General features: G+C 34.6%; 1 protein-coding gene across 2 annotated transcripts; it reads right to left on the bottom strand.

Annotated features, from left to right (window-relative positions):
- Window positions 1-19,461: 19,461 nt before the first annotated feature.
- Window positions 19,462-238,435, bottom strand: LOC118196519 (neprilysin-2-like). 2 transcript variants are annotated; one of them, XM_085816761.1, is made up of 21 exons: window positions 238,269-238,435; window positions 218,394-218,489; window positions 213,343-213,450; window positions 204,196-204,342; window positions 158,052-158,135; window positions 152,488-152,699; window positions 149,059-149,280; window positions 138,007-138,093; window positions 127,615-127,739; window positions 121,334-121,574; window positions 102,459-102,557; window positions 99,189-99,266; window positions 98,979-99,082; window positions 90,254-90,318; window positions 89,563-89,614; window positions 89,367-89,434; window positions 83,972-84,117; window positions 56,902-56,967; window positions 46,467-46,565; window positions 28,607-28,674; window positions 19,462-19,775 (listed from the first exon to the last, which is right to left on the bottom strand). In XM_085816761.1, the coding sequence occupies exons 1-21, from the start codon at window positions 238,324-238,326 to the stop codon at window positions 19,676-19,678; spliced, it is 2,325 nt and encodes a 774-aa protein (XP_085672887.1). In that variant the 5' UTR covers window positions 238,327-238,435; the 3' UTR covers window positions 19,462-19,675. The 2 variants fall into 2 exon arrangements, with proteins under 2 accessions (XP_085672887.1, XP_085672897.1); XM_085816771.1 differs by lacking the exon at window positions 56,902-56,967.
- Window positions 238,436-243,793: the final 5,358 nt, after the last annotated feature.

Below are 243,793 nucleotides of genomic sequence, written 5' to 3'. Positions count from 1 at the left end.
GTTGTGAGTACAAAAGTTAGATGCATGTTAATATTTAGTAACAGAAGTCAATAAGCCCTATGATTTAAATAAATAATTTGATACATAAATACGAATTAAAAAACCAGTAATATCATTTCAATTACGTGTATAATTTAAGTAATTTGTAAAATCTGGAATGCTCATCATAATGATTACAGCTTTATTTACATTTAAAGAAAATTATATATTTGAGATAATTGTTTACAACAAACACTGGTTACCAAATACAAATAATTACCTTGAATACATCATACCAAACTTTCATATATCATTACAAAAATTTTAAAATGAAACCTATTATGATTACTTAGTAGTTCCTTGTCATATAAATTATGATAAATTTGGAATAACTACAGAATCTGCCTGCACAGTATACTAGAAAGCATTTACAAATTATTGGCATTTATGTAACTACTAAATTTAGAATTATTCCTGTTATATGGAACTTTATTTCATTCATAAAACTTTGAAGGAAAATATTTTTTTGAAATGATTAAAACAGGCAAGATTAAAATCTTTCAAACATAAAACTTCTTACCCATAGATCAAAATCTAATATCGTAAGCATAAACATCACATACCTATCAATAAAAGTAATAAAAAAATGTAAAGATACAAAACATAAAAAATGCAGTAAAATTGAACTTACTCTGGTATGTTTAGTAGGTTGAAAGCCATCTTTTCTTCGTAGACTCCTTATCCATTTCATCCGGAGTTCAGTCTCATTTGGAAACTTGAATACAGCCACTTTTGGTCCGTTTTTATAATTACCACGACATGTGGCTACAGCACATTTATGAGGCATCGTATGAAATTATAAAAGCACGAGACAATATATAAAAAAAGCACGAGACAATATAAAAACTCTGTCACTAACGCAAATAACCGCTCCACGTTCGTCGCTCTTGGCTCAACTACGGGGCTTTGATTTTGTTTGAAGGAGCGAGGTGAGTCAGAGACGACTACCTGTGACGTCAGAGCTTCCCCTCGCTTCAGTGTCCCGGCTTCCTTCTATAAGGAGGTGTTGGTATAACCAAGGTATAACTCCGTAAATTCCCTCCCTTCCGCTGCGCTTCAGGAGGCACGCCCTCTGGGATCCCTCGGATCCCTGATCCCTGTGGCGTAGAATCCCCATATTCTATCTACTCCTGTTAATTCACGACATAACAAATGACTGTTTGGAAAAGGGTTAAATTTGATTGACATTGTTCCAGTTATAATAAATAAATTTCGACTGGAAAAAATTGGCATTAGCTCTGATATTAAGAAGGCTTTTGTGCAGGTAGGATTTAGCCCTAAAAACAGAGATTATTTAAGATTTTTATGGTGGGAACAGGCGAAGTCTAAACGTTTGAAAATATACAGGCATAGAAGAGTGGTCTTGGAATAACCAGTAGTCCATTTCTCTTTAATGCAACGCCAACGGTATTAATGAATGAAGTACATTGCTAATAAATTAGTAGAATCCTGGTACTTTAATAATTTAGTTACAAGTGTGAATGATGAATCAGAATTAAAGAAATTAAAAAGCGATGGCGCTGAAATTTTAGCAAGTGCTAAATTTGAATTACAAGAGTGGGCATGTAACTATCCACGAAATGAAAGGGATGCCTTTGTTGTAGAACCCATTTTAGAACTGTCAGTGCTTGATACATTAAATGAGAATGAGTTTTTAGATGACCCTTACGAAGCTAAAACGTTCAACATTTTGGGACTTCTTTGAGTTTGCATGATGGCATATTAAGTTGTGATATTAAGGGAATCTAAAAATAAACCAGTTAGTAAAAGAACAATTTTGTCTGAAACTCATAAAATTTATGACCCTATTGGATTCACTTGATCTATAATTTTAATTATTAAAACTCTGTTACAAAATTGCTGGGAATTAAAAGTAACTTGGGATGAAGCTTTTTCTGAAGAAATAAATAGGAAATACATGAAATGGAAAAATGATGCAACTCGTTTAACAGAAATAAAAATCCCCCGGCAGATGATGCTTAATATTGTTTCTGGATTGAAATTATTCTTTCATATACTTTGTGATGCATCTCGAATGGCATATGCCAACTGCGTTTATTTAAGAAATGAAAATGAAACTGAAGTTTCTTGTCATTTAGTTCAAGCACGATATAGAGTTGCTCCTCTAAAACCCACATTAGTTTGTGGACCAGAATTATTAGCTTGTGTTATTGGTGTGAGATTAATGAAATCTATAAAACAAGACTTAAAGGAAGGAAATATACCGACGTTTTATTGGACAGACTCAAGGAACACATTGTACTGGATTAAGAATGAAGAAAATTGGGGTGTATTTTTTATGAATGGAGTAAAAGAAATACGAGTTCTTACTAATCCTGATACATGGAATTAGGTTCCTGGAAACTTGAATCCTGCGGATATTTCGTCAATAGTATGTTCTGTTGAAACTATTAAAGCTAAAAGATGGCATGAAGGTCCAGCATGATTGAAGTTGAATCCAGACTTTTGGCCTACTTGTGATATTTCTCCTGACAAAGATATGATTGATCGAGAAAGAAGAAAAAAAGTTGTATGCTCGTTAACAAATGTAGATGAAGAATTTTCGCATTTCTCACGAATTTTTTTCTTTTGAGAACATAATTAGAGTTACAAGCTGGATAAAAAGGTGTACTGACAACTGCAGACGTATATAGAACAATGACGTTAAGTAGGTTAGAAGTGTTTTCTGTTGTTGTAATGACTGTGATATTGTTACTTTTTGTGAAGTGGGAAAAATAAAGTGATTCGTGCAAAATAGTGTCAATTTTAGATCAGTTTGAAATATAGTCTTCCTAAGCGGCGGACCGGAATCGAAGAACGAGGATCATAAAGGTAAGCAACTTCGCTTAATTTGCTTATCCAGAATGTTGAATGATCTGTTTTCCTGAAATAAAAATCAGAGGAAAAACAAGATCATTGGTTCGCAAGCCTTCCTAAAATCGAGAGGCTTTGACGATAGACATAGTGAAGAACGCTACAATCTATTGACACTGGTGGTTATTTCTCTTGTCCAGTCAAATGGATTTATTGCGTCTACGATGTCAGACCATGTCGTCTCACACATCGTAACAGGTTGAAAACAGTGCCTTGTGGGGGAACACACACACACGCTTTTCTCATCTCTGTGTGGTCCGCCGCAAATATATAGATTTAGATATACTAATAAGTTAACTTTTATGTCATGCGTAACGATATATTTACATGAAATTACAGACAAAAGCATTTAATACATTATTCAAAAGATTTTAATACGAGGAATTTCTTGAGATGAAAATGCTAACAAATCATGTGGTTCCTTAAATTTCGAAAGTTTAGAAAGATGTTTTACCGTAAAGTCAACACCTCATATCGTGAGTCGCAGAGCAAATTTTTTGCATGCTCTTTGTTTTAAAATACTTGCAAAAAATCGAGTTATAAAATAAAAAGGAATTCGATTTTTTTAATTATAAATGACAATAACTCTTAAAAAACGGTCGACTTATTTTGAAATTTCAAAATAATATTTTTTATTAAGAATGTTGCATTACGTAATATTTAATTTTAATATTATGTTTTATTTTATTATTATATATTATTTTTCTGATAATGTTGTATTTCATCTTAATTATAATACTTTTTGATTTGTTGATTTGAATTTAACCGAATAATGAATATCATTAATGAATTTAACATTTTAGTAAAACTAGAAGATGTGTTTAATTATAAAAGTGTTTTTATTTTAAAATTTAACGCAGCCAGAGGTATATAATAGGTAAACTGAATAGAAAATACGTCTTTGAAGGCGCACTGGTCCAAAGGTGAAATGGCACGACGGCGAAGCGGCGGCGGTAAAATGGCGTCGGGCTTAGTCTTATTATATGTGACAATAACAATATTATATCATGATTATTTATTTTCAGATGACAGAATATAAAATTTGAAACGAAATGTTCCAATGAATAATAACATTTAATCAAATAAAATTATTGAAACGCATATATTTTTGAAAAATGTTATGAAAGAAGATAATATAGCTTCCATTTCAAAAGCAAAGGGTAATCGTGCTTTTTTCGAAGATATACAGGACTTGTATTAATCTTTGTAGACGCTTGCATTTTCATTATTCCTGCCAGAAGAATAGATACGTAGTTTCACTTTGGTTTAAATATGGCAAAAGTTGTTGATAATGTTCAAATAAAAGACTAAAATAAGAAAACACAATTTTGATTAAAATATTAGAAATTATTTATATGTGTTACATCGCAAGTATACGAATTTTGTGCCCTCTGATATTTAGAGACTGATCTTAAGATCTTTATTTATTTTGTGGGCATCAAACTTAATTGCACCTACAGATGTTTCCTTTATGAAGCCGATAAGAGCGGATATCTTTTGAAAAACGTAAACAACGATTTACGAAGATAATAAATAAGATAAATACACGTAGAAAATCATAAACGGATGTAAAAGTAATTTGAGGTAATTAATTTTAGAGGGCGAAATAATAAGTCAAGGATTTTGTTTCATTCTTTTGAATTAAAGTTGCTGATGATTTTTGAAATAACTGACATGTTTTCCTCGTCTAGCACTGCAATACATAACTCATCATAAGCAGTTAGCCCTTCCATATATCATAAGAATGGCTTATCAGTTAGTTATCACTCTCTCTTCCTGTTCACAGGGTCCACCAGCGGCCGAGCGGTAAAGTCGCTGAACACTGGTAGTTTGGTCCGAGGTTTGAATCCCGCGAACGGGCTGACTGCATGGGCGTTTTCGTGGTTTTCCCATGTGTAACGTGTTTAATTAATAATAAAATTCTGTAACATAATTATGGACATATTGCATTTCATTATCGTATTTGTAATTATTACCTTACAAACATACTAAATGCGTAATTCAATATTTTTGTTTTTGAATAAAATATTAACAGAATTTTGAAATTCATCTTTCTTTGGTTTCATAATACAACTATAAAGATAAATATATAAAATCCATATTTCTGTTGTATATAATTATATAATAAAATATTGAATTAAATACATAAAAGTTGTAAATACATCATTTATTTTAGACATAAAATTAAACTACAAATAATTTTTTTTTTTTTTTTTTTTTTTTTTTTTTTAAGGTTAACATTTTTCTGGCCTTTCATTTTGGTTCGGCAATTAAAATATTCCCGAATTCCATTTTCCGTGGCTATAAACTGGCAAATCAATAATTTTGTCAATTGCTATTTCTTTGGTATAATGAATGTACGTTAATGCCAAAGAATTTATGTGCTCTTCCGTTATAATAGCTCTATTTTCATTTTCTAACCTTTTCAAAGAACTTGCGGAACGTTCACATTCGCAAGATGTTATCGGCAATGTAGCTGCTAAAAAAAAAAGCACATCAATATTTGGTAAAATGATTTCATTTGAAGCTTTTAAAGCCAAAACTGGTGTGTCTGGGAGCTTTGCTTTGGGAGCAGACATAAAATGCCATCGCCAACGTTTCGTCCCTTCAGTTAGAAATTCCGGAGAGGATAAATAAATCATCTTTACATATCACCTTTAACTTATTTCCAGCAATTTCATTTACACTATCAACGCAAACTGATGGTTGTATGCAAAACAGGGATGATGCAGTCTTTTCTAAATTTTAAAATTGAAATTTTAAAAGGAAAATGAGATGGTCAAGTAAAGGGATTGCTAAAATAGTTTTATAATAATTAACACAAAATTCACAATAAGCATTAATTCGACAGACTTGCTTTCGAATGATGCGTAGCAGTTTAAACTCTACATCTAATTTTTTACACATTTGCTCATCATGATTAAATATACTCTCAAAACTCCGGGTCGTCTCTGATGTTTAACTGTAATCCTTCTAAATGAGATAAATAATGATATGCTGTTATAATTGTTATAATAAAAGTAAATAAAAGGATTGAATTCAGTAGAACCATAGTATCTGGCTTACATTGCGCACTCCATTGATTATGCACATAAGCATCCAGTTAGGTTGAGCACGCAATGTACCCTAGGGCTTCAATTATATCGACAAGCTTTAATAAAAATGCTAGTACGCCTTGTACTACATGGTTCACCTTGTCCGGCAAAGGCCTAATATTATTTTCGTCGACCTAAATCATATGAGGAGACTCGATTATATGGGTTTAATGTAACCAAAAATGCCAGTTTATTAGTCACCGAAACGTAAGACACTACGAGGTACAAATAGACTTATATTTAAACTTAGCCATTTAATAATATTACACAGAACAAATATATTCATAATCGAATAAGAATAATACTGTAAACACTGTTTAAAACTTATCGTACGATAGATTCTTTTCACAATTTTTATCTCAATATAAGTAGTAATGTTTTTAATTTAAAACAATAATTTCAATTCAAATAAAGATGGGTTTCAGGCAGTGCTTTATCTGCGAGATAAGAGCTAAAGACTGCTAAGCTACAGAAAGCGATTTTGCGCTTTTTATGTTAAGTCAATATCTTGAGGGATTTACAATTTTTTTATTAGCATTTTTCATTTAAACGGTTTATCGGAATTTATTATTTGATTACAAAATTTAATTATTTTATCTGTATTATTCAACTATTTTATCTGTGTGAAATTTTAATGCGTTAAATACTGTGGGTCTTTTTTTTAAAATGACAATCCTTTATTGCAGACAATTTTGATCTGCTAAGTAAATAGTTGCCGTTCTCAGAAATACTGATCATTTTTATAGATGGTCTTCTAAGGAAGATTGTCACCATAAGAGGATTCCTTGTATTTAATTTGTTTCTAAAACAGAAAAGGTAACATATATTTTTCCCTTGATAAATAGTATTCGAATATGCAGATATATAGCTGGAAATAATAATGATATCTCACAAAAAATGATTGCCTTTTGTTACTTTTTATTAATTTACTTTTATGTCATTGGGATTATCATTTAAGTATAAAATTATTTTTAAACTTTTATTTTAATTATGAGTTTATTTATGAGAATTTTATGAAAGCTTCTCTAGCACTTTAGATATGATCGATCACATTAAAACATTTTCATAAGCAATAAGTCAATACAGTTGATTCTCCAATGTAAAAGAGTTAGAAAGAAGCCTTTGTTCTTTTTCTCCCATCACTAATTCAATTATTCTCACATTACTTAACATAATTGGTTTATAGAACATAAGAAATTAAACAATTTAATTCTTAGACATAGGAGCAAAGTATATGTCATAGCATACGGATAAGTATAAGACATTTTCCTTTTACAGCTATATAAAATCGGTGAAGTTGAGACATTATTAGCATATTTTAATCTAGTCATTCCTTTGTGATTAGTGTTGCTCTTCAAAGAAAAACTTCAAATAAGAATTAAAATAACTGTCCTCTCATTAATAGTGATATCTCTGAACAGTATAATTAAATAAAATTAAGATTATTCTAAATGAAACTAATGTTTCGGGTACAATTCATAAAAGCAGGTAATTAAAAATTGAAAAATTTTACCACTTACCAAAATTTTCAGTTTAGATAAATACATTTAAATACACAATAGCACATACCGCATGAATTTTAAATGCATTAAAAATTATTTTATTTATTATAATTATACTTATTATTATAATAGTTGTAAACGAGGGGGAAAGATTGGTTGCCTTTTTTCACAACAGAAATGCTTCCGGTAGAGTTCATTTCGTTAGAAAATGTACATGTTTTTGGAGAAAAGAATCTCAATTTTTTTACACTTTTTTTTCTAATTTACGGTTTTTTTTTTTTTTTTTTTTTTTTTTTTTCAGGGCGTCCTATATTAAGTGATTTATATTAACCCAATACAAGTTAAAAGATTATTTCTAGTAACACAGCAAAATTTTTAGGAAAAACAAACAGTAACATCCCAAGACTTTAGATCGGATCTGTTACTTTTCACTTTCTCATGATCAAATTGGCCGGATCCGTCATAGTTTATCCCTAAGGGCTGATTGGACCTTCTAAAAATAGTGATTCCTACAATTAAGTAAAATGCATTCGTGGATACGTCTTTGTTCTTAAACAGAGTGTAATACTTATTTGGCGAAATGAAGCAACCCCAATGATGGAACACAGCAATAACTTTTATTTAACACTCAAAAAAATGGCGACATACAAACAAGGAGATAAAACATATTCTAACATTTAAAAATAATTTACATTCTTCGTGCGAGGGTCGCACGTGGCACTCGAGTCTGGTTTCAAATATTGCCATTCACAAATACCTTAATGTTCATCTAATTAAATTATTTAAACTACAAGATTTTAATAATATGTAAAGCTGTTACAACCTCTCTCCCAACGGAGAGACTTTTACCGAAGGGAAAAGTTCTGTAAAATTCGAAAGTTTATAAGCTCAGCTTGCTCAAATGCTTAAAGAGAAAAGGTAATTTCTCTCATAAGTTTCCAAACTTCAGGCCAAAATTTTTAAGTTTTAAACAAATATTTTTATACCACATTTAAATAGGAAGAAAAAAAATGGAGAACGTTCAAATACATCAGTTGAGTATACATTAAATAAATAAATAAATCCTGAACGTGGTTACATACACTAAGAGTTATTACATTACTTACTTCTACTCAGAACATCTACGTTCTTGTGCAAAGATCCTTTGCGATGAATGACCTTAAAATTATAAGGTTGTAATGAAAGTGCCCAGCGCATCAATCTAGAGTTACATTTGGCGTTGGATTGTAGCCAGACCAAAGGATTATGATCAGTTTGAATCAAGAATTCTTGTTGACCATCCAGATAAAAATGCAGTTTCTTGATAGCGTAGATGATAGCAGCGCACTCCTTTTCAGTAGTACAATAATTCTTTTCAAACTTAGTAAATTTTTTGCTTATATACAAGATAGGATGTTCACGTTGTTCATCATCTAATTGGCATAGTACTATACCCATGCCATTGTCTGAGGCATCGGTTTGTATAATAAACCTTTTATCAAAGTCGGGAGCATACAGAATTGGTTTCTTGCATAGCAACTCTTTTAAATTTTTAAAAGCTTTGTCACATATTTCAGACCATTGTATATTTCCTTTTTTTGTTACCCCCTTCAAAACGTCCGTGAGGGGTGAAGCAATTTCCGAAAATCTCGGTATGTACTGGCGATAATACCCTACCAGTCCTAAGAAAGCACGTACTTCTGTTTTAGTTTTAGGTGTAGGATACTCCTTTACAGCCAGGATCTTTACTTCATCCGGGGTTCGTTGTCCTTGTCCCACAACATGGCCTAGGTATCTCACTTGATCTTGTGCAAATTTACATTTTGATGGTTTTAGTCGTAAATTTGCTTTCTGTATTCTCTCTAGAACAGAAGTTAAGTTTTTAAGGTGCTCTTCCCAGTTTTCTGAGTAAATGGCAATGTCATCCAGGTATGGTACAGCGAAACCTTCGCATCCAGCCAGGACTTTAGTCATAACTTTGCTAAAAAAATATGGGGCATTTTTTAATCCAAAGGGTAAACGTAGAGGCCTGAAACTTCCAAAACTAGTTACAAATGTTGCATATCTTTGGGCTCTTTCTGTTAACGGAATTTGCCAGTAGCCTCTAGATAAATCTAATAGGGTAATATATTTTGCTTTTGCTACAGTTTCGATACGTTCTTCAATATTAGGCAAAGGATAGTATTCAGTTTTAGTAACAGCATTGAGTTTACGATAATCAATACAAGGCCGAGGATCCTTTGATGAAGATTCTATCAAAATCATGGGAGATGTATAGTCCGATTCTCCCGGCTCTATAATTTTAAGATCGAGCATTTTCTGTATTTCCCTTATGAGAATTTCAGTCTGTCGGGGTGACAGTCTGTATGGCTTTATTTGTATTGGTTCGTTATTTAATAGCTCAATATCGTGACAAACTAAGTTTGTTAGTCCAGGATTATTTGAAAAACAACCAGAATATTTCCATAAAATCTTTCGTAAATCTTCTATTTGCTCGGATTTCAACCTTTTCTCGAGTTCATTCTCCTCTATGATGTCCGAAAAATTTAATATACTTGGATTGGAAGGTAAACGAGGAATGTCCATTTCTAAGTCTCCTTCCACTTCAGTTATCATATTAATCATTTCTGGTCTTTTGTAATATGGTTTAAGCATGTTAATGTGATATACTTGATTTGGCTCATTTTGTTCCTCGAAACTTACAATATAATTGGTTTCTGAAATTTTCTGCTCTATTTTTCCAGGTCCTTTCCACTGTACTTCTAGTCTATTTTGACGATTCGTTGATAAAGCAAGAACTAAATCTCCTCTAGCAAATTCTCTTTTCACTGCGTTTCGATCGTACCATATTTTCCTCCGTTGTTGAGCTTCTTTCATGTTTTCCACGGCAAGTTCTTGGCATTTCTTCATTCGATTAATAAGTTCGAAAACGTAACTGACAACATTATTACTTTCTTCAATCGGTTCTAGCCACTGCTCATAAAGTAAAGTGACTGGCGTGCGTAGGTTTTTGCCATGAACTAATTCTGGTGGTGTAAAACCAGTGCTTTCATGTGTGACTGTTCTGAGAGCAAAAAGAACTGATGGTAGATAATTCTCCCAATCCGAAGTCGCTCCTATACATACGACTCTTAACACCCTTTTTAGCGTTCTATGGAATCGCTCAACGGGATTACTCTGCGGATGATACACAGAGCTTCTTACATGTTTAATGCCGAAACGCTCCAAAAATTCCTCTGTCAAAGCACTGACGAAAGAGGTCCCCTGATCTGTTTGGATCACTTTTGGGAAACCCATACGACTGAAAATCTGTAAGAAAGCATCAATCACAGATGGCGAAGAAATGTCTGTCACCGCAACAGCATCTGGATATTTGGACGACATACACAGAGCTGTAATAATATATTTATTCCCAGTCTTTGAAATAGGTAGCGGACCAACGGTATCGACATTTATTTTAGTGAATATTTCGGAAATTACTGGTACTAGTGTCATTGGAGCCTTCCTTTTGTCATTTCCTTTTCCAGCGCGCTGACAAGCATCACAGGTTCTTACAAAATCTTCAGTTTCTTTGTAACACCTCGTCCAGTAAAAATATCTAGCAAGTCTGTCTTTGGTCTTTTTGACACCCAAATGACCAGAAGTTCATTCGTGGCACATCTTTATAATTGACGGCTTAAGTTTTTCAGGTATAACGACAAGCTGTCTTTCAAAGCCCATTTTATCCGTCGTTTTTTTAACTAAAACTTCTTTTCCTGTCAGACTATAGTTCTCATTTTTGCATGTACCTTCTTTAACTTCTTGGATGATTTTAGACAGTTCCTTATCAGCAAGCTGAAGTTGTGCAATTTCTTCTGAGTCAATGTTTACCAGTTTCATGAGAGTTTCATCTTCCGAATTTAGCTCCGGTAAATTATCTTCTTCTTCAAAAACATCTCTGGATGCTTTATTTTCTTCCTTCATCGGTTCCAAGATCTTCTCTTCGGCTATTTCTCTTTTCTTTTGAGCTCTAGTAGAGACAGCATTAACCTGGTGAGGACAACTATCAGGTTCCTTTCCTTGTTTATTCAACAGTGCAAAAGTTCGATTGCCTAATAAATACCTTCCTTTGTCGAGTTCATTTCTAATAATGGCAGCCTTAGTTATTACTCGCCCAAGATCGCAATTTAGTTCGATCTCAGCCAATGGTAAACAGGTTGGATTCAAATCTAATGGCTGTTGCACCCACACATTTTCACCTGTCAGCATTTCCGGCGTGATGTATTTGCGATAAACTATATCAATACTAGCACCTCAATCCCTTAATATAGGAATTTTATGACCATTTACGTAACCCATACTAGTATAAGGTAATAGAAATTTTTCCTCTGGTTTTGCACTAATTCTGTTAAGATTAGCAGGAGATTCAGTACTATTCTTAAGTTTTGGACATTGGGGTCTTAAATGTTGATAGGACCCACACTGATAGCATTGTGGCGTTTTTCGTTTTTCATATTTATCATCTGGACGTGGACTTCTAGGTCTATGAAACCAGCTTTGCGAATTAAATCCTGATGACGATTTTTTTTCAGTTTTATTTTTATTATCTGAACTCAATTTACCTTGAGTTAGTGCATTGTATCTTTCTTTCTGCCGATCCACTACAGGCCTTTTTTGAAAGTTTCCGCAAACGTTTTCATAGGCATCAAGTTTTTCAGCTAATTTTTTAGATGAAATCATCTCTACCCATTCATCAAGAAAATGATCTCGAATTTCAGGAGGAACTCGACGTTTAAGTTGGTCAAGCACCATCAAATCTAGCAACTGATCAAAAGTCTTAACTCCTAGACCAGTCACCCATTCTTTGCAATAATTTTCTATTTCATAATTGAAATCCACCCATGTGGATTCGGTACTCTTTTGATGTTTCATAAATTTCTGCCTAAACTTTTCCGGGTTTAATTTAAACCGTCTTAACAATAAATTTTTCACGTGTTCATAGTCTTTAGCTTTATCGGAGGGTTCTCTAGCTATTAACTGGGTTACTTCGTAAGGAAGTAGTCCTAGTAAATGAGATACAAATTCTTCTTTATCAATTTTAGCCCATTCTGCTTGCCTTTCAAACAATAGCAAATATAGACTGATATCTCCTTTCTTGTCATCGAATTTCTGCATAAGGTGACGCAGCTCCGTTTTCGGCCGGATGTGTCCGGTATTTTGAGACTTTGTCTCTGCTTCAAGTCTTAATCTCTCTAATTCATATTGTTCATTCCTTCTCCGCTCTTCTGCTTCTTCCTGTCTCCTACGTTCTTCTCTTTCCCTTTCCTCCCTCTCTTTCCGTTCTTCTATTATTGTGTCTAAGACTCCTTTGACGAAGACTTCATCATAATCTCTACTTTCAACAATTTTCTGTTTTAAATCAACTATTTTCAAATCTGCAGTCACATGAACTCCCAGTTCAGCCGCGAGATTTTGCAAATCTTCCTTACGAGCTCTTCCTAAGTAAGACATTGTTTCTGTGTTTAAAATTAACGAACACTGTGTTCCTTATAGTTCCTCAAAATAGCTCAAATTAATTACTTTAATTAATTAATGCAGTCAAAAGTCACGAAATTAAATGCACTCTGTTAAATACGTATACCTCAAAAATGAAATATTTAAATTATATGAAGTTCATTCTCTCTACCACATTAATGGTGACTAAAATAAGAATAGCAACATAGAGCAATATATATATCTACTGTCTGGACAACTAAAATGAATATTAAAAATAATATCCAAAACGGTAATAAAATAAGACAATTCAATATTAACAGGAAGTAATAATCTGGTATCGCTAATATTGTGTTCAGTGATGAACTAATAACATGAACATAATCAATTCAATATTAACAGAAAGTAATAATCTGGTATCGCTAATATTGCGTTGAGTGATGAACTAATAAAATAAAGCAATTCAATATTAACAGAAAGTAATAATCTGGTATCACTAATATTATGTTCAGTGATGAACTAATAAAATAAAAATACGCACGATTATTCGATCTCTGTCGGTGCCTCCAAAATAATTAAGACTGTAATACTTCTTTGGTGAAATGAAGCAACTCCAATGATGGAACACAGCAATAACTTTTATTTAACACTCAAAAAAATGGCGACATACAAACAAGAAGATAAACATATTCTAACATTTAAAAATAATTTACATTCTTCGTGCGAGAGTCGCACGTGGCACTCGAGTCTGGTTTCAAATATTGCCATTCACAAATACCTTAATGTTCATCTAATTAAATTATTTAAACTACAAGATTTTAATAATATGTAAAGCTGTTACAAGAGGAAGAGAGCAAAGAGTATGTGCCTACATTTTGTGTTATTTTTAGATGTTTACTTTTTTGCTTAAAAAAGAACAGAAGCTTTAAAACTGCTAAAAAGGTTTTAAGAATTTTTCAAAAATCGATGTTCTACACTATAGAATTAAAAAATGAATAAATATTATTTTAAAATTTTAGCCATGAATCTAAACTATTATAATGAACCAGGAAAAAAATGAACAATATTTTCGCATTCCCTGCTGAAGACAAGAGTGATATTCTTTAATACTGAAATTTTTTATGTTATTTTTCTGTTTTGCATTATGATCAAAAGTAAAATGCATTTGTTTTTGATAAACATGTTAAAACTATAGTGTACAACATCGATTTGTGCAAAACATAGCCCATGCCAATAAAGGTATTTCCCTCGAATAGGGATGCGTAAGCTGATCAATGTTAAACGAATTTCGCTTACTACTCATGCGCAGAATAGAATTTGGCGCAATTACAACTTTGGCGCAATTTTAAAAGAAGATAAATACGGTAGATATTGTATTTATCTGAGCATAAACAGTTCGGGGTTTTAAAACTTGTTAGGTTGTAAGTTGCTTCATTACTTAGAGCGTAAATATCGATTGTAAACTACGCAAATTTTCGTTTAAGAAGGATTACAAAACAGGAAATGTTACAAGATATATTAGATGAATACTTCTTGATTATACTTCTGAGGAATGAAAGCAATTAAGTATTTACCATACGTTCCATTCGTATATACTTTCACAAATTAAGGAATAAATCCAATTTAAATTACTGAATTAAAGTCAAATAACTGATATTATATGTAATGTTTATGAACAAAATAAACCAAAATGAAATGAAACGCAAGCACATGCAATAAGCACACAACAAATTTCCGTAGTATTGCGAAAATTGCCGCCAGTATTTCCTCCCACGCCAACGATACACCATTGAGCATGCGCAGTAAACGAAATTCGTTAACGTTGATCAACTCAATGTGCGGTTTGCCATTACGTGAAAGAAAGGAATGTTGTTGATTCGTGGTTTCAGCATGATGTCGACGATGTTATGATCTTACAATTATATCAAATTTTTATCATTATAATTAATATTTCATATACGCTTAGTACTGCTTGTTTTAATCGGTACGAAAAGCATACAAAGGTTATCTGTCTATGGGAAGGGATGCCATGCCATTCGTGGAAGACTTTCAAAAAGAAACCTGTTTATTTACCTTATACGCAAGGAAATCCATAAACTCTCGTTCAGCTCATTCTCGAATATTCTAACCTATGTCGAATTAGCACTGTTCATCACTCTTATACATTCTGTTCACTAATGGGTTATATGCTTTTTTCATTCCATTTAAATTCTCTTAATTTATACTTCCTTTTAATCGGTAGTTATCTGATTATTTGTCCCAAACACAGACGCACAAAAATAAATAAATAAATCTTAAAGCTTTCAGATTTTATATTACACCCAAAGGGGCGTCTTTTAACGTTTTGAGTGTTACTTTTATTTATTAAATATCATGTTCTCTGCACTTAAACTCAATTCTACAGCAATACACCACAAAATAAATTAAAAAGAGTATATCTTTAGAATTTCCGATACACGCGCTGGAGATATTTTTTTTTCTTTTTCCCTGCAGTGTTGCCATTGCTCGCTTTGAAATCGATGAGTTTGTTAATCAAAAATTCGAAGTTTTACAAAATATGAAATAGATAATAAAGCAAATTCTAAACTCCAAATTTGGGCTTCCAGATGCTTATATTCGAGTGAAGGACTACGTTATTCAAAGTTTGATGTCTCCAGTTACCGTTTTTTTTTTATTACACAACGAGAAACATACATACATTCATGCAAATTCTTCATTATTTACTTCTTTGAAAAAACGAAAAACTCGCAATACCCGGCTATTAAAGAGCTCACAAACTATGATCCCAAAGAGGAACATGTAGTAAAGAGACCGCGAACTATCCATCATAATGCATTATGGTGGTAGTGTACATTCTGTATATTTTATTCTACTTATTTCACGTATTTTAGTACTCTTCATTTTATCAAGTTTTGCTTATGTTTTGGACTATGCTCTGACAAAGCTTATGGACTTTGATTGCAACTTATATTACTTACTTATTATTTCTATTTAACCAAGAATTTATTTAGTACTGTGCAGTGTTTATAGCAAAGACTTAGCTTACAGTGAAAAATTTTAGTTCGCGGTCTTATGACTCCTTCACTCGCTACTGGCCATCTCGCATCACGTGGTGTTTACTCTGCAACTTTAAGAAAATAAATTTTCTTGCATAATTAATTAATTGTACTGTACCCGAATTATGTTTCTGAAGAATAATGACATTATTATCTCTTCAAATTCGCCTTTTTGAACTTCTACAGTCTTACTTTACGTTTTATTCAGCAATTTTATGAAACTTAGGACTTATTTTGCACCGACCACTGCTAATGGCATGCCATTTAATTGCATTTAAAAATTACTAATTACTGAGTTTATCTCATGACTTCGATCTCGCCTTCGGGTGTGGTGCATTTTTCAATACACCTCTTATTTTATTATGATTACTAAGGTAAAATGTTTAACTACTGGTTAGAACTCTTAGAAGTTGATGCCAGAAGAGAAGATACGATCCTAGATCCTAGATACTCTTCATTATTTAATTTCTTTAAATGTAATGCAAGACTCTACTATTTGGTGGCAACAATTCGAAAAGTGAAACGGTGTTTATAGTGAGCCAAAATGCCAAAACGAAATTAATAGCCCTTCTGGGCAATTTTATCCTTTGGGCTAATAATAAAATAAAATAAATTACTCTGCAGTGAATGAATTTTTTAGCTGCGTATTTAAAAACTACTCTTTCAGATGATTTTAAATAACAATAATTTAAATTGCTAGGTGACTAAGAAAATAAAATTCATTGCATTGAAAGTATCGAAGTTGGCATGCTCTTTACATTATTAAAAAAAAAAAAAAAAAAAAACTTAATATTTTTGCGGTATTTATTGACTTAACTGAAATTCGAAATTAATGTAAAACACAATTACTCAAAATTAGTTTACAGTGTTTCCTTCCCTCTTTTGTGCATTATTTAGATGATAAGTAACAAATCTCAAAATTAAATTCTCCAACTTATTTTTTTAAAAAATATTTATATTCTTTTAAACATTATGCTTTTAGATGCTTGGTCCGAAACGAAAGGGCTTTTTCTTCTTTAGTGACATTAGGCTTGATAGCTAGAGGGAAAGTGGGACCAGATACGGAGGGCTATTCAAAGCTGTAATAGAACAAGAAGTTTAAGCTTTACGACTTGAAAGTGTCTCCTAACCTTCGAAGTATTTTCCCGCCACTTGTTAGCTGAGGAAGGATGATTTTCCTGATCTTACTTTCAAATGGAAAATCGTAAACTTTCTGTCCATTTTTTGTTAATCACATGAATATTTTTGGAAGCTGGAATGCAATATTTAAAAAAAACTTTGAAAATTAATTAGTGCTTTTTTTAAGTATAGGTGGTGGTCAAGTGGGAGAGTGCCCGGTCTCCCAGGGCACCCTCGCTGGCTACGCGGCTAATTTTAAAACTGTAGTATCACTTCTTATTTTCTACTTCCGGCCAGAATTAGATGTGTTTACTTGTTTATGCAAATTCTACTTGCTAACGCCTAAGTATTTAATTTGTGGCTTTTTGCCAAGAGTTAGAGGAATCGAGCTTCTTGCCACTGCATTCTTACGAGTTTTCAATTAGTTGCTGCTTGCCTTTAAAACCAGAGGTTTGGTCCTCTTGATATTTGAAAACGTATTGTAGTTTCAGCAGTTTGGCGTACTACATACGTACCTTTTTTTAAAAAAATGCCAGTCTTAGTGCTAGGCATTTGTGTAAACTAATCAAAGTCAGCTCTTATTTAAAATTTTAGTTAGTAGATTTATATTTTTACGCTCAGACCACAAGTGGTTCGTCTCTGTATCCCGAAGTACGGGAGAACCTGTAAATTAATAGAGAATAAAGGGTTCAGTACACCCTTCCTGCTTGTGTCGTCTATTCTACACATACTTGAACATAGCTTTAGTAAGCTCCCGGTTCCTATTCAGGATACGTTATATTTCCAAAGCAAGTCAAAAGACATACAAGTCCTGACACACTGCGAAAAAAGAAAGATAAAGTTAAGATATGTATTATACGTATAGGATAAAATTAGGTATGCATTATATTAAAAAAATTAGGATATGTATTAGATTTATATATAGCATTGTTCTAATATAGTATTTTGACACAAAATCGGACTTTTTCTAAAATGGCATACCCTTTTTTCCCATATTTCGATACTATGAGTCAAATTGCGCCAAAGTGCCAAGTTTTATAAAAATCGCACGACCAGTTTTTAAAAAATTAGCTCTCAAAATTTTAGCTCCTTAATGTTTAGTTTGGTATATATTTATTAATCTCTCCTTTTTTTCATTAAACTTATTTGATTCTTCCTTTCACATTTCTAAATTTAGGTTTATTTCAAATAACATTCGCCCATTTTTTATGATTTATTTTTTAAATTTGTATTTTTAAATAAATTTTTCGAAAAACATTCTAAATTATAATCTATAAAATTTTTTACCATCATCTTAAAGTAGATGTATTTCTAACCATACCTGCAAAAAATTACAGTTTTTTATTCAAAATTTACGAAGATATATAAGTGAATTTATATATTTTTACGTTTTGAAATTTGGCATATTGGTTGAAAGCGATAATAACATCAAATGTGGTTTAGGCATTTTATTAAAATTATTTGAAAGTAGGAATGGTGTGACTTTTTTCCGCTTCTGCATAATGGAAGGGAAAGAAAAATTGGTTGCCATATATTAAGAAGTTAGCCAAGTGGCGCAAAATCACAAAAATACGTCAAGATAAAGTTTTGAATTTCTACGTACATTTCGCACCAAATTTTACAAAATTTAATATTTAGGCATAATTTGAGTCGTAGAATCGAAATATGGAAAACAATTTGTATGTTATTTCAGAAAAGTCCGATTTTGTGTCAAAATACCTATGTTAGAACAATGCTATACATAAATGTAATATATGTCCTAAATTGAGCTTTCGAGACATGAAAAACATAATTTGAATTTCGTCAATCGGTCCAGTAGAACGGAAGATATAGAACTGTCCCCCCTTTTTTGTGCAGTGTTGCATGTTTAATTAATATTGAGTAGGTAAAATTTTAGGATCTAATTTTTTAAAAACTACTCGTGCGATTTTTATAAAAAGTGGCACTTTGGCATATTTTGAATCGTAGATTCAAAGCATGAAAAAAATTGGTATGCCATTTTAGAAAAAGGTCTGATTTTGTGTCAAAATACATATGTTAGAACAAAGATATATACAAATCTTATTCAAATCCTAAGTTGCTCTTTCGAGGCCTGAAAAACGCAAGTTGAATTTCGTCAATTATGGTGCAGTTGCATCCAATTCTTAACTCTTTTTTTTTTTTTTTTTTTTTTTTTTTTATCTAAGTTAATTATTACGTTAAATATATTATAACTGAGGAGACAATAATTCTGACCCGTAGGTTTACAGTAAAAAGTTCTAAAAATTACGAAAAGAGTGCTTTCAACATTTTTTTCAAACAAAAGAAATTTTTAACAACTGTAAATCTTGTGTAAATATTTATTAAGCCAAAGGTGCTTCATAAAATCGAGTAAATATGAATGAATTAGTACAGCAGCTAATTCCTGAAATTTCTGTAAACCTTTTTTAAATATTTATTAAGATAAAGGTGCTTCATAAAATGGAGTAAATTGTGTAATAGCAATGATTTAGTAAAGCAGTTAATTCCTGAATTTTATATCTTCAGTTGCTGTTTTCAGCTACCAGAATTCACATTTCTTGCTTGGATTCATTAGAGAGCCTTCTGGACATTGAAAATCTTTGGCGAAATCTGCCTGATTAAGAATTGGTGCTACCACTCTGAAACAGAAGACATATTTTAAATATACTTAAATTTAAACACAAAACATGAATTTTACCTTTTTAATGCCATCTCCCACAAAAATTCTCTTTCCATTTTGGAACAATTACTGAGAAACAAAATTAAGCATTTTTTATTGTATAAAGAATATCAATTAAATAAGTAAATTTCTTAACACTGAATTCAAATATATCAACAATGCTTTTGCCCCACCCATAGTTTTTTGCGACTCAATGTTGAGCTTATTGAATGTTTAAATTATTTAAGCCAACGGTTCCCAAACTGCTTCTCGGAGCCCTAAAAAGGCGTTCCCACTGGGTTTTACCTGAGCTAACGGAGTCAGTTTTTAGTCGACTAGCTCTGCTGTACCTGCAGTTCAGATTTTTCAACTTGCTGCCCTTATGGGGAAAAATGGTTTTGGAGATAGGTCAGGTACGTCAGCTGTGTCCGTTAGCTCAGATAAAGCTCAGTGGGAATGGTCTTTAAAGACGTACACTTCCCAAGGGCTCCTAGAACGTCCCAGGGGAAAAACTCAAATCTTTCAGATTTTATATTACGCCCAAAGGGGCTTCTTTTCATTTACATACACATACACGTTTCGAGAGCATTTGGGCTAAAAATATTTAAAAACAGTCTACCTTAAAAATTTCCGATATAGACAGTCTCGCGCGCTGGAGATTTTTTTTTTTTTTTTTTTTGTATAATGTTGCCATTGCTCGCTTTGAAATCGTTAAGTTTTTTAATCAAAAATTTCGTTCAAGTTTTACAGAATTTGAAATACAAAATAAAATATTTAACAACAGCATATCTTTAAAATTTTCGATAGACAGTCTCGCGCGCTAGAGATAAAAATGTTGTTTTCTCTACAGTAATGCCATTGCTCACTTTGAAGTCATTGAGTTTGTTAATCAAAAATTCGTTGAAGTTTTACAAAATATGAAATACACAATAAAACAAATTCAAAATTCAGGCTTCTAGGTGTCCATATTCGAGTGGAGGACTACGTTATTCAAAATTTGATGACTCTAGGTACTGTTGTTTTTTACAATGCGAAGAACATGCATACATTAATGCAAATTCTTCATTATTTAATTTCTTTAAACATAATACAGGTAATTTTGGTAATAAAGTTTGGTGGCAACGATTTGAAAAGTAATTCAGACTTTTAATAGTGATTCAACGCAAAATCCCGTTTTGAGAATAATAGCCCTTCTGGGCTAACGCTCCTTTGAGCTAAATGCGACATGAATTTATGAGATTTTGAAATTACATATAAACTGAATGAAGCGGTATTCTGAAATCACTGTACACGGGAACTTAGGTTCTTAGCGCAGCAGCCTTAAAGAATAGTCAAATTTTCAGAATGCGTTAAAATCTGGCAACAAAATCATTACAGTTCTTCTTGCAACTATTATGTATTGTCGACAGCATTTTCAAGATTTCTAATTAAATCTTCGCTTAATTTTTGTGTTTTAGAGTGTTCACCTCAGTTAACATCCATTTATTAGTCCTTATGATTTATGAATATATTTACATGCATTTAATTGTGTTTGTTTTACATATTTTCAACAGGAAAATATTTAGTAGTTACAAAATCTTGTTCTCGCGCATAAAATCCTTCTGTAATTGATTTAGCTTTCAGTAAATTTAATAACTGTTTATCAAAAATAAAACATTGTTTATATCCTTCTTTTCTCTCCAAGCTATTTAAACTTTTCTCGCGGCCGAGCGGTAAAGTCGCTGAACACTGGTAGTTCGGTCCGAGGTTCGAATCCCGCGAACGGGCTGGCTGCATGGGTGTTTTCGTGGTTTTCCCCATGTGTAACGTGTGTACGAGCCAGTTTCCCTTAGAAAGTCCTCCACGAAGGCATCCTAAAATCAAGCATGAAGAAACTATCAGGAAATACATATTTTTAAAATTTTTCTTTTCAAATATAACTTCAACTTTAGCAAGCAATATTCCCATTTTCAAGTTCCAACAGTTTTAACTAACTAATCGTTATCTCACTTTTAAAATATGCGCTTGTGAAATTTGCTTGTAATAAAAATTAAAAAAAAACTTGCTGTAAAATTTTTGCAACAATACATCAGTTTGCAGCAACATTTTAAAGAAAGCAATTCCAATGAATCTATTTCTAAAGCTGTTGAACAAAAAACTACTTGCAAGTACGTTTACTGATTGATTTTTGGAATAAAAATTCCTTTGAGATGTAAAACATGACTGAAAAATGATGTATAAGTATGTAGTAGATAACATTTCAAACTGCGTCGAGGGTTGTATACAGTCTTTGGCATACTTTTGTCACGAGATGCAGCTTTGGAACCTTTGATTTAGACAAACTAAAATTAATTATATTGCTAATATAAATTTACAGCGAAATATGTGTAACTGTTAATATTAATAGTTGACACATCTGCGAATACAAGAACAAATAATCCTGAATGCTAAAGAAATGAATAAATATACAGAAACAGAAATTGGTACAACGTGAGTAAACTTGCAATACTATAGTTTTGAAAGTTAAACAAAGCCTTCAGGTGCGATCAAGAGTCCTTTTTCACTTTCGTAACTGAAGAAGGTTCTTTTTTGATTCCGCACTATGGCAAGGTTACTCAAGTTACTTCAGCCCACCAGCGACTGGTCGGTAAAATTGCTAAACACTGGTAGTTCGACTTGGGTTTGATTCCAGGCAAACAAGCTGGCTGCATGGACGGTTTTGTGGTTTTTTCATCTGGATAAGAACCTGTTGCCCTTAGAAATTCCTCCACGAAGACATTTGCCCCCTTACGTCTTTGGAACGCTTTGCCACAATTAAATAAACTAAACCAAATCATGCCAAACCTAGACAAGTTACGCCAATTACTGTTCAGAATTATTTGCTTCTTCAGCATTTAGTTCTTTGGCATGCTCGTGTTTGTAACCGCAGATAGCCCTCCTAACAAAATAAGTTAAGCATTTGTCAAATTTACGACAGTAAAATATGTAAAAAGAAATACTCATAATACTTTAAATGTTTTAGAAATCTCAGTTCTAATGCAAATGGAAAATGCTGATGCGATATTAAACTTGGTTCGAATGCTAAGCGTTGGATTTTTCCTTGCAGCTTCAAAAATCAGCAAAAAGATTTATAGAACTTCATTATTTGGAAGATACAATTTTGTGAAACAATCTTGGAACTTTTTATTTAATAGAGACGGGTTAGCAATGTTTGCATGTTCTGTTATTCAAAATACGTTGGAAACGGACACTTACAGGACATAAAACATTTTACATCTGATGAAATCTTATCGAAACTTTCGGCAGAAAACTACACTGACGGACAAAGTTAACAGACGGAAAACATTTTCCCACATTTCGCCTAAAACACCATACAAAACCTAGACAGTTAGTTGTCATATAATGCTACTGTGGCGCGCATATTCACAAAGCCTACAGACCATTTCTCTATGGGCTGCTCTCATAGGAGGAAACATCTGCTTGGTGTTCATATTTGGAATGGTGAGTTATCGCCTGGTAGGCGTGGTAATTAACGCCAAACAAACGGAAACAGCGTTTATTTCATTCGATATTTTTTTAGTTTATGAACGAAAGCTGAGGGGAATTGTGTGGAATATATTTTAAATAACCTACTGATCTTATTAATAATTTATTTGTATTTGAATTTAAGCTTTTAAAAGTACGTAATTGTTTTACAAGAAAAAGGTGTTTACATGGAGATAGCATATGCCCTTTTTCGTCATTTCTGTTAGAAAGAGTCTATTGTGTAAATTTCCATAGCGCATTAATTTATACAAATAAAGGAATATTAAAAAATTAACCAAATGAAAACATTCAGTAAACATTTAAGGGCGTCGGATACTTATATTCTTTTTACCTAAATTATGAGTAAGTATAACTAAAATTATATTTTATTCCATTATGCGCTATTTTTATTGAAACACTTTTTGGGATCTTGGATCGCAATCTCGCTACTGGTACCTACTACAAAGAGTACAAACCAGTAAATAAAAATAAGAAAAATTAACGTTAACAAAAGGTGTATTGAGGATACGGCAAAGCACACTAGGGCTATCTGCCTTAACATTAACAAAAATAGAGAAAATAAGGCGTTTAATTTTTAACACCGCACCTGAAGACGAAAAGACAAATAATGACAAAGTCATTCAATAAAGTTAAAATAAAAGTAAATCCGTGCAGAGCAGAGTTTATGATAGCTACGAGCGGTGATGGAACCGGCGACCTAGAAGTCTGAGAAATTTTCCCGCGCTCGTTACTGCTGATCTGTCGTTTCGCCAGTGGGTTGTGCACACATTTCGGTATACGACAAAACAAAATTTCGGTATACGATACAAATTGTAAAGACGATGAACCAAAAGTCACCAAGCACTAGATTCTGTAACCCTACGTTGCCTGTTTTAACCAATCGGAGCAAACAGCAGAAGAAACGGTCTGTAGGCTTTGTGAATAAGCCTGTGGCGCTGGTGGCACTGAAATGAGTTAACGTATACTTGTGGGCGTTGCTACTCCAGCAGGAGGTATAAACGTCCCCGTACAGCTGTTCAGTTGATTCCGCTCTACAACACGGTAGTGATTTTTAATGTCTTTCTTGAATAATCCTATTGTTTTTTTAGGTGAGATGAGTACGCATCATCTCTTAGACGAGAATCGTGGGTAGGCTTGAGGCAGGGCAGTTCCAAGCTCAGGTTGCAAGAGAACTGAATGAAACCTCAAGAGCCACAGCGACCAATGACGACCGGCATTTAGTACTTTCAGCGAAACGTCAGAGGACGTCTATAGCCACACAACTCTCTACTACCATAGGAAAATCAATTTCAAGGAAGACAGTTGCTCCATGAGACATGACTGTATGCCAGAAAGCATCCCACTCACTCCCTCCAACAAAAGAGAACGCTTACAACGGCTCATATAACACCAACACTGGACACAGCTTCAATGGGCTAATGTTCTTTTTACGGATGACTCCAGATTCAGCCTACAATCTGATTCTCAGCGACTATTGATATCGATGGAACCTGGGACCCGATCCATCCCCGCAACATCATGGAAAAGGACCAATATTGTGGTGGAGAAGAGATGGTCTGGACAAGATACCTGCACACCGCTCCCTGTGTTTGACACTCGTTCTGTAAATCCCCAGAGGTACAGACAGGAGGCATCCTACAGGCATCCTATGTGCGACTTTCTTTTCAGGGGGGCTATTAGCCCTGAGTTTATTTTTATCGATGAAAATGCAGGACCTCATAGGGCTTACCTGGTTGATAACCATCTGTAAAGCAAAGATATTCACCGAATGGATTGGCCAGCCAAATCTCCTGACCTTAATCCTATTGAACATGCTTGGGATGCTCTTGGGAGGGCTATTAAAATACACCAACCCACACCCAGAACCATTCAGGAGTTAAAAACTTTTGTAGTGGAGAAGTGTGTGCAATTTCCACAGGGGACTCCTGAACGTTCTACGAGGGCTATCCAGAAAGTAGATTACGTTTTGGAATAAAAAAATAAACAAAGTATAGGAAACAAATTTTATTATATACAGATGAAAGCCACACTCAAATACTACTTTTCTACATAGTCACCATACAAATTAAGGCATTTATCGTAGCGATGTACGAGCTTGGAAATTCCTTCGTCGAAAAATTCGGCCGCTTGCGCCTTCAACTACTTCGTTACCTCTTCTTGCAGCTGTGCGTCGTCATCAAAACGCTGCATAGCCAGCCACTTCTTCATTGCTGGGAATAGGTGGAAGTCGCTCGGTGCCAGGTCGGGACTGTACGGCGGATGAGGAAACAACTCCCACTTAAAAGATTCAAGAACTTTACGAGTGACATTTGCCGTGTGGGGCCGGGCGTTGTCGTGAATCAACAAGATCTTAGAGCTCAACATTCCTCTGCGCTTGTTTTGAATTGCTCTTCTGAGTTTTTGGAGAGTTTGGCAATACCTTTGAGAGTTTATTGTAGTGCCTCTTTCCAGGAAGTCCACCAAAATTACACCTTTTCTGTCCCAAAAAACAGTCGCCATCATCTTCCTTGCCGACATTGTTTGCATGCATTTCTTGGGTTTTTGGGGAGAACTTGTGTGCCCCCACTGCATTGATTGCAATTTCGTTTCACAGTTCACATGTTTCACCCATGTTTCGTCACCAGTAACGATGCGATCGAGTAAAGAGTCACCATCCTTATGGTAAGCGTCCAAAAAGTTCAACGCTGCAGCCATTCGCTGATTTTTGTGGTCCTCTGTCAAGATTTTTGGAATCCATCTTGCACAAAACTTGTGGTAACCAAGCTTTTCGCTGATGATTTCGTGCAACAAACTTCGCGAAATTTGTGGAAAACTCAAAGAAAGTTCCGTTATTGTGAAATTTCGATTTTCACGGACTTTAGCATCGACTTTTTCGAGAAGTTCGGCGGTCACTATGCTGGGTCTCCCACTTCGATCTTCGTCGTGAACATTGGTTCGGCCATTTTGAAATCTTATGACCCACTGACGCACTCCACCTTCAGTGATAATGTTGTCCCCATACACTTCACGAAGCTGCCGATAGATTTCTATCGGTTTACAGTTTTTTGCAGTCAGAAACCTTATTACTGAGCGCACCTCGCAGCTCGCGGGATTTTCAATTAACGCAGACATTTCAAACCGTCACAGTATCTGAACGGAGCACAGCACGAACCTCTCACTAGCACGGCTAGATGCAGACTGAGCTGCGCAACGCTCTGACCCCAAGATGGCCGCGCTAGCCCCGCCCCTAGCGGACACAGACGGAAACGTAATCTACTTCCTGGATGGCCCTCGTAATTAACAGAATGGCTACTCGTTGTGCATGGTGTCAGTCAGAAGCGATCACACACCATAATAGGCACATTTACACTACCATCTTTCAAACTGAAATTTGTACCGTACTGGACTCTTGGCCATAACTCATGCTAATGAATGGCATTATCGTTGTTGTTTTATACACATTATTGCTATACTATAAACTATACTCATACGTAATTTCGTTTATTTCTGTCCGGTATTTCTCGAGATATTTGGGAAAAAGTGTTCCATTTCTTAATTTTGTCCTCCAGTATAGATTATATTAAATCTACGCGGGCATTTCCAGTGGCACTTTTTTTGGCATATAGGTTTTTAATTCGGGCATGTTTCCATTGTTGTTATATTTATTAATTAATTTAAAACCTGCTAATTAAGATATCTATATTTCGGCAAAGGTTTTGAAACTAAGCCATTATTCAGATAATTTTGAGCATGAATAATTTTAAATTTTGAAATTTAGTAGAAAATTATTCTGATATTTTCAGGTTAAACATAACACAGGTTCACAAAATTGAAAGTAGCCTCTATTTTCAAGGTCTAGAAGATTACACTTGGCTAAGGGATTATTTCTAAAAACAATTTCACTTTTTCAATTTTCTTCATTTAGCAAGTATTCTCAACAAGGGGAATTAGCACCTGAGAGGGAAATTTCATAGTTTAAAATGGAAGGACTGTGGCCAGTTTTTTATTTAGCTATTAAGAATTTAATATTAGTTTATGAATATAAAAACTGCTTTTATTAGGGTTTTAATGTTTATCATCATTTTCTATACTGTTTGTTGTTATTTTTCAGCCCGAGGAGGGGGGGGGAACGTGGCCAGGTTTTTATTTAGATATCAAGAATTAATCAGTTTAGAAGTTTAGAATTAATCAGTCAGAATATAAAAAGCCGCTTTTATTCAAGTTTTGATGTTTATCAACATTTTCTATACAAAGGGGCAATTTGTCCTGAAGGACTAATAATTTCGTTTCGGAATTTTGCGTCGAAAACTTGAAAAGGCTGTACCATTTTTCAAATCGTTTCCACCATATATTATCGCCCTGTCTTAAAGAAATTAAGGGATGAAGAATCTGCATAAATGTATGTATGTTTCTCGTATTGTGATAAAACAACGGTACCCAGAGCCATCAAAATTTGAATAACGTAATTTTTCATAGAATATGGGCATGTGGAAGCCCTAATTTAAATTTGAAATTTGTTTTATGATCGATTTCAAATTTTGGAACACTTCAACGAATTTTTGATTAGAAAACTAAACGATTTCAAAGCGAGCAATGGCAACACTGTACTACAATATATATATATATATATCCAGCGCGCGAGATTGTATCGGGAATTCTAAAGATATGCTCAGTTTAAAATTAATTTGCGATATTGCTGTTGAACTGAATTTTACACTTTGAGTACGCAGAACATGATATTTAATAAATAAAGGTAACACACAAAATGTTAAAAAACGCCCCTTTGGACGTAATTTAAAATCTGAAGCCTCTCAGATTTTCTTTTTGTTGTTTTATTTATAAAAACGTTAAAAGGTAATCTAAATAAATTCCTATGTATTTTTCGAATTTTGGAAAAAGGGAGAGAGAATATCTCCTAGCAATACTGAAAGGGGTGCATCGTGCAAAAAGGGTTGAGAATCACCGATTTAGTGTCAAAAACTAATGGCGATTTTGGGCAGTTGGAGATTATAGAGAGCTAAATCGAATTACAGTGCTGGACAGATATCTTCTCCTCACCTTCATATTTTTGACGTACGAATTTCATTTCAAAGAATATTATCAAAAGTCGATTTTGTGAGGGTATTAGATTCATGTTAGTCCAACTGATGTAATTGGAACTGATGTAATTGTCTTTTGGACTAATTGAAATTAATTTGAATTAATTTAATACTAATTTTAATATTTTCTAATAAAAATAGCACCACATATTTCTCATTTTAGCAAAGTTCTTATTGTTTAAAATAAAAGAATTCGTGTTTTACTTACTTAACTATTGATGAGAGGTACGAAGTGGTGGCAAAAGGACTTTTTTGAATGACTTTCTCACACCATAGCTGAAACATTATTAATGTATATTTTGAAATAATTATATTTGCATTAATAGAGATAACACTACAATAAATACACCGTAGAAAAATTTTGTTACGAATTTTGTATTTACTTAGATATTTTTAGTCGAATTATATTTAAAATTGTTTTATTTCTCTGTGCAATGCAGCGTGTGATAAATTTTAAGAGAAAGCTACGCCGAAAAAGTAAAAATGTAAAAGCACGTACCGTGCTCCTGCCGTGAGTAATTAAATATCTCTTTAATTTATATTTAAATTGAATAAATGCAATTGATTGCTATGTTACTTGTAACCGTAAATCTACTCTTTTACTTTCCAGGAATCTCGAGAAGCAGAAATTACTAGATTCGCACGCGACCGATTGAAAGCTATAAAACGCCGGAGAGAAACAACTCAGTTCAGTTGTTTAGTTAGCTGCTGTTAATTACTGTTAATCGGATTAGCTTTCTCTGCGCTGTGGATTGCGTTCTGTTTAACGTTTTAGTAGTTTAAAGTATAGCTATTGATTATATTGCGTGATATTGTGATATTATGCGAGTACCTCTAAGGAAATATCCAGCATTCTGTTTTATTTTTTGATAAGAATAAATTTTATTAACTTTTTATTGGACTTATGCATTCAATCTAATACGGAATCGTACGCACTCAAGACGTTTTTATGTCAGAAGTGGGGCTGAATTCCAATAACAAGAGCGATGGAGGAACAGTTAAGGCAGTTGGTGGCAGCCTTTGCTGCACTTAAAGCAGAAATGAAAGCGGGGCAAGAAGATATGCAAGCCCGTCAAGATTCCGTTAAACAGGATCTGAAAGCTGTTCAAGAGAAGATGGAAGCTGGTCAAGTATTTGTTAAAGAATATCATGAAGAGTTCATAACATTTCAACTTAATGAAAGCTATTCAGGAATCTGTTAAAGAAGAAAGCAAGGTTGTTCAAGTAAGGATTGAAGCAGGTCAAGAGGAAATGAAAAGAGAAATTACATGCGTAATAGAAAATAAGTCTGAAGCTATGGAAGGCAGAATTGAGGCTGTTGATAATAAAGTTGGACACATTGAAGAAAGAGTTTCTTCGGTGAAAGAAGAAATAGAAGAAAGAGCTTCTTCTGTAAAAGAGTAAATAGAAGAGTTTCTGCCGTGGAACAAAAGGTTGATGACAGGGTTTCTGCTGCCGTCGCTAAAGAAGCTGACAACTTAAAGAAGTGCATAGCGATAGCAGGAAACAATCTGAAGTTTTAAAATTTCTACCCATGCCTGCTCGTCCCACTCTGAAACTATTCACATATGATGAAAAGACGTCCTGGAAAGTATATAAGACACAATTTTCTATAGTGGCGGAAGCGAATGAATGGGATTCCCAAGCTAGGGCCTGTCATCTCGCCGCTTCTTTGAGAACAGATGCAGCGGATATCTTTCAGACGCTTCCAAAAAACATAAGGCTAGATTTCGAAGTTCTATCCGGCGCGTTGGAGCTGCGCTTTTGGGAGACGTGTTTAAAAGACTACAACAAGCTTCAATTAAAATTCCTTCAACAGAAGCCCACGGAAACTGTCCAGGAACGTGCCACGGATGTTGAAAGGCTGTCTCATCTCGCCTTTTCGGAATGCCGAACATAAACAAGGGAAATCGTGTCCCTGCAGTACTTCATCGACGGCATCCGAGATCCTGAAATACAGAAAGTTCTGCGAATAGCGGATGTCAAGGACTTAAAAAGCACTCTAGTGTACGCCATGAAATTCGAGGCAATCCAGCAAGCAACTCGTAGAGAGCGCCACCCAGTCAGAACTGCTGAAGTCCACGAGTCAGTGGATCAAGTAATGGCTCGTTAATATGATTTATCGATGCCTATCAAAGTCAATGCTTTGATACGGAATAGGAGTGAAAACAAACTGGTTCTAAAGTATTGGAAATGTGGAGTTGAAGGCCACGTACGATAGAATTGCAGAACACCCTTAAGCACGAAAAATAAGACAAACGATTTAACCAGATATCTCAATGCCTTCAGACGGAATGTTAGCGACAAGAAACCAGCCCTAAAGTGCTGGAACTGCGACGCTGAAATCCACGTACGAAGGAATTGCAGAGCATCCTAGGACACGGAAAATAAGACCATTTCTCAGCAATGACGGTAGAAACAAGTTAATGGCCATATCGCAGAGAGGAATTGGAAGGATGATGAGAAGCCCCGATTTAGAGCACTCAAGTTTTTTGTAATGAGTGGCAACAGTAATGGAATATTCATCAATGGGCATATCGATGGAGTTCCTTGCAATATGATCATCGACACGGGAGCTAATGTCACCATCATTCGGAAAGATTTAGCTCAGCAATTTAAAGATAAACTGATTTGGACGGCATCCTGTGTGTGTCCGTCCATCATGGTGATGTTATTTGGACTATGTAATGCGCCGGCTACATTCGAACACTTCATGGAAACTGCTTTGAAAGGTCTTTCCTATGAAGCCTGTCTACTATACCTGGATTACATCATCATCGTGAGAAAGAGGTTACAAGAACATCTAGAAAATCTTAGCGAGATGCTTCAGAAACTGAAAGAAGCAAATCTAAAGTTGAGTTCCGCTAAATGTAAATTATTCGGACAGGTAGTAACTTACTTCGGACATGTCATCTATGTCTACGGATCCAGAAAAAATGACAGCAGTTAAAGACTGGAGACGCCCCGAAAATGTTCATCAGCTAACAAGTTTCCTGGGGCTTTGTACCTACTATAGGAGATTTGTGAAGGATTTTTCTTCCGTCGCAAGACCCCTTCACAACCTGACAGAATGCAAAAAAAGTTCTTGCGGGCAAACGGGTGTGAGGATGCATATAACAACTTGAAGAATGTTTTAACATCTGCGCCAATCTGGACGTATCCTCAGCTCGACAGACCACTTATTCTCGACACAGACGCGAGAAATGAAATTGTCGGTTTTTTTGTCCCAAGAAATAAACGGTAAAGAACGCGTAGTGGCTGCTGGAGCAAGTGCTTGTCTAAGCCGGAGAGAAATTACTGTATCACGAGGAAAGTGTTGCTCGTCATAGTCAAAGCCGGAGAGAAATTACTGTATCACGAGGAAAGTGTTGCTCGTCATAGTCAAAGCCGTAGAACATTTCCATTATTCTCGATACGGCAGAAAATTTATGCATCATTGGCCTGACTTTAGAATTTCAAGAAGCCTGAGGGTCAAATAGCCAGGTGGATACAGAGATTCCAGGAATATGACATCACTGTCCGTCATCGGAAGGGATCATTTCACGGAAACGCCGATGCCCTGTCTAGAAGACTTGTCCAGAAAGCTGCCGATATTGTTCCAGAGTCGAAGCGAAATACGAGCTGCTGAGTCCGGTCGCACGACAAATTACAACATCAAAATCGGTTGACCGAGACCCGTGGAGTGATGTGAATTCAAGAAAGACCAGCTGGAAGACGGTGACATTAAACCCATAATTGATTTAATGGAGTCTTCAAACCGAAAACGTACCAGGCAGGATAATTTGATCTATAGTCCTCCAACAAAACAATAGTGGGCAGTCTGGGACTCACTCCATATTCGAAACAGCGTCTTGTACCTGAAATTCGAATCAGATGATAGAAATGTTTTCCGATGACAGCTGATATCGGTCTCCGGATGTCCTTATAGAACTACATAGCAGCCCTACAGGAAGCCACTTCGGAATAATGAAGACATTGCAAAGATTTCGAGAGCGATTCTACTGGAGTAATGAAAGGAAGACGTGCAAAAGTGGTGCTGATTTTGTGATGCCTGTGCAGTCGGAAAGGACCGAAGTAACGCAGCCGAGGCAAGTTGCAACGTTATAATATTGGAGCACCTTTTGAACGTATCGTCTTTGACATCTTGGGACCTCTGCCACGAACAGCTGATGGCACCAAATAAGTCCTGGTTGCCATTTATTGTTTCACCAAGTGGCCTGAAGCATATCCTATTTCTGATCAAGAGGCTGTCACTGTAGCAGAGTTAATGATACAGCACTGGATATCCAGGTTCGGAGTGCCTCTTCAATTACATTCCAAACAAGGAAGGGACTTTACCTCGGCTATGATCAAATAACTCTGCATGATACTGGGCATTGACAAAACCCAAACATCGCCTTTACATCCCCAGTCGGACGGCACGGTACAGAGCTTCAATCGGACCATCCTTTAATGACCTCTCCTGAGTTGTTTCCAGAAACCAACAGGACTGGGAAAAGAAGTTACTACTGTTTTTACTGGCTTACCGCAGTGCTGTTCACGAGCCTACCGGCTATTCACCATCCCAGATGCTCTTTGGTCGTGACCTTTGCCTGCCTTGTGATGTTTTGTTTGGTCGCCCTTCGGATGTACTTTCATAGCCAGTTTTCCAATTTTTTATTAATGTTAAGCAATATGTACCAAGGAATGAACTATTCCTATAAGCATTCTGCAGTACCAAGATTGCTTTAGATAAGGGTGGACATGGCGCTACACCAATTAACCAATATGGTAGAGGGGTGGTGCCCATGTCCTCCGTACTCACTCACTCACCTTCATTGCCAAAGGAATACATTAAAGATCTCCAGAGCCGGTTTGAGGTGATGCACAACTCTGCACGAGAGCGAGTCAACTTGGCGACGGAGAAGATGAAGACCCGATACGACACTAGAGCTACTGGGCATCGACTCAACGAAGGCGACAAGGTGTGGTTGTGGAATCCGACTCGTCGGAAAGTACTCTGTCCGAAACTGCAGTCACCTTGGGATAAAATACTATTGTTGGAACTTGTATAATATGAAAGTGTCTCTAATGTTTTGTAAACTGTACTGCTCTTCACAGAATCCAGCAAAGCATGTGTTTCGTTTAGTATTGCAAGTGGTAAAGGCTGTTGTAAATAGTATAGTCTAATGCTATGCCCTGTGTCATGTACTGAATTAAGTTCAATATTTGTCATGTAATACTGCACAAAGTACTTTTTCTAGTGATAAGTATTAATATACAGAAAGATGATTAACGGTGTATATATTTTACCTTACCGCAGGATGCATTCTATATAACACAGCATGTTCTAAAGTGTGTTACACACAATTAATCATCTTTATTTTTAATATTGAAACCTTGTTGCATTTTAAATGTACGTTCGCGTGTTGTGATGAATTTAGTACATAGTGTACTCAGTGAATAATTGTTAAATGTATAACAATAATGTCATAAATTGTATGGTGCCGCATAATACAAACTTTAAAACCATATTCAGCTTTAATTATATTACTGCAGGTATACGCGATGTATGATATCCTTAGTTAAGTTTTGTGTATATTTTTCTACTAATGTTTTATTTTTAGCTTATGTTAATAGTTTAATCCAGTGATAATATTTTAACTACAAATTTAATTGATCTTATAATTTTATCTACCCATTTCAATATGAATGTATACTCTGCACTTTGTGCAAAGTTCGTCTAAACTCAATCTTGCAATGTATCTGTAAACTTTTTGTTTCTTTGATTATGATTATAAAAAAATCCGTTGGTCTGCTGGGCTGTGGCGGCAGCTAGAGTTGTATATCCTTTTCCGCTGTGGGAGCTACAATCCCGTTAGGTTAACCTTAGCTCGGGAGCTCTCACAGTGGCGTTTAAGTCACCTTGGGATGGTTCATACACAGTCCTAAGCTGAACGACATCGTGGTTCGAATCCGTAAGTCGTTGAAATTTAAGCCTAAAGTCGTTCATTACGGCAGGTTAGCTCCTTACGATGGCCATAGTAAGTAGTGTATATAATTGTAAATAGCATAAGACCATGGTCCTTTTTGTTTCTAAATTTGTATTTTATTTCACTTGTATTTATCATTTGATTTGTATTTAGTGTTTTATACTATTTGATTTGTTTTAAGTTACATATTTCAAGTATTGTTTATGTTGTTTGTTATTGTAATGTTATGTTTATTGTTGCATTGATGCCTTATTTTTACGTTTTGCTTCCTGTCCAGGGACGGCACTGCCCGGGATGTGCAGTCCTTTGGAAGAGGGCGGTGTAACGATTTTTGTAATTAGTTTGCTATTTTTAGTAAAAGTGTAATTAAATTTTTTTCATTTCCTTGTGCAATGCTGCGCGCGACGAGTTTTAAGAGAAAACTACGCCGAAAAAGTAAAAATACCGGAGCACGCGCATTGAACATTCAATCTCAGTACTCTTATTCAGAGTACTCTTAATTGTACTCTTTTGTTATCCAGAAAAATCGAGAAAGTGGAAATTACGAGAATTTTTTAGGAGTTTAAAATTTAACCACTGTGAAATATTGCGATAAATGTGCGAATACCTCTGAGGAAATTTCAGCATTTTGTTTTATTTCTTGGGATAAGAGTAAATTTTATTAAATTTTTATCGACTTGTGCGTTCATTCCATTATGAACCCGTACGCAAGCAACTATATATATTGTGTAAAATATTTTAAAATATAATTACAGCTTTTGCTATTTCTTAGTTTTTGCTTAGTCGTTTAGCAACTTCTAGCTTCATAAATACTACGCAAATTCGAATTGCTATAATCTATTAAAGTCATAAGAAATATTTCTCAAAAAGAATTATTTCACAATTTACTATTTACAAGTATAGTCAAGGTTTCCAGTTGGAAAAATAGTGTTACACACAGTGAATTCTCTCTTCTCCCAACCATTCGAATGGTCATTCGAATCTAAGTGCTTAACAGGATGCAGTTAACCACTCCGATTAAGTGGAGTTTTACCTTAATTTTTACTGTAATTTCTGACCGTGTGGTCAGTAACTACATATATATAAAGCCTGATTAAAATTCAAATTATATATGAATATTATATACAACAATAATAAAACTTAATCCTTAATTTTAACTTAATCTATGTGATTAAAGTTTTGTTAGAAAGCTTTGAAACACCAGACGATCATTCTATCAAACTAACAGTTGGTTGACTTTCAAAAAATTGAACTATCCAGGTAAAAAAAAAAAAAAGTTCGGATAGCAATATTATTAATGCTATTGAAATTGACTTTAATTATAAACTAATCGATAAATCGTCGTAGTCTTAATCTAAAACTTGTAGATATATTAGGATATTTTTAAAAGCAGGAGAGATGAAAAATGAGCAATGTCCTCGCCAGGACTCGAACTACAGATCTCTCGAATACGCGCCGAGCGTGCGACCACTACACCACGATGGCAGGCTTAGAAGGCGGGAGAAATACCTTATAAACTGGAAACAGCCTCGTATGAAATTTACTGAGATCCAAATACTTTTATTTTTTTAAAAGTTGAGCGGTTATGAGCAAAATGCTTGCACTGATGGGATTGAAAGGTTTATAACAGAAGCGTCATATCACTATATCTTCCAAGATAAATTTTAAATTCGACATTCTGCAGTTATATATAGCATTTTATTTTTTCTAATTTGTACTTAAGAATATTATTGTTTTCATCAAGAATAATTTAGATAAGAGAAGGTCATTTTCCAAGACTAAGATTTATTAAGCCTTTCTTAATTACGAGTATGTAACAAAAACGATTTTTTTTAACTTAAATTGAAAATTATGCAGTTGGCGAATTAGAATTAAAAATTATAATTTTTACTTTCATTCATTGAAACATGAAAAATTAAAAATTCAGATGTAAAAAAAAAAAAAAAAAAAAAAAAAAAAAAAAAAAAAAAATAATAATAATAATAATAATAATAATAATCACTTACTGCTAACGTTTTATACATAAATGTTTAATTAGTTTTTAAATTTTACAATTATGATTAACGCACAATTTAATTGTTTAGAATATGATCCTATTGTTTTACTTCTTCTTAAAAATTTTCTTCTATATATAATTGAAAGCGAATGAGGATAAAAAGAACTGATCTTGTCTGGCAGTTTTGTCGGGCGTCCTACTACAAAACAATATTGCCCCCCCCCTGGGATTCACTCCATATTCGAAACGGCGTCTTAAATTCGAATCAGATGATAGAAAGGCATTCCGATGGCAACTGATACTTCCGAGATCCCAGATTCCGGATATTCTTAAAGAACTACATAGCAGTCCTACAGGAGGCCACTTCGGAATAATGAAGACATTGAGACAAGCGTTCGTGAGGGCTTTTAGTGGAGTAATGCAAAGTATGACGTGCAAATGTGGTGCCGACCTTAAAATGCCCGTGCAAGTCGGAAAGGACCGAAGAAACGCAGCCGAGGCAAGCTGCATCGTTACAATGTAGGACCACCTATTGAGCGTATCGCGTTTGATATCTTGGGACCTTTGCCACGAACTGCTAAGGGCAACAAATACATACTCGTTGTCATTGATTACTTCTCCAAGTGACTTGAAGCGTATCCTATTCCTGATCAAGACGCTGTAACGATATCAGAGTAATGATACAGCACTGGAGTTCCAGGTTCGGAGTGCGTTTTCAATTGCACGTCGGTTAAGGAAGAATTTTTGCATTCGGCTTGTAAATAAAGGTTTCTGCAAGCTATTCGTCTTCGGCAAAACCCAAATGACACCTTTACATCCCCAGTCAGACATCATGGTAGAGAGGGTTAATCGAACCGTCCTTAATTACCTATCATTGGTGGATTCCAGAAACCAACAGTACTGGAACAAGAAGTTACAACTGTTTTTACGGGCTTATCGCAGTGCTGTCCACGAGACTACTGGCTATTACCCATCTCAGACGCTCATTGATCGTGACATTCGTCTGTTTTTTGATCTTCTGTTTGGCCGCCTTCCGGATGCGCCTTCATCGCCTCAGGAATTCATCCAAGATCTCCATGCCCGGTTTGAAGGTAATGCACAGTTTTGCACTATAGCGTGTCAAGTTGGCGACGGCAAAGATGAAGACCCGATACGACACAAGAGCTACTGGACATCGATTCAACGACGGAGACTGGGTGTGGTTGTGGAATCCGACAATCCGATTCGACGAAAAGGACTCTGTCCGAAACTACAGTCATCTTGGGATGGTGCTTACACCGTCCTAAACAGGCTGAACGACGTCGTAGTTCGGATCCGTACGTCATCGAACTCTAAGCCTATGTCGTTCATGACGACAGATTAGCTCCTTACTATGACCATAGTACGTAGTGTATGTAATGTAAATAGCGTAAGACCATGGTCTTATTTTTTTTTAAATTTTTAAATTATTGCGCACATTGTTCTTGTATTGGATTTGTTTAGTTATTTATTGCTATTATTGTGTATCTTGTTTGTTATTGTACTGTAATGTTTATTATTGCATTGTTGCTTTAGTTGTAAAAGTATGCCTTGTTGTCCAGGAATAGTACTGTCCATGACGCGCAGACATTGGGAAGGGGGCAGTGTTACGAAATTGGTATTTAGATCGATATTTTTAGTAGAATTATAATTAAAGTTATTGTATTTCCCCGTGTAATGCAGCGTGTGATAAATTTTAAGAGAATGCTACGCCGAAAAAGTTAAAATATGAGAGCACGTGCATGTAACATTGAATAAATAAATATCTGTTTAATTTATAGTTAAATTGGGTAAATATAATTAATTGCTATGTTAGCTGTAACCGTAATTCTACTCTTTGTTTGCTTTCCGGAAATCTCGAGAAGCAGAAATTACTAGAATCTCTCGGGACCGATTGAAAGCTTTAAAAAGCCGGAGAAAAATATCTCAGCTCAGTTGTGTTGTGTTCATGATATCTGAATTTTTCTGTTGTGATTTTCTGAAATTTTCTGTTGTGTTATCTGAATTTTTCTGTTCTAAGTTATACTTATTTAGGAAAAATCAAAATTAATTTAATTCTCTGATTAATAATGTAACAGACAGTACATATTCATACCTTCTCCAGGATCCGAATCCGACCTCTTCAGTACGGTAGTCAGAGACACTAATTGCTTTCCTGTTTGGGCGGCCATTTAACATTATCTTCATACCAAGAAATCCATACCTAATGTACCGGTCAAGGTATCTTCTCCGTCCATCTGTGCGAAAACATTAAACCTGCCCGTCTGTCGTCATTATCCTTTTAGCTTTCCAGAAACTACTATACAAATTGCCTTAGATCACCTTACCCTAGTTTATACTACTAGGGAGTAACCTCGGTTTATATTACTGGGAATAGTCGCATCATAGGTTAAATTATGAATGCTATTGTCTCTACGCTAGAAATATGAGGCAAACAATAATGAAAGATAGAAGTTTGAAACTCGATAGTAAGAAAAACGTTCATCCTAATAAAATCGAGATCTTCGTATCGAAATTAATTCTTAATGCATTTTCTTAACGCATTTAAACACTTTAAAATTAATTCCTAACGTATTTTTTATAACTTTTCAGCTCTAATACAAGGTGGGCCAAATAAGACCTACTAATGTTAAACATGGAAAACTCTTGTAATAATCATTTATTTTGATTAATTTTTTTATACATTAAATATATTTAATGGGAATTGTGTGTAGGGTTTATATTTATTTTAACTAACATTTATTTTAAGTTTAAACTATCTTTCCTGTCAATCCTTACTTTCCCCTGGAACTGCCAATGCCAGAATATGTAAATTTGAGTAGAACGCGCAAGCATTCAAATTATCAGCGGAAGTAGTATGATTTAAATAGAAGGAAACAAGTTCGGTGAGAGAGAGTTATTCTTACTTAGCGAGCGCGGAGGTAGTTATAGAGATTTGAAAAACCCCGCGTTGCGGCCTATGTGCTTGGCGGGAAGTAGTTGCAATTGTTCCAGTGAGCTTCAAGTCTGCTGAATTAGCAGCCGTATTGTAAAACGCGGTGAGTTAGTTATTTGAGAGAGCCTCGTAGTTAGAATATTGTCTTTAATTTCTTTTCAGGTTTTTATTTTTATTTTGACTGCCGAGTTGGCACCGTTTGTAAGCGTCAAGAGAACGCAATTGTAAATTAGTACGTTGAATAAAAAGGGACTTAAACCCTTTATAAGACTCTGTGGTTTATACAAGCTTTCACAGTCACCTCTTGGTTGCGTGCTAGTTAGAGGCGCGCAACGTTATATTGGCGCCCGAACACTTATCGAACTGAAATGGCCGAAAACTGGATGGAAGCCGCTGGACAACACCAAGAAATGACAACGCAGTTAGAAGGATTTGGATACCTGGTCCAGACTTTGAGAGCATCAATCAAGCCAAACGTCTATTTCGACGGAAAAAATTCGGTGTCCGTATTTTTAGAAGGTATAGAAAACCACTTTCAGCTCTATCCTGTGCCCGAAAGACAAAAAGTTGCTATCGCCACATCAGCACTAAGAGGACAGGCCGCGCTATGGTGGAAAAATATAGGCAAATTTCTTCTAGGTGAATTTGGAAGCCCGACGTATACTTTTGAAAATTTCAAAAAATCGTTAGTAAAGGCCTTCCCCATAGTGAAAGATCGCGCACGGCTGGAAGCCGAGCTATATAGTTTCTATCAACGGGATACAGCACAATTGACGGACTTTATTTTACGAAAAATCAAGCTAACGGATATGTTGTATGGGAAAAAACCCGATGCGGAGATTATTGAAATAATATTACCAAGATTGTTACCCGCTGTCCAAGACTACTTTGAAATTAGAAACCCAACCACATTGCAGGAACTTTTCGAATTGGCGGTGAAGTTTCAAAATCGCAGAATCGCGGAAAGAGCGAGAGGGGAAACATATTCTCAAAGTACCAGAAGGAAGGAGGAAACAAGAAATGGAAATCGCTCATATGGGGGAAAGAACTATCAAGCTAACGCATCGAAACTTGAAGGGCAAGGCCCAAAAAGAAAATTTGAAAATAAGCATCCGCGTACCCAGAAGACACAGATTGAAAGGAAAGCTTTAAACGACTAGAGGGGCCTGTGAAAGGGAGGGTCCAGACCCCGGAAGTTTTAGAAAAACCCTCAAATAGACATCTAAATACAGTCATCGTAAAAAACTCACAGCTACCAATTATACAAGTCCTGGTTGGCGATGTACCAGTAGAAGCCCTCATCGATACAAGGGCAGAAGGCAATTTCATGAGTGAAAAGTTCTTCAAAAAGAATTTTTATAGGATACGACTCTTTAAAACCAGAAATACGGAAATTATAGCGGCGCAAGGAAAAACATGTCACTGCATCGGGAAAGTAGCATTAAACGTACAGGTAAAAGAGGAAAATCTCAAAGTATTAATTTTTGTGGTGAAACACCTCCAACACTCTCTTATTTTAGGTATGGACTTTTTAAGGACCGCGAGGGCCAAATTAAATTTTCAAGATAGTTCCGTGGTGCTGGAGATGGACCAGAGGGTGGTGGAACCGGTGGAGACACCTGAATTGGACCTTAGTCATTTGAATGACCAGGAAAGTAAAGCAATACAGCAAGTGGTGAGTAATTTTTCTCATTTGTTTTCAGAAAAGCCGGGAAACTGTCAGATTGTAACTCACAAGATTCAATTAAATGCCGAAAAACCTTGTAGGACTAAACCTTACCGCTATGACAAACAAAAAGACGTAATCATCGAAGAACATATTGAGGAGATGTTAAAGAATAAAATAATAACGCCCATAAATAGTGAATACGCGAGTCCAGTCGTACTATGTAGGAAAAAGAACGAGTTTCCTCCTTCGGATAAAAGGGCTTGGAGGTTTGCTATCGATTATAGAAAACTAAATAGCATAACTAAATTCCCAGTTTACCCTTTGCCGGTTATAGACGAGATCATTAGACAGATCAAATCGACGAGATATATGTCTACTTTGGACTTAATGTCTGGCTACTATCAAATAGCTATGAGACCCGAAGATATACATAAAACCGCGTTTATAACAAAATCGGGCACTTATGCATTTTTACGCATGCCTTTTGGGTTGTGTGGGGCCCCGTCAACATTCCAGAGAGCTATGGACATTGTTCTAAAGCCTGTCCTAGGAAAATCAACTTTAATTTATCTAGATGATATAATTATAACGAGCAGTACGTTGGAACAACACATTAGTGATCTCGAACAAGTTTTTAAATTATTAAAAGAGGCCGGTCTTACAATTAACGCCTCAAAATGCAAGTTCGCAACTAAAGAACTTAAATATCTCGGTTATAAAATTTCGCAAAAGGGTATAGAAACGCAAGATTCAAAAATAAAAGCTATTAAGAATTTCCCACCGCCCAACACCGCCAAGAAACTTTCGTCTTTCCTTGGACTATGTTCTTACTATCGATCTTTCATAAAAGATTTCGCTAATATTGTTGAACCACTCTTAGTAATCAAAAGAAAAAAGAGTAAATTTACGTGGACAGCGGAAGCTAACACGGCTTTTGAAAGATTAAAAGAAGCGCTTATTAATGCCTCTGTTTTAAAATTCCCTGAGGGGGACGAAAACCTGGAAATTGCGGCAGATGCATCAGACTATGCGGTGGGTGCGGTTCTTATGCAAAATAACCATCCGCTGGCATTTTTTAGTAAAACATTGAATCAAACACAAAGGAATTATACAGCTACAGAAAGAGAAACATTAGCCGTATTAATGGCTGTACACAAATTTCGAGTTTATTTCGGCAAATCGCCAGTAACTGTCTTTTCGGATCATGCGGCTGTTGGTAGACTTTACTCGGGAAAAAACCTAACGCCCAGGTTAATAAGATGGGCTTTAAAACTCCAAGAATATAATATCACAATAAAATATAAACCGGGTAAGGAAAACAATGTAGCTGACGCACTTTCTCGTATAAAACTGGACGAGGAAGGTAATGAACTTAAATGCGCTGTGTTGACTTCAAAAATTTTAGATTCTAGAGATACGGTTATTACTGAACTGAAAGCTGATCCTGAATTTGGAAATATCTATGCTTATTTGAAAGACCCCGAAGGCTTTGAGCATACAGATATCGATGCGATAAGAAATAGAGCAAAAAACTATGAAATAATAGATAATTTATTATTCTATACGAAAACAACGAACGAAAATCTTGAGTATAAGCCAGTCATCCCAGCCTCGCTTCGATTAAGCATTTTGAGGGAGTTGCACGAAAAAAAAACAGCGGGCCACCTCGGGATCAGAAAGACTTTAAAAAGGGTACGCGAGGCGGTATATTTCCCGCAATTATACAAAATAGTAACGGCGTATGTCAGGTCCTGCAATCAATGTCAGTTAATAAATGATATTAATTACAGCCCGGCCGGGTACTTAAATAGCATTCGCGCTACATTTCCGAATGAAATTTTAGGCATAGATCTTCTTGGTCCCTTCCCCCAGAGCGAGTTAAATAAAAATCGTTTTCTTTTAGTAATAGTAGATCATTTTTCAAAATGGATAGAAACTGTTCCACTTAAACGCGCGTCAGCCAAAACAGTCGCAGATGCATTCTTACACAGATACATTTTAAAATACGGTGCACCGATAAAAGTCATTAGCGATAACGGAAAACAATTCATTAGTCAAATATTTGAAAACATATGCAATGGACTTGATATACGCCATATCAAAATGGTTCCGTATAGACCACAGGCTAACATAGCAGAAAGAGTTAATAAAAACATTGTAAAAATAATTCGCAGTTACGTTAGCACACATCACAAGCGCTGGGATGGCTACATAAATGAATTAGCTTATGCTTTAAGAACGGCACATCATGATACTACGGGAAAAACTCCAGCAGAATTATTTTTAGGCAGAAAGTTAATTACGCCTTTAGATAAATTATTCTTTGTGCAACAAAGAGAGCAGGAATTCAAACAAAAGGACGTGCAAAAACTAATTGATCAGGCGCTTAAAACCTCGGATACGGCAAGAAATAGGCAGAAAATTTATTACGATAAAAAACGCCGTGAAGCAGATTTTAAAGTTGGTGATAAAGTATTGAAACGGAAATTTTCTTTATCAAGTGCCCCAGACAATTTTATGGCAAAGCTAGCTCCAAAGTTTGAAGGCCCCTATGTAATTCAGGAAATCAAAGGAGTAGTTTTATATCTTAAAAACGAGAGAGGGGAAATCTGTAAAGCAAGTCCCGACCAGGTGAAAAAATACTATAATCCCAATGATTTTGAAATCCTTAAAAGTTTCTTGCAGGACTCAAGTCTAAACGAAATAGAAGGGCCAGAGACTGCAACAACTATTCCACCACCCAAGAAACGGAGAACTGAAGAGAGACCTAGCACTTCTACAACCCGGACGTCGGTATCAAAAAGAAAAAATGATTATCAAACTCCGGCGTTTAAGAAAAACAAAAGTACAGATGAACCGGGTAAAGAAACCGTGGTAAAAAGAAAAACACCACCTACAAAGGATGGCAGGAGGAATTACACATCAAGAAGAACGCGCACACGGCCACAGAGTCAGGTGCCAGCAAGGCCGCCGTTCCGGAAACTGAAACGCCAACAGGAAGCACAGAAGTACGAGGAACAGAAGAAATTCAAGGACTCCAGACCGGAGGACGTCAAGACCAGCCGTCCCAGGCAGAAACGCAAAAGCCAACAACCAGACGATTACTCCGTCAAGAGGCCAGCATGTAGAGGACGCAAAAGAAAGATCAACGGGGACGACAATTGGAGATCAACAAGGAGAAGATTGACATCCATGACACCTCTAACTTGGGATCAATTTTGTCAAAAACGGATGACGGAGTTTCAAGCATCCAAAACTCAAAGATAAGTTAAAACCTTCTATAAATATTTTTCTCTTTTGTTCCGAAATGTTATGCATAAGTACGAAGTTCTATGTTTTGACGAAAGTCAATATGTCTCGGTTGAGACTTAGTTTTGTTTTACTTTATTTAGCTAAGGCAAAAGTATTATTTTCTTTAAGTGTAAAAGCTAAAAACAAGCATTTTCTGTTGGTCGAAAGACTAATTCTGTTATGTTAAAGCCAAAATTTGGCCGGAGATAAAAATAACTTCGTATTCTTGTATGTACTAATAAGAATTTTAGTTTCAGTGCCGCCAGCTTGGCGAAGGATGAGTAAAGTAAAAATTTATTTTCTCTTATTCATTTTATGGTAAATTGTAAAAAGCATATGTATTAAACTTTTGTAAATGTATGTAAATACTTGCATGTTATGTAAAAGTAGAATTTAGTCTAGAAGCATAAAATTGTAGATGCTAAAAGTGAATGCTTAAAAGCAATGAAGTCAAAATTTAAGTATTAAACTGTAAAGTCATGCTTTAGAGCGAGAGCCTGCATGTTTAAAAGATGAATGAGGGGGAAGTTAGAATGAATGTGTTTTGTAGGGTTCTCCACCTACATTTGAATTTTTAAGAATATTAAAGTAGCTCATTGAGTTGTAGAATGTCGAGTAAGGTGTGTCTATTTGGTTGTTGAATTCTAACAAATCATGGTGGTTAGGGGAAGTGTTGTAAGACTAAAACACGAATATTCCCGTTTGACACCACACACGGTGGAGAGCCAGGGTAAAGTTAAATTAATGCTTGAAAAATTGAATGAATGTGAAGTAAGCAATAACTAAGAAAAACGAAACGTTAAAAACAAAAATTTATTGTGTCAAGAAAGTGTAAATTATAATGTATGTAGAAAGATACTGATACTTATTCCTTCCAGATGCTGGAAGGAAAGACCAAGATTGATTGATGAAGTCCAGGAAAAGTTGCTGTAAGAAGAAACCTTTGTAAAGAGTAACAGAATTTTAATTGTTACATAAGATTATTTTTGTGTAAACGAGGCTTTCGCCAGTTAGTTCAGAATTAGATAAACTTACAACAGGTCGTTTGTAGGACCTGTTTCCAAGTTTTCCAAATTCTGGCAGCGGCAAATGTAGGGTTTATATTTATTTTAACTAACATTTATTTTAAGTTTAAACTATCTTTCCTGTCAATCCTTACTTTCCCCTGGAACTGCCAATGCCAGAATATGTAAATTTGAGTAGAACGCGCAAGCATTCAAATTATCAGCGGAAGTAGTATGATTTAAATAGAAGGAAACAAGTTCGGTGAGAGAGAGTTAATCTTACTTAGGGAGCGCGGAGGTAGTTATAGAGATTTGAAAAACCCCGCGTTGCGGCCTATGTGCTTGGCGGGAAGTAGTTGCAATTGTTCCAGTGAGCTTCAAGTCTGCTGAATTAGCAGCCGTATTGTAAAACGCGGTGAGTTAGTTATTTGAGAGAGCCTCGTAGTTAGAATATTGTCTTTAATTTCTTTTCAGGTTTTTATTTTTATTTTGACTGCCGAGTTGGCACCGTTTGTAAGCGTCAAGAGAACGCAATTGTAAATTAGTACGTTGAATAAAAAGGGACTTAAACCCTTTATAAGACTCTGTGGTTTATACAAGCTTTCACAGTCACCTCTTGGTTGCGTGCTAGTTAGAGGCGCGCAACGTTATATGTGTATGAAATATGACATCAGACAAATATCCACCATTTTTCTCGATACAGAGATTGGGTCTTTTTAACGCGTTTTCCATTACACCACGTAATGCTTCTGGTGTTGAAGGCTCAGTATTTTGTCTCCAATAGTCTGCTTCAGCTGTCTAATAGTCTCTGGTTTATTAATATATACTTTCTCTTCTAAATATCCCCTTAAAAAAAAGATTCTGCTGTTATTTTTGAATATTGAAGTTCATTTCATGCGCTATTGGCCGCGCGTTGTTTTATACTGTATGGTTCCATAATAAATTTCTAAGAATTCAATTATAACCTACAAAAAGAAAAAAAAATAATTATATCAAAAAATAAAAAAGTTATTTCTTTTTTAACATTGGTAGGTCTTATTTGGCCCACCCTGTATTATTATCAATGTTATCGATGTTCATATCAAATTTGCTTCGAAATTAATAAACGTTTCGGAATACTTTCAATAAACGTTTCCCTAGAATGGTATCTGCTAATTATCGATAAGAAATGCAAAAGACTCACGCTTGCTGCACTTATCCAGAACAGTTGTTTCGGTGAATACTTCATTCCCGGCAGCTTTAGGTCATCTACATGCTTCCTTATTAAGAATGATTCATAGGCCTATAGAAAAATGAATGTTAAAGAGATATATTGAATAAATCAAAAAATGATAATGAATTCAGATAGAGTAGCTGACTATCATTCAAATTCGACATTTTCAGTAAAATTCGCAAGGAGATTTCGAAAACGGTTTTTACAATTTAAATGAAATGTGGGATTTTATGAAGATTAATCAGTCAAATTTATAAAATTTTCATTGCTTGCGACTGCTATAAATCAATTAGAAAATGAAGGTGCAGACAAATTTAAATATTAAAAGCAGGGCGAATCATAATTTTTTTGAATCCGACTTCCAAAATTTAAAAGTTTCTTTAATTCTTGAAATGTTTCAGATATCGAATCCCTTAATACTATGACTAATGATATTAATAGTAACAATAATATTAAATCAAACTCTGAAATCTGCGTTTGATTCCCTAGAGCACAGAATGTCTTCAAGATGTTTCGTTTAAGTCGCAATATCTAGGGACAAACAACTGAGCTGAGAAATACTTAGGACACACTGAGCCTGAGGATGTAACAACTTGAGGATGCTTTGTTTAAGTCGTTATGTTTTAGGATATAAGGAAAATGTCCTGAAGATGGTGCATTCTTAAATGTGTTTAAGACTTCGTCATTCCACATGCAGAAGATATTCGTACTGCATTTTCTGGACGACTTCTGTTGTCAAATATTCTGAGGGTGTTTATCCTCAGCTTTAGCAATTTTGGTTTTACATATCCACAAATTTGAAAGCCTACGCATTCTTTAATTTTCACATATATTTTGTTTCTTTAAGAGTCATTGATAAATACTATATGAAATATAAATTTAAGAACAGAATGTTTAAAAATACACATTAATCTCTTAGAAGATATTTGTAATTAAAATTTTTGAACATTGAAGTTCATTTTTAAACATAATTCGGGAAAAATATTGAGTGGCAGTTCAAATTTCAATAGAAATTTCAAAATTCAATAGCCATGACTACTAATTATAGACAACTGAAGACATGTGAGCAACGCTGCGTTTATATACCATGGCATGAGTTGCTAAAAACATCTGAGACCAACTTAATTCAATTTAATTTATTTGTATCTTGGGTATAAGTTATTTATTCCTAATTAAGTTGAATTCAACTTCAACTTAATTAGGAATAAATAACTTATACCCAAGACACAAATAAAGATTTAATTTCGTGAATGTTCGAGAGAGCACTGCGCATCAATTACATGAACGATAAATTTCACGAGGTGGCATATTGAAACAATGTCACGCTAAGGCTGTCAGAAAATTATATTAATGATCCAGGTACTAGTGAAATTGCAACACAGAGGGGAAAAAAATTCGACTTTTCGAATCTCAAATCTTTTTCCCAAACCTTCCAAGATTTAAAAATTCTGATGTCACATGCCTAAGTACAATACTCGCATAACAGATGTACAAAAGCTACGTGTTGTGTATCTTTTACAGTTATTTTTTATTTTAATTAATTACATTCGGATTTTTAACTGATATAATTAATATTTGAGTTTGAAATTATGAACTATTACCTGAAAACTGAAAAGACTTACTTTGATTAATTGCAAGGAATTTATGTAATTTAATATCCGTAATATCTTTATTGCGTTACTTGAGTGAAAACTTGATGGAATAATTGATTAATTAATTTATATGTTAATTGTTTAAGTGCGATTGTCAAAACTTAAACGTTAAAAACTACACTGGTTATCATAAATTAAGGAAAAATCACAAAAATCACGATTACTGAAAAAGTAGAATTTAATGAAACTTACCCACAATATACAACACATAGTAAGGTATCAAATAACATAAAAAGAAATTACCAGACAAATATGGTAGTATAGAAATTAGTACATGTATAAAATGAACAAATCGAAGGTGTCAGTTTGCTATAGGAAAAGTACCTTCAATATGGAATATGATCGCCTCTAGAAGCAATACAGCACATACAGCGATGTGTGATGCTTTCAATTTTGCGGTCTATCAGTTCCATAGGAAGCGAGAGCCATTGCTCTTGCAAAGCGCGGCAAGGGGGCGGATTGAGAGCAGCTAGACGTCTCCCTAAAGCGTCCCAAACGTGCTCGATAGGATTCAAGTCCAGGGATCGAGCTAGCCACTCCATGCGCATAAGTGTTTCCTGTTGAAGATAATCATATACAATGCGAGCCCTCTGTGGTCTTGCATTGTCGTCCTGTAGCAGGAAAGAGCATCACCTATTGCCCCGGCATATGGGCGCACATGAGGATCAAGGATGTCATCTCTATAAACATGAGCATTCACGATTCCCCTTGGAAAAACATGCAGGTCTGTGAGTCCACCCAAAGAGATGCCACCCCAAACACAGACACTGCCTCTTCCGTATGCATCTCTTTTACGGATGTTTGACGAATGATTACGGGTTCCAGGTTCTCTCCATATCAAATAATGCCTATTATCGCGTTCTAGACTAAACCTGGACTCACCCATAAAGAGACTAGCCTTCCATTGCTCAGGCGTCCAGTGGACATGTTGTCGTGCCCACTGCAAACGGTCCCTCCTATGGCGTGATTTGAGCAGCACCCAAATGGTTGTTCGCCTTGCATACAGACCACCTTCGTGAAGCCTTCTACGTACAGTTGAAGTTGACACCAACCTTCCCGTGGCTGCAGCAAGGGAGGATCTAAGAAGAGTCGGAGTAGCGGTTCTATTCCTGAGTGCACATAATGTCAAATATCGGTGATCGGCGCTCGTCGTAGCAGTTGGTCGTCCTTGGCTGAATCTCCTAGGTGCCGAATCTGTGATTTGAAATTGCCTCCAAAGTCTATGAACCACAGAAGGACTCGCATTTAGCCATCTGGTCACTTCTGTTTGACTTTGTCCTGCCTCTAGTCTCCCAATGGCTTTCTGTCGTAGTTCTGCAGGCAAATGATGCCTGGAGATCATTGTTACGAATTGGCTACCTCATATTTCTGATGTCACTATCACAGTGAAATATGTGGGCTTGCTGTCAAACATGGACGTTTATGCTCCTCGCAGATGACGTATTCCGAGTGCAGCGCAACTAATTTGCATATTGGAGTTTTACTCAGCTACTCTTACTTGGCAACATATTCCAATTTTACACGGTTTGGCTTATTTTTGAGGGAGTTATCGCTATTTTTGTGATTTCTCCTTAATTTATGATAACCAGTGTAATTGCTTTTGAGAAATAAACTGTGTTACTGCAAAATATTTAATCAATTCATTGCAACAACAATTAGACTGATGTTCTCTGCTAATTTGTGACAGTTTCGTCATTTCTCAAGGCATTAAGTGCATTAAATTGTAAGAAATTATGTTACTGAAAAATATATCAGATATAGGTTCGTATGAGAGACTTACATTATTGTAGTGGAACATAATTTAATGTTTCTATATAATTATTAAGATTTTCTAAGTGGCAACATGATGTAATGTTTTGAATAGTTATTAAGATTCGCCGTGTGGCAACAACGAGTCGAGCTAAAAACGTAGTTACTTCTAGCGTTTGTTGATAAGCGTTGCGTAAGCTTTATTTCTTAAAAGTTTGTTATATTTTTATGTAAAAATAAGTAACATGTTGCAAACAAGAATGGAAACTGAAAAAATAAATATGCTGTTTCTTTTAAGAGCAAAATAAGCATTTATTTCACTTATGAAATGCTCTGGCTGATAAGTTTCGATTTCGCTTATTTATCAAATCCACATTAAAAGATTGGTGACCGTAACATTGGATTATGGAAGGAACATCAAAGCTGAAAACTTGCAAGGTAAGTGTCAAAATTCCACCTTTTTGGCCAGAAGCCTGAAATTTGGTTTTTTTCAAATAGAAGCTCAATTCGAAATTAATGTAATAACTGTTGATAGTACCATATTTAATTACGTAGTTTCTCAACTAGAGCCCAAATATGTTGAAATTATTTGGGGGATATAATTACGGATAAAACATCTGGTAATAAATATGCTTTAGTTAAAGAAAGACTGTTAAACACATTCAAAGAAAGCGAAAATAAGCGAATTAAACGCCTAGTCACTGGCCTTGACCTTGGGGATATGAAACCCAGTCAGTTACGTCAAAAAATGAGATCGCTCGCTACTGATGACGTTTCAGATAAACGTTATGACGTTCAGTTTCGCTACTGATGACGTTTCAAAACATTATGGTTAGAAAAAATGCCTGACTCGATAAAAAATATTGTACTGGTTTCTGATGAAGGGTTAGACAAAATAGCTTTAATGGCTGACAAAATAATGGAAATGAATTCAAAGCCTGAAATTTATTCCTCTGGCAAAAATTTAAATTCGGTTGATGAGTTCCTGCTAAAATTTTCGTCTCTGGAAAAAAAATAGAAACTTTAAGTGTTTCTCGCCAATCTCGGTCTCGGAATCGTAATAGCGATAGATACAGAGAGCGAAGTAGAAGTAATAAACGTAAGCGATTTAATCCAAATGGAAAGTATTGTTATTACCATTACATGTTTGGCTCAAAATGCATTCCTGAAAAGTGTCAACCTAATTGCTCTTGGGGTCAAAAGAAGTCGGAAAACTTAAACCAGCACCGGAATTAGCGGCTGATTTTGCTGCAGGTTATGTTCAGGATGGCCGCAAACGCCGAATATTTGTGACTGAAAAACACACGGGTTTGCATTTTCTAATTGATTCCGGCGCAGATGATTCTTTATTACCTGCTACAAAAAAAAAAAAAAAAAAAAAAAAAAAAAAAGAAAGATAAATTTCAAAGTGATTTCAAATTATATGCTGCCAACGGCACAGAAATTCCCACTTATGGGGTAAAATTTTTAACGCTTGATCTTGGCCTTCGTCGAGCTTTTCGATGGCCATTCATTATTGCCAAAATTAATAAAGGCATAATCGGAGCAAACGTTTTGGACCATTTCAAGTTATTAATTGATTTAAACAACAAAAGATGAATCTATGGTGTAACTAACCTTACTACTCAACGTGACATTACATCCATCTCCAAAATGAATGATGTAAGTTTAGTACATGATAAGTTAAAATATCATGATCTGTTATCCGAGTATCCGAATATTACAAAACCTAATCTTTTGATAACAAATATTAAGCACAATGTTAAGCATCACATTTTAACTGAAGGTCAACCGGTGTATTCCAAGCCAAGACAGCTCGACAGTAAAAAGTTACAGATTGCCAAACAAGAATTTCAGTATATGTTGGAAAACAATATAATAAGACAGTCTACATCTCCATGGGCTAGTCTTATCCACTTAGTCTCTAAAAGAGATGGAAATTTTCGTCCCTGTGGAGACTATCGAAGACTTAATGCTATAACTATTCCTGACAGATACCCTCTCCCTAGGATTACTGATTTTAACCACATTTTAAAAGACAAAAAAGTATTTTCCAAAACTGATCTTTTGAAAGCCTATTTCCAAATTCCTATAGCCGAAGAGGACAAGCAGAAAACCGCTATAATTACGCCATTTGGCCTCTATGAATTTAATGTAATGACCTTTGGTTTGCGAAATGCACCAGCTACTTTTCAAAGATTCATACATGAAGTATTTCAAGGTTTGGACTTTACTTTTCCATATCTCGATGACATATTAATTGCTTCATCCTCAGAAAGAACACAGACATCACTTGAAACTTGTTTTCGATAGATTAGATAAATACGGTTTGAGAATCAACATTTCCAAGTTGATCATGGGTGTTGATAACTTAGAATTTTTAGGATATCTTATAACACCGGAAGGATCTCGTCCTCTACCTGAAAAAGTCGAAGCAATATTGAAATATAAATTACCAGAGACTATCCATGATTTGCGAACTTCCTTAGGGATGCTTAATTTTTATCGACCGTTTCTGAAAGATGCTGCTAAGACACAAGCAATACTTCATGAATACCTAAAGGGTGCTAAGAAAAAAGATAGAAGAAGAATTAAATGGTCAGATGAAGCTATATTTAACTTTGAAAAATGTAAACAGGATTTGGCAAACGTAGCTCTTTTAAGTTATCCCAATTCAGATTTGCCCTTGTCACTATGCACGGATGCATCTGATTGGGCTATTGGTGCAGTTCTCCAACAGTTTGAAAATGGAGCATGGAAACCTTTAGCGTTTTATTCAAAAAAATTAAATAGCACTCAGACAAATTACAGTACTTATGACCGCGAGTTACTGGGAATATATCTTGCAATTAAACATTTTAAACATATGTTAGAAGGTCGCGATTTCAAAATTTTTACTGATCATAAACCACTAGTTTATGCTTTCAGACAAAAGAGCGAAAAGGCATCACCAAGACAAATGCGCCAGTTTCAATACATATCTCAATTTACTACTAACATATGCCATATTAGTGGAAGTGAAAACATTGTCGCAGATCAGTTATCAGGAATAGCCGATGTCTCTATTTCACTCATTGATTATGATAAAATTGCTGACAAACAAGTTAATGATAAAGAATTACAAGATTTACAAGCTCAAAATAAAACGTTAAATTTCGAAAGTTATTTACTTCCATCTGGTAAAAATCTGTGGTGTAATACGTCTTCTAACAGTAGACCATTTATACCCAAGCAGTTTAGAATGGATATATTTCAACAAATCCATGGCCTCGCTCATCCAGGAATCAAGTCGACCGTTAAAGAAATGACGTCCAAATTTATTTGGCCAAATATAAAAAAGGATATACAAACATGGAATCGTGCCTGTATTGGTTGTCAAAAAAATAAGGTTTCACGTCATACAAAGTCTGAATTAGGAACTTATCAGCAGCCTGATGAACGTTTTACTATAGTTCACATAGACTTAATAGGTCCTTATTCCCCATCTGATAATTTTGTGTATTGCTTGACTTGCATTGATCGCTATACTGGTTGGATGGAAACCATTCCTTTGCGCGACATAACAGCAGAAACCGTTGCCAGAGCGTTTTATGAAAACTGGATCTCTCGTTTTGGAGTGCCTTACCAAGTTATTACGGATCGTGGAGCACAGTTTACTTCTGAACTGTTTCGAACCTTGGCAATTATATGTGGAGTGAAAATTCAACACACAACTTCCTATTATCCACAGTGTAACGGAAAAATTGAGAGATTTCATCGAACTTTGAAAGCTGCTATTAAATGTCTTAATTCCATTAAGTGGTCCGAATCCATTCCAACAATTCTTCTAGGTCTTAGGGCAGCTTTAAAAGAAGACTCTGGATATTCCATTGCACAAATGGTTTACGGGAAAACAATAAAACTTCCTGGAGAATTTTTTGATAAACCGACAGTTTCTACAACACCTCAAACATTTTTGCATAAATTGCAAAAACAAATGGAATTGTTCAAGCCCTTATCGGTTAAGCGAAAAATTATTCCTAAAGTTTTTGTCCATAAAGATTTGAATGTGTGTACTCATGTTTTCCTAAGAACCGATAGAGTCAAGAAACCATTAGAACTTAGTTATGAAGGACCTTTCAAAGTACTTAAAAGAATGGAAAAATACTTCTTGTTACAAATCAAAGGTAAGGAAGTAAACATTTCGATTGACAGGCCTATTGTTTCTACAACCTATTGTTTAACATCAGGTGCCTATTGTTTAACATCAATTAGGTTGATCAATTAGATTGTTTAACATCAATAACATCAATTAGTTTAATAACAACATTGATGTAAACATCAATGATGTTTAACATCAATTAACATCAACCAGCCTATTGTTTAACACCAGGTGAGCAAAGGTTGGAACCAGAAACTTCTGATACCCAGCCCAAGACTCTGTTAAAATCTGAGAACAATGATGAACGACCTCGAGTCTCACGAACTGGGCGACTAATAAAACGTCCTTTACGTTTTAGTAACACTGTTGAATATTTTTCCTAACATCTGATATTGAATATGTTTAATTGTAATTGTATTTATTTATTGTATTTGGTATTTTTAATTCTAATGTTAGCTTACGCTACATTACTCCACTACCAGAATCTCTTAAATCGTAACACAGTTACTGGAGGGGGAGTAATGTAGTGGAACATAATTTAATATTTCTATATAATTATTAAGATTTCCTAAGTGGCAACATGATGTAATGTTTTGAATAGTTATTAAGATTCGCCGTGTGGCAACAACGAATCGAGCTAAAAACGTAGTTACTTCTAGCGTTCGTTGATAAGCGTTGCGTAAGCTTTATTTCTTAAAAGTTTGTTATATTTTTATGTAAAAATAAGTAACATGTTGCAAACAAGAATGGAAACTGAAAAAATAAATATGCTGTTTTTTTTAAGAGCAAAATAAGCATTTATTTCACTTATGAAATGCTCTGGCTGATAAGTTTCGATTTCGCTTATTCATCAAATCCACATTATCATTAAAATATTTAATTTTGGGTAATAGAAAGCAAAGTAATTATATTTTCGTGCCCAAAATACCTTAGCTGGTTAAAATGTTTAGTATTATTTTCGAAAAAATAAATTAATGCTTTTTAAGTCACAGTTAAATTTTAATGTGGAGAAATTACAACAATACCACGCATAGTCCAACTTCCATCAATCTGAATGCACTAGAATCTGGTCTGAGGGAGAAATTAAATTTTAACTCAGAAAAAATTCCAAGACATTATTCCACCAAATTATTTTTTCATGCATAAATGACCTGTTTCCTCCTTCTATCCTTTATGTAGTCTATTACACAATTATATTTCTTCGTCCAAATATGAATTAGTTGATCCAATTAATGCATCAAAGTGCCATTGGGACATTTTAGGCCTATTATTTGCGCTACACGTTTCCCCAAATTATAAAGGTTGTAACAAGAGAAAATGCGCCTACTTTAGGGAATTCAGAAATGTTGTTAATAATATAAGAGAAGCAAGGCATGAGTTAATTACAAGCAATACGATGGCAGTATGGAAAAATATCATACAACATTGGCAAATGATTTCATCCTTTTGAAACTCATTTTGTTGAAGTCAGTACAAAGACACCAACTTGACTTTTCAATAAGTCAGGCTCCGTCAACATATTGAGTGCGTCATTCAAACATTAAACGAACTGAAAAATGAAGCACTTATTAGTATCGCCACATAACAATGGGCTTCTGAAGAGCGGGAGGACAACGTAAGACAACGACGATTGTGTTGAAGTTGCTATCACGAGAAGTAGCAATTTTTGTACATTCGAATATAGCAATGATGTGCTGTTGTTGTGAGTTATCTCACTTGTCTGACAGCAGCACCAGAACAATTCTACGAAATTAATTGTGGCAAAGAGCGCAAGATTGCGCCTGTCGTTGGCAAGAGCCTTTAGCATCATACAGGTGACATTACGACTTCTCTCTTCCGACCCCAATTTTAATGGAAAGAATCCCGGGGGGGAGTAGGATGGTCTCCTACCCCTTTTCATCTACCATCAACCTCCGGAGAGGACTTTCGACTGTCCGCCTATTTACAGCGTCCCCATGCCTCACAGACTCTATGCATAGTTTCGGCTATAGTAGCAGACATTCTTAAATGAAACCGAAATTATATCATTATAGATGGAAAACGCGCAGTTTAACATCATTTAGGAGCAAATATATATTTTTTTTAATCACAAGTTAAGTTCTTACTCTTATAAGGTATTTCTCCCGCCTTCTTAGCATGCCTTCGTAGTGTAGTAATCAGCACGATCGACGCGTATTCGAGAGGTCCGTGGTTCGAGTCCCGGCGAGGGCATTACTCATTTTTCACCTCTTCTGCTTCGAAATAATTTAATGTCTCTACACTCTTTTTTTGACATGGAAAATATTTCAGCCCACACATTCATTGTTAAATTATTTAAAATTTTGTTAAGCAAACACGTTTATGAGAGATTTTTTTATAGGTATCTGATTTCTATAACCGTTCTATAAATCAGGTATAATAAGGTATAATAAGCTGATTTCTGAAGTTTAATAAAAGTTTTTAAGAACTATCTTCTGGGGCTTGTCAACAGAATACAGACTTATCAGTAACTGGAATATCTATAAGCTCTGAATTTGCAGACAAAATAGACAACGTGTGAATGTGTGATTCTAATTTTGATTAGAACGCTGAAGCATGCACCTTTCTTTTTGTACTTAATATTCAAATTGCTTTGTGAGAATATTCTTATCGCCTTGCGAAAAGTATCCTCGTGATAAATGCAACTCTTCGCAAAGCAACGGGAATATTCTTCTTACAGATTTTGGTTTAATGTTATTTAGTATCCCGTTACATTTCCATAACTAACTGCCTTCTTTAGATTTAAATTTAAACTGGCTTCAAACTAGATTACATTTTGTGATAATTCATACTTGAAACACATAGTATTGCTTCATGTATTATTAAATTTAGATATCTTGCATACCTTATAAGCTAATTTTAGAGCTGCGTTGTGAGCTATAAGGTCTTCGAGTAGCCCCAAATCATTTTTCTGGAAAAAAGATATTTATTTAAATACATAATCTATGTATACGTATATATATATACATAAGAGTTTTATAGCAATAAGCAAAGGAGTAATCTAACACTATTCTTATATACGCCCTCGCTTGGCGACAAATTTCTTGCCAAATATTTGTGGCGAGAAACTCAACGGTGCCATATTAATATCTAAATATTTTGTCTACATTTCAAACTTTAAGCCTAAAATGTCTCCAAAAACGCAGTTTTCGCACATGCAAAAACCACGTTTTGAACACACAATTTAATCTGAAACAAAAATAAAAAAATTTAGATAGCAAAAACGTAAAATTTCTAACCAAAAATATATGACAAAAATCCATGTATACAACGATATGTTTCAACTTAAGAAAATATCTACGAATTGCACAATCTAGGCAGCGAAGGAATCTATGAACTACGCATACCTCACTTTAATAAATTAACATAACAGCAATAAATTTCAAAGAATACCATGTACACAACATTCTGTTTAAACTTAAAAAAATCTACGAATTGCACAATCTAGGCATTGTGCACAAATCAACAAAATAAACTAAAATAAATTTCAAACAATTCAAATAACAAAAATTCATAGTAAAAAACAATGAACATAACATTCTACAAAATAAAAACAATAAAATAAAATGCACTTACCATAGTACATACGCGAATAAAATTTCGCCAGTCACACAACGCCTGTGAACAAAAGTGCCACGATTTTGCTATATCATATGTCTTTCTGTGATTCAAAATTTCGAAAGCAACAATAAAAACTTCCTCCAATGTTAACTTACTACACGAAAACCACGATCCAAATCTTAAACACAGTTGACAGCCACATACTTTACCAATAACCATTTGACTGCAAACCTTCACAAGACTATCAGAAACACCATTCTTCGTCCGAGTTCTCATATCAGCTCTACATTTTGGACACGCCCAACTCCGTTTTAAAAGTCCTGACTCCCCCAGAAATTCTAAATATGCACTTCTATCCACATAAACACACCCTGAACAAAAGACTCGTTAACAACTCCAACATCGTACCTTTTAATATAAATTTACTTTTCACACAATCTAAAATACCTGACTGAAATCTTGCCACCACGTCTCTCATTGCAACATTCAAAACACGCCCGACACGGACCAACGAGCAATTAAATCACTGCAGCAAAAGAGTTAAGTTTCAACGTCAAAAGGTTTGCCATGCAAACAGCATCCTCAACTAAACTATCCCACAGCACGGAATCGCGACAAAAACCAGCGCAGAACACATATCGCCACATTTGGTGATCTTAGGGCGTATATAAGAGTAGAGTTCAAATTTCATCCGGAAAATTTCCTTCAAGCAATGCAAAATACTAAAAGAAAAAAAAAAAATGAAAATACTTTCAATATAAAATAGTTTCCTTGGTTTCAAATTTCGTTAATTTTATTACCAATAACTCCTTTTTTATATTGGGCTTCAATGAAAATCTCAACTTCATAAATATTCGTTTCATTTCTAGGTTATTATTTTAAATTAATTTTCATGTCAAGCTCTATTTTTTACAAATCTTAATGTCCACACAAAGTAAATAAAGAATACTATATGAAGCTAATATTATGGAAAGCTATTATCTAGGTTGATTTCTTGCCGCCCAGACGGTATAGTGGTTAGGAAGCCTGACTGCGATACCGAAGGAGCACGGGTTTGAATCCCGGAGAAAGCATGGTTGTAACTGTCCGTCCCTTCATAGGAGGTGATGGTGGTCCAGTCATTAGGTGCCTCCATAATAAAGAGACCACCACATCTGGCCTTGTATATCTTCTTTTAATGTATTTGCACCAATGCGTGGAAAGCGAATGATTTTATGTTTCGTTCATTGGTAATTGTAATGGAAACCATGATCCTTTCTAGCTACAATCTCTTCTTTTTTCGCCTCTAAAAATATAAATATTTTTGCAGCTCACACATGACTGATTTTAAAAGTTATTGTATTTCAATTTTGTTGCTGTCTACTTACATCTAGAAGAGTTAAAAGTGAAGCAAAATTAGAAATTTCATATTCTGTGCTAGAAATGGGTTATATCCGACTTTTAACTGTAGTTACATTGTTTCCGATTTTCGGTCGTTTTTAATAACGCAAGTAGGTATTTATAAAATATATATTGTTGATTCATATATTTATATATAATACTAATTCTTTGCATTATATTATGCAATATATACGTTATACTACATACATTTGGCCCTTCAAACTAATATTTTGATTAACGATTGAAAATGAATAAGGAAGATACAACGCTTTGCTGCTCCATGCTAGGGTAGGAATTATATTTGACTGGCTCGTTTGCTTATGGTATTTTCATTATTTTCCCCTTTAGAAACAACAATTTTTAAAGACTTATGTCTGCAGTGTGAAATGTAAGGGTGAATGTTTATTATGCAGAACCTTTTAACCTTGAGTTAGGCAGTAGCATTGGAACTTTCACACCAGCTGAATGTTCCCACCATTCACCAAAACATTTATTTATTCTACAAAGAGCTAAGGCATTTTTTAGCTCTCACTTTTATGATGTCGTTAGACCATCCAGGGAAATCCATAGCTAATCCTGACAAGAGCACAAATGGCTTTTTCCGTTTGCCATTAAAAAAGTGAAATAACCACCAAATTGTAATTTTTAGTATTTCAATACTTTATAATCAATATAGCGATACGTTTCTTTAAATAACTAGTTAACATTAATTTGAATTAAAGCGTAAAGTGTTTTTTTTAAACTACTCTCATGTTTTTAAGAGGTGGCAAATATGGAAAGATGTTATTTATCTTTAGATTAATCATGCTAAAATTATTTTTAGAAGTTATGCTTAAGGAAATAAATATTAATATGCAGAGTCTAGAAGATATTTCTGTCCACTAGTGACTAAGTGGTTATCTCGATGAACACTGGTAGTTCAATACGGGTTCAGCTCCCAGTGCCGAGTTGGCTTCATGGGAGTTTCCGTAATTTTCCCATGTGTAACGTATATTCGAGCTAAACTTCCTTTAAAAAGTTATTCTACGAAGTCATTCTTCCCTTTAGGAGGATAACTATCGCTTGCTTTGCCATATTCCAAATAATCCGGTAATTCTGTCCATTTTTGTTTCAATTAATGGACACTGAAAATGGGTTTTAAAAATGAGATATTTATTATAAAAATAGCAATGAAAAAGGGGAAGAAAAGAGAGAAAATGAAAAAAAAAAAAAAAAAAAAAAAAAAAAAAAAAAAAAAAAAGAGGCATCGAAATAAACGCAATGCATTTTTTAAATACAGTAGAACCACGGAACTTGAAAGTCTGTCATCAACAACAAACTGGTTCACGAACAAAAACCGCCTTGGATGATGAATGATGTTTCGAGTTATAAACATTCAGGTCAACCACAAATGATTTTCAAAGATTATCCCTCATGCTGAATTAACACTCAGAGACTTCTAAAAACACCATTTTAATGTTTTCTGTTGCTTACCTCTTATTAGAAAAGTCTGTTAGGAAGTGACTTTAAGGACCGTAAATTCGGCGTAGAAGAAATTAAGATTAGATTATGTTGCGGGCACGGACATTTTTGTAATCTATAATATTCTGCTTCTAAGCAAAATCATGAGTTCAGAAGTTAACAGTAAAAACGTGGAAGAGTTAACTAGGGAAGCATAAGATTGAGCTCAGCGAAAAAGACCAAAACAGCTTCAGAAGCAGCAACAAAGTGTGTTTGTTAAAGAAGTATTTTCAGAGGATAAAGAAGAAATAAAATATGAACCTTATTCTTTGATTTGCTACATTTGTGAGAAAGGGAGTATAAGGTCACCCTCCCATTTTCTCTCTCCTTTCCGCATGCCTTCATAGTGTAACGGTAGCACACTCGAAGCGTATTCGAAAGATCCAGGTTCGAGTCCCGGCGAGAGCATTGCTCATTTTTTATGTACTCCTGCTTCAAAAATAACCTAATGACTCTACAGTGGCGCTCGAACTAAACGGGGGATGATGAGGATTCTTCACCACCAGGATTTGGCGACTGGGTCCCCTAATCCGCAGTCGACTTTTAAAAGGGGAGACTACATAAGATTGTAAGGATTATGTTAATTTTTCTAACAGTTAAATTTTGAGTTAAAGTTCCTTTCCTATCGCTTCTTAATTTCAACTTACAACTTCCGGCCTGAACGTATTTTTAGAATCGCTTTTGAATGCAAATTTGAGGAGTAGTATTTAAGCTTGAAGTTCTACTGTCTTAGTGAGAGAGTGAGTGAGTGAGTGAGTGAGTGAGTGAGAGATTATGGCGCAAAAACCAAAGATGATTATAGCGCGCCAAATACGAGATGGGATGATTACAATTCATGAAATTAAAATACAATAAATAAAAACAAGTAGACAAATGTACCAAATCCAGAGGATGAAGTCATATAAAAACAAATTAAAAGCACACATTAAAATTTAATACACAGTCTTCAAAACAAATTACATTAGGTAATAAAAGCCAGTTTTTTCTAAATAATAAAATAAATTACAATTGACCTCTCTTCCGATTAAACGGTCGAGAGGCAAGTCACAGCTATTAAAATATTTCTCTCGAAGCCTATTAAAACTTGGACACTCAATTAAAATATGACGAACAGATAAACAAACATTACAATTAAAACAAACAGGCTCATTTGCAGCTTTAAGAAGATAGTTATGTGTCACTCTAGTATGACCAATTCTGAGGCGAGTCAAAAGAACTTCCTCCTTACGATTTCCAGCAAAATCCCAATACTCAATTCTAGACTTGACATTTCTCAACTTGTTGTGATGCTGAACGTCCCAAATTTGCTGCCATTTTTTTCGGACCTTTCCCTTGATGACACAGCAGATATCTCTAAAAGGTATAAGGAGGCTGGACAGTTCAACAGCAGATTTTGCTGCGATATCTGCAAGCTCATTTCCCTTTATTCCAGCATGTCCAGGAATCCAGCAGTACAGGACTTCATAATCCTCGAATCGTTAAGTTTATATGAATTTTGAGAACATCCACTACCACAGGATTCTGAGTGTTGGGAAAAGCTTCCAAAGATTTCAGAGCACTATACGAGTCTGTATAAACTATGAACTTTTTGTGGCAGAGCTTCGAGATGTACAAAAGACCATAATATATTGCAGTTAGTTCAGATGTTAGGACTGAGAAAGCATGGTGCAGCCATCTGCCCTCTATGTAATTTTCAAATACAAAAGCCATCCCGACATGATCTTTTGACTTTGATCCATCTGTACATATCGGATAATAACTGCTATATTTGTGCCTGTGGTCAGCGAAGAGTTGACTGTAAACGATCTCGTTAGTGCTTGCCTTCACGTGATGTTTGAAAACATCAAGAAGCTGAATCCGTGAATTTTCTCAAGGTGGAATTTCAAAATTCTGTACTGCTTGGGGGCGCATATCAGAGAGGGAATGTTCCTCAATGACAGGACGAACTCTTAAGGGAAAAACAGGAACGCAGGATGGACGTGTTTCAAATAAAGTGTTACACACATTATAGAGTAAGTACAGCTTATTGGGATGTTCAGGTTGGGATAGAATATTAAAATATTGCAAGAGGGACAATTGCTCACGCCTCAGATGAAGTGATGGTTCGTTACAGTCAACGTACAGGCTCTGGGCGGGAGAGGTCCTGAAAGCTCCTGAACAAATCCGCAGAGCTTGATGGTGAACAGGATCTAGTTTTAACAATACTGATGACCGAGCGGATCCATAAACAACTGAGCCATAGTCCAGTTTAGAGCGGACAAGCGCTCTGTAAATGCGAAGCATGGAGCAACGCTCTGCACCCCAGGAGGTGTTCGCTAACACTTTTAAAATATTTAGTGTTTTTAGACACTTCTTCCTCAGGTTTAAAACATGAGAAAGGAAGGTCAATTTCAATTTTCGGTCGAACGTCACTCCTAAAAATTATACTTCGGGCGTAACTGGAATAATTGTACCATTCAGATATAACTCAGGCTCAGGATGGAGACCTCGCTTCCTACAAAAGTGAACACACACAGTTTTCTGTTTGGAAAAAGTAAATCGCTGTTTGTTTGACCATTCTTATTCAGAGCCATCTGCAATTTCCTCTCTACGTATCTCATGTCTGCCCCTCGACAGCTAATCTGTAAATCATCGACATATAGAGATTCCAAGATGGTGGGAGGAAGTTCTTTTAGTACAGAGTTTATTTTTAAACTAAACAGGGTTACACTAAGCACACAGCCTTGAGGCACACCCTCTTCCTGTTCAAAAACATCTGACAAAACAGAGCCAAATGTTCTAGTGTTCAAGAAATTCGGAATGAAAATTGGTAGGTTGCCGCGCAAGCCACTCTCATGAAGATCGCGAAGTATACCGTATCTCAATGCCTTATCATAAGCTTTCTCAATGTCGAAGAACACCGAGACAAGGTGGCTTCTTCTTACAAATGCTTTTCGAATGGATGTCTCTAAGAGGAGCATGTTATCTACAGTTGTTCTCCCCTTTCGAAAACCGCTTTGATAAGGCGATATAATATTATTCTTTTCCAAGAAGTAGACTAGGCGGCTGTTTACCATTTTTTCAAACAGCTTGCAGGGCAATTGGCCGATAGTTGGAAGGATTCCTTGGATCTTTCCCTGGCTTAGCAATAGGAATTACAACAGCTCTCCTCCATGCACTGGGAAACGTATGCTCCTTCCACACTCTATTGTAAAGAGTGAGAAGGGCATTCAGTGACTTATAGGACAGATGCTTTAGCATTTCATAATTTATGCCATTAAAACCCGGAGAAGACCTATGTGTCTGCAACAAAGCTCTCTTTAATTCCGGCATAGTAAATGCTCTGTTGTAAGGCTCAGATTTGGAAGAGTTGAATGCGACGGGATTTATTTCAGAGTGCTGCTTGATAGAGAGAAATGTAGATGAATAGTTTCTGTTGGAAGAAACGGCAGCAAAAGTCTCACCAATAGTATTCGCAATTTCTTCTATGGAGCTAATCACTCGGCCATCTTTTTCCAAAAAGGAAAGTGAGTGGTCTTTATATATTCCGCATGCTTTTCGAACTCTTTCCCAAACCCGCTTACCAGGCGTAGAGGATGTAATTGACGACACATGGGAAATCCAAGAATCCCTTTGGCTCTGCCTCCTTACTTTTCGTGCATTTGCTTTGGCTCTTTTAAATGCAATGAGGTTTCGCAGAGTAGGATATCTACGAAAAATACCCCATGCTTTTTTCTGTTTTTTCAGTGCTTCATGACAATCGCGATTCCACCACGATTTCGAATATTTCAGTATTTTTCCTGATGTTCTAGGAATGGAAAGCATAGCTGCCTCAATAATAGTATTATTAACAGCTATAACAGCAGCATCGATATGCGCATCTTCTACCATTTCATCTGTGAGCTCTGCGATGGAAGAGAAGAGTTCCCAGTCTGCCCTATCGAGTATGAATCGAGGGTATCTCGACATGGGGTTTGCTCCTCTTCGTGCAAGAGATATAAAAATGGGATAGTGATCGCTGTTGTAAAGATCATTTCCCACACTAAAAGTGCCAAATGGCAGCAGATATGGTGAACAGATGGCAAGGTCGAGAGCGTGGAATGTTCTTGAAGGCTCATGGAAGTAAGTATCCTGCCCATTATTCAGGAGAGAAAGGCTATGATCTTCGATCATCTGCTCTATTTGTCTTCCTCGGAAATTTGTATCTTTACTACCCCAGAGCGGACTATGGCCGTTAAAATCTTCTATTATGATGAAAGGCTCAGGCAGCTGCTCTAAAAGATCATTTAAATCTTGTTGATCAGTGTGCTCATTAGGAGGCAAATAAAGAGAAACGACTGAAACTACAATATGAAAGTTTACTTGTACAGCGACAACTTGGAGAGAAGTCATCAAAGGAAACGAACTTGAGGGATAGTCCAGTGAGGTGAGGAGACATACACCTCCACTGGCACGCTCACCTGCAAGGTTATCCTTCCTGACGAGAGAAAACCTCCGAAGTTTTGCATGTTCATCTGGTTTCAGATTTGTCTCTTGTATTGCGAAGCACACAGGATGATAAGCATTGATCATAGCTTTGATGTCAAGGAAATTTCGGTGGAAACCGCGACAGTTCCAGGAGACGAGGGTGGCCATTATGATTGATGTTTGTTCTTTCTGTGTTCCTTTTTAGTTTTTCGAGGAAGCAGATGTTCGGGAACTTCCAGACCGTCTTCCACTTCCATACTGTCTGAATCTGTAGATTCAGAAATAGTTTCATTTACAGAACTATTGCTGGGACTTCTATTTTTGCTAATTGGCTTTGGAGGGACATGTTTTGGTTTGCTTTGAATAGCTATTTCTTTATTTTGTACGATGTGTGTTGTATTTTCCTTTTTGTTGTTTGCAGGTTGTTGGGTTTTATTTGGTGGAGTCTGTGTACTTATGGATGTTTGGGTGGCTATAGTGCGTGTTGATTTAACGGCGCTGGCATATGACTTGTTTGATTGAGGCTGTGTGCTTTGAACTTGTCTCCTGGCTTCGGCATATGAAATGTTCCTAGAAACTTTTATGGTCTGAACTCCTTTTTCTAATTTCCATTTTGGACAGGAACGGGAAAATGCTGGATGGTTGCCCTTGCAATTAATACACAGTGCTGCAGCGGTGCAATTATCGCTATCGTGGCCAACCGACGAACACCTAGCGCACGTCAGGGTCCCACGACAGGACACCTTGGAATGGCCAAAACGCTGGCACTGGAAGGATCGCATGGGGTTTGGAATATAAGGTCTTACGGGGCAATTTAAATATCCAGCCTTAATATTCTTCGGCAGATCAGGCGAATTGAAGGTCAGGATCACGTGTTTGGTGTCAATCAACTGACCTTCCTTACGCATCTTGATCCGTTTGGCAGCACAATCCTTTTGATCAGCTAACTCGGAGACGAACTCTTCTTCTAAAACACACAGAAGGTCGATTTCCGAGATCACGCCTCTACAGAAATTAAGTGTTTTGTGCGCTGACGCAGTTATAGATACCTGTCCAAGTTTGGTTTGTCGTAAAAGTGAAGCAGACTGGGTGGCCGAAAAGGTATCAATAAGCAGGTCTCCCGAATGGAGACGCTTTATGTTCCTTTGCTCACCTATGCATGAATGAATGTATTTGTTTATCAGGAAAGGAGACATCTTTTTAAATTCTTCAGAGGCACTGATAACAACAACAAAACTAGGGCATTCAGTAGTTTCTTTGGCATTTGCATCGGTACGAATTTTCTTGCTCACAGATTTGTCAATGATTTCAATATCTTGATTCGTGTCATTTGATTCAGGTTTTTTTTAAATAAGTAGGGAAGCCATGATTGAAAATATAAGATTCGGGTCCGACGGCCCCTCCCACCACGGAGCCCAACAAGGGAACACAGATTCCTGTGTTAGGGTTAGCCGGACCTATACGCAAACTGAAGCCCCACAGTCGGCTTTCCCGAAAGCAGGTACTCCCGAGAGCTTGACCCCAAGCCACTGACACAAGAACTAGTGACCAGCCGATTGACACCCGTGAGGACGACTAAGGTGCCTCCCGTTTAGCTGAAGCAGAGGCCAAAGCAGTGTGTTGGGGACAGTACCTCGCCCCTCAACTACCAGGACCCTCCTCTCCAGCGACACGGGTCTCCACGTACGGCAAACACATGGGCAGTTTTCTCGCCACTTGAACACTAGAGACAAGGGCTGTTCTAGTTTCTCGTGACGAGCCCCAAACTCCGAAGAGAGAAACCACTAGGGAGAAGGAAAGGGAAAAGTTCCAGCCAAGAGGAGAGGAGACGGAAAAGAGGATAGGTCACTGGGGCTCTAGGATCGTGACACCCGTCTCACCAAGAAGATGATCCCCTGAAGGACTAGAGTACCTCGGGATTGCCACACCCGTACTCACAAAAGTGAGCCCCTGAGGGCCTTAGTGAGAGAGAACCAGTGATTTTGGCTAGCACGTATCCGCATTGTTAGGCCACTCTCTCTTAAGCTATGTTTACGCTCGGCCGTAGCTTAGGCCCTTGATAGCTCCTCAGTTAATCAGCATTAAGGGGCCAATTCTGCTAGAAGTTTGATAACTTTGGCTGTATCTTTTTAGTTAAGATTAGTTAAGTAAATTTCTTAGTTTTTGAGTTTAAGCCCGAATGGCGGCTTTATTGTAAAAGTCCAAGACGGAGTTCTGTTAAACTTTAATTTGGAATAATAAAGGATCTTTAACCCTTTTCAAGTCTTATTCACTGTCTCAACTCAAGCGATTGTTCGCTTACCAGTTCTTAAGATTCTTCAAATTCAACTGTAACTTAAAAGTACACACTACAGAATCTTACAAGGTATTCTCTCCCTCCTTTCAGCGTGCCTTCGTGGTATAACGGCAACACAGCGCACACTCGAGAGGTCCAGGTTCGAGTACCGGCGAGGGCAATGCACATTTTTCACGTCTCCTGTACCAAAGAAGACTATATGGGGATGAGGTGAAAAGTTTCATATCATCCTGATAATGCAATAGCACGTAACATTATAAGTTATTTTCAATGGTGTCACTTCAGAAACATTTTAAAACGTAGACAAGAATAAATCTTGGTAGACAAATTTTGAGTGAAAGCGGGCCCCCAACAGCCTCAAGCAAAATCGAGTAGGTTAAAGAAGGGAAAAAAGTAAATAAAAAATAAGCAAAAAGATAAAAATAACCTGATGTTTCTATGGACGGGGATTTCTATTCCAAACAGTAACATGTTTTCCCTTTCTCTACTAATCATATTTCACATATGCCGTCCACTCCGCTTCGTACGATCAAGGTAAAATTACATTAAATTTCGTCTATTTTATTTGTTTTAACATTGTTTAATTGTAATTTTAATTAATTACTTTTTTCTTTTAGATTGAATCATTTCTATTCGTTTTGCATCATAAACTTGTTCTCAAGGAAATAGAGTAAATTTTAGATCAGCCATCATCCACGGTTCAGGAACGAATTTATCAGTTTTCATATTACTGGGGGTGTTATTATTAAATTTAACTTTGTAGATGACGCTGCTATTGTGAACGCAGATTGATTAATCTTGACTACTCGTTCTTTGGAGTCGAGAGTAAATGTTCTGTTTATGTTAGCTGAATTCGCAACATAACTCTTTTTTGGCTTGAAAAATTAAATCGGATTTTAATGCAGTCCATTACTGTTTGTTATGATTCCGCATCGCTACATTCATGTTTTTTTGTCCTGTTTCACCGGAGTATTTATGAGTTTTTCGGAAACAATAATCCCCTTTTCCTCAATTTTGATTTCGGACGCTTTTACGAACGCCCATACGCCTATTTTTAGTACTTTCGATTCGTAGATTTGTTGGGAAAAGTGCAGAATCACCCACTGCTTGGGGCGTTTTTAAGAATTGCACATACTCGGTATCCATGTACACACCTATTTTCACTTAAAAAAACATCCCAGAATTGCCCAAAATGGCATTGCGCACTCCCTTGACTTTATTCATGTACACATCGACCTATTTTTACTTCACTTAAAATGCTCAAGAAAATTGGTAAAAATCCAATTCTTGTTACTCTTGTAAAAAGCGCCAAACAAACGCCAAACAAATAAGTGGGCGATTCTGAATTTTACCCGATTTGTTCACAAAGCTTCGCATCTTGTGTTTTCATTTGTGTTTTAATCTTTTGTTTTTTAACCGCTGCAACGAACATTTATTTGTCATCGCCCGATGGATAATATGTATTTTTCGTATTAATCAAATAATTTTGATGCTACGGATGTTGCTGACTCATTTGAAAGAACACATCTGCTGTATCAATTTAGAGTAAGTCAATTTTATATTTTTCATAATGGATATGAAATCACTACTAGTAAAGAAACGAGTCTCTAAAGGCAATTTAACGAAATTGAAAGATAAAATTAATTCTGAGATTGCTAAAGCCGATGAGGCAAAAATCTAACTTTTTAAAAAGAAGCTGAATATTTTAAGTGCAGATGTTTTACGCATTTTTGATAATATTTATGTAACATGTGAGGAAAAAGAAGTTGATACCTATGTTGAAGAATATCAAATAGTTCAAAATACATTTGATGATCTCTATTTGGAATTAACACGAAAAGGTTCTCGCCTTGATAATGTTAGTTCAGTTAGTATTAATTCAGATACTACAGAAGTAAAACTTCCGAAATTAACTTTACCTACCTTTAATGGAAATTTTGATCAATGACTTACATTTAGCGATCTTTTTGAGGCCAGTGTACACAACAATGTTAAATTATAAGACGCTCAAAAGCTTCAATATCTTAAGAGCTCTTGTAAAGCTGAAGCTCTGAAAGTAATTCAAGCTATACCTATTTCAGATTCAAATTATGAAATTGCTTGGGATTTACTCGAAGATAGATTTTTCGAATAAATGTGAACTGGTGAATTCATTAATAAGAAGCTTATTACGCATCCAAATGTTTCTGATTCAGCGGACGCCATTTTGAATCTTGTTGACGTCATTAATGAATACATTTGTTCCCTAAATGTTCTAGAACAAAAGGTCGAAGGCTTTGGTGACATATTAGTAACGCATTTACTTGTAGAAAAACTGGATAAAAATACAGGCATTTGGTATGAGAGACACCTAAAAGGAGATCAACTAGGAATATTAAACGAATTACGCTTCTAAAGGAATATGCTAGAACACTTCACAATAGTAAAACCGATTGCCTGTTAGCAAGAGATTCAATTTATGAAGTTTAATAAACTTTGTTTTAATTGTTTATCTAATGTGCATAATGTTAAGGCTTATAAAAGTTTGAGTACATGGTAAACGTGTCATCATAATCATTATTCATTATTGTATTCCACGAAATCTCGAGATATTGTTTTTATCTGTCCGTTCCTGCAAGGGCATTTACACCTCAAAATATGATCGAAAATATGACCCAGATAACATTTCTAATAATTTTAATCAGATAAACTCTAATTTTGTGAATAGTAGAACTATAAACAAGGAAGTTTTGTTGTGCACTGTTGCAATTAAAGTTTGTGACGTACTAGGTAATTTCGTACAATGTCGAGCCTTGTTGGATTCTGGCTTACAGGCAAACTTCATTTCTGAGAGTTGTCTTTCAAAACTTCGTCTGGATAGAAAAGGCAAGGATCCAGATATCGTGTCTAGGATCAACCGCATCTCAAACAAATGGAGAACTGGAGATTGTTTCAGAACATTCCTTTACAACGTATGTTTTTGTTATAGACAATATCTGTGGAACCTTACCAGACGTATCATTACCCTCAAATATTGTGAATTCTTTCAATGATCTGATTTTGGCAGATCCTACATTTAACGAAATTGAAAGATAAAATTAATTCTGAGATTGCTAAAGCCGATGAGGCAAAAATCTAACTTTTTAAAAAGAAGCTGAATATTTTAAGTGCAGATGTTTTACGCATTTTTGATAATATTTATGTAACATGTGAGGAAAAAGAAGTTGATACCTATGTTGAAGAATATCAAATAGTTCAAAATACATTTGATGATCTCTATTTGGAATTAACACGAAAAGGTTCTCGCCTTGATAATGTTAGTTCAGTTAGTATTAATTCAGATACTACAGAAGTAAAACTTCCGAAATTAACTTTACCTACCTTTAATGGAAATTTTGATCAATGGCTTACATTTAGCGATCTTTTTGAGGCCAGTGTACACAACAATGTTAAATTATAAGACGCTCAAAAGCTTCAATATCTTAAGAGCTCTTGTAAAGCTGAAGCTCTAAAAGTAATTCAAGCTATACCTATTTCAGATTCAAATTATGAAATTGCTTGGGATTTACTCGAAGATAGATTTTTCGAATAAATGTGAACTGTTGAATTCATTAATAAGAAGCTTATTACGCATCCAAATGTTTCTGATTCAGCGGACGCCATTTTGAATCTTGTTGACGTCATTAATGAATACATTTGTTCCCTAAATGTTCTAGAACAAAAGGTCGAAGGCTTTGGTGACATATTAGTAACTCATTTACTTGTAGAAAAACTGGATAAAAATACAGGCATACTTGTAGAAAATTTTATGAATCTGCTCCAATAGATATTCTTTTAGGAGTCAATGTTTACATGTCACTTGCTTTGGGTGAACCAATTAAACGAAACCAAGAACTTCCAATGGCTGTTCGTTCAAAATTAGTTTGATCATTTCAGGAACAGCGTTAGTTAATTCTTATGTGAACAATTGCATATCATTAAATAATTTAGAGTCAACTACTGATGAATTAGTTAAAAGATTTTGGAATCTCGAAATAATTTTGTAAGAAACCGTTCTGTCGAAATCCGAAGTAAGGTGTGAGAAACATTTTAAAACTTCTCATGACAGAGACACCTCAGGTAGCTATGTAGTAAGCTTTGTAGGAAGTATATAGTTAGCTTTGAGAATGTTTTTACTTTTGGAAAACAGATTAGTGAGAAAACCCGAACTATATAACTTATATAAGGGGTTAACTTATATAAGGGCTGTCTTTCCAATAGTCTATTATCTACCTCACCATCCAGTATTTAAACCATTAAGCACTAGCACTAAATTAAGGGTTGTATTTGTATTTGACTCATCAGCAAAAACATCCAGTGGATATTCACTTAATGATCTGCTACACGTAGGTCCCGGAATTCAACCAGAGTTGTTTGACATTCTCATCCGATTTAGAACATATGCTGTTGCTATCAGTGCGGATATAGAAAAATGTATAGACAAATTTGTGTGCATCAAGAAGATAAGATTTTTCAGCGCATTCTTTGGAGAAATCATGCGATTGAACCAAAGAATATCGACAACTAACGGTGACATATGGAAACCCCCTGCACCCTTTTTATCAAACCGTTCTCTTCTCCAGTTAGCTTTAGTTGAACAAAGGGATTTTCCAAGGGCTTCAAAAGTTATCAAATCTGATTTTTATGTGGATGATCTTTTAACAGCTGCTGCATCAAGAACTACTGCCAAAAATTTAATACATGACATAGATAATCTTATGCGTAGAGGAGACTTTATGCTTCGGAAATGGTCATCTAAACATGCTTGATGTCTTAGAACTTAGAGAAAATGCATTTCAGTTAGTTCAAGGAACAATCAAAAAAAGGGTTAGGAATAAACTGGCATCCCTAAAGTGACACATATAATTTTAATATTCTACTTGCAGTAATTTCAGTTGTCACTAAAAGGAGTGTGCTGTCAGAAGTTGCCAGACTCTTTGACCCCTTAGGCTGGTTAGCTCCAGTTATTATTTTTACAAAAATATTTCTTCAAGACTTGTGGACTGACAAGTTAGATTGGGATAAAACTCTTAATCTACAACGATCGACCATTTGGACTCGTTTTCAGGGAGAGTTAAATTCGCTTCGCAAATTAAAAATTCCTAGAAGGCTTTTAATTGATAATCATTGCAAGAGAGAGTTACATGCCTTTTGTGATTCATCTGAGAAGGCGAATTGCGCAGTTATTTATGCTAAATCGTTTTCTGAAGAAGAAAGTAAGGTATCATTGATCTGTGCAAAAACAAGAGTTGCACCACTTAAAGCGCAATCTTTATCACGACTAGAACTATGTTCTGCACTATTGCTAGCAAATCTACTCAAGATAATGATGAAATGCTTGAATGTTCCTGTTAGTAATTGTTTTGCATGGTCAGATTCTATTATCACTTTATTTTGGATTGCATCTGAATCACGGATATGGCTTCCTTTCGTAGCCAATCGAGTGTCGAAAATTCAAATTACCATTCCTGAGATGAAATGGAATCACGTTCAAGGGAAAAATAATACTACTGATTATGGTACTAGAATATTACAACAACAACTGAATTGATTGAATGTGATCAATGGTTCAATGGACCTTCCTGGTTACAGAATTTTAATCCGGAATCTGTATTGGATGAACAAAGGGAATTGGACAGTCAGGAAGTAGCCAAGGAAGAAAGGAAATGCATTATTTCTAATTTAGTTAAAATTGATGATGACGCTTTTCTTTGCAAATTTTCATCTTGGATATGTACTGTATCGTTGCGTATTGTTTGCGATTTGTCAACAATTGTTTGAAGCAGAATTGTAAGAAAACAGGATTTCTTGTCAGTGAAGAACTTAATAATGCGAGTTGTACGATAATAAGAATTTTACAACATTCTGAATTTACTGACGAAGAATCAAGTTTAAAGAGTGGAAAATCTGTGAAGTATCATCTTCGAAGATCAATGGGAGCAGCGATCTTGACTTATCCCGAATTCACAACCTTGGTAACACAGGTTGAGGTCTGTATGAATGCGAGGCCTTTATCTCCACAATTTGATGATCCAAATGACATTAGTATTATCACACCTGAACATTTCCTCATTGGTACATGGCTCTCATCATTGCCCGAAGAAAATTTAGAAGAATCGAAAAATATTGTTGATCGATGGAAATTGAGACTACTAATTTTCCAAAACTTTTGGAAAAAATTGAGTCCAGAATATCTGTCTGATTTACAACATCGAAATAAGTGAAGAAATCTCACGAAAATGTGTCTGTCAACGACATAGTCCTGATTAAAGATGAAAACATACCACCTCTTCAGTGGAAATTGGGTAGAATGCTTCGTGTATATCCAGGATCAGATAACAAAGTTCGAGTTGTGGATATTCGAACTGCCAATGGAGAAATTAAAAGACCTATTGTTAAGTTCTGTCCTTTGCCTGTCAAACTATGAACTTTGAACTCTTTAGGGTATTAGCCTTTTTTACACTGCTAAGTTTGATTATTTACAACTTTTCTTTATACTTTGTCACTAATATTTTCTCACAATTTTTCAGGTTATCTTGTATTTTTCTTTGAAGCTCTTGGAGTGCTTTAAGGGGCGCAATATGTTATTATTAAATTTAACTTTGTAGATGACACTGCTATTGCGAACGCAGATTGATCAAGTCAATCCCGTGACTACTCGGGCTTTGGAGTCCAGAGTAGATGTTCTGTTTATGTTAGCTGAATTCGCAACATAACTCTTTTTTTGAGTTGAAAAATAAAATCGCATTTTAATACAGTTTATTGCTGTTTTGTTATTTTTCGCATCATATCGCTTACATTGAGGGGGGGGATATTTTCGGTTTACGAATATTTCAGATAAGATAATTTGTTGGAAAATTCACGAAGAGTCTCCAACAATGAATTAAAGGAAAATACCACAGATACCAAGGTGTTTATGTGAGTATCGTTTGCTTCATTTTATTGTTGCAAACAGCGTAAATTTCTTTTGTTTTTCTTCCTTTAGTTTTGAACTTTATGTGTGGCAACAAGATAATTGATTGATAGAACTGTGTTTGTGACAGCCATGTAGAATGGCTCGCTTATTTTGTATCAATTATTTCGCATCGCTGACATTTTATTTATAATTAGTGTAATGAAATAAAACTGAATGAATACAGTCCATTTGTTGATTGATTATTGTTTGTGAAACATATTAAGTTAAAGAACATTTATTGTTGGTCAAAAGTCTAGCCGGAGAGATAGTGAAGATAGTGACTGTTCTAAGTGTATTCTAACAACGCAAATATGCATATGGTTGGTGAAAAATTACCCCACTTTGTGAGGTAAGTGGATTTTGAAAAAAAAATTCGTTTAATTTGTTGTTAAATTTTAAGAACAATGTTGTAATACAGCATAGAATTCGATTTCATTTTAATAATAGTGTTAAGTGATTTAAGAACAATTTCTGTTTCTGAATTGATCAATTAGGAGTGAACTTATAACTTTTAAAACATAAAGAAAGGTTTTACGCAGGAGCGTTACTAATTATGTAAAGAAAATTGAAACTATTTTAACATTAGATGAAATTAATTTAATAGAACTAGAGGAATGTGTCGAATTATTGAAAAAAAAAAAAAAGAAATTGAGTTAAGGAAGCTTGATTCTGAAATCGAAGGTTTAATTACAGATACTAAAGAATTAGAAAACGAAATAGATAATGTTCAGGAGTACACAGATAAAATGTATTTGTGGAAATTTAAAGGTGAAAAAATATTAAAAAATCAAAATAGTAAAAATAATTCTAATAGTGTAATTTCAGAACAGGTTCTTGACAATATTAAATTACCCAAGTTAACATTACCGACTTTTGGTGGTAATATTACAGAATGGATAGCTTTTAAAGATCTTTTCAGTGCTTGTGTAAGAAATAATACAAATTTATCTAATGCTCAAAAATTGCAGTATTTGAAGGCTTCGTTGAAAGGTGAAGCATGTCGCATTATTCAAACCATTCAAATTTAGGATTGTAATTTTGAAATAGAATGGAATCTATTAGACGAAAGATATTCAAATAAGAGAGAACAAATTTTTGCATATATTAAACGTTTTCTAAGCTTACCGACTATTCAAAATGAATCAGCATTTGCTATTTTAAATTTAGTTGACAATATTAATGAAGTTATTCGTTCTTTAGAAGTATTGAATCAAACCATTGATAATTTTGGTGACACTTTAATGAATTATTTAATTTTGCAAAAATTAGACCCTTCTACAAAATTATGGTGGGAACGTCAGTTAAAATGTAATGAGATTCCAAAACTTACGACTTTAATTGAATTCCTAAAAAACTATGCAAGAACACTTCAAAATAGCAAATCAACAAGTAATAAGGTACCTAAATCTGTGTTTCAAAACAAGAATAATGTTCTGGTTGCTACTTTGGATTGTGGTTATTGTAAAAGAAGATCATAGTTTAGCCAAATGTTCGAAATTTCTAAATTTATCGGTTCAGCCAAGGATAGAATTTGTAAAATCTAATCGTTACTGTTTTAATTGTTTATCTAATATGCACTTCCTAAAAAAATGCAAGAGTTTAAATACATATCAACATTGCTTTAAAAGGCATCACAGTATTTTGCACATTGTAAATAATTCAAAGAATAAAACTCAGTTAAACAGTATATCTCCGCCTACGCAATCTATCCCTAAAAGAGATGAATTAACGAGTCCTAAGGATGTTTCAGCCACAGTTTGTGCCTCTCATTATGATTCGAATGCAAAACGTAATCAAACCAGTCATATTCTATTGTGTACTGCTTTAATAAAAGTTCAAAATTCTGAACAAGAATTTGTGAAGTGTAGATGTTTATGTGACACTGGATCTCAGAGATAATTTATTTCAAGGGATTGTGTGAAGAAATTAGGATTACGAGTGAAAGATAATTCCATTTCTGTATCATGTCTAGGAGAATTTAATACTAAAAGTAATGGGGAAGTCGATTTAGTATTCACTTCTCATTTTAAAAGTGATATTCGTGTATCAACATCAGCGTTTGTACTGGACAAGGTGACAGATAACATTCCCTATGTATCTTTGCCATCAATCATCTTCGATAACTTCAGTGATTTACAACTAGCTGATCCATTATTTTACAAGTCACAACCAGTTGACATTTTATTTGGAGTAAATGTATTTCTGCATTTAATGACGGGAGAAATTGTCAAACGTGGTCCTGATCTACCATTTGCATAAAATTCGAGGTTGGGATGGATAATTTCGGGTACTACAAATTTTGAATCTACAAATTTTGAGCCAGTATATGTAAATCATTTGAATACAGACACAGATGAGTTAGTAAATTCTTTCTGGGAGTTAGAAAAGTTTCCAAATGTACAACCTTTAACAAACAAAGAAAAACTGTGTGAACATTTTAAAAACTCTCATTTTAGAGACACATCAGGTCGTTATTCAGTTGCATTACCATTTAAACATAATAGAGATATTCTAGGTGACTCCCGTGAAATGGCGCACAGAAGATTTTAATACTTATAGAAGAGGCTGTTATCTATGAAAGAAATTTACAACCAGTATATTCAGTTTATGAAAGAGTACTTTTCACTAGAACACGTAGAATTAGTGCCAGACACAGATTATGAATTAGAAAATAAACACTATTATACCCCACATCACTTCGTGTTGAAGGACTCTAGCTTAACAACAAAATTGAGAGTTGTTTTCGATGCGAGCGCTAAAACAACCACAGATGTTTATTTAAATGATACGTTAATGATAGGCCCAAAAATACAAGATAACTTAATTTGTATTTTACTAAGATTTAGACTTCATAACATTGCAATAACCGCTGATATTAAAATGATGTACCGACAGATAAAGGTTCATGAAAAAAATAGAGATTTTCATAGAATATTATAGAGAGACAGCCCGTATAAACAAATACAAGTTTGTCGTTTGAAAACAGTTACATATGGAACTGCAGCTGCTCCATATCTTGCAACCAAAGTTTTGAGTCAGTTAGCGATTGATGAAGGATTGAACTTTCCAAAGGCAAAGAATATAGTTTTAAGAGATTTTTATGTTGATGATATGTTAACTGGTGTAAAAGATAGTTCGGAAGGTATTGCATTGATAGACGAATTGCAACAACTGCTAAAAAGGGGTGGCTTTGAGCTTCACAAATGGTCGACAAGTGAACCGTCATTGTTAAAAACCTCTGGCTTAACAAACACAGATAGTGACAGTATTCATCGTGTAATAGAAGACAAAACATTGAGAGTTCTGGGATTGGAATGGCATCCGGACAATGATGAATTCAAATGTAATGTCGGTGTAATAGAGTATCAAAGTGTTCCGACTAAAAGAATTATTTTGTCATTCGGTAGCAAAGCTATTCGATCCAATGGGGTGGATAGCTCCGTTTGTAATTCTCGCTAAAATGATCCTTCAGCAATTGTGGAAATTACAATTATCATGGGATGATCCTGTAACAGAAGAGATTGATCGAAATTGGAGAAATCTATGTAGAGAAGTTAAACTTTTGAATTCTATAAATATACCTAGGAAAATTCTGCTACCTGATTATTTTCGATATGAACTTCACGGATTTTTGATGCGTCTGAAAGGGGTTATGCAGCAGTTATTTATATCAAAACTTGCATTAACTCTGACATTAATGTTAAACTTGCAACAGCTAAAACTCGTGTAGCACCATTAAAATCTATTACGATTCCAAGACTGGAATTATGTGCAGCAGTGTTATTGGCACGCTTGATTCAGTCTGTAAAAGCTGCATTAGTTATAAATTTTGATTTAGTGCACGCTTGGAGTGATTCACAAATCGTGTTGTCATGGCTAAGGTCAGATCCTAAAAAATGGCAAGTATTCATATCCGATAGAGTTTCTGAAATACAATCGATCTTACCACCTGAGAACTGGAGTCATGTTGATGGAAAGGAAAATCCAGCTGATTGTGCTTCACGTGGGTTATTTCCTGCAGAACTATTATCTCATCATTCGTGGTGGAATGGTCCTTCTTGGTTAAAGTGCAGTGAGATTACCTTGTCTAAAAATATTCTTATAGATGAAGAGGCATTACCAGATGCACGTAAAACAGTCTCATTTGTAGTTTCTGAACCTGTACAGGAACTTGCTATTATATCAAATATATCTTCATTTCCAAAGTTACAACGCATATATGCTTGGATATTAAGATTCATATCGAATTCTAAAGTAGCATATCTAGAAAGAAATACGTTTTTTTTTATCTAGTAATGAAATTCGAGCTGCAACTTTCTGTGATAGACGAATTGCAACAACTGCTAAAAAGGGGTGGCTTTGAGCTTCACAAATGGTCGACAAGTGAACCGTCATTGTTAAAAACCTCTGGCTTAACAAACACAGATAGTGACAGTATTCATCGTGTAATAGAAGACAAAACATTGAGAGTTCTGGGATTGGAATGGCATCCGGACAATGATGAATTCAAATGTAATGTCGGTGTAATAGAGTATCAAAGTGTTCCGACTAAAAGAATTATTTTGTCATTCGGTAGCAAAGCTATTCGATCCAATGGGGTGGATAGCTCCGTTTGTAATTCTCGCTAAAATGATCCTTCAGCAATTGTGGAAATTACAATTATCATGGGATGATCCTGTAACAGAAGAGATTGATCGAAATTGGAGAAATCTATGTAGAGAAGTTAAACTTTTGAATTCTATAAATATACCTAGGAAAATTCTGCTACCTGATTATTTTCGATATGAACTTCACGGATTTTTGATGCGTCTGAAAGGGGTTATGCAGCAGTTATTTATATCAAAACTTGCATTAACTCTGACATTAATGTTAAACTTGCAACAGCTAAAACTCGTGTAGCACCATTAAAATCTATTACGATTCCAAGACTGGAATTATGTGCAGCAGTGTTATTGGCACGCTTGATTCAGTCTGTAAAAGCTGCATTAGTTATAAATTTTGATTTAGTGCACGCTTGGAGTGATTCACAAATCGTGTTGTCATGGCTAAGGTCAGATCCTAAAAAATGGCAAGTATTCATATCCGATAGAGTTTCTGAAATACAATCGATCTTACCACCTGAGAACTGGAGTCATGTTGATGGAAAGGAAAATCCAGCTGATTGTGCTTCACGTGGGTTATTTCCTGCAGAACTATTATCTCATCATTCGTGGTGGAATGGTCCTTCTTGGTTAAAGTGCAGTGAGATTACCTTGTCTAAAAATATTCTTATAGATGAAGAGGCATTACCAGATGCACGTAAAACAGTCTCATTTGTAGTTTCTGAACCTGTACAGGAACTTGCTATTATATCAAATATATCTTCATTTCCAAAGTTACAACGCATATATGCTTGGATATTAAGATTCATATCGAATTCTAAAGTAGCATATCTAGAAAGAAATACGTTTTTTTTTATCTAGTAATGAAATTCGAGCTGCAACTTTCTGTGATAGACGAATTGCAACAACTGCTAAAAAGGGGTGGCTTTGAGCTTCACAAATGGTCGACAAGTGAACCGTCATTGTTAAAAACCTCTGGCTTAACAAACACAGATAGTGACAGTATTCATCGTGTAATAGAAGACAAAACATTGAGAGTTCTGGGATTGGAATGGCATCCGGACAATGATGAATTCAAATATAATGTCGGTGTAATAGAGTATCAAAGTGTTCCGACTAAAAGGATTATTTTGTCATTCGGTAGCAAAGCTATTCGATCCAATGGGGTGGATAGCTACGTTTGTAATTCTCGCTGTTAATTTCTGCATTGTCCTGTATTGTTAATTTCTGTATTGTCCGAATAATACAGCGATTTCACTTTTTTAAAGAAATTCAATGTTTGTAGTTGGGAAAGGACTTACCTACAAACAGCAACCTCCTTAGCTTGTGTCCAATTTTAGATAAAAAAACCTGAACCAGACCTAAGACTTTTTCTGGACCGTTCATGATTAAACATCGTGCAGGACGTGGACAAAAATCATTTAAATATTACGTATGCTTATTTGTGTGTTTTGTAATCAAGGCAGTACATCTTGAAGTGGTAGAAGATTTGTCAACAAAAGCATTTTTAAGTGCATTGAAACGATTTATTGCAAGAAGAAGGAAACCATTTGAGATTTATAGTGACTGCGGTACTAACTTTAAAGGTGCAGACAAAGAAATCAGAAAATGTTTTTTGCAATGTAAGCAAAATCAAGAAATTCACAAATTTTTGTCTTTAGAGGAAATAAAATGGATATTCAAACCGCCATCATCTCCCCATTTTGGTGGAATATGGAAATCGGCAGTAAAGTCTATGAAATTACATCTAAAAAGAACTGTTGGTGATACTGTGCTGACCTATCCGGAATTTCAGACCTTGATAGCGCAGGTTGAGGCTTGTCTCAACTCTAGGCCATTGTGTCCAACATCGGCTGATCCAAATGATTTAACTGCATTAACACCTGGTCATTTCCCAATAGGAACGTCTTTAACTGCCATACCTGAACCAGACCTAAATTATAATTCCTTCAATCACATTGACAAATGGCATGTGAGGCAGTTTATTTTTCACTCCTACACGTAACAAAGTGTTACGTGTAGGAGGAAGACTGAAAAATGCGCAACTGTCAGAAAATGAAAAACATCCAATCTTATTACCTTCAAAACACAATCTGACAGAAATCATAATTAGACACTTTCATGTCAAATATCTGCATGCAGCACCGGAACTTCTATCTTTAATTAGACAACAATTTTGGATCATAGCTGCTAGATCTGCTATCCGAAAAGTAGTAAGATCTTGTATCACGTGTTGCAAACTTAGAGCTAAAACAGCAAGTCAAATAATGGCTGATCTACCGGAATCTAGAGTAACACAATCGCGACCATTTCATCGAACTGGAATAGATTTTTCTGGACCGTTCATGATTAAACATCGTGCAGGACGTGGACAAAAATCATTTAAATATTACGTATGCTTATTTGTGTGTTTTGTAATCAAGGCAGTACATCTTGAAGTGGTAGAAGATTTGTCAACAAAAGCATTTTTAAGTGCATTGAAACGATTTATTGCAAGAAGAAGGAAACCATTTGAGATTTATAGTGACTGCGGTACTAACTTTAAAGGTGCAGACAAAGAAATCAGAAAATGTTTTTTGCAATGTAAGCAAAATCAAGAAATTCACAAATTTTTGTCTTTAGAGGAAATAAAATGGATATTCAAACCGCCATCATCTCCCCATTTTGGTGGAATATGGAAATCGGCAGTAAAGTCTATGAAATTACATCTAAAAAGAACTGTTGGTGATACTGTGCTGACCTATCCGGAATTTCAGACCTTGATAGCGCAGGTTGAGGCTTGTCTCAACTCTAGGCCATTGTGTCCAACATCGGCTGATCCAAATGATTTAACTGCATTAACACCTGGTCATTTCCCAATAGGAACGTCTTTAACTGCCATACCTGAACCAGACCTAAATTATAATTCCTTCAATCACATTGACAAATGGCATGTGAGGCAGTTTATTTTTCACTCCTACACGTAACAAAGTGTTACGTGTAGGAGGAAGACTGAAAAATGCGCAACTGTCAGAAAATGAAAAACATCCAATCTTATTACCTTCAAAACACAATCTGACAGAAATCATAATTAGACACTTTCATGTCAAATATCTGCATGCAGCACCGGAACTTCTATCTTTAATTAGACAACAATTTTGGATCATAGCTGCTAGATCTGCTATCCGAAAAGTAGTAAGATCTTGTATCACGTGTTGCAAACTTAGAGCTAAAACAGCAAGTCAAATAATGGCTGATCTACCGGAATCTAGAGTAACACAATCGCGACCATTTCATCGAACTGGAATAGATTTTTCTGGACCGTTCATGATTAAACATCGTGCAGGACGTGGACAAAAATCATTTAAATATTACGTATGCTTATTTGTGTGTTTTGTAATCAAGGCAGTACATCTTGAAGTGGTAGAAGATTTGTCAACAAAAGCATTTTTAAGTGCATTGAAACGATTTATTGCAAGAAGAAGGAAACCATTTGAGATTTATAGTGACTGCGGTACTAACTTTAAAGGTGCAGACAAAGAAATCAGAAAATGTTTTTTGCAATGTAAGCAAAATCAAGAAATTCACAAATTTTTGTCTTTAGAGGAAATAAAATGGATATTCAAACCGCCATCATCTCCCCATTTTGGTGGAATATGGAAATCGGCAGTAAAGTCTATGAAATTACATCTAAAAAGAACTGTTGGTGATACTGTGCTGACCTATCCGGAATTTCAGACCTTGATAGCGCAGGTTGAGGCTTGTCTCAACTCTAGGCCATTGTGTCCAACATCGGCTGATCCAAATGATTTAACTGCATTAACACCTGGTCATTTCCCAATAGGAACGTCTTTAACTGCCATACCTGAACCAGACCTAAATTATAATTCCTTCAATCACATTGACAAATGGCATGTGAGGCAGTTTATTTTTTAGCATTTCTGGAAAAGATGGAGTCGAGAATAGGCTTCAGCAAAGACCTAAATGGCAAAAAAGTCAAAACAATTTAGAAGTCAATGACTTAGTCCTCATCAAAGAAGACAATCTTCCGCCTCTTAAATGGAAGTTAGGGAGAATAATTGCTGTTCATCCGGGCTCAGATTAAAGATTCAGAGTTGCTAGTATTAAAACTGGTCATGGGGTCATAAAACGACCAGTCGTGAAATTGTGTCCTCTTCCTATTCAGACTAAAACCTATGAACTGCTTCGCATATAATATTTTGTATTATTTTTCTTATGTTTATCTTTTATTACAGACTAAGAAGTTTCAAAATGCTCCAACTGTTGAAATCCCCTGGGATTTCAACGAGGGCCAGGATGTTTATGTGAGTATCGTTTGCTTCATTTTATTGTTGCAAACAGCGTAAATTTCTTTTGTTTTTCTTCCTTTAGTTTTGAACTTTATGTGTGGCAACAAGATAATTGATTGATAGAATTGTGTTTGTGACAGCCATGTAGAATGGCTCGCTTATTTTGTATCAATCATTTCGCATCGCTGACATTTTATTTATAATTAGTGTAATGAAATAAAAGTGAATGAATACAGTCCATTTGTTGATTGATTATTGTTTGTGAAATATATTAAGTTAAAGAACACAAGGCTTAGGTTAAAATGTTAGAGAAAAAATCCGCAGATTATACGAAAATTATTATACAAAACATACACTTACAAAAGCTACAAATGACTAAATATTAAAAAAAAATAAAAATGAACAATATGTGTTAGTATAAATATAAATAAACGAGCAGTACAATAATTTTAAAAGTTGAAGTGAGGATTATTTATTTACAAACAAAAAGTATTTTTACGAACGCAAAGAAAAGCACGAGGTTTTCCTGGCAAAGAGAGAAAAACGAAGCTAATAAAGCCATTTAATAATGGAGAAATTAACAAAAACAACTATGAAGCATATTATTTAAATTTTAGCCAGTAAATAGGGAATAAAATTTTGGTCATTAACTAGAATGAAAAGAATTTTTAAGGCTGTGCTAAATTTCTATGAAATCCCTTTCAACAACTGAAGGCGCGATTGGAAGTTGTATATATGATATATATATATATATATATATTATTAGAATTTTCTATTAACCAAATTTTGTTCTTGCCCCGTCAGTGTCGTCTTATCAAAGAAGTGTAAGAAGGAAGCCTACGTATATATATATATTAAATATATCTTACCTTTGCTTCAAATCTATCTACATTTACAGAGCAGTAATTCTTGTACTGCTGTAAAAGGCATTTAGATTTTTTTTTAAGTATTCTGTCTGTTTCTTCGCCGGTAGGCCACCAATTGGCAATATTACCATCTCCATCAAGCTGCCGACCTACAACAATATTAACGTAAAAATTATGTGTTAAAAGAGCTACATGTACATTTAACAGCTTATTTGTAAGCTTAAGCATGGCATTAGGTTCAAAACTATTATAATAATTTTGCAATATAGTTTGTAGAGACAAGAGTGGCAGTGTTTTACCTATTTAAATACTGTCTATAAGCTATATAAAAAATGAGTAGTTCATAAAAAGTTTATCAGGAAAATGTATTCGAATTTTAAGTGCAAAATGAAGATAACTTGCTGAGTTCATTAGCATGGGATGTTTTTGCAAAGCTACCATCTATGAAGCTTTGGGCAGCAGGAGAGATCCAAAGTTTCTATGAAATGTCCATACATAAATTATCGTGAGAAAATGGTGCAAAGACTCCCAAAATGTCTTTTCCTAAAAATGACTAAACCTAATATCAATTTCTGAGCTTTCTTCACGATGCTGTCAAACACATCATAACGCCATTACACATCATATTTTTACGAATTTGATATTTAAAAAGCTAACGTTAGTTCAATTATAAATTAAATGGTTTTATTTCTCGCGCAGTGCAGCGCGTGACGAATATTAAAAGAAAGCTAAGCCGGAAAATTGAAAATACAAAAGCGCGTGCATTAAATAAATAAATATCTCTTTTTGATTTCGAGAAAGTACTAGAAAATTCTAGCGCGTGATTTTAAAATCTTATAAAAGGAGGAAAACATCTCAGTTCGTAGTACGTTCTTACGATGTAAGAATTGTTAAAAATTTTTGTGTCTATAAATAAGTCATTGATTTGCGAAACCGAAAAACAAAAATGTCCTTTTATAGGACACTACTCGATAGTTCTGATGAAGAGGACTACCGAAGCGAGCGTTCGTCCAAAACCAACAAGACCTATCCGTTGAAGAAAGATGATTTCATCCTTATGGCCAAAGAAAAGAAAAGTAAAGCAAAAAAGGCGAAAAATATGTCAGATACGGAAAGCGAACAACCAAGTAAGAAGAAAGATGTTAAACCTGGTAAGGAAAAAAGAGACATTCAAACACCGAATGGAAAAGCTACTGATGAACAGACACTAGAAGATTTATCAATGCGAAATGATGAGGACATCCCAAAATTCAAGTCATGTTCTGAAGAAGAAATCTGGGACCAGATTACGAAATTTGGATTTGACGTAATTTGCAATTACTTTCATAAAAGAACTAAGGGTGAGATGGATGTAGAGACATTCACGAAAAAATTTTATCCAGGGCAGATAACTGAAAGAGGAACAGACAGCAGGGAACAAGAATGGATTTCTCCTAAGAAAACCGCGAAAGTATCAGAAAACGAGGCTCCAATGGAAGTTACGACGGAAAATCGATTTGAGCAGCTAAGTGAAGTAGAAGGTATGGAAGAAAAAGGAAGAGCCGAAAAAGAGGAAACTCCACCCCAATAGTTTTCCAGCAAAGCGAAGTGGATTGGCCTAAAATTCATGAAATCCTTATCAATACCTGCAGGGAAGAATTCGAAGCCGATATGAAAATGAAACTACTATATGTTAATTTAAAGTCAGTAGACGATTACAGAAAAGCAACTCTGGTTTTGCAGAAAAGAAATATACCATTTCATACTTTCCAGTTACTCAGCGAAAAACCTATTAAGGTTGTTCTTAAGGGCCTCCCATCGACGATGAAGGAAGAAATAATCCAGGCAGATAAAGGAAATTCCCGATAAGTAAAGTCAAGAAGTTTTCCAGACGAAGAGGAGACGCTATCGAGAAACTTCCGATTTTCCTGTTGGAGCTGAAGAAAACGAAAGAAGGACGTGCAATTCATGGACTCAACAATATGTTAAGTGTTAATGTCAAGATCGAGAAGTTTGCCCCGAAAAAAACGCGTAATTCAATGCTATAGATGTCAAGAATATGGACATTCGCAACATCTTTGCTGCAAGTCTACTTCTATGGTGCTGTCCACACTTGCATCGATGCTGCAAGTGTGGACAGCACCATAGAAGTAAAGAATGCCCTCTAAAGCCAGAAGAAAAACCTAAGTGCATCTTCTGCTCACTACCGCATGTAAGTTCATACAGGGGTTGCCCCGTGTACAAGAAGCGATATGAAGCAAAGAAGCAGCAGGCGAAGCCAGCAGCTAAGATCCCTACGCCGGCAGATTTTCCGAAATTCATCGATACAGAGGAAGACAGCAGTAAAACCCAGATGAAACCTCTCTACAGTGATAGAGTAAAGAAAAAAATGGAAAACCCACCCACAGAGTACAAGGATATCATAAACTGGATCCAATATCCTAAAATCAAAAAATTTCTGAACAGTATGGTTGAGCACGTTGAGAAGATCCGCGCTGCAAAAACCACGGCTGAGAAGTTTACTGCCGGGTTCAAAGCAGCCATGACACTGATGAGATTTGCTGAAAGTGAGGAGTAATCACCAGCTTAGAAGCATTTGAGGGAATTTCACTATGTTTACGATTTCTTTTCACTTTTTCAACGCACAGGTTCCCTTGTTTACAGCAACAGAGCTCGGGGTCAGTACTTGGGTGGATGACCATCCACGTGACTGGCCTCGACGTATCCTCTTTCCTCAACTAGTGAAGATACATCACAGCTTGTACGGCGGCTAGATGCTTGAACCCTCCTTCTCCAAAGTCTACTTGACCAACTCACGTGCATTAGCACATGTTCCTGCTTCACCTTTGTCGGTGCGGTGTAAATCACCTTAATTTTTAATTCTTCCCAACGCCTTAGGGCATATCTCCAACAGAGACGGTTAAAGTAGCTGAGGCTACTAAATGCCGCCTAACCATTCACTCGATTTCGATTTCGATTTTAGTTCGTAGTAGTTACTTAGTTTGTTGTTGTTTAGAAAACTGCTCTTGTTGATTGTGGCGAATTCGCGGCTTAGCTTTCTTTAGCTGTTTTGAATTACGTTCTATTGGACAGTTGAGTAGTTAAAAGATAACTACTGTGATATATTGTGATACTGCACGATTATTTGAGGACATTTAATCATATTTGTTGTTATAATAATAAATTTTTGTTCATTTTTCATCGGACTTGTGCATTCATTTCGTAACGAACCCGTACGCACGCAACAATTTTTGGTGTCAGGACTAGGGTCGAACCCACGCTCTCTTTCGAGAACCAGAGACTAGACTTTGAAGCTCTATCCGGCGCACTGAAGCTGCGCTTTGGAGAGAAGTGTTTAAAAGACTACAGCAGGCTTCAACTAAAATCCCGTCAACAGAAGCTCACCGAAACACTTCAGGAGCTCGCCACGGATGTTGAAAGGCTGTCACATCACGCCTTTTCTGAGTGCGCGACAGAAACAAGGGAAATCCTGTCCCTGCAATATTTCATCGATGGCATCCGGGACCCTGAAATACAGAAAGCACTGCAAATGGCGGATGTTAAAGATTTGAAAAGCGCTTTAGTGTACGCCATGAAATTCGAAGCAGCCCAGCAAGCCATTCGTCGAGACCGCTACCCAGTCAGAGCTGTGCGAGTCCCTGAGCCAGTAGATCAATTGATGGCTCGTTTAGATGATTTATCCAGACAAGTCGACGCTTTGATACGGAGTAGCAGTGAGAACAAAGTGGCTCTAAGGGGTTGGAGATGTGGTTCTGAAGGTCACCTGCGACGGAATTGCAGAACACTCCAGAGCACGGATAATAAAGCGAATGATTTGATAAGACAAGTGAATGCCTTGAGAGGGAATACTGGTGGGAAGAAACCAACCCTAAAGTGCTGGAACTGCGGTGTTGAAGGCCACATGCAAAGGAACTACAGAACACCCCAGAGCACGGAAAATAAGAGAGGCGGGTTAAACAGACAATTAAATGCCATGGGACGGAAAAGGATTGACAACAAACTAAAGTGCTGGAACTGTGGAGCTGAAGGCCACGTACGAAAGAATTATAGAACACCCCAGGGTACGAAAATTGAGACCACTTCTGAGCAACGACGCAGGAAACAAATTAATGACCATATCAAGGAACGGAGGTTGCCAGAATGAAAAACCCTGTTTTAAAGCGCTTAAGATCTCTATAGTGAGTGGCAACAATAACGGACTGTCTATCAATGGGAATATCGATGGAGTTCCTTGCAATATGATCATTGACACAGGAGCTAATGTTACCATCATTAGAAAAGATTTAGCTGAACAGTTTAAAGATAAACTTATTTGGACGCCATCCTGTGTTACTCTTCAGACTGCGTCTGGTTACAAGATCGAGATAGCTGGGAAGTTAAACGTGAACATCACGTTTGGAAGTGACGCCTACCATCACACGGCATATGTGGCGGATATTACAGATCCATGCATACTCGGATTGGACTTTTTAAAGAAATACAATTTTTCCTTAGACTTCAAAAACAATAAGTTTGTTACTAATAATCTGTTGCGATGCAAATGCTTTAATTTATTGACCTATGAAATGACTTTAATGTATGGCAACATTTTGATAACGCAATGAGTATTGGTGGCAGTTAGGAATAAATTGATATATTATGATAAATTTCGAAGTTTTTGAAATAAATTCATTGCATAGATACTAGGTAATTATGTAGACGCATCTGTACTTTGCATTCTTTTATCTTTTATTCTTTAACTATTTTTATTTATTTCTTCTTCTCTCCTTCTGATTCTGTTCCTAAGCACTATTAACTAGTAAGACATAGAAGAGGCTTAACGGGGGAGCTCCTGATCAATAATTGATTCTAAAAAAGGTTTCGTGATAGGAGAAGTTTGGGAACCGCTGCTATAGATGATTTAAAATTATTTTAAATTCCGTTTTGAGTAAATCTTTACACTTTATGCTATGTCAATACAGTACTTTTCTGTCTAGTAATCAGTTTATTTAACTGAATATTATGCTATTTACTAATATTATACTGAATGCTTCTATTAAAAGCTACACTCAAGTATTATTATAATTTATGGAGCATGTGTCTACTATTCAAACGTAAAAATATTATTTGCTCACTGCGCTCGCAATTCGAATGTAAAAGGGCTGTTGGAAATACGGAACGAATTTCTGATGCATTTAGTGTTCAAATGCTGGAATGCTTGATGTTAGAAACTTTTAATAGAAGATATCATTGTGTACAAAAATGTTTTAAAAATTCAGATTTTAAGAATGATTTATTTTTTACATTATCTTTGTAACTACAGCAACTAGTATATTGGGTTTTCACTATTTAGCTTATTTAATGATTTGAATCATACTTATTCTATTTTATGATGTCTTGATATAAATTATTGATTTACCTGTGTAATCAAATCCACGCATTATTTCACTGCCTGCAAGGTAACCAATGGTTCCAAACTTCAGATAACTGAAATAAGTATTTGAATCAATAACAAGATTTCCTAATAATTTAAGACCATTATGTTAATAAGCACATATCAACTGAGTTTAAATTACAAAAAAGCATTTGAGGATAATTCACCAAAATTATCTTACTATGGTCGATCCTTATTAAAGAACCTGTGCTGTAACGTTGCAGTGAGAATATCTGTAAAAAGAATATTGCTGCTGAAGAACATGTTGAAATAATAAATTAAAATTACAGTTTAATTCAAATTAACTTCCTTATTTCGAAATACTTAACGTGATTTAGGCAACTGTATTAGTGAGTCCAAGAACAGTCATTCTTGCTTTTTCAAAATTAACTTCTGATATTAGGATTTCTTTCAGATTTTTAGTTCATTAATCTATACCAATATTGGATTTGTCACCCACTGCGACATGGAAAATCTTCTTGTACAAATCATAAGACATTTATCTTAAACCGTGTATTCTTTAGTAAATAGGCAGTGTAAGTCGTAAATTACACTAGTAGGAGATTTATCATACTGCCATTTATATCCTGGTAAATGTTGCTGTTGGGTTAAATATTAGAATTTTCATTTATTTTCCGCGTGGCCTGCATAATAGCTCATTTCCTGAATACTGTCATTCAACATGATCAAAGAAAAGAATGAATTTTAGATTGCCTGATTCATTTATTATTTATTCCTTCAATCTTTCTATTGATATGAAAATTTCTGAAATTAAAAAAAAGGCTAATGCTTCGTATGTTCTATGTGCAAAATTGCTAATGCTCTAATAAGCGATTAGTAATTTCAAGTGCAACAGAAAAATGATAACTTACCAATGCTGTTCTCCAGATAGTTATAATAAGGCTTTACGGCAGATGGGTTTATATGTTTCTTCCAACTGAAAATAAGTACATATTAATATTTAGAAAAATTTTTAGGTATCAGATGACTGTCTTTAAATGTAATAAAATAGCATAAAGTAGCATATAACATATTAATTGCAGGACAGAAAAGCTAAATTTCCAGTTTAAATTTCACAGTGACTTAATTTTATGGTCCTTTCGATGCCCAGTATTTCGAATTTTGAAAAGCTAATACATATGTATATATACATACAGAAATTTAAAACTGAAAGTTGAAGTATGAAGAAATTAGGAAAATAATATATGCGCCATACGACATGGTACAGAAAAAATCTCCAAATAAGAATTACCAAGCTTGCAGATATTTTTAATGGCTGCTTCACAAATCTGTATTTTCTAAATCATAGAAATTAGGTATTAGTTTTCTTCTTCCAAAATCTAGTAAATATCATAAAAGACCGGAAGGGTAAAGATCCATTAGTCCCTAATCAGGATTAGGTAAACGGTGTACACCGAAAAAATAACGGACTAAAACGTCGCCGAAAAAACAGAGCAAGGAGAAAACATTGTTGTACAATACATCGTGGGAGAAACGAAAGCAAAGGAAAAAAAAATCGCATTTTCAAATATCATGGTATAAAAATTTGTTGGTGAAAATAAAAGGACTCAAAAACATTTCAGTTTTTAAAACATGGTCGCAGGAAATATTGTGGTAGAAAAAAAGGAGTTTGCAAATTATCGTAGACATGTTTTTCCAGGCTTCAGAAGTTCCCATAATGATTTGTGAGCGCTAGAAGGAACCTGTACACTTTATATTTTTATACAAAATTTTATATTACCTGTACATTTTATATTTTTAAAGAAATTAAGAAGGAGACTTAAGCATTCAAAAACGGAAAATGATTAGAAAATTAATACTACATAGAACAGTTAATAAAATTTTAAGCTTATGTTTAACAGCTAAAGGCCCTTATTCAATTAATCTCTTTTACGAAACTATAAATATTTACAGTTTCATAAAAGAAATTAATTATTTTTATTTTAAACTGTTGTAGAGGCATTAGGGCTTTTTTTGAAACAGAAGAACATGAAAAATGAGCAATGCCCTCGCCGGGACTCGAACCACAGACCTCTCGAATACGCGTTGAGCGTACTGACCACTACACCACGAAGGCATGCTAAATACCTTATACCGTATTGATAGTTTTTCATAAAAATATAGTCTAAAAAAGATTAGAAAAGGCAGGATGAGTAACTACATGAGGTTTTCTATATTGAAACTGTTTAATTAATTATCAAATTGTAAAACAATTTTTTTCACTTTATCTGATATTCTTTTTTAGACTATATTTTCACGAAAAACTTAATTACATTCTTACAAAAAGAGATTGATTAAATAATCACCTTTAATAGTTAACCGTATAAGTTTAAAATTCTAACTGTTGTGTTGTTGTTGCCGTGTCCATATTACACGGCAGAATGGTTGCCAGAACCTACACCAAACAGAGGTTGAATTCCTCAGTTTTGAGGAACACCAATTTTCCTTTCCAATTTTGAGGAAGAGCACCGAGGGTCTTTCACCCTCTCCTTCCACCAAACCATGCGAGAAGATTTGCAGCTAGCCGCATATTTAAAGTGCCCCATGACGCACAAACACTATACATTTACAAACATTCATATCTTCTCCGGGATTCGAACCCGGGTCCTTCGGTACTGCAGTAGGCTCCCCTAACCACTATACTATCTGGGCGACTCTATTAACTGTTATCCATATATTAATCTTCTATTTTCAGGTTTTGAGTGCTTAATTTTCATTCTTACATTTTTCATTTAAAAGTTCTTAGTTCATTCAAAAATATGAAATATGAAGGCAAAGTATTCCTCATTCCTTTTAGGGCTCACAAATCATTATGCGAATATATATATTTTTAATTTTTAAAGCCTGAAAAATACATGTGTGCGATGTTATCGTCATACGATGATTTGTAGGTGCTTTAATGTTTACTCCCAAGTAGCACACGACGTTGCAAACTGGTCCGAGAGGTTGCAAAGTGGTCGTGGTAACTTTTACGACCTCTTTATAACGTTGCGAAGACGCAAAATATTTGCCATTGCATCTTGGCAATTTGTCGACGTCTCTGAAACGCCATGGTATGACCGCTTTTACACGTGGTCGTTTAAGCATTTTTTTTTTAGTTCATCAGCATTACTTTTAGAAAGAAAAGAGACTAAATCTGCCCTTTCTGAAGACAGCATAAGATTTACTTTGCAATATTTCATTACTTTATTTCATCTAAATATATTAATCTAAAGTAGATTCATCTAATGAAATGTAAATTTAATATAAATACTTTTGATTTATTAAATTTAATTAGTACTAAAATACGTGCTAAATAATTACTTAAAATTTTGTTAAAATAATTAATACTTAAAATATTTTTTATAAATATTATAGCAAAATATTTAAAAATGAAGCTAATCTATAAAGTAAGTTATTAAGTTGTGCATTTTATATATTTTAAAAAATCATATTTCGAAATCAATGCAAATCACATTTTAGCAATTATTTTACTACTGAAATATGACTTTATTTCTTATTTTTGAAGTAAGGACGAATTCACGGCTGTCCAATATATATGACGGAAAACTCATCGGCAGTCAGGAGAAGCAGACCTGTACATTATTTACTGGATGCTTATATAAAAGAATATCTCGAGATTTGCGCGCTTTGGCTAGCTGCCAAATTCGAACAAGGAACTGCGCAATTAATTCAGATTCTAGCAGTTCTTTCAAGTAATTTAGTAAAGATGCCATCTGTAAGGCGTTTGAAAAGACTGACTGCATTTTTGAAATTGAATCAAGCAATGGCTGATATAAATAATATTTATAATGACGTTTAATAGTTTAAGTTAATTGAGAAGAAATCATCGTGAGAATGCTGAATTTGTGCTTATTTTGTGTGTGAATATCTGCTCTACAAGAAATGCTACAATGCTAATCGTGAATCTAGTGTTCGTGAAATAGTGTCTCTGTGGTCTGTAGTGGTATGTGGAATATAGTATTCGTGAAATAGTATTTATGTGGTTCGTGAAATAGTGTCTCTGCGGAAATAGTGTCTGTCTCCAATCGCTGTGGTTCCAGCGGTGCAGGATACACGGATTAGCGATTCGGTTATAACGCAAGTGCTATATTGTATATCATTCATATTAATCGATTATTGTGTTCGTGCTCAGAATTAATTCGTGTAAAACAAAAAATAACATACAATGGTAAGGCTTTTCTGGTTTTGCGGAAAATGCAATCAATGCAGAAGCAACAACAATTCAAGCTGTTATGGTATATTCATTAGTTTCAAAATACAAAGAAATTATTGGACTGGTAAGAATAAGGGAGAGAAGACCACCCGCCTGGCATTGCTGCCTTATGGTTAATTATTGGACTGGTACCAGTATTTAATGTGAGTGCTGAAGATGAATTAGATATATGTATTAACAAGAACGAATACATTACAATTAATAATAATGCACATTCTATAATTCTCTTTTTTTTAAACTATAAATATGTGATATTTAATTGTGTAACATTAAAAACACTAAATATTTTTTATTGATTGTTAATTGCAGTTTTATTGCTTTTCTTTTGATATCTGTTCTTACAAACACTGTGTAATTCGCTTTTTTTTTTAAATATTGTCGTTATGTATGTTTATTAGATTATCTCAATAAATGAATGTTGGAAATTAGGTTTGATTTTTTTATTAAATTTAAGTATATTCTATTTTCTTCGCTTACTTTTTTTGTACTTGTGATAACAAAGAAATTCATATAAATAGAAACAAAAGTTTCATTGTGTGCTATTTAACGAAAAGCTTACTTTAACGTACTTAGCTTACTATCGTATACTATATTATTTAAATTATTTCTGTACAGTAACAAAAGGAAAGTTATTGATTATAAAAAGTGCACGAAATAATCATTGTAAGCTGCCACTCTTCTAAAATGTAGAAACTAAAAATAAATAAATACATTAACATATGATCGAAAGAAATGGTGTTAAAAAACATCAGCAGTACTAGTAAATACTGCAATCCATAATTATTGCACTTTTAATTGCTTTCTATTTAAAAAAGGCAAATATTTTTTTATTAATTGGAAATTTTAGTTCTGTTACCTTCCTTCTGCTATTTATACTTTCAAACACTACTAGTTCATGTATTTTCTTAAATAGTGCTGTCATGTATGTTGTTTGTTAGGTTATTATTTCATTTTAGATATGAATGTGGGACGTTATTAAATTTAGGTATATTTTTTATCACATTTATTAACTACTTTACACTGTCTTTCATTTGCATATCTTGGAGATACAGAAGTTAATGGTTATATTTTTTACTGTGAAACGCGAATAAATTTATACTTGAATTCAGGTAAAATACTAATTATGTTACCTTAAGAACCGCTTCCTAATTTATCATGACAGGGGCAATTTTCAATGTCTCTGAAATTTAACAGAAATAAATGTGATAATGGTGTTATCACAAACGCTCTTTTTTTAACCCATATCTTTACTTTTATTTATGTCTAATTTAGTTTTATTTACTTAGAACATAATATTAATGTTATATATTTATAATAATTATTTTCATAATGACTCTCCAGCGGCCGAGCGGTAAAGTCGCTGAACATTGGTAGTTCGGTCCGAGGTTCGAATCCCGCGGATGGGCTGGCTGCATGGGCGTTTTCGTGGTTTTTCCCATGTGTAATGTGTATACGAGTCAGTTTCTCTTAGAAAGTCCTCCACGAAGGCATCCCTCCTCTTAGGCAGATAGCCCTAGTGTGCTTTGCCATAATTAAATGCACATACACACATAATTACTCTCACTTAAGAGAAAAAAATGATGAAATCTTAAATAATCGTAACTTAGAATTTAAGTTATTTAAAAAATATAGTTTAAAGTACTGAAAATAATTAAAGCTATTATTAATTATGCATATATAATGTCTCTATATAATATATATATTTGGCATCTTTTTCCAGCGATAATAACGCCAAACAGATGAGAGCAGATTCAGTATGAGTAGCGATTCTCATCGCATACTCATCTGGAGAGAGCGGGGAAGCCGCAATCATCCCTCGAACATCATTGAAAGGGACAGGTATGGAGGTGGCGGTGTTCTTGTTTGGGGAGGCATCATGCTTGGTAGTCGTACAGACCTTCACATCTTCGACGCAGGTTCAGTCAACGGGACCCGTTATTGTAACGAGATTCTTCTTCCATATGTGCGTCTTTTTAGAGGCGCTATGGGTCCGCAGTTCCTTTTCATGGACGACAATGCACCATGTCATCGCACAGTAGCTGCCGAACAGCTCTTAGAGAGTGAGGATATTGAACGTATGGATTGGCCGATCTCCGGATCTCAATCCGATCGAGCATGTATGGGATTTTCTAGGCAGATGCTTGGCAGCTCGTACCTTACCACCAGTAACGATTCCGGAGCTTCGATTGACGCTGCAAGACGAATGGGCAGCAATGCCTCAACAGCTCATTGACACCCTCATTCTCAGCATGGGCAGACGCTGTGAAACCTGCCTAGCCAGTCAGGTCAATATCCCCTATTAAAGACCGGATGTTTCTTGCTGGACACCCATCACAGGGATGTTTCGGCCTTCAGTCGCATTGCGCTCCATGCTACTTTTTCAATAAAGCTTCTTTTTATCCCTCTGATTTCTCTTTTAGTAAGTGTTGCTTACATTACTCATGTCCTTACGTATTGGGGATCTTACGGTATTAAATGTGTTGATTTGGAAAGCTTTTGTACAAAGTTATATTGAAAAAACCGTCTCGTCCTTAATTTTTGCACACCAGTGTAGATTGCCATATATTAAGAAGTTCACCAAGTGAACTAACTATTCTTAGGCAAACTGAAAAGAACAGTGGCAACATAAATTTGTGAATTTCTCCGTAAATTGCAGCCCACGAGCGGCCGAGCGGTAAAGTCGCTGAACACTGGTAGTTCGGTCCGAGGTTCGAATCCCGCGAACGGGCTGGTTGCATGGGTGTTTTCGTGGTTTTCCCCATGTGTAACGTGTATACGAGCCAGTTTCCCTTAGAAAGTCCTCCACGAAGGCATCCCTACCCTTAGGCAGGTAGCCCTAGTGTGCTTTGCCATAATTAAATACACCAACACCGTAAATTGCACTCCAAATTTTACAAACTTTAATATTTAGACATAATTTGAGTCGTAGAATCGAAATATGAAAAGAAATTGGTATGTTATTTCAGGAAAAGTCCGATTTTGTGTCAAAATACGTGTGTTAGAATAGAGCTATATATAAATCTAATATATATTTTAAGTCGCGCTTTCGAGACATGAAGAAAGCAATTTGAATTTTGTCAATCGGCATAGCATTATCCTTTTTTCTTTTTTTTTTTTTTTTTTTTTTTTTTTTTTGCGCATTGTCCATATGTAATACCCTGAGAGATCACATGTTCTTTAAGGCTGATGACATTTGAAATAGTAGGCTTCTTTTCTACTACCAACTCTAAAGGTGGTAATCCTGCAAGAACTTGAAGCGCTGCCTCCATACTGTGCGATACGCTTTGAATATGGTTAACAGATGTAGCCACTGTAGAGAATTAAGATTTTGCTTCATTTGGTGGGACAGATTTTTACTTCACTCTGAGACTCCGTATAGCACAATACGTACCATAAGCTCTCAAGTACCATAAGCGAAGGAATTTAGATAGTACTCCACATTTCATAGCAGATGTACGGTGCATGGAGCTGGCAAGGTAGAGCACTTTTGCTTATTGTAGCGAATATGAGGAAGCCATGTAAGCCGGCGTTCTAGAATTATTCCAAGACATTTAATTTGTGTTACATGATATTTTTGTCCTGGAGTTTCACGCTGGATTTAAATATTAAAACACCATTAACCCTTATCAGAGCCTGCGCTTTTTCTGAGATAGTGAGTTTATGCTCTTTTGTACAGCCTGTGAAGGCCTGTGTTTCTTAAACTCTGTTTTTAATACTGCTTCTACCGACTACTCCGCGTAGGTAATTACTTTTTTATGTTCTTATTCGTCATAGAGTTGGCGAGCTGTTTTAATTACTAGATTCCATAAGGTCGGTTTTAAGCAGGAGCTCTATGGGCATCTTAGGGTAATGTTCTTTCACAGTACGGTGCCATTTAATGTTTTCTGTACTCTGCGTGCCTCTACATAGCTGCGAGTGAAGTTAATGAGTGTGCCAGGACAACCTACTGAGACCTAATTGTAAATAACGTCTGGTCACCCTACTGAATCGAAGGATGCTTGGATGACCGATTGCTATAAGCAAGTGAGTAGTTATCAGCTTTTTTATTATCTGCCAATATATGCATGAAGTCATGCAGTGCATGTTTGGTAGTGCGGCTCGGAAACTATGCTGCTTTGGATGCAATATGCCATTTCATTCAAGATAATAATTCAGATGCGTGACGATGATTAGTTTTAAACATTTTCCGAATGTAAGAAGAAGATATATTGACCGATGGTGTTGAGAATATAGCTGGGTACTTGACAATCTTTAAAAAAAAAAGGACTATTTACGCTATTTTGGTGCCCAAATTGGGGAAGTGACGTAGTCTCCAGAAAGTGGAAAGAAATGCATGTAAAATTTTGGGATATGCATAGTGCATTATTTGAAGAATAGAATTATCTACTCCATCTGAACCTTGCGCCTTTTTGCTACTAATGAATGGATAATGTTATCTATCTCAGATGTCGAAGGCAGGTGATCAAAGCCTAGCTCGTCTTCAGAGTTTTTACGTGTGAATACGTAAATATTGTTTTGGGCGAGCAGAAAAAACTTCCTGTGTGTCGTTTCTAAAGATTGTATCCAAAATAGCAGTGACGATATCAACGCTGGTATGATCATGGGGCAAAGGAGAGACTGTGAAAGATGTGGGCTAGAAGACATTGTTGCACGCAGTTTTAAACGCTGTTCCATAGGTGTCAGTAGTACGAGAACAGACGCCAGGAAGTTAATTTGGCAATATTTATGTTGCGCTTATACTCAACTCTCGTTCGAAGATATGCTAACATGCGAGAATTTTCCAGCATTTCTTCTGTTACTGCCCGCGCCCTCAGAGCTCTCATACGTGACAGCTTGGGACCAGCGACTTGTATCTATAAGCCCACCTGCAGGCGCTTATTATACATTATATCATGCTTGCATATAGGAGATCTAATTTAGATGTGTCATGACATTCAATTAGAGACATTATTAGGTGGTTAAGGTGTTTATTGTAATCAGAAACACACTTGGTTTTAGTTTAAGGGTCTTGAAAATGAAATCTTTACAATTAATAAGCAAGCTTACACAAGAAAAGGAATAGAGAAATTTGAGATGTAAAACTGCATAAAAAGCAAGCCAATGTCAACTCTTCAACAACTGTCAACTTTAAATCCAAATGAAATGGGACAAAAATATGTTCACATATGGAGAAGCTGTATGTGCTTTAATGTACGTTATGTTAAGTAAGATTAAATTTACAGATTACATTTTCAACTACGCAGATTTCAGCACATCATTTTGGAATTTTAAAATTCTTCATTTTTACATGCCTCATTTTTCTACATTCATTAAAACATGCAATAAATAAAAAAAAAAAAAAAAAAAAAAAAACAGATATCACTGATTAAAATATTACATACTCTTTGTATGGTCTAGTTTTCCGAAGCTGAGAGAAAGAGTAGTCAACAGCCCACTTACGAACTTTCATCATGATATCAAAATAACATTCGTTGCCTATGGTTAACTGCAAAAAGAGTTTAAATTTCGTTGGAAAATGGCTTTGCAAATAATTTTTAAACTTTAAGTAAGAGTTTTTAGAAAACCCACTAGTAAAATAAAAAAATACTTACGTTTACATAGAGATTATCTACGTAATGTTGATAAAGAATGTCGTCAGGGTACCCAACATGAGCTTTTATGGCATTAATCTGAAAGATAAAAGCAAATTAATATTCCCCCTAAAGCATTAAATAGATATTCTAGTAAAAATGCTAATTTAATTTGATGGACATTTCTTTTAACTTCAAACGAGCTGGAAGTGCTAAAGTAACTAAAACAACAGAAATCGGAGTAACAAGAGTGATTTTGAAAGGTTGTAAATTTATTTTAGTCTGGAGTAGAAGGCTAAACAGAACTTTCTGCTTCAGAGCTATAGCTCTGCAAATTATTCATCCTATGCCAATTTCTACTGCTTATAAAATTCTTTGAAATATTAAACTTAAATCGGCATACCAAGGTAAGATTCAGTTTTATTTTAATCTTATACTTTCCTTTGTTTTACAAATTTAAAAAAAAAGAACTGTTTTTTTAACATTTTGAAAACTTAATGCTAAATTCCTCGTAATGATAAAATATAATCCAACGTTTTCTGATTAAAATTTCTACATCTTTTCTGTCTCTAAGAGATTACATATTTGAAAACTATTTGCAAATATTATTATTGGACCATAGGATCTAATAGCACCATCTGAGCATAATTTATCACCACAGTAATAAAAGATAATTTGTTAATGAATCATAAAGAATTATTTGTTTGATATCGGGAAATTGTCGAGGGAAACAGGAATTCAGAATATGAAAAATCTAAAATTGACTATCATAAGTAAAGCACTTTGTTGAAGTTTACATACTTAAAATAACTAACGTTCTTTAAACAAGTAGTTTTGGGAAACAATCCTTTCATACTGCAAATCGTAGCTAATTTACGGGCGTCACAACTTTGTATTTTATTTTTTACTAGCAGCTTAGCTGCCAGCCTTCATCTGGGTTTAAAATGTACCGGAAAAATGGCTGAAGGGAACACCAAAAGTTAAATTTAAAAACTGCGTAGAATTTTACTCTGCAGAACAACTTCATAAAAAAAAACTTATTATGTATAACAAATGTACAATGAAATAAGCAATATCCCTTAATACAAATATTAATTATCCTAATAAATAAATTCACCAACTTGCCTTTGCAAAATCTTAAGAACTGAAATGGTACATAGGAGGTTAAAAACTTTGTTTCCTAAAAAAATCCCTAAAAACTTGTCAATATCTTAAAAACAGTGAAATGAGCAATAAATAACATAAAAGAATACATAAAACAAAACATTCTGAAAATTTTAAATATAAGATAAATATTAATGATATTTTACCTTATATTTTCAAGAGAAAAAAATTACAATGAAATAAGCTATATCCCTTAATACAAATATTAATTATCCTAATAAATAAATTAACCAACTTCCGTTGCAGACAAAAAATCATGCAAAACTTTTCAATATCTTACAAACAGTGAAATAAGCAAAAAATAACATGAAAGCTACTCAAAAAACATAAAATTCCACGCAGAATTTTACTCTGCAGAACAACTTTATCAAAAAAAAGTCAATAAAAATGCATTATATATATATATATATATAATACATTTATATATATATATATATATGACAATAAAATATGCCAATCTCTTAAAAACAGTGACATAAGAATTACGATGAAAAATTGTTGCCAAACCCATATTTCTGAAATAATGAAACTATTCAAAATGATGTGATTTCTTCAAAAATCTATCAACAACAATAAAACAGGAAAATTGTTGCCAAAATCACATTTTTAAAGATGTGAGATGTGAGAAGTGTACTCGGAAGCTTCATTAAAAAAAAATTTTAAACATACAAAATATTATCATTTTTCCAAACTTCTTTTTGTAAAAGCAGTCGCAAGGATGAAAGTTTAACGTATCCAAAAATCAAAGAAAAATAAACTGTACATTTTTAAAAATAAACTTTTTTAGAAGAAATCCCGTTGAAAAGGTGTTAAGCTCCCTTTTGTTAAATAAATTCGTATTTAATCGATTTATTGAAACACGAAAATTATTTTATGTTCGTAGAATAGCTAAGTGCCTACGTTTCAAGACGATGTGAAAATGGAGTGTGTAGAGTAAAATCTCGCTTTCCTATAGCCCATTATGTCTCAAAATGACACGATTTCGTCACAAAACATAAAATAAAAAAAATTCGAATTCGAATTTCGAAAAAATCGCTTGGCTCTTGTCTAGATGCACCTATGCACCAAATTTCGTAGCCGTGGGTCTATTAGCTTATGCGCAGCGCGAACGAAAGACACACACACACCATCAGACAGACTCTTTCTTTTATTACGTTATATGTAGAGATAACGAGTTCAAAATATTTCGGAGTACAATAACAGGAGGCACATAAGAAAGTTAGATTTCATAATTTTTACAAAACTGATTTCCGTTATAGAAATAAAGGCATGATAATAGCTTTTGTGTATCCGGTGTATATAAATCTTACATAAATATGAAATTTTGAGACATGAAAAAATAAAGGCTGAATTCTTTCAATCTACCAGTTGCAACGAGGGTAATTAAATTGTGTCCTCATTTTTTAGTGTGCTTATTTATTTTCATTTTAAAATATCTGGCGCCAGCTTAGTGATCTGAACTTTCTTTTCGCATCAGAGTTGAAATCAATGTTTTGAATCACTTGACCTAAAATGCGCTATGTTTTCTTAAAAATGTATTTACTGTTTTTTAATTTTTTAATTTTTCATGCCAAAATTATTTATATTCGTTCAACAGTTCTCATTAAAATTCCTCAAAAATTCTTCTATAAGACTGAACATATTAAATTTTATGCTCAGAAATGTAATCTTTTAAAAGAAAATTACATTTGGATCTGAATGTTTTACTTAAGCGTAATGCCAATCATAGAATGAATTAAAACAAATTATTTATTTATACTATTTTAAATATTAAGGAAGCAATATTAGCAAAAGATTTGTTCTATATTATTAGTAAAAGATTTGTTCTATATTATTAGCAAAAGATTATATTATATTATATTTGTTCTATATTATTAGCAAAAGATATATATTAGCAAAAGATTTGTTCTATAGAATGCAACAATTTTCGAACAAAAATTGTTGCATTCTATCATAAAACTTTTAGGCAAGTCTATATTTTAATTTAATTGATTCTGAATGAAAAATCTCTTTTTAAGTAAATATTTCTTATTATTCAAAACATTCGGTCAACAAAAGGATCTCTATTATTTTGTAATTAATTTTATAAATAAGAAAAGGAAATGCAGGAATTGTAAGAAACCAAACCTTGTTTATAGCTTCTGTTTTAGTTTTGTTGTCTATCCAAGATGTATTGCTTATGACATGTGACAATTCTCGACGAATGTTTCTGATAATACGTCTTGTCTGAAAGAACAAGAAAAACATTTTATGTTACAGCATTCGTAAATTATATCTGTGGCACAATAATCTAACAATGTAACTTGGATAATAAGACTGTCAAGATATTAAGTTAGGATGAACGTATAATAAAAACAAACATAATGAATAATAAACAAACACATAATGAATCGATATTAAATTTATATTAAACTTTTTCAAAATTCTTATCAGAGAGTATGAACAATATATTCACAAAGACTGACTTTGTCTTTACTATTCTGTATGTGATTCTTTGCTATTTTATATATGACTTGTTTCCGTAAGTGTTAAAATAAATTTTGCAAAAGTCGTGCACAGCTTAATGGATTTTCATTGTGAAAGTAAAAGTTGCGATACTTCAAAATTGCTTCAAGTTATCCTTTTTATGGCATTTTGATCGTAATTCTGTTATCATTATCACAGGCATGTTTAGTGTTTTAACAGAAACATAAAAGAAATTTTCATCACGAGATTAAATTCTTGAAGATTCAATGCAAGTATGATATTTTATAGAAAGTTAATGTTCTTCTTTCATGTGTTGAACTTCATAAATTGATGTCACAAATCTAAATATTTTGTATTGTCAAGTATCTCATAGGAACAGAACTGGATTCAATACTCGATATTTACGTATTCCTCCTTCGTTTGAAATTGGATTAAGCTTAGTGCTTATAGATTTTCTTGCTGACTAAATTCCGTACGTTTGTGAAGATTTTAGGATAGTCTGGATCTTTTAGGATTTTTTCTTTGTATAGGCTACATTATTCAATCATCATTCAGTCATTATATTATTCAATGATTTTCACCTTCAGCATGAACAGATTTTGCTGAATGTATTTTTTCAGTATTATGCTCCAGCCACTGAATTTTGTTTGACGTGTTACTAATACAGTTTTTTTAACAGTGCTAGTTCAGTTACCTGCATTCCACGGTTTTATTTTGATTTATTGCCATAAGAAGCGTATTTAACTATATGACATAAAAGGGGACCAAATGAAAGTAGGATTGTGATAAATTTCTGCAATACTTTATTATTTTGAATACATGTATACTTGCAGATTGGGAGACTGTTACATCTGCGTAAATACAATGACCTTGTCAGTTAAACTGTAGAGACATTAGGTTAATTGGAAGCAAGCAAGATGAAAAATCAGCAACCGCCTTCGCCGGGAATTGAACCACGGATCTCTGGAATACCGGCCCAGAGTGCTACCATTACACCACGAAGGCGCGCTAGGGAAGTGGGAGAAATACCTTATAAAATAACTACAGAAGCGTGTACAGGACACCGTACCTCTAAACAAAGATCATCTGTCAAATGGTCATTTGTCAAATGTAAGGGGTGAGTACTATCAGCGAAACAAATGTTTTATTGTATGCGGAACCATTCTTTAACTGTTTCCCAGACCTCATTGTCATCTGTGCTATGGTAATTAGGTAGGTATAGCGAGGTCCACCCTCCTGACAAGCCCAAACTTGTCTTATGGCTTTTCTAAACCGGCCACGAAAGAAAAACATATGAAGAATTCAACATGAATAAACGAAGTCTCCAGTAACAGACATATTGTGTGTACTTTGTTATTGTTCTATTCCAATTGCGACCAGGTTTTTATTAATTCTTTCCATTATCTCTTTTGTTATATTTATTGCTTCATTTCCAGTATAATCCAGATCATCTTGTTATTCCTTAAGTCTTTTGTTAATTCGCATTCTTCCACATATTATTATGTGCCTGTTATTTCCCAGCTTTCCGCATAGTAAACAGTTTGTGTTTTCTTCAGTTTTAAAACTCTTTAGGTAAGGTGGAAATCTATCGTGACCTGAAATAATCTGACAAAGGCCTTTATCGGTTATGGTTGTCACTTTTTTCAAGACTTCAGTGTTTTCTAAGTAGTCCTTTCTACGGTCTGAATTTCTCCATTTTTATTCCATTCTTTATATATATTTAGATCCATTTTCCTTATTGCTTTCCTTTTAGATCCCTGATAAACTATTTTTTCTATATTTACCTCAGTAGCAGCCTCTTTTGAAAGGCTTCCGCCAGCTCATTTCCCTCATATCCAGCGTGTGCTTTCACCCAAGAAAGTTTTATTCGATGTTTTGCGGAAAGATCCCTATGGAGTTCTTTCATTTCTTGAATATCGAAACTCGACTGGTCTCGGCTGGAGAGGCTTTCTAATGCTCATAGGGAATCGGAATAAATCTGAATTGTATGCTGGCCTTGAGAAGTTTCCTTTTATCCAAATCATTGCTTTTAAGATGGCGGCTAATTCGGCATGATAACTGAGTTAAATTCCTCTAGTTTATATTTTTTATTTTCTGTGTTACAATCATGAAAATACACAGACAAAAGCCAATCCAATTTCCTCTCCAATCTCGGAGCCATCCGTATATACTATGTTAATTTCTCTTATTGTTGGTGTCATATTAATATGAGGCATCAATATTCTCTCCCATGGGTGAATTAAATTGATATTTAGTTTTTCAAAGGCGCTCCTTGTTACAAAGCCTTCGTAGATTATAAAATCTTTCTTGTTAGTCCTTAATAAAAAATTTCCAAAAATAATTTATAGGATAAAAAGGGAGACGCCCTCCAATATGCATAGCACCTCTGGGGAGATGGTTCTAAATGCTCGGGTCATGCACATCAGCTAGCTTCTCTGTATTGTATCTAATTTCATTCTTAGGCATTATAGCTCCTATGCTCTGGTTCTCCATGCTCCAATACCCATTGTGATCATTGGAATTACAACGTGTTTATAGATTTTGCGTATTATATTACTTTTCCTTGCTAAAACATCACGTATAAAATTACATTTACAGAAATTCAAAATTCCCTCGCTTTTCTTATAAATGCGGTTGAAATGTTCTGTAAATGTTAATTTGTTATTTATGATTACTCCCAGATATATCGTGTTTGTTGTGAATTTTATTTTTGTTCTATTATATAAGAATCTCGGATTTCTTGTGCGATTTCCTCCTCTGTGAATATTGCCGAAGTCTTGTTGAGGTTAAATTCCGGACTTTTTTCTCTCTTCCAGTGATCCAGCACTGTAATTATTTTCTGAAATTTCTTTTTTAGTTTCTCAAGTGAGACTTCTTTTATAAGTAGCATGAGATCGTGAGCAAAACATCATTTCTACGTTTTGTGGTGGCCTTGGGAGATAAATTGATTCATGATCAGGTTACACAGCAACGGCGAGCTACATGACCCCAGTTGACAATATCTGTACAGACTAAATTCTACTGGATTATAGTTCATATAAAATATAATTTTCTTTCACTAAAATAACTTTTCAATAATTTGAAAAGGTCGCCCGGAGTGTGTATATTTCGCAGGGCTGGCCAACTAACAATGTCAAATGTTCTTTTTTATGTCAAAGGAAATTGCAGCGACGTGATACTCTCTTTTGTTGCTAGTCAGGTAGTTAGTTCACAAGCTGATATAATGCGTCTTCAACTGATCTTCTGAAGACGAATCCATGCTGTCGGTTTGACTGCAGTTCATTTTTGGTGACGAAATGACTCAATCTATTTATAATCAATTTATCCAGGACTTTGCTAAAATACTTCAATAAACAGATGGGCCTATTCGAGCCTTTGGAATAAGGATCAAACCGGCGATTTTGCAGATCCTCAGAAAGACACTCAAATGTATGCAACAATTGTATAAACTTAAAAAAAATTTCCGGGTAAAAGTAAAATAGTCTCCTCTGTGCTTTGGTATGTCTTCAGTTTTTTTAGCGGGTCGAGCACAGGAAATTTGCAAGGTGACAGGTTATAGTTACAGGGGGACGATGGAGAACTTCCCCTCAAAAGCGATGCAGTAGAAGACCGCAATCATCCTGCCGTTTTGACAACACGCCACAGTGAAGATTCCCAATGACTGTTTTCACTTTGCTTAAGGTAATCCCAGTATCTGTTTGCATTAACTGTACCTTCATTTTCTACCAATCTAACAGCATATTCTCGTAAACAAAACATGTGAATAGGGGAAGAAGGCCGGTTTCAAGCCACAGGGAGCGGGGAGTCGATGGGCGGAGCCTCCTGAGGCGCAGAGGGGGCAGGGAATTGAGCCCATGTCATGGACCTTATAAGAAACCCAAATAGGTTTTCTTCCTCGTTTGAGGTGTTCACGGCTGTCACCCTGATCACATCCGGAGGAGTAGGGACGACTTGCTGAAATTTAACAGTGGTTGCCTATTGCAGCGTGTATAATTGTCAAGAAAAAGCTGGTTGTAGCGCCTCATTTCACAAATTAGAATTCCTACATATTTTTATTTTAGAAATTGAGGTTAATTTTTAAAAATTTAGCATATTTGTCAAGCATAATTAAAGTTCCAAATAATTATAAAGCTTTCAGGAATTGGTATTTTTTTAGCTTTTCCTATGCTGTAAGGAAATTCGTAGCTACTTCTTTTAGAAAATAATATTTTAAATCTGAACTAATAGAAAATTTCAAACAAGCAATTCTCTCTCGCAATTTTTATGCTTTTTATTGGTGTAAATAAGTAAAAAAATACTAAAATATTTAAAAACGAATTTTTGAAAGTTTTGTTTAAAATTCTAAATTGTGCTGCCTTTTTAAAATTATAGATGAGTATTATAGCACAATTTCTGTAAGGGAATTTTATTTCAATTATATTTCATAATACATTATAGTGATAAACACTTTTGGCTCCTTAAACATTTTTATACATTTAATTCTAATATTAAAATTCTATTTAACCGTAATAATTAATTTTGCTTGTATTTTATAGTGATTATTTTCTAAAATTATTTTTAGTTCTGCATAAGATTTTTTTAAATTACTGTTAATTTAATTTATTAGCCCAAAGGGGCGGTAGTCTAGAAAGGCTGTTAGTTTCGAAACGGCATTTTGCGCTGTTTTACTATAATCTCATTGCAAATTGTTGTTACCAAATATTATCGCCCTATATTATACGTAAAGATATTAAATAATGAAGAATCTGTATGAATACATGTATGATTCTCGCACTGTGACAGAAACGACAGTATCTAGAGCCATCAAATTTTGAATAATGTAATCCTCCACCCGAACATGGACATCTATCTGGACGGCCGAATTTCGAATTTGTTTTAATCTATTTCATATTTTGTAAAACTTTAACGAATTTTTGATTAACAAACTCAACGAGTTTAGATCGAGCACTGTACAAAAAATAACAGTTTTATCTCCAGTTCGGAAATTCTAAAGATATGCTGTTTTCAAATGTATGTGTTTTAAGGGCGAAGAACGTGATATTCAATAAATATAGGTGATACACAAAACTTTAAAAAAAGACGTAATATAAAATCTGAGTGCTTCAAGATTTTATTTTATCTTTTTTCTCCCTTCATTACGCTCAGAAAATTTTATGCTCCGAATTTTATGAATTATTAAAATAACTAATCCACTTTAATGTTAATAATTTAATGATCATATAATCAAATAAATATGATCGTTTTGTAATGTTATTATAGTTTGGAAAATCACTGCCTGAAAATGTTCATTAAATTTTAAAAAATTATCAGAATCTTGTTTAATTTTACTTTATTTATTTATTATTATATTATACTTTATTTATCAGCTCGGATTATCTTACTATTGCTACGTCAGCTACATGTTTCATCCCGTTTGTGTTGTAATCCGGTTTCATGTCCGCGCTTATTGATTGACGTAGAACTCTCCACTGCTCTGATGTCATACTGAATCCGTATCCTGATTGCAACATGCAGATACATGTTAAAATTGCTAGAACATTCTATTTAGTTCAGCAATCACCACTAGAGGGCAGTGGTCTTACCCATAGCGCTTTCTGATTGGTTCTCGTGGATCCTGACCAAGGCCTATATAGAGAGACATTGGACCTTTTTTTTTTATCATTTCTGCTCTTTCTGTTTGAACCAAGATGATTGTACTTCGAGGCAGTCACTCTTACCATACTCACTATGATTGAAAAATTTGACGATCAGTTAAAACTGCACTATTTTAATGATTTTCAAGACAAAGAAAAAGCAGATTCCATATTTAAGAAATTGTGCGCTTATCCATTCCAGCCTTTAAACCTGAATATTTATGGACGGCAATACGTTCCAGCTCGACTTTGCTGCACCTTCGGGGATGATGATGGACTTACTTACAGTTTTTTGGGAACGTCGGTCGCCGCCCAGCCCTGCACTCCTACGCTGCAGCAAATTAAAAATGAAGTTGACGCACTCACCCACGAAAAATATAATTACGTTCTGCTCAACAAATACCCTGACGGAGAAGCCAAGATCTCCGCGCACAGAGACGCTGAAAGCGCGCTAGAACCTTCGTGCACCATTCCTACACTAAGTTACGGTTCGACGTAAGAGATGCATTTTATGAGGGAGAATTATATGACTCACATTCTGAGTCTGGAACACGGATCGCTTCTAGTGATGAAACATCCCTACGAACACAGTCTGAAAACACAGTATCCCAACCCAACCCGAAGTGAAGACTACTCGAATTAGTCTGACGTTTAGAAAAATTTTACTTCCGCAAGGGAAGCGTTCGTGTGTTGAAATGGACTTTAATCATTACGGTGGTATAATTAATTCCGTAACCCCAATACCGTGTATGAATAAAAAGATTTTTCCACCCAAGAAAGCACGTTTAGAAGACGAGGTACGTCAGGACGACTAGCTGAGCCGACATGCAAATTCGTGTTAATCATTAAAAATGATGAAACTTTAAATGATGAAACTTTGCAGAAGCTGGATTCTTTGCCAAAGAATATGTTTCATCTCGGAGGGGATATTTTTGTGACTGTATCGTGTTTCATAGGTTTGACACGTGCGGAAATATGTGACTGATGAGAATGATCTGTTACATCCTACCAAAAATGGAGTTTCGCTGTCTCCACTAAAATGGAAAGAATTCTGCGATCATGCAAATACATTTGCTTTCTTTGAAGACTCTGGCAGCGTTTCGATTGTAAAGAAAGATGTATGTGTTTCAAAATTAAATGTCAAAGGTGAAATAATTATATCACTAAAAAGATTATTTCAAAGAAAAGATTTTAGACTGGAATTCGTACCGGAACATGTTCTGTTGAGGAAAGAACATTTACTTAAACTTGACTCAAAATATAGCGAAATATGTGCCGCCCTGAAAGAAACTCTTATTTCTAAAACACTTAACTATTTCGTGAGAAAGCAGTTGGTTGCTGATATACATTTTGAACGCGAATATGCTGGTGATCCTGACGGTCCAAATGGATTTCATGAATTGGACTCTTTGTGTAATTGTATTGAAAAATTTATTTCTAACAAAATTGCAGAACATTTTGTATGTTTTGGTTGTCAAGTATGTTATAACAATCAGCTAGGACATGAATGCTTATCAACAAGCCGTGCCCAAAAGTGTGAAAATTATTTTGACCAAGGTTTGTTTACAGTTAAGACTGACATAGCAAAGGACTTTATTCTTCAAAATAAAGCGCAATATAAATTTTAGTAACCTAATTGTTACTGATGACTTTTTTGATGTTATTAATGTAAATCAAGGATGTCAAACTCGCGGCCTGCGGGCCGCATGCGGCCCACAACAAATATTTTTGCGGCCCGGCCAATATATCGGCAAATAATAATATACAATAATAAAATAACATATCGACGAAGAAAACAATGAAATGTTTACTGCTAAGTAATTAACAATAACTTATTCAGTGTTATTAGATTACTCACAGCAAGCTGACACACACATTACTTAAATTACAAATGCGTGTGAGTAGCTTGCGTTCAACCTTCGGCTTTTGGGGGACACGTGCATTCAGAACTTGTACGCATCCCCCGATAGCCGAATGTGGCCGAACTCATGGTCTCAGTTTTCCAATCATAGTTTTGTACGATATATTTTGTACGATACTTTGCTTTATTATTAATTATTACTTAATTCATATTGTTACGGATTTCATAGTTATTTATTTATTTAGTTTTTTTTATTTAGAATTGTAATTAGATTTGCTTCATGTTGCCTTAGCAACGCAGAGGATTTTTGAAAAGACAGCTGCGTTGGAAGGTTAAAAATAGAACATCGCGTGCATTTAATACCTAATAAATAAATATCTCGTAATTACTGTTGCCATCCACAAAAATCCAGATATTTATAGATGTTTCCAGTATATTCGAGAAATTAATTATAAAGCTTATAAAAGTCGAGAACAAACAACTCATCTCAGTAGTAGCTGTAGTTCTAGCGAACTGTTTGTTTACTTAATGCTGTGCTTGATTTGTATCGATTTCGCTGTGAGATAGAATTAGTTTCTCTGTTTTGAATTGATTTTTGCTAAACGTTTGACATTTTGTGATATTGTTAGAATATTTTTGAAGAAATATTTCAGCATTTTGATTTATCTCTTGTGGAAAGAATAAATTTTTGTTAACTTTTTAACGTTAACCGTGTTTATTACAGCCCTTTGTATTCAGTATGTCTATATCAAAACCAGTGATAGTAAAATTAAACGAAAAATCGCTGACGAACATAGAATATTCCAAGTAAAATGGGAATTAGAATATTTTTGCTGTGAAATAAAAGATAAAATAATCTGCTTGATATGTAATAATGCTATTAATGTACCAAAGTTATATAATATTAAACGTCATTACGAACAACACAAATCGAAATATAACAATTACGAAGGATTAATGAGAGAAGAAAAGTTGAAAGAGCTCAAGTTAGGAGTGAAAAAGCAATAGTCCATGTTTAGTAAAGTATTGCAAGAAAGTGAAACGGCGGTACATGCAAGCTACGTCTTGTCCGAGTTGATAGCTAAACATTCGAAGCCTTTTACTGACGGTGATTTCATCAAGGAATGCCTAATGAAAGCTGGAGAAATTGTTTGTCCTGGAAATGTGAAGGCTTTTCAATCAATTTCATTGTCTCGAAATACAGTTGCGGAAAGAGTTACTGATTTAGCCGCGAATTTAAGTGATCAAATCAAAGCAAACTCATCTAGTTTCGAAAGTTTCTCCATTGCCTGTGACGAGGGCACGGACATTAGTGGCAAAGCTCAATTAGCAGTGTTTCTTCGTTCTTGTGACAAGAATTTTAACATTTTTGAGGAATTACTGGAACTAATACCGATGCCTGGTACTACCACAGGAGAAGATATATTTACTTGTGTTTTTGGACTTCTGCAGAAATACAATCTACCTTTGGCAAAATTAAATTCTGTAGCTCGAGATGGCGCTCCATCAATGACTGGGAAAAACAAGGGCCTCGTAGCATTACTAAGAAAAGAACTTAGTGAAATTCACGGTTTAAACATTCATCATATGCATTGTATTATACATCAAGAAGTTCTATGCACGAAAGTAATAAATAGGGAGAATGTTTTGTCATATATAAAAAAAGTTGGAAATTTTATAAGATCTCGAGGTTTAAATCAGCGTCAATTCACTGCTTTCTTAAGTGAATTAGTGAATATTCGGGTTTGTCCTACTATACCGAGGTACGTTGGTTATCTTGCTCCAAGATTCTCAAAGAATTCTGGGATTTGAAGGAAGAAATATGTCAGTTTTTAAAAACGAAAAATCAAGACGTAAGTTTGTTTTACGATCCAATATGGATACAAGATTTATCTTTATTAGTTGATATAACCAGACACTCAACCGATTTAAATTTATCGTTACAAGGAAAAGATCATATCATTACGAACATGTTTGACATAATTAAAGCATTCAAATGTCAACTAGTTCTTTGGGAAAAACAACATAAAAATGAAGATTTGACGCACTTCCCGACGTGCAGCATGAATAAATCAAGTTTAGATGATACTTGTTCGTATCAAAAATACGCAGAAAAAATTGAAAATTTAACAACTGAATTTGAAACGAGGTTTAATGATTTTAGTTCCCTCGAAGAAAATTTTTTTTGTTTTTTTCGATTTTCTCAATAAGTATTGACTCAGTACCCAGCCATATGCAAATGGAGGTGATCGAGATTCAATGCAACTCAAATTTGAAAGCAAAATTCATTGAAGTGGGCGTGCCTGAATTTTACAAATATTTACCAGCCAGGTTTGAAAATACTCGAAAATTCGCATATGAAATTATTTCCATGTTTGGTAGCACTTATCGGTGCGAGCAGTTATTTTCAGTCATGAAAGGTAATAAGTCTCCTATTAGAAACCGTATTAATGATGCTTACCTTGGGTCAGCGTTGAAAGTTATCACTGCAAACAAAATTAAGATAATAGCAGAGAAGAGATGTCAAGTATTAGGACGTAAACATTAAATTTTTTTTGTTCTTTTCTGTATAAATATATATATATGTTTATTATTGTATTTTTCGAAATAAATCTACGTTTCTATGAATATTGATTTTTTTTTTTTTTTCCGGCCCGCTTAAAGTTAAACCTTGTTTGTTTGGCCCAAGTGTACCTATGAGTTTGACATCCCTGATGTAAATGATGTACTGATTAATGTTCAAAGTTTGTATCTAGGTGAAGAAATTGATTTGTTTTAAGATTTTTTTGAATAGTATTTTTTGGAAAGAAATAAATATCAGGTTTTTAAATTTTTATATTTTTTTATACTTTCTTCTGCGTCAAGAATTTTTTTTTTAAAATCCTACTCAGGTTTTGTAATGACGTATTACAAGATCTTACATTTCATCGAAAATTATGCAAAAGTTAACTGCTGTTAATGGTATTAATGCTCTTAATGGGATTGGGTATTGGACATTTCATCGCATTTTCTCCCAATATCGCATGAGACTAATAATATATAGCATAACTTTTGAAATTTCTAACTGAAAGTTAATGTTAAAATTAGGTTGAATCAGTATTAAGTGTATCTAAAGGGCTGATTGTACTATGAAATAATTAATGATTTTTCGTATGTATACTCATAAAGGGAGCTTCAGTTTTTCCCACTCATAGTAAATCTGAAGCCGATACGAATCTGTTAAGACTCATTTTTTAGGTAAAAATAGTTGCTTTCTATTGCACATTTCTCTAAAACTCGTTGGGAATTTTATGTAAATAACTTAAATTCGGTAAAGTTTCTTACCTCATTTGAGTAAAATAGCAAATATTCTACAGTAGAACATGTATACTTCATATTTAGTTCCTAATATTATGCTAATAAAATAGTTCTAAGATGGGTATTATCTACTAAAGCAGTATGTAATGTAGAAAAATTTGAATGAATTAGATAGTCTTTGAAGTTTTCGTAAATACTGCATAACAGGAAATACTGACATGAATTTCCAAATAATAATACAATTTAACTTCAGTATATTTAATTTAACTGAAGATACGCATTTCAAACTGACATTACTTTACTTAGAGTTCTTACAGCTCTTTGAGTACATCCGATATTTAATTTTTCACAGATATGAGAAATATTTTTGCACAAATACCATACAAAACATATAATATTGGCATGAACTCCATATTATGGTCCAACATTGGTAACTTAAATGAACCTTTAATACATTTTAGTATGAATTAATTTTAAAAAGAAAAATTCAAATGCAAGTAGTAAAACAGATATGCTTCACAAATTTACCTATTAACCAAACATTCAAGAGAATACCTATATATCTAGAGATATTATTTACACTAGTTGGTAATGTAATTTATTAGAACAGTCGCAGACGTATAGGAGACGTATGCGATATCCATGAAAAAAACTTTCCTACGAAGCCAAAGAGCAATAGTGAAATATAGCATAAGAAGAGGAAAAAATGTCTAAGTATGGAAAACATGAACAAGGAATGAATATTTTTTCTGAAAATGTCCCGAATGGGATAACAGTTTCAGGAATAGGGCTTGAAAAATAATGAAGTATTTTTAATCTTATTTTTCTCTATGAGGCATTTATTTATACTAAAATATTCTGTTTGAAGACTATATTCTACACTTAGAAGGAATTTGATAAATCAGAATGATTTCGTTTTATTACAACTCAAAAGAAAAAAGGGTTAGAGCGAGAATGAAGTATACCGTAACCAATGAAAAATGTTTTTCTTCCTAAAAAAATTAAAGTGAAACATTTTGCACAAAAAAAAAAAAAAAATCTAAATGAATTTTTTTTTTTGACTTTTCAAAATCAAAGTGGAGATTCTTCTCCCTATAAAAATTTAAGTGAAAATATTTCGACCTAAAAAAACTAAATGAATTTTTTTCGACTTTTTAAAATCAAAGGGGAGATTTTTCTCCCTAAAAACATTAAAGTGAAAATTTTTCGACCTAAAAAAATCTAAATGAATTTTTTTCGACTTTTTAAAATCAAAGGGTAACTTTTTCTCCTCACATTTCGAATTTAACGTGGGTTTTCCCATAGACAAAATAAAAGTGAAGATTTTTCCCCCTAAAAAATTTAAAGTGAAAATTTTTCGACCTAAAAAAAATCTAAGTGAATTTTTTTCGACTTTTTAAAATTAAAGTTTAACTTTTCCCCCTTTACATTTTAAAATTAACATGGGTTTTATCACAGACGAAATAACAGGGACGATGTTTCGTCTTAAAAATTTAAAGTGAAATTTTTCCAACTCAGAAAAGCAAACTGTTTCATTTGAGCCCTAACGGAAACTGTAGTGAACATTTTTTACCTTAATAAAACAAACATTTTCAGAAGTTATCCATCAAGATATTACACTCAGATATAGTTATCTACTTTTCATGCCATTACATTTCCAATGAAATTTGATTCATTGCCAGATAGTTAAATGTTTGTTATTTTTTCGCATCCGAATGCATTTCGTATCTCACATATGCTCATTACAACCAAGTTAGAAGTTAAGTGAATACTTCCTGAAATACTGTACATTTCAATCCGGAAATTATCTTCATTTGAATCCTTTAATGTTTTTTTCCCTGCATTCCAAGTAAATTTTGTGCATAAAGTTTTCAGTTTCGATGGAAGTTATTTGAGGATGACTATGATGTTATTGTGTTTCCATAAACCTTTTGAAAACTTTGAGTATTGCCAATTTTTAACGTTACGATCACTGAAAATCAGTGCATTTTCAAATATTTTCTTATTTATCGTTTACAATGCCTCGTAAAGTCTTGAGAACAAATTTTTGTTAAATAGTTATATTATTTGATTTAATAACGTTTTGCACGTTTGGAAGATTTAACTTCAATAACACTACCATGCTGAATCAGAAATTAAGAAAAGAACTGGAAATTTTATCTTAGTATACTATGGGAATAGAGACTGTTAACCCAGCTCATACAGAATATTTTCTCGAAGTTACCAAGAATCACTGACTTGCATTGTCATAGATTTTTCTCATGAAGTATATTTCTTTCTTAAAAGAAGTTTATATAGTAATTTCATTAGAAACATGTCTAAGAAAATATCTGACATTCATGAGAAGCATCAGCGCTTTGATTTAAATTAGTATTAAAATAAGAATCATTGTTTTATTCATATGTTTCTCTTTGACTCAAAAGCTTCGAAATGAATAATTAATCGTACATAACTAATATATTGTATTGATGAACCAGAGTTATATTTTCAATTACTGCATTACATTTCAAGTGAACGTGTATATTGCATCTTTGAATACAATCTCAAAGTCTGAAATTAGTGTTTCATTACCAAATTCGTACTTTCCGACTTCATTCTACTGAAACGAAAACATTCATAAATTATTACCGAGAAAAATTTGTACATGTTGTACTTTTTGATTAATTTTTTATACCACATGATTATCTTTGGAAATTTATTTCCTAGTCTAGTGCTAATATATTGCTAATTTTCGCTTTTTCAGTGCCTTTCGTATGTGACCAAAAACTCAGTTCACAACCTTTTCTTACTTAACACCTTGCATCGCATTGCTGAACCGGGCCCATGCTTTCATTTTTATTACATGTCATGCGAATATTATGAAAAAGGCACATATTTTCCTTCTGTTAGCACAATTTGAACGAGCATTTTACTATTACAGAAACTTCTTTAGTAAAATCTCAACGTTAAACTGAACGTTTCATGACTAAATTTGAAGATTCTGGATATATCCTACTTAAACGTTCATAACTGGTTAGCAAAATAGTTTATCCGCTCTACTCTTGGTTAATTCTAAATTGTTTTTCATCTATAACACTTGATTTCTAATGAAGTATCGAAATAATTATAAACTATCTACTTTTTGCAAAGACTTTCGTAGACACACACAGAAAAATTTTCTAACTTATCAGTATTATTACCAAAATAGAATGCTAAATTTCCCTAAAAATTTATACATTTATTTCTTTAAACCCACGTACAGAATACCCACATTTAATAATTTAATGAGCATTTTCCTACATCAGAATGAAAATTTTTAAATAATGTCATGTTCCATAAAATTTATGAATTTGTGATGTCGTTGCCTTTTTGCAAACGCTTTGAGAGAATGTGCTTTCGGTACTCTTTTAAACACTTCGAAACTGTTTTCTCTTTGCTATTGGAAACTATTTTATCTTTGCTGTTGATATATGCCAATGAATTCTCGATACTTTTTCTCTTGGTTTATCTTCAGCTTAGGAGTTATTTAATTACTTAAAAATATATTTGTAGATCATTTAGGTTGACACTTGTGATAGATTTCTTGGATGTGTTTTTGGAAAATGCATTTATTTTATTCACGTGAATGAAACTGATGTTTTCTTAAAGTTTTATTGTTCAGAGTATTACTCAATTATGACAGAATGCCGGATTTGTTCCCAGTATTCAACACTCATATGAACTTCAGTATTCTAAACCTCTCACGTAACTTTAATTTTTCCTATCAATAATAAGAAGACGAATGGAATAAATGCAGGTTATGCAGACTTAAGGTAAAAATCTGGAAGTAAAAGAAATTTTTCAGATCTAGGCAAATCAGTAGAATGTGCAAATATTCATCCTATTTGAAGCTTATTTTTGGAATTACATAGCATAAAAATCTAAATTTACTGAAAAGAGATATTATGAAGATCGAGTACTCTGCAAACATCTGGGCGGTAATTATACAAAACTGGTTATATGGAAGATTTCCATAAAGTATTCCAGCGAAGAAAACATGCCAGCGATCTCCTGAAACTCTAAGTGGGCCTTTGATCTTCGCTCTTACGTAGAATCTACCATTCTACTTAACTTTTGTAAGAGCAAAGATCAGGTGCTCACTTAAAGTTTTAGGAGACTGCTGTCGTGTTTCCTTCGCTCCAACAACTTTTATGGGAAACTTTACTTTTATTGGAACTATGGCAACATTTCTTATGTGGTTCCATAACGCATCAGACTGAAAAAAGTTATGACTATGAATTGTATCAATTCAGAAAAACGGTAATTTTCGACCTCACATTTCTGACTGGCAACATTTTGCAAGCTGAAGATGAAAATATTTTATTCTCGATTCCAAAAATTCATGGAAAACCATTTAGACGATTCCCATCTTCGAAAGCCGTTAATCAGCCGAAATACTAATTAAAAACTCTGAAAGCGCTAATTCTTGCGCTCATTTCTCCAAGTTTCAACAGTCTCTCGCGTTGGAGATAAAATGTTTTATTTCGAAAAGTGTTGCTACTGCTCGCTTTCAAATCGTGCAGTTTGTTAATAAAGTTTTACAAAATCTATTCACATAAAGAAGAATGTGTTTGTGTTTGTTCGCATTATTGATTTGTGATCAATTATGATCAATTTTGGCCACATTTAATCGACTAAAATTGAATATAGGTGAAATATTGCATGGAACTTGAGCTTTTACTACCATTTGATTAGAAAAACGAAAATCATTAAAAACTGCATGAACTGCGAGCGTGATTTAAAACTGATAAAATAAGAGAGAATTAGTTCCTTTTTCTATCGAAATTTTTTATGTGGGTTCCATACTATAAATTGTATTTTTTGTATCGTTATTAGAGAAGGATTACAGCGGAATCGTTCTCTCTGTTGATAGATACATTACTCTCAATCTAATCAATCTAACTTAACTGGCGTCGGGTATTGCCGCTAGTTTAAAATAATTAAAGACTATTAACACAAAATGAAAACATAAACGAGTTGATGATTCTTATGGTCTTTTTTAAGGAGCACCCAAAAGAATTATCAATGGAACCGTGTTTCTGATTTATATTAAAGAAGATTGCCAGCTGAAACATCACGTCAGATTCAACAATGCATCAGAAAAGGTAAATGAAATTTGTTCTTGTTTTTTTTTTTAATCAGTTAAATAATTTTAACCTGCATACGTCAGTAGATTCTGACAACTTTGATCAACAGTAGTTGATTAATTACGTAATATAATATAGTTGGAGTCCGCCATTAGGATGTGTTGTCCTAAAGAACTAATTATTTATGCTTTCGAAAACGGAAGTACTTGAAATATGTTCATTTTCAGAAAATGCATTTTGTTGAATGAAAGCATGCTAATATTTAAGTTGAATAGAAATAGATATTTAGTATTTTCAGCTTAAAAGATGTATATTAGAAGTTTTATGTTCTTGAAATAAAGGTAATTTTAACGTAAAACAAATTAATATGTATGAATCCAATTAAGAATTGAGGAAATGAGATTATGCTAAAAGTATTACTTTAAGATTCAAGATAAAATATTTGAGTTTAAAGTAAAAATGAATGTTGATGTGATAAAGAAAAAAACGTGCAACGGCACTCAGTGCTTTCATTAGAACGGTTAAAGTTCTAAAGAATGAAATTAGTAAAGATGCTCAAGCAGATAAAGCTGTATTACAAGTTACAAACGATACTTTTTGAGTTAAAATCTAATAATTAAGAGATACTAGATTTATTGATTAAGGGAAATGGCACTGAAGATGATTTAGAAACCAGAGTTATAACCTGTGAGGAATATTCTGATGAGTTCATCACAATTGAAAGAAAAGTTAGTGAATTACTAAATGTAAACAAAGTTCCAAATGACCCAGTTTTTAGTAACTCTGATATTATTAGTAACTCTAAAGTTAAACGATATAAATTACCTAAATTGAATATAAAACCTTTTGATTCTCAGTTAATTAATTATTTGCCATTTTGGGCACAATTTAAAAAGATACATGAAGATAAAGAATTAGATGATTGTAATAAGTCCGATGAGAATTGCGATTTCCGAAAAAGCCTGACGTAATGAGAGGAAATAAACTTCATTTTCACATTCAGTGCTGAAACTTACACCTGGAATCAATTAACGAAAGTAAAAAAAAACAATCAACCCGAATTTTGAAGGCTTATTAACTTTATAGTTAATGAAATTAGAATAACACACATGTTTGTAGACTGTATGTTCAAGATTTATTGTTCTTTCTACTGGTAAAAAAAATTCAAACACCTTTATGGAAACGAATAGCTTAAAACATTATACTATTGGCCTAGAATGTCGGGTATTTTAGTGCTTTCGAGTGTTTGAGTGCCTTATCATGAGATGGAGGTGGCAATAAAGTCACCTAGATTAACATTTAAATCAAATGTAGAACAAGCATAATATTGTAAATTTGCATAAAGTGTTTATGTTTATCTGCTAGTATTTTCGCTTTTATATATCTTTTCATTGTTGTGGGACTATTTTGTTTATTTATTTAGTGAATTTGTAAAGTAATTAAATATTCATTTTTTATGTATTATTCTCAGTCTCGAACTCGTGGCCATTCATTGCATTTGTTGTATTTATGTCTGTTTAATTAATACGCTTCTTTGTAGAGCGATTTATTCTGAATCAATTGATGTTGGAATTGTAAAGATACCTCATGGAGGATAGTATCAAATTAGAGAATTTGTCAGAAAACGCAAGTTTGTTCCTTAGAAAATATTTTAATGGAAATTTCTGGTTTTAAGTTATATTGTAGAGGCATTAGGTGTTTTTGGAAGCAGGCAAGCTGCAAAATTAACAACGGCTTCGCCGGGAATCGAGCCATGGACCTCTGGAATACCTGCTCAGCGTGCAGAACCACTACACCACGAAGGCACGTTAGGAAGGCGGAAGAAATACCTTATAATATGTTCTTTGTTTAGAGGAACGGTACAAAGTTCCAGTACTGTCGTTCCTCTCTCTTGAGCAATAATATAAATATGAGGTTGTTACCATCCGGTGAACTGACAGCTTAAAATCCTTTTTGGTGTTAAACTATTGTGCTATTGAGTTTACTATTCAATGAACATTGTTTCAGAATTTGCTATACAAACAATAAATAATTTATAATCTTTGATTACAAAAGCGTATGATTTGATCCGGTGTTTTAAGGAAAATTTTCACCTGTCTCTGAAATATGTTTAATTTATCTTGTCTATAAATCTGTTATTTGTGTTAAGTTTAAATTAAATTTTAAGTATTTCTCGTCACCTTACTTAATTAGTTATTAAAATCTTGACTAACCATGATCATGATATTTATTATTCATCACATTTAGCAAAACTACCATCAAATATGATAGATATTCCTTTTTCACGATATTATACCAAAACAAAATATTGTTAAAGATTTACATCCCATACCATATTATTGACAAGTATTGTCTATCAATACACTTCTTAATGATGATTATTAACAGTTATATGAATCGTACAGTATTATAAGACACTATTTTTTCTCTTTCGTCGCTTCACTGCAGATAGATTTTATAACTTCCATAATTTTCTCTGCAGGCGATGCAGTTGCTTTCATTTGGTTGGGTATGCCCATTTTAATGCAAACAGAAAATAATTCCTATTCAGAACGAGTTTATTTTGAAATAAAAAAAAGCTTATTAACTTTCCTTTGAGTTGTGAATTCATTCGTAGAAACTTAAGAATATAGTACTTACACTATTTTTGCTTTCCTTTCCCAAGTTATGTAATTTCCAAGCATTTTGATTCATATAGTACGAGTGGAGGGCTAATCCCAAGTTATCCCTAAGCGAAAAGAAGCATTGTTTCCAACGAGGCGTGCTTTCATAAAGTGCACCAGAATAGGGATGGCGTGGAGCGGTATGATTCCTATACTCCTTCGATAAAAATGGTAAAGATTCATAAACAACTCTCCACATCATATAATTGGCAACCACTCTGAAAGCAAAAATAACAATTAATAAACCGCTGAATTTATCACGTTCAAACTTTAAAAATTGAAATTTCTGTAAACATGTAGAACAGCAATTCAGAAGACTCACATTACCCATAAAGCACACACAATTGCTGGGTTGTTGCATCCGCGTTGCAGTGTTCCATTCCCATCACAAACATTTATGACGAACATGCATCTTTGTAATAATGTAACATTGTACATTGTGGTGTGTATGTAAATTTTCTAGGAATATCACAACAACATTACTGTTGCTTGAAGTGTTGTTGTGTTGAGAAAAACTTTGCAACTCCCTTTCAAAGTTATTCGGCGGAGTTTTTCTTCCCACTTATATCGTTTTCCTTGGAAGTAGAGAAAAGGAATCACTTATGTAGGCGACTGTCGAAGATTCTGCTTCATCTATCCAATTTATAAACCACGGAAATAATTTTAATGAACAATTATTTTGGATTTCGCTCTTTTTAGTGTTTATTCTAATGCAACTGAAAATATTTAAATAACTGCATCATTCTTTCATCTTGTAAGTCATAATTATAGCCGTAATACTGTAACATTACTTAAAAATTGTTCATCATTTAGGAATAAATTACATTTGTCATTCGTTTCATATTTTAAAACATTGTGTATATATAATTTAACACATGTCGGAGTGCATCACTGCATCTTCCACATATTGTAGAATTTAAGATTTTTTCTTTGATATTTAAAGAAACAGAAAGGATGCAAATTTTTATTCTCTTGGAATATAAATTTCATTAACATAGTCTTAGACCTGCAAAAATAAAAGTTAAAATGTAGAATGCTGTGCTGTGCGGTTAAGTTTCTCTTCTTAAATAATCTCATAGTTTAAATACCATATAGCTAAATGAAGATTAACTACATCATAATTTTTCGTCTGCATCATCTGCTAAGGCAGTTCCTTTCTAGTGTTGATGCCAATTAAAAGATGTGATGGAATCGAATGTTAAGTTCCATAAATGTTACATTAATCATAAGCCTTACAGTCAACCTGTCTCCTAATGATTCAGTGATACGGTTATTATAAAAAATTATGCTTTTCTATTTGATAGAAAGTTTTGCAGGAGCAGAAATACATTCTTTGAATATTTTGATTCTGTGGGTGTAGGCCAACAGAACGTGTTGGAGAAGTTTCTAAATTTAAGACTTTTAAAGCTGAATGAAGGTCTTTTGCTTTATTATATTGAATTCAGCTTATTACAAAGTACATTGGTACTTGATTTGTTAGGCGTAAATCCATACTGACTTGCACTGATGATGTTATTGATCTTTGTATGGTGATGCAGGCTGCCCGCAGTGGTATTTTCCAAGACTTTCCTATTGCATGGAGCAGGTTTATCGGTCAAAATGTTTTCCGGTTCTCTGAATCTTGATCTTATTTAATAAAATGATTTGTGCTGTCTTGAAGGTATTAAGAAAAGTGTTTAACTGCAGGAATTTGTTATATAAATCGGGGAATATTTTTTAGTTCGAATTAGAAATAATCGGCAGAGCTTGGAACTTGGTTTTCGTATAGTCGTTTGATAATTTCTGCAATTTCTTGTCTTGTAAAAGGAATATCATTGGAAGTTGTAGAGGTAACTTTGTTATTTCTCATAGCGTTTTGTTCTAACGAGTCTTCAGAAAGGTTATCTGCAGATTTTATTTTCTCAATAGATGTTATTGTAACATCATTGTTGCTAAGATCTTGATGTAATATTGTTGAAGAGGATCTTAGTTATGTTGATTAAATGTTTTGTTCACACACATTTTGTAAATGGCTCCATATGTATCTTTTTCTTCCTGTACACAATTTAGACCAGCATTTATTCTTTGTTGTTAAAAGGTTTCACTTGTAAATTTTTGCTTCGAATAATTAATGTAGGCTGCATTTCTTGCTTCTTGGGAATAAGAATTTTTTAATCTTCCTTTACAGTGCTCTTGTTTTATTCCGATCTCTCTGAGTTCTGTTGTCCACTAATTGATATTAAGCTTTATATTAAGTTCTTTTATTTTTAGAGTATTCCTGCTTAAATATTGGATTACATTTATTATTTTTTCTGTTATTTAATTTAACTCATTTTTGTTAGAACTGAAGGCTGTTTCTATGTGAATAATTTAGAAATCTTTTTTGATTGTTGATGTCACTAGTCCTGCAACATCTTATCAACAGCATCTATGATTTTTCCCGATTAGTATTAATTTTTCACATTTTTGCTCGAATCTTTGATGGTGGGATAGCGAAACTGGGCCTCCTGGATTTGGTAATGATGACAGCATCTTCACAAAACAAGCTTGAGAGAAATGAGTTCAAGATTGTCATTTTGTTAATCGTAAACAAAAATCAAATAGAATATAGAGCTCAGTATATTTCACCTGGAACGGGGTCGAAATTTGAAGTTAAATATAACCTTGAACATATACATAAGACAATCATATAAAAAGTGATATCTGCATTTATAGTTTACTGTGTAATCGGCTGAAAAAAAGCTAAATTCTTAAGCATAGTGTTTCTATTATTATTTTTTGCACCTATGATTTTTAAGAATTTAATGGATGTAGTTTAATTAAATTATTTTTGAAGAAGTCTGTGAATTAATTCCAAAATACATTTTAAAGAAACACTTTTAGCTTTTATAAAGATTTACAAAACAAATTTTGCTGCCTGAAAAATAATCAGTTGTTTCCACTTCTGAGAAAAATAATTCTTGCAAGCCTCCTACACAAGCTATCCAGTGCAAGAAAATGCAAACTTACGCCTGGAATAATGAAGTCCTTTTCATTAAATTAAAAAAGAACACTAAAAATATAGCAGTCGAAAAAATTGAGATTATAGTGTAATATCTGATAAAAGAATTTACCAGTAAAAATATGGACTAAATCAAAAGGAAATAAACTAAAACTTGAACTTATTAAATGCCCGTTTCCCATTTTAAATTATTCACTCATAATCAATTAATCAGCAGCTTAATTAATAGACAACTAATCAAATTAAAAAGATGACTAAGATATCTGATCTTTTGCAGAAGAGCAATATTCTGAGTATTGATTATGCGCTAAGACGCACGGAAGAGAAGCGAAAGGATATATGCCTCGTGCACGACAACATAAGGGTTACTTCTAGATTCCTTGTGTTCTAGGTCTGACAGCTTCTAAGGCATGACCGTTGCTACTGACTTTTACGCCGGAACATTTTTTTTTTTTTCATTTAATTGAAATATCCTCTTCAAGTTATATTATGTACAAAAGTGTCTATGTTGCATTAATTTACGATGGAATAATAATTCATAACAAGCTTTTCCCCTACGAATTCGGTACTGTTATTTTGAAAAGCTTGTTTAAAATACACAGTTTTATCGTTTTTAATTTAAATTTATCAGCAGTAGTTTTTAAACTCGTAAATATATTATAATTGTTTAGCTATTTCATATAAATATTAAATTAGAATTTGTGTATCAAGATCCAATTGCAATATTAAAAATATATTTCTTTATATTTAAAAAAAAATTAGATATATTTTAGTTTTTGAAATTTTCAGTTAGAGTTTATTTTGGAGTGTTAGTAATCAGATTGCAGTTTTGTTTGTTTGGTAGGTTGAAGAAGCTGCAATCTTAATGTCAGATTACCTTTTTTTCTGATAATTTATAAGAGGGATTCTGTTGCTGGTGCACGAAATGCTGAATTGTTGTTTGAATAATGTTATTTATTACCTAACAGCTACAACAATAGCCAAATTTGAGTTTTTATGAGCCTAAAAAGTATATTTTGTACTAGAAATACCAGAAGGAGGAATCTTTTTGATTATCTCAATTCAAGAACTTCAAAAGATAAACTGAAGTGTGTTTAAATCAGCAATAGTTCTTCAAATTATGGGAAAATATTATGGCTTTTGTTCATTCTTGTTCGAGATCTTTACACATATGTTCCTTGTTTCTATACCAATAAATAGGGAGCACAGAGTTAAACTATAGCATTAAGAGATCCAGCATGTCAGTAAAAAAGTGCACAGATTAGTAGTGATGCTCTTTTGGTACAAGTGTGCTTAGTAGTGACGAATGAGAACTGCTTATACATTTAAGAGCTTTTTTTTATCACTAAGCATTATGTTTGTGAAGAAAGAGGTATTCTTTCAGAAAGAGGAATTACACTCATTTTTGTTATACGTTAAATATGGTTGTTTTGGCCTTTTACCGCATCACTCAACTCCTGCAGCGATTAAACAATGGTTTAAGGTACAGTCAGTTTAGATATAAGAAATGGTTCCATCAGTCATTAGACCTTAATGTCATCGAGCAATTATAGAATGCCATACAATGTTTCGTTATTGTGTTTCTTCACAGACTTGCCATTTACCAAACTTTTGTATTTGAAACTTTACGATCCAGAAATGGCTACAGGTATTCTAGTTTGCCGGTATACTGAATTATTATAACATCGGCATTATTAAAAACAGTGAAATTTCGAACATGAACAATATGGTTCTAGCCATTATAAAAATTAAAATTTGTTTGCTTAAGTCATAAACAGTGTGAATAAATAAATTAAAAGAGCCTTGATGTAAAAAAGTGAACAAATGCATAAAAGTGCAAATAATGAGAAGCAAAGCAATGCAAATCAAAAACGAAGTATATAAAATAGCGAAAAATGGAATATAAAGAATCTTCATCTTTCGGCACATCATAGTCAGGGGGTTGATGTATCGACAGAAGTAAATAGAATACTACTAAACATTTTTTACATGGAGTTTTCTGAAAATATATGTGGGCAGAATTAACATTGACAGAATTCAGGAAATGACGTAATGGTTCAGAGTTGCAGTGGTTACTTGAAAAAAAGTTTATATGCCTAATACTATTTTACTGTTTAGTACATATTAACTGCTTCATTAATAACTTGCTCCGAGATTTGCGTTGGCAGCATAAAGAACAATGTCACACTGTATTAATCGTTCGTAATTTCCCATGTTTCTAACTTATTTACAGCAATAATAAGTTCATTTAAGAGGCTTAATATATAGAAATAACTAATTATTTTATAAGCACAGCGTAGACATTATTTTATTTCATACACATGTAAACATTAATTTGAATTTTATACATTAAAGACTGCAAGTGGTTTAGACTATATATGTAGTTCTAGACTCATTAGATGTTTGTGCAGCAATCATATAAAAATTACAGATTTTTTTCTTCACTTTAGGTTTCAAATGAACATTGAAAAATTAATAGTAAATATCTGTATTTATGACTAAGTAATTCATTACATTATAGAAGATAAATTTATTGCATAGGAAACTATCTTAATAAAGCTTATTTTTGCAATACATCAAAATGCAGATTATTGTTTAGATAATTTTCAGCAACTTGATCACTTCATTCTAAAAGTTAAATGGAAATGAAGGAATAAAATAAAGCTGCGTCACTATATGCAACGACCTTTTGGGTCATTTCCCAGAGTATAATTTCTGATGATTTTATGAAAGAAACTGTAAAATGAGCTCACGCAAAGATAAATGAAAAGTGAAAATTATTATTAATTAAGATAGAGGTTTTGTTAATAACTTTATTAGTATTCTCAGCAAAAATGATGATCGCTTGATTTTGAAAGTTAAATGAAGTAATTAATTTCTACTCTGACCGTTATAAACATATTTTTCTGAGTTCAGTAGATATAATAATACTCTTTTTTTTCTGTTTATTTATTATTTAATTAAATGAATCATTTTAGCTTCAAGTAAAACTAATTTTACATTTTACTTTTTTTTATGAAACTCAGTTCTTTATTACCTTCAAAATAATTGTTAATAAGGAATTTTTGTAATACCATTTATTAGCCTAAACGAGAACAGAAGTTAATTTTCCTCTTTTACCAGTATTTTCTGTATCTTTCTGGGAAGCTTATTTTCTATAATCATTCTAATGAAAATAGATTTTAAAGTAGGCTTCATGTTATGATCTAAGGAATTTTCTCCTACTTCTTAAATTTTGAAGTAGGCTACATGTGATGTTCTAAGGAATTTTCTCTTACTTCTTATCCACTTTTGAAATGCAACTGGCAAACTTCTTAATGAAACCTAAGTCTTTAATAATCAAAGTTTCATTTTCATCGATTTCATCATCCAGCAATTCATTGAAATATCTAATCCAGTCAATCTAATGGAGGATAAAACAGAAATCTTTATTCGCATGTGGAGTATTTAAATAAATTATGTAAATAGAGAATTAAAAATTTAAAAAAAAATAAACAGCAGCAAAAAATATTTCAAACGTTATAAAATTATTTGGGAACACCCACTTTTATTGCAAGAATACGAAATTTGATTGTGAATGGTTCTGAGTTTAAAAAAAAATCTGAAAAGATTTAGATTTTAGCGATTGCCCAAAAGTGCTTTTCTAAAGTTTAATATTGTTTATCATTAGGAATTTTCAATAGACATGGCCCAGGTGGAATACTGAAACATTTTATAGGATATCCGATGAACATCCATTTATACTAACATGGGAATGTTATATATCTTCCATATATTTAAAAAGTGAAAGAGTACGTAATATAATTCCATAAGAGTATTTAATGTTTTTTTATTAGACATGATATGAATTAAAAATCAGTCAAAGTGAAAAGCAGAAAAATAATATTTTTAAGAACTGCATCTCTTGCTTTTAAATAGTGTGTTGATTAACAACAGACAAATTAAATATGAAAGAACTATATATTACATTGTTCCGAATGGCAATAGACTCGAATGAAAAGTGAAACAATTCAAAATTGTGTTTGGAGAATAGCTCTTTCTGGCGAAAAAAAGGCTTAATTCTCTAGCAAATTATTCCGAAAATTTTCATTCAACTCAAAAAATAAATAATAAACTCCAAAAATGATTTAAGTTCAATAATGATAAATATAAATCTATTATAAAATCAATAAATGTGTAACCTCACTTAATTTTATTATCAAGCTGCTTTTTATTTTCTCAATAATGGCAAGTGATGACGGAAAAATTGCAAATAACAACTTCAATTGAATTTCCTTTTTAACTTTAGAAATGAATTTATCTTAGGATCAATGCAATCGAAATCGAAATCGAGTCAATGGCTAGGCGGCAATTAGTAGCCAACCGCTACTTTAACCGTCTCTGTTGGTAAATTGTCCTAAGGCGTTGGTACTTAAGTTTTTAATTAAGGCGATTTACGCCGCGCCAACTAGGCGAAACTTGTCAAATTTTGTGAAATATGTGGAGTGAAATTTTGTGGAGGGAAATGATTGGCAGGAGCCTGTCACGTGGGTGGTCACCCACCCAAGTTCAGACTCCGAGCAAAGCAGCTTACGCGTGCAATGAGAAATATTGGATATTTTAATAAATATCAAGTTTTGAAAGAGGTTATCCAGATTTGAATAATTAAACTAATATCGCGATCTAAATGAAGACAAATGGCACAACTAAGTGCATCAGATTAGCTAAACAAAATATTCAAATTCATCCTTGCTGTAAAACACAGATTGGACAGTAGTAGTCACGTGGGGGTCACCCTCCCGTGAACTGTCCACAGCCAATGCATCTTGAAATAGTAGATATCACAATTCAGTGAAATCTTGGTCTGAGAAATTAAACACTAAAGTTCTTGTACAACACTGAGGCACATGAGTTACTGAAACTATACACTATGTACATATAGGGACGGCGATATTTGAGCGAAGTAGCAAATGGTGAAAAACATTTTACACTAGCAATAAATAATCAGAGCTTTGAAGATCCAGGTACACGGATCATGTCCATAAGTCCACAATATTATAAAGTCTCTGATATAACAATAAGAAGATTACGGAAATGACAAATATAAGATCAGTGCTTTGAAGATCCAGGTACACGGATCATGTCCATAAGTATATAAAGTTTCAAAGACACTGGTAAAATGACACAATGAAGATAAAATAAAGATAATACTACTATGCACAATATATACACATTTCACCATTTGCTGTTATGGAAGATGCCTCTTGGGCGCTTTGCTGCAATTTCTATAGTAGGATCATAATTTATCAGGTTACGGATATGTTCATATTGACAAAGTTCTATTTTAGCATAGAAATTGCGGCTCGTGGTGAGAATTTGATCAGCTATGGGTCTTATTTTTAATTCTTTATGTATCTGCAGGTTACGTATCATCCATGAACCTTCAGGTTCCTTTCGAAGGGCGCCTGGACTGAAGAGTCCTATCCCTATCGATGCTGAGTCTCTTTTCGAACATTGAATCCATAAGTACGTTCCGGCAGAGTGACAATAGGCAAAAACAAGATATCCGTAAGCAAAGTATATGGCATAGAGTCCAGTCGAAAGTGAGTTGGTGACACATGCACTTGGGGAGAAGTATTCGGAGGCTAATTCCCAGGAATCTCGTCGATGCGGTAAGGTGTAGAGTAGAAGGCGGCGTCGATGGGCGGAGAGAAGGCTTGAGAATCTTCAGGTCAGGTGGTTTGTATTAGCCAATGGTAGAAAAAGTTGTTATTTTTGGTAAGAGAGCTGAGGGGTCTCATGCAAGCAGTGTATAATGTTCAATATTTAAGATTTTTTTTTCATTAGTTAATTAAAGATGTTTGATTCCTCACATATATTAAATAAAATTAATAGTTTTTCCATAGGTGTATCCACTGATTTTAGCTGGTCTAAATTATTTTTAAGGATGGAAAAGAATTTTAAGATGTTATTATTACCGAAAATATTGTTAAGTTCTTTTAACGTGGAAAATATGTCAATGAAAGTGCTCGTGTTGGATGTAATGTTAGTATTCTGGTTTCTGGTGCCTTGTGTGTTGTTGGATGTAACTTGTGCGTATGTTCTGCCTTGCGTGGATGTAGGTATGTTTGAAGTGGTGTTGATTGGGGTAAAAGTGTAGTTTGGTGAATTACTCGTATTTACGTTTCTGTTTTTAGGGAATTTCTCGCAACCGCGATAGGAGGCTGGATGATTTTTGTGGCAATTTGCGCAGATGGGAGTATCTATTTTTCCTTGTGTAGGGCAGTCTGTGGTTTTATGTTGCTGTGCGCATTTAACACACCTAGGTAGAAAGAAACAATTATCTGAAGAGTGGTTGAAACGTTGACAATTATGGCATTGTGGTGTAATGTTTTTGTTGATGTATTTTTCAACTGTAATGATGAACATACCTAGGTGTGTTTCACTGTAGATTTTATCAATGTTGGGTGTCTGCATAAGTTGGATCTGAAATAGTGGCATGGGTTGTTTGGTTTTAAATCTGGTGAGCTGAACTACTTTGTGTACTGTGTATCCAAGGTTTGTAAGTTCAGTGGAAATTTCATGTGTGTCAGTGGTGATGGGTAGGCCTCTAATGACTACTTTAACTGGGCGTTTATGTTTAGGTGTAATGACATAGTGTTCGATGTTATGTTTTTGTAGATCTGTGGTGAGTTGTCTGTGGTCATCAGTTGTTGAGGTTAGCAATTTTAAGTATTCTCCACTTATTTTGGCATAGAAAGTAGCTTGTGTAAGTGTTGTAAGTTTTTTGATGTATTGGTTGTGTGTGGCGCCATCTGTCGGCTTAACCATAATCGGAGTAGGTGTGCTGTAGTTTGGAAGTCTTGCATCTGGTGATTGTGAACTATTAATTTGTTGTGTGGGTTGAGTGGAATGAGTGTTAGGTTGCGAGAGTGCTGTGAAGCTGTTTTGGGTGGGTATAGTGCTTGGTGAAATATTTACGGGTATCTTAGCAGTTTTAAGTGGTTTTTGAAATCCTTCCAAGTCCTCCTCGCTGTCTGATGTATCACGTGGTTTGCGTTTCTGTTGTGCTATTGGCTGTGTAGTGCTTGCATGGGAAAGAGCAAAATTCAACTTACCCCTCAGCATTTCTAACTTTTTCTTCTTGGTTTCCATTTCCTTTTTCGCAATGTCCGAATGGTAGTCTCTATCAGTAACTGGTCTGTTAGCCGAACGTATATCATAGAATTCTTTAACTGTTGCTAATCGCTCTTCTGTATCCAGAATCTCGAGTCGTATCGCCGCGATTTCTTGTTCCGTATAAGCATGCTCAGTATCCAGGTCCATATCAGTGGCCGTCGTATTCGAGCTGTCCGAGATCGGATCCTTGCCTTTATCAGGTGGAATCGCTTCATTACGAGGAGTCTGCTTCGTACGAGCCATCTCAAAAGTAAGAGCTTCTTCAGCACGACTTCACAACGCAACTAGAAATCAAGGAATACTGCAGGTTACGTACGAACCATGGAGAGTCAACAATTTGTCTGAGTACTTTGTTCTGAAAGACCTGTAGTTTGTGTCTATAAGTCTTGTACACAGTGGCCCAGATAGGCACTGCATATAGTAGGGTGGGTCTTATTAAGCTGGTATAGATCTTCTTCTTGAGACTGATATTTAATTTAACTTTACTTCTTATTAAAGGGTAAAGACACATTTTTAGCAGCGGTGGCTTTGCGCAAGGCATATTCCGTGTGTTCTTTGAATAACAGCTGTGAGTCGAAGACCACTCCTAGATACTTGGTACTTGAAACAATTGCTAGGGCTTGATCATTAATTTTTATATTTACATTCACAGGAGTGAACTTCCGATGACGTCTGAAAAGGAGAATTTGGCTCTTTGACGGATTTACTTTTAATTTCCATGAATCATAATAGTGTGCTATGATATTTACTGCGCTTTCAAGTTTATCTACAGCGAGCTGAGGTTTTAGCGACTTGGTTAAAATTGCTGTGTCGTCGGCATATTTCACTACTTTTGCATTCAAAGGAACCGGCATATCATTCGTGTAGATATTAAACAGATGCGTCCCAGAACGCTTCCTTGAGGCACTCCGCTTTTAATTCTTTTTCCTGAAGAGAGAGAATCATTAATTTTTACCTGAAAGGTCCTGTTTTTAAGATAGCTTTTCATGAGCTTAATGAAACTGATGGGCAGATGAACAAGGTGCAGCTTGTAGAGGAGACCCTCATGCCACACCTTGTTAAATGCTTTTTCTAGATCTAGAAAGCAGCTGGCGATTGTGTTCGTTTTTGCGAAGGAGTCTGCAATAAATTCTGTAACGTTCAGTAGTTGGTGCACGGTACTATGACCGGCTCTAAAACCAAACTGCTCTTTACATATAATTTTCTTATCCTCTAGATGTTGAGTTAATCTCTTTTGGAGCCCACGCTCAAATACCTCTTCCAAACTGGGGAGAAGGCTGATCGGACGGTAGGAGTTTAAGTCCTTTGGGTTTTTCCCCGGCTTGACAAACGTAATTATCTGCGCGTGCTTCCACTGTTGCGGAAAGTAATTGAGCCTCATACAAGCATTGACTATGTTTGTAATGAGGACTATGTAGGTTCTTGGGAGAGCTTTGAGAACCGTATTGGTGATGCTATCGTAGCCGGGAGCTTTCCTGGACTTTAAGTTGCTAATTATATTACTTATTTCTGTTGGAGAAGTTGGGTTGAAGTGATTATTACAATTTCTGTCAGCTAGGTGGTTAATGACATTATCGACTTCTTCATCTGTTTCATCATTATTAGAGGCATGATTGGTGAAAGTCTTTTCTAGATGCTGCGCAAGGGCTTCAGCCATGTCATGTTCAGAATAAGCAATTCCACTACTGGTGTGGAGAGGACCAATATTTCTGTTATTAGTATTCCTTAAGGAATTTCCAATACGCCAGACTGTATTCGGAGAGAAATCCATGGAGTCTAAGAAATCGTCCCAACAATTTGATCTGTACTCTAGGAGGAGGGTCTTGATGTTCCTTTCATCATTTCGTTTCTGCTAAAAGAATGTATTTGCTTTCTGCTAGTTACTTTTAACTGAAATATTAGAAATACAAACCAAAGACTGAATGCATAAATAAGAGATAATGCTTCTTAAATTCCAGGACGAAAATTATACAATTCAATAATGTAAAAGATTAATGTTAATTCTGTATGAAGAAAAATGGTTAAACTATACAATAAGATAACTGAATCTAGTTATGTGACGGCTAGTAACTTACATTATTGAAATCAAATGTAGTTCTTATGAAACCTGCGAAACAAACAGCAAACATATATTTTTAATAAAAATTTAGTAATATATATGTTTAATACCAATTGTTTTTTATTTGAAGTGAAGTAATTGACAATGTTAAAAGACCATTGCTTAATATTATGGTTTACACTGATTGAAATAATTGTTTAAGTTATGTTAGTTTTTATAATATTAAATCAGTTTTATATCCTTTCCTAATCTGAAAGCGTATGCGTGTGCTTCAGGTAACGAATGTAATCTGTTCCACGACGTTATGCGAATCGTTCGCAATGCAAGAAATAGAATATTTCATTAATTGTATAGTGATTATTCCCTACTGCACGTTATGAGTTTGAATCACAGTGTTAAGAGTAACAGTGCTACTTGATTTTGCCATGACCTTTTTAGAGCTCTGCTTTTGTCTTATGCATGTCACATTCTATCTTGACTATTAAAACTGAACTGCTGTATATTGATGAGTGAATGGAATGCAACAAATAAGGAATTTTGCAACATAATATAAGCCCTTTTTTATCAGCTGAAATAAGTATTCGTCTTCCCGCTACTACGAAATTAACGGGAGGTGGAACTTTTGTTCATTTTTCTGGTCGAAAAGACCAAAAAAGGTGTCCTCAAAAAGGATTTTAACTGATCGCTAACCTGTAATTATTTTTTTAATATGATTTTATTTAGCTCACTCATAGAATTTGCCGCTGCGTGGTCAACAGTTTGTCGTGGATTTTTAAACTACTTCCTGATGAGCTATCGATTGTAGGTTTTGTGCATGCACTATTTGTGGATGATAATGCAGTGTCATGAGGCGTATTTTTCAAAATTCGATTTAATGTATTTTAAATTTAATATTTAAATGATTTTTCACAAATATATTCATTTAACGAAAAAACTAAAAATCTCACAATCCGATGGTACAAATAATGAATTTACAGTTTGCACCATCATTAAGAGCGGCAAAAAATCTTTTAAATGAAACTTGTGTCAAAGTTTTAATGCCATTTAGGACTTTTTGCAGAATTCACAAAAATCGCTCGATTCTTCAGCTATTTGATGGTTATTATTTTAAAATTTCAACATCTAAAAATAAATCGGTTACAAAATTTTGAACTTTTGCAGATTATAAAAAATATTTTTCGCTCTCTTTAAAAGTAAGAATGACGAAAATATGAGTTTCGCGATATTCTAAAATACATTTTTGTAAAAAAAAAACTATGTTGCAGTCTGAACTCTGAAGGGAAAAAGATCGGTCCTTGCCATGGTATCAAACATATTTCAAGGTTATGATGTCATTATGTTATAACTATTCTTCTTGCTTTCATAGAGATTTCTCTAAAATTGATTTTATTTATCTGTTTATTCTAGTCACTGTAAATAGGATATATTCCCTGATTCCCAATCACCTATTTTCGAAATAAATCGGTTCGAAATGGCATGCAAGTTTTTGCTCATCATTTCGCCTCTTAAAATACTAAAGCTATAGCAATGTCTGAGAACCTTTTTCGGCAAATTTTTGGATTTTTTTAACTATTTAACACAGTAGAATTATTGCAGATAAAAGAATGATTATTCATCATTGAAAAATGATTTTTCAGTTGAATAATTTGATTCATAAATTGACTTAAACTTTTAAATTAATTAATGAACTAAAAGACCAAAAATAATTTATCGTATGATTTAATGAAAAGACGATTTTAAATAATTCTTTGTTCAAAAATTATCTACACTTTTATATCACGGTTAATAAAAACCTGCAATGTTCTTTGACAAATGAATATCATTAAATCTTTTAGTTTTGACAATTCAATTCGATTACTAAGTTTTGTTGTTTAGGCGCCTATGCTTTTATAATTCGTGATATAAAAATGTAGAAGAAATTTCTAAAGATGATCATTTAATCTCTTGCTCCCATTAAATTATTTTTTAAGCTCATTATTTTGTGAATTTAAAATAAAAGCTTACTTTATCAAAACTTCTGTTTTTATTAATTTTTTATAATACTATAGATTCATGATGAAATCTGATTCTGTACATATCGATGGTCCACTACATTGAAAAGTATTAGGAGTTTAATCCACTACATTGAAACGTATTAGGTGACAATTGTTTTGAAATATTTTGCACAGTATTTAAGATTTAAAACACGCTAATATTTTTCCAAACTAAAACATTTATTCGCATGAAAATTATCAAGCTATTTTAGTTTACTATTGTACATATTTTGTTAATAAATCGTACTTAAAATGACGCGCACGCATTTCTTAGTTTGCATTACTTCCCTTCCTTTTATATTTCATGTTTTTAACATTTTGGGGCTTGAGAAGAAAAGTGTTCTTTTATCTTTTCAAGATAAATGCAGATCCAATTGAAAGATAAATACGATAATGCAAAGTTAAAATTAGCGATAGAAGAGCAAATAGTGTTAATTTGGATAGCTTTTGAATAAAATTTTATTATGGGAGGAATGCAGCTATTTTGTATCGAACCCAAGTGGTTGAATAAAGCGAAAACGAACGTAGCGCTATCTGTCGAGGAAACTAATAATAGATGAAAAACTAGGATATTAGAATTCTGAAAATGTTAAGAAGAACTGGATTGCAATTGATGCCATTAACTAACGAAAATAAATTTTTGTGAATGGGAAAAGCTTCGAAGGAATCAAATTCTGCAACTGAAGAAGCTTTACAGATAATTTCAAAACTGCGGTAAAGTGTCCAACTATGATCAACCAACTATTAACTATGCATACATTTTCCCCTTTCGAACATAAGATTTGTGTTCCTTGAAGCGAAATTTTAACTTTCTTTTTGTTTGGTCGATACATCTCAAATGTCACTGACAACATATAGGGTAAAGAAATCTTCAAGAGTTCGGAAGTCGAAGCTAAAATCTTTAAGAAGCGAATAATAAATTTACTTAAATGTTAGAAAATGAAAAGTCTGCACTATTTCCTGACTCATAGAATTATGAAAAGGAAGGATGTCAATATTATTAATATTAATTGTAACAGAAGAATCTCTTCTTGGATTGCAAGACATAAATATTAAAAAAAAAATTCACCATGAGAGAACACCCTCTGTTAATGGCAACCAATTTCAAATACCTGAGTTTATAAGAAAGCAGATTGTGAAGAACAAACTTTAATAGCCTGAATCAATAGCCACTTCTAAGAGTAAAAGAGGCCATTTTTTATTTAGTAGGTTGACATGATTTAGCATGGGAAGGCAAAAATGAGAAAAAACTTGCGATAAACTCTAGCGTTGAAATCAATTTCACTACGCATAATTAAAGTGTCAAGAAAGGGAAGGAAATTATTGTTGTGTAATTATTAATTCCTTAAGTAAAGTAAAGGAAGTATTATAATCATGAAAAATTCCGAGTACCATATTTCAACGAAAATATCCATTTTGACGGCTATTAAATACAATTTAACGATGTTTTCTCGTGACATCTGTACGTAAGGACAGAATAAAGAATTTTTTCCCAAAACGAATTATAAAACTGATTAAAAATGGATTCAGAAGAGATTTTTTTCGGGGCGTCTAAACGTATGTACGTGTGTACGTATGTATGTATGTATCTCGAATAATTAAAAAACGAGTAGTCTCAGAACGTTGAAATTTTGTGTATAGGACTTCTATAACATGTAATTGTGCACCTCCCTTTTTGGTTGCAATCGGCCTCACTATATATATGTATGTATGTATATATAACTGAGTGAAGATTTTTATCTTTTCTAATTTTCTTTACGTTTGGCCAGTATTTAGTAAAGTTTTGATTAAACCATTTGAAATCCAATTTTAAAACATTTAGAATATTGCAATAAATTTCTTTCTTTAAATATAGCATTTATTTTTTATTCAAAATCTAAATTAAAATTAAATTTTATTTCAAAATAATTTTATTCGTACTTTTTTTCAAAAACATTTTTAATTTTTAAATCCTTAATATTTTACATTCCTTAATAGTTTGCAGCATTTTTTCACATAACGTTACAGTTTGCATTTTACATTTTTTTACCCATTTTTACAACAGAACACACATTTTATATTACTTAAAAGTTTACAGAATAGTTATTTTTTTAAAATTGATCACAGATATGCTTTACACTCAACCTTACATTAGCCCGGGAATCCTTTAACCGTGGCTGAAGGTACCTAAGAAGCTTCTCCTAGTTTTTGCCTGAAAATGTTTACCTGAAGAAGAAGGACCTGTGTCTTCGGAACTACTAGAGTTTTATTCAAAATGTATGCCAAACTGTTAATTAAGTTTAGAAATACAGATGTATATACAATTTCAGTTGAATGCTCTGCATATACTCATAGGTTTAGACATAGGTATCTGTCAATATATTTAATTTTCTGATTTATGATACTATAAATAGATTTTTTTAAAGTTAATACCACTTTACCTCTTTTACCTCATCCATAAGCTGTTTAACAGTGTATCTCTTATTAAGATTACTCATATTCCGTCTTTCTTCGGGTGCTAAAGAAAACTGCAGGGAAAACACGATAAATTAAAAAACTCATAACACATTAGTTACAAAAGTACAAAATTTCAATTGTTGATTGAAAGAAAGTCCTAGGATTAAATACGCATTCAGATATATTTATGATTCCTAACATTTTTTTTTTCAATCAGAATATATATTATTTAATAAAAGGAGGACATATTTCAATGAGCATCCCTGAGTACTAGAATTAGTCTCCTTTCTCTGTATTAGCTTTCTGTTAAGAAATCAGTTTCCGACCGAAAAGATACACAACAAGAAGCTAGATAACATGAAAGGTCTGCAATAAAATGCGGCCAGCAGCAATTACTACCACTAAGAATATCTGCTAGATTTCGCTTCGATTAAACTGATGTGGGGAAATAACCGAATCCACCAGTCACAATCTTTGCAAAGTTTCGTGGACTCTGAGGTGAGTTACATACATTTTACATTATACTTTAATAACTGAAACAAAGATATATTAATAAATATAAGGTGGGCGATTACAGCCATAATGCTTTTAGTTTAGTTATTTGTTCAAAAAATAAATTTGTAAATATAGTAGAAATCTCTTTCAAAAAAAAAAAAAAAAAAAAAAAAAAGAGGCGAAGGGAAAGAATTTTTTCGTTTATTCATCGTTTAAAAATAAATACAGCAGATCGCATTTAAAAAAGTTTTGCAAAGAACCTAGATAAAAATAATTTTCAAATGACGACCTGTTTCTTCAAAATTACAAGAAATCAAAAAATATATCATCACACTTATGATTTTTCTTATTATTTTAAAATTGAATACATTTATTTTTATTTATGAATCAAATTTAAATATTTTATATTAAGCACGTTAAAATAGTACATTAATACATTACGTATCAGTACGTTCAGTTAAATTAGTACTTTGAAACTTTGCTTTATATAACTCAGTGCATAAGCATAGGACTTTGAGGAAATGTTTTCCTACTGAAAGATCCCAGCAGTGGCCGAATGGTTAGTACTGCTGAATACTGGTAGTTTAACTCAATTTCAAATCTCGACAAACATGAGGCTTTATAGTTGGTTTCCACTTCCCTGTCCCTGCTTTCTCTTGTGCAATACGAATACGAGCCAGTTTTTCCGAAAACGTCCTCTACAAAGGTATTCTTGCCGCTAGGCAGAAAGCTTAACTTAATTTACTGCTAAAACGGTGGTTTTCTTATATACAAATTCAAAGCTATTTATAAATAATGCTATCGTAAAAACAATATTATAGGCTAAATAATTTTTAAGTATTATTTTCATTGTATTTCATCTTAGCATATGTTTCAATTCAGAGTTTTCTAGTAATTCTCAGACTCTCTCTTTGCTGTAGGCTAATCAAAGCGAATGTCATAGTTCTCCGTTTCATGCTTGACTTGGTTATCCTTCGCCTGATAGAAAATATAATCTTCAGTTCCGCCCATAGAAAGTTTTACTGTATACGTGCCCACTGATTCTTGATTTTACGTCAAATAATTTTTACAAAAAACTTACGTTAGAGCCGTTTTAGGGTTATGAAATAAATCTGAAGACTATTTTTACTTACATACAGTAGGTTACCGGAATATGAAGATTTTGAAATTAAAATCTGTATTATGAAATGCAATACCAATGCTTCTTCATTTTATGAAGTAATACGAAATATTTAATATTTAAATTTGGTACCGCGCGTGAAGAAATGTAAATTCTACTTTGTGAAGAGAGTTTAAAAACCGAGGTTCAGAAGGAAAGTTAGAGAGAGTTAGTCTTTTGCCATCACCTCCGTTGCGTGAGCTTGTACTTCCGGAGTTATTGCAGGTTTACGTGGCTTAACCAAAGAATATGTATTGTTAAGAAGGAAAACTCCGCAGCAGCAGGAGTGCCTCCCTCTGAACGAAAAGAAAAACAGTTGCGAATACGTAAAGTATCAGTCGCCCAAAAGCGCCAAAGCGTCGAAGATGATGTCGAGGATCGGCGGTCACGTTTATCAAGAGTTTAAAGCTGGCTGTGTGACTCCATTTTCCATATTGACGGAATATATATGCCTGATATAAAATCAGACATCAAACTGCAATATGGATCAGAGCTAAAGAAAAAGAAGGGCTGGGTCATTCCTTTGAGAAGAACGATGCCGACACGAACCCCTCTTGGGGAGCATACCGGGTGTTATGCGACGTCACTGGGTTCGTCCCGTAGTCGACTGACCAGAGCATCAGTGCGAAAGATTGAATCTTTAATTCTTGGATTCTCTTTCTTTAGCCCTGTTAGTTTCAGACAAAGAGAGAGAAAGAGTTTTTTTTTTTTTTCCCACTTGATTGAAAGTTATAACTGATGATACTGTTAAAGGGATTTTGTATTTAGAAAGTTCTTGTAATGAGAAATCATTGAAAAAATGGTATCGTGTGCCGTTGCTACCTGTAGCAATACGCATCATAATACGAAAGAAACTAGCGTGGTATTTCATAGATTTCCGTACAAAAATATTCAGTTAACGAAAGAATGGTTGCATAGGTGTCGAAGAGCGGATATTGTTAACACAAAGAGTGCTCGAATATGCAGCAATCACTTCACTGAATCTGATTATGAGGATGATATGAAAAATAGGTTGCTAGGATTACCGACAAAAAAGATACTTACGACAAAAAAGTCAACTGCTATTCCAACTGCTTGTATTCCTGACTTGGTTATTTATCAGAATACACCAAGGCAGCAAAGGCACCAAAAAAGAAAAAAATTACAAAGTGCATTTGAAAGAATTCAGAATTTAAGTCCTAAAAAGGCATGTCTGGAACTTCAAAACGATAACAATAATAGCTATGAGGAGCTCACTGAAAATAATATTACTCAGCAATGTTGTAACTGTTCCAACCTCCAGAAAAATGTGAATGATTTAATCACAAAATTATCAGCTCTTGAGAATAAGGTTTCTGTTTTACAGACTGAGAGAAAGCAGCATTTAAAAACTATCTCTCAGCAAAGAAAAAGATTTAAAAGGAATAGAAAACTAATATTAGAAGAAGTTCAGAAACTGAGGAAAGACATTAAAAAAGTGAATCAAGAAAATGAAAAACTAAGAAAAATGAAAACGTATATTCAAAACATATTTACCGAAACTCAAATAAATGCATTAATGAAAAAAAAGCGAATTAAATGGTCTCCAGACGACATTTCAAAAAGCATAGTAATCAGATCGTTATCCGTAAAGTCATACGGAAAGAAAAAAATGGGTATTCCGCTTCCAAGTGCAAGTACACTGAAAAGATGGTGCTCAAGATTCAGTTGCATTCCTGGCATTTTAAATGATGTACTGTTATTGATAAAAAAAAACTTGCCAAAATGCAACTGACGAAGAAAGATTATGCGTATTAAGTTTCGATGAAATTCATATAGATTCAAGACTCTGTTATGATTCAAAATTAGATCAGATATTAGGTCCTTTTAAAAAGACTCAATTTGTATTGGTTCGAGGACTCATTTCGCAATGGAAACAGCCCATTTATTTTGATTTTGATCGTCAAATGAAGGAAAATCTTCTGTCTTCCATTTTGTTTGCACTTGAATCGTCTGGGCTTCGAGTCAAAGCAATTGTATCTGACATGGGAGGTAGTCAGACCCTTTGGAAAGAATTACAAATTTCAACAGATAAATCTTTCTTTTACAGTCCCAATTATGCATTTGACTGGTAATGCTGCAAAAAGTAATTTTTCTTCAATGATTGATGATTTTTTTGACATTATGAATAGTAGTGTACCATTATCCCCTAGCAATAAGCCTTTAAAAGCTGCTTTCGGCCTAGAAAGCTATTATGAAGTACAAAAAGAAAAATTAAATGAGATTAAGCAAATGATTTTTTATCTCAGAGTATGCGGAAAGAAGACAATGCTACCTTTCCAGAAAGGTATTATCATATCGATAAATTCGCTTTTCGGTTTATTTGACGACGTAAAATCTATAAATGTGAAATATATTTTAACATCAAGACTGACTCAAGATGTATTAGAAAGCTTGTTCAGCCAGATTCGGGGTCTAGGGCGTTTTAATGACCATCCATCTCCATCAGACGTAATAATTCGCCTGAAAAAATTGCTATTGGCAAACAAATTGCCGTTAAAGATAAATGCTAATGACTGTGAAGATGTGAAGAAAGTTGAAGCATGTTTGACAAAAGAGCTGTTAGAAACAGCTTTTTCTTCAAATGAAAAGCACAAATGTTTGAGTCTTCCTTATACGAAGATGATTTAGTTAATTACGAAGACATCTATGATGAATGTACGTCACTTCCTTGGGAAACCGAAATTTATGATTCAACGAAAGATATATCTGCATATGAACAAGAATCGTTCGCTTATGTGGCAGGTTATATTGCATATCGTGTGAAAGATAAAGATCCTACTTTGGGGGAAATATCAAAAAAATTCGTAGATATTCCTAACAACTCAAATTGGATATTTTTATTATCCAAAGGAGGATTAACTGTACCATCACCAGTTTGGATGGAAACGATGATGAAAATGGAAAATGTTTTCCGTTCTTTTCATGGCATGTTCTTTTCGAAAAGGTAGAGGTGTAATTCAGAATCTCATTTCTGAACTTAAGAAACGTTTTCCCTCCGTTAATAAGAGTGCAATTCGTTTATTTTGCCGTTTATGAACATTTATAAGGGTTTGGCACTTGAATAGGAATGCAACCCTTGTATCGGCAAGAAAAGCTGACCAGAAAGCAAATAAATGGATGAAGAGTAATAGAGGATTATCGAACCAAACTATATAGGAAAAAAAATCATGTAAGTTGATTCATATTATTCCTACCAAAAATAATAATTTGAATCATTACTTTGTTTATTAGTCACTTAATTTGTGACCTAATTTATGCACGTTTCAGTTAATTATTTGGACTACTATATAAAATATTATACATTATTATATACTAATTTAGACTGCTAAATTTTACTATATAAAATAAACCATGAAATTCTGCATAAACATAAATTAGTATCAGAGCATATACTTTTAAAATGTAAGAATACATGCTATTATTCCAAAATATATAAATACTATTTTTAAATATTTTCATTATTTTTTGAGTAATTGACGTTAAATAATAATACTGATATTGATATTCCATAATAATGCTTTCATAATAGACATTGCAAAAGCTTACAAAATTCTACTACTCATTATCAACACTAATTGAGAAGCAAAAATGGAAGAAGTGAAATTTGTTTCGTTTTAATGTGTTATGAAATCTATTATTAGCATTAACTAATTTTTAATTAGATAGATGTGTAGTGTCTTTAGCATGTTTTCTCAGTTATAAGTTATATTTCTATAACTTATATTTTAACGCAAAAAGAATTCTTCGTAAATGTAGAAATTTACGTATGTTATCGGTGGGTTATTATTTACATATATTTAAAAAGATGATTATGAAAAAGAATTACTACATTTAGGGTACATTCGACCTAAAAAATTAGTTATGTTTACGCATATGTGTAATTAAAAAATAGTTATGTTTATGCATGTTTTACTTACGTTTTACGCACATTAGAGTTTAATTTGGTATGACGTAAATACATTTCTAGTTCATATATAGATGCATGTATATTGCAATTTCATGCTGCCTTTTCATGGTCACTTCAAGGAAAATATTATGATTTAAGTAATTCTACGTCGATTAATTTCGTTCTCAATGAAAGAGATTTGGTCTCTGCTGAGCTGAGACGCTTTTGGGAATTGGAGAGTTTGGGCATTAGAAGTGACGAAACAGATTTTTCCGGTGTCGGAGAAAGGGAAATTCTGAAGGAGTTTAACGAATCAATTCAGTTTATAAATGGAAGGTACTGTGTGAAGTTAACGTGGATAGCACGTATACGGGACAAATTGGAAAGTAATAGGGAGGTCACATTGAAACGTTTTAATAGTTTAGTTCAGAGGTTCAAGAGAGATCTGTCGTTGTATAAGCAATATCGGGAGGTTGTTGATAGTTATCTTAAAGAAGGAATAGTTGAAACATCTTCTGATTTGTTAGGGGATGAATTATCATTTTACTTAACCCACCACGCTGTTATTCGAGAAGACAAAGTCAGCAGCCGTCTGCGAATTGTATTTGATGGTGCAGCTCATGGAGAAGAAGAACTTTCACTAAATGACTGTCTCCCACACTGGTGCTAACTTGTATCCTAATTTATCTATTAAAATTTAGGCAAAATTCTATAGCCTATACATCGGACATACAGAAAGCCTTCCTGCAAATTCAAATCGACCCAGAAGATCGTCGGTATACTAAATTTTTCTGGATTAATGATCTAAGTTCAAGCAAATTTTTTGTGCTGAATTTTATTCGTATTTTGTTTGGACTTAAATCAAGTCCTTACCTACTGACAGCTACACTGAAATTTCATTTTGAAAATTATCGAAATTTGTATCCAGAAACCTGTGAATTGCTACTAAATTCCTTCTGGGTTGACAATTTTGTTGTTGGAGCTGACGAAGTAGAGACATTTCTGAAAACCAGCATCGAAAGCACTGAAATTCTTAAGAATGCTGGAATTATGCTAAGGAAATGGCAGACTAATTCCACCGAACTTCGCAACCTATGGAAGAGAGATGGTATAGAAACTATTGATACCGAAGAAGCCCTCACTGGATATAATACGCCGTCGAAAGTTCTAAGAATGGCCTGGAATAGAGAAAGGACTTGATGTTTTTCAACATAAAAGATTTATAACAGATCCAGTACAAAGCACTTCGTCTTGCAAATACGACCCAATTATTGGATTCATCGGACCTTTCATAGTTCGGCTTAAGCTATTACTTCAAGAGCTGTGTTCAGCTGTCGTGGACTGGGATGATGAATTCCCCTCTTCACTGGACTACGAGTGGTAGTTGTAGTGCAGAGAAGTTGAACATTTGAATAACGTCACAGTTCCTAGATATTATCTTTCTGAATTCAAGTTATGTGATTTTGTTTCATTTGATGTTCATTCTTTTTCAGATGCATCTATGGTGGCATACGGGACAGTGCTATATTTGAGAGCACTCACTAGAGACAATAGAGTTATTACTAGTTTTGTATGCTCTAAGAATAGAGTCGCCCCTCTCAAATCTATCATACTCACACGTTTGGAATTGCTAGCATGTTTATTATCTTTTAGGCTTGTTAAACAAGTAAGTAAATGCTTGAAATTTGATGTAAACTGTTACTTCTGGACTGACTCCAAAATATGTTTTGGGTAAGGGGTAAGGCCTGTAAATGCAAACCCTTTGTGAAGAACAGAGTAGAAGAAATTCAAAATTTGACTGATCCTAACAAATGGTATCATTGTCCTAGGCCTGTAAATACAAACCCTTTGTGAAGAACAGAGTAGAAGAAATTCAAAATTTGACCAATCCTAACAAATGGTATCATTATCCTGGAAAAAAAAATAGCTGCGAATATCCTTTTCAAGGGTATTTCAGCATCGAATTTAGCTAGAGATCCTTTGTAGTGGCATGGATCACCTTGGTTGAGTCAACCTTATGAATTTTGGCCTGATAAGATTAAAATTGATAATCTCCCTGAGGATTTAGAATTGAGAAAGGGATTTGAAACTATAACACAAAATAAATGCGCAGTGGAGAATTCTCAATTTATTTTCGATTTGAATAGCTATAGTAACCTAACTAAGGTACTGAAAATTACGGTATTAATTAAAAGATTCTTTTGTAAACTTAGAAAAGAACAGGTATAAATGGGACCTTACACTGCAGTTGAACTCTTGAAGGCAGAACAGGACTGGATACAGTATGAACAAGGACTTGTGCACTCTTCTGAATTAGAATGCCTTAAATGTGGTACCCAGATTTCTAAGCAATCGTCTCTTTATAAACTAGCCGCATTTTTAGATGAAAACGTTATTTTGCGCGTAAGGAAGTAGGCTTGAGCAAAGCGGTTTTGCCACTGATAAAATCCATCCAGTTATACGTATTACCAAAACAGTCTAAATTCACTAAGTTATTAATTTTAAGGGAACGTAACAAAATTTACCATGGTGGAGTATCTGCGACTCTTGCTAAAATTAGAAATAGGTTTTGGATTCCAAAAGGTAGACAAGTTGTAAAGAAGGTTTTAAAAAATTGTCTCATTTGCAGCAGATATTCTGTAAAATCTGCTAAACAGATAACAGCTCAGTTGCCAAAGGATCGAGTATTGGAAAATCCTCCATTTACTGTATCTGGAGTTGATTTTACAGGTCCAGTCTTTCTTCGTTCCAGAAAGGACACTCAACAAAGATCATGCATAGCATTATTCACGTGTGGAGTTACTAGAGCATTTCATATCGAATTAATTACTGATATGTCGACGAAAAATTTTAAGACGTTTTTTGGCAAGAAAGGGGAATTGTAATGTCATCTTTTCTGATAATGCTAAGAGTTTTAAGATCACAAACAGCATTTTGAAAGGTTTCGGCCAAATTTTGGTTAAAAATTAGTTGCTGGCAGTTTATTGTCCCTCATTCCCCATGGTGGGGTGTGTTCTATGAGAGATTCATGAGATGCATTAAGGACCCTTTAAGGAAAGTCCTTGGAAAGGCTTGTCTTAGCTTCGAAGAAATGACGACCATTCTAGCGAAAATCGAATTGGTATTAAATCGTAGACCCCTTACTTACGTAAGCAATGAATTAAATGAACCCAAATCTCTTACTCCGGTCCATTTGTTTTTTCCAGGTCAAGAGAATGTTAGCTATCCTGTACATTTTGTTGAAATTTTCGGCAGTCAACTTTCTACAAAGGAAACTTTGACTCGTCAAAAATCATATCAGACTAAACTTTTACGTCAAATATGGATGAAATGGAAAGATACTTATTTGATGCAATTGAGAAATGCACATAATTTTGTAAATCCATCACTAGGAAAGGATCTTAAAAGAGCAGATGTAGTTTTGCTTGAGGGGGCCGATAAATCAAAATTTCTCTGGCCACTGGGTATTGTCGAAGAGGTTTTGCTGGGCGTGACAGACACGTACGTTCATGTGTTATTCGAACTAACAAGAGACAATATAAAACACCAATCCAGTTAATTTATCCACTTGAAATAACCTGATATTTCTCCTTTAATACTGTCTTATGCATAATAAATGTCATTAAGTACAGTGTATGCTCATGTAATATTATTTGTATTATGTTAATTATATTTGTGTTATACTTATTAATTTGTATTGTATTTGATCTCTTCTTAATTCTTAGTGTACTTTTAACAGACTTTTAACAGAACTTTTAACAGACTTTTAACTGGTACTTTTAACAGAGTACAGGTGGGGTGTGTTTAATAATTTTGTATTTGCTCTGCGACGCTAACACATCATCTGTGAAAATAGTCTGCGCAGTCGCAAAGTGTTACCATGGTTACCAGATTTTTCTTTACCGTTGTTGTTGTTAAAAGTAAATAGAAAATGGTTGTTCTAAAGATTGAAGTGTTTAATTGCTTTTTCGGACTACATTTTTAGATATGGATAAGTAATGTCATTTCTTCTTTGTTTGGATTATTATATTTCGGGGGCTTGTATGCTTGCAAGTCAGTATCCATCGGGATAGTATCTGATTTTTATGCGAAATGCTGGTTTGCGTTGATACCATTGCTGTATAACATTGATAAACTTATAAGGTATTTCTCCCTCCTTCTTAGCATGCCATCGTGGTGTAATAATCAGCCCATTCGGCGCGTATGCGAGAAGTCCGTGGCTCGAGTCCCGGCGAGGGCATTGCTCATTTTTCATGACTCCTGCTTCAAAAATCTTAATGTCTCTACAAGCTAACTGTTATTTACCTAATTAACTTATACGGATTTTTCTCAAGTGTTCAAATAACGTGACTGTATGCATTCGAAGGGAAACTACTACACTATTAAGATGTGGGAGGAAGCAGGGGTTAAGGGAGAAGTTCTCGTTACACTTGCAAAATATTTCGTCAACTGATGCAGTATACTGGACAGCATGTATTGCTTTCATATGAGCAGCAGAAAGACAGAGTACGTGACAACGCGCAAATCATTTTATTTTCGATTTCTAAATTGATGAGTAAAGACAAAGCTGTAGCATTAATAAGGATATTAAACATAAAGTAGTAAAGACTTTAAATTCTTTAATATGGATTATGAATGATTAAAAGATAGTTATGCGTTTTTCATAATTTTCAACTTTATGGGCATGCGCATGAGACTATATATGTCTTAGTATGTCTGTTGAAAATAAGAAATGACAGGAAACATATGCAGTGACGGATGTGCGTTTTGTGGTTTCCTTAGGACCTTGTATATTATTCTCCAAAAAAATGTGAGCCAATATTTAGTGAAAACGGAAACCTCGTTACTGGTGGGTAGCATCATTTTATATATAGGATCTAATGAATCCAAAATTACATTCTACTTGCGCTAAAAGCTGTAACACAATTTAAATATAAATGATATATCAAAGTACAAAAGAAAGGCTTTATCTTACGGAGAATTACTCAAGTCTTTAAAGAAGAATGTTCTGCAGCACGCATTTTTAACAGCCTAAATATTATTTTAATGTATTAATATATTTCCTGAATGAATTTTCATTGCTGAACATAATCATTGCAGGTAGTAAATAAAATATTTGTCTATTTTTATCGTTATCACTGCCAAATGTAATTATTTAAATTTTGAGTGAATGGCTAATTTGAATCCGAATCCATCATTTTACATGTACTCACAGTTTCATTATTTGATGAATATTGGAAGAATATATACTCCGTACATGAAGAAACTTTAGTTAAACATCTGTAGAATTCCTACTGATATGAAGCAGTTTTAAGATCTCCACATACTATATGGAATAAATAAAAAATTTTATTTTTATAAAAATTATATTAAATAGATTGATCATGTGACATACAATAAATATGTAAATAGAACACACTAACCGACTTGAAAAATAAGTTGATGAAGAGTAATAGAAAGAATTTTCGTACTTACATTGACGAGCATACCTTCAAAGCGAAAAACCTTTTCCATTTCTGCCTGAATGGTAACATCTTTCCCAGACCAGGAACCATAAATATTCAGTGCCAATTTACGAGCGGCATTGTGCATATCAAGAAGGTAAGGTATAAATACCAAGCCATACAAGTTAGTTAAATATAAATCTTCTTTATTCAACAAAGTTTTTCGGTCTGTTCCAAATGATGGTTGATCCAACTTGAGAAATAATGAAAACAAAATGATTCAGTTTAAAGAAAATAATTTCAGAACCATTTGTCTTTATTAGAAATATGAAATTAACTATTTAAAATTAAACGTCTTCATATGATCCCTTTATTGGGTTACTCAGGAAAAGCAAATTATATGAATCTTTGAGAAAATAATTAGGGCAATCAACTTTTAGTTTATTAACAAACATGGAAAACAAAATACCTCAGAAAATTGAAATATATTAAAATATATCTTCAGAAAATCACCAGATATAACAGCTAACATTAACTATATTAAAAATCAAGTGTCATAATAAGACTACTAAAACATTAATAATTGTTTTCCATTAATATATTTAATACGGAATTTTTAAAAGTAATGCTTATCAATAAAAAGAGGAAAAATTAACGCACTGTCAATTTAGATAAGTAGTCATCAAATCAATATTAATTCATTTTATATTACAGGTACTTAATTACGTTAACAATTATTAGGGGACGTTACTCCAGTTTTTATTCAGAATAATTTGTCGAAGTCTGGAACCCATTTAAAATTTAATGAGCGCTTTTTAATCTATATTTAACAGCTAAAATGTTATTTAATATCTTTATTTTCATGCAGTTTTTCTATTTTTGACTTTATCAAAATGATGTGATTAAAAATACACTGAATGTTAGCATTTTAACGAAATTTTAGATACACATTAAAATAGTAAATTGAAAGCATTTTCATCAATGGAATTATTACATTCCCTTATTTAACACCACATTTAACAGTAGCATGAATATTATTGCATTTTATTAAATGTAAGCGTTCTCACTGGGATTCACTTTCAGTAAATAATGTAGAAAAATGTAGGAAAGCTTTCCAAATTCTCAATCATTTCTTGCAGAAAAAACTTTTTTCTCTTAAATCTTGCACAGTTTCTTTTGCATAGCTTTTGCTCTTTCTTTTGCATAGCAATTCATTTTCAACTTTAGCTCTTCCTTTCGCATAGCAATTCATTTTCAACTGGATAACCTAAACAAGGATATAGATTCAACTGATCATGAAACACTACAAAGAAGATAATAATTTTTGTAGAAGGAATAAGAAGATTGCCACTACGATTTTTTAGAAGTAATATCGTGCCAGACAATAATTTTGTTGGAGATCATTTTTCTGCTTGAAATCTGAGATTCATGATTTTCTCTTTACGAGAAATCGATTGCAAAAACAATATAATAACGGCTATAAATCATTATAATTAGGGTCAGTCCCAGTCACCCTAAGTCAAAGATCTTACCGCCTATCGAATAATTAGATCTTTTCGAATTCTAATTCATCTAGGTCATATTAAGTAAATAATTAAGTAAAAAATAAGTAAATAAAGAGTTCAGAAAATGCAAGAAAAGTTATAATAAATTTTAGAGAATCTTAAGACATGAGTTATTAAATTACGTTCAAAGATTTTAAATATATATATATATATATATATACACTTTTATAGTTAAGAACGAGAAGTAAAGGAAGCATAGGCGTTCAAGTTATTCGAAGATACGTAGCAGAAGATGCCAGAAGCATCTGATCGAGCTGATGATGTAATCTGAAAACATGGCCATCATGACGCAATACAAGGAATAAAGTGAAAGGTATAAGCGAATTTATGGTGGGTTATAATTAAGAACTAGATACGTAAGATAATTAACAATAGAGGAGACATAAAATGCGAGAAAAACAAACATAATTATAATACAAGTTTAGGATATAGTATTTATATGTATCTCCTTCAATCAGTTTGATCATTCAAAATATCCATGGGGTTTTAATGTAGTTAGGGTCATTAAAATCGTTATTATATACAGCACTAGCAAAATTATCAATTGTTTCTTTATTTTCATAGAATTTTACAGCCACACGGCAAATAGTGAGACCTGAGCTATTCAATTTGCAGCTCCTCATGAATCCTGTTGTTTCTCACATACCAAGGTGAGTTTTCTATCTGTCTTAACACACAATGTCGAGCTGTTTGTAATCTTTCACGATTCGAGCGACATTAATACGTCCAAACTGGGCAGGCATAACATAACATGGACTCGAAACTTTTGGATAAGAGATGTAATTTGTGGGGGCTAATATACTAGTCTATAGAGTAATATCTGATAGAGGAAGAACTACAAAAATACACTAGAATACTAATAGAATAGTATTTGAAAACACTAGACGAAGCTACTATTAGAATAAATTCTCAGCTCATTCCGATGCTGCAACCATGAGAGGTCGATGGGATAAGACTACTAAGTACTAAAAGTCTGACTTGATTTTGTATGCTGATGATTCCACTAGCTGCATTTTTTTTCTGACGTATAACATGTGTAAAAAGTCAGTGCTTCTTCGAAACTCCTCGTATTCGGGAGGTCTGGAGTTCAAATTCCGGCAAGGGCATTGTGGATTTCTTCAGTTTCCTGACATCGAAAAACTTCTAACCACTCTATAGAATAATTACAAATTAAAATAATTTTGGGGGTAGAGAACATGCAGAACTCAGTACCAAGACTATCTTCCACGGTAACAATATCAGCTGTTAGGGATGGAGAGGAACAGACTTTCATTTATAGCATAGTATATTGCAATCTTAAAATATTTCACTCTGCGAGTCGGCAGGAAAAAAGTTAAAGCCTGCAAAAATAAAGTAGTGTATCACTGTATTTCACGTGTCGTTTAAATATTCTACCATAATTTACAACTTAGCTTAGGAAGACTTTAAATCAAATTAAAAAGAACTATACGTCAACAGAAATGGTTTAACACAGTATCTTGCAGTCTATGTTCAACTTTATCGAACTAAGGCTCTAACAAGTGGCCGAGCAATGAAATTCTACTGAATACTAGTATTAACCCTAGGTTCGAACCCAGTTGAACAGGCTGGTTGTATGGTTGGTTTCGTGGTTTCCCTATGTGTACAGTAAATATGAAGCAGTTTCCGTTATAAGCCTCTACAAAGACATCCTTCCTCTTCGGCAGATAGCCCTCGTGTGCTTTGCCATATTCAAATAAACAAGCCAAACAAACGAACCTTCTACAGCGCAAACTATCTAAAGATTTATTAGTAACAGCATCAGAATTCAGAGATAAAAATAATGGAGTAAATATCCTATTTTGTTCCTAAACACATTTCTACTAAATTATTTCAGTTTCATTATTTTTGTATATATTAAACTTATATATATTTACCTCTAAGATGTGAGCCGAGTTGTTCCAAGGATCTTCAATTACAGATAGCCCCATAAGGATGTTGTGATTAAAGCCCATTTGTCTGATCTTACTGATTGTATTAATCCAATCGAAGGTGGTTTCATTCCATATTTCATTTTGGAGCACTGGCCAACCACCGAGATACTCCAGAACCTTCAACAGAGGCTCGCTGCTCAACTTTTCAATGGTTTCTGTTAAAGGAAATATGTTAAACAAGAACATACAGAATGTTAAATAAGAACATATCGGAAGAAAAGATTTCATCATTTTATAAAATGATTGAACTTCTATTAGTTGAAAATATTTTCCATGTATATGCATTGTTTTTCTTTCCCTATGCAGGACAAATTACGGTGATTTAATAAATTGTAGACATTAGGCTATTTCGAAGGATAAGAGATGAAAAATGAGCAACGCCTTCGCCAGGAATCAAACCACGGACCTCTGGAATACGCGCCCAGTGTGCTGACCACAACACCACGAAGGCACGCTAAGAAGGCGGAAGAAATACCTTACGTACTCCCCTTTTAAAGGGCGACTGGGATTTTTAGTGTACCAAATCGCCAAATTTTTAATGTATCCAATCGGGGAGAATCATCATCCACCACCCTTTTTAGTTCGGGCGCCACTATAGAGATATTAGGTAACTTAGAAGGATAAGAGATGAAAAATCAGCAATGCCTTCGCCGGGAATCGAACCAAAGACCTTTTCGAATACACGCCCAGTGTGTCTGCACGCTACACCACGAAGGCACGCTAAGAAGGCGGGAGAAATACTTATAAAATGAAAAATATATTTTAGAGTTTTAGAAAGAGAACATTATCAATAAAAATTTTAGTTATAGAGAGTTATAAATTTGTCTTTATTATCAATTGTTTTAATAAAGTATTCCTGGAACTGTAACAAACGATTTATGTTCTTAAATATGATATTTTAACTGCATAAACTTCTCTGGGTAATTTCATGCGCGAAATTCATATCAGTAAAAAAATAGGAAGGTGGGAAACAAGCATAGAATTGCTAACGCTACCCATATGTGGTCGCAGGGCACAGGAATCGGATTCCTGGGCCGAGGCCCTATCCCTGAATAACACTTAAACTGTCCATATCAGTTAAGTAGCATCTGCTGTAGAGCATAGCAATATTCTGTAGGTACCAAACGATAGCAATAATGTTTGTAGATCGAAAGCAATATTGATTTTCGATGAAATTCAAGAGGTCAATGGTGAAGCTAAAGTTCAGCTACGATGCACAGAGTTTGGAGACAATGCGATCATATGCTTTTTCGTAATGTTAGAGGGACAAGCGTTTTTTTTTTTTTTTTTTTTTTTTTTTTTTTTTTTTTTTTTACCATGTTTCTGTATATTTCTTTCCTGAAGTTAGCAAAAATTCGTTGAGCTGTTCAAGCCTGGCATAAGAAATAGATTTATTTGTATGCTGTTATTTCGGCGAAAGTCGGGTAGGGGTCACGTACATATGCAATAATAATTATTTTCTTTATATGTATAATAAAAAGAAATATATATATAATGCAAAATAAATTTAAGTAAATAATACATTTGAAATCCATTCCACACTGGTGAAATAAATTAAGAGAATTTGCATATTTGATCTACAATCTCTAGAACTACTGGACAGATTTTAATAAATTTGGTGTGAACATAGGTTGATATAATACAAACAAAATAAACATTCAGCAGTTATAATAGACACACATGTTCGTGTGTAACACTCATGGGATAATATTTGGTGGCTACAATTTGAAAAGTGAATTGACGCAAAGTGTCATTTTGAAATTTATAGCCCTTCTTGGCTAACGCCCTTAGGATAAAATTTTTTTGCCATTTGCAAAACTTATTGGCTATTTGAATTAAATATGCACATATAAAAATATTACATAAAATATTGGTTATTATTTTGGTTATCAAAATTTAAGTTATAATACTTTATTTCTAAAATTTAGTGCAAAATTTGGATCTGTTTAATAGAAATCAATTTTCTCATGTCTGGTCTTATTTCACTTAGTTTTAAGCGTAAACCACATTTAATTTTGTTCTGTATTTAGTTTTTAAATATATGTTTAACGTGGAAGAAAATCCTTGTTCACACATATAGGTTGTGCAAAAAAAGCAATAAAAATTTAATAGCTTTATTTGAAATGCTTCTAAACTCTTTCGTACGGTTAAGCCAAACATTAACAAGTGTTATAAGGGGGTCTTTTTGGATAGGGTCATAGAAGAGTCCTTTATAGTGTAATAATTATTTATTAACAGATTTAAGTTATACACGAACATTACATTTAACTTTAAGAAAATGACAGAGCAAGAGTCTGATACAACATATCAGGTTATCAGGTTCAATGTTTCTTCTAACCTTCTTCGGAAACATACAATGACCTGACTAGAACAGAGAGCTTACTAAAGCTATGTTCACTAATTGTAGTAAGTAGACAGGATACAGACGAAGGGTATACAAAACCCTTTATTTTTTCTTTATATACAGTGACTTCCGTACTTCGGAATACAATGACCCTCCACTCGGGGTCTAACTTAAAAGATATCAAAATAAAACTAAACTCTAATTTAACTTTAGAATAAGATTGGCCTTATAATAACAGGAAGCGTATGTAGCACAGAGACTGTGAACACTACAATACGTTTAATTTATCAGGAGGATTAAAACCTCTGGCCTGGAAGGCAAAGTAGCAACTGCGTAACTTCTAAGGTAAGCGGCCTGCTTCGAACTCACGGCTTCCTCTCTTCTGCTTGGCAAAAAGACCACACTTAAATACTTGGCGTTCGCCAGACAACTTTGCATAAACTCCTTCACGCTTATAATTCTGGCCGGAAGTAGAAAATAAGAAGTGATAGTAAAGATTTAAAATAAAATAAACGTTAGTAAAACTTAAGATCCTTACAAGGTTAAGTACTTAGCACTAACTGAGGTCCTTCTCTGGCTACTCTCCAGAGGGCACCCTTGTTGTTACAGTTAGTCCAACAGTTTACGTTAGCAGCAGAGTTTATATTAAAGGATTGGTTACAGTGTGTTATTTTTGAAATTTTCAATTAGAGTTCTATCATAAGAAATTTCTATCAATTATTCTTTTTCTTCAACACACAAAATTTCAGGTATATTTGAACAAAATGGATTTCTAATCCAGATTTCTTTTTCATAATCTTTGGGAAAATACATGCTGAAACTATTTTTCAATGAAAAACAATAATTTTTAATGTCGAATGCTAATTCTTCTTCTATTTTCAAATTATTTTCAGTTAGAAAACTTTCTAAAAGTAGCAAAAAGCTTCAAATATTATCATCCAATTCTTTGATTATTAGCTTGAGGTTTTTTTTTTCATTGCCTTTACTTTATCTCTAACGGTAAACAAATTAACATTTTGTCCTTGTAATCCTAAATTTAATTCATTTAACTTTCCAAAAATTTCAGCTAAATGTGCTAAAAGCGCCAACATTAATTCACTAAATAAACATTTTTGCAATTCAAATTTTGAATCACAGAGGAAAATTTGATTTTCTGTTCGAAGTTCATAAAAACAATTTAAAACTGTGCCTCTGAATAACCACCTTACTTCGGAATATAACAAAAACGTTTTATGTTCACTGCCCATCTCTTGGCATAAAATCGTAAATATTCTTGAATTTAAAACTCGGTTTTTAATAAAATTAACAACTTTCACAGCTTAATTTAAAACGATTTTCAGATTTTTCGGGGATTGCTTTGGCTACTAAAGCTTCACGATATATGGAGCAGTAAGTAAATTTAGTTTCAGGTGCGACATTTTTTATTTGAGAAATCACTTCGGAATGTTTTTCTGTTAAAGCCCGAGCCCTATACTCCACACGGCAATGCACTTATTACAAGGAATATCATTCTCAGACATAAAATTGTCAATTACTTCGAAATTTTCACTTGCAGTTGTTCTGTCATGAAAAGATTTACAAAATAAATACTCTTCAGCAATTCGTTTATCTTCTTCGAAATGTATATAAACTAATAATTGAACAAAGTTCGTTATATCAGTACTTTCCTCCAACTGCAGTGCGAAATACTCACTGCGTTTTATTTTTTTAATATGTGATCTTTTATAGAATTTGCCATTTCATGAATTCGTTGACTTACTGTATCATTTGATAACGGAATATTATTAATTCATTAGCTGCTTTTGCGTTGAATAATGTTAAAACGATATCGTTACCTGTTGGTAATGTTAGGTGTTCTCCAATAGCGTCAGCCTAGCCAGTTTTAGCAATTCTTAGGCTTACTAGGTAACTAGCTTCCAAAGATTTTTCACTTGAAGTATGAAAACCTTCATTACTTGTCTACTATTTTTGAACTCTGAAGCTCTGAACTTCTCCTAAAATATTCTTCAGATTTATCCTTTAAACTGGCATGCTTAGATTCAAGATGGCTTTTAAGAAACGATGGTTTTACAATTTGGTTGGATAATAGTTCACCGAAAATAACACATTAAGGTTGAGGGCTCATTTCATTGCCATTCTCAGTGAACTCAAATGATAAATAACTTTCATCATATTTTCTATAAACATTTTTTTTTTTTCAATATGTGGTAGTAGATTGTCCTGGATCCATCACCTGTTAATCGTCACTTTTCCGCTTAGTTAATTCTAGCCATTTTTACATTTTGAAAAATCTACGTTTGGTTTATTATTTTTTCACAAATATTTAAATGCACAGTATATTACGAGTTCTTCAAATACAAACGACAATATTCTCAAATCGCGTAGAAAAGTAAGGAATACAAAGCAACAAGAGACAAAATACCAGCTGTTAGACAGCAAATCGATGTAAGAAGTGATTCTCATTGAAAATAAAGCAATAAGAGCCTGGGAATGGCATGATATTGACATGATAATAAATCGATAAACTCATAAAAGAATTAATGAGATACTATTATATTTTTATAAGAAATTATTTTTATTTCCTATTAAATGCAGCATCCATTTCTATCACTCATTTTAAAAACATCATTTATGGCAAATTTTGTTATGTCTACGGCTAAAAGAATATTTGTGAAACGTACAACATGGAAACGCCATGCAGACAGATCGTTCGCCTCTTGCTAAAGTCTATAAGCGGCTACTGACCTTGAACAAAGATCAGATCGCATAAATTTACGAGTGTTAGAGAAAAAATCAGGATGTTAGGGTTTTAATTTTTGAATTTAATAGTTAAAAATACTTTGCTTCTCTGCGTACCACTTATTTTTCTCTTGCGTATCACCAGTGGTATGCGTACTACCGGTTGAGAACCCCTAATCAAGATTGTTATGCGTCATATTGTGTATAGGAAGACAATTCAAATTTTATTTGTAAAATAAAATAAATAGCTAACGAAAATTTTGAATCTTTTGAAAAAGCGAATATTGTAGGAAGTATTTTATTTACAGTTTTATTTAGTTTTAAAGCCTTCTACGAATATTAAAACTAAACGATTTTGATTTTTTGTATCACTTCTCTTTTGTGCAAGTAAATGATAAAAGCATAAATCTAAAACTGTACTTACGGGTGTCCATGCAAGAATCATATATTAGTTTTACTTTGCGAAAATCATCGGGTTCATTTTCCCATAAGTCTTTATCTAAGAAATCTAAAAATAAAGGTATGCAGTGTTATTAAATTACTGAAATTGTATTTTGTTGTGTGGTAATTAATTTTATTCACAATTTCTAGCAAATTTTTAGTTTTAATAAATTATTTTAGATTTAAATTGCTTAATCGGTTAAATTTCTAAATTCTAAGGTCTTAACATTTAATATACTATTGTGTGCGTACGGGTTCGTTATGAAATGAATGCACAAGTCCGATGAAAAATGAACAAAAATTTATTATTATCACAACAAGAGTGCTTAAATTTTCTCAAATTATCATGCAGTATTACAATATCTCACAGTAGTTATCTTTTAACTACTCAAATGTGCAATAGAACTTAATTCCAAACAGCTAAAGAAAGCTAATCCGCGAATTCGCTACAATCAACAAGAGCAGTTTTCTAAACAACAACAAACGATGTTTTCCTCCTTTTATAAGATTTTAAAATCACGCGCTAGAATTTTCTAGTAATTTCTCGAAATCAAAAAGACATATTTATTTATTTAATGCACGCACTCTTGTATTTTTAATTTTCCGGCTTAGCTTTCTTCTTTTAATATTCGTCACGCGCTGCACTGCGCGAGAAATAAAACCATTTAATTTATAATTGAACTAGCATTAGCTTTTTAAATACCAAATTCGTAACACTGCCCCCTTCCCAAGGACTGCACGTCCGGGCAGTACAATCCCTGGACAGGAAGTCAAACTTATAACTGAGGCATAAATGCAACTGAGGTATAAACATTACATTACAATATCAAACAACATGAACAATAAATGCAATAACTAACTTAAAAAAATCAAATGCTATCAAATACTAAATACAAAACAAATGCTAAATACAAATCAAATACTAAATGCAAATCAAATACTAAATACAAATCAAATCAAATACACATTTAAAAACAAAAAGGACCATGGTCTTATACTATTTACAATTATTTACATTACGTACTATGGCCATAGTAATGAGCTAACCTGTCGTAATGAACGACTTTAGGTTTAGAGTTCGAAGACTTACGGATCCGAACCACGACGTCATTCAACCTGTTTAGGACCGTGTACGGGCCATCCCAAGGTGACTGTAATTTCGGACAAAGTCTTTTCCGTCGAGTCGGATTCCACAACCACACCTTGTCTCCTTCGTGGAATTGATGTCCAGTAGCTCTTGTGTTGTATCTGGTTATCATTTTCTCCGTCGCCACTCGCTTTCGTACGGAACGGTGCATCACTTCAAAACGGGCCTTGACATCTTGGATGTGTTCCTCAGGCGATGAAGGCGCATCCGAACGGCGATGAAACAGGCGGTCACAAGGCAGACGAAGGTCTCGACCGAAGAGCATATGGGATGGAGAATAGCTGGTAGTCAGGTGTTTCTTTTCGACCCTAGCCTGATTTCGGCAGCTTTTTGAATAGGGTCTTTCACATGAGACGTCGGCGTTTCCAGGCGATGATTCCTTTTGAAGATGGATCGTCATGTCTGCAGATGCTGAGAACAGCTTATTGTTTTTGAAGTCTAAGGAAAAATTGTATTTCTTTAAGAAATCCAATCCGAGTATGCATGGATCTGTGATATCTGCCATATAAGCCGTGTGATGGTAGGCGGCACTTCCAAACGTGATGCTTACGTTTAACTTTTCAGTTATGTCGATCTTATCACCAGACGCAGTCTGAAGGGTAACACAGGATGGCGTCCAAATAAGTTTATCTTTAAACTGTTCAGCTAAATCGTTCCTAATGATGGTAACATTAGCTCCTGTGTCAATGATCATATCGCAAGGAACTCCATCGATATTCCCATTAATGGACAGTCCGTTACTGTTGCCACTCACTGTATAAATTTTAAGCGCTTTAAAACAAGGTTTTTCATTATCTGGCAACCTCCGTTCCTCGATATGGTCACTAATTTGTTTACTGCGTCGGTGCTGGGAAATGGTCTTATTTTCCGTACCTCGGGGTGTTCTGCAGTTTCTTCGTATGTGGCCTTCAACTCCGCAGTTCCAGCACTTTAGATCTACTTTCTTTTCACTTCTGTTCCGTCTCAAGCCACTGACTTCTCTGGTAAAATCATCTGCTTTATATTCCGTACCCTGGAGTGTTCTGCGATTCCGTCTTAGGTGACCTTCACTACCACATTTCCAACACCTTAGAGCCACTTTCTTCTCGCTCCTACTCCGTATCAAAGCGTCGACTTGTCTTGCTAAATCATCTAAACGAGCCATCAGTTGATCCACTGGCTCATGGACTCGCACAGCTCTAACTGGGTAGCGATCTCTAAGAGTTGCTTGCTGGGCTGCCTCCAATTTCACGGCGTACAACAGAGCACTTTTTAGATCTTTAACATCCGTCATTCGCAGTGCTTTCTGTATTTCAGGGTCCCGGATGCCATTGATGAAATATTGCAGGAACAGTATTTCCCTTGTTTCTGTTGGGCACTCCGAAAAGGCGTGATGTGACAGCCTTTCAACATCCGTGGCGAGCTCCTGAAGTGTTTCGGTGAGCTTCTGTTGACGGGACTTTAATTGGAGCCTGCTGTAGTCTTTTAAACATTTCTCACCGAAGCGCAGCTCCAAAACGCCGAATAGAGCTTCGAAATCTAGCCTTTGATTTTCGGGAAACGTCTGCAGGACATCCGCTGCGTCTGCTCTCAGAGAAGCGGCGAGATGACAGGCCTTAGCTTGGGAATCCCATCCATACGCATCCGCAACGATAGAAAACTGGGTCTTATACACTTGCCAGGATGTCTTCCCATCATACGTGGATAGCTTCAGAGATGGACGAGCAGGCATCGGTAAGAATTTAAAATCATCACTCCCGCTCCCTGCCGACGCTACGAATTTCTTTAAAGTATCCATTTCTTTGGCAACTGCAGAAACTCTCTCATCAATTTGTTGTTCGATTTGTTGTTTAACGGAACAAACTCTTCCTTCTATTTCTTCTTTGACTGAATCAACTCTGTAACATATTTGTTATTCCACGGCCGAAACTCTGTCTTCTATTTGCGCTTTCACAGAAGAAACGTTTTCTTCAATTTGTCCAACTTTAATTTCAACCGCGTCTATTCTGCCTTCCATAGCCTAAAATTTATTTTCTATTACGCAGGTAATTTCTCTTTTCATTTCGTCCTGACCTGCTTTCATCTCGTCTTTAAGGGATTTTATCTCTTCCTTAACGGATTCCTGGCCCAATTTCATTTCTTCCTTAACGGATATTTGAACAGCATCCATTTTCTCTTTAATTTCTTCTTTAAAAGATGTTTGGCCAGCTTCCATCTTTTCTTGTACAGCTTTTGTATCTTCCTTAACGGAGTTGACGGCTCCTTCCATCTTTTCTTGGAAAGCAGCAAATGCAGTCATCATTTGCCTGAAATATTCTTCCATCGCTCTTGTTATTGGCATTCAATATCCCACCGCTGCCACCAAAAATTGTTGTGTGCGTTCGGGTTCGTTATGAAATGAATGCACAAGTCTGATGAAAAAGGAACAAAAATTTATTATTATCACAACAAGAATGTTTAAATTTTCTCAAATTATCATGCAGTATTACAATATCTCACAGTAGTTATCTTCTAACCACTCAAATGTCCAATAGAACTTAGTTCCAAACAGCTAAAGAAAGCTAATCCGCGAATTCGCTACAATCAACAAGAGCAGTTTTCTAAACAACAAACTAAGCAACTCCTACAAACTGAGATGTTTTCCTCCTTTTATAAGATTTTAAAATCAGGCGCTAATATTTTCTAGTACTTTCTCGAAATCAAAAGGACATATTTATTTATTTAATGCACGCTGTTTTGTATTAGCTGAGAAATACTTGGCGCCAGAGCGGAATGTTTGGGTAATGGCGCATGCACCGCCGGAATTGGCGTTGAAATGTATTTTGTGAGAAACTTGATTTATGGTACATTCGAAGTTGCGATTCATATGTTACGCTGTAAGGTGGAACCTAGCGCCTGAGTGTCGCTATGGAAAATAAATGTATTTAAACTGTGGAATGTGTGTGGAGTTATTTTATTACGATATACAGCTATCGACGGGAAATAGAATTAAGTCATTACAAGTTTTGTGGCCGATCAGAGCCGGAAGAGCTAATAAAGTTTATGAGAGTGCGCATTTACTTTCGGTTTGTGAAATGAAGAATTATATAGGATACTTCAAGATTGAAGTTCTGTAGAAACAAAAGGGTAAGTACCCTCCTCCTTTTTGAAGCTCATTGTACCATTTTGAAGCTCTTTATTTGTTTATTGACTTTTGCTAATTAAAATGTCACTAAAGGAGATATTAGCGAAAAAACGTACGTTAAAAACACAGTTAACAAAATTAAAACAAAAGGTTGCGGACGAAAATGTCCAAGGAAGTGACTTAAAAGTACTAAAGAATAAATTTAAAGTGTTTGAGACAGAAATAAATTCTAATTTCGATTCTTTGTTCGGGATATGTACGGAAGAAAGTATTGATGCTTATGTAAAAGAGAAAGAAGAGATTGACGATATTCTCTTAGATGTAGAAGTCGAATTAAATCTTAAATTAGCTAAACTTTCCAAAGAAATTAAATCGGGGCTTTCGGTTTGCACGAATACTGAGAACAATGTTAAATTACCGAAAATTAATTTCACAACGTTTTCGGGTAACTTACATGAGTGGCTTTCATTTAAAGATATCTTTTTAGCCAGTGTTGATTCAAATCCTAATTTAACAGATGCAGTCAAATTACAGTACTTAAAATCTGCGCTAAGAGGAGATGCTTATCGTATTGTGCAGTCAATATCCATAGTTGACTCTAATTATAAATTAGCCTTTTCATTACTAGAAGAAAGGTTGTCTAATCACCGTGAACAAGTGTATGCTCATCTGAGACGATTTATGAATATGCATCCTATGCAAAATGAGTCTCCGTCAGCAATATTAAACTTAATTGACATTACAAATGAATGCGTGAGATCACTAGAAGTTTTAAATCAGAGTGTTAACGGTTTTTCTTCCAATGTGTTTGCATACATTTTAGGGCAAAAATTAGATCCTAACACCAAAATATGGTGGGAAAGAAAATTAGAGAAAGATAATTTGCCTAATTTAACAGATCTTATAGAATTTCTTAAAGATCATGCAAGAACTCTCAACGCTTCAAATACTGTGACTAACACAAAAAAAGTTCCACATAGAGTTACCGCTGTTGTTTCTAATGCAAATGAAAAAGATATGCAGAATTCGTGTAGGTTATGTAATTTGAGCAATCACAAGCTTTTTAATTGTCCTAAATTTCAGAAATTAAGTGTAAAAGAAAGGGTAGAATTTGTTAAAAAACAGAATTTATGTTTTTGTTGTTTTAATCTGCACAGTGTAAGAAATTGCCGTTCTAATTACTTGCACAAGAAGTGTAAGAAAAAACATAACTTTCTCTTGTGTTATCAAAACGAAAATAATTCCGTTGGAACCACAGTAGAAAGAGCAGACACTTTAGATCAGGAGTTGGGTGATCCAAACAGCAATGCGTTAAATGTACACGCACCTGCATTTGAAGCTAAAGCTCAAAACGAAACCTTTATAGCCGCTACGGGTACTAACAGTGGGAAAAACGTGATTTTATCTACTGCCTTTGTATTCATTGAGACTAACGATGGAACTTTAATTAAGGTGAAAGCGTTATGTGATAGTGGAAGTGTTTCTTGTTTTTGTACCACTGAATTAGCGGATATACTTAATTTAAAAAGGGAAAAGACAAATATTTCGGTTTGCAGTATATCAGGTATTTCAACTACGATAAAAAGAAAAGCAGTTGCCCTCATCTGTAATCAGGATCAAACGTATAAAAGGAAACTAGAGGTTTTGGTAATTCCAAAAATAGCAGGTTTAACTCCCGCAAAGTTTATCGATGTTAGTAACCTTGTGATTCCTGAGAAGGTGAATTTAGCGGATCCGGAATTTTATAAACCAGAGAAAGTAAACCTGTTGCTCGGCGCAGAAGTTTTTTATGACATGTTACGAGCTGGTAAAATCTATGTTCCTAACACAGGCTTGATATTACAAAATAGTGTGTTTGGATATATAGTTAGTGGAAATGTAAATGGTTCACGGAGAAATAATTTATCGCATTGTGGGTTAATAAATGATAATTCAGAGAGTGAACTGAAAATGTTTTTCGAACTAGAATCATTAGGCATTAAAGATGATCCTTATTGTCATGAGGAAGACAAAGCATTGGAAATATTTAATAAGACAGTTTGTTTTAAAGCTGGTCGCTACGAGGTTACTTTACCTTGGAAAAGGGACTGGAGGGAATTAGCTGATAATTACCGAGTAGCGGAAAATAGATTAAAAACTCTTGCAAAGCGAATGAATTATGACAAAACGCTGTTTTTTACATATAGTGAAATATTAGATGATTATCTCAAGCAAGGTATCATTGAAAGAGTGTCAGATGGAAATATGCCTATCGGTAAACCAGTATTTTACTTACCACACCAACCGGTATTTAGAGAAACCAGTGCTTCAACGAAGACTAGAATAGTGTTTGATGGCAGCTCACATGAGTTCGGGCAGCTATCACTGAACGATTGTCTATGGACAGGGACAAATTTAAATCCTAATATGTTCCATCTGCTAATTAATTTCCGATTAAATAAAGTTGTAATTTCAGCGGATGTAGAAAAAGCATTTTTGCAGATTGCTTTGGCAGAAAAGGATCAAGACGCAGTGCGATTTGAGTGCGTCTTGAGATTTGAAAAGGATCAAGACGCAGAGTGTTTGTGGAAAACACACAATTAAATGATCTAAAACTAGCGACATATAGATTCAAGCGCGTAAATTTTGGGATTAAGTCAAGTCCGTTTTTGTTGGCTGCAACAATTAAAGAACACATTAGAAAATATCGAGATGAGCAGCCAGATGTATTTGAAATATTGAATTCTTGTGTTTATGTTGATGATTTTATTACTGGACAGGACAGTGTAGATGAGGCTCTAAGCTTATCGCGAAAAGCTAAACAAATTATGAGTGCAGCAAATATGAACTTGCGTAAATGGGTATCCAATGATCCTGAGCTGATGAGAAAATGGGAAAAGGAAGATTTCGAGATCCATCCACATAAAATCAAGGAATCAAACGAGACACATAAATCAAACGAGACACATCTTGGGAATATCTTGGGATACTAATGAAGACAGTCTGAGTATAGAGACAGACAGTTTGATGGAATTCCTTAAGAATAAGCGTAATACGAAACGGTTCATCTTGAAAACTGCCGGGAAGATTTTTGATCCCTTTGAGTTAATAACTCCATTTACTGTTAGACTTAAATTCTTGCTACAAGAACTTTGGGTTCGAAAATTGACATGGGATGATGAACTACCTACAGATATCTGTCAAGAGTGGGCAAAGTGGTGCTGTGAGTGTCATCATCTAAGTAAAATTGCAGTTCCAAGATTCATTTTGAATCCCGAAGCCGATTCCATAGAGATCCATTGCTTTTCAGATGCCAGTCAGAGGGCGTACGGTACTGTTGTCTACGTAAAACTGCGTAAACAAGAAGAAATTTCTGTGAGTTTCGTCGCATCAAAATGTCGTGTTGCACCTGTGAAAAGAATTACGTTACCTCGTCTTGAATTACTTGGTGCATTACTAGCAGCCCGTTTAGGTTCTGGAGTGAGAAAATTGCTCGATCAAAAGAAATCCTCGAGAATATTTTATTGGACTGATGCCAAAATAGTGCTATGCTGGATTAAAGGTACCAGTACCAAATGGAAATCTTTCATCGCCAACAGAGTTAACGAGATTAGGAAGTTAACACAGCCGACAGAGTGGTTCTATTGTCCAACAAAAGAGAACCCAGCAGATGTTATGACGCGTGATGTTCAAATTGACTTTCTTGTGAACTGTTCCAAATGGTAGTCATGCTGTGACTTTTTAACATGCTCAGAGATTCCTCATCACGACTTATCATTTGAGGTAGTTGAAGAAGTGTGTCCAAATGAACTTAAAAAGGACAATGAACTGCATAACGATTCTAACTTAGTTTTAATTACATGTAATGAAGCAAACCTCTTTAATGATATTCTTAATTTGTCTTCTAATTATACTAAACTTATTCGTATTATAAGTTTCATTTTCAGGTTTATCCATAATCTTAAGAACCAGGATAGGAACTCAGGCAGGGAGATACGGAGTACTTACTTTAGAAGAGATAAAGGATGCTAAGGTGTATATTTTATTAGAGGCCCAAAAAAGTAAGTTTCTAGAAGAAATAAATCAATTAAAAAGAGGTAAGTGTGTAAACCTCAAAAGTACTTATGTAGAACTCAAAAAATTGCAAAAGTTGGTTGAGTGTCCAGATGAGAATTTAGCGAGTTTTTATACCACTGAAGGTATAGAGTGGAAATTTATTCGTCCAAAGTCGCCAAATTTCGGCGGAATTTGGGAGGCAGGGGTTCAATCATTTAAGAGTCATTTGAAGAGGGTTATTGGTAATCAGTGTTTAACTTTAGAAGAATTTTATCTGTTTTAACTGAAATTGAAGGAGTATTGAACTCAAGACCTCTTACTCCAATTTCAGCTGATTACAATAATTTTGAAACTTTGACCCCAGGTCACGTTTTGGTTGGCAGACCTATCACTACTCTAGCTGAGCCAGATTTATCCAACATAAATGAGAACAGACTTTCTAAATGGCAAAGAATCACTAAGTGTACACAAAAAATTTGGAAATTATGGAAACGTGATTATCTGAATAATTTACAAGAACGTCACAAGTGGAAATTTTTAAAGGATGACGTTCAGTTGGGAACTCTTGTATTAATAAAAGATGAAAATTTTCCTTCAACCAAATGGTTAGTGGGGAGAATAGCTGAGGTGTTTCATGGTAGGGATAACAAAGTAAGAGTAGTAACTGTAAGATTGCCTAATCAGCATTTGTTGAAACGAAATGTTCGAGATATATGTATACTTCCTGTAGAATGATGGGTTATTTCTATTATAAACTGGTATTTGTTGTAATGATTTGAATGTATAGTTTTCAATATTGTGATTTGTTATTGTGAAATAATTTATTGTAGTGCCTTTATATTTATATTTATTTACATAATAGTTTTGAAATTGTTAATTTCAACGCCGAGAATATTTTGTATTAGCTGAGAAATGCTTGGCGCCAGAGCGGAATATTGGCTAATGGCGCATGCGCCGCCGGAATTGGCGTTGAAATGTGTCTGTGAGAAACTTGATTTATGGTACATTCGAAGTTGCGATTCATATGTTACGCTGTAAGGTGGAACCTAGCGCCTGAGTGTCGCTATGGAAAATAAATGTATTTAAACTGTGTAATGTGTGTGGAGTTATTTTATTACGATATACAGCTATCGACGGGAAATAGAATTAAGTCATTTCACACGCGCTCTTGTATTTTTAATTTTCCGGCTTAGCTTCCTTCTTTTAATATTCGTCACGCGCTGCACTGCGCGAGAAATAAAACCATTTAATTTATAATTGAACTAGCATTAGCTTTTTAAATACCAAATTAGTAACAATATTTTTCTAAATAATAAAAGTAGTTTTCTTTAGAGTTTTGAAAGTAATCCCTTTAATCTCAAGTCCAGGGCTGTGGAGTCGGAGTCATAAAGTCGTAATCAAAGTTAGGCAGATTTTTGGGTGAAAGGAGTCGGAGCTGGAGTAGATAAAAACGCGTCCACTCCGACTCCGACTCCAGTTTTTGTTTGACAGTTTGAATTTTGAATTTGAAATGAAATTAAACTGAATTGAAAAAACACTGAATGACAAACTGAGTCATTATTTTTATTTATGGATTATATACATTACTAAATAGTTATTTTCTATTTTAATGACACATTAATAAATAAATATAAGGGAGGATTATGGATGTGATATTTGCAGTTATTGATTAAACTGATTCATTTAGTTACAAATCTCGCTGGTAAATTTAGGTAAGTAGCAATAGCAGCAAGAACTTCCAAAATGGATGCCATTCTTAGGAAGCGATCAGGAAAAAGAGCAATTATTGATCAAGCCTCGAGACGGCAGTACATATTTGATGACATAAAGGTTGTTAGAATTAAGAACGTTTTTAGGAGATGAAGATAACCCTAATGTTTCACTAACAGAAAGATTGTGAAATCATATTGCCCAGAATTGGAAACTCTTCTTTCTACACCATATATAGCCATAAAGAAGTTGTAATCTGAAGAATTAACAGGTGGCGAGAATGAAAGGATGTCATGGTCTCATGAGAAGTGGAACTTATAACAGTCGTTTTTGAAATCGACAGAGTTTAACTAAAATCTACGTTAAATCTAATGGAGTTTTCTTGTCTTATTTTACACAAATTGAAGTTTTGTTCCTCCTTCTAGCAATTAGCTTATTAATTCTAGATTGAAATGATGTAATAGTCAAACGAAGAGCTGAAAGCGTTGCATACGGTTCCTCTGTTTTATTCTAAATGCAATTGTGCTAAAAATAATGTTTAGTAAAAGTTGCTGAAGGGAAAAAGTCTCACCGTTCCTGTTAAATGCAAATCTGAATATTCATTTTCCTCTGCTATCTAAAATTTCAGATGCTTTATATGATAATTTAGACTATAAACTTAGTAGCCAGTTCTTTAACTGCTGATAATTGAATAAAATTACAAGTTTCTTCATGAGAAAGTACTGTCTGTTTAAATTTAACTAAACGATTTATAATCTATAAGATTTGCCCGCAGTAATCCACACACACAGGATGATACTTTTAAAAGATAAACAGCATCGCATTTAAATGAATTGCAATAGCACTTGAAACTGAATTTTGTAAAAAGTTGTTTTCTGAATTGTTTTGTGAAAATTTCTTTCCGTAATACAGTATGAAGGATTTAGATCTTGTACTAAGCATTAAATAAATACTATTGGACAATGGAGTTTTACTGTTAGTTAACTTTTTGATGCAAGAAAATCAGTCTCTGAAATGTGCTAATCTGGCTACCTATTTCTTAACCTGGGAATAACAGCACCGATAACATATTTTAACAAATAGAAACAGTTCAATTCCTGTTCTGATTTGTTATAAATTTTTGAGAGATTGATCGTAGGATATCCAACGAAATTTTGAATGAAAAATATTTTAATGACAAGACCCCCATTTCATCTTACAATATTTTTATTTAATAATTAATTCGAGCCCAACAGCGGCCGAGCGGTAAAATCGCTGAACACTGGTAGTTCGGTCCGAGGTTCGAATCCCCACGTGTATACGAGCCAGTTTCCCTTAGAAAGTCCTCCACGAAGGCATCCCTCCTCTTAGGCAGATACCCCTCGAGGCTTTGCCATATTCACACACAATAATTAATTCGATATGACAAATCGAACTCATTGGCAAGCAATCATAAGAAGGCAGAGGTTATAAATTATAATTTAACGAATTTTATTCAGTTAAGAGCTTTAAAGACAAAACAGACTGAAGTTATTTACAGTCCAATTGATATGTTGACAAAGTATTTGGACCACCATAACATAACGTATAGACGGATTCGTAAAGGATGAATGCACAAAGAACCGATGATATCTTGATCAAATTTGCTTCTCTGAAAGAAACACTTTACATATCTGGAGCTTTCTTCAAAAGTGCTCGTTCAGCTCTTCTTAGTATAGCAGGGCACAGTCAGTAGTTACCACTCTAAACTACTAATAATATCAAGCACAACACAATGCAAAGCGCATCTAAATAACGAAGTTCCCCTCTCAGTACTGCTAATTTAACGCTGAACTGAAAAACTGAGTAAAAACTTTATAATCTATATGATTTGCTCGCAGTAAAACATATACACGGGATGAACGTTTTCTCTCAATGCTGCCAATTTAACAATGAACTGAAAAACTTATAAGACCGTGCTGTCTACGGTCTTATTAACATCCGTAACGTCTTCATTATTTCAAAGCGGATTCCTGTTGGACTGCTGTGTGATTTTTTAAGACCCCAGGAGGTACGGATTTTAGAAGTATCAGCTGCCGTTGGAAAGCCTTTCTATCATGGATTCGAACTTCCGGTACAAGATGCCTTTGCGAATTTGGAGTGAGTCTCAGAGAACCCAGCATTATTTTGTCATGGGCTGTAGACTGAAATGTCCTGACAGGTAGGTTTCCTACTTCAAGACTTCATTAAGTCAAATATGGGTTTAATGTGGCCGTCTTCCAATTGGTGTTTCCTGACTTCTTCGTCACTCCACGGATCTCGATCCGCCAATGTTGAACTTGATGCCCGAGCAGTAGACGCCCCTGTTTGTCCACGTGAACAAACTCATTTTAATATCTCAATAAACTCCCGGGACGGGCCTCGTGCGGCTCCAGGGAGTTGTTGCCTCTAAGTAGGGGAGGGCGTGGGACACATGCCTCTTTACCTCTGTTAAACATCAAGCCTCCCCGTCCTCCGTCACCCCTGTCACCTGTATTAAGCAGTTTGGATATGGCTTCGACCCTGGAACAATATCGATAACTTTCTGGACAGTGTCTTCTAGACAAAGAGTCGGCGTTTTCAAGTTACGATCCTTTTCTGTGACGAATAGTGATGTCATTTTCTTGGAGTCTCTGCATCCACCTGGCTATTTGGCTTTTGGAATTCTTGAATTTTAAGAACCAGGTCAATGATGCGGATCATGATCTGCGCGGAGGGGGAATTTCTGCCGTAGAGATAATGGTCAGAATGTTCTACGACTTTAACTATGGCGAGCAACTTTTTTCTGGTAACACAATAATTCCTCTACGTGTTAGATAGACACTTGCTCCAGTGTGCAACGCCATGTTCTTGACCGTTTATTTCTTTTGACAAAAAAGAATCAGTACTTTCATTGCTCCCATCCGTGTCAAGTATAAATGGTTTGTCCAGCTGAGAATATGTTAGGATTGTAGCAGATCTCAAAGCCTCTTTCAGTTTGTTAAATACATCCTCACATTCTTTCGTTTAAAAGAACTTTTGATTATTCTCTGTCAGTTTGCATAGGAGTCTTGCGATGGAAGAAACGTCCTTTACAAATCTCCTATAGTATATGCAAAGCTCAAGAAAACATCTCAGCTGGGGAAAACTTTCGGTGCGTATTTAATCCAGTATTTAATTGCCGACATTTGTTTTGGATATGTTCACACACCTTCGGCAGAAACGCCATGTCCGAGCTAAGTTACTTCTTGTCTGAACAATTTACATTTGGCAGCGTTTAACTTGATTGGAAGTAAATCTAAAGTTAAGTTCTAATATTTTGGTAATGTTCTTCAGAAATTTTCCCAACGATGATGATATCATCCAGGTACATCAGAAAGGCTTCGTAGGAAAAACTTCGAAATCTCTAAGCACGATCTCGGTAAGGCTTTCAAATGGTGCCAGCGTATTACATAACCAAACAGCATCACCCTGAACTGTCTGAGTCCTTGACCGGTAATAAAGTTTTCTCGGTCATGATGGTATATCTCTACCTGTCAATATCCATTTTTTAACTCAAGCTTTTATGGAAATTAAGCTTTTTAAATCAAGCTTTTATCGATTTTTTAAATCAAGCAAGCTGGAATATTATGTGTTTCCAGAAAGAGTGTCCAGAAAGTCGTCAGTTCTAAGAGAGAAGCAGTCTTTCTTCGTGACCTTGTTCAACCAACAATAGTGAACGTCAAATCTAATCGAATCATCTTTCTTTCGGATCAGGACGATAGGGAAGATCTGAGAATTTTCTGGAACCTCGATAACATCACTTTCTTGAAAGTCATTTACAAATTTTTCTAGCTCCTCTTGTTTAGCAATCTGTAGATGTCTTGGATGTTGCTTGATTTGTGAATGACCTACCGTATCAATTCTGTGCCGAACCAAACTGTTTTACTTACGTCTGAAGATGTGCGGGAAGAAACTTCTTGAAATCCTTGAGTGACAGTTTCGGTAACCTTCTTTTCTTCTTCACCTAGCTGTGCATTCTGCAATGAATCCGATGTTAGCCTCACCGAAGATACAAAAATTGGCGGAATATTGGGTCGTTTAACACAAGTCACTGGAGTACATGCTGTCACAAGTCACTGGAGTACACAGGACTTCGCCTTTCCTAATGATTTTCGCGTTATTACTGACATTGGCGACTCTCACCGAGATGACTGTCCTCGGTAACACGACGAGTACCGACGCTACAAGTACACCACACGGGTTATTACATTTCTTAGGCTATACTATATTGTGTCGGAAATTTCTGTTCTCAATTATGGATACAGAGAGTAAAAATTCTGTTCTTGCTGGCACTGTGATATATCGTTTTGAGTTATGTTTTGGAGAACGGATTTAACTCCTTCCTCTTCAATTCGGAACAGGGTTATGTCCTCAGAGGCAGAACGCAGATCGCCATTTTTCAAGCCCAAGGAAAAGTTGTATTTCCATAGAATATCCAATCCGAGTATGTATGGATCTGTAATATCTATCACATATGCCTTATGGTAGGCGTCACTTCCAAATGTGATGTTAAAGTTTAACTTGCCAAAGATAAATTTTGTTCAAACTTAAAAACATAACTTGTTCAAAGATAAATTTCGATTTTATCACCGGACACAGTCCAGAGGGTTATTCAAGGCGGCGGCCAGATGAGTTTACCTTCCAGTTGTTGGAACAAATATTTTTAGAAGGATAACATTGGCTCCCGTATCGATGGTCATATTGCAAAGAACACCATTGATATGTTTCAAGATAAAAAGTCCATTACTGTTGCCACCTACAGCAGATAGCCTGAAGTGCTTTAAAATGGGCTTCTCTATAGCTGGCAACCTCCGCAGAAATGGCCTCTTATTTTGTTTCACATCTGTTAGCGATTGCTTCCTTTATTCAAAAACATTTTCGTCAAACATTACCGTTTAAACATTAATTATTAGATACTTGCTTTATTCAGAAGCATTGCCGTCAAACATTACCGTTCTAAAAAAACTGTTGTTTCCAAACGGGAAAACACATTTAAAAAAAAACGTTTATATTCGGGCATCCTGACTTTGTTCCGACCTCAGAACATTAAGAACTTAAAAAAATTAAATTTGTAATATTAAAGTTTATAGTTCGAAAGTCTTTAACTATCATATAGATTCACCGTCGTTTTCTATTCTTTTTCCGTGTCCTAGTTTTAGTAATATTATCCGTTATCGCCAGCAACACTAATGTCATCGCCATCATCATCGTCCTCCTCTGATTCAACTTGACACTTCCATGACTTTAATTGGCTCACATGAGCTGTCGTACTAAAGAAACGTCCTTTCACTTTCTCATCTAATTGAGTCACTCTATAGGTATCACTTGTAAAATTTCTGTAACTACCAAAGATCCTCGATATTTTTGTTGTGTTGTGGTTGATTCTCCAGTTGATTTAAGTACTCTTCTCATAACTTCTATTTCTCCTCGTTCGAATGTTAAAGAATTGCTTTTCTTTTTGTTATAATTTGCTTTCATTTTCATCTGCATATCTTCATTTCTCTTCTTTAACCTCTTCCTTTTCAGATACTCTTTTTTTACCAGTAATTGCTTTCTTAGAAGATCTGTCTTTTCCCTCATTTATCTTAGATTGCTTTACAGACGGATTTACATCTTCGAGAGATTTATTTCCTTTTGCAATATCTTTCCCCGGTTAACTTTTATTTTGTTTTTTAAACAAATTTCTTTCCTTTTAATTTTGTTTCTTCACCAGCAAAACTATCTATTACAATTTCTTTTTGTAAACGTTTTTCTTTCCGCATATTAATCTCTTTCTCAAGTGCTGTAATTTTACAATTCTTCATATATTTCTTATATTTTTTTCCTTGAATAAACTTACATTCTTTAATATCATTGATATAATCCCTTCTAGTTTCTTCTTTAGGATATTTATTTTCTTCACTTGTATTCTGTTTAACGATTTTCTTTGAAGTCCTTTTCCTTTTCAGTGACGTTTTACCTTTGAAATTAGTGACTTTTACAGTATTTGCATTTTCAAACGTTTCATCATAGTCAGAGCTGCTGCCTTTTCATCGTTGTCAGCTGATTCTGGACAGGAATCTTCATTATTTAAATTAGTATTGTCTTCTGATTCACTTTCATTTTCACATTTTTTAACTATTATTTTGCCATCTCTACATACTTTTACTTTTTTGTTTGGCAAAGTGCTTAACTCTTCAGATTTAACTAATTCTGCTACTTCCGCTCTACCGATACATTGATTCCCTTTCAAAGTTAATTTTCGATCGCTGTAGTTAGCTGTTTCTCCCTATTACTTCCAATAATGAGCCCAACTCATCTTCCGATCCACTTAAACATAACCGTTATTTATTTCATCAGTTTTAACTTTCAAGAAATTAACCGTATTACTTCCGATTTCGAATTCGCAGAGTGTTGATATTTTGCAACTGTGAAAATGGGCAATCATTAACACAGCGTATGTGTAAAGTATTACCTATCTTGGCGTATGCAATATGTGGTCAATCACTCCATGTTCGATCATTTAATAAGTCGCATGGTTGCGTTTCATCTCCTACAATTAGAACTGTAATGTCCTTTTCTTCTACATTATCAATCTGTAAATTAACAGTTACTTTTCCCAATGTTCTAGCAGCTGGTTTACTCTGGTTCCCAAAGCCAAACAATTCCTCCACATCAGGTTTTATAATTAGATTCAGTTTTTTAGCCGCAGACTGTTTCAATAAACACGAACTAGAACCCGTATCTATGATTGCAGTAATTTATTTTCCATTATTGATGCGAGCATACTTTAAATATACAGTTGGTGGAACTCCTGAATTCTGGTTCAAAGATAAATTATTTTTAACATTTGTCAAATCTGAACTCTTAGACGTACACTTTTTTTAAAAGTATGACCCTTCATTGCATTTCCTGCAAATAATTTCTTTTTTGAGGACAATCCGTCGCTATATGTCCATATCATCACAATTGAAGCATTTCGGTTCACCCTTTTCATTGAGGATACCAGAATTATATTCTCTTTTCCCATCGTCTATTTTATAAAATTTATTTATACTACTTATTTCTCAAATTTTATTTATCACCAAAACTGTTTTTTAAAACCCACTTTGAAATTACCATTGTCTGCATAGAATCGTTAACATTTCTGGGTCTTGAATACTGTTTACTCATATCACAAATATTACTTCTACTAACATTAGAAGGCACAGAATCATTTACATTACTACTTCTGATTTCCGCTTCTATTTTCAATTTTTCAAGTTCAAATGTTCTTTGCTTATCTTTTTCTAAAATTTCTAACTTCTCCCTGTCTAAACGATCATTTATGATTCTGTCTAGCATTTGTTTAGTAAAGTCTTCGTTATAGTTCTTATTATTCAAAATCCTATCCCTTAAGCCTACAATTTTAATATCAGAAGGGACATCTACATCAAGTTCCAAGGAAAGTTCTTTTAAGTCACATTTTTTGCCCCTTGCCAAATAAGCCATCTTAGACTTCAATTTTCAAATAACAGTACAAAAATTATACTCAATTTCTTTCCGTTTAATACTTAAACATAACACAAACAGTTTATAAATGCACGTACTCTTCTACCTTCAGTTTTGGCGAGCTTCCGCATTCAGTTTAGGCTTAACTTACATTGAGGCAATACGCTGTTAAATACTAGGTAATAATTCTAGTTAATCCTACTTCTGAAATGTTAGCAATTAATTCCTTTATTCAAAAACATTTCCATCAAACACTGCCGTTTAAACATTAATTGTTAGATACTTGCTTTATTCAGAACATTGCCATCAAACATTACCGTTCTAAAAAAACTGTTGTTGCCAATCGGGAAAATATATTTAAAAAAACCGTTTACACATCTTTTTGCTGGTGAGCGGCTTTAATTTCCGTGGCCTGCGGTGCTCTGCAGTTCCGTACGAAAGTATATAGCTCTCAATACCGCAGTTCCAGCACTTCAGGGTCGGTTTGTCGTCACTCCTACTCTGTCTGCTTCGAGGTATTGACTTGCCTGATTATATCGTCTAGACGAGCAGTCAGTTTATACACTGGCTCTTCGACATGAGCAACTCTGACTGGATGACGATCTCTACAAGTTGCTTGCTGGGCTGCCTCGAAATTCATAGCATCCACTACAGCGCTTTTCAGATACTCAACATCCGCCATTCACAGAGCTTTCTATATCTCAGGATCGCGGATGCCATCAATAAAGCCCTGCAGAGATACGATTTCCTTTATTTCTGTTGGTCAGTCCAAAACAGCGGTATAAGACAGCCTTCCAACATCCGTGGCTACCTCCTGGAATGTTTCCGTACTCTTCTGTTGGCGAGATTTTATATGAAGTATGCTATAGTCTTTTAAACACGTATGGCCAAAGTGCAGCTCCAATGCGCCAGATGGAGCTTCGAAATCTAGCCTCTGGTGTTTGGGCAATTTTTGAACGATATCCATTATGTCTGCTCTTAGAGAACCAGCTAGATAGCAGTCTTTAGCTTCGGAATCGCATTCATTTGCTTTTGTCCCTGTAGAGAACTGCGTCTTGTACACTTGCCAGGAGGCCTTTCCATCCTATGTGAATAGCATTTGAGAGGGTAGGGATGACATATATTCGACGTTAAAGGCGTTAAAATTGTGACCAGCAGTCATTACAGAAGTCTTCAAGCTGTCAGCGTCCTTAGTGACAGCAGCAGAAAATCTGATATCAATTTGTTGGTTAACAGCAGAAACTCTGTCTTCGATCTCTTGTTTGACAGCAGAAACTCGTTCTTCAATTTTTCCAACTTCATTTTCCACCGTGTCTAGTGTGCCTTCCTAGTGTTCGAATTTGTTTTGTATTATGGCAGTAATTTCTCTTTCCATTTCCTCTTGACCTGCTTGCAGATCTTTTTTAACGGATTTCCTCTTTTCTTAAAGGATTCTTGTGCCGCTTTCATTTCTCCTTTGAATGCAGCAAAGGCTGCCACAAGCTATTTTAGTTGCTCATCCATCACCTCTATTCAATCCAACTTCTGACACAAAAATTTGTTGCAAACATACAGGTTTGTAATCTATTGAATGCATACAGCAGCTTGATAATAGCTTGATTAAATTTATTTTTCCAAAATAAAAACTTTACACCTTTAATTTTCCGCAAAAATAATTGTACGGCTCTTCTCAGTATAACAGAACATAATCAGTAGTTACCACTTCAAACTACTAATAACGTTAAACACAAGCAGTGCAAAGCTTATCCAAACTGCAGAGTTCTCCCGGAACTTCATCCTTTATGGAGCTCGCTTAGTACTCCGAATTTACCAATGAACTGAAAAATTGAAAACTGATGTTCTCTCCGGTCTCATACATTTACCCCAGCCGCCGAAAAATGCTTATTTCTAGAAATCCATTTCTTGAAATTACTGGAAGACATTGTAAGGGTCTTAAGCTTTACTAACGTTTAATTTATTTTAAAACTTTACTATCTTTTCTTATTTTCCACTTCCGGCCAGAATTAAATGCGTTAACTTGTTTATGCAAATTGTACTTGCTAACGCCCAAATACTTAAGTTGTGGCTTTTTGCCAAGAGTTAGACAGAGAGGGAAAGTGAGCCGCCTTGCCACTGTATTCCGCACGAGTTTTGAATTAGCTGCTGTCTACTTTTAAGGCCAGAAGTTTAGTTCTCTTGATATTTAAAACGTATTGTAGTTTCGGCAATTTGAGTACTACATACGTAATAATTTAAAAGGCCAGTTTTAGTGTTAGTCAATTGTGTAAAGCACTCGACGTTAACTCTTATTTTTAGTTAGTTAGTAGTTTTTATATTTTTACGTTCAGACCACAAGTGGTTGGTCTTTTTATCCCGAAGTGCCGGGAGCACATGTAATATCTTGGACAATAAAGGGTAAAGTTAACCCTTGCTGCTTGTGTCGTCCATTCCACACATATTTGAACATAGCTTGAGTAAGCTCTCTGTTTCTATTCAGGACACCCAATATTCCCGAAACAAATTAAAAGACATACAAGTCCTGACAGTGGCGCCCGATGAAGAATATCCTTGGCCGAGTTTCAAGAAGAATCTGAGGTGCAGGGTGAAATATCCGAGGGGAAAATATATGCAGCAGCGGTCCAAAATCCAGAAATGCCAGCTGCCACCCTGGAAGGATTCGGATGCTTTGATGGAAATTCACCGGTGAACAAATTTTTGGAAAAATTAGATGACCACTTTATGCTGTATCCAGTCCATGAGTTCCAGAAAGTTACCTTAGCTACCAGCGCTTTGAGGGGTCAAGCGCTTAACTGGTTAAAGTGCATCGGAAAAAATCTCTTGGGCCAACTGAGAAGTCCCACCTACATTTCCGAAAACTTGAAGACTGCCTTAGTAAAGCCCTTCCCTGTCGTAAGGAATCGTGTGAAATTAGAAGCGGAATTCTTCAGTACATACCAGCAAAGAGTTGAAGACCTCTCAAGTTTTATTTTACGAAAAATAAAAGTATTTAAGCTTTTGTATGGAAGTCGGCCAGATCCTGAAATACTACAAGGGATTTTGCCGAGGTTACTTCCCCAGGTACAAGACTTTATTGAATTAAGGAATCCAACGAATTTGGAAAATTTATTTGAGCTCGCAGTCCAGTTTGAAAGTAGAAGAACGGCGGACATTGAAAGAAGACGCCAGTACGAGCAACGAAGCCAATTTGGTGCGCCAAGGCTACAGCAGAGGCAAGATCACGACTACGGAAGCAAATCAAATCAGTGGTCAAAGAAACCTCAATATTCAAAAACAACTGGCGAACGTCGACAGTTCAGTTATAAGCCAGAAAAAAAAGTTTGAAGCTCAGCGGAAAAACAAGGAATGCCCGGAAAAGAAGAAAGAAGAATGAAACTGAAACAGATTTCTGCTGACGGGAGGGTGCGGAAGTCCGAAGGCCAAGAAAATTCCTATTCGTTCAAGTTCAGCACAGTTATTGTGAAAAATCTGGTTCTTAAAATGACTGAAGTGTTAGTGAACAATATTCCAGCCACCGCATTCCTGGACGCGGGAGCTCAGTGTAGCTGTGTGGCAGAAGATTTTTTTAAGAAATATTTTCGTAAATATAGTATCTATAATTCGGATAATACGACGGTAATAGCAGCCCAGGGGGAACGATGTAAATGTATTAGTAAAGTACCACTCTACGTCCGTATTTAAGGACGAGCAGGTAAGAATTATGTTTTTTATCGTACGAAATCTTCAAACACATATTATCTTAGGGATAGATTTCCTTTCAGCGGCCGAAACAACGCTTGATTCTAACGAAGCATCCCTTAAGCTGACCATGAAACCAGTGTTGGAATTGAAAGCGGAGCCCCCCACATTAATTCTCCACCACCTACCTACTGAAGATCAAGAAAAACTATGCCAAGTGGTAAGTGAATTTTCTACTTTATTCAGTGACATTCCCGGATTTACGCAAGTCACCAATCACGAAATAGATACAGGAGAGTCTCAGCCAGTTAGCACAAGGCTTACCGTTACGATAATTGTAAAGAAAAAATTACAGAGTGACATATTAATGATATGCTAAGGAAAGAGATCATCACACCCATCTCCAGCTGTTATGCCAGCTCGGTTGTTCTATGTAAGAAAAACAACGATTAACCGGTTACACACCCAAAAAGTTGTGGAAAAATCCCCCAAATGATTTATGTATCACCGTTAGAGGGCGCTCAATCCAGGTTGCTTTGTAAATAAAATGATTATTTTTGTAGATTGTTGAAGTATTTGACATCATTTAGAATTAGATCAACATTTCGCAATATGTTGCATTTTGCCGAGAACCTTTGGCCAATTTAGAAGTGTGTGTTCATTAATTTTGGATAGCATTTTATGCGAAGACAACCAAGGTAAGCCTGTATTTTCTATTTTGATATAATATGGAGGATCTTATTGCCAAACTGAAATCAAAACGAAAATATTGAGGACCGCAGTGTCCTAGATATTAAAGAAAATTGAAACCGAACTGAGTAAAGATGATAGTAGTATAAATGTAAATGTATAAGAAAAAATTTCAAATAGAACGAGAATTAAAAGTCGAAGCGGACGAATTTGAACTGAAATCTCATCCGTTTTGGAATATGAAGAGAAAATTCAAGTGTGGCAGTTTAGAGGAAAGAAAAAGTTGAAAGAATTGAATAAGCTCGAAAATTCGGACAATGCAAATAGGGACATTTCTAATGAAACCGTTACAGAATCCCAAAGCGAAAGTAACAAATTCACTCGTCTTCCAAAATTAACCATCTCTAAATTTTATGGTGATCCTTCGGATTGGTTAGAATTTATAGGTCAGTTCGAAAATGCGATTGATAAAAATCCGAATTTATCAAAAATAGAAAAATTAATTTACTTAAAAAGCTTTCTTGGTGGTTCAGCCGCCAAAGCTATTTCTGGTTTCGCTCTCACCGAAAATAATTACGAAGCTGCTCTTGAACTGTTACGTTCCAGATTTGGTCAAACGAACATCTTAATTAATTCGCATTTAGGACAACTCTTAAGTACTTCACCTGTTAGAAACCCTAATGATATAAACGGATTAAGAAAACTTGTCGATCAAGCCGAAGTACAGATAAGAAATCTTGAAGCATTAAAAATAGACTCTGATACCTACGGAAATCTGTTAACGCCTTTAATTTTGAAATTACTTCCTAATGAATTCGTTCTTGATTATAGCCGAAAAATTAAAGACGGAAATTGGGATTTAAAAGGTCTGTTAGCCTTTTTGAGGAACGACGTATTCAGTAGAGAACGCGCGGCTTCTGTTAATTATAACTCGAGAGAGAAATATCCGCGATTGGAAAAGTATCTGCTCTTCAAATATAAACATTAGTCGTCTACACTTGAGCTATTAGCTGCGTCAGCCGAATCGCAGTGTCTGTTCTGTGCGAACACAAATCATAAATCTGCGGATTGCGAAATTTTAAGTGTGGAAAAGAAAAAAGAGATTTTGAAACGTGAAGCGCGGTGTTTTTATGCCCGAGTCGATTTCTCCGGATCCAAAAGTGTAAACAAAAAATAAACTGTGCCTTCTACTTTAATAAACACTCGAAATCCATTTGTTATTCATTTCATCAGAAAAAAGATAATGAAAAACCTGAAAAGAAAACGTCGGATTCGAGCGTTATTTTCGCTGTTTCGTCATATAATTCCGATGAAAATAGATCTAATAAAATTTTATTACAAACGGCTTCTGCATTGATACAAAATAGTGATAAATCTGAAAATGTCATAATGATAAATCTGAAAATGAATGTTTTTGATAATGGCTCAATGAGATCTTTCATAACTAAAGATGTATCTAATAAAATGGAGCTTCCGATTGCTAGAAAAGAATCACTTTCTGTTTATTCTTTTGGTGATAAAACTGCGTTAGAAAAAGACCTTTAATGTTGTTAGAGTAAAACTAGAAAATGTTAGCGATCCTAATCTTAATATATATATTGAGCTTCTTGAAACCGAAAGTATATCCAATACTGTTATCTCCCCTCCAGATTTGAACTTTGCTAAGAAAAATAAAATTTTACTAAATTTACAATTAGCAGACTGTTGTAGAAAAGGTGACAAAATTGATATTCTCATAGGGGTAGATTTCTACTATTCTATAATTACTGGTAAAATTAAAAGAATTTCAAGAAATGTAGTAGCCACAGAATCTTTATTTGGGTAGTGTTTGCAGGGTAAAGTAAATAATGATCATAGTGAATTATTAATTATGAAAATATTAGTAAATGAAAACTTGATATCAGATCAGTTACAACAGTTTTGGAAGCTTAGATTTGGAAAGTGATACTCAAAAACAAACTGATGACAAAACTGTTGATTTAGAAATTATGAAATGTTTTGAATCTGATATCAAGTATACGAACGGCAGATACCAAGTAAAATTACCTTGGAAACCGAATTCAAAACATTTAATAGACGATAATAGGGATATAGCACTTGAAATATTTAAGAAATTGAGTAACAAATTTAAAATTGATAACTATTTGTTTGTTCAATACACAGAGGTTTTAAAGGATTACGAGTTAAAACATATTATTGAACAAGTTCAGGAAGACAATCAAAATGATAAACCGTATTTTATTTACCTCATAGAGCAGTCATCAGAAATGATAGAGCAACAAGCAAACTAAGAATAGTTTATGATACTTCAGCCCATAAACCAAAAACACTCTCCCTAAGTGACTGTTTATATACTCGTCCGAACCTATATCCTGATATTTTTGATTTATTGATAAAATTTAGACAAAATTCGATAGCCTTTACAGCGGACATTACACAACCATTCTTACAGATAGAGTTAAATGAAGAAAACAGGGACGTTACACAATTCTTTTGGAAAGATGATCCTGATGATAACAATGAAAGTTTGAAAACCTTTAGATTTACAAGAGTTTTGTTTGGAGTAAAATGTAGTACCTTTTTCCTTAGAAATAGTAGCAGCTAGGAGCTTATGGATGCGGGGTATATCTAAGAATAATTTTAAACAATGGAACTTTTCAAGCAGTTTTTGTTGCTTCCAAGAGTAGAGTGCACCTCTGAAATCACTTACACTTCCTAGATTGGAGCTTTTGTGTGCTCTTTTATCCGCTAGATTGAGTGATAAAATCGCAAAATGTTTAAAATACGAAGTAATCCCCTTCCACTGGACTGATTCTCAAATAACGTATTTTTGAATTCATGGATCTCCCGAAAGATTTAAATCTTTCATCAAAAACAGAGTTTATGAAATTCAGAAACTAACTGAAAACAATAATTGGCATTATTGCCGTGGGAAAGAATAACTTCTCCGACCTCATATCACGAGGAACTACTGTTGCTAATTTAAGAAATTGCTCACTTTGGTGGTTTGGACCAGGATGGTTACAAAACAAACGTATAGACTGGCCATTTCAACCGAAGTTTGACGTGGTAAACGATAAACAACTAGAACGCCGTAGTAAGATATCTGTTTATGACATTGTTGTGAAAAGAGATGATCAACTATTGGATATAATAAAATTCAGTAATGTGCTGAAATATCTCAGAATTGTGGCATGGATTAGACGTTTAGTTGCTAAGGAAAGAAAACTGCCTCCTGATAGTGGAACATTAAGTGCTTCTGAAATTTAGGACACTGAAATTTTTTGTGTTCGTAAAGCCCAGATGGATTTCTTCACACCTGAAATTAAGGCTCTTCAGTCTAACAAGTCAATTTCTCCAAGCTCTAATACATTCAGCTTGGAACCATTTCTTGATGAAAATAAAATTCTTCGAATTAAGGGAAGATTAGAAGAAACCGAATAAACAGTTGACGTGAAGCATCCAGTTCTTCTTCCTAAAGATTCCAAATTTACTGAATTAATTGCAAAAAGGGAACATAATAACGTTCTGCATCCTGGAGTTGCAGCAACTTTAGTTAAACTAAGACAGAAATTTTGGATTCCTAAAGGCCGTCAGTTGCTAAAGAAAGTCTTAGGGAACTGTTTAATTTGTCGGAAATACGCAGTAAAACCAGCGAAACAAATGACGGCTCAGTTACCTAAAGACCGAATTGTTGAAACTCAACCTTTCTATGTTACAGGCGTGGATTTCACAGGTCCAGTTTACATAAAGCCTGGAAATGACATTCAGAAATCATACATCGTATTGTTTACGTGCGCTGTTACGTCTAGAGTTCGTTTCCAATATGTCTGCAAACAAATTCATTTTGGCTCTCATACATTTCATTTCGAGAAGAGAAAACTCTCGCACCTTTTATTCAGATAACGCGAAAACTTTCAAATATGCTGCCAAAGATTTACAGTATTTTTACAGCATAATTAAAGGTACAGACTTTCAAAATTTTCTAGCAAATGAAGGTTTGACTTGAAACTTTATCGTCGAGCTTGCTCCATGGCGGGGAGCTTTTTATGAACGCCTTATGAAAATCATAAAGGAACCGTTGAAAAAGATATTAGGCAGAGCTCAACTGAATTTTAAAGAATTTATGACTGTGTTGACAGAGGTTGAAAATATTGTGAATAGACGTCTTTTGACCTATGTTTACAACGATTTACATGAACCTGAACCGCTTGCGGCGGCTAATTTTCTATTCATCGGACATAAGGATGAATATACATGCAACTTTGCTGAGATCCTGAATAGCTCTCCAACAAGAAAGAGTCTAATAAAACGAAAGGAATATCAGAAAACACTTATAAAACAGTTCTGGAAAAAATGGAAAAATCAGTATCTTCTTGAGTTAAGAAATGCTCACTTCTTCGGTACACCAGAAGCCAAGAAAAATCTTAAAATTGGTGATATAGTTTTACTTGAAGTAACAACTAAATCCTCTGGGATTTAGGTCGAGTAATTCAAGTCTTTAAAGGACGTGATGGTCTTGTATCATCATGTGTGGTAAAAACTAAAAAAGGAGACTTTAAGAGACCTGTGCAATTGATATACACCCTGAACTATCAGACTGAAAATGAACTAATTTTGTAACCTTTTAATTTTATTTCTTATATTTCATGTTCACTAACAGTAATTTTAGGTAATTAGTTATTACTAATAATTTACTGTTTGTAATTCGAATAAATATTTACGTATTGAGTAACATTTGAATTGATGCAGTTAACTATATTTGTTTATTTTATAGAATTTCTTTTGCAGTTTATATTGACATCAGTTGAATGTACTTGATATGTAAGTTGCTTTCTTATATTTTTATTATTTGTATGCTGAAATAGTGATAAAAATTATCAGGTGGGGAGTGTGAAAAAATCCCCCAAATGATTTATGTATCGCCGTTAGAGGGCGCTTCACTTCTGAGAAAGAATGCTAGTTTTTCAGTTTGCAACGTAGTTAGTGAACCATCGATGCAATCCAGGTTGCTTTGTAAATAAAATGATTATTTTTGTAGATTGTTGAAGTATTTGACTTCATTTAGAATTAGATCAACCTTTGGCGAAAGGTGTCGCTTCACAATTGACTATCGCAAATTAAATAGCGTTTCTAAGTATCCGGTATATCCGTTACCTATTATTGAGGAAATATTACGAAACATAACTTCTACAAAGTATATGACTAAGTTAAACTTAACATCTGGATATTTTCAAATAGGCGTAAAACCTGAAGATGCACATAAGACCGCTTTCATAACTAAGTCTGGTTCTTATGCATTTCTGCGTATGCCGTTTGGCCTTTCAGGGGCACCGGCAATATTTCAGCGATGTGTGCGCATTTTGTTAAGACCTGTCCTAGGAAAGAGCACATTTATACATTTAGATGATATCATTATCACTAGTGATAATTTGGATCAACATATAAAAGATTTGAGAGAAGTGTTTTCATTATTAAATGAGGCCGGTCTAAAAGTTAATGTTGAAAAGTGCAAATTCTCAGGTACAGAATTACGTTATTTGGGGTATAAAATTTCTCAAAAAGGAATCAAAACAGATAAATCAAAAATAATTGCGATTCAAAACTACCCGCCGCCAAATACGGCGAAGAAATTATCTTCTTTTCTAGGACTCTAGTCATACTATATATCCTTTATAAAAGACTCTGCAACTACTGCTGAGCCACTGTTAAAATTAAAAAAAGAAAGGACCAGATTCACGTGGACGGCCGAAGCCAATACTGCTTTTGAAAAATTAAAATAAGCGTTAACACAAGCCCTGTTTTTAAATTTCTGGAGAACGACGAAAATTTAGAAATTGCGGCAGACGCATCGGATTTTGCTATAGGAGCGGTAATTTCCTAAAATAAGCAGCCCGTGGCATTTTTTAGCCGAACTTAAAATAAAACTCAAAGGAATCATTCCGCAACTGAGAGAGAGGCACTTGCAGTTCTGTTAGCAGTGCAGAAGTTCCGAGTCTATTTTGGAAGTTCGCCAGTAACAGTGTATTCTGATCATGCGACGGTAACTAGATTATATTCAGGAAAGAACTTATACCCAAGGTTAATAAGATGAGCACTTAAATTACAAGAATATAATTTAATAATTAAACACACTCTCGGAAAGGAAAATGTCGTAGCATTTTGTAATAATTTCGATAAATCATAATCAAAATAGATCCCTATCAATAAATAAATCCCTATCAAGAGTAAAAATAGATGAAGAAGGTAATACTGTTAAGGTGGCAATGCTCATAGCATATACGATACATTCCCGGGAAACTGTAATAACCGAACTGGGTAAGAATCCGGAATTTAAAAATATATATGATTATTTAAAACATCCTGAAAATTTTACCTACCAAGTTATTGTGGCAATAAGAAATAGGGTGGCCCATTACTAATTAATAGATGGTCTATTATTTTATACAAAAACTACGAATAATAACAACGAATTTCGACCTGTTATCCCAGCTAGTCTTAGATTAAATATACTGCAGGAATTGCATGATTCGCCTCTGGCATCAAATGGTGGTATTCGGAAAACCATCCAACGCGTACGCGAAGCAGTTTTTTTTCCTGAACTGCAAAAGTTAACAAGGGCATATGTCCATTCCTGCCCAACATGTCAAGTAGTTAATTATGCTAATTTCCGTCCGCCCGGGTTTCTAAATAGCATTATTGTAAATTCTAAATAGCATTGACTTTCCAAATGAAATAACTGGCGTGGATTTATTGGGGCCTTTTCCGAAAAGTCAGTTAAATAAAAGTCGGTATCTCCTTGTTATGATTGACCATTTTAGTAAATGGACCGAAATTGTTCCCTTAAAACGAGCCTCTGCGAAATTAGTTACTGATTCTATTTTAAATAAATACATTTTGAAATACGGGGTGCTCCTAAAAGTTATATCGAAAAATTGTCCTTAGTTTATAAGTAACATTTTTGAAGATATGTGTCAAAAACTGGGCATACGTCATTTAAAAATGGTCCCGTATCGGCCGCAATCAAATATAGCGGAACGGGTCAACAGAAACATAGTTAAAATTATTCGTAGTTATTTTAAAAATTTTCATAAAAGCTGGGATAACTATGTCAATGATTAGCTTTCGCCCTTAAGACCGCCAAACATGACACGACGGGCAAAACCCCTGCTGAGTTATTTTTAGGCAGAAAGATTATAACGCCGTTAGATAAATTATTTTATGTTCAAAAAAGAGCCCCTGAATTTCAAATGTCCGATATACAAAAATTAATTAAGGAGGCAAAGGAAAACACGGAAGTAGCACAAAGAAAACAAGTTGTACTATGATATGAAACGACGGGAAGTGACTTATAATGTTAAAAATTAAGCATTCACTTTCTTCAGCTCCAGAAGATAAAGTAGCAAAATTCTGTCCACGGTTTGAAGGACCATATTTGGTGGAAAAGTTAACCCAGGCTGTAGTGGTAAAAAAGGCAAACCAAAAAATAAAGGAGGAGGAATCTGAGGGACCGAACAAGACGACGGGTAAATCAGATCATGGTTTTCGCTACCTTCCAGGACTGGGCGGCTAAACGAATGTCTGAATATCGCAAAGATAAGTAAAACTTTATGTTTCTTTGAAACTTAAAGTTAATTTTTCGTTCTTATTGCAAGTGGCAGGATTTAAAGAGAAGTTTTACCTCATGTGAGGTCTACCTTTATCGGCAAAAAGGCGAGAAATAAGTTTTACCTATTTGCTACTATGTTTTTCAACTACTCGCGAGTAATCTAAAATTATTGTATAATAGTAATGTGTAAATACTTGAGCATTGTAAAAGTTTTTGTAACTGGATAAGAAAGGTACCTTAAGAACATTGTACAAATATTGTAGAAAATTTTATTTAAAAGATTCTGTTAAGAAAAGATATTTTTGTCTGAAGGACTTTTGGAAATGTAATATTTAAATGTAAATGAATTAGCATTTGCTTTGAAGAAGTCCAAAGTTAACAAACATTTTACTACTAATGTATCTTTTGAAATGCGTAAAATTAATGGCATGTTAATGTGTTCTTATGTACATGTGAACTGTTACTTTAAAAGTTAAGAAGTACTGTGATATGTTAAAAGTGAAAATGTAGTGTAAATGCCAAAGTGTTAACTTAATGGTGTGACTGAAAAAAGCGTTACGCAATTTGGAATGAATGAAGGTAGGCTCTCTGACGCTACACTGCAGAGTTAGCCACTTGTTTAGAATAGTACCTCAGGGTTTAGAAATGAATGTAAGGTATGGTCTGAGGTCTTGTTATGTTGAATTTTAACACGTTAGTGTTTTGATTGTAGGCGGTAGTGTTGAACGCTTGTACATAGACACGCCAATGTTTGGTGTTTCTCTTTACAATACATGTCAGAGAGCACGGGGAGATAATTAAATAATGGTATGAATGAAATAAGAATAGAGTTTTAAAAAGAAAAAAATACGTGTTCATGTTACTTGCCATTTAATTGCTTGACAAATTGATTAAGTTAATTTTCCTTCCAGAGATCTGGAAGGTACTAGATAGAAATAAGAAAACTCCTGTTTTTAGGTGCAGTACAGATGAAAAGTATTTGTCCATGGAAATTATGATGTAAAACGACTTTTATATAGTTTCTAGGTTAGATACGTTTTGGTGAGGAGTTTTTGTAAAAGATTGGCCTCGCGTTAGACTAGAGTTAAAACTTTTCAGCAAGGTCGTTTAGACCTCAGTTTCAAACTAATTAACTCTGGCTGAAAGTATGTAAGGGACTTAAGCTTTACTAACGTTTAATTTATTTTAAAACTTTACTATCTTTTCTTATTTTCCACTTCAGGCCAGAATTAAATGCGTTAACTTGTTTATGTAAATTGTACTTGCTAACGCCCAAATACTTAAGTTGTGGCTTTTTGCCAAGAGTTGGACAGAGAGGGAAAGTGAGCCGCCTTGCCACTGTATTCCGCACGAGTTTTGAATCAGCTGCTGTCTACTTTTAAAGCCAGAGGTTTAGTCCTCTTGATATTTAAAACGTATTGTAGTTTCGGCAGTTTGAGTACTACATACGTAATAATTTAAAAGGCCAGTTTTAGTGTTAGTCAATTGTGTAAAGCACTCGATGTTAACTCTTATTTTTGGTTAGTTAGTAGTTTTTATATTTTTACGTTCAGACCACAAATGGTTGGTCTTTCTATCCCGAAGTTCCGGGAGCACATGTAATATCTTGGACAATAAAGGGTAAAGTTAACCCTTCCTGCTTGTGTCGTCCATTCCACACATATTTGAACATAGCTTGAGTAAGCTCCCTGTTCCTATTCAGGACACGCAATATTCCCGAAACAAATTAAAAGACATACAAGTCCTGACAATATATCCAGTTAACGTTATCCGGTTAGGGGCCGAATACGGTTACGGGGAGATCAAGTACAGTTATTTAATTACAGTTTTACAGGGACCGGACCGAAATGTCGCCAAAATACTTCTAAGTTTGAACGAATGGCAATTCCATTCGACTACTTGATCGAATGGCAATCCCATTCGATCAAGTAGGATAGACTTACTCCTTAAACACCATGATCACTACGTTTGACATCTATGGATCTCTGCTTCTGGCGCATTATGAGTCATGATGTGCGAAATTTTTATTGAGTTCAATGAAACTTTAGCAACTGGATTCTCAGTTGCTGTTGAAAGAGTGCGAGAAATGCCAGTGATTTTTGCTAATTAATGTATTCCAGTTTGTGCGCCAATCCTCTGCATCCTGTATTGTCGTAATTATGTCTTGAACCGCAACGGCAATTACGACATCAACGGCCTCAACGGCATCAGATTACAATGTTATTTAATGTATGTCCTTATGCTAGATATGCAGGGACGCGAGACAATACTACCTAACGTCTTGGTAGAATGATGTTGTGTTCGCCTCTCGTCAACTGTCAACTGTGTTAATATTGGTTGTGGCACTTCCGAGTCCCTAATTTCAAAGGATATATAATTAAAATATTTGTTTCTTTTGATTTAACCTCTCCGTCTTATTGATATTGTTGCTTGCGTACGGGGTTCGTTACGAAATAAATGCACAAGTCCGATGAAAAATGAACAAAAATTTATTAATATCACAGCAAACATGATTGAATGTCCTAAATTAATCGTGCAGTATGAGAATATATCACAGTAGTTATCTTCTAACTACTCAAACGTTCAAGAGAACTTAATTCAAAACAGCTAAAGAAAGCTAATCCGCGAATTCGCTACAATTAACAAGAGCAGTATTCTAAACAAACTCTTAAAACAACAACAAACTAAGGAACTAACTAACTAGAGAGGTTTTCCTCCTTTTTATAAGATTTTTCAATCCCGCGCGAGAACTTTCTGGAACTTTCTCGAAATCAGAAAGAGATATTTATTTATTTAATGTTAAATGCACCCTCTCTTGTATTTTTAATCTTCCGGCTTAGCTTTCTTTTAATATTCGTCACGCGCAGCATAGCACGGGGAATAAAACAATTTTATTTATAAGTCTACTAACATTAGCTGTTTAAATACCAAATTCGTAACACTGCCCCCTTCCCAAGGACTGCACGTCCCGGGCAGTACAATCCCTGAACAGGAAGACAAACTTATAACAGAGGCATAAATACAATAATAAGTATTACATTACAATAACAAACAACATGAACAATAAATTCAACAAATAAAACAAATCAAATGCTATCAAATACAAATCAAATACAAAATACAAATCAAATACTAAATACACATTTAGAAACAAAAAGAACCATGGTCTTACACTATTTACAATTATTTACATTACGTACTATGGCCATAGTAACGAGCTAACCTGTCGTTATGAACGACTTCAGGTTTAGAGTTCGAAGACTTACGAATCAGGACCACGACGTCATTCAGACTAATTAGGACTGGGAACGGGCCATCCCAAGGTGACTGTAATTTAGGACAATTACAGTCACCTTGGAATGGCCCGTCCAGTCGGATTCCATAACCACACCTTGTCTCCTTCGTGGAATTGATGTTCAGTAGCTCTTGTGTCGTATCGGGTCTTCATCTTCTCCGTCGCTCTCGTGCAAAGTTGTGCATCACTTCAAACCGGACCTGGAGATCTTGAATATATTCCTCAGACGATGAAGGAGCATCCGGAGGGCGACCAAACAATAGATCACAAGGCAAACGAAGGTCATGACCGAAGAGCATCTGTGATGGAGAATAGCCGGTAGTCTCGTGGACAGCACTGCGGTAAGCCAGTAAAAACAGTGGTAATTTCTTGTCCCAGTCCTGTTGGTTTCTGGAAACCACTAATTAGAGGTTATTAAGGATGGTTCGATTGAACCTCTCTACCATGCCGTTCAACTGGGGATGTAATGGCGTCGTTTGGGTTTTGCCAATGCCGAGTAGTTTGCAAAGTTCTTTGATTACTGTGGAGGTAAAATTCCTTCCCTGATCGGAATGTTACTGAAGAGCCATTCCGAACATGGAAATCCAGAGCTGTATCATCATCTCAGCTACTGTAACAGCCTCTTGATCAGGAATAGGGTACGCTTCAGGCCACTTGGTGAAGTAATCAATGACGACGAGTATATATTTGTTGCCATCTGCAGTTCGTAGCAGAGGTCCCAAGATGTCAAAGGCGATACTTCAAAAGGCGCCCCTACGTTGTAACGTTGCAGCTTGCCTCGGCTGCGTCTCTTCGGTCCTTTCCGACCTGCACAAACATCGCAAGATCTACACCACTTTTGCACGTCATCCTTTGAATTATTCCAGTAAAAGCGCTCACGAACTCTCTGCAGGGTCTTCATTATTCCAAAGTGACCTCCTGTAGGTCTGTTATGTAGTTGTTTAAGGACATCGGGAATCCGGGATCTTGGAAGTATCAGTTGCCATCGGAACGTCTTCCCATCATCCCTTTCGAATTTCCGGTATAAGACGCCGTTTCGAATGTGAAGTGAATCCCAGAATGCCCAGTATTTTTTTGTTGTAGGACTACAGATAGAAATGTCCTGCCAGGTAGCTTTTCTGTTTCATGACTCCATTAAATCAATTATGGGTTTAATGTCGCGGTCTTCCAGCTGGTCTTTCTGACTTCATCATCACTCCACGGGTCTCGATCAGCCGATGTTGATGTTGTAATTTGTCTTGCGACCGGAGTCAGCAGCTCGTATTTCGCTTCCACCCCTGGAACAATATCGGCAGCTTTCTGGGCAAGTTCGTCTAGACAGGGCGTCGGCGTTCCCGTGTGATGATCCCTTACGATGACGCATAGGGATGTCATATTCTTGGAGTCTGTATCAACCTGGCTATTTGACCCTCAGGATTCTTGAAATTTAAAAGCCAGGCCAATGAGGAATGGTTCCTGCGGAGGAGAAATTTTCTGCCGTATAGATAATGATGGAAATGTTCTACAGCTTTGACTATGGCGGGCAACTCTTTCCTGGTGACACAAAAATTCCTCTCCGGTTTAGACAGGCACTTGCTTCAGTATGCCACTACACGTTCTTGGTCGTCTATTTCTTGGGACAAAACAGTACCGACACTTTCATTGCTTGCGTCTGTGTCAAGAATAAATGGCTGTCGAGCTGAGGATACGTCAGGATTGGAGCAGATGTTAAAGCCTCCTTTAAGTTGTTAAATGCATCCTCGCATTTTTTTTGTCCACAAGAACTTTTGCTTGCTCTCTGTCAGCTTGTGAAGGGGTCTTGCGATGGAAGAAAAGTCCTTCACAAATCTCCTATAGTAGGTGCAAAGCCCTTTCTAGACGTTCTTCAAAATGCTTTCCGACGATGATGATGTCGTCCAGGTATATCAGACAGGCTTCGTAGGAAAGCCCTTTCAAAACAGTTTCCATGAGGCGTTCGAATGTTGCCGGCGCATTACACAGTCCAAAAGGCATCACCTTGAATTGCCAAAGCCCTTGTCCCGTAGTAAATGCCGTCTTTTCTCTGTCATCAGGATGTATTTCTACCCGACAATACCCACTCTTTAAATCAAGTGTTGAGAACCACTTGCTTCCAGAAAGAGTGTCTAGAATGTCGTCAATCCTAGGAAGAGGGTAACTGTCTTTCTTCTTAACCTCATTCAACCGGCGATAGTCGACGCAAAATCTTGTTGAGCCGTCTTTCTTTCTCACTAGGATGTTGGGAGATCCCCATGGACTTGCTGCAGGCTCGATGACATCGCCTTCTTCCATATCCTTTAAAATTGTTCGTACCTCTTCCTGTTTAGCAAACGGCAGACGCCTTGGATGTTGCTTGATCGGGGTATGATCGTCGGTATCGGTTCTATGTTGTGTCAAACTAGTTCGACCCACGTCAGAAGACGAGCGGGAGAAAACAACTTGAAGATCTTTAATGAAGCGATCGGCAGCATTCTTCTCTTCATCGTTTAATTTCGCATTCTGAAGTAACTCTGGTGTAATTTTTTCTGAAGACACGGATTCTTGGATGTTACTCTTCCTTTCAACGGTGGTTACTGGAGTACATGCTCCAACCACTTCACCTTTCTTAATAACTCTCACCTTCTCAGTTACATTGGCGACTCTCACCGGAATAACCGTTCTGGATATGTCGACGAGTGTTGAGGCTACTAGTACTCCTTTTGGGCTATTACAGTTATTGAGATATTCTATGATGCCGTAGCGGAAATTTTTGTTTTCGGCTATGGATTCAGGAAGTAAAATTTCTGTTCTTGCCGGTATTGTGATATTGTCTTGTGCTATGATTTTATGGACAGATTTAACTTCTTCATCATTAACTCCAAATAAAGCTATGTCCTCAGATGTAGAATGTAATTCGTTATTTTTAAAGTCCAAGGAAAAATTGTATTTCCCTAGAAAGTCCAATCCGAGTATGCAAGAATCAGTGATCTCTGCTGCATATGCCGTGTGATGGTAAGAGGCACTTCCAAACGTGATGCTAACATTTACTTTTCCATCGATGTCGATCTTCTCACCAGACACAGTCTGGAGGGTAACGCAGGCCGGCGTTCAGATAAGTTTGCTTCCCAGTTGTTGAGCCAAATTCTTTCGGAGGATAGTAACGTTGGCTCCTGTATCTATCATCATATTGCAGGGAACTCTATTAATATGTCCTTTTGTGAAAAATCAATTACTGCCGCCTCTCACTGCAGAAATCTGAAGCGCTTTAAACTGGGGCATTTCATTATCTGGCAACCTCCGCCCCACGACGTGGCCACTAATTAGTTTCCCTGCTGTTTGTAAAGAACGGTCTTAATATCCGCACCCTGGGGTATTCTGTAGTTCCGTCGTATGTATCCTTCACCACCACAGTCCCAGCATTTTACGGTCGGCTTCTTGTCACCAATATTCTGTCTCAAGGCATTCAGTTGTTTAGTTAAATCGTCTAGACGAGCAGTGACTTGATCCCCTGGCTCCTGGACTTGAGCAGCTCTGATTGGGTGGCGGTCTCTACGCGTGGCTTGCTGGACTGCCTCGAATTTCATGGCGTACACTAAAGCGCTTTTAAAGTTCCATCGGCTTTTAAAGCTTCAGTTGCCATCGGAACGTCTTCCCATCATCCCTTTCGAATTTCCGGTATAACACGCCGTTTCGAATGTGAAGTGAATCCCAGAATGCCCAGTATTTTTTTGTTGTAGGACTATAGATAGAAATGTCCTGCCAGGTAGCTTTTCTGTTTCATGACTCCATTAAATCAATTATGGGTTTAATGTTGCGGTCTTCCAGCTGGTCTTTCTGACTTCATCATCACTCCACGGGTCTCGATCAGCCGATGTTGATGTTGTAATTTGTCTTGCGACCGGAGTCAGCAGCTCGTATTTCGCTTCCACCCCTGGAACAATATCGGCAGCTTTCTGGGCAAGTTCGTCTAGACAGGGCGTCGGCGTTCCCGTGTGATGATCCCTTACAATGACGCATAGGGATGTCATATTCTTGGAGTCTGTATCAACCTGGCTATTTGACCCTCAGAATTCTTGAAATTTAAAAGCCAGGCCAATGAGGAATGGTCCCTGCGGAGGAGAAATTTTCTGCCGTATAGATAATGATGGAAATGTTCTACAGCTTTGACTATGGCGGGCAACTCTTTCCTGGTGACACAAAAATTCCTCTCCGGTTTAGACAGGCACTTGCTTCAGTATGCCACTACACGTTCTTGGTCGTCTATTTCTTGGGACAAAACAGTACCGACACTTTCATTGCTCGCGTCTGTGTCAAGAATAAATGGCTGTCGAGCTGAGGATACGTCAGGATTGGAGCAGATGTTAAAGCCTCCTTTAAGTTGTTAAATGCATCCTCGCATTTTTTTGTCCACAAGAACTTTTGCTTGCTCTCTGTCAGCTTGTGAAGGGGTCTTGCGATGGAAGAAAAGTCCTTCACAAATCTCCTATAGTAGGTGCAAAGCCCTTTCTAGACGTTCTTCAAAATGCTTTCCGACGATGATGATGTCGTCCAGGTATATCAGACAGGCTTCGTAGGAAAGCCCTTTCAAAACAGTTTCCATGAGGCGTTCGAATGTTGCCGGCGCATTACACAGTCCAAAAGGCATCACCTTGAATTGCCAAAGTCCTTGTCAGGTAGTAAATGCCGTCTTTTCTCTGTCATCAGGATGTATTTCTACCCGACAATACCTACTCTTTAAATCAAGTGTTGAGAACCACTTGCTTCCAGAAAGAGTGTGTAGAATGTCGTCAATCCTAGGAAGAGGGTAACTGTCTTTCTTCTTAACCTCATTCAACCGACGATAGTCGACGCAAAATCTTGTTGAGCCGTCTTTCTTTCTGACTAGGATGTTGGGAGATCCCCATGGACTTGCTGCAGGCTCGATGACATCGCCTTCTTCCATATCCTTTAAAATTGTTCGTACCTCTTCCTGTTTAGCAAACGGCAGACGCCTTGGATGTTGCTTGATCGGGGTATGATCGTCGGTATCGGTTCTATGTTGTGTCAAACTAGTTCGACCCACGTCAGAAGACGAGCGGGAGAAAACAACTTGAAGATCTTTAATGAAGCGATCGGCAGCATTCTTCTCTTCATCGTTTAATTTCGCATTCTGAAGTAACTCTGGTGTAATTTTTCTGAAGACACGGATTCTTGGATGTTACTCTTCCTTTCAACGGTGGTTACTGGAGTACATGCTCCAACCACTTCACCTTTCTTAATAACTCTCACCTTCTCAGTTACATTGGCGACTCTCACCGGGATAACCGTTCTGGATATGTCGACGAGTGTTGAGGCTACTAGTACTCCTTTTGGGCTATTACAGTTATTGAGATATTCTGTGATGCCGTAGCGGAAATTTTTGTTTTCGGCTATGGATTCAGGAAGTAAAATTTCTGTTCTTGCCGGTATTGTGATACTGTCTTGTGCTATGATTTTATGGACAGATTTAACTTCTTCATCATTAACTCCAAATAAAGCTATGTCCTCAGATGTAGAATGCAATTCGTTATTTTTAAAGTCCAAGGAAAAATTGTATTTCCCTAGAAAGTCCAATCCGAGTATGCAAGAATCTGTGATCTCTGCTGCATATGCCGTGTGATGGTAAGAGGCACTTCCAAACGTGATGCTAACATTTACTTTTCCATCGATGTCGATCTTCTCACCAGACACAGTCTGGAGGGTAACGCAGGCCGGCGTTCAGATAAGTTTGCTTCCCAGTTGTTGAGCCAAATTCTTTCGGAGGATAGTAACGTTGGCTCCTGTATCTATCATCATATTGCAGGGAACTCTATTAATATGTCCTTTTGTGAAAAATCAATTACTGCCGCCTCTCACTGCAGAAATCTGAAGCGCTTTAAACTGGGGCATTTCATTATCTGGCAACCTCCGCCCCACGACGTGGCCACTAATTAGTTTCCCTGCTGTTTGTAAAGAACGGTCTTAATATCCGCACCCTGGGGTATTCTGTAGTTCCGTCGTATGTATCCTTCACCACCACAGTCCCAGCATTTTACGGTCGGCTTCTTGTCACCAATATTCTGTCTCAAGGCATTCAGTTGTTTAGTTAAATCGTCTAGACGAGCAGTGACTTGATCCCCTGGCTCCTGGACTTGAGCAGCTCTGATTGGGTGGCGGTCTCTACGCGTGGCTTGCTGGACTGCCTCGAATTTCATGGCGTACACTAAAGCGCTTTTAAAGTTCCATCGGCTTTTAAAGCTTCAGTTGCCATCGGAACGTCTTCCCATCATCCCTTTCGAATTTCCGGTATAAGACGCCGTTTCGAATGTGAAGTGAATCCCAGAATGCCCAGTATTTTTTTGTTGTAGGACTATAGATAGAAATGTCCTGCCAGGTAGCTTTTCTGTTTCATGACTCCATTAAATCAATTATGGGTTTAATGTTGCGGTCTTCCAGCTGGTCTTTCTGACTTCATCATCACTCCACGGGTCTCGATCAGCCGATGTTGATGTTGTAATTTGTCTTGCGACCGGAGTCAGCAGCTCGTATTTCGCTTCCACCCCTGGAACAATATCGGCAGCTTTCTGGGCAAGTTCGTCTAGACAGGGCGTCGGCGTTCCCGTGTGATGATCCCTTACAATGACGCATAGGGATGTCATATTCTTGGAGTCTGTATCAACCTGGCTATTTGACCCTCAGAATTCTTGAAATTTAAAAGCCAGGCCAATGAGGAATGGTCCCTGCGGAGGAGAAATTTTCTGCCGTATAGATAATGATGGAAATGTTCTACAGCTTTGACTATGGCGGGCAACTCTTTCCTGGTGACACAAAAATTCCTCTCCGGTTTAGACAGGCACTTGCTTCAGTATGCCACTACACGTTCTTGGTCGTCTATTTCTTGGGACAAAACAGTACCGACACTTTCATTGCTCGCGTCTGTGTCAAGAATAAATGGCTGTCGAGCTGAGGATACGTCAGGATTGGAGCAGATGTTAAAGCCTCCTTTAAGTTGTTAAATGCATCCTCGCATTTTTTTGTCCACAAGAACTTTTGCTTGCTCTCTGTCAGCTTGTGAAGGGGTCTTGCGATGGAAGAAAAGTCCTTCACAAATCTCCTATAGTAGGTGCAAAGCCCTTTCTAGACGTTCTTCAAAATGCTTTCCGACGATGATGATGTCGTCCAGGTATATCAGACAGGCTTCGTAGGAAAGCCCTTTCAAAACAGTTTCCATGAGGCGTTCGAATGTTGCCGGCGCATTACACAGTCCAAAAGGCATCACCTTGAATTGCCAAAGTCCTTGTCCCGTAGTAAATGCCGTCTTTTCTCTGTCATCAGGATGTATTTCTACCCGACAATACCTACTCTTTAAATCAAGTGTTGAGAACCACTTGCTTCCAGAAAGAGTGTGTAGAATGTCGTCAATCCTAGGAAGAGGGTAACTGTCTTTCTTCTTAACCTCATTCAACCGACGATAGTCGACGCAAAATCTTGTTGAGCCGTCTTTCTTTCTGACTAGGATGTTGGGAGATCCCCATGGACTTGCTGCAGGCTCGATGACATCGCCTTCTTCCATATCGTTTAAAATTGTTCGTACCTCTTCCTGTTTAGCAAACGGCAGACGCCTTGGATGTTGCTTGATCGGGGTATGATCGTTGGTATCGGTTCTATGTTGTGTCAAACTAATTCGACCCACGTCAGAAGACGAGCGGGAGAAAACAACTTGAAGATCTTTAATGAAGCGATCGGCAGCATTCTTCTCTTCATCGTTTAATTTCGCATTCTGAAGTAACTCTGGTGTAATTTTTTCTGAAGACACGGATTCTTGGATGTTACTCTTCCTTTCAACGGTGGTTACTGGAGTACATGCTCCAACCACTTCACCTTTCTTAATAACTCTCACCTTCTCAGTTACATTGTCGACTCTCACCGTGATAACCGTTCTGGATATGTCGACGAGTGTTGAGGCTACTAGTACTCCTTTTGGGCTATTACAGTTATTGAGATATTCTGTGATGCCGTAGCGGAAATTTTTGTTTTCGGCTATGGATTCAGGAAGTAAAATTTCTGTTCTTGCCGGTATTGTGATATTGTCTTGTGCTATGATTTTATGGACAGATTTAACTTCTTCATCATTAACTCCAAATAAAGCTATGTCCTCAGATGTAGAATGCAATTCGTTATTTTTAAAGTCCAAGGAAAAATTGTATTTCCCTAGAAAGTCCAATCCGAGTATGCAAGAATCAGTGATCTCTGCTGCATATGCCGTGTGATGGTAAGAGGCACTTCCAAACGTGATGCTAACATTTACTTTTCCATCGATGTCGATCTTCTCACCAGACACAGTCTGGAGGGTAACGCAGGCCGGCGTTCAGATAAGTTTGCTTCCCAGTTGTTGAGCCAAATTCTTTCGGAGGATAGTAACGTTGGCTCCTGTATCTATCATCATATTGCAGGGAACTCTATTAATATGTCCTTTTGTGAAAAATCAATTACTGCCGCCTCTCACTGCAGAAATCTGAAGCGCTTTAAACTGGGGCATTTCATTATCTGGCAACCTCCGCCCCACGAGGTGGCCACTAATTAGTTTCCCTGCTGTTTGTAAAGAACGGTCTTAATATCCGCACCCTGGGGTATTCTGTAGTTCCGTCGTATGTATCCTTCACCACCACAGTCCCAGCATTTTACGGTCGGCTTCTTGTCACCAATATTCTGTCTCAAGGCATTCAGTTGTTTAGTTAAATCGTCTAGACGAGCAGTGACTTGATCCCCTGGCTCCTGGACTTGAGCAGCTCTGATTGGGTGGCGGTCTCTACGCGTGGCTTGCTGGACTGCCTCGAATTTCATGGCGTACACTAAAGCGCTTTTAAAGTTCCATCGGCTTTTAAAGCTTCAGTTGCCATCGGAACGTCTTCCCATCATCCCTTTCGAATTTCCGGTATAAGACGCCGTTTCGAATGTGAAGTGAATCCCAGAATGCCCAGTATTTTTTGTTGTAGGACTACAGATAGAAATGTCCTGCCAGGTAGCTTTTCTGTTTCATGACTCCATTAAATCAATTATGGGTTTAATGTCGCGGTCTTCCAGCTGGTCTTTCTGACTTCATCATCACTCCACGGGTCTCGATCAGCCGATGTTGATGTTGTAATTTGTCTTGCGACCGGAGTCAGCAGCTCGTATTTCGCTTCCACCCCTGGAACAATATCGGCAGCTTTCTGGGCAAGTTCGTCTAGACAGGGCGTCGGCGTTCCCGTGTGATGATCCCTTACGATGACGCATAGGGATGTCATATTCTTGGAGTCTGTATCAACCTGGCTATTTGACCCTCAGGATTCTTGAAATTTAAAAGCCAGGCCAATGAGGAATGGTCCCTGCGGAGGAGAAATTTTCTGCCGTATAGATAATGATGGAAATGTTCTACAGCTTTGACTATGGCGGGCAACTCTTTCCTGGTGACACAAAAATTCCTCTCCGGTTTAGACAGGCACTTGCTTCAGTATGCCACTACACATTCTTGGTCGTCTATTTCTTGGGACAAAACAGTACCGACACTTTCATTGCTCGCGTCTGTGTCAAGAATAAATGGCTGTCGAGCTGAGGATATGTCAGGATTGGAGCAGATGTTAAAGCCTCCTTTAAGTTGTTAAATGCATCCTCGCATTTTTTTGTCCACAAGAACTTTTGCTTGCTCTCTGTCAGCTTGTGAAGGGGTCTTGCGATGGAAGAAAAGTCCTTCACAAATCTCCTATAGTAGGTGCAAAGCCCTTTCTAGACGTTCTTCAAAATGCTTTCCGACGATGATGATGTCGTCCAGGTATATCAGACAGGCTTCGTAGGAAAGCCCTTTCAAAACAGTTTCCATGAGGCGTTCGAATGTTGCCGGCGCATTACACAGTCCAAAAGGCATCACCTTGAATTGCCAAAGCCCTTGTCCCGTAGTAAATGCCGTCTTTTCTCTGTCATCAGGATGTATTTCTACCTGAGAATACCCACTCTTTAAATCAAGTGTTGAGAACCACTTGCTTCCAGAAAGAGTGTCTAGAATGTCGTCAATCCTAGGAAGAGGGTAACTGTCTTACTTCTTAACCTAATTCAACCGGCGATAGTCGACGCAAAATCTTGTTGAGCCGTCTTTCTTTCTGACTAGGATGTTGGGAGATCCCCATGGACTTGCTGCAGGCTCGATGACATCGCCTTCTTCCATATCCTTTAAAATTGTTCGTACCTCTTCCTGTTTAGCAAACGGCAGACGCCTTGGATGTTGCTTGATCGGGGTATGATCGTCGGTATCGGTTCTATGTTGTGTCAAACTAGTTCGACCCACGTCAGAAGACGAGCGGGAGAAAACAACTTGAAGATCTTTAATGAAGCGATCGGGAGCATTCTTCTCTTCATCGTTTAATTTCGCATTCTGAAGTAACTCTGGTGTAATTTTTTCTGAAGACACGGATTCTTGGATGTTACTCTTCCTTTCAACGGTGGTTACTGGAGTACATGCTCCAACCACTTCACCTTTCTTAATAACTCTCACCTTTTCAGTTACATTGGCGACTCTCACCGGGATAACCGTTCTGGATATGTCGACGAGTGTTGAGGCTACTAGTACTCCTTTTGGGCTATTACAGTTATTGAGATATTCTATGATGCCGTAGCGGAAATTTTTGTTTTCGGCTATGGATTCAGGAAGTAAAATTTCTGTTCTTGCCGGTATTGTGATATTGTCTTGTGCTATGATTTTATGGACAGATTTAACTTCTTCATCATTAACTCCAAATAAAGCTATGTCCTCAGATGTAGAATGCAATTCGTTATTTTTAAAGTCCAAGGAAAAATTGTATTTCCCTAGAAAGTCCAATCCGAGTATGCAAGAATCAGTGATCTCTGCTGCATATGCCGTGTGATGGTAAGAGGCACTTCCAAACGTGATGCTAACATTTACTTTTCCATCGATGTCGATCTTCTCACCAGACACAGTCTGGAGGGTAACGCAGGCCGGCGTTCAGATAAGTTTGCTTCCCAGTTGTTGAGCCAAATTCTTTCGGAGGATAGTAACGTTGGCTCCTGTATCTATCATCATATTGCAGGGAACTCTATTAATATGTCCTTTTGTGAAAAATCAATTACTGCCGCCTCTCACTGCAGAAATCTGAAACGCTTTAAACTGGGGCATTTCATTATCTGGCAACCTCCGCCCCACGAGGTGGCCACTAATTAGTTTCCCTGCTGTTTGTAAAGAACGGTCTTAATATCCGCACCCTGGGGTATTCTGTAGTTCCGTCGTATGTATCCTTCACCACCACAGTCCCAGCATTTTACGGTCGGCTTCTTGTCACCAATATTCTGTCTCAAGGCATTCAGTTGTTTAGTTAAATCGTCTAGACGAGCAGTGACTTGATCCCCTGGCTCCTGGACTTGAGCAGCTCTGATTGGGTGGCGGTCTCTACGCGTGGCTTGCTGGACTGCCTCGAATTTCATGGCGTACACTAAAGCGCTTTTAAAATCTTTAACATCCGAGATTCGCAGTGCTTTCTGTATTTCAGAGTCCCGGATGCCATTGATGAAATATTGCAGCGACAGGATTTCTCTTGTTTCTGTCGGGCACTCCGAAAAGGCGTGATGTGACAGCCTTTCAACATCCGTAGCGAGCTCCTGAAGTATTTCGGTGGGCTTCTGCTGATGGGATTTTAGTTGAAGCCTGCTGTAGTTTTTTAAACACTTTTTTCGGAAGCGCAACTCCAATGCGCCAGCTAGAGCTTCAAAGTCTAATCTCTAGTTTTCGGGAAGAATCTGCAGGATATCCGCTGCGTCTGCTCTCAGGGAAGCGGCGAGATGACAGGCCTTAGCTTGGGAATCCCATCCATTCGCATCCGCAACTGTAGAAAATTGGGTCTTATACACTTGCCAGAATGTCTTCCCATCATATGTGGATAGCTTCAGAGATGGACGAGTAGGCATCGGTAGAAATTTAAAATTATCCGGATAGCTCCTTTCCGTCGCTACGAATTTCTTTAAATCATCAACTTTTTTTGTGACCGCAGACACTCTATCATTAATTCGTTGTTCCACGACAGAAACTCTCTCTTCTATTTCTTTTTTTACCGAAGAAACGTTTTCTTCAATGTTTCCAACTTTATTTTCAACTGCGTCAATTCTGCCTTCCATAACCTCGAATTTGTTTTCTATTACGCTGGTAATTTCTATTTTCATCTCCTCATCTCTTGACCTGCTTCAATCTTTTCCTGAACAGTCGTCATTCTACTTTAACTGCTTCCATCTTTTCTTGGACGGCTTCCTGTCCCGCCTTAAACTCTTCTTTAATGGATGTCATCTCTGCTTTAACAGAATCTTTCATGTCTTCTTTAAATAATGCTTGGCCAGCTTCGATCTTTTTCTGCCTATATTTCATCTCCACTTTAATTTCTTCATTAAAAGATGTTTGGCCAGCTTCCATCTTTTCTTGGAACGCAGCAAAAGCACTGATGAGCTGCCTCAATTGTTCTCCCATCGCTCTTGTTATTGGCATTCAAATCCCACTTCTGACACCAAAAATTGTTGCGTGCGTACGGGTTCGTTACAAAATGAATGCACAAGTCCGATAAAAAATGAAGAAAATTTATTATTATCACAACAAATATGATTAAATGTCCTCAAATAATCGTGCAGTATCACAATATATCACAGTAGTCATCTTCTAACTACTCAAACGTTCAAGAGAACTTGATTCAAAACAGCTAAAGAAAGCTTATCCATGAATTCGCTACAATTAACAAGAGCAGTATTCTAAACAAACTCTTAAAACAACAATAAACTAAGTAATTAACTAACTAGAGAGGTTTTTCCTCCTTTTTATAAGATTTTTATATCCCGCGAGAGAACTTTCTGGAACTTTCTCGAAATCAAAAAGAAATATTTATTTATTTAATGCACGCGCTCTTGTATTTTTAATCTTACGGCTTAGCTTTCTTTTAATATTCTTCACGTGCTGCACAGCACGGGGAATAAAACAATTTTATTCATAAGTCTACTAATATTAGCTGTTTAAATACCAAATTCGTAACACTATGTTCATAGCTTCCTTTGGTATCAGCACGTAACGGCGCAATTTGCACGCAGAGATAGTGCTACGACGTCTTCTGTTTGCCTTTATAATTTTTCCAACTATTTTAGAATCCCCGTACATGCATATGTAAGGCATGATTAGATATTTCTTTATTTTATAACCTAATGTATAATTTCATATTCAGCGGTTTCTTCAAATCATGCTTTTAAAAAAAATGATATAATGCACCTTTTGGGGAAGAATGGTATCTGAAAGTTTCCTAGTCGGATAATTTTCTTTTACTGGAGGTAATCGAACACGTCTGAAAACAAATTAATTTTCAAGAATTTAAACCTATTTATTTACCTCTGAATTTCAAATTCATAGCATCTTCAGCATCTGTAAAAACGGTAGCATCATCAGCATGTCTGTCCTTCCAACCCCCACAGGCAAATTGATAAAAATCCTCGCAAGGATTAGCATCCTCATCCAAATTAAATAAAATTTCATCAGCTGCAAGATAAATGAAAAATCATTAGTACAGTATGAATTTTGTTCCTCAAAAATAATTGCCATTCAAATTCCATAGAAAAATGTACAAGTTTGAGCTGTTAAGAGACAGAAACAGTATCTGTATGAATAATGTAAAAATCATCAACTATTCATACTAGAAGAATTTAGTGTTAGGAATTTAAGCTTATCTGATGTTACATAATTAAAACAAGGCTCATTCAGTTTATATTGCATGTAGGAAACTTAATTTAAATTGTAGTAGCAGAGTAGAAATTAAGTTCTAACTGCAATTGCATTTGTTAGATTTTTATTAAAATTAATAAACATTTCGCCCAGTGCTTTTGCGCATATTAAATATTTTGCTTGTATTGGGATAAACTTAAAACATAACGCATTAGAAAGCATTTAGGAAGAAAGAATTGTGAAAAGTAAGCATTATTTCTAACCTAATTTTGTTTGAATGCCTTAGAAATTAAGAAATCAGCGATGTAGTAATGGAGCCACTTTCCGACAGAAATAAATTTTCTAAGTTAGATTAAAAGAACGCATTATGTATTGTGTAAATTTTCCTCTGTTAAAAAAAGTACGTGTTGGAATTTTATTTCCGAATGAATATGAACTAGTTTTAAGGTATCATAAAATTAAGAACGGATTCAACAAATTTGATAATTCCATATAATAATACAGATATGAAATACATTCGGATTACAGCTTGATATAAATGATACCAAAACATCCGATAAAATGAATTAAATATTATAGGAATAAAATGGATGAGGGAGGAAATGTGATTACTTAAACAAACTTTTAGAGTTGCAGTTTCAAAGCTTAAATAGAAGCCTACTTCAGGTATGAATCTCAAAATAAGAACAAAAAGAGAAAATGTGCCCAAAGTATAACATAGGGAAATATTTTTAACAAATTATATGGAATATGGATCATCAAAGCAGAAAGAATATTTAGATGTGAAAAAACTTCAAAAAATCCAATTCATTAGTTTTAGATCCTTTCTAAGTAATTTTGTTGCAGAAAAATAGGAAAACGTGGTTCTGTAATCCATCTTAATTATCTGAAGATATTTATATAAATTTCATTGTTCTTGACGTGAAATTTTAAGGCTCGTTCTGTTTGCTCAATGTGTATTAAACCACACTACCAGGAAAAGTTATAGACACACTAGAATCTAAGATTGAATTTCGAGATTTTATTTGGGAAAAAACACGAAACTGAAGCAATGTAAAATGTATGAGTTTTATAACTAACCCGTAAAAAGATGCAATAAGTGGAAAACTTTTTGCGAGCGGTCAGAACGAAAGAATATTTTGTGGGGGGACTCAGCAGTGGCTCTACAGACCCTTTGTAAAACATATTCGATACGATAGTTCTAAAACCACTTTCAATCTTGTGCAAGCAACTTAAAATAATAATGATATCTAATTTCGACAGTTCTGGCTATGAGCCGTTAATAGGTTTGGACTCTATCTACGTTATGCCGATATCGAACGTATTTAGGTGTCAAACCTACGCTTTGCTGACGATACGTAGTGTCGGCCATATGACAGTATCAATACTATACAAGATAAATATACCACTGTCGATAATTATCGAGACACTTTCCATCGACAGTAGATTAGTAAAAATAATCTAACATAATAAAGATGTACATTTTCATACAGCTGCTCGACTGGATTTCAAGAATAATGTTTCTCATTCTCTAATTAAGTCTATGAACAATATTAACTCTCCAAAACATATTATTGAGATATCACTTTTCTGAGCGAAAACTCGCAACAATATCAAATAGCTTTATTACTGAGAGATTGCAAACCAAAAGCTATTTTCTGGCTTCATGCCCAAATGCAGACTTCTAACTTTACGTTCGACACTGTTGTATGCTATATATGTTGCAGCACACTCTAATAACAGTATTCGTAGATGATGTAACATTAGGTATTTCTGAAAGAACGAGATATAAACTATAGGGAGGTGTTAATCAATACTGGAAATTTTCAGCTTCCTTATAAAAAACAAAATGTAGATATTTTGCAGGAGAAATTCAAAGCTGTTTTATATAGCTCCTCACGGATTATTAAAAAGATACCGGTATTTATACTAGAATAAATTATATTATAACTGAATACATATTAACTGAATATATTAAAATAAAAATATTAAAATATTCCCTGGGATAAAATGTCTCTTCAGAAAATGTAAGGTCAGATCTGAGCTCTGAATCCTCCTAACTAACATTAGCTATTCGAAACAGTGGCAGAAAAGATAGTATCCTAGAGCTCATCAGCATGGACATCTCTCAGTGAGTGAAATAAGTGTTCACTCCTCTCCGTTCAGCATTCTCTTCTACTAAATATAACATAAAAATAACTTCAAGTGCAATTCTTTATGTCTTCCCAGGTAAACCACCCCTTCATCTTATTGTAACAGTAGAAGCAGTAGAAGCTAAGAAGGTAAATATGAGAAGAAATAAAACTTCGAGATAATCCATTTTAACCAATAAATTATGAATGCCCGAAATCACTGTACCACCATCACCTAGCTACGAAGCATATCATCAAGATATGTGTTTTAAAAAAATCATCGTATCAAATTCCTTTTTGCCTGTTATCTACACATATGCTTGGAATTATACAGTACTCACGCCTCCCTCCCCGTCAATACGACCCCACTACGAGCACCGCGAGCTAGTCAGAGCACTTACTGGCGAGTACTGCTTTGTGAGTGTTTCGATGCATCACAAAGATTTGCTCAAGCCTCCCATGTTGGGAGCCCACTCACAACTTGGTGAGCTGGTTAGCAGCTCCCCGTTCGAGGAACGTTGCCGCCCATCCACCTCGCAGAGTTGGACCGTAAATGGGTGTTATAAAAGTTCAGAAGAATGTAGGTAGCGATGTCATCATCAACTTGTCAAAATATTGAGTTTACAAATCAAACGGTCATCTATGCCCTCATAGTGTTCTTTTAAAAAGATAGTTGAGAACTATCAATGAAGCTGTTAATTTACCGATTCTGTCAACGTTACCGAAATGAATATCCACTCGGATTGGTAAAAGATAGTTGAGAACTATCATTGAAGCTGTTAATTTACCGATTCTGTCAACGTTACCAAAATGAATATCCACTCGGATTGCTTTTCAGCAATCAGTTTTCTTCATCTGCTTCCTCTCAGTCCCCTTATACAGACGATTATTGGACGATTTCCTCTCGAAATGACTCAAAGAACTGATTCACTTTACTGACAGAATGAACAGTGATTACAGAAAATGGAGGATACATCGCGCTTCTTCTCTTAGATCTTCATGGAAGAATATGCCTAAATTTTTAATGAACATTTAAATTGTTTTTGTTACTTTAATTTTGAAATGTATTTTAATGAGTAGGAGAATTACATGCAGACAATACACTTCCGATTGCAAGGGTACTAAAAGAAAAATATTTAAATTTAGTAAAAGAATATTGCATAATCAGAACATAACGAGGAGAATTTAAGTAGGTAATTTAAAATTAAATTAGCATTTCTAATACACGTATTAATTAAAATTATTTTAATAATTATAATTATTCAAATATTAAAATAGAAAACTGATTATACGATTTTTCCTACTTCAAAAGAAATCTCAAATGTTTGAATCCTTTTGTTGAGAAATTTATCTTTCTTCGCCCTTGCATTTGTATAATATTGTGTACCCTTCATGAATGCCACTATTTTTGGAAAATTCTTTGTTTCAATAATTTTCACCTCGTTTACATTGACCTAATTAAAAGACTTCATGGTATGAGTAAATCAAAGAGCTGCATAATTTTGTTTTGGTGTCGAGCTTATGCATTGTTGATTATGTGTTGATGTCGGTCCTACGCATTATTGATTAGAGGTGGACGATTTCCTCTCGAAATGGCTCAAAGAACTGATTCACTTTACTGACAGAATGAACAGTGATTACAGAAAATGGAGGGGTCTTTTACAGTTTGAGGTGAACTTTTGTTGGAAGCAGGCCAGGCCTATTAGTTTACGATCTGATTCGCTTTACTATGTTAGTGAATACCTGATTCGCCAAAAGAAAGCAAAGCTCTTTTACAGTCCAAATGCACTGAGAGCTTTTGTTGAATGCGGGTCAGGAAAGTCCGATTCTTATTTTAGGAGAGAAAAGAATGTTTATGCTGCCATATGAGTTTTTTTTTTTTTTTTTTTTTTTCATTTCTCAGCTTTTTGAAATTTTTTACTCTGGAATTTTTTGTTAGATCTACGTAGAATAGAGGTTTAGGGAATCTCTAAACTACAGTTGAATGAAATATCTGGGAATAGCGCCTGATTGCATCAATTCTTCGGATCCCATTGCTGGTTCAATTCTCTTCGCTTTTCGCTGCATCTTCGCTAACTATTCTCGATTCTATTACTTGTTCGTTTCTTTCCTCTCTTCTTTTCATTAATCACTCTTGATTAACTCCTCGATTCCAATATTTTTCATCAAGATTATTGTCAGTGAGTGGGGAGACATAAAAAGAACTGATTCAGTTCAGTAAGCGATTGGTATTCTGATCCAATCCTGTAAAAGAGCAATTTTTTTCCGACTGTGTGTGGATCACAAGCCTCGATTCTAAGCTGTGTCTTTCCTGTTTCCTTTTCTACCCCAGCACATGCCAATAGTAAGCCGATATCGAGCCTATGAATATCGATCATATGGCTATGAAATTCTTTGCAGGCGACAATGCGCATTCATTCTTTTATTCATCATCACATTATTATAATTTTTTTCATGAACAGCTCTTATGCCGGTAACCAGGATTCTGTTGTTGTATATCGGTATTGATCTACTCTATCTCCACCGTTACGTGACGTATACGTTTTCGATCTTATACAGTTCTTGATTCTGTAAAGTGTTAGTCCTAAAATATAAGCCTTTTTTTCTTATGCTGAGATGAAAATCTTTTGACTGCTTGGTTACAAGATGAAAAGTCATACCGCAACTGTTGTACTGATGAGGATAGTTATGAAATTTCCTTACTCATTATTAAATTTGGAAAAAGTCATACTGGTAGAGAAAATCAAACAATCAATAACAGCATTTCTTAAAACAGTTCAAGAAAAAGATAACAAAGACGTAAAAGCTATGTTATTCGTAACAATACTGATTGCACAATAATAGAGAAAATGAATGAAATGAAAACTCTCAGTACAAATCAATGAAACATTTAGAGATAATGAAGCCATGCTGATAACTTGCATAAAATATAGTGAAAAAGATGATCTTGCTGAAAAAAATATCATTCTGCAAATCATTAGAGAGAACAACAATCTCCAAAAATGTATACAATAACCTAAAACGTTTCTTGAATATTAATAAATAACACGACAGAAATAATAAACGCTCAAGAGAAAGTGTGCGAATGTATCGGGAAACTCTCACTTAATGTGCAAGTTAAGGACGAAAACCTTAATATCTTATTTTACGTAGTGAAATACTTGCAGAACAAAATCATTCTGGGAACCCAATTCCTTAGGGCCGGAAATGCAAGAACTGATTTTTCAGTTAATTCAATTACGTTGGATATGGATTTAAGGAAGGTGAAAGTTGCTGAAAAAATTACAGAAATCGACCTCCAGCATTTAAAGGAAGATGAAAGAGCCAAGCTGCAAAAAATGGTAAGTTTTCTTCATTATATTCTGATAAGCTTGGGAACACCCAGATAATAAATCCTTCTACTGAGTTAAAATCCAATGAACCTTGTAAAGTGAAACCGTACAGGTATGACAAAGAGAAAGAGGCTATCATTGAGTAACATATACAAGAGATAATAAAAAATAAAATTATAACTCCCATAAATAGTGAATATGCGAGCCCTGTTGTGCTCTGAAACTTAATAGTTTAACTATATTTCCGGTTTATCCTTTACCCGTGATTGAGGAGATTATTAGGAAAATAAAATCTACAAAATTTATGACTGCTCTCGATTTCACTTCAGGATATTTTCAAATAGCCATGAAACCGGAAGACATAAATAAAACTGCTTTTATTACTAAAACAGGCACTTATGCGTTTTTACGTATGCCTTTCGGACAGCTTCAACTTTTCAAAGTGCTGTAGATAATATTTTACGCCTTGTCCTCGGAAAATCCACTTTAATTTATTTAGATGATATCATCATAACAAGCAGTACTATTGATGAACATATAAAAGACCTTCACGAAGTTTTTTCATTATTGAAAGAAGCAGGATTAACTGTAAATGCATCAAAATGTAAATCTGCAACCAAAGAATTAAGATATCTAGGGTAAAAAATTTCAAGTAAAGCCGTTCAGACTGAGAATTCCAAAATAAAAGCTATTAAAAATTACCCTCCGCCAAATACGGCAAAGAAGCTGTCATCTTTTCTTGGACTAATATTATCGTACGTTTATTCAAACCTTCGCTAACATTGTTGAACCTTTACTAGTGTTAAAACGGAAGAAATCAAAGTTTATGGGGACAGCTGAGGCAAACACAGCCTTCTAACAATTGAATGCAGCTCTAATTAACGCACCCGGAGGTAAAGTTTCCGGAGGGTGATGATAATTTGGAGTTTGCTGCCGAATCCTCAGATTATGCCGTGGGTGCGGTGCTAATGCAAAATTGACATCCCCTGGCATTTTTTAGTAAAACCTAAAATACCACACAACGGAATTATACGGCGACCGAACGAGAAACAATAGCCGTGTTAATGGCAGTTTAGAAGTTTCGGGTATATTTCGAAAAAGCACCCGTCACAGCATATTCAGACCATGCTGCCGTAGGTAGACTATATTCGAGAAAGAATTTAACTCCTAGACTAATTAGGCTCACCAGCGGCCGAGCGGTAAACTCGCTGAACACTGGTAGTTCGATCCGAGGTTCGAATCCCGCGAACGGGCTGGCTGCATGGGCGTTTTCGTGGTTTACCCCATGTGTAACGTGTATACGAGTCAGTTTCCCTTAGAAAGTCCTCCACGACGGCATCCCTCCCCTTAGGCAGACAGCCCTAGTGTGCTTTGTCATAATTAAATAAACCAAACCAAACCTAGACCAATTAGATGGATCTTAAAGTTACAAGAGTACAATTTAGTAATTAAGCCTACTCCATGCAAAGAAAATACAGTGGCCGACGCACTATCAAGAATGAAGATAGATGACAATGGGGATCAAGTAAAATGCGGAATTTTAACGTCTAAAGTTTTAGATTCCCGAGAAACTATTATTTCTGAATTGAGAAAGGATCCAGAATTTAGTGATATCTATGCTTATTTAAAAAATCCAGATAACTTCGAACATCCAGACCTTGCCGCAATTAGAAACAGAACCCAAAATTACGAGATTCTAGATAATTTATTTTTTTTATACTAGGTCTACGAATGAAAACTTCGAATATAGGCCAGTCATCCCAGCCGATATTACATTGGCATTTTTCTCATAATTAGGTGTGAGCATGTACTAATGGAAAACAAATATGTTACTAACCATAAATAATAAATAAAGTATAAATGAATGAAACTTAAATATTTGTAATGTTATTCAAACTAAGATACTAAACTTATCTATTCGTGTATTAGTATGCATTTTCGTTTCAGTAATAGATAATTTAGGAACTCGGAATATTTTTCTTAATTTTAGAAGACTCCAAATAGTGCTGATTTGCCAAATACTGTTGTATTTTATGTAGTTTTACTGGATTATCCATAATAGTATTTTAGTAGCTATTTCTTTAAAAGGTATTTTCTCCGTCCTTTCCGCATGTCTTCGTGGTGTAATTGAAAGCATACTCGTCGCGTATTCGAGAGGTCCAGAGTTCGAGTCCGGCGAGGGCACTGTATATTTTCACATCTCCTACTTTAAAAAAATTAATGACAGTGGCGCGGGAATTAAAAGGTGGTGGACAATAATTCGTCACCACAAGGATTTGGCGATTGTGTCCCCTAATTCCCAGGCGCCCTTTAAAAGGGGAAAGTATATAAGGTATTTTCTCCCTTCTTCCGGCATGCTTTCATGGTTTAACGATAGCACATTCGGTGCGTATTTGAGAGGTCCAGTTTCGAGTCCTGGCGAAGGCATTTCTCATTTTTTCATCCTGCATCAAAGCCTAATGACTCTATATATACTTTATCCCCACGCATTTATAGAGAGCAATTTTATATTTTTCCCGGAAATATTGAGAGTTCAAGCTTAAAAGACCTTCCTTGTTGGCAATTAATAACTTAAGTAGGTATCCTAAAATTTTACAGCGCTAATAGGGGACCATAGCAGGTAATAGCCAGGAGAGCTGACTGGATTATGGGGAAGCATAAATAGGGCTGTCTGCCTACAAGAAGAGATGCTTTCGTGGAGGAATTTCTATCGAAAATCGTGTTACATTTACTTCGCACGAGATTTGAACTCATCTCCAACTACTTATGTACCACGGTCCTATTTACTAGATCACTTGTTAATTTTTAATGAATGAAAATGCAAACAAAATTAATTCTTTTATTAGATTACTTTAAATATGTTTATGATGTGTTTTAGTCAAAATATATGAACAAATTAAATAAAATAATTAGTCGTAAACAAAGAGCTGATCGAGTAAATTTAAAAAAATTATACGGCACTTCATAAGCCGGAAGGATTCTAATTTATTAGTTACAATAATTATAGCGACGAATGCAAACTTTAAATTTAATAACGTATAATTTGTTTTAAGTCTTTGAAAATTTTCCGCAGTTGACAAAGCAAAATGTAATTTCATAGCTTTCCTTTGTGTTTTAGAACTCCTAAGTCAAAATTTGGAAACGGACTTTTCAAACTTTGTTTCAAGCATGCATGAAAAACTATCTTATTGTACTAGTACTTATTGCTAAATTAGAACTCAAAAGGGCTTTAAAAGAATTTAATACCCTTTAAGCGTTGAATGAGTGTTTCAAGAATGAGTGATTTACATCGGAGGAAGCAGAAAGATTTAATGTTTTTAGAATAGCGATAAATAATAATATAAAGAACATACCTGCTCTTAAGCATTCATGAGTCTCGCAAACAGTAGTGTTTGAAGATATATTCAGTAGAGTTCCTAGATGAAATAAGTCCACTGGAATGTTAGCAGCTTCTCCTAAATCTGGAAAAGAATACTAGTTTCAGAATTAAAAATACTGGTAGGAATAAAACTTGCATGCTTATCAATAAGCATTAGCAATAAGTTAGATATAATGCTGTTGTATTATTTTCATTTATATGCCGAAAACAATGAAATATTACAAAACTGTAATAAATCGATTTCGTTTAATTTTTTGTATTCTTTTGTATTAGGGGTAACTATACTGAGTTATTTATAAGTTTATGAATTTTTCTTGACAAGAATGAATGAAAGTAACTAAAGGAAAGTAATTAAGGGAACTGATAATACAATAGGGAACTGATTCCAATGCCAGCATGATCTGTAAAAGCAAGGTGAAGGCAAAGTACAAAGGATGCTTATATATTTTTAGATCGACTTCGAGGCCATTTAATCAGTGTTTAAAATGTAAATAGTATTCTTTTAAAGGTTCGACCTGATAGCCTTTCTTCTGGACTAAAAGTCTGCATCGTGATTTTCATGACAGAAAGGCTTTTGATAAAATTTCCGAGATATTGATTGCCATTCCTCTTCCTGAGTCCATTATTCGTCGTGGGTTGCTCTTAGAAAGCGCTCTTTTCAAAAGACTAAAGCACAATAGTCCATAATGAAACGTCAGGGCACTTCGCAGGAATACATTAGCTATGCGTTACCTGTATCAATGTTCATTGTTTCAAGGAATGTAGTGGTATTTTTCGAAGTATGACTTTTTGGATTTTTTTTTTTTTTTTTTTTTTTTTTGATGAATTTCACTCTTTGATAGTCACTGATAGGATGAGGATGAGAATAGGACAGGGATGAAGATGGGATAAAATGCATCGAATTTCTTCTGTAAATATCGGACTTAAAACTTTATCTTGATGATATGTTGAATTGGTTTTTAACATTTCTTTCCTGCCATCCTATTTTAAATTTCCCATTATCAGAGAATCCTGCGATAATCATAAACTTCTTACTGAAACATTCTTTACATTGACGGAATCAGAACTGTACACTTTTTTATTTTCATTTTCGATGAAAAACATTTTTTTTTTTTTTTTTTCAGTTATTTAGGTAAGTCCATGCTTTTGTTGCTTGATCAATGGTCACAATGTATTTCCATTTATCTCCTGCTAAATAGTTTTCATACGTGGTTCTACAAATTTTTCTTAATTCAGCCACGTGCCTTGGCAAGAGCTGGTGAACATTACGTTTTTTACCTTTTTTAAAATATAAATCTGGTTTATTATCTTTTTAATGTTGAAACAGATGTATTTAAAGCTTTAATGATATCTGCGTCAGAGGATTTTTCTCTTGTTTCCAATGATTTAACTTTAGAAACATTAGAAACAGTGCATACATTTTTCGGGTATTCGTTTGCAGTTGTCTTTCCAAGTAGAAGTAATAGTTGACGGGTTCTCCCTTTTCGATTAATAATGTTGCACTTCCAAATTTTAATAAATGCATTTCTCAGCGTTTTGTATTTAATTAGGAAACAAAATATTTCTCTTCGTAAAGCGCAAAAACATATCCTTCAATCCTTAGCAGGTTTACACGCAACATTTTAAAGAAGAATAAATTTTATTATTTATTAAATAAATTTAAAGTGACGTGCGATATTTCTTATTTCAAATAATAAGCCAAAGCATTTCAAAATATTTGCTTTTTTAAATTCTTTATCCAAATCGTTCTAAATAATGTCTTGTATATGTTACGGCCAAAGTCCAAAGTCGGCTAGTTCCATCGCGAAACAGCCAATATCGCCTCACAATGACCGGCCAATGTCCGATCTTTTTTTGATTTCGAGGTTTGGCCTGCCAGTTCGCGAAATGGCATGGGGCGATCGGCCAAAGTCGGAAGAAAAGTGTCATGAGCAAATTTTGGGAGTTTGTATACCGTAATGCTAATGATAATCACATTATAGCTGCCACAGAGGAGTTTTCCGACAAATCGCTCCTCTTAGGCGCCTAGGATCGTCCTTCGGAACAAGGGCCAAGGAGGTCCGGTGGCCCTAGGTGGGCTGTAGTCTAAAGGGAGAAGTTTTAGTGAGTAAGGATCTCACAGTGCCAGAAACCTCCTGATCTCTTATGAAAATTTGGCACCATTTAGTGCTATTAGAAGTTTGAGTTAGGAGAAATTGTTCGAAAAATTGTAGGTGCTGTACTTGGAAAGCATGTACAAATTCTTGAAACTGAGTTTGATCCATAGTATAATAAAAAAACAAACGAATATTGAAAGGGCTTACCTATTCGGGGAAAGCACATTAACCCGCAATCGAAACTATTCAGTTGGTGGGCCCGTAAGCAATAACGCGTTGCCAGATTCGTAATTCGATACATAGATGCCAGATATACTGAAAATATAGCACATCGAACATTGGCCAGGGAGTTCCGGGCACTTCGGGAAGTAGGCGGCCAAAGTCGAATATACGCTATTCATTTCCAGTACATCGGACATTAGCCACACGCCCCGGCCAATGTGCGAAATGGCCGGCCAGTTCGGGAACTGGCCGAACTTCGGGCTTTGGCCGTAACATATATAATTAAATCAATATCGAAAAAGTTTTTTTTGTTCAAAATAAATGGTGACTGTGTAGAGACATTAGGATTATTTTTGGAAGCAGGCAAGATGAAAAATTAGCAACCGCCTTCGCCGGGAATCGAACCACGGAGCTCTGAAATACCGGCTCAGTGTGCTGACCACTACACCACGAAGGCACGCTAGGAAGTCGGAAGAAATACCTTATAACTGAAACATCTTCAGAAAAATGAATTCGCATTCGTTCACTGTTTCGGAATAAATAAATAAAAAAAAAAAAAAAAAACGCATTACTTTACTATAAAGCTGCGTTTACATTGGTTCGCTGTGAAAACGTTGAAATGAACGTTTTCTACGTACGGCAATTCACGCCAAAGCGGAAATTTTCGTTTTAAAAGCCGTCATTTACCCACATTAGATGGCTTTTCATATCGAAAGCTTGGAGGAAAACCTATGTTTTTGGTTGGTTCTTTGATTTCCTAGAGTTATAATTTTTATTTGAAGCAGATCTAATTTCTGATAGATGAAAACTTATTTTACTTCTTGCTTTACGTGTAAGGGGCAGAAGAAGGTATGCAAGATGATGATATGCGAGAGATGACTTCAGCAAGGATTCATTCCCCATAAATACGTAAATCAGTCATTGGTTGAATAGGACACCTTATGCTTTCGAATACATGAGTTCAGTTGCAGATAGATAATCTTAAAAAGGTAATTCTGATTACTTTCTGATTAGAAAAGATCAGTTATGACTCAATAAAGGCAATCGGATAGCTCCTAAAATTATTAAGCTGTTCGGTCGGCTTGAAGAAAGATAGTCTACTAAAGATGATGTTAGTTTCTTCAGCGTGGAACGCTGTAATTTCTTACATGCGAAAAGAATATTAGATGGGTGGATCAGTTACCTGGATACCTTTACTTTGCCTTTCATAGGTTATTATGGCTTTTTATTTTAAATATTTATAAGCTAAGCACAAACGAGCGACCAGGTACAATCCAAAGCCAGTACTTATTACAAGAAATTTGAAGGTCAATATCTCCAATTATACTGCGGCAAAGACTACACATTAAAGACCCGCGTATCAAGAGCATTAGTCTCTTAAATATTACAGCCAGAGAAGCGCGTTTGAATTGGAAAACAGCTAAATGATCTAACATAATTTTTTTTTGGATACTTAAAAATTTGCAATGGATTTTGATAAAAATCATGTTAGTATTAGGAGAAAAGAAGAAATACTGCACAAGCCCAATAATATCATTGAACACTCCTGGTAGGGTAAATGTGTGGGCTGGATGTTTTCAAGCTATCGCATTGATCTACACGCGTTATATGATTCACAGTGACAGTTCTTGACCGTGCTGTGAGACTATATACTGCTAACTATATAGAATTTTATAACGCATGAAAAATAAGTTTATTCCAATAGATTATATTTTATAGTGTAGTTCTTACCTTATTCTTGATTTTATAATACTATGTTATACGCATTTGCATAAAAGTTATAAGTACTTAAAAAACTTAACATGAATATTGTCTTTTGTATTCACAATTCTGCTTCAATAAAATCACATAATTTTTCCTTTATCTGAACTTTTTTTTCTTTTAGATATTTGTTTTTGTTTTCTTTTATTTTCTCTTTTTTTAAGTCAGCAAAAATTTTAACTAAGCTCTCAATATTCCCTGAACGTGCAGTCTGCCTTTGTAACCCCTTTATAGAAAGATCCCTTGACTATTCTCTTAAAGGTAGTAAATAGGTTTATAAGATTAAACTCTGCAACTCTGTATTCTGCTGAGGCTGAATATATTGCCAACAAATTATCAGAATAACTAACACATTAGAAAAATGTCTTCCAAATGCTTTTCTCACATGTACTGAAGTATTCTTAAATAACCTAAGTAGCCAACGTAGCAGTTCCAAACCTGTATAAAACAATAGGCCAAAGACTTTAACTAACTAAACGTTGCTTCCAAAGAAAAAACACTGTGGTTTGTGCATTACTAATTTCGTAGAAATATCGATATTTGAACCAGAAATATAACACTGCGCGTTCTGTTTCGCTGTTTTATCATATTGCGATCTGTTGCTGAGTTCTAATTACAGTTCACGTAAAATTTAAAGCATTAGAGTAGAGAAGTAAAATTCATTGGAAAATTCCGTTTTTTTATTAATAGTTATATTTAACTATTAATCCTCTGGGAAACTCGGGGACAGCCATAAATGTAGAATTGCTGGGCCTCTAAACCACCTGTGCATGTATTAGATATCGGCAACTTAAGCTGCATACCTTCCTCACAAAACTTTTCAAGTAGTTATAAATACTTTAGTGATTTAGTGATTTCAAGACTTCCTTCTCTTAGGGTAAAAGAAGTACTTGCACTTTTATAATTATTTAATGAAAATGCTCAGTAAAAAAATCCGAATTGTTACCTATTTTCTGGATTCCAATTTTGAAACAAGAATTGATGAGAGAATCATCGTCGATGAGGGACACTTCCCGTTGTACGGTTGCCAGTGGTCTTTTATCTAGAAGAAAACATTCCACTCATTTAAATAATGCGACATGTGCAATGCATGAAAAAAAAATTCTAAAGTAAAATAGAATATGGTATTACTTCTAAAAATCATACAGAGAGTCTTCATAATCGAAAACCTTTTACGGGGAATTTCAGAAGATAAAATTAAGCCGGTGATTTAGTTCGAATACCAGAAATATGTCGCAAATTCCCCCTCAAATGCTTTTTGACAAAGATTCTGAAAAATTAATTGCACTTTTGTCGTAACTAATTGTCGTAAACCAGTCTCTGAAGTTTCCATTAATTATACTGTATCTCTAAATTTTTAACTGATAATAAATAACACGTGGGAAGAACGCCTTTATTTCTTGATTTAGTCAGATTTTAATATACTTGAATAATAGACATATTAACTCTCAATGTTTTACTCAGTTTGTAGTTCGTTAGCAGTATTAGTTATGAAATGAGTGACTTAATGAGTTTTTAAAAACTGTTTAAAGTAGTAAAAATGCGTGTAACTTTTTTATCGCTTAAAGTTTAAGCAGTGAATTACGAAAATTTGCTTTAAATATCAGTAGTCATATATTCAGACTAAAACGTGTACTAATAACGAATAATGTTGTTTAATCTTCTATTCCCAAACTTCTGCCCATCCGTCCATATAATGGAAAAATTTATATTTTATTCTGTATAATGTAAGCTTAAATATCAACTTTTGCATTCTAATCTAAATAAGAAATAAAAATGACTTAAGCACAAATTTTTAATATCAGTGTATAAGGTATTTCTCCCGCCTTTCTAGCATGCCTTCTTGGTGTGGTGGTCTGCACGCTGGGCGCGTATTCCAGAGGTCTTCAGTTCGATTCTCGGTGAAGACGATGCTCATTCTTCACTTCTCCTGCTTCCAAAAAATACCTAATGTCTCTACAAGTGTTTCCATGATCCGTAATAGTAGACAGATAGTCGTCAATGACGCTGAAAGCATGGGTAAATTCGTAAATGAATGCGCATGTAATTTGATCCTTCATCTTGGTACATCTCAAAAATAAACAACGGTTAAAACTTCCCATATTAATCCAGTTACAAAAGTACTTATTGTGTTTGGGTAATTCATTATTGCTCTAGCTTGTATGCCCTTCCCAAGCTTCAGAAAACTTGTATCACATTTTACCTTTTCTTCCACAACTGAGCACTGCGCCTTTTTTTTTTTTTTTTATAGATAAAATATAGCATATCTTCTGTAAGACGACCAATGACGGATTCAGACAATTTTGATCTTTTTTGATCTGCGAATGGCGAATGTGGTCATCTCTGGGGAAATGATTAAAAACGATGACGATCGTATTCAGAGCTCATTAGAAAAAACTATTCAAATACAAAATCAGTATATTGGTTTATTAAAAGTTATATTAATGAAATTACAAAAGAACAGCAAAATATAATGTTGCAAAAAAGTTAAAGAAATCTTTTGTTTCGTATTTAAATTTCTCAAACGTTGTGAATAAAAATATTTTTAAATATGTAAAACAAATGTGCGTGCAGAAAAAAACTGCAAACGTTTTATATACGAAACTTAGTAATTTTGAAAGGAATGTTATTTTAGTTTTAAACTAACCAGTTTTGTTTAGTTATTTAGCTTTTCTATCTTCTCTCATTTCCACTTCCTGCCAGAATGATATTTCACTTTCGCGTGATATGCAAAGTAGGTTAGAAAGATACTGTTTAAGCTGGTGTCTGAGTTACTACAGACAGAGCGTGTTCTGCCGTTCGGCCACGCTGTTTTGCTGATATTTAAACTTACTGTTTTGCTGATATTTAAACTTACTGTTTTGCTGATATTTAAACTTACTGTTTAACGGCAATACCTTATAACTGCCGGTGTGTGTGTACTTCGGTGGTAGGGCTATACAGCCAACTCGCGTTAGTTATCTTTGTGCAATTTCGGCTGATTATTTAACTTAGTTTTAATTTTATATTTCTATTTTTTGAGTTGCAACGAAAGTTTGTAAGCACCAGGAGTGCCGTCTTTAAATTCTTCCTTGAGTTGCATAAAAGGATCTTTTCACCTTTCCCAAGTCTTGTCATTGATACAGTTTGAACATAGTGAATAGTCGTTTCACAGTTCAAGTAAAGATCTAGCTAGCAAAGTACCTTTAATGTAGTTAGAATCTTACAATTTTCTTAGCTAATATGAATTGTAACTGAACTGATAGCGAATTATCGCTAAGTCAAAAATAACTACTAAGACACAAAAAGGCTGTAAAAGACCCTTTATTGAAAACTTTTGAAGAGCAGAAAGCACACCTGGAGCTTACTCAGCCAGAACGTTAACAATCAAATGCAAAATTTAAATTCAAGTAAGCTAGTGGCGAAAGCTACAAAAATCAGTTTAACGCAGAATTGGCTAACAGACCTAACCAGCGTAGATAATCAAATATCAATTCAAATTCAATTACAATGCAATGCCGAAGACTAAAAATCATATCAGAGCTGGCCAAACATAGTAACGTGGCTTCAAGAGGCAGAACAAGCTTCGTATTACGTTCTAAAAATCTCAGTTTACAAGTGAGCTAATTTGCATTCAGGCATGAAAACAAAAGGAAGAAATGTCAGTAAAGGTCTAAATCATAATAACTGGTTAATTAACACAATTGAACGTTACATGTATTATAAATTTGTTTACTTACATTAGAATATTTATTATTCACACAATGTGATCTGTTTTCTCGATTGTTTCCTTTGGTTACACTTGTTTTTTCCAAACTAATTTAAATTAAAATAGCCCCTTATTGCTTCTTAAACCAAAACCGTTTAACTGATTTTATACAAGCTATGATTAATGAAAATTTCAAGTAACCTTACATTAGAAAATTTTAATAATGTGAAAAGCCCGTACTGTTTATTAAAATATTCGTCTACTGAAATCTGTTTATTTAACTTTCTCTTTTGGAAAATCTTTTCTTTTTATGAAATAGTTTGAACTTTTAAAATAAATCCAAGTTGAAATGGTACATCGAATAATCTTTAATGAAAGTACTAAGTCAACAAGAATAAGCTTAATATTCTTAAATTTGCAGAAATAATTTCGAAGGCTTAAATGTAGAAACTTCTTCAGCTGCAGAAGTGAAAATGACGAAGCAAACCCCGTGCTTAGGCGATAACAATGGAAGGTAGGAAGTAAAATTAGTGGTGGCATTCTTTTGATGAAAAAGGAAACAACTAAGAAATGATTTCCTTAAAAGCTGAGATTGGAATTGGGATCATAAACTATACCTGAAAGATTTTAATGAACGACACGAGTGTTAATCTTCGAATAAAAAATTTATCAGTAAATCTAAGTGGGCCAAAGTTTATAATCTATTAAAGACGACTGGATAAAACAGAAATGTTTATAAGCATTATTTATTCATAATGAAAAACCTTAAATGCTTATAAAAATATTTGTTTCATTTGTTGTGCACATGTATCTATAACTTTTATTCTTTACATAAATTAAAATAAAGGAAAATGTATCAGTGACAAAATACCTCGAATTAATTCGCAAATTCTAAAATGTTATCAGCAACCTAAAGCCAAAGCAAGTACAATAACTCTGCCATTCTATTCCCACTGCGTCTTACTGCAACACACTTCCCTTCAATTTAAAAACAAAGTATAAGGCAAAAAGAAAAATATTAGTTGAGAAAGTGTGTAGCAAATTTATAGAAGCTCTGAATTGCAGTACCACAATAAGATCTATGATGTTGGATTATGCGTGCGTAACTGTGTTGAACACTATTCTATGCATCATTTACAGCATCTAGTAAAGAAATTTTCTTATTCATTTCATCAATCAGTAGCGTAACAATGTGGGTGCGGCCAGCACTGAGTACTAGCTTTAACAGGGATGAGAAAAAAATTATCGTGTTCTGTGTAACGAGTTGATAAGACTCGATTTAGCAGTGTAGGAGAAAACAGAGCAAATGACAAAAACAGCAAATTGGGTAGAAGAAGGAAATTTTATTTCCAAAACCTGAGCTGTACTATTAAATGTTAAAGAGCATCTATCATGTGCGTGCTATTGAAATAATAAAAAATAGTTAAGAAGAAGCCCCTACACTTGGGAATGTGGAATAAATTATTATTATTAACAGTAGAAGTATTACCTGCAGGTATACTTTTTATCGGTAAAATAACATGTGAACAAAATTTATTCTTAAACAGGACTTGAGACAGTCTTGTCTGATTTTAGTTTGATATTTTTCGTCCAGGGAATCGAATTTTTAACATCACTTGTCATTTACTACACTGTATGACTTTACTGCGTTGTGAAAGTTTTTGTGATGTTATTATTACGTGGCAAGTAGAGATTTATGTTTGTAAACAAACTAAATCCTTTATTTATTGCTTTCACATTAGTCACTAGATACTATAAAGTAGAGAAAATACATTGATTGTAAAAAAATTGTGAGCATCATGTAGAGCCATGCGAGAGGAATTTATCAAAACTCAAAGCAGAAAAGTTAGAAGGAAGAGATTTTTTTTTTCATGTTATCTATCATTACGAAAACCTTTGCATATGTTGTACTGCTACATTAATAGCCCATTAAACTGTGTTTTAATAAAAAGAACTTTTTACTTATTTGCCTTCATTCATAAAATCGTTTTACAAAACAGTTACATTATTCTCTCTTTATTTAACCAATTCAATCAAAACATTGCTTCCTCAGTAAATTTCATTTGATATTTTAATGGAGATGGGAAGTAACAAGTTAAAACTTCTACCCGTGTATTACCCGACCTAACTACGTCACAATCAGCAACATGTTTCATTGAATCTAGCATTAAGCTCTAGCAAAGTAGATATTATGCAATGATGATGCTGAAGTTTAAATAACTTAATAATTCCAAGACTCAAAAGTTGTAATTTATTAAACAATAAATCAACAATGAAATCTCCAAAATTAACAGAACGTCATTGTCCAGGATTAACAGAACTTTCTTCTTTAAACTTTTCAATCAAATTCAGAAAGATAAAGCCCGTGAACCAAATTTCTTAGATTGCATACTGACATTTATTAAACACCTTAGTCTAGAGAATTGTTTATGATTATAAATTATAGTTCCTTTTCAATTCCTTTTGATAAACTATATCATTGCTACCTATCACTTTACTTTTTAATGCCATGTGCATTAGAACTTTTTAATGTCAGTGATTTACTGATCATCACTGAGGAGTTAATTGCTCACATTGAATCGTCGAATAACCACCAGGATGATTTGAATGTAGATTATCTCGGAACAAAGGAAGTATTAACACTTTTCTGCATGAAAATTTTCGATAGAGAAAGGATGTGCAAAATGGGTTCCTAAACGTATCACTAAGGTATCGCAGTCTTTGCGTATGAGTATTCACTTTCAGTATGTGCTCCGTTGCCAAACAGACGTAAAAATTTTCTTTAGCTCATTGCAACGAAACTTGGTGCCATTTCTTGATATGGCAACGAAGCAAATGTGTGTGCAATGGCAACATCAGGCTCTTCGTACTAAAAAAAATGCCTATTTTTAAATTCGAACTGGTACCATCATTTTTCGATGAGAATCCCTTCTTCTTGTTCGATTGATATAGTTAATGCAAATAGATGCTTTATGCAAATTGAAAACATCCATCAAGAATCATAGACGTGTCATTTTGACAAAAAGGATATTTTGCTGATTATTTCCACCAGTTCCAGGAAGTTCTTTATTTTTCTCCTATGCAGCCATACCTGTTGCCCTGTGATTCCAGTGTCCCGACCACTTAAATAAAAAATAGGGCTCACATTGAAGGGATGACGCTGAATTCCAAGAAAAAGCTGAAGAAAGGTTTCGCACGCAACGAAAGAGTTTCTTCGTTTACGGATTCATCATCTGGTAGACCAATGCGACATTTGTTTCAGCTGACAACGTTACGGTGTGTAGATAGCAGATGATTTATTGATAGTAATTTAGTAGATGATATATTGCCTGCCCATGGTTGTGCTGCATCCTGCTTTGCATAACCATGGATCTTCGGTTACAGATACCGTCATCTCGTGCAGATTTGTGTAGTTGTTTCACCGACGAGGTCAATGTATTTATATAGGTATAATATCACTTTGGTATCCCTCTTGCATTTGCAAGTGTACATGTATCCGAAATAATAAATCATATCAGAAATTTATCATACATGCATTTTTATTTGGGGCGCCTCATAAAGTCTAAATCTAAAGTTATTCATAATTCATATATATGCATATATAATATACTTGCTCGAAATCAACTAAAATCGATGCCCAAAGCAAGGTTGTTTCTTTGTTTAATTTTAACAGTTTTAAAATTTGAAAAATCAGTGTCTGGTTGTTGTATGAGGAATTTGTAAGAACCTTTATCAAAACCAGTGTACGTTTGTGCCCCATGAAATGTCATACAAAAATGATTCAACATTTGTTTCTCGGTGCCCTAGAATTGAAAGGAATGATATTTACAAGGGACAATACCATTACAAATTTTTGCCTCTGCGTTATACATGTTAATGAACATATTTATCTATCAGCTGTTTTTATTTCTTGGAATTACGGGAACATATTAGTTTCCGTAATTCCAAATACTTTGATATGGAAGAAATTTATTAAAAAGGATATGTTTAAAAAAGATGCTCTCGAAAGGATCTGAATAGCTGTAATACTGTCACTGATGTTGTAACTGACGGTTTATCATCCTTAGACGATGAAAATTTTTGACAGCACACCGAAATAAAATTTGTTATTAGATCAATTGTATTCACTTAAACAAAAGAACCAAGTGATCCAAGTACTCAAGTAAGTTATTAATAGTATTTTCTTCTACACCCATGGACAAAAAAATTAGCGCTCCAAGAAGGAGTTGTCAAAATGAAACGAAATTTTACATACGTAATGGCTACTTTGATATAAGTAAGTGACAAAAAATCAAAGAAAAAGGATAATTTATTTCAGAGAAAAAGGCAAAAGAACGGAGGAGTTAATACTCCGTTGGACCCCCTCTAGCGCGAATGCACGATGCGATACGATCGGGCATTGAGTCATACAAGTTCTGTATGATGTCTTGAGACATTTCGTTCCATATTTGCTGTAACCTTGCCTCTAGTTCGTTCAAACTCGTGGGATGCCCAACTCGTCACCCCAAATGATCCCAGATATGCTCGATTGGAGACAAATCTGAGGATCGGGCAGGCCAAAGAAGGGTAGTAACAGTGCGGAGACAGTCTTGTGACACCCTTGCCATATGAGGCCTAGCATTGTCTTGTTGAAAACTGGCTCCTGGGAGCCCTTGCATGAGTGGCAATACATGTGGTTGCAGGATTTCATGAACATACCGCTGGGCTGTCATGGTGCCATGGAACAATACTAGGGGTCGATCGATGGGTGGGCATCAAAGGCAGTACACGTAATAGGCGCCGCGATACCAACTGTCCTTCAGCCAGGCGCCTTCGTATGGTTCGAGAAGACACAGGGGCCCCTAGTGAAGCTGCTACCTGTGCCTGGATGGCGGCCAATGAAGCAGTTGGCTGTACACGTGCATTTCTTACGATGTGGCGGTCTTCTCGACGACTGGTCTGTCGAGGGCATCGTGAGCCTGGTCTTCGTGTACATGACATCTCTCGGGTCCACTGGTCCCAACACCTCCTCAAAACACAATCAGAGCGGCCTAATTGACGAGCTATTCGCCTAGCTGACCACCCAGCTTCCATCATCCCAACGATTCTTCCCCTCTCAAACAGCAAAAACTGCTCATATTGTGTTCGAACACGGTGTAATGGCACGTTTACCTCAGCTCTTCCTTTGTAAATGATTCATCACACTCAAACAAGCTTTGGTTACCTGTTTTATACTCCACAGAGTACGACGTTCAACGCCCTCTCCCGGCTATACGTAATGCGCAATCACGCTGCATTTCTAATCATTTGCATATCTCCCCGACATGTACCTTTATTGCAAGTTTCGTTACGATCCCGCAATTATTTCTTGGTGCGCTAATTTTTTTGTCCATGAGTGTATACTATTCTCTATTGCACCGCATGCTTCTATATTTTTAAAGATTCAGGAAATTTAACATTTCCATATACATCTACAATACTTTACATCTGTTTGCCTTTAGATTTTGATTCTCAAGAAAAACAATAAGAAAATAATTTTTTTTTTACTATGTAAGAAATAAAGGTGAACCTTTATAACAGCAGGATAAAACTGCCATTCTTTTAATGTAAGAAATTCTTTTAGAATAATTTTTCGATTTTTAGAGGTGAAATTATTGTGGGTTGTGCATTTAATTCAAAAGAAATAGTAACATCAGCACGTCTTTGTGATACTTAGTGTTGGCTTAAAATTCAAAGGTGAAAATCGCATTGCCCCCCCCCCACACTCGAACTACCACCTGTTTATATTTCATACCTATTCATACAAAAAATAATTTTAAATTTAGAAGAAATCAGTTTACAAACTACTTAGAAGTGATAATAATTCCATTAAAAAAAAGCTATTTAGTATTTTTTAATTCAATCTCATCTAACATCAAGAAATTCAAATATTCCCTTTATGTTTCCTTAGCCAGTTGATTCATTAAGACCGCTCTTTTTCCTTTCTGATATTGTTCAATACTTAAATGTATTCGAAATAAATCGCCTAAATCCTCAAAAAAGCAATGTTTGTTCTCTTTCCATAAAATAGTCATCAAAACTGGGCAGCTGCATTGTTTAAAATTTTAGTATAGTACTAAATTTGAAAGGTGTTCTGAAGTATGGTTAAAACTTGTCAAGTAAAGTCTTATTTCCTTTAATTTAAACAAATAATTGTTCATTTGGGTTTACAAATAATTAAAAAAATAGTAGAAAATTTAGTAATTGCAAATGAAAAATATCAAATTCTGCATGCATCAGAAGCAGAAGAATTCATAAAAACAATTACATCTGTTGAAACATTGTAATATTAAAACAACATATTCCACCAGTCCTCAAGTGGTTAAAACTTCTGAATACTCCGAGTTCGAAACGGGCTCGATCCCAAGCCAACGCACTGGCTGCATGATTGGTTTTCGTGAATACGAGCCAGTTTTTCTTAGAAAGTCTTAAAAATGCCTTTAAGAATCTTGGAATCCGAGGAAAATATCGTGCATTATATGTTTGATTTGCTTAACTCCCTGAAGCTATACAGAATTTTTAGTAAATTACTTCACAGTGCATTAAAAATTACTAGTAATGATTTGACTGAGCTTGCCTGTTGTTGCCATTCAGGGTTTTCATAGACTATGTATTATCTGAAAGATTTGTCTGAAAATATGGAAATAAGATTCAGTTTGTACAAATGACTTTCTAGTGGCAATATAATATTTCAATTAAATAGGTGTTTGAATGAGTAAAAAAAATTCGAACTCACTCTGTCTTAAAACTATCTCTACCAACTAAAACCAAGAAAGAAGTGGATATTGAAGCAGTAGAACTGGAATATAATAGAAACTCAAATATTGATTGATTATATTTAATCATTCACCATAAAATTTAATTAGGATTGTATAGAAAACTGTAACTCAGATCCAGTAGTTAATTATGTAACACATTGCAGCATTCGTTTCGTATAAAAATCACATCAAAAGCTTGAAATATATAGTCAAATTTTTTTCCTTTTAATGAAAGCAGGTTAAGTATATTCTGAGCAAGATATTTTAAATATAATATTATTATATACATTGTAGCAAAAAATTATTTTCAGAACACGAGAATAATTTTTTTAAAGGAAGTAATCAGAAACAATCGGTTAATTTTAAACTTTATGAACTTTATACATTAAAAGGAGAGTAATTAATTAAAAAGAATCAATTTGAAAATGGGAATTCTGTAGAAAAGATATGTAAAGTTGTAATTTGGAGGTACACTGCGGGAAAAAAAAAAAAAAAAAGACAATTTCCTATAAAAAAAATTCCTATATCTCCCGTTCTAGAGTGGGCCGATTGACAAAATTCAAATTGCGTTTTTCATGTCTTCAAAGCGCGACTTAGGATTTATATTAGATTTATATATAGCACATCGCACTATTCTTACATAGGTACTTTGACACAAAATCGGACTTTTTCTGAAATAACATACCAATTTTTTTTACATATTTCGATTCTACGACTAAAATTATGCCTAAAATTTTGTCAAATTTGGTGCGAAATTTACGGAAAAATTCAAAAATTTATATTGGCGCTTTTTTTTTTCAGTTTGCGCCAAGAGTAGTTCGCTTGGCAAACTACTTAATATTATGGTAACCTATCTTGCTTTTCCTTTTTACATTATGCGTGAGGGGGGGGGGAAATCACATCATTCTTTCTTTCAAATAATGTTCTTTAAATTATATATTTATATTATTATTTTATTTTTTTTCTTCGAATTTCATTTTAATTGTTTAAGTTGCATGTTTTTTTTTTTTTTTCAAATAACTGTTTTAAAAATTTATAAAAATTTATATTGACTCATTCGAACTGCGTAGTTTAAATAAAAGGTGCATCGTTTATTATTTTTTCCCCTAATAGTTTTCGTTATACTATATTCTTTAGTCATAGTTATTATTTTAGGTAATTTTTTAATTTTTAGACTTTTATTTTAATTTTTTGTGTTGCATTGTCTCTTCATATTCTTGTTTTAAAATTTTCTATTCATTCATTCGAACTGCGCATTTAAAATATATTTATTAATATAAGTTTTCCGGAATTTGATTTTATTTATTTGAATTGCGTTTCTTTGGGAAAAATACTTTGTGACCCAGACTATGATGCGTTTGAAAACTGCATATATTAAAAGAAAAAATACAGTAAAGCACAGTTAACACGCCTTTCAATGTTCCGTTCAGATAAGATATATAAATATAAGACAGATATATATCCGACGTTTTAATTTAGGATGACTTGCATACATTACTTTAAACAGTTTTATCATTGTGCCCTTTGCTTTACACAATTTTATCATCATATATTTAATTTCTTAAAATATCATTTGTATTTTAGTCAAATATTTTATTTTTTAAATCGCATGAATCAAATATCATAAAATTAAAAAAAATAAATTAAAAAAAATACTAAATTTTATGCAAAAACTTATATTTTCTTCTTAATGGCTTGCTCTTTTTTTTATTTTTTTTTTTATTTATTTATTTTTTTTAAAGTGACTGAATACTTATAGCTCGCTTCGGTGTTCGAATCCCGGCGAACGAGCTGGTTGCTTGGGCGTTTTCGTGATTTTTCTGATGTGTAGCGTGCATACGAGCTGCTTTCGCTTAGAAAGTTCTTCACGAAGGCATCCCTCCTTTAAGGCAAATGGCAAATAGCTCGGCTTTCCCGTACGTTAATAATCCAAATCAATCCATTTCATCAGTACTTAGTCAGAGCCTTTATCAGTCTTTACAGGCTAAGCATTTTGAATGCATGAGATGAAAGGAAAGACAGGCTTTATCAAGAGGGAAAACGTCTTTAGCTGATATCTATACACGTCACTGGATAAATTACGGAGTCTTTAAATAATTCGACTGAGAAATCATGGGATGCTCCGTTTATGATACGATATGATGTTTTATGAAGTAATTTAAATTTATACAACCATACAGTCGAAAACCAGGCGCTCTTCACTTTAATCTGCAATGATATCTTTTTTGTCTTTCCCTTTAGCACAAACTCAGTTGCTGCTACACTGACTACCAATAAGTATTTGGACACCTATGCAAATGACGATATCTGCGGTCCTAAGGTACGTCACAGACTCCGCCGGTATATATCGTGTAGGAAACGGCATCGGCTTTAGTCGCATGCAAGATGCCTCTCAGTTCGGAGCTCTCTGATTTCGAAAAAGGTATAATTATCGGGTATCACAAATGTGGCTGATCCTTAAGGGACATATCTAGCGATCTGAAGTACCCAAAATTGACAGTGGCCTATGTGATTAAGAAGTGGAAGGTGAGCGGTGATTGTCGGAATGTGCCCCGAGTCGGCAGACCAACGAAACTGGGAGATAGAGACCGACGAGTGCTGTCAGAGAAATTCGGAAGAACCGCACCCAACCGATGGCCCTCATCCGAGAGGAGTTTCAACAGGCATCCGGGTGTATTGTTTCAATGAATACCATCTGTAAGGAACCACATCTGCTTGGTTTTCATGGTCGTGCTGCTGCCCATAAGCCTTTGATCACAAAGTCCAACCGTGCTGCTCGGTTAATGTGGTGCAAAGCACATCGAAATTGGACCGTAGATCAGTGGGTTCTATGGAGATACGAATCAAGGTTCACCCTTTACCGTTCGGATGGCAGGGTCTGGGTCTGGCATCTACCTGGAGAACGTCTCCGGCTAGAATGCATTGTGCCAACAGTCAAGTTCGGCGGAGGTCCAATTATGGTCTGGAGGTGTTTCTCCTAGTATGGGCTGGGACCCTTGGTCCCCATTCATGGTAAGCTCAACTCCTATGCCTACTGCACTATTTTGGATGACCAATGTGCTTCCTACGTTGTGGCAGTTTTACGGGTTGTACCCTTGTTACTTTCAGGACGACAATGCCAGTTGTCATGTTTCGACGTTAACCAAGGCTTGGTATGGTGCCAATTGAGTTCATCGAATGGACTGGTCGGCCCAGAGTCCAGACCTGAACCCTATCGAGAACCTCTGGGACGAGTTGCATCGCCGAATTCAGGGGTGCACTACCCGTGCAAAATCGGTGAAGGAACTTCTATGTCTTGTCCAAGCAAAAGAAGAAAATACCACTAGCTGTCATACAAAGACTTGTGGAACGTATGCCCCGGAGGGTCCACGCTGTAATTACCTCTCGTGGAGGCTCTACCAACTATTGATTTTTGAATAAAGTTAGTTTTTCTTTTCTATCACAGGTGTCCAAATACTTATTGGTAGTCAGTGTATTTGCTGGTGTACACGTCCAAGTGTTTTCTCTTTGAACAGGTGACAGGTGACGGAGGACGGTTTCTCTTTGAACACCCAACTTCCTTGAAATAGATTTCCCTTTTAACTTTTGCTTTCCCCCTCCTAATTTCCTTCTTTCCTTCTACATTTGTTTTCAGTGCTGTCACAAGAAAACTAAGATTTTCAGATTGTTACACTTCCGTAAATTTTGCATCCTTGTCAAATATTTTAAAATATCAGTTGCATTAAATGCATTTCAGCTGAAGACAGCTTCTAGACATTTAACTATAAATGAAGTTTAAAGTACAAAGGATAAATATTTAAATTAAAAGATTTTTGTCAAATGAGAAAGAAATATGTCACTCCAGCAGCGCTTATACTGTACCAACGAGTGACCCAATTCTTATATCGGGTGCAAAAATTCTTATTAAATTAAAAATTTCATATTATTTAGAGTTTCTAAGTCTAAAAATTTCTATATTAAAGAAAGTGTTTTTTATGTAGTCTGCAACACGAGAGAAATTTACTACTTAAAGCATTCTTTCTAAGAGGATAAATGTAAAATTTTATGTTTATATATATGTTTTTTAAAGCTGGGAGATTACCCTCTTGTTTGTAAACATTGTGAAAATAAACATAAAACGAACTTTTCTGTTTTAGACAATTAAATTTAAATGAAGTAAAATAGCAGACGATAACAAGGCGAAGGTAAAAATTTACTCTTACAAATATTAAAAAAAAAAGATTAAAAAAGAAACAAACTTTTAAAAAAAGTTAAAAGTTTGAATAATATCATCCATAATTTAAAAAAATAGCTTTTCATATAGTATTCATAAATATTTATTACGCATTATTGAGGTAAAAATTTCATATACAGTGGCTCCCAAAACTGTTCGTACACTTATGATTTTCATTGAAATAGGGCTCTATCCATTAATTAAAAGTAAACTTTCTGAATGAGATTTTAATAATAAGATCTATAATCTATTCGTAACAAAATCACATGAAATATTTTTAAAATATAGCGAAACTTTATTTTTAAGAAATTAATAATAAAAAAATGACAAATATTTTATCTCACAAAAATCTTCAAATATTAATAAATATTTTCATTTTTCGTTAAATTAGTATTAGTAGGATATCCTTTAGCATCCACAATAGCTTTTAAACGTCTGGGAATAGATTTTACTAGTTTTTTTATTTATTTATTTATTTTTTTATTTATGTATCAATGTTCATCCATTCTTCCATCATAACTGTTTTGAGTTCGCTTTTCGTTTTGATGTCGTGTTTTCGTACTCTAACCTCCAGCTCTTTCCAAATGTGTTCTATGGGGTTTAAATCTGGCGACTGAGGTGGTGTTTTCAAAACCTGTGAACAATTATCAGAACAATTATATATTATTCCATCATGACTGTTTTGAGTTCGCTTTTCGTTTTGATGTCGCGTTTTCGTACTCTAACCTCCAGCTCTTTCCAAATGTGTTCTATGGGGTTTAAATCTGGCGACTGAGGTAGTGTTTTCAAAACCTGTGAACAATTATAGAGATACTACAGGCGAACGTTGAGAACCGTATGCTTAGGATCGTTATCATGATTAAAAATAAAGTTGTTTCTTATACACAAATTTTGGGCTGATAATTTTAAAATGTCTCTTAAAATATTTAAATAAAGAGAATGATTCATTATGCCATCAATAAGTACCAAATTACCTAGTCCTGATGCTGTCATGCCCCTCCACACAAGAACACCTCCACCGCCATGCTTAACTGTTCCAACTAAGTTCTTAGAATTAAGTTCCTCATTTTTTCTTCTCTATACAGTTATTCGACCATCGGAACCAAAAATGTTAAATTTGCTTTCGTCAGCAAATAGGACATTATTCCAGTACGTTTCGGGTGTATTTATCATTAATTTTGCGCATGAAAGCCTAAGCTTTCTGTTATCCTCACAATTTCTTTTTTCGGGCAGAACGCCCATGTAACCCAGCTTCTCTGAAAACTCATCAAACAATTTAAAGTGAAATTGAAGTAGAAAACTTTGCAAATTAATTTCTAAGCATAGCGGCCGAGCGGTCGAGTCGCTGAACACTGGTCGTTCGGTCCGAGGTTCGAATCCCGCGAACGGGCCGGCTGCATGGGTGTTTTCGAGGCTTTCCCCATGTGTAACGTGTATAGCCAGTTTTCCTTAGAAAGCCCTCCACGAAGGCATCCCTCCTGTTAGGCAGATAGCCCTCGAGGCTTAACCGTAATTAAATAACCTAACATTACAAAATTTTGAATAAAAAATTCTAATTTTTTGCAGCTATGCTTAGAAATACATCTACTTTAAGACGATGGTAAAAATTTTATAGGTTATAATTCAAAATTCTTTTCGAAAAATTCATAAAAATCATTTAAGAATATGAATTTTAAAAATAAATTATAAAAAATGGGTGAATTTTATTTGGAATGCACCTAAATTTCGAAATGTGAAAGGAAGAATCAAAAACGTTTAATAAAAAATGAGATATTAATAAATATATACCAAATTCAATTAACATTGAGGAGCTAAAATTTGAGAGCTAATTTTTTAAAAATTACTCGTGCGAATTTTAGAAAACTTGGTAATCTGGCATAATTTGAGTCATATAATCGAAATATGCAAAAAAAATGGCATGTCATTTCAGAAAAAGTACGAATTTTGTGTCAAAATACCTATTTTAGAATGATGCTATATATAAATGTAATATATATCCTAAGTCGCGCTTTCGAGACATAAAAAACGCAATTTGAATTTCGTCAATCGGCCCAGTAGAACGGGAGATATCGATCTGTCCCCCGTGCCACACCTTTTTTTTTTTTTTTTTTTTTTTTGGCGCAGTGCACATACAGGACATTATAAAATTATTGCAAAATTAAGAATGATTCATGTAGATTGAATAATTTAATAAAAATAAAAAACAGCAAACTTTGTGCACATACTGATTTTACATAATCACAATCTTGTTAACATTAGCATGTTAAATATGAAATTCATTTTGCGCAAAATGTTTTTGGTTTGCCCAGCTTGTTGAAACGCACATTAAAAGCTAAAATGTTTCTGTGTGTAAGGAAGTATTTAATGTGAACTAATGTTTTTATGCTTGGTGTTTCTATTTACTAAAACCTCTATTTTCATTAAGGAATTAAGTGTTCAATATCAATGGCTTGTTTGCTTACGAATAATTCTTTATTAAGAATTACAGGGAACGTAGAAAATTTAATAATTTAGTAGTGCATTTTGTATTTTATTTTTTACAATTTATTTAAAATACAGTAGACTATAATTAAACCCCACAGACTGTCTTAAACTTGAGAAAAAAAATTGTAAATAAGTTAAACATATATTTAATAAAGAATGAATCCAAAAGAATTTATCTCTTATAGGCCAGGTTTTATATATCTCATTAATAAGAATATCCATGATTTATCGTTATGCGCTAAATACTAACGTTATGCGCTATGTTACATTAATAACAATTTTGCCTGCATAATCATTGACATACTATTTCTAAAGCTTTCATGTTGTATTTCTTGTTGAATAGTATAAATGTTTTCTAGGAAAAAACATATTTTTTACTATTTCTTTGCTAAAAGATTCAAAACTTTCGAATCAAGAAAAGCTTCACTTAATCGCTTTCTTTTCAACATATGGTGTCTAATATTCGTCTAAATATCCTTCTAAGTCAAATTTTTGTAGAAAATTTCGTTAAAAAAATTCATAGAGCGATTTGTTGCATAGAATTTCTTTTTATAAAGACTATTTTTCTAATACTGGTTGTTTCTTATTATGCTGATCTTAATTAGTTTTATGAACATATATGACTTTTAATACCAAATTTCTATTTTGCTGCCAGAAGCATAATTATTTCCTCTTTATATATACAATATAAACAAATAAATATTCTTTAATAGTTTTAGATTTTATTACGCAGGAATAGTTATTACTATTATTTCATATTATGATAAATTTAGTTCATATACATATATATTCACCAATGAAAGAAACTATTCATTCATATTCAGCTGCATCAATAATATTTATGTAACCTTTTTAGAAATATTTACAATGATGTATTATCCCAATTTTTTTTTCTCTTGTCATAAATGGAAAACAAGACTATCTTAAAATAAGAGTTACTTAGAATACCTGTAAAGAATTAATATTTAAAATTAGGTAAAGCACCAATGTTATTTTAGCGTGGATTTTAAATAAACACTCTCGATTTCAAGGGCGAAAAAATTCCTGTAACTCTTCTTGAGGAGCTAAACATTTCTGCATATCAAATAAGAAAAAACGAAAAAAAAAAGTGTAAACGCTAAAAATATGAAGTAACAAATGAAAGAGACAAACTGTTAAAATACGAAACTGGTGCAAAAAATTATTAAAACGAAAGCGGGCAAAATATAAAAATGATAATTTATTTATTATTTAATTGTGTAACCGTTTCAGTCTTACTCAATGAATACTTTGTGAGTAGCATATATTATTTTTGAACATGCTAAGATTTTTCACGTAATTCATCTCTCAAAAATGTACGAACTACAAGAAGAATAGCGATAATACATACATACACACACACACACACATATATATATATATACGTATAGTCCCTTTTTGGGGGGGAATTAGTGGACTTAGGTTTGGCCACTACTAAGACCCGAAGTGTTGTCTACTTTATTGTGAGAGCACCTGATAGGTGAGTCACCGTTTGATCCTACGAAGGAACAGATAGTGACAGACCTTCCTTCTTCGGGATTCGAACTCGGGCCCTTCGGTACCGCAGAAGGTTTTCCTAAACATTGTATTCCTTATTACCATAAATTAACATCTACAAAAACACACATTTTCTTTCAGTAAAGATAAGCTAATACTCTTATATATCATAATTCAATATCAAAATAAACTTATTTACTAAAGTTTTAATATAGTATGTATGTATAGTGAGAGAAAGTTAAACTCTCTTTCTCTCACTATATATACATATATATATGCGTGTGTGGCATAAAACATACGCAAATAAAAGTACTATTTTTAATGTGCAATAAACTCTTAATCTTCATTTTGAAGACTAGTGTAAGTTATAATTACTTGTTATTGTTTTATTAAATATTGGTATTATAGTACTTAGGTAGCATCAGTAGAAAATAGAATATTTTGCTTTAGATTATGTAATTTAAAAGTATAAAATATTTAAATTTACTAAAAAACTTATTCTAAACATTTATGAAATTATAAAAAACAAATTACGCTACTTGTATTTTTATGTGAGTTTACCGAGGTCATGCAAATTTAATGGGAACATTTTTAGCACTTGTGTAAGAACTGGTTTTCACTGAAATATTATATTGGAATAAAATATATATATCGTACAGCTTTAAGAGCTTATTCGGAAGACTGTACTGAATCCTTTTAACATGAACTAAAATAACAGTTATTTAATGAAAGGTGAGAGAAAAGTTTTGCTTAATTCTACATCTTAGTCCAAAAGCTTATTAGCCTGGAAACACGATTTTACGTTGATACACTTCATACTCTCCACTGAAAATGCGTTGTTTCAATTTTTCCTTCTAGCCTGTTACCATTCGGCAAAAAGTAAGAAGTTTATTATTTGGTTTAATCCTGTCTTATTGATTAACAAATTAAGTTATTTAAAAGCATTAGATTCTGTAGAGCATTATTTTTTTTACTTTTTAATCTGATTGATTTAAATTTTAATTAATTCCTGATGTGGCTAATTCGAAACATTAAATATTTTTATATTACATACATAAGTAACATATTTTTTCAGTTTTCAGATATGCAGAAGACGTGTAACGTTCTGATGTTAGTCTAAATACATATTCATCAAATATTCTATAAAAAAATTTCGCTATTCTATCTGACCCATCTCTGTCGACGATCTCTTCTGATAGACCGAATTAAACTTTAAAAAAGCTGTTCTGGGCAGCTGTTAAAATATAAATCCTTTCAGATTAAATTTTTTCTCATACACTCTTCTTGCTTATATACGGTTTCATAAATAGTAATTATTTAACTACAATAATTACACTATTAAGTCTTAATTTTGTACAACAATGTATGACTATGCCAAAAGATGTATTGACTGAAGTATTGATTACGTCAGAGTTGCGCCTATTATTTTTTAACCTGAGGTAAATGTGCCTTACTATACACTACCAAATTAGCTATATTTGTACATCTTCATTTTCAACAAAGATTACTAATACCATAAATCTTATATATTTAAAAGTAATGCATGCAATAATACATAATTTTTAATGAAAACTTGAAACGTACCTTTTAGACAAATAGTGAATAACAATGAAATAAAATAAATAATACACTGTGTCTACACAATTCCTTACTAGGCAATTTATATATTTAGAGCCGTTAATTATAGACATCAGCTTTCAGCAACAAAAAAGTTTTAAACGTTTCAAATAATCATGTATCATCGTTTCTAAATTTTAAGAAATAATTTTAAAAATTTAAAAATTAAAAATATAACATTTTATACGCTCCTCTGATATCTATACTTATGTTTAGGAAACTTTTGCATTCGTAATATAATATTCGAATGTAATATCGGCTTATCACCTGTGGTGCATGCAAAATTCTATACAAATGCTTAAAGCAAATATCCTGTCATTAAAAAAATATGTTTAAATTAATAAATAAGTTGTTTTCTTTAGAAGGTTTTATTAAAACATTAGAAAGCTATATTTGTAATAAAATATGTAAATCATAATTTTTCTATAATAATTGCATTATATATCAGTAGTAAGATAAATAATTTTGGCTTGCAAAATAAGCAAATAAATTCACAAAAATGCACTGAAGACAAATAAATTCACTTACGATTTTGACTGAGTAAAACAGACGCACAAATTAAGTTCAACAATGTGTTTAGTTGCATTTTGCTTATAGGATGAAGCTACTTGAACTGTCTTATTGTCTTGTATGCTGTTAACAACAGTGAAAGCAGATAACAGGTGTTTACGGATTATTATATTTGAGTAGAGGCACTTTGCTTTTCTACTTTACCACTGCGAACACGCCACGTATACATTTACTAAACAAGTAAAGAATTGAATAGATTGGCATCTCCCATGTGTCAGGTCAGTTTTTTCCTACTTCACCATTGTGAATACGCCACGTATAATTTCTAAGTAAAGAATGGAATTAAATTGGCATCCAGCATTCATCAGGTCTGAAATTGACGGAACACAATTTTTTATTATTTTAGTAACAAACACTCATAAGTTATTTACTATTTACATGCTAAAATAAGTATTTCTCACTCTGTATATTGTCTTTTGGAAAACTGTTCTATCTGGCCGGGTAGCTGAGCATTTACGTTGAATTTCAAATCCAGTACTCTGAAATATGTGTTCTCGCTGCCTCTTTTCATGGAAGGCAAAGAATTTTGTTTTCACAAAATACTAACAAGGATGGATGGGGTTAAATGTTGTGCTTAAACTGCCTAGCTCCGTTTCGATTAATATTTTGTTACCAAGAAATGTTTTTAGCTGAAAACAAATCAAAATGTTTCTATTTTCTTCATACATACAGTGTACGCCATAATATCTGTTACAGTGATTTTATTCTCTTATTTTACATATTTAGTAGTGAAAATGGAGGAGTTTTCCACCAGACAGTATGAAAAGTGAGAACTAGACAATATACACTTATATTATCAGATAATTGACAAAATACTAGGTGTTTGTTGTAAACTTAAGAATTACTCAGAGGAATTGAACGTCTTCAAGATAGTAGAACTGCTATAGTTAGTGTAATATGGACAATGTTAAGTTACAAGTTAACAATAAACTGTAGACCGAACAAAAACCTAACTTTAGATGAGAGGGTATTACCATACTGAGGATAAACTCGAGTCATTCACTTTGTCGAGAGGGAGATTGAAAATTGTAGGCCCAGTGGCGCAGTGGCTAGCGCATTGCGCAGCAGCAAGACAAGTCCGGGGCTCGAACCCCGGGCTGGGCAAGGTGGACTTAGCCTTTCATCCCTTAATTCCCATCCCTTCTATCGATAAAATGAGTACCACTGATAAGATAAAATGAGTACACTTGGGACTAAACACTAGGGGTCCTGCGACAAGCTTGTTCAGGGCATATGCTTAAGCACCCCTGTGCCCACGGTCAAGAAAGCAGATTTCGGGGCACTGCAGGCCCTGGCCCATTAGAGCTGTTTGCGCGCCACTGAGTTTTTTTTTTTTTTTTTTTTTTTTTTTTTTTGAAGATTAAAATTGTAAAAATTTTATTAAGTTATTGTCGAAATGGACGTGAAATAGATAAAAGAGAATAAAGAATTTTAAAGGATTTGTTTGCCTTTTACAAAGGCTGTAGCTAAATCATCATAAAAACATTTTCGTTTTACTATTTTGTTTCTGGCTAAACTTTTGTTATTATAAAAAGGTCAGTTTTAAAGAAGCAAGGATATAATCACTCATATTAAAGATAAAAAAGAGCTATAACATTCATTCCTGTTTTGCACCAGGATAAGGTGTTATTAAGTGGAAGCAAAAGTTAAAAATTGTCTACTTTTACAATAAGAGCGAAGTCAGACATCGAAATCGAAGATAAATTGCTTAAGATATATTTTTCATACCTTATTTACTTGAATTCGAATTTTTGGCTTTTATAAATATGGAAACGAAACAAAGATCGAGATTTTTAAATCCGGATCATGAAATGAGAGTAGCGTTATCATTTTTACATCCAAATGTAAATGAAGTTAGGAAAAAACACTAATCTTAAATTTTGCATTAAATATAATTTGTAATTTACCATAAAATAAACATCCAGCGATTTGGAGAGCCTCTCAGTGCTCGCTATAAACATTTTTTTTTTTTTTACTTTGTAATGCAATTTTTAGCCCAAAGGGGCAATTTGCTTAGAAGGGCTATTAATTTCGTTATAGCATTTTGCGTTGATTCACTATAAACGGCGAATCACTTTTTAAATTGGCATCTGGAAGCCCAAATTTGGAATTTGTTTTATTACCTATTTTATATTTTGTAAAGCATTTATGAGTTTTTAGTTAAGAAACTCAATGATTTCAAAGCGAGCAATGGCAACACTGTACCGGGGGGGATTATCTCCAGCGCGCGAGGCTATGTATCAGAAACTCTAAAGTTATTCTCTTTTAAATATTTTTTTATATTGCTGTTAAATTGAATTTTACGGTTTAAGTGCGAAGAATATGATATTTAATAACGTTAGGTAACATACAAAACGTTAACAAAAAAACGACCCGTTGGCCGTAATTTAAAATCTGAAATCTTTCAATTTTTTTTATTTCATATTTTATTGGAAGCTATAATCATATTTTTACAAAATATATTATGGGGAGCATCAATCAATTAACCAAGTAAATTTAAATTTATCTTACTGTGCGCCAGATAGTTTAATTCTTAAGTACCGTAACAAAAAAAGGTTGAGAATCACTACCTTATACCTTTCATTCCAAAGAGCATCATATTTTCAAAGCAAATAATAAGAATAATAGTGCTCATTTCATTACATTATATTATAAAAATAAGTATAGATTTTATGTTTTAATAATGAGTTTTCGTCCTGTATGCTGATTTAAAACAAGAAACATTTTAAGTCCAAGAAAAAGTAAGCTTAATATATTATTTTTTTACTTATTTAAATATAATATAAGTAACATAATGTTTTAAATCTTTTGTGAGAGTGTGTATGTGTGCGCACGGTTATGGTGTGAGTGAATGTGATCAATCTTTACACATGTGGAAAAGATTGAATCTTGATATTTTTACGTCAGTAGACTGTTATCACCATAATTTTCTTTACTTACTGTGGTTTTTTATTTATTAATATTGGCAGCTCTAAAATTATATAACATGAAATAGCAACAGTTATTCTTTGTTTAAATGTTGTTTTACCAATGTAGCATTTGATGCTCTGTTTTATGCATAGTTTTAGTTGATTAAAGCTTCTTTTCAGCTTCTTAAAGAAAGGGATTTACTATATTCACATTAACTTAATCAATCATAACTGATTTATTCTTTATTATTATTATAGTGAACTTCTTCAAATTTTCTCATGCAAGTGAAGAAGGCAACTGAAGAACGAAAACGACAACTGTTATGCAATTTCTTATCTGCAAGTGTTTATCAATATATTAATGACTCAGAATCGTTAGATAATGCAATTAATGTTCTATATTCATTGTACACTTCGCAAAAAGAAAAAAAAGGACGCTTCTATATCTCCCGTTCTTTTGGGCCGCTTGACGAAATTCAAATTGTGCTTTCCATGTATCGAAAGCACATAATATACCAATATTTTTCCATATTTCGATTCTATGTCTCAAATTATGCCTATATATAAAGTTTTGCAATTTCTAGTGAGACATTTATGGAGAAATAAAAAAAATTATCTTGGCGTATATTTTGAGTTTACTCCAAGAATGGAGAACTTCTTAATTTATAGCAACATTTTTTCTTTAACATTTTTTCTTTGTGCCCGAGCGGGAAAAATGTCATCGTTCATACTTTCAAATAACTTTAACAAAGTGCGCAAACCACATTTTCGTTATTATCGCTTTTAATAAATACACCAAATTTCAAAATGTAAATTCACATATATTTTAGGAAATTTTGAATGAAAGACTGAAGTTTTGCAGGTATGCTTAGAAATACATCTACTTTAAGATGATGGCAAAAAATTTATAGGTTATAATTCAAAATGTTTTTCGAAAAATTTATAAGAATTAATTAAAAATATAAGTTTTAAAAATAAATCATAAAAAATTGGTGAATTTTATTTGGGATGAACCTAAATTTCGAAATATGAAAGGAAGAATCAAACAAGTGTAATAAAAAAGAGATATTAATAAATATATATCAAATTCAATTTACATTGAGCAGCTAAAATTTTTAGAGCTAATTTTTTAAAATCTGCTCTTGCAATTTTTACAAAACTTGGCAGTTTGGCATAATTTGAGTCGTAGAATGGAAATATGGAAACAAATTGGCATGTCGTTTTAGAAAAAGTCCGAATTTGTGTCAAAATACCTGTATTAGAACAATGGTATATATATATATAAATCTAATTCTTTTCGTAAATCGTGCTTTCAAGACATGAAAAACGCAAGTTGAATTTTGTCAATCAACCCAATAGAACGGGACGCATATTTCACAAGTGCACATCAGCGTAGCCACTGAGGGAGGGGTTTCGAAAATGAACCAATGAGCTGCTATTGTTCTTGTGACGCTAAATCGTCGGTGCATGTGAGCGTATGTTGTTTACGTTTTAATTTGCATTCGTTTCGCAGTTATAAATATATGGCGTATTATTAGAAAATCTCGTAGTGGTTTTGTTTTCTGAGTTTGATTAATCGCTGACATTTCACTTTCGCGATTTTTATCGCGCATTAATATTAGGATTAATGTTCACGGCATATTATGTGGATTAAGAGAATTCAAGTGTATATATTTTTTAATTCAGCTGAGAATGACTGAAAGTGTTACAATGAATCTAGTGTTTCTTCAGTACTTGCATTTTTTTGATTTTAAAGTGTAAGATTCAGAATACATATAATCTGATTATATCCACTGTTAACATTAAAAAATTATATGTGAATAAATTGAATGTACTCGTTGTGAATACGATAAATTCACTCTGTTTGATGAATATTTCTTGTGTAGACAGTACATTTAAGAGTGAGCAGTTATTAAATGCGAAATTTAACACACTAAATGTATACGAATGCAAATTAGTAAAGTTCCCTTTGAATAAAATTCTGCATTGGTTATTATTATAGAACATCTTTTTCATATAGACTGCAATAAAAAGTGCTGACTTCTATTTACATATATAATTGGTGTAAATATTTTTCTCATACGCATAGTTTTATGTAAAGATCGCATTTGGGCTCAGATGTTTATCACATATTTCTTTCTTCATCTTATTTACCACTTACCAAATAATATTTCACATCGATATTTTTGCGAAGTATCCAACATGTGTTTGTATTTATTTCAACCAGGTAGTGAAATCTTCATAATTTCCTGTAATTGATTTAACTTCGCAATGAAAAGATTCAGAAGCAATCGACGATGCTTTAATTATTTTGAACAAAAAACTGCGTGGCAGAATATTTTCAACCATCTTATTTAAAGCACGCGAAACGTCATATGACATGACAGAAATATTACTGGATGCTCATTGGTCCATCTTAGAAGCCACTCCCTCGGTGGCTACACAGATGTACACTTGTGAAATATGCGAACGGGACATATAGAACTGTCCCCCTTTTTTTTCGTAATGCACATTACTAAAAGAAATGGAATGCTTGCCTGGCGCTGTTTAGCATCTAGATTCACTTAAATTCAC

The sequence above is a fragment of the Stegodyphus dumicola genome, chromosome 1 (assembly GCF_044657685.1).
Source record: "Stegodyphus dumicola isolate Sdum_Otavi_A_Nest chromosome 1, ASM4465768v1".
Lineage (NCBI taxonomy): Eukaryota > Metazoa > Arthropoda > Arachnida > Araneae > Eresidae > Stegodyphus > Stegodyphus dumicola.
The sequence above is the reverse complement of the archived record's forward strand: the minus strand, read 5'-3'. Positions and strand labels throughout refer to the sequence as shown.

Bases quoted from the DNA above. Each gene is read 5' to 3' on its own strand.
- LOC118196519 (XM_085816761.1), bottom strand. From the start codon at position 238,326: ATGCAACTAAACACATTGTTGAACTTAATTTGTGCGTCTGTTTTACTC. The intron at 99,083-99,188 runs GTAAGTATTTTT...CTCTTTTTGCAG, and splicing joins TAGATAATCTCTATGTAAAC to TTAACCATAGGCAACGAATG. The intron at 84,118-89,366 runs GTAAATCAATAA...ATATTGTTGTAG, and splicing joins GCGTGGATTTGATTACACAG to GTCGGCAGCTTGATGGAGAT.